Source organism: Gigantopelta aegis, chromosome 4, assembly GCF_016097555.1.
Source record: "Gigantopelta aegis isolate Gae_Host chromosome 4, Gae_host_genome, whole genome shotgun sequence".
Taxonomy (NCBI): domain Eukaryota; kingdom Metazoa; phylum Mollusca; class Gastropoda; order Neomphalida; family Peltospiridae; genus Gigantopelta; species Gigantopelta aegis.
Window position 1 is genome coordinate 14,192,262 of NC_054702.1, and position 288,358 is coordinate 14,480,619.

The following is a 288,358-nucleotide window of genomic DNA, read 5'->3' on the forward strand; positions in this document are numbered from 1 at the left end:
ATTGGGGTTTTTTTTTGGTTTTCTGATTTACTATGAATGGAACATCTGTGTCGCAACTGTTCCATCAGGTTCATTTAACAGTTTCGCAACCATTAATCATCAAAATTAACATTCTCTACTGTTGTTGTCACCTTTTGTCATGATGGATGCTAAACGTATGCAAACCAGCTGAAAAGATCTACAGAATTTTCTTAAATAGAAAAATACTTTTTCGGCCATGTTAGAAAATTATATTTATTCCTAAAGCATAATATCCATTAATTCATCCATCCATCCATTCATTTACTTATATACAGTCCATCCATTCATCCAGTTGCACACACACACACACACACACACACACACACACACACACACACACATACACATACACATACATATATATATATATATATATATATATATATATATATATACACACAATACAGTCCATTCATACATCCATCCACTAATCTTAAACGAAATCACACAGTTACCCATGTTTTATCCATGCATACACACCTGCATACCAGCCCTAATACCCAGGATGCAAAACTCTTCTTTTTTTCCTGAAAAATGGACCCGACGTTCTGTAAAAGGTTTACAACCTAAAATCATATCTACATATATCTAGGATCACAACCTAGGTGGACAACCTTGCCAACAAGCTACTGGAAACGTGTAGGTCACTGTTAAATATGATGCCCCTTTGTGAAATTCAGTGTTTTTCACTTGCCCAGGAGTCAGTCTCGGGGGAATCCGATGGTGCTAAACGAATTTTGATAAAGTGTGTCCAATATGCCCCCTCAGACCCCTAACGTTTTGCTAGGGGGTCAACATGAAAACTTACTTATATACTAGTATGTAAATGTTGGTTGATTTGAATACTGTGTGCATCAATTTATATCAATTCAAGGATGGCCAATGCAATCAAATAATTTTTTTAATCCAAGATGGCCACCATTATGCTCAATATTCAAAATGGTGAAATGTTCTAATCGGTTCACCAAATATATTTCAAATTCCTTTAATGTTTATTGCCACAGCTTTGTAGCAGGTCGATAGTCAGATAAAACAAACGAAAATGGCCGTCAATAATAAAGAAATATCAGATGTGGCATTTAATATACAGCCTTGGTAAAACAAGTTCACAAAGAAACACAATACATAGACTAAACTTGTAAAATTATGTCTTTATGTGGATAATGTTTTTCGAAAAATAGTGGATAATGAACATAATTTATGTGGAAGTTTATCGATCTAGTAGTTTTATAAATTATAATAATGAATTCTTTTTGTGCTTTTTGTTTTCTTTGACAAAACTGATCGACTATTTGATCAATGAATTATTATTATTATTATTATTATTATTATTAAAGGGACATTCCTGAGTTTGCTGCAATTGTTGAGATGTTATCGACTAACAGAGACTTTTTAACGATTGTAATTACATATCAAACATATTTTTCTGCATAAAATATTAGTGGCTGTATATAAAACGTGTTTCTGATCGTTTTAATATGTTTACTAGGTTAAATTTATTTTATTTCCTAAAATATAATTTTTTCGTACGTACGAAATTATTTAAAGACGAAATCCAGTTTGGGCATCTTACAAATATTAACAACACGACAAGAAACACATTGAATATACAGATACTGATATTCTGAACAAGAAACTATATTTAATATGTAAGTTTAATCGTAGAAATATTTTATTGTCAGAAACATCTTACAATGAAGCAAACTCAGGAATATCCCTTTTAAAAAAAAGTTTTACATTTACCTTTTTCTTGCAAATTTGATATGGTAACTGAAGGGGGGATGTGAAACAGGGTATAAGCTACCACAAGCAGTTGTTTAAAGCACTCCTAAGATCAACTTTAGATAGATTACATAGACTGCACAGGCGACAACCCTCATCCTGATAATATGCAAACTTAGATATATTTTATAGACTGCACAGGCAACAACCCTCATCCTGATAATATACAAACCTGTTCTGTCGCCTTGTTACCAGACTAGGATAGTTCAGCAATATTGAAAGTAAGATGTTTCTATATAAAATGCCGTTTCACGTCTGGATATCAGATACACTTGATAAAGTAGTAAACAATCAAGCTCTACAGTTGACACCGCAACACCCTGCAGGAATGGCCAAATGGATGCACTCATCACTGAAATGTGGATTTTCTAAATATGGTCCACTTCCAACGTACAGGAAACAGTTTTCCAGTTCCTACTATGCTGGGGGTTTTTTAATCGCCAAAACATTGACAAAAGCATGCGTTATATCTATGAAGAGATGAGAAATATTCAAAATCTCAGAATCATTGCTGTTTATTAGCGTCTTCTGAAAGAAATGTTTAAATGGATCCCTGCATGGTGAAAAACACATTAAAATACCACTGGATCAGATCATGGAAGTACCCATCAACAAATTATCCAAGAAGACGGGCAGTCTGTCTTGTGCTATTGTACATAAAGCTTTATTTGGCTACACTCAGTATTTCGAAAAATGCACAAAGGCAACGAGTTAGTGAGCTTTGTGTAAAGCGAATGCAGAAATGTGCGAATCACGAAAAATATCACTTCTGAGTCCCAACAACCATCTGTAATTACTTCAGAAACAGATGCCACAAATACAGTGATCATGTTACGGAATCTTACTAAAGCTGTGAGAATGGGATTACTGTTTTACAATGATACTAACAAACAACCGAAAACCAGACAGAACTCCTTCGTGACTACTTGTTGTCTGGTCTTGTACACATCAACAGTAAACAATGGTGTAGCCAGCATGAGGCAGACGAGGCGCTTGCCTCGTCTGGAATTTCCCCAGATTTATTTTATTTTTCCCATGACACTGATATTTATTTTACAGGTCTGGGTTTGCCTCTGCGTTGTTTCCTCTCTGGCTGCTCTCCAGGTAAACCTATAACACAAAACATACCAGTATAGATATCCGTGTGCAAATACAGACGTATCCGACTTTTCTTAATTCCACAAAGAGGCTGACCCAAGGCTTGCACTGCATATTATCTGTGTTTCGTCGAGGAATACAGGTGCATGTCTCATAGCCGATGTGTACGTACTGGTACTCATGCTTCTTATTGCTATCAAATGCAAGTTCCAGACATTGGCGGTACACCTTGCGAATGCCTACCAGCTTTCTGTGTGGCAGCTTGAAGCGACTATACCCATCCATTATTTGGACTTTTCAAGTTTCAGATTTTCATGATGCAGAAACGTCATGACGCAACATTCTTACTGACAAATTGGGGTCAACATGTGTACGTGCGAATACGATGATATGGTATACAACTGACCCGAAAGGAAAAAATAAATGTCTGGGGAAAGTCGGTATATCATGCTATAACTCACAAAGGCAGAAATATACGATTCACACTTATGATGCGTCCGCCTTCAGACAAACATTCAGTGCTGTATACAATTCTGCGCATGCATCTTGTCATACATGATGTGGTTAATGTTTACACCCAAAATAGACAGAAGGAAGGTTCTATAATACCAAGTTGGCCAGCACCACTGACCATGACATCCTAGTTGAGCTAAGATGATATTGATTCCAGTTTGATACTGATTATGATAGTTCAAAATCAGAAGACTATGCTCAGTCCAGTGATGAAAGTGGATGATATTTATGTTTATTACCTACGAGGTACAGCATAACGAGGGTCATATTTACGTACGATTTCCCTCGTATGTCATAACTAAATCGTATGTCATCCTGACATTGTCGTTTAACGATTGGCTGTTGTAAGAGTACATTTCTTTCAGATTGGCTGACACGACATTCCACAGATACTACTTTCTTCATTAATACATTTTTATTTCGAGTGTAAGCTGATCACATACCGTAATGACAAATACGTGTTTTTAATTAATTTAATAAAACATTAATTGATTATTTATGATAACTTGTATTATATTACAATGTAGTTAATAATGTTCAAACAAAAAAAATTCAATAGCAGTTCTGCACTGGAATTTTTCTAGCATTCTTAAAACGGAAACGTCATGTACACAATTTATAGTTATTGTAAGGAGATGAAAAGTGACGTCATTGGAATACTGACGTCATTCAAATTCAAAACTAATTATTTCAATTACTGTGTATTTGTTTGCTTTTTAGTATGCACATGCTTTACAATTTACAGCTGTTGATACATGTGTACTCTTTACTTATGGGCGTATAAATATCACGTAACTTTAGAACAGCTTGTGATTTGGTTTTCAAGACATAAATGAACAAACATTACTCCGCCGTTAAGGAAACGTTAGTTTGTAAACAATGACTGGAATGTTCATTTAGCAAGACAGTTCTAAACAGAATATTACATTCGTGTCCATGACAGACGATGTTTACGACACTCGTGCCTAAATTATCGCATTTTCCTCGCTCTCGCTCGGGAAATATGATAATTTAGGCACTCGTGTCGTAAACATCGTCTGTCATGGACACTCATATAATATCCTCTATTTCTTACACACCCGTGGTGAGAACACCATGCATTATTTTGATAGCACATAGTTGTTTACACACGTACGTGTGTTAACAATTTCAAGACATAAGACTGGCTGCTCCTATGTGATGACCAGATCACCACTGCCATACATCCAATGAAAAACTACACGATGGAAATTGATTGCATTACGACGTATAGTTAACCTGACAATCATGGGTCTGTGACGCGTAAGTTAGCTACAAGTGCAACGGCTGTAAATAACTTTTAGTCGAAAAAGATGTTAAAATTTGCTTAAAGGAAGACTAAATTCTTATGATGAAAGATGCATACCCGGACCACCAACACATACTGACACTTTAAGAAATGAAAAACGCGTAATTTTAGAGTTAATAAATAACTGTGATTATTTCTGCTAACTTGGGCAACCATTTTGTTTCGTTTTCGTGGCGTCCGGTACTATAGCTTGCGGCGAATTGACGTCAGCTCCGACCCACTCCTGTATGCATAGTGTATACAAAATCAGGCTCTTCGCTGTAATCAACCAGACTTGTAAGACGACATAAATTACTTGATGCTATAATAAACTATTTAACTAAATATATTGGAGCAAAAACGACCACTCACGATACCAAAGTGATAATTTTCTTTTCTTTGGGACTACGTAATTGGTCAGTTTTGTGATTTGTGATTATCCCACAATACCCTGTGATCTTAAAACAGGCACATATTTTTTTTGTGTCTAGACACCTTGACTGGTGACAGTCCAAATATAAATGACAAAATATATATACACGAATAGATATAATCCATACACTTTATGTATATTGTTTTTTAAAAATTATTATTATCTGGGGCCAAGAAGGAAAAAAAAGATAGAGGAGAAGATGTTATGTACGGAATTAGTATTGATACAAGAAAGTATTATGAAAAGGTGTGTGAAGGAGTATAAAGTGCGAAGAAGGTATTTTAGAAATAAATATATCTCAATATTTGATAGATTTAATAAACTTTTAAGATGTTTGAAATAAATTATACCACTGCTTCCATTCATAATTTCCATTTTTATATAAGATACATTTTTCAGTTTCCAACTTTTCTTTAATTACAGTTTTTAAGGCAGAGAAGTTTAATTTTTGTTTTTGTATTGTCATGGAATAAATATATTATTAACCAATTTATTGCATATGTATTTGTTTTTTTTAAGCAGACCCAAAATGGCAATATGTTTATCCATAATTATGCACTCTTCTATAGTATTGAATATCCAGTTTGTAATATCATTCCAAAATTCTTTAACATAACAACAATCATAAAATAGATGTTCAATTGTCTCTGGCATACGATTACAAAAAGTACATTTATTTGAATTTATATAATGTATTGTATATAGAAATGTGTTAGTAGCGAGAAATCCGTGTAGAATTTTATATTGAAACCAACGTAAAGTTGTATCTCTAACGCATTTAAATGGTATATTGTAAAATATATTCCATTCTGCTGGTGAATAACAAAAACCTTTATTTTTATATTTTAATTGAGACTTTGGAATGGCTTTTGTGTAGCATAACAATTTATATATTTCTCTACATCCCGTTTTGTCTTTAAGAAGTTGTTTTAGCTTGTGGGGGTAGACTGGTTTTCCGTTTGTAATTGACTCGTTTATTTCATCATTATGTTTTCCATATATTCCTATGAAACATTTCACTGCATTAATTAAAGAAGCATACTCTAGAAAGTTTGTTTTTATATTAAATTTTGCAATAAAATCGCATAAATTTAGAAATCCTCCATCAGTATTAACTAAATCACTAATGAAACAAACTCCCTTTTCTGCATATTTTTTTTTTATATAAAAAATAGGCTTCTTATTTTTTAATATTTTACTGTTAAACCAAATGTTTATACCAACTATATCGTTTTCATTTTCTATTGGTTGTTTACATTGGATGTTTCGCCAGCTATCTAGAACATCTTCCCAAAAAGGGTTAGTCATATTTTTAATTTTTAAATTAATAAAATGATCACCATATATAATTAGTTCTTTGATCGATATACCTGTAACTGACGAGAAGAGACATGCCAGTTTTGTGTTGTTTAAAAGTAACCTTCTTATCCACGTTGACTTTAATGATGTTATAAACGTTGATAATTTAATCATTTTTAACCCCCCGTTTTTATGGTCCTGCATTATAACATCTCTTTTAACTTTAATTTTGCCAAATGAATTTGAAAAATCGCTTATTTAAGTTTTCAATTAACTGTTCTGACGGGGATGGTAGCGAAATTAACAAATGTTATTTTTGGTAATATTAGTGATTTTAACACTGTGAGTCTGCCTAATGGTGTAAGTTTACGGGTACTCCATGCTTTTAATACAATTTCCATTTCTTCTATTTTTGGCTCGAAATTATTTTTAATAATATCTTGTAAATTTAAAGAGAAATTAATACCTAATAAAGTAAATTGAATTGAACCCCATGCTAACTTCCATCTAGAATGGTGAAACACTTTTTTTGAATAGTTTTTCCTGCCTATCCATATTATCTTGACTTTGATTAATTTAGCTTCAGACCAGATATTTTGTGCAAAGAAATCCAGTGTATAAGTGTATTGTATAGGGAATTTGTGGATCCATCCAAGATAAAGGCAGTGTCGTCGGTATATTGAGAAATCAGGAATTCTTCTCCATCAATATTTATACCCTTAATGTCTTTATTATTACGTATTAAAATTGCAAGTATTTCCGCACATATTACAAATATGTAAGGAAATAATGGGTCACCTTGCCTACAACCTCTATTTAATTGAAAACCTTCTGATAAGTGTCCATTTTGTATTACTGCTGAGACAGAATTTTTATAAAATGTTTTTATCCAGTTTTTAATAGAAGTCTTAAAATTAAAAATATCTAAAGCTTCTTGAATGAAAGACCATGATAGAGAATCAAAAGCTTTTTCAAAGTCTACTAATAGTAGTTGACAGTAACTTGGTGACAGTACACTTAATTTCTACATACAAATTTGTTGATGTGATAATTATAAAGATCCAAAATGCCTCATGGGAAAACACACTTCAATTCTGCATGGTTGATGCACATAGACTGAAATGACCACAGACTTGGTGAATGGTGTCGTGCAGGAAAAGATAAATTTCATGGATATTGTCGTTTTTATAATAAAGACATCAAATGTGACAATGCTGGTAAGACACAACTTCTCCAACATGCAGGGAAGACAAGCACAAACAGGCAATCAAATTGATGGTTGATAAATCTCAGTCTAAGCTGTGTATTGCAAGGAACAGTAAATTCACTGAAGACAACTCCATTGCCAGCACCTCAGACGAAAAGGTTCTCAAAATCATCAATTACAATGATGCCCTTCTCACAGCACAGATCTATTGGTTAGCAAAGGTGGCCTTGTCAAACTATAGTCTGCGGTCAGTTGATCACATTGGAGACACTTTCAGAGCAATGTTCCCGGACAGCAAGATTGCCCAGGAATTCACATTGAGCAGATCAAGTACATCATATATGATTGGGGAAGGACCGAAGCCTTACTTCAAAACTCTACTGTGTGCTGACATAAAAGCTTCAGACCTTCCATTTAGTCTGCACTTTGATGAAACGACAACCTCACAAGGCAAACAAACAGATGGACCTTACGGTTAGATATTGGTCGGCAATGCACAATGAAGTTTGGGTGTCATACTACACATCAATTATGTTTGGACATGCTCAGAGGAAACTTGTTGCATCAAAAATGATGGAAAAATTCATGGAGGACAACATGCCCATTGAGAAGCTGTGCACACTAGTACGAGATGGGCCAAATGTGAACAAGACTATCTTCATTGAGCTGGAGAAGAGGATTAAAGCGGATTTTCCTGATGAGTTTCCTAGATTTGTTGATCTAGGTAGCTGTATTTTGCACACAGTTCATAATGCATTTGGGAAAGGAATGGAAAGGATGTCATCTAATATAGACCCGCTGTGCTTGGATATACATGCTCTATTCAAATACAGTGCAGCGAGAAGAGAAGATTATGAGAGGCTTCAGTTTCAGCTAGATAATGAGCCACATCATTTCGTGCAACACACTGAAGTCTGCTGGCTGAGTCTTGGCCCAGTGATAGCCAGAATTCTGGAACAGTAGGATGCTCTGGTGCAGTTTGTGAAAGATCTAGGAAAGGATTCTCGGACTGTTCCACAGAGTGTAAATTACCGCTGTGTAGCAGCCGTACTGACAACCACTGAGAAGGAGGTTACCAAGGTCCAGCTGGAATTTCTAAAGAATGTAATTCCAATTCTTGAGGAGTTCCTTACCCTCTTCCAAAAGAGTACACCCACAGTCCTTCTGGTGTATGATGTGATGTGCCAAACCCTTAGCAAGCTGATGCATAGATTTCTGAAGTCTGGCTTTTTGGAAGGGAAATATGGCAGTGAACTGTCTGCGATTTCTTGTGAAAATGTTCAGATTCAGCTCCCCGACAAAGATATAGTGATAGGAGATGCTGCAAGAGATATCCTCATGAAGTTAAGGTCAGACAAGCAACGACAAGTAATGCTTTGTGTTCGTGCTTTCTTTTGTGCAGCAATAGCTCATTTGCAACAGAAGTTGCCATTGCACAATCATCTTTTGCAAGATCTTGGATGCCTAAACCAAAGAAAGAGGGAGAATATGAGCACATTTGATTCCATTCAGAGCATTGCTCGGAAACTGCAACCACATGTTGATGTGTCGTGTGTTGTTGATGTGTGGAAAGCCTTGCAAACTGATGGTGATGTTGCTGCAGTCTACAAAGAAAAACAAAGAATTGAGCACTACTGGAATGAAGTATTTGCACTAAAATCGGTAACCAACACCAGCATTGAGAAATCAGGACTTGTTTTGGCACAGATGAATGTAGAATCTGAAAGGAGTTTATCCATCAATGCCAGGGTAGTCACAAAAGAAAGATCTGCTTGAAGTGATAAAACAATATGTGGTCTACATGCTGTAAAAAATGCTGTTCGCTTCTTTGATCCAGCTGACAACCAACCAGCAAAGATACCTGTAACAAAGGAGATGAAGGCAAGTGTTAGAGTAGCACATGCAAAATATATAGCAAGATTAGAAGAGGGGAAGCTTCAAGAAGCAAGAAATCGAGAACAGGCAAAGCAAATGGATGAAAAGAGAAGATGAAAAGAGAGAAAGAATAGATGATGGAAAAGAAACAATCGTTGGCTAAAGAGGATGAAGACTTGAAAAAGAAAGAGGAACAGGTAATAGCTTCCATAAAGGAAGCAGATGAACTGTTGAATGATGTGACAAAAAAATTACAGTGTGCCATCAGTCAATCACCAGTGAATGAGCAAAGTGCCAAATTTGCTTCAACTATGCTTGATGTTGCTAAAAGCAAACGAGAAGAAGCAATGCAACGTTTGAAGATAATAAAAGACAAACAGAAGCAATTGGATAGTAAAAGAATGAAGCTGTTGGATAAGGCTATTCCAACAAAGAAAGTTACTAAATGGAAGACCGGTTAATCTGAGGGTGGTGTTCCTAATAAGAAGGCAAAATGACTTGCATGAATTCACCATGGTACTTTCAGTATCATTGCATTTTCTTGGTTTCACAATGGTTATCATTACAATTACAGTTTTGTGTTTGTCATAGTATTATTTTCAAGCTTTATGGTTACTCGCACCTTGGCATTTGGATTATGTTTTATTAGTGTACTTGCACCTTGGCATTTGGATTAATGTTTTATTAGTATACATTCAGTCTACAAAATGTAACTTGTGGTGAATTATGTAGTGGCTGAATTTGGTTCAAAGTGTAACTGTACAGAGTTCCACAGTGACTACGTGCCTACTGGCCCACAGTGGATTTAGGGCTGTAGGGCCATATATTTTGTTTTTGGTGGCCTGATTTTTTTCTTCTACAAAAACCCACCCAAAACAAAATAACTGCTAAATTGGGTGGGTGGGTGGGTGTTTGTGCAAATATCTTACATTTTCCACATTTCTCATCACATCTAAATTGTATGAAGTCAGGCTGAAGCTGTTAGGGTTACCTCCGATATACTGATGCATGGTGTCTAAGGCAACCTATAGGACTTCAGTGCTCATTTGCAGGTTGTGCTTCGCTTACCGTAACAAGTATGCTATTAAATGTGCACACCTGCAGTATCATAATTATTTGACATATTTCTACCAATTCAGTTAGCACACAGCTACTAAATCCAGCTATATTATCCAGTTGATCTACCAAGAAAAAACTAATTAAAAAAATAGTGTCCATACCCACATTCAATCACACACACGCGCGCGCGCGCACTGCCATTGCTGCTGTTTTTGATGGTGTCACTGGGTCAGCAATGCCGTGTTGTGGGGGGTTTTCAGTCAACACCCATGTCATTTCAGAGTTAAAATTTGACCTTGTAACTTGTATTATTCAATAGCATAAAAGGAATACTGCATTGTGTTGCTTTTTAAAAGTCTTACTCCAAAGAACCAAATTCAACCACTGCGTTGTCTGAATAAAACGTGGTGGATCGGGATGGCTATAAGGGGTGTTGTGAGGCATCTTAAAACAAAATAAGTGCCTTTTCTTCCTATGATATACACATTGTCTTATTTTCCTCTATTATTATCTTTTCAATGGTTTTTCTATTTCCATATTTAGTTTTTTGAGATGGCTCACTCACTTGATCCCTGCAATATTCTCTATTTTGGGACATTACTTTTATACAAAATTCCTATTTTAACCCTATTTTCAGGCAAAAAAAATTCCTGTTTTCCTATTTTTTTGACCCACTGTCTCACTTGACGGCCTGTTCTTTTGGCACATTAGTTGTGATTTGCTTTTATTCATCGCAATAATTGGTCTGCTTTTATTAGCAAAATGTTAAAATAATTACTTCTTTGGCATTCATGAGGAATCTGAATTAGCTTAATGAAAATATTGATGATTTCTTTTTTGGTACAAACTTTGCCATGAGATGGAAAATAAAAGAGAGAACTGTCGCACTGTACAAATTTACGTTTGATTTCTATGAATTGCTATTTTTGGAATTGGCTACTTTTTATATAAAGTAGGCCTAGCAGGGAAAAAGAAAGAACTGTCGCACTGTACAAATTTACGTTTGATTTCTATGAATTGCTATTTTTGGAATCGGCCACTTTTTATATAAAGTAGGCTTAGTAAAATAACAGTCAGTCTCTGGTCAGACAAAAGTTCCAGAATGGATGCGGCAATGCGCGTTGTTGTAGTTTTTTTGTGGGTTTGTTGTTGCTTTTTGGTGTGTGTGGGGGGGGGGGGGGGGGGGGGGGGGGGGGGGGGGTGGTGGTGTTAAAGCATGGATTGCACAGAAAAGGTGGGTATATTTAGGGGTTTTACGTCCTCGTCTGCCTTGGTCTATCCTAAATGGTCATGGTGCCACCTCCTTTGCCTTGGTACCCTAAATATTTTTCTTTACATTTTCCATATAGTCATGGCAATTTTTATGACTTCGACTTTGGTCGCAAATGTTTTTAAAGTCTACTCATTCAGAACAACAGGACCTGTTTAAAAGAGAAATTAAACAAAGCTAATAGTCCAAGCCAGCATATAGACCTTGCTTTGTTAAAGCAGGGTCTATATCCTGGCTTGGACTATTAGCTGTTTTCAGTTTCCAGCAAAAATAGTCATTCGGTTTAATGTGTAGCGTAAACACAAGTTTAGCGAACGTTAGCGACAAGCTTGAAGCAGTTGACGGACGTTGAGGAAGTTGACAACGAAATGTCGACGAGACATGAATTGGCTTTCTTTGATATCACTTCTTTTACTTCTAACGAAGACCTTACCCTTTTGTTAATGTGTAATGATTTCTTACCTGCAACGTTTTGCATATCTCCTGGAATAATTTAAAAGTTAACAGAATGCAGGTGGAAAGCAATTATAGATAAATGATATTTTCAAACGGTGAATAATAGGGACTTTCAACAAAACGAGTTGAATTTATGCTTTTAATAACATTTTAAATTGTTTTTATTTTCATACTAATCCGCGGTATCTACATATCTATGAATATTTCTCAACAACGGCTTTGTTACGGAGCATTTTGTCACCCTTGGAATCATTTTGTCGCCAGTTTGGCTATTCGTACATTCGAGGCCCATTTCTTATCAACTCTGGTAGATTGAGCTACATAGTATTTTTTTTTTTTTTTTTGCAGCCGATTTCTATGAATGTATGATTTTCTTGGGAACATTTCAGTTGATGATCGTTTTTATAATTATATTACCGATTACCCTTTAGACTCCAGTAATACGCTTACGGTATACACACACACACACACACACACACACACACACATACACAGAGGTGTGCAGTCACAAACACACATCTCTCTCTCTGTGCGTGTGTGTGTATGTGTTAGTAGTAGTAGTTACCTCATCATTTTACGAGATCAATTTTTCTCATTTATTTATGTATTTACTAACAAATAGTGATTATTAAAACCCCATTTATAATCTGCATTAATCAAAACCAAACTTTTATCTATTTTTTTATTTCAATTTTCGTCTCGTATTAAGCAATACTAAATCCATTTTTAAATACAAAAAGATTAAATGTTCACTTTAAAAGAAACGTTGAAACACGTGTTTTTATAGAATGACTTTTATATGATGATCCGAGACTTTTAACCAACTTTTAACTGCCAAAACATGTTATTATATCTTAAAAGAAACGTTTTATTTAACGACGCACTCAACATGTTTTATTTACAGTTACATGGCGTCAAACATATGGTTAAGGACCACACAGATAATGAGAGGAAACCCACTGTCACCACTTCATGGGCTACTCTTTTCGATTAGCAGCAAGGGATCTTTTATATGCACCATCCCAGACAGGGTAGTACATACCACTGCCTTTGATATACCAGTCATGGTGCACTGGCTGGAACGAGCAATAGCCCAATGGGTCCACCGACGGGGATCGAACCCAGATCGACCGTGTATCGAGCGAACACTGTACCACTGGGCTACATCCCGCCCCTGTATTTTAAAAAGACGCAAATGGATGATGTATGACTGCCTTTTATATATACATGTATGTAAAAGCCATTGAACATATAATATAAATATAAAATAGACAAATCATTAATATATATATATACATGTATATATAAAACATGAAATAAAGCTTTACAGATAGAACTATTCGGTCTACATTATAAACGAAACGTTTTATAAACAGATTCCTTTACATGAATTTTATATTACATGATTATACACGTCGTAATTAAATGTGTGTAGTATCGTCGGACCACAAAAATGGTTTGATGGCAACAAAATGGTCCGGCAGATGTGACCATTGTCGCCAGCGACAAAATGGGTCGTTACAGCCTTCGATTTTAGTGGGATTTATTTAATTTTTATTTGAATTTTACCCCTAATTAATTTCATCCACATTTCATTTCTATATTTTGAGAGGCGATCTTTCATACTACTTTAGCAACACATCCTATAACTTCTCTGATGACTGTCCATATCAGTATCCAAATTTAAATAAATATATTTTACGATATGCATATAGATAGAACTTTAATGGATATTCCTTTTTCAATCCATTATATCTATAGTCTGAAAGGGCATTTGCATACAGCAAATGAAATGCAATAATGGTATATGTTCTTGCTGTTGTCTCATTGTCCGTTAGTTCTTACCAGTAGCTATTCCATGTGGAGTCATGCTAGCACCCACTTAACTCCTCTTCAGTAAGCTACCTGTCAGGTCTGTAAACGAAAATCTCCCCTTTTTGTGGAATGTGCGTGTTTAGCAGCTCAGCTATCATGCAATTTTCTGTAGGTGTGGGGGAACAAATATATGAACCAACTGCTGCACTAATAAAGTATCACTGGTCACACAGTGAAAGTGAGGGTGAAAGTGAAGACTTTTAATGAAGCATTCTTACATATATCAGTTTAAATTGTTGGGCCACTGATCATTGGTTGGTGTATTTTTATTAGGTGGCAGTCCTCATGGCTGATTAAATATAGTGAATCACTGACAAAGTATACTTCCATTATCACAACACACAAGACAATTTTTTTTTTTTTAAATGATTCCCCATACTTAACTGGACATCAGTCATTTGCCCAGGCTTAGATAGTTTTCAATGAAAATACTACACAAGATGACCTAGTGTATGTAAGAGAAGTCACTCTAGCATGTCTATACAATGGTACAGCAGGAATCGAAACCTCGAAACAGTACAATGTAACTGTATGATTTGATGTGAGAGCATACACAGTTCCTGTCGCAAAGCTGGTCTCAGTTGTTTCACTGGGTGTGGAGAGTTTCGAGGCAGCCAAGCCAATTTGTCAGCTGCAATTGCAGAGAACAATGAGACACAACATCTCCAGCAAATTCTGCTCATTTTATAGTTTTGATTGCCAAAAACGTTCAAGAATCGTTCAGTTCTTATTAATATAATAAACTTAACTGACTTTCATAATTCTCTTTTTCTGTATTTAGTGTAGTATATCAATGTATTCCCAAACTAAATACACATATTTTGCATTTCATAGTCAGACTTTCCATAGAAACAGTATTGTTTCAAAATTAGGTTACTTTCGTTGCCACTTAAAACATAAGTACATGGGGAGAAAAAAGCAAATTAGCTCAGTGTGTTTTTAATAGTCTTTGATAATCTTATTAACAATAGTTCAACATTTAGAACCAATACAAAGTAAACATTTGATGTCTAGAAAGTCAAATGAAATATTATGGAGGCATTCATGAATTTGTACCAAAAAAGTAAACATCGCCTGCATAGGTTCTCCTTGGCTTTTAGTATATTATTCTGAAGACCATTCTAATAAGAAAACTGAAGAAAACCTTTTGTTGCAATATGCGGTGGGTCCATCAATATTTTGACTGGACTATAAAGCTACTTTAGATGCAAAGTGCATTTTGCTGTAGGTTATAACTCAAAAGCTGATTTCTTTTTTTTAATTTTATTGCTTTACAATGCTTTGAGAGAGAGAGAGAGAGAGAGAGAGAGAGAGAGAGAGAGAGAGAGAGAGAGAGAGAGAGAGAGAGAGAGAGAGAGAGAGAGAGATGCAACAAGAAATAGGGATGAGACAGAGAGATAAACCAAAGGAAGACAAAGAGCACAAGAAATGCACACTGACGTATACAGTTCAGTTTAACAAGACACAGTACAAATGGTTATTAGCAAAGTAAAGGCCTTGCATACTTAAAGGGAAGACTGAAGACTACGGGGGAAATGTACTAGGAATAGAAAGATAGAAAGAAGGAAGCATAAAAAAGCCTCCCAAAAGCCTTCTTAAAAGATAGATAAGATTGATGAAATTTTAAAAAGAAAAGAAATTGGTTTTGTTCACTTGCTTTTAAGGTAACATAATAAAATGTTACACAAACCCTACTCTGTGAAAATTTTTATACAGATGTCTCAAAATTATATGACCTGTATGTGAGGTAAATATACAATAGAATTATTGGGGAAGTGTCACTTTGTATTGTTCTCTTTTAAATCAGTGTCCTTTGTTTTGTTAAAAATATTTACAAAGGACCTGTAATACATACACAACAAAATAAACATAATTTAAAATAATTTCTAAGAAGTAAGGTTTTTTTTAATTTCTTTCAAAAATTAACAATGCAAGCATTTTTCCCATAGACATATTCAGTTATGTACATTTAAAAAAAATTAAAACTATATACATTATATACATATATACATATTATTTAAACAGCTTCCTAATCATAACTATTATAGTTTGCACAGTGGTACATGTTATAAATAGCTTCTGTATAATTACAATCATTCATACTTGACTTTGCAGTAATGTCATCCATAAAAACATTTACCCACCTATTCACACTCCCACCCCCAAACCAAACTCGTTATATAAAAAATACTTGTAACAACAAACTTGATATTTTGCGTTTGAATTCAATATTTCAATTTTGTCCATGCATCAGTCTGTCTTGCTGCTTTCCATCAATAGCAAATTATATCATGAATACCAGTTGGCCTACTTTTGCCACTGTCATTATGGAACTTTAAATGTAAAAAACCCAAAACCGACTGACTGGATAACTGTCTGATTGACTGACTGGATAACTGTCTGATTGACTGACTGACCAACTGACTGACCAACTGTCTGGCCAACTGAGTGACTAACTGTCTGACCAACTGACTGGCCAACTGTCTGACTAACTGTCTGGCCAACTGACTGGCCAACTTACTGGCTAACTGTCTGACCAACTGACTGACCAACTGCCTGGCCAACTGTCTGACCAACTGGCTGGCCAACTGTCTGACCAACTGATTGGCCAACTGTCTGACCAACTGACTGGCAACTGACTGGCCAACTGTCTGACCAACTGACTGGCCGACTGACTGGCCAACTGACTGACTGGCCAACTGACTGGCCAACTGACTGACTGACTGGCCAACTGACTGGCCAACTGACCAACTCACTGGCCAACTATCTGACCAACTTACTGGCCAACTGACTAACTGACTGTGTGACCAACTGACTGACTGTCTGATTAACTGACTGACAGGCTGTCTGACTACCATCCATGTATATTATGTATGATTATAAATGCAAAAAATTATATAGTTTCTTCTGCAATTCCACTGGTGCACTGTTAAGCAGAGAATAAGCTATTAATAGCTTATTCATGTCATGATAACTGCATGCATTAACCACTGTTACGCAGTTATTAATGGTTTCTAAACAATAACAGTTAAATACAATTTGCCCTGTTCTTAACTGATGTACAATCTATTAAATATAGAATATCTGGTTAATACATTTTGATATGGTTATTTGGCGAGGTTTAGATAATAGTGTAACAGGTGAGCTTCAGCAAAAATAAACACAGCTGGAGGAAGATCTACGTCGCTGGCTGCTAATGACTGTTAATGACGTCAGACACTTCCAATGCAAACATTCTTTGCTAGAAGCTACTTGTTTTTTGTTTTTCAATGTTTTTCAAAATTACTCGTTCCAAATGACAATTATCTACTATTAGACTTAGGATGTGTTATTGTTATATGTACTTGTTTTTTCGGTGCCTGAAAAAAAAGAAGAAAAAAAAAGAAGAATTATTATAGGTAATTTCTTAAGAAGCTTACAAATTTGGTCAGACCAAGTGACTGGCTAACTGTCTGGCCGACTGGCTAGTCCACCATCACTGAAGAAAATATTAGAGTGTTTTAGTATTTGTCAAGCCTTACCTTGGAAAGCTAATAATAAAGTGTATCAAAGTTGGGTTCAAGCATGCTGTCCTGGGCAAGTAACTTGCTGTGTGTAACTGGTTAGTGGAAAAAATGAAACCCGCTCAAGTGACCTGAACTATTCCTACTGATTAATAGCAAGGGACTGTTCGAGTCCAGTTATTCACAAACAGGACATTACATACCACATATTTTGCTATATCAGTTATGGAGCACATCATAACTCTCATTGTCCCATAGAAGGAAGAAATTATTTATTTAATGAAGCACTTAACAAATTTGTATTTACGGTTATATGGCATTAGACATACATGAATGGTTAAGGACCACAAGATAACGAGAGAGGAAACCCATTGCTGTTACTCTATGGGCTACTCTTTTCAAACAGCAGTAAGGAATCTTTCATATGCATGATCCTACACAGTACAGTACATACCACAGCCTTTGTTACACCAGTTAGCTGGAACATGAAATAGCCCAATGGGCCCACCCGACAGGAATCGAACCTAGATTGATTGCACATCAGACAAGCAATTTACCACTGAACTACGTTTCACCCCCTTCCCCCAGTGTTCCAAGGAGACTACATGCTATGTTATTAGACAAGATGTTATTAAATCCATGTGACCAGACTTGAATAATAAATATTTTACCCAGTTCTTTACAATATAACACTAAGCAGGTAGCTGTTTAACAGAGGCAGTTATTTATGCATTGTGTATAAACATTACTTTATATGGAATCAATATTATGTTATTGTAATAGTATGCCATGTTACAAACCCATGCAACACATGAAATATAACATAGGTGTCATAAGATGCCAGTAACTTGGTGGAGGCCAGTTATTATATGTGAGGTCATATACAAAAACAATTTGAATGTTTAGTATCAACTCTAGTCATATTGAAACAGTGTTATGAGCTACATTCTTCTGAAATGATGATTGCCTTTCAAACTGGCAGGGGGGGGGGGGGGGGGGGGGGGGGGGCAAAACATACTCTGGTCCCTCCAACTTCAGAGTTGTGGAGTGAAAACCTCCATCCCCAACTCTAAAGAAAATCCAGTTAAAGTGTGATTTAAAATAGAACTGACCCCTCCAGTTCCGATTTCTATGTTCATGTCCTTCTGCATACCATTGCACGTACATGTACAAGTTGGGAATCACCACCTCTCTAGCACTGCACTTTCAAAAATAATCTACTGTATAGTTACCTTTTTCACGTGGATGTCATGCAACAATTTTAGTTTTCCATCTTGATATCCTGCAAAATAAAATAAATATATGAGCTTATTCCACACTGGATACAAACAAAAAGACGTACTCTAAATTTTAAATGTTACTGTGTTCTCACTGGGTGAAAATTACAACAAAAAACAACACAAAATTATAAAAACATTTGAAAGTTTAGTTACTATATATTGTTTTATATTAGCCGACCCTGTGGATAGGCTGACCCCTTATTTTGCCCCTCAGTATTTGGTACAAAAATGTTAGTATAAGCTGAACCGGACTGTCATAATAATGGCAGTCTCTCATTCATGGGAATTCATTTCAGTGAATCGATCAAAGTACAAATATTACATTTTAATAAAGATTTCAAGATATCTGAAAAAGAATAAATATTTTTTAAAGTGACCCCCTAATGTATGACAACGTTTTTGTGTTGTTGTTTTATAAACTTTATCAAATGAATCGATCGCAATGATACCACTCAGGCGCGTAGCATGATCTGGACCTTGGGGTGGGGTGGGGTGGGGGGGTAGAGGGGGTGTGGGGGGGAGGGGTGTTTTCGAATATAAACTAAGTGGATCTTTTTCTATTTTGTTTTTGCACCACCAGAAACTCCATATGTATAAACCTGTATGTTTTAGTTCTGAAAGCGGGCCATTTGCTTCAGTGGAGGGTTTGCCCCTGCCACTAGATGATAAATGTAGTTTCGTTTTTATAAAAGCAGTGTAAATATTATTTAGCACTCAAGATAGATAATTTTAATACGCAGTATACCAAATTAAAAGTTTGTAATCTTTTTATGAAAATTGCAGAATAAACAAATGACAGAAAGTAATAATCATCAGTTATGACCAATTAAATCTGACACTGAGGACTAAACATCAGATGCCAGTCAGTGAACACAAAAGACTGAATGACCGTCGATTTTGAAAACACAATACAGGCCAATTTCCATATTTTGGATTTAGCAGTGAAGGTATATTGATGTTAGTGTAACTCAGCAATACGACAATAAAGTTTCCTTCAAAATCAAAGACATACAGACTCCCATTTTTTTAGGAGGTTTTCCCCAAATTAAACAAAAATGCCTAAATCTGGATAAATTTATTCATATTAGAATTATCACCAAACAGCAAAATAAGGTTACATATGGATCACTATGCACTTTTACATAGGTTGCAACTAATATTGTAGGTAAACTAATGGAACTGAAGGATAAAAGGGTTTCAGGACACTTATTTTGCCAAAATATCTCCATCATTTTTGTCCGAATTCGAGAATCACTATGTTATCTATGTCCATTGAGCTGGATGTTAAAGCTGTACTTTGTGTGATATACACTATGTCATATTGCAGCAAAAACATATTTCTCTCAAAACGATATAAATGGATAGATAGCGTTTTGGAAATGAACTCTTCATATACACAATCCCTTGCTGCTTTCTCAAAATAACCACGTTAAGATACCAAGTGGCCATACATGTAGGTTAAAATGGGTTGAGGTGTCGGGAAACAAATATTCCTTTCTTTCTAACTGCACATTTATAAGCATAAAAATCAAGTTCAAATAAATGAATTGATGAGGTCAGTTACGTGGTTGGTCAACACAGATATTAATCAATGTGCTCTAGTGGTGTTGTTAAACCAAACAAACTTCTAATAGAGACATCTCACCAGCACTGTTTTACACCACCGAGCATACAAACATTAGCCTATGTTTCAATTAAACCAGAAAGACAATGTTTAACTTTCTACCTTAGAAGAAGAGAGTAGTCCAAGTGACATCATTCTACCAAAACAAAAAAGACAGTTTGAAACCTTAACTTGGAAATATTACCACGCTTTACTTCTGGGGGTTCACAAAGGGAAGCAACTCTCATTAAACCTCAATAGGCAGGTGCAACACATTATATGATATGGCATTCAGTTCAAGAGGCAGAAACAGTCCACTACATTAACGTTTTTGTCTAGGAGCCAGATGGTGCCTACTTTTCTTTTTTAGGCATCAAATAACACATTTAGGAGCTATGTTTATATGTATAAAACGAATGTAGCTGTCTGTTGCTTAAAATTTTGTGGAATAGTGAAAGAGGCATGTGTCGCAATGTTGTGTAATAATGTTCATCCCAGTAAGCCAGCAATAAATATATATTATTTTCCAATACAAAATAAACCACCATTGTCAAAATGGCTACAAAACAAATCAAAATAACTGTCCAATGATGCATCATGTTTTGTCCAGCTGCTGTGTATTTCAGAAACCTACATACCGAATTGATAAACTGACTGGTTACTTAGTTAATCAGTCTATTCTTTTAGCTGTCTCTGCCTATGATTCCTGTTTGGCAGGTGTATATTTGGTAGAATACCAGACTAAGCAATTACCGCTGTCTAGACACAAAGAATATGTAGAGCCTACCGGTATCACAGGGTATTGTGATGCATTTTTTTACCAATATGATGCATCATGACTTGTCCTAATAGCAGTCTTTGTTTAATGGTATGGAGAAAATGTATGCACTTATGTTATTAGGACCCGTGTCACTATATTGCTAAAGAAAATTAAAACTTCTCCAACAAATAACCAGTCAGCCCTAAAATGGTCATTGTCATTTTCAACCAATAGGGTTTATTATACTGTAAATAATTCTGTAATACTGTTAAGTAGACTGTCCCATCTAAAATCACAGAACTGACCAATAATACGATGTTCCAAAGAAAAGGAAATTATCACTTGGTTATCGTGAGTGATAGTTTTTGCTCGAATATATCACTAGGCCTTCTAGTATGCGTGTTTTTCTTGAGATTTTTGCAGAATGAAATATACTGTAACCTCATTTCATTCTGTTGATGCACAATGAAATATGTTTACTTAAATAGTTTACTATATTATCTGAGCATTTATGTTGTTTTACAAGTCAGACTGATCAAAGCATAAATTATTGTATTTGTTTACTCTGTAAATGTCACTTGCCATCTGAATTAGAGTACTGGAGACAACGAAAAGGAAACAAAATGGCTGCCCCCAGTTAACAGGAATAAGCATGGGTTTTTTAATTAATTCTAAAATTAGGCATTTTTCATTTCTTAAACTGTCAGTATGTGTTGGTCCAGGTATGCATCTTTGCAACACATAAGGCTTCTGTTTAACCTGATTGTTCCTTTAACACTTTGTGACAGCCTTCATGAGCTCTCGATTGTAACCTAATAATCCTGATGAAACAATTTGACTAAACTGCCATGCTGAAAAGCAGCAGTCGTCCAATGTGTGAAACACAACAGTATTTCATTGATTCCAGCTGATATTACCTTTTAAAGCTTCTCAGTCGGTGTCAGGGCTCAAACTTAAGAATCTGTCTCCCACAGAAATTTTTTTAAAGAATTACAATAGGTGAAATGGCCCACCGATGGCAATTTTAAGTCTGCATATGGCAATTTTTTTTTTTACAGTGACATTTGCAGAAAATAAATATGACTAAAAAGTTATTTTGCTGTATGTAGACATATTTTAAATGTGAAAATGTTAAATATTGGCAGATTATGTATACTAGGTCATTGTTGAGGAGTTTTACTAATGGCACAAAAGTGCCATCGGTAATGCTCTCTACCTACGGCAATATATATCTCAGCAACGGCAATTGTCATCGTTAAGTTCAAGCCTTGCAGTATTATGTACAAATAAAAGTTTGAAAATGATTTTTGTTTTCATTTGCAAAGAAAAAGAAAAACTGATTACCTTCTTTGTAAGCTCCACGTAGTTTGGATGCTTGTGAATTGATCTCAATTTGTTTTTGAAGTTTCCACAGGTCTTCTCTCAGCTGGTCCACCTGATTCAGAAGTTTCGTCTGGAAGGTTTTCATCGTCTGAAGAAGTGGCAAGTTCTGTAACATATAAACATCAAGCTGTTAAGTTGTTTAAGAAGTGGCAAGTTCTATAACAAATATCAATCTTTATCATAGCTGTTATGTTGTTTTTCAGTTCAACGTCCTTCATTGTTAAAATGCACTTTTGTTTGCTTTGTTACACCTTGAGGCACTACTGCTAAAAAAACAAAAGACAAAGATGTCAGATATCAAGGCCCATGGCATGTACTGTATTGCCTTTGGAAAAGTCTCACTATACAGATGACTATAGTTCCTAATTGTGACACAAGTTATGGTTCACATATTCACTTCTAGGAATCTAATACAGCATTAACATTTGATTACCTGATCTTTCCTTTCTTAAATCTAATACACCATTAACATTTGATTACCTGATCTTTCCTTTCTTAAATCTAATACACCATTAACATTTGGTTACCTGATCTTTCCTTTCTTAAATCTAATACAGCATTAACGTTTGATTACCTGATCTTTCCTTTCTTAAATCTAATACACCATTAACGTTTGATTATCTGATCTTTCCTTTCTTAAATCTAATACAACATTAATGTTTGATTACCTGATCTTTCCTGAATCTTAAATCTAATACAACATTAATGTTTGATTATCTGATCTTTCCTTTCTTAAATCTAATACAACATTAATGTTTGATTACCTGATCTTTCCTGAATCTTAAATCTAATACAACATTAATGTTTGATTACCTGATCTTTCCTTTCTTAAATCTAATACAACATTAATGTTTGATTACCTGATCTTTCCTGAATCTTAAATCTAATACAATATTAATGTTTGATTACCTAATCTTTCCTGAATCTTAAATCTAATACAACATTAATGTTTGATTACCTGATCCTTTCTTGAATCTAATACGTCAGCTTTTATTGTTGATTACCTGATCTTTTTTTGCATTAGTTTTAGCTGCTAAAATCTCAGTGGATACACGGCGTATTTCATTCTCATCTCTTCCGAGTTGATGCATCACTTGAATTTGTTTGAGTTCGAGACTGTGAACAGCAGCCAGGACACTTCGGTACACAGTGGCCAGAGTCTGTATCTGAGTTATCATCTGATTCTGTGGGGTAACAATTACTGGAAACTTAGTCAACTGACTGATACTAATTTTGAAGTAAACAAAAAAAAGACAAAAAAGCACATTGATTTATTAATCATCGGCTATTGGATGTCAAACATTTGGTAATTTTGACATATAGTCTTAGAGAGGAAACCCTTTACATTTTTCTATTAGTAGCAAGGGATCTTTTATATGCACCATCCCACGGGCAGAACAGCACATATCACAGCCTTTAATATATCAGTTGTGGTGCATTGGCTGGAATGAGAAATAGCCCGATGGGCCCACCGGCGGGGATCAATCCCAAACCGACCATGCATCAAGTGAACGCTTTACCACTGGGCTATGTCCTTCCCCTTTTAAGTAAACAAGCATTCTAAGAGTACTGCTAAAGCAATACATCTTCCCTACGGGGCCCAAAATGTTTTCATATCTCCTAAGTTCAAGGGCCATAACTCTGTAAACAAATGGGTAAATCGCCATGAAAGTTAAACTTGACCTGTAACAGAACAATTTTATCTCAATATCTTCAGTGGTTGCAAACAAAGTCCAACATTTTTTTTCTTTCATATCTCCTAAATTAGAGGACCATAACTCTGTCAAAAATGGGTAAATCACCATGAAGTAAAATTTGACCTGTAACAGAACATGATAAACCTATACACAAAATTCCAGCTCAATATTAATGAACACACCTGGTCAGTCTTCATCTGGTGATATTCCAGTGCCAGGTTCTTGTTCGCCTCTACCAGTGCGAAGATGCTCGTCTTGCTGTCATGAGTAGAAATCTGCACATTCATTAGATCTCTGATGAGTCGTGTATTGTCTGCTCTCGCATGTGCCAGACTTTCTTTTAACTCGGCATTCGATTTCTCCAGTATGTCAATATCAGACCGCATTTGTCTGATCTCTTTGGTTTTTTTAATGTTTTCTGCAGACTAGAAAGAAATAACAATGACAGAACAAAATAGTCATGCACACAAATCAAAATCACAAAAAACTAAAATTACAATTAGTAAATATGTAACAAAATAGTAAAATGTATGTAACAGTACAACCAGCATTATGCTTGTGTAAAGACCCGACCCTATTTGTATATTTAGGTCTCCTAATGACTAGCGTTTGGGAGACCTATTGTAATCGTTAGAATTATTTTTATTATTCCAGCAAATACTTCTCATATGCCTCAAAAACTACTTCCCCAAAAGTTATGAAATGTATGTTCACTAGATTTTTAATATATTAAAATATATGTCTCTTACGAACTTGCCTAATGCGACCTATTTTTGCACCTAGTGTTCTTTAATACAATTATAAAACAAACAAAGAAAGAAAGACAGAAATGTTTTATTTAATGACGCACTCAACACATTTTATTTATGGTTATATGGCATCAGACATATGGTTAAGGACCACACAGATTTGAGAGGAAACCCGCTGTCGCCACTACATGGGCTACTCTTTCCAATTAGCAGCAAGGGATCTTTTATTTGCACTTCCCACAGGCAGGATAGCACAAACCATGGCCTTTGTTGAACCAGTTATGGATCACTGGTCGGTGCAAGTGGTTTACACCTACCCATTGAGCCTTGCAGAGCACTCACTCCGGGTTTGGATCGGTATCTGGATTAAAAATCCCATGCCTCGACTGGGATCCGAACCCAGTACCTACCAACCTGTAGACCGATGGCCTAACCACGACGCCACCGAGGCCGGTTTATAAAACAAAAGCCAAAAGTAATGAAATTTGGGCACAAAATTGACAAATGGGCGATCTACAGAAGTTAATAATTTGGATATTGTTCAAGCTTGCGTATAGCAACCACCGTGAAATATGCACACTATTTCACAATTTCCCCCGCTATTTTCAGTTTTTTAATTCAGCGATTTCTTCTAAACACCTGTAATGACATTACTGACAGTTTTAACATCAGGTAGATAACCATATTGGCCCTTTCATTATATCCTGCGATTTTAGCCTAGCTGAAGTAAATGGTAGTCATTTTGGATTTCGCCATTTTCCACTTAAGGTTTTTCTCAAAATCTAAATCTCTTACACGGTGAATTTTTCAAGGCAACATGACCAGCTGGTCCTGCCCAATAAAAAAGTCAGTGGGGTTATCTGACAAACAATATGGCTGCAATGGATAGGTTAATAACATCATAAATTTCAATGTTGCTCAGTTTTGCTTATTTTTTCTTCCTATTAATAATATATGATTCGAATTGCCAAATGAACTTAAATTCCAAATTTCAGAATTCTAAGTTATTTTGCTAAAAGGAAAACATATTTAGGTAAATAGCAAAAAAATATTTTGTTAATTTCCCCATTTTTGAAGCCCTTTAATTCTACTTCTGTTCAGAATATAATATTGATCTTTCTATTAATATGTTGCCAAATAGACTGGGAATAAAATACAGATATTTCGTATGTTGTACCAGAGTTGAGAAATAAGCATTTCTTGTTGTCTTCCAAGACAATACATATAACTTATTTTTTATTTTTTATTTTTTTGGTCAAACATTTTATTTATAATTTTGTCCCATATTTGAAGTTATATAATTCTGTTTCTGTTGAGGATATGACATTTTTCTATTAATATGTTGCCCAATATACAGGGAATAATGTATGTTCAGGCCTCATGTGAGGTCAAAATCATAGAGCAAAGTCACTTATCTCTGACACTTTTGAGACAGCGAAGTTTTTAACAGGAGGGAGACTTGACCCCCCCCCCCCAAAAAAAAATTATGCAAAAAGAGTTATATTAACTCAATACAGTCAAAACTGTATTAAATGGCGACACATGTGGGTAGACAAAAAGCGACCGCTTAAGACAAGTCGCTGATGCATAAAGATGCAACTTTGACAGTCTGTAAACAAATTTCTTTTCTTTTTTACCATCAGTACGGCTAATAGATGGAAGTGCTCTAGAGTTTTCTAAAAATCACATTTCCACATGTCACCTTCTTCAGAAATAATAAAATGTAACTGAAAAACACTAATTTAACTGTTTGGAATTCATTATCTCGCAAGTTTGTTGTCTCTTTTTATTTAATTACTACTCCATGCGGAGTATTGTCCTAATGGATTAATCCACCAACGGCAAGCTCAGATTACCCAGAACCAATTAAATGCATTCCACGGTCACAATTTCTAAACTGATACACAGTGAAGATTGTTTATTTGCTGCAGCTTGTCGCTGTATGATTTCACATTTTTAATTTACAGTGACCGCTTAATATGGGCATTTTAGCGACTTGGGATCCTGATTAAGTGGCCGCTAGGTGCGTTAGAGAAGTGTCTGCTTAATTATTACAAGTGCATTTACATTACAACATCTTTTGGTAGGGAAAAAGTGGCCACTTACTGCAGGAGACAGCTGATTACAGGTGGCCATTAGGACAGGTCTGCCTGTGTTATTTTATAATTTTGCCTCTTTGTCCGTTTGTTTAATTTATTCATTATGAAAAAGTCTGTGTGAAACTACCAGTAATTAATTTTCCCCCTTTTTTTTACATCAAATATTTTTTTCAATATATTTTCAGGTGAAGCATGACCCAACCTCTGTATAAAACATTTGTTCGCCATAGTCTAGACCCCCGCCCTTGTACAATTTCCAGTCAGTAGCACATGTAGGCCACATGTAGTGCCCGACACGGGTGTTGTATAAGCCTGTCGCATGATTTTGTGGCGCCAGAGTCGCTTCAAACTCACAGACACATAACACTTAATTATTATCTATGAACAGATGTTTCTCAAGTTCTTCACCATTCATCAGTGATTGTGTACAAAAAGCGATACCACCTTGTAGCAACTGGCACGGCGAAGTCAAGCTGGTCAAAGCGAAGTTTGGGCTCACTTCGCCCGCTCGCGTGAGCCCTGTATGTTGTAACAACATTATCATAATAATTTCTTGTTGCCTTCCAAGACCATACATATAACTTATGTTGTTTGTTTGTTGTATTTTGTTTAGTTTTTACAATTGCCAGTGTAAAATTCCATTCACAGTAAATGACATTGATTTTTCGGGGTGGGGGGTGGTGGGGGGGGGGGGGGGGGGGGGGGGGGGTGAGAGTGAGAGAGGGTCACAAATTATTTTATTTATAATTTTGTCCCATATTTAAAGCTATATAATTCTATTTCTGTTCAGGATATGACATTGATTTTTCCATTAACAAGTTTTCCAGGTTCCAGGGAAATCATATTTTAACAAATATTTACTGTAAAGATTTAGTGGGATGGTGAATTAAGAAAACTACACTTCAAAACTGATTAGTCATTCCTCATTTTTAGCAACAGTGCAAATATAGCAGATAATTAAGTTGAGGTTTTAGGGGGATGCTGAATTCGAAATTGCATATTTGAATGTTAGATAACAGCTAAGAGACTGTTTTATTGCTGCTAGCAGCTTTAATTAAGTTTGTATTTATAAAGTATGTTACAAGTAGTTTTATTGTGTTTATCAAGAATAGAACATTCAGTGTATTAAATATTGTGTCATATGTGTAATCAGTGATTTGTAAATTATGTTAGGATTGCTTAAATTCAATTAAATATTGAATTTAAATTGTGAATATGCATTTTGAAATATAAGCTATTCTGCATTTATGCTCAAAAGGTCAGTGTGTTTACCCTAATAGTATATTGGTTTATTCTCAATGTGAACTGCATAATTAATTTTAAGATGAAAGTATAACTAAAATGTGTATACATATGTGATTTTAAGTATTCCCTTTTTGTTATTTCAGGGTCTGTCTTTGTCTATTTGTTTATTGCTATGCTTGGAGCCAGGGATCTTCACATCCCACCCGACGATTGATCCAAAATAAACCCCAAACCCTGCCAAATTGTTTGTGTTCTCTCTCATACAACACTCCGGTAACATATAGTGATTAACCAACTAATTATCTTACTTGTGGGTTTTGCAGCCGTGTAACATCATTTCTGACATTTTTGACGGCCTTACTGAGTGTCTGAATGGCGTCACTCAGAGCTTTCCTGTGTTCCTCCTCGGCCATCAGACGGCCAGCCCAGTCCCCCGTGCTCTCGTCAATGTGGGCCAGTCTCCGCTCATTGATAGCAATCTCACGATCCACAGCTTCAAGCGCCTCAGCTAGAACACGCTGGTTCTTCGTCATCTTTAACACAGTGGGGTTAATCTGGAAATATCACATTCATCTAGTACATGTATGTATGGCCTGTCTTTTGATCTTAGTCATCTTAACACAGTGGGGTTAATCTGGAAATATCAAATTCATCATCTAGTACATGTATGTATGACATGTCTTTTGATCTTAGTCATCTTCATCCAGTGGGATTATCTGGAAATATCAAATTCATCATCTAGTACATGTATGACCTGTCTTTTGATCTTAGTCATCTTAACACAGTGGGGTTAATCTGGAAATATCAAATTCATCATTTAGTACATGTAAGTATACGACCTGTCTTTAGATTGCATGTAGAAGTATGACCTGTCTTTAGATCGCATGTAGAAGTATGACCTGTCTTTTGATCGCATGTAGAAGTATGACCTGTCTTTAGATCACATGCAGAAGTATGACTTGTCTTTAGATCGCATGCAGAAGTATGACTTGTCTTTAGATCGCATGTAGAAGTATGACCTGTCTTTAGATCGCATGCAGAAGTATGACCTGTCTTTACATTGCATGTAGAAGTATTACCTGTCTTTAGATCACATGTAGAAGTATGACCTGTCTTTAGATCGCATGTAGAAGTATGACCTGTCTTTGATCACATATAGACTACAATTACATCAATAAAGAGCTACAACTCACAGGATTGTCACTAGACAATTTTGATTACTGGAGAAGAGCAAGCTGTCAAATAAAAGGCCACAAGATTTTTAGCGGGTCTGGAATCATGTTTCTCTTTAATTGCAGGTGTTCTTAGGTGTATTCTGGGTTATTCTCAATCAGCTTTCCTAGTATTTCAAGTATATTTTTGAAGACAAAAAATAACCAACTAATAAGATAAATGATATCCTAATGGACACGAATGTAGTATTCTCTATAACATTTTTGATTCCAATAAGACCACATATACTTACTGTGACGGTACATGCTCTTAATTTGTTTTCGCCTGTGGCGATTTTACTTGTGTTAGAGGGCCGTGTGCAGTTTCATTGCACTTAAGCCCAGAGGGGCAACTTGTTACGTAATACTTCTGCGCGATGGTCCTCGATCGGTACGCCTAATACACACCCAGCCAGGTGCGGAGGCCATGTGGCTAGTAGTTATGTAATATCTCCGGTAGTGCTGTTTATGGCCAGGAGATTGCTCGCGGTTGGCGACAGCCAGACTGACGATCAGAGAGAAATATACCGACTCTAGTAGAGGTAGAATATGAGATGATATGTGAGGTACCGCCTTGTACCCCCAGGCAAAATCCTGATTTATAATAAATAGCTAGTGTTTTAGAGATATCGAGGAGAAACATTTGGAAGGCGTCCAGGGGGAACGTTGTCCGTTTGGACTGGTAAAAATATCATTTCTGCTCTGTGTATAACCTTGATGTGATTGATGTGACTTTAAATATTTTGATACTGTATTAATACCAATATTCTTTAGACAGTGTCTTCGGTCATCTGACGAAGTAAATCGTAGACTTTTTGTTCTAACATTATATGAGTATTTGGTAATATAAAGCTTAGCCAGTCATCCTAGAGGACCTAGGTAAACTGTAGGTTATTGTCTTTATTGTGATAGGTACCAGTATTAATTCTGTGTTACAAGATTATTGAAAGAGTAGTTAAGGGTTAATTAAAAATTAACCCGTTAGGAATAGAGCTGTAATTCCTTTATTAATTAAGTTCCCCTGGAAGCGTTCCTAAATTATCACATGTTACTGAACGAGTAGTAAGGGTTAATTAAAAATTAACCAGTTAGGAATGGTGTTGTAATTCCTTTATTAATTAACTTCTCCTGGAAGCGTTTCTCAATTATCACACGTGTGGGTGTGGTGTAACGGTGAAGTGATTCGCATATTGTGTAACTAGACACCTAGAGATTAACTAATTAAGTGATCAGTTCTGGGTTGTTATTATTGTTGTTATTACTTAACTACTACGGCTGTACATTTGTCAGAATAGATTAATACAGATTCCAAAGTGTATTGTGTTTTTGTTGTGTTTTCTAGAGAACTAACGTGCTATAATAATATATACTTTATATAAGATCGTATCTCTGATCATACCTAGACGAGCCATACTAGGGTTTGACCACCTGTTACAGAGAGTTCTAATAGATATACAGTTAGGAGAGATATTTTGATAATCGTGTTTTATTCAGTTACGGGAATTATAGAATCCCCGTGACAGGAGTAGAAAATTGGGGCGCTCGTCCCGGATCTGAAACGGGACATGCATATTTAAAAAAGTATTGTTTGTAAATGGGGGCTTTATAAATTAATTTTTACAAACTTACTCGAAGTAGCACGTTGTTCACTAGAAAATTAATTAATAATAAGTGCGTCATATCTAAACATGGATAAGAATTTGCTGGATAGGCCTACGCTCAGTGTAGTGGAGATTAAGCGAGCACGTAAGGCCGAGTTAGTTGAAATCGCGGGTGAGCGAGAAATTGATTTAACATCAGCTAAAACCTTAGGTGATATAAAGACAATTATTATCCAGGAAGTTTTTGGTGATAGGCCTGTTATGGAAGACAGTGAGATTGTTCCAGAGATAGAGATAAATGAGTTAAGTGTGGAACAACAATTAGCTTTTAAAAAGCTTGAGTACGAAAGAGAAGAGAAAGAGAGAGAAAGAGAAGAACGTGCATTAGATAGAGAGAGAGAGAAAGAGAAGAGAGGGAGAGAGAAGATAGAGATAGGGAGAGAGAAGATAGAGATAGGGATAGAGAAGATAGAGAGAGGGATAGAGAAGATAGAGAGAGGGATAGAGAGAGAGAGAGAAAGAGAAGAGAGGGATAGAGAAGATAGACATAGGGATAGAGAATTCCAATTAGAAAAATTAAAAGTGGAACATGAGTTAAAGTTGAATACTGAAGAAGTTAGACGTGAGGCAGGAAATGGTTTTAACATGTCGGAGGCTTATAGATCAGTGCCTGTATTTGACGATCAGGAGGTAGACATGTTCTTCCAACTTTTTGAATGGGCCGCTAAGCAGCTAAATTGGCCGCAGTCTAAGTGGACATTGTTAGCCGTGTCTAAGTTTAAGGGGAAGGCTAGTGTAGCTTATAATTCAATGAGTGATGAGCGAGCAAGTCAGTACGACCTAGTTAAGTCTGCGGTGTTGAGGGCGTATGAATTACGACCTGAGGATTATCGTTTACGGTATAGCGAGTTGAGAAAAACGCCGGGTCAGTCTTATAGTGAGTTTGTGGCTAAGAAGGCAGGGATGTTTGATAAATGGGTGGTGTCTCATCAGGTAGAGTCATATACCGAGTTACGGGAGTTGTTGATCTTACAGGACATTAAAAATGGACTACCAGTTAGCTTACGTTTTCATTTAGAGGATCGTGATGTCAAAAAGATAGAGGAGGCAGGCATAGTGGCAGATGATTACGTGTTAATACACAAAGCTCAGGCAGTACAGGGTAGCTCTTTACAACAGGGTGATAAGAAGAAATTTCAGCCAGGTTTTTCCCGGGAAAGTAACTATCGGGGAGAGTCATCTAGTTGGTCAGCTAGTCAGGCAAGGAATGTACCTGGTGGGCAAAGTAAGGATAGGCCTGCATTATCAGCCAATGCACGAACTTTTCGTCCACACTGCAGTTACTGTAAAAAGGATAACCATCTTATCGGGGACTGTTTTAAAAGGAAACGCGATAATGCGCAAGTGGTCGGTTTAGTGAGGTCAGCTCCGTTAGCGAGAGTTAATGGTTAGTCCCATGGCAGAGAAAGTAAATCCGTATGTGTCCACTGGTATGGTTTGTGATGTGAAACAAGAGTTGTGTCCTAAGGCAATATCAATCTATAGAGATACCGGGTGTAGTCAGAGTTTGATCATGCAAGAGTGTTTAGCTGGTATTGAAAATTCAGACATAGGACGTAGTTTGGCCTTAACCTCGGTTACTGGAGAAAAAATGGTTGTTCGGTTACATAATGTTTTCTTGTGTTCAAAGTTTGTGATGGGACCAGTCATTATGGGGGTTGTGAAGGACTTGCCCGTTGAAAACATAGGAGTTTTGTTGGGAAATGATTTGACTAGTCAGTGTTGTCAGCCGAAATGTGACCAACTGTTAATTAAAGACAGCACATTACCAATAAAAGAGTGTGAGGTTGATGAGATCAGTTATCTTGCGTGTGTAAAGACGAGGGCTATGGCCAGTAGGTTAGCACAGGACCTAGATGATATTTGTGATTTGTCTGATACGTGTGTGAGCCATGAAATTGCAGTGGATGAGGTTATCAGTAAAATGGTAGATAAGTCAACTGAGGAATTAAATGTGGTGGAACCTGTTGATCCCCCGCAGAGGGGAAATGAACCAGTTGTGGTTGATAGAGGGGATTTACCTTGTAATAGACAAGAGTTAGTACTAGAGCAGGGGGCTGATCCAAATTTGTTGGCAGCTCGCACTACCTTGTTAACTGTGGACAAGGGAGTATTAATAAATAAGAGAGTTAGAGATCGGAGGTTGCCGGCGACCGAACTAGCTAGGAAGCAACTGAGCCATGCTCAGAGCAAAATAAAATCAGTGTTTGATAGGAAGGCTAAGAGTCGGGAATTTAAACCAGGGGATAAGGTGCTGCTGTACCTTCCCATTAAACGGGGTTCATTACAGAACAGGTATTTCGGGCCCTATGTTGTGCACAAACGGGTTAATGAGACAGGGTATGTGATAAACACTCCTGATAGGGTTAGGAAAAGTAGGTATTGTCACATCAATTTGCTAAAAGGTTATTTTGACAGACTGCCGATAGTTCCAGAGAGACCGGTCCAAATTGAGAGACACTCAATTTCCTGTGATGACGTCAAGACTGCGGAGATCAAGTTGGCCAACGGCCAGATTCTAGCAGACTTGAACCCCCAGCGAGCAAAGTTGACGACGTTGAAACAAGACAATGTTTCCATTTGTCAGAACCTTTCAACGGTTACCAATACCGTAAGCCAAGATGTGCGCTTGGAACCCAATGCTACACCGATTCGACCGCATGCCTATCGGAGAAAACCGGGAAAGCGTGCGACGCTGAAAAAGAAGGAAACGAAGTTCCATTGGTCAGGTGAATGCGAGAAGTCATTCAACCGTATCAAGCAGATGCACTACTCGTCTCTCGTGATGGCAGCACCAGACTACCGAGTGCCTTTCAAGCTAGCTGTGGGTGCCAGTGACGTGGGTGCTGGAGCTGTGCTGTTCCAAGAAGACGAAGACGGACTGAACCATTCTAATGAAAGCCTCCAACCAGAGAGTTTGAGATGGAGTCTTCTTCTGCAAGAATACCCAATTACCATTGAACATATCAAGGGCACATCCAATGTAATCGCTGATGCCCTGTCCCGAAGTTGAACGTTATGATAATGTGTTGACATTCTTTAATTCTGTTTTGTTTATATATATTTTATTTGTATACCAGGGACTCAGAGACTCAGTGTGATTACTGGTAGTCACCTTATTATTACATGTGTTATAAATGCCTGTATGCGTCGGTTAACGCACCATTTTTGTTTTAATGTAGTATATTTCCCTATTCCTAGAGTAGAGGAAATATCCTTTTTGAGGTGGGGGTGTGTGACGGTACATGCTCTTAATTTGTTTTCGCCTGTGGCGATTTTACTTGTGTTAGAGGGCCGTGTGCAGTTTCATTGCACTTAAGCCCAGAGGGGCAACTTGTTACATAATACTTCTGCGCGATGGTCCTCGATCGGTACGCCTAATACACACCCAGCCAGGTGCGGAGGCCATGTGGCTAGTAGTTATGTAATATCTCCGGTAGTGCTGTTTATGGCCAGGAGATTGCTCGCGGTTGGCGACAGCCAGACTGACGATCAGAGAGAAATATACCGACTCTAGTAGAGGTAGAATATGAGATGATACGTGAGGTACCGCCTTGTACCCCCAGGCAAAATCCTGATTTATAATAAATAGCTAGTGTTTTAGAGATATCGAGGAGAAACATTTGGAAGGCGTCCAGGGGGAACGTTGTCCGTTTGGACTGGTAAAAATATAATTTCTGCTCTGTGTATAACCTTGATGTGATTGATGTGACTTTAAATATTTTGATACTGTATTAATACCAATATTCTTTAGACAGTGTCTTCGGTCATCTGACGAAGTAAATCGTAGACTTTTTGTTCTAACATTATATGAGTATTTGGTAATATAAAGCTTAGCCAGTCATCCTAGAGGACCTAGGTAAACTGTAGGTTATTGTCTTTATTGTGATAGGTACCAGTATTAATTCTGTGTTACAAGATTACTGAAAGAGTAGTTAAGGGTTAATTAAAAATTAACCCGTTAGGAATAGAGCTGTAATTCCTTTATTAATTAAGTTCCCCTGGAAGCGTTCCTAAATTATCACATGTTACTGAACGAGTAGTAAGGGTTAATTAAAAATTAACCAGTTAGGAATGGTGTTGTAATTCCTTTATTAATTAACTTCTCCTGGAAGCGTTTCTCAATTATCACACGTGTGGGTGTGGTGTAACGGTGAAGTGATTCGCATATTGTGTAACTAGACACCTAGAGATTAACTAATTAAGTGATCAGTTCTGGGTTGTTATTATTGTTGTTATTACTTAACTACTACGGCTGTACATTTGTCAGCGTAGATTAATACAGATTCCAAAGTGTATTGTGTTTTTGTTGTGTTTGCTATAATAATATATACTTTATATAAGATTGTATCTCTGATCATACCTAGACGAGCCATACTAGGGTTTGACCACCTGTTACAGAGAGATCTAATAGATATACATTTAGGAGAGATATTTTGATAATCGTGTTTTATTCAGTTACGGGAATTATAGAATCCCCATGACACTTACTTCCACTCTTGACATCAAATCTATCATCTGTCTCCGCAGAGCAATAATCTGCCGGTTAAATTCGGGGTTGGCCGCCTCTTCACCACTCAGCTGTCTCGACACCTTTTCATTGGCTAGTTTGATGGCATTTAGATCGCCGTCTATATTTGTGACCTTCTTGTCGACATTAGCCACAGCACCGGCTATCTGCTGCTCATAGCCAGCCATGTTTTTCACCCGTTCACCTAGAGTCTGCTGCTTGCTGTCCATTACATTGATCTTATCAACCAAGCGATGATTCACTTTGTTCATGTTCTTGACTTTGTCCGACAGAACACTTATGGTGTTTTGAACAATGTTTTGTTTAGCCTTTAGTCCTTCCACAATAGTGTCATGGGTCTGCTTGTTATCATGCAGTGATTCCACGGCAGTTCTGAATTTATCTTGAACTTTTTCTATCTGTAATAAGGTAGAATTAAACAGACAAATGTAGTTGTGCTGCCATGTAAACTTAGCTCTTAGCTTTGACAACAATCTTCATTTAACATTTATCCAAACTGACTTCCTTTCAAAAATTAAATTACAAAATATTTCGTTAATATCCCTCCTAAAATACTTTGAGTCAAGCACACGTCCCCTAGACAGTAATGCACAGTTTTCATTGGTTAATTGGTCTCGCCCTTTAGGCAGTAGATGGCCATTGCTACCTGTTCATTACATCATTCCATACTCAAAGGTAGTACATGACTTCACATAACATGTTATCACTGCATGCATTCCTGCATGACATAATATTTATCAGCTGAGAGAAAGAATGTGACATCACTGTACCAAAATACAATTCAGTGAATTTTATAAACATAATAGTAAAATTATAAGTATCATTGAACTAGAAAATATTTCTGGCACTCATCCTTTTGTAGATCGTCTTTCTGACACTCATCTCAAGAAAATCAATTGTCAGAGCTTGTTAAAGCTCATTCCAAGGATTGATTTTCTTGAGACTCATGTCAGAAACACCATCTACAAAATGACATATGGCATCGGACATATGGTTAAGGACCACACAGATATTGAGAGAAAAAACCCGCTGTCGCCACTTCATGGGCTACTCTTTTCGATTAACAGCAAGGGATCTTTTATATGCACCATCCCACAGACAGGATAACACATACCACAGCCTTTGATATACCAGTCATGGTGCACTGGCTGGAGCGAGAAATAGCCCAATGGGTCCACCGACAGGGGTCGATCCCAGACCGACCGCGCATCAAGCAAACATTTTACCACTGGGCTATGACCCACCCCCACAAAATGATGAGTGCCAGAAACTATTATTCAGTTACTGAATTGTGTGATTCAAATCCATTTTCCCATGATCATGGATAATTATCCCCTCTACAGAAACATTACAGATTTTGACAAAATAATTTTTTTAAATATAATTGCTATTACAATGGTAGATTCGGTCAAATCATGCCAATTTCTTTTAAAAGCATGCATTAAGGCTGCAATCTTGGCTATATTTCATCTTAAAAAACGGCGATGAGTTTTGTGCATTGAATGTCGGTAGCAGTTGACGATATGAGCTGCCAGTGAAAACACACAAGGTGTAGTTGTGTTTGTATATTTTATTACACTGTAGTAAAGATTTTACAGGACGGGAAGTCAGCTGCAGTTACAAGTTAAAAACTTACCATTAATTTGAGTTCAGTTAGATCATTACTCTTCGACTGAACGTGAACGATCTTTATTATTGGAGCTGGTGTTGTAGTTGGTGGTGGTGGAGGAGGTGGTGGCGGTGTGGTTGTAGTTCTTGGTCTTCGTCTTGGTACATGTATTACTTTTATTTTAACTGGCACTACAAAATATAAACATGAGAATTAACAAGAGTTTAATTAAGCCAGACAACTAAACTACATGTATTAGCAATTTGGTTAAAAAACATTTATTCAAATGCTAGTTTGTCAGCCAATCACAATCAAGACATTGGAATAGCTGTGGGTGGGGCATGGGGACTAAGACCCCTCCCAAATAATATCTTTTCCCTTACCCCATAACCAAGGATGTCATTAATAGGCAGCTGCCAGCAATTTTTCACCACCTATTTAATAAAAGTTTGCCTGATATGGAATTACAAAGAATACATGCTTCCCAAGCGACCAAATGTTGGTATATTTACATAATTTGTGCATGTTGATAACTTTGTGATATGTTTTTGAAGGTAGTACTAATAAGAATTGTTTGTCATTTTATTGTGAATTTATCGATTTATAACAGCCACAAATTGTATAAAATCGTGTAGCATAGCGAAGATTATTTTGTACTAAATTTATGACTGTTATACATCAATAAATTCACAACAACTTATTTAGTTAAAACTATACATAATTCATAAATCAGTTTCCAACATTCTTCCCTTGATATGTTCACTCATAAACTTCGCTAGCTACAGTTTAGCCCACCACCCATTTCTAAAATTTATGCAAAAGTGGCTGAACACACCATATTTAGTTAAAATACATATAAATCAGCTTCTAGCGTCCTTTCCGTGACCTGTTTTACATAAAGATGTACCAGCTGACATAATGACGTTATTTTCTGAGGTTTATCGAAGGATAACCTTAAGTTTTTCTACAACGTCATCCAATCAGAATAGAGTAAATCATATAACAGCAGAAATTTTGTAATTATAACCAAATAACTTCCAGCTGGGTCAAAGTTCGAGGTGCACCTTACGTTTGATAGAGCAGTTAATACCACATTGTCATTGGTGATAAATGTGAGTGTGTTTGTCATAAAACAAATTAGTTTCATCTGTAGAAAAAAATGTGTGCCATTTTATTACATCTAGTATAACTGTGTCAAGTAGCCTTGTGCTTGAAACATGTATGGTGTACCTGTAAAGTAAAAAAAAAAAGTACTCAAATTTTTTGCGGAACTAAGGTAGTCAAAGACGCTACCCGTTATCTTTGAAATGAACAGCTTCACCCCGAATTGTTTGTTATTCACTTTAAGGGTGAGGGGTGGTAGTATTTATATCTGTGGTGTATATATTCATTGATATGCTGCAGGTAGGAGTTTTAGCCACATGTTACTATTGTCGTATATGGGATTTGATTTAGTGGTTTACACCCTGAAAGACTGTCCCTGATTGGTTAATATTAGATGGTAGTTAAAAGTATGGTGTTAATATTTAAGATAAACCAATGAAATTGTGTCATTGTTAGGTTTCGGTATCAACTCGTCTCGGTCATCCATAGCAGACTGTAACAGCTACCTATAGTTTCAAATACACCTGTTACTCCTATTTTTAATAACATCACTGATAACAACTTATAGACAGCGTGGGGCGGATTATATAGTCCAATCCTAAATCGCTCGCTTGAAGCACGGTCAGTACAGGATCGATCCCCGTCGGTGTGCCCATTGGGATATTTCTTGTTCCAGTCAGTGCACTGCAACTAGTATATCAAAGGCCTTATTATGTGCTATCCTGTCTGAGGGATAGTTCATATAAAAGATCCCTTCCTACTACTGGAAAAATGTAGTGGGTTTCCTCTCTAACACTACCAAATGTCTGATATCCAACAGCCAATGATTAATAAATCAATGTGCTCTAGTGCATGGTGTTGTTAAACAAACAATTTTTTTTTTTAATTTAGTGAGTGTGGTTGACACTCCCATAACAAGTCATGTACATTAAAACTGAAGTTTAACTAGTCATAATGCATATTAAAACTGGATTTTAATAAGTTGTGATGTACATTAAAACTTGAGTTCAACAAGTCATGTACATTAAAACTGAAGTTTAACTAGTCATAATACATATTAAAACTGGAGTTTAATTAGAGAATACTTAACGAGCTATGAGGCAATATCGTTTATCTTGCATGAGTGAATTGATGTTGTTCTTCCCGAGCCTTTGGCAATCGAAGGACAACATCAATTCACCCGTTCAAGATAAACGGCATTGCCTCATAGCGAGTTGGGTATTCTATTTATTACCCATTTTCAATATTTATCATCTGATGGAAGATTTTCGAAAGATACTGTTGTTAAAAATAAGTTTGCAAGTTAAGAACGTTGTGTCATATCTGTGACATACGTATCGCTTATGACATAAGTTAGTTGTTGACATTACTTCCACAATGGAAACTATTCTTACACACAATTAACCGCCTATAGTGAAGCACTGTTTATGACGTCAAAACATATATAGGGGAAGAAAAAAAATTATTCTTTCCCTAGGGAAAGATCACCTTTTTTCCCCCCACTTCTCTCTGCCCATATGGGTAATAAAAAGTGGTGATGCACATTAAAACTTGAGTTCAACAAGTCACTACGCACAGTAAAATTGGAGTATAACATATCGTAATGCCAATTAACTTATGATACACATAAAAACTGTAGCATATTAAAAGCCTGATCAGTACTTACAATCACCGTAATCATCCTCCATCATAATACAGCGATCCTCGTCATCAAGTAAGATGTAGTAGTCGCAATCAATCAGAGTTGTCTTTCGACATAAATTGTAACACTCCTGCCGAGTTTGTGCCGTATACCACACGTGTGGGATACCTCTGTATGTGACCACCATTCCAGGCTTACTGTTTAGCAATATCTCTGGCAGGACTGCAACGGTTCCTGTGAACTGTTTTGGAGGTTCGTCCACAATAAACAGTTCATTAGCTTCACTATTTATCTGCAACATAAACATGTCCTTTTAAGCATCAAGAAGATAATCATTTTGGTGAATCAATCAAAGTTTTAATATTATAAGATTTCAATATATCTGAAAAATAATAAAGATTTGTTTGTAAGTGATGCCCTAATGTGGGATAACATTTTTGTGTTCTTTTTATTTCTATCTTCTTTGAATGAATCAATCGCATTGATATCGCTAGCTGATAAAAGTAGTTTAGTTTTTTAAAGGCAGTGTATATATTATTTGGGACCCAAGGTAAATGATTTTAATAATGAACACTGCCACTTCTGTTGTTAGTGTAAGAGGGGATATCCTTAACAAAATAAAAGGTTTCTAATATTTTTATTAGGAATTTCTGAAGAAACAAATGACAGAAAGTAAAATTCATGAGTTAAGTCCCATTAAATCTGCAAGTTGAGGTCAAAATATCTGACGGGAGTCAGTGGACACAAGAAACAGAATTAACGTTCTGATCATGTGATACATTTGGCGCCATATACGTCTTTTTTTCAGTCGGAGGTTGCCGAAACGATAAAAATAAAAAGTTTTCATTGCTCACATAAATTATAACTTTTATTGTTTTTATTTTTAAAAAATGGATACTGGTAAGTGACACAATAGAGGCTGTTAAAAAAATACTGTTAAATTACATAAAGCTAACTATTGTAAGTGTTTCATTAGTTGCATTTCCATACACACCACAGCTTGTTTTCTTTGATGTTCAGTGTGCAGTCTCATTGATTTTTTTTCCAGTGTGTGCAAAAAGTATGCATTTTGAAATAACAAAGCTGGGTGCTGTAAACTAGTATGATGTGGGAAAATAAAGAGAGGCACTGATAAATAAAGAGGGCAGTAAAAAATGAGAGTATAGCGGAAAAACACAATATCGTCTCACGTAAATGGAGCAGCAACACTAATAAAATTAATAAAATTCACAATTTTAATAAAGGATAAAATCATCTACTGACTTTTACATATATATGAAGACTATTCAATTATAAATAGCATTTCTGAAAGTAGAGGATATTTTTTAAACATAGCTTTGCGACAAATGCTGACTTTGCTCATCGAAAGGCCAGGAATCATTGTTTATTGGAAGTTCGATACCTGGCAAAAAAACGCTGGGTGCCACCTATTAATAACATCCTTGGTAGTTACAAGCCTAAATTGGTACTTCAGTGCCACAGTGAGGCAGCTGAGGGGTAAGATGATGCTATCATATTTAGGTGCTGACGTATACTATATATACATAGGTAGTATTTGTATTGTTATGCTAATCTCAGGCTCAATGTTGAGTTCTATAAATGCAGGGTTACAGTAAGCAGTAAATAATATTGCTAATTAAATTTTTTGTAGTCTGTTCTCAGTGTTATCAAATGTTTTCCTGTTTGTGTCAACCTAGCATTTGTATTTCACAAGGCTAAATTAGTAGTGTATTTTAAATTCATGGTATTATTTTGTTTCTCATTAAGATACCTGCAATGGGTTAATATATATATCAGTGTTGCAATGTTCATAGTGTCATTTTATATTTAACTGGAAGTAACTTGAGTAATTAGGCTGTAAATCAACTGTTCTGTACTGTCGTGAAGCTACGTACAAAAATATATTAACAATCCAGTTAGTAAAAAGTTTTATCATCCATTAAAGGCTTTTGTAGGAGATATCGCTGGCACTATAATTTGCGATATCCGCTTCTTATAATCTTGATTGGTCAAATTTTAATCACAAGACAATGTTTTGTTACGTCACTGTGTTTGTTTCAGTGCTAAACCCACCATTAGTGACATCACGCCACCGCCGTCTGCTAGTTAATGAGTCTACCGCTGACATTCAACCCACATTAATGACATTGTTTACAACTGTCGCAAATGAAAAGAATGATAATGGATGATAAAAAGAATACCCCCCTCATGTCTTGTGATATCATAATTTATCAGCACTCATTGATAAAAGTATAAAATCCTCAGCAGCGGATTTCATACTTTTATCAACTCGTGCTGATAAATTATACTTGGGGAGTATCCTCTATATCTTACTTTGTATAATACAGATACCTAAAATCCATTGTTTTTAAGAACACAAAAATATAGAGGATTTAAGCTGGAGTCAAAACATTTACCATTTGATAAACTTGGTCAGAAAATCTGTAATCAAATTCAAGTTTCAGGTAGCCAAACATAATATAATAAAACTAAGGTATTTATTTTATTTTCAAATTAGCTTTCTGGCAATTTAATTACGAAATATATTCACCCAATTCAACTTTGGTGATTTGATGAATGACAGCTTAAACCCTGAATATATCTCGGCTGTAACACAATAATTATACCTTTCGTTTGACTGGATAACTGGGCAATTTAACTGGTACTGCAAAATATTAACATAAGAATGACCAAACAAAATCAATTCAAAAATTAACACAAGCAGTAATCAATAAAGAATGTATAAAAAGGACAATCAAAAATCTTCATGACCTAAACAAAAATACAAAAACAAAAATCATCAATAATGCATGAATGGACTAATGAATGAATGGCTAGATTCACAGAAACACAAATACATGTATATACATCCAATAAAAGCCTAATGTATCTCCTATACAATATTATGTTATTAAATGGGGGTTTTCATATATGGGCTTGTTATAGGTCTGAGGGTAGTTTCAAGAGTTTAACAAGTCATAATGTACATTAAAACTAAAGTTTAACTAGTCATAATGCATATTAAAATTGGAGTTTAACAAGTTGTGATTCACATTAAAACTTGAGTTCAACAAGTCACTATGCGCAGTAAAACTAGAGTTTAACTAACTAGTCATAATACATATTTTAAAACTTGAGTTTAAACAATTGTGACGCACATTAAAATTGGAGTTTAACTGGAAGGAAGGAAATGTTTTATTTAATGATGCACTCCACATTTTATTTACAGTTATATGGCGTCGGACATATGGTTAAGGACCACACAGACATTGAGAGAGGATACCCACTGTCACCACTTCATGAGCAACTCTTTTCGATTAGCAGCAAGGGATCTTTTATATGCATCATCCCATTAACAGGATAGCACATACCATGGCCGTTGATATACCAGTTGTGTGCCCTGGCTGGAACGAAAAATAGCCTAATGAGCCCATTGACAGGGATCAATTCCTAACCGACTGTGCATCAAGCAAGCGCTTTATCACTGGGCTACGTCTCGCCCCTTGGAGTTTTAACAAATTATAATGTAAATTAACTTGATTCACATAAAAAATGCAGCATATTAAAAGCCTGATCAGTACATATGATTACCATAATCATCCTCCATCATAACACAGCGATCCTCGTCGGCAAGTAAGATGTAGTAGTCGCAATCAATCACAGATGCTGTGCTGCATAACCTGTAACACTCTTGATGAGTTCGCGCCGTATACCACACATGTGGGATACCTCTGTATGTGACCACCGTTCCAGGCTTACTGTTTAACACTTTCGATGGGAGGTCTTCAACTTTTCCTGTGAACTGTTTTGGAGGTTCGTCCACACTGAACAGTTCATCAGCTTCAATAATTGTCTGCAACATAAACATATGCTTTTAAGCATCAAAACGATAACAGTTTTGGTGAACCAATCAAAGTTTTCATTTTATTTAAATAAAGATTTCAATATATCTGAAAACTAACACAGATTTTTTGTAAGTGATCCCATAACTGTGGGATTACATTTTTCAATTCTTTTTATTTCTATCTTCTTCGAATTAATCGATCGCATTAATATCACTAGACCATAAAAGTACCGTATTTTCCCGTGTATTATGCGCACTTTTTTTCCAGAAAATACAGGTTAAAAATGGGGGTGCGCACTATACATAGCAATAGAAAAAATATCTTTTAAAAATGTCCAGCGATTACCCATGAAAAATCGCCGATCGGTAGTTTACAGTACTTTACAGGTTATTGACAGTGTTCATCACAACGAAACACCAAAACCTTCTTAAAAATCACTTTTCACTTGTGATGGTTGTAATAAATGCAAAATAAATCTACAAAAGTATCCATACCTTGCCAAAAAGTGCACAAAAATTACAAAACTGGACCGTAAATATTTTTAATTTCCATGAGATTTAATTCGGCCATTTCTGGAAAACCGGAAATATACCACACTATTATAAATTTAGAAATCTCGCGCATTCACGTTAGCCACGAGAATGAAATGTAATATGCTATATTTTTGTTTTCATATATTTATTAGTCATTTACAGTGTATGGGGTATATAACTTTGTTTTGATTTATGCATGTGTGAGTCTGTGACATGTAAGTACGCAAGTACTAGCCTTTGTTTAATGTGACATGTAGGTCTATGTACTCAAATACCTAACTTAAGTTTTGTTTCTTGGTTTCTTGAATATATACCGCTTCTTTCGTGATGGGGAAAACGGTACATCTTGCATTCACTGTCGATTTTGTGGTTTAAAAAAACGGTGCGCATTATATTGTGGTTCATGTTTTTTTTCTTGGAATAAACGTTCAAAGTGTGGGGTGCGCATTATACACCGGTGCGCATAATACATGGGAAAATACGGTAGTTTTGATTTTATAAAGGCGGTGTATATATTAATTGGCAACCAAGATAAATGATTTTAATGATGAACACTACCACTTCTGTTGTTAGTGTAAGAGCTGATATCCCTAACAAAATCAAAGGTGTCTAATATTTTATTAGGAATTTCTGAATAAACAAATGAAAGAAGTAAAAATCATGAGTTACGACCTATTAAATCTGCAATTGAGGTCAAAATATCTGACGAGAGTTAGTGACACAAAAGACAGAAAGATCGTTCTGATCAAGTGATACATTTGGCACCATATAAGTCTTTTCTCAGTCAGAGATTGCCGAAACGATAAAAATAAAATGTTTTCATTGCTAAAACAAAATATAACTTTTATCGATGTATTAAACAAAAAATGTATACTGTTATGGGACACAATAGAGGCTGTTAAAAATACTTTTAAATTACATAACACTACAGCTTGATTTCTTTGATGTTCAGTCTGCAGACTCATCGATTGTTTTTCAGTGTGTGAAAAAAGTGTGCATTTTGAATACAATGTAGCAGAGCTGGGTACTGTAAACTAGTATGATTCAGGAAAATAAAAAGGGGCACAAATAAATAAAGAGGGCGGTAAAAAATGAGAGCAGAGCGGCAAATCGCAATGGTGGAGTAGTCCATCTCGCTTAAATGGAGTAGCAACACTAATAAAATTCACAATTTTAATAAAGGATAAAAACATCTACTGACTTTTACATAATATTATACATGAAGACTATTCAATTATAAATAGCATTTCTAAAAATTGAGGAGAAGATTTTTAAAATATGGCTTTGCGAAAATGTGGAGTGTACTCATCGAAAGGCGAAAAACCATTGTTTCTTGGAAGTTCAATACCTGGCAAAAAATTGCCAGGTGCCACCTATTAATGACATCCCTGGTAGTTACAAGCCTAAATTGGTACTACAGTGCCACAGTGAGGCAGCTGAGGGGTAAGATGATGCTATCATATTTAGGTGCTGACGTATACTACATATAGTAGTACATGTATTTATATTGTTATGCTAATCTCACACTGAATGTTGAGTTCTATATATATATTTATAATATACATAGCAATGAAATATATAGATCCACAGCAACTATAAAAGTGATATCATGTAAAAAGTCATATTTTCACTGTATTTTAGCTACAGTGAAAATAAAGAAATCATATTTACTTTTTTGTAAAAGTGCATGATTAAATTATCTCCCTTTGTCTCATTTCTTCGTATTTAAGTTTGATGATTACCAATGCATCTTATCATATTTGAAAAAAAATCAAATGTAATTTAAACACTGTACCTATAAAAAAAAAGGATATTAAGTGCAATTACAATAAAATATCTAAAACGAATTGAATACGAAGCTAAATAGTGATGACACAATGTACTGTCATTGAGTATAAGTGTAAGAATTTAGCGGTGTTTGATTGGATGTGTTTTTGTGAGGTTTTTTGGAGGATCGCCTTGTCAGATATGTTTGCACAGCACTATTATTAAATAAATGTTAATTTAATAATTAAATAAAAATAAATTTTATTCAAATTTCTTTTAAAAAGTCTATGGTCAAGTAAATTTTCTGGGAAAGTTCCATCGAAAGAACTATATCTTGGCGCTACGTGTTTTCGATAGGATAAGCAAAAGATATTAACAAAAAGTGAAAGATATTATTAAAAATTAGGAAATATGTATATAATAAATAGCCTATTTCATGGTGTTTTTTCGAATACGATTTTTATGTCAACTCGTGATGTGTGAAAATATGGTTTTCACATATCACTCATTGACATAAAAATTGTATTAAAAAAACACCATGAAATAGCCTCTATACATAAATGCAGGGCTACAGTAAGCAACAAGTAATATTGCTAATTAATGTAAATTTTCTATAATCTGTTCTTAGTATTATCAAATCTTTTCCTGTTTGTGTCAACCTAGAATTTGTATTTCACACAGGTAAATTAATACTATACTTTATATTCGTGGTGATATTTTGTTTCTCATTAAGATACATGCAATGGAATAATATATCAGTGTTGCAATGCTCATTGTGCCATTTTATATAATTGGAAGTAACTTGTGTGTAATTAGGCTCTAAATCAACTGTTCTGTACTGTCATAAAGCCCATGCAGCTATGTACAAAAATATTAATAATTCAGTTAGTAAAAAGTATATTTGACTTTGTATAAAACAGATACGGTATCTAAAATCCATTGTTTTCAATAACACAAAAATATACAGGATTTAAGCTGGAGTCAAAACATTTGTCATTTGATAAACTTGGTAATAAAATCTGTAATGAATTTCAAGTTTCAAGGAGCCAAACATATTGGTATTTATTTTATTTTCAAATTAGCTTTCTGGCAATTTAATTACGAAATATATTCGCCCAATTCAACTTTGGTGATTTGATGAATGACAGCTTAAACCCTGAATATATCTCGGCTGTAACACAATGATTATACCTTTCGTTTGACTGGATAACTTGGCAATTTAACTGGTACTGCAAAATATTAACATAAGAATGACCAAACAAAATTAATTAAAAAATAACAAAGTAATTAAAACACAAGCAGTAATCAATGAAAAATGCACAAAAAGGTCATATCAAAATTCTTCTCGACCAAAACAAAAATACAAAAACAAAATGATTAGTGATGCATGTATGGACTAATGAATAAATGGAAAGATTCACAGAAACACAAATACATGTACAGTCAGACCTCATTACCATGACCGTCGTTACTATGACATTTACACCATCCGACCACAAATTGTCGGAAACAAACATACACCAATGTTCATTACATTCTGTTCATTACACCGGAATTCACACCTTCAGACACCAACAGAGCAAATTGGGAACAAACGTGCATCTGACGTCTGAAAACACCTCTTTACAACATTACATAATCCCAGATGCTGTAGCATGTTGGCAGTACACACAGCCGTTTGTCATCCTTGATTTATCGCGAGCTGAAAGTGTGACATGATGTCCTAGTTACGGATATCGGCTAAATCTGTAGACATACACATGTATTGCTTTTGAAAATAAGTCTTTAGTCTCATTCAATTAAAGGATTAACTTCGAAAAATCAAGTCTACTAGTTTTATGACATTTTGTAAACAAAGTAAGTACCAATCAATTAGATTGTCAGTAAATGTGCCTTGATTAATAATAATAAACTTAGTATTTAATAATGGGTCTATGATCCGTCCCTTCATTCCATCCATTTCTCATTCCAGCCAGCGCACGACGTATATTAAATGAAGTGGTATCTGCTATCCTGTCTGTGGGATGGTGCATATAAAATATCCCTTGCTACTATTAACACCCTATAGCCGATGATTAAAAAGTCAATGAGCTCTAGTGGTGTCATTAAATAAAACACATTTTTATAAGGGCAATTTCGACAGAACGACAATTTCGATATAACGACAAAGTGACCCAGGGACGAACATGGTCGCTGTAATGAGGTCTGACTGTATATACATCCAACAAAAGGCTTAACATATCTCCTATACAATATTATGTTATTAAATGGGGTTTTTCATATTGGCCTTGTTATAGGTCTGAGGGCAGTTTCAAGAGTTTAACAAGTCATAATGTACATTAAAACTAAAGTTTAACTAGTTATAATGCATATTAAAACTAGAGTTTAATAAGTTGTGATGCACATTAAAACTTGAATTCAATAAGTCACTACGCACAGTAAAACTGAAGTTTTAACTAGTCATAATACATATTTTAAAACTTGAGTTTAAACAATCGTTACGCACATTAAAATTGGAGTTTTAACAAATCGTAATGAAAATTAACCGCCTATAGTGAAGCACTGTTTATGACATCAAAATGTAACTGGGGGAAGAAATGTGTTGTTTTTTTTTGCTAGGGAAAGATCACTTTTCTTTCTCCACTTCTCTCTGCCTATATGCATAAAAAGAAGTTGTGATTCACATTAACACTTGACTTCAACAAGTCACTATGCATATTAAAATTGGAGTTTAACAAATCATAATGTAAATTAACTTATGATACACATAAAAACTGTAGCATATTAAAAGCCTGATCAGTACTTACAATCACCGTAATCATCCTCCATCATAATACAGCGATCCTCGTCATCAAGTAAGATGTAGTAGTCGCAATCAATCAGAGTTGCCTTTCGACATAAATTGTAGCACTCCTGCCGAGTTTGTGCCGAATACCACACGTGTGGGATACCTCTGTATGTGACCACCGTTCCAGGCTCACTGTTTAGCACTTTCTCTGGCAGGACTGCAACACTTCCTGTGAACTGTTTTGGAGGTTCGTCCACATTGGACAGTTCAACAGCTTCACTATTTATCTGCAACATAAACATATAATTTTAAGCATATCAACATAATTATTTGTCAAAAACATAAACTTATTCTTTCTTGTTCATGAACTTAATTGTGTGTCTGTAAAACATTAATAACCATCCCTTTAAGGTAATAAGTTTTACTACTTTCAATGTAAACATACTTTTTAGGTTGTGAACTTTACTCTTTGCAATATTAACATATCCCTTGAAGGTCATAAACATCTTCATTTGCAATATTAACATCAAGATCATGAGCATTACAATATATCATCCTCCATTTTAATCGATGAGAATTCCAGGCAAAATATCAGTGTGAAAACTAGTGGTTTTGTGTCCATGACAGCTCCCCTGGAGTTACTTTATATTGTTGCTGGTTTGTGTTAGTTGTGTCAACATATAGAAAATTTTTTTTTTTTTTAATTATCCAGTTCCTGATGTGTCAACCTGTAGTTACAAGCCTAAATTAGTACTTCAGTGCCCCGCTAAGATCACCTTAAATATGTACGGTAGTTATACACCTATGCTAATCTTAGCGCTAAGATCACTTTGTGGAACGGGGCCCAGTGCCATAGTGAGCCTACTGAGGGGTAAGATGATGCTATCATATTTAGGTACTGATGTGTACTATACATAGACATATGAGGAGTATTTGTATTGTTATGCTAATCTCAGGCTCAATGTTGAGTTCTATAAATGTAGGGTTACAGTAAGCAACAAGTATTATTGCTAATTAATATAAATTTTCTATAGTCTGTTCTCAGTATTATCAAATGTTTTCCTGTTTCTGTCTACCTAGCATGTGTATTTCACAAGGGTAAATTAGTAGTGTATTTTAAATTCATGGTGTTATTTTATATAGTTACAAGTAACTGAAGTAATTGGGCTATATAATCATGTCTTTCATGAAAAATTAACGGTTCTGTAATGTAGCCCAGCTATATACTAAAATATTAACAATCCAGTTAGTATAAACTAAGAATGGATGATTAATAGCTGTTCACAAAGACTGTGGTTTTAGGCCCACAGTTCGATCCACCGTTTTCCAATTTCAACCCCTGCAGTTGCCCATGGCAATTGGCAATGCCGTGGAGCTTTTAGTTCTCCACAGCACTTTTTTGCCTTGGACTAAATTCAGTTTTTTTTCAATGGCATGTTTTTTTGCCATAGACATTTTCTTAACTGTAGTTTTTGCAATTTTGCGTTCTGTGGTTTATTTTGATTTTTGATTTTTTAATTTTTTTCATTATAATTTGTTTTAATGTTTCAGCAGCTTGATGGTAATCCCAATAGCCAGTAAAGTATTTCAGCCAATCACAGCACTCAAGTCACTTACATCTGACATGTTTGCACGGGCGATGGTGACCTTAGGTCCCATTCGGATCCTGTACCGAACCCATGAATTTACAGCACAGTAAAAATGCTTCTTGTTTTTCCAGTCAAGATATAATTTTATATTTACAATTATTTTGCAAATAACCATTAAAAATAAAGTGTCTTGCTCTTAAAATAGTTTGTTAAAATGTATGTATGATAGCTGGCTTACTTGTACCACTTCCAAGTACTTGGGTAAAGTATCACAAATAAATCGAACCATGGATCAAATATTGAAAATCAAATAAAAAAAATTAAAACCCGAATGATTCCATCCCTAGTATAAAGTATATATGACTTTGTATAAAACAGATACTCAATGTGCATTTTTCTTAAGATCACAAAAATATAAAATCTACAGGATTTAAGCTGGGGTCAAAACATTTGCAATTTGCATGGTAAACAATATGGTTAGAAAATCAAATTGAAGTTTCAGCTAGCCAAACATAATAAAACAAAAGTTTTTGATGTGACACTGTATTTATTTTATTTTCAAATTAGCTTTTTGGCAATTAAATCCTGAATATATCTCGGCTGTAACACAATACTTATACCTTTCGTTTGACTGGATAACTGGGCAATTTAACTGGTACTGAAAAATATTAACATAAGAATGACCAAACAAAATCAATTCAAAAATAACAAAGTAATTGAAACATAAAGAATGTACAAAAAGGACATGAAAAATCTTCATGACAAAAAATACAAAAACTAAAATAATCAATAATGCATGAATGGACTAATGAATGAATGGAAAGATTCACAGAAACAAATACATGTATACATATCCAACAAAAGGCTTAATAGATCTATTATACAATACAACATTCTGTTATTAAATGGGGCTTTTCATATTGGCCTTGTTATAGGTCTGTGGGCAGTTGCAACGGCCCTCCCATGGTTAACACTGAGGTCCAATATAACCACCAGAGGGCCATTACAAATGTCTGAGAAACTATAACTAGCCAATGTGAAAACCCCATTTAATTACATTTTTATTAATAAACTTCTACTGGAACGGAGATAACCACATTCTTAATTACTTCTTAAGAATTATGAATTGGGCTTAAAGTTTGTTTTGTTTAACAACACCACTAGAGCACATTGTTTTATTAATCATCAAATTGGATTTAGGGCATTCAAATTAATACTTTAGACAAAGCTCACCTCAAGATTTTATTTCAGACCAAATAAAAATATGCATACATTTGTCTGTGCAAAATACTATTTTACATTTTGTCCTGGACAGTGTGTTCAAATAGGGGGTTGGAGGGGTGAGTTATATATTTAAAGTCTCACTATACAGATGCTATCTGCCATTGAAATCCATGTTAAATTGCCCGATTTCAAATGAAGATTGCTAATAGAACACCTTCTCGTTGGCCACATCTAGCTGTAGTATTAGTCCAAACAGGTGGTGCAGGGAATGATTCACACCAGCCACCTGTTCCGCTGTACACCCATTTCCCAAAACGTCAATGCACAATATTACAAAATAACATGGTCAAAATCCAGCCACAGGACTTACTATTGAAACATACAAATCTGTTTTAATTCTTACCCAATTACTGGTAATGAATAAGTGAACCACAACATGTGTCACATTTAAGAACTATAGTGGACCATATAATGAATGAATTCTCACACGAAAGTGAACTGTGTAGTGAGACCTGATTTTGAAACTGGGGGTGTGCATTAATTTTAGAGTTGTTGCAACAGTGCTCTCAATGCACACACCCTGCCCCCAACCCTCCTTGCCATCTCCACTTCCAATCCATATCTAGAAAAGATGTTATATACTCTTCAAAAGAAGAAACGCAAAACCACATTGTCGTAACATTTGGAGAATTGATTTAATTATTGAATGGTGAGTCCGATAATTACCAAATGTTGCAGGATTGTTCACAATTCACTCTAGTCCATTGTGAGTAAGTGATAGGACACACCACCAAGGTCAAGGTCATCTGGAGTCAATACCGGGTGTGGCCTCCGCGTGTGTTGACAACTGCCTGGCACCGCCTGCCCATTGAAGCAACCAGAGTACGGATGACGTCCCGGGGGATGGTGGCCCACTCGGCCTGCAAGGCTGCTGCCAGCTCGGGCAGGGTCTGGGGCTGTGGTTGTCGCTGTCGGAGGCGTCGGTCCAACTCGTCCCATAGATGCTCAATTGGGTTCAAATCCGGTGATATCGATGGCCATGGAAGGACATTAATGTTGTTGTTCTGTAGGAAAGCCGTTGTGAGACGTGCTGTGTGAGGCCTGGCGTTGTCATGTTGGAACACTGCGTTGGCGTTGGCCATAACTGGAACGATGTGTGGCCGGAGGATCTGGTCAATGTAGCCCTGTGCATTCAGGTTGCCCTGCACGTGGACCAGGTCAGTTCTGCCAGTGTGTGAGATGGCTGCCCACACCATGACACTACCCCCGCCGAATCTGTCCACTTCCTGCACGCAGTTTGCCGCATAACGTTCACCACGACGCCTATACACGCGACATCTTCCATCATGACGTCGGAGCAGAAATCGGGACTCGTCACTGAACCACACCTGTCTCCATCGCAGTTGAGGCCATTGTCGATGAATCTGGCACCACTGCAGTCGGAGTCGACGGTGTTGTGGTGTTAAGATGACACCTCGAACTGGACGTCTGGCACGAATTCCTACCTCACGTAGGCGGTTCCGTACGGTCTGGTCGGATATCCTGCGCAAACCTGGTATTGCTGCGGCTGTGGAGGTGGCAGTAGTCAATCGTTCCCGAAGGTGGCGTACCCGGATGTAGCGGTCCTGCCCGGGGGTAGTGACCCGTGGTCGACCGGATCTAGGGAGGTCACGTGTTGATCCATGTTGCTGGTAACGATCCCACAGTCTGGAGATGGTGCTTGTGGACACATGGAATGCCCTGGAAACGGCCGTTCTGGATTCGCCTGCGTCTAGTCGGCCGATGGCATTGTTTCTCTGCGGTTCACTGAGACGTGGCATGTCCTGGATTGTCAACTGTCGGCCAGATACAGAGGCCAGGCAAGCGAACACCCTGCACTTTTATACTGTCGGTGTTCATGTTGCACGTGCAGACAACGCACGTGCAGTGGTGACATGGTTTGCACGTGGCTGCGTTTTTGCGAATATTCACATTTTGGAACTTTATTGTACAGTAGCTGCGTTTTATCGAATGTAACCGTGGGAATGTGTTTGGGACATGTAATGACCTTATATTCACAAAGCATGAACCGGTAGGAAACATAAAATCGGAGTTATAACCCATTTGTACCCTTTTGCGTTTCTTTTTTTGAAGAGTATACTTTCAGCTATAAAAGTACATACAGTTTGAAATGTCGTGTCCTGTCATGGACGGAGGAGCCGGCCAAGGCCGGCTCTTGTGCCCACGACAGGCGTGCGCTACAACAGCTTGTTCTGAATGTGCACGTAAAACCCTATGACATGACATGACATGAAATGTGCAGTATGGTATCAATAAATAAAATTAAAATGTGCAAGTAACAAAAATTTAAAATTAAATTGTTTTCCCCTGCCTACATGTACCTGAAAGTGCTATACTTGATTACTAAGTAGATTGTTTGCATTTTTGGACAATTTTCATTTTATTTTACCAATAATTTAAGTTACTATAATGCTGTCTCACTACACAGTTCACTTCCGGGTGAGAGTCCATTTATCACAGTGCACTATAGTTCCTAATTGTGACATATGTTATGGTTCACATATTCACTTCTAGGAATTGGGGAAGAATTGAAACAATTTGAATGTTTAATGGTAAGCCTTCTGGCAGGATTTTGCCCATGTTATTTTGTAATATTGTGCTTGACTTTTTAGAACATGGGTGCATAGCAGAAGAGGTGGTTGGTGTGACTCGGTACCTGAACATATTGGAGTTAAGCAATTAGCTATCAGCCTTGGTGACATATGTAATAGTGGAGTTAAGCAATCAGTTATCTGCCTTGGTGACACATTGGGGTTGAGCAATGAGCTATCAGCCTTGGTGGCATAATAAATAAACACACATTTTATTTTTGCCAAAAAATATACATTTTGTATCAATGTTGTCTGTTCTATGCGTGGTAGCAGTGTTCAAATACTAACACAATTTAATTAGCTGTTTTGAATTGTCACTGGACAGTAGTTGCGTTAATTTAAATGTTGATGGTTTATTGTAATAAAAAGGTTTAATATATTTATCTCTTATGTTACTGAAGGAAGGACACACTAAAAGAAAGTGATATTTGTCTTCTACTACATTCATATTGCACAGACGACAAATTCTATTATATTGGTATATGCCCGTTTCTATAAAGAGATTATGGCAAGATAATCTATATTTACTCAAAAGATCAAAATATGTTTGTATTTCAAGGCAATAAGTTTTTGCAGTTAAGGTTGTAAGCAATAATTATTAACAACGAATTTGTATAACAGACATTTTGGAGAATTGTTGAATACAGCATACATAGATTGGATAAATTGATAAGTCATTCTCTGTTTGAATAGTGGAGTTAAGCAATCAGCTACGGCTTTGGTGGCATAGTGGAGCTAAGCAATTAGCTATCAGCTTTGGTGGCATAGTGGAGTTGAGCAATCTGCTACGGCTTTGGTGGCATAGTGGACGTAAGCAATCAGCTATCAGCCTTGGTGGCATAGTGGAGCTAAGCAACCAGCTATCAGCCTTGGTGGCATAGTGGAGCTAAGCAACCAGCTATCAGCTTTGGTGGCATAGTGGAGCTAAGCAACCAGCTATCAGCCTTGGTGGCATTGTGGAGCTAAGCAACCAGCTATCAGCCTTGGTGGCATAGTGGAGCTAAGCAACCAGCTATCAGCTTTGGTGGCATAGTGGACGTAAGCAATCAGCTATCAGCCTTGGTGGCATAGTGGAGCTAAGCAACCAGCTATCAGCCTTGGTGGCATAGTGGAGCTAAGCAACCAGCTATCAGCTTTGGTAGCATAGTGGAGCTAAGCAACCAGCTATCAGCCTTGGTGGCATTGTGGAGCTAAGCAACCAGCTATCAGCCAAGGCAGCATATTGGGGTTAAGCAATCAGCTATCAGCCTTGGTGGCATTGTGGAGTTAAGCAATCAGCTATCAGCCTTGGTGGCACTGTGGAGTTAACCAATCTGCTATCAGCCTTGGTGGCATGAATTAAGCAATCAGCTATCAGCCCTGGCAGCATACTGGGGTTAAGCAATAATTTCTAAGACTGGCAGATGCAGAGTTTGCATTCTAGTACTAACCATTAACAGGCATCCCAGATAGTCAAGATGCATGTTAAGAACAGCATGTTTGAATCTTAACTAGAAATGAATTCTTGAATCTTAATTGAAAATGACACGAAGAACAGCATGCTCAAATTTTAATTGAAAATGGCTCAAAGAACGGCATGCATGAATTTTAACTGGAAATGGCATGAAGGACAGCATTCTAGAATTTTAATTGGAATATCTTGAATCTTAATTGAAAATGGTTTAAAGAAGAGTATACTTTAAACTTAATTGGACATAGCACGAAAATTAAGTTAAAACAATAAAACTAGTTACCTCTACTTATATAATTCTTCCCAATTATGAAGCACTTTCTACCAATTTTGTCAAAGAAGTAACGAACACAGTCAATGCGTGTTTCATCTTTACAGGTCTTGTAGCAATTGTCCTGTGATTCCCTCGGTCGCCACATGTATCGGACACCATCTACAGTGATTATTCTCCCAAAAACACTTTTAACAACCGTGTCAGGAATTTCATCACGCAGAATTTGTATTTCTTAAAAAAAAAATAATAATAAGCATAAGAAAAGAAATTGAAGGTAATCAAATATAATGTAAAAAGTTATTTTGTTTAATGATACCATTAAACACATTGAACATCAGCTGTTAGGTGTCAAATATTTGATAATTCTGACATGTAACCACAAGAGGGAATGTGCTGTTATAGACAGGACAGCATGTACCACAACCTTTGATATGCCAGTTGTGGGGAACTGCTTGGGATGGGAAAGACCCAACTGGTAAATCAAGGGTGTTCAATCCAAGTACCTCTGGTGAGCTCTCTAACCCAGATCTTGTCCCCCTAGAGTAATGTTTACATGGCCAGATTAAAAAATGATGCTGAGATCGTAAGCTATGGAAAACTTTATTACATATTAAAAATATATATATATTCTGTTTTACTGGGTATTCTTACAAAATGTTTCACTTTTTAAAGTAGCATAAATAATTATAACCCGGTGAACATGTAAATGTGAGTTGATGACTTCAGTGACCTATCTATGAAATGAATACATCCAACCTTCCAGCAAACATACAATAAAAATAAACTGTATTTTGCAGTAAAGTCTTTAAATTATCCTACCTCTTTTGAATCTTTTCACTGTATAAACTCCCTTGACATTCATCAAATTTTTCTAAAAAAATTAAAATATAAAAATAAACATTATAAACTAAACAGTCATATACATGTACTACTAAACTTAATACATTCCACAATTCTAATGACACACAGACAAGAATTAAACTAATATATTTTGGATGGGGGGTGGGGGGTCATGATTTTCATAAGACAAAAATGCCAGTTATGGATGGATGAGATGGATGAGATGGATAGATGGTAGGAGGGATAGTTGACAGGATGGGATGGGATGGATGGATGTGGATGGATGGATGGATGGATGTAGGGATGGATGAATGGATGGATGGATGGATGGATGGATGGATGGATGGATGGACGGACGGACGGACAGACGGATGGACGGACAGACAGATTTGATGAGGACGGATATATGGATCAGGGATTCTAGAATAGTAGTAAAACGTTTTTCCCACAATGCCTGTCGGTAAGAAAAAAAAAGAAAAAAAAAAAGAAAAAAAATTCCCTAATGCCCAACATAATGTCATATGCAAAATCCAATTATCATCAATATATATATACTATTTAAAATTAATTTACCTACCAGATTAATTTTATTCATATCTAAGCTGAACAGACAAAAAAGATTTCTAAGTCACCCAGCCATGCTGTTAACACTGGTACTCAAGGATTTGCTATTCTAAATAATCCACTAGGCATAATACAAATGGTCACCAGTCAAGTACACCAAGTTAGTTTCCATCGCTGATAATGTTAACATTTTGTAATGAAACAGATGTATCAATCTACTTGGGCAGTATTTATAAACAGTGTGGTACCTTACATTTTATGATAGGATATCACTTGTCATTTGAGACAATTAAATAAGGTGTTCATTAGGAATCATCAATTCTGCAAAATATAACAGCTTGCATTTTTTAATGGTAACGGTACCCTATACTGTTCTAGTTTCAATACCATTCAATTTCTTGTGTAGGTGCATAACACATGTACACTAAATAAACTATAGTAACTTACTGGCAATACTTAATGGTATTTGGACTTGTAAATAAACATGTTAATAAAGGGTGTCACAATACACTGATGCATCAATGTATCATGATACTGGTGACAATACGATACATAATACCCTTCCTTCTATATCGATACATAGTTTGACCATGTATCAATTTCTATTTTAATTTCATATCGATTTCTATTTTAATTTCATATCGATTTATCAACACCAATTTGTACTGAGATATACTTATTGACAAGTTATTTCCTTCAAGGAAAGACAGTGAAGTGGACAGAGAAAATGTGCCTGTGTATGTCAATATGTTTATGATATGCAGTTTCTACAATGAAACTGTGTTTAATCAATGTTTCACTTTTATCATGTTTTTTTATTATTTATGAATACTTTTCACCTACGTTTCAACTTGTTTTCGGGGAAAACATTGTGAATCGGGTATCGTGATACATATCGTATCGTGGGTTAGATATCACCAAACGTTATCATATTATGAGGTAGGTGAAAAAATCGCCATGTCAGCATTTTAAGTTTTTTAACAGGAAAACAATAAAATTCAAAATGGCCACCATTTCCTTCAACCAGGTCAAAATCACAGATAATTGAAAGAAAAGGCCAATGTTGTAGTCTATTTGATGACAGTCAGTCAGTCATGTCACAGTAATTTCAAGTGGTCTTTTCACAATACACCATGATTTCGGGTTGGATGAAGCAATATGGCAGCCATTTTGTATTTTTAGACCAAAAAAATGTTTTTAGGATCACACTACATAGTTCACTTCCGGGTGAGAGTTCATTCATCACGGTCCACTATAGTTCCTAATTGTTGTGGTTCACATATTCACTTCTAGTAACTGGGGAAGAATTAAAACAATCTGTATTTTTCAATGGCAAACCTTCTGGCTGGATTTTGCCCATGTTATTTTGTAATATTGTGCATTAACCTTTTGGGACATGGTGTATAGCGGAAGAGCCGGTGGGTGTGAATGGGTTCCTGAACCAGCTGTTCTGACCAGTATTACAGCCAGATGTGGTCATATAGCTAAAACCTGAGATGGAAATGTTCTCAATTTTGAAGTGAAAATAAATGCTTATATAATGTATGTTCGTAGTGGTGGATGTTGTTAGTGCCAATGAGAACCCGTTCTGTTTACAATAAGCTAAAGTTAACAGATTTCAATGACAGACAACATCTGCTTAGGTCTCACTACACAGATCACTTCCGGGTGAGAGTTCATTCATCACGGTCCACTATAGTTCCTAATTGGGACACATGTTATGGTTCACATATTCACTTCTAGGAAATGGTGAAGAATTAAAACAATATGTATATTTAATGGTAAGCCTCCTGGCTGTATTTTGCCCATGTTATTTTGTAATATTGTGCATCGACCGTTATGGGCATGGGTATATAGCGCAAGTGACCGCCGGAGTGAATCGGTTAATGAACCACCTGTTCGGACCGGTACTACAGCCAGATGCAGTCATGTAGCAAAAAACTGAGACGGAAATGTTCTCAATTTTGGAGTGAAAATAAATGCTTATATAATGTATGTTTGCAATGGTGTATGTTGTTAGTGCCAATGAGAACCCGTTCTATGGGCAATCTTCGCTTGAAGTTGGGCAGTTTAACATGGGTTTGAATGGCAGATGAAATCTGTGTAGTGAGACCATAATGTACAACATGAAATTACTGTTTATCCCAAAATATATAAGTTTAGCAAACCAAAATGAAAATGTACTAGTGTAGCATCCTTATAAAAGGTAATTACATCGATGTGGATTTCAGCCAAGTGTATGGGGGCCCTATTTGGGTAAATATTGCAAACATGTCAATTTTATTTATTTTTATTATTTTTCTTTTTCTTTTCTTTTTATTTTTTAGGGGTGTGTGTGTCAAAATGTATATTCTAGTGTTCTTACATGTAATAAATAAATTGATCTGAGTGTCTAACACTGAATTTCTCATTGTAAAAGGTCAAAATTCAAGGTCACAAGGTCAATATCCAAATTCACCCTAATTTCTGTGAGTTTGTGCCTAATGAATTTTTTCGAATCTACAGTCACAGTGACAAACAGTTTTGATGGTATTGTGAATATATAACATAGTATTCTACTATGAAAGTAGAATTTGTATCTGCCATTAATAATATGTGGATCTTCATGCTGAAATATACAGAAAAAACCCCAGGATTTCAACACTTCATTATGAAACAATTGTTGCCCATAGCAACAATTGATGGAAACTAATATTTTTAATGAACTAACTAGATAATTAGCTTCTTTGTATGTTCCCCATATCAGAACTACCAACAAGGTCATACATTACCATATAGTGGCTGCTTGTTTGATGACCATCTATTGTGTGGATGACCAAGGAGTAACAATGTAATATGAAGTTTTATTGGATGGTATGGTGCATCTATCTTTGGTGTATTGGTTAGAGTTCATAAGTTACACGGCTCTAGTATAGCTTTTCATGGTGTAAATGACCCAAATTATCAAACTGACTTCAAACCAAGTTTGACAAAATCAGTCACTAGACTTTAAGGTCTCACTACACAGATCACTTCCGGGTGAGAGTTCATTCATCACGGTCCACTATAGTTCCTAATTGGGACACATGTTATGGTTCACATATTCACTTCTAGGAAATGGTGAAGAATTAAAACAATATGTATATTTAATGGCAAGCCTCCTGGCTGTATTTTGCCCATGTTATTTTGTAATATTGTGCATCGACCTTTATGGGCATGGGTATATAGCGCAAGTGACAGCCAGAGTGAATCGGTTAATGAACCACCTGTTCGGACTGGTACTACAGCCAGATGCAGTCATATAGCAAAAAACTGAGACGGAAATGTTCTCAATTTTGGAGTGAAAATAAATGCTTATATAATGTATGTTTGCAATGGTGTATGTTGTTAGTGCCAACGAGAACCCGTTCTATGGGCAATCTTCGCTTGAAGTTGGGCAGTTTAACATGGGTTTGAATGGCAGATGACATCTGTGTAGTGAGACCTTAGTGAGAACTAGCGAACAACAGGGACTCAGTCTTTTGTGCACATTTATACAAGCTAAACAAAAAAATATTTCTTAAAATCAGAAATAACTCCTTCAACTTTAAATTGTGATTGCAACAGTTATTCCTCTTCATTTATTATATTTGTTGCCACTTTGTAAGGTTTGATCCAAATTGTGCTGATCCCACCAAAACATTAATTTTATTTTGATGTTTTTTCAAAATGTAAATTGCTATATTTTGAAGGCTTTTAATTATGCTTATGCCTTTTAAAATGTCATAATTATAACCTATTTTCAAATATTTTCTCAAAACAATTAGTAATTTATAATTTCCCTTACATTTAAGGCTTTTAATTCTCCTTCTGGTCAACATATTATGTTTATTTTTCTATTAATTAAGTTGTCCAGTATACTGGGCATAAAACACTGCATACAGATATTTTGTAGTGTTCTGTTTAAGTTGCACCTATATTGTGTATAAACCACTGCATACAGATATTTCATAGTGTTCTGTTTAAGTTGCACCTATATTGTACATAAACCACTGCATACAGATACCAAGATGAGATGTAATCATTTGTATTGCCTTCCAAAACAACATATATAACCTATTTTCAGAATGCATATTTGGATGTTACATAATTGCTTTGATCCCATTTTGCTGCTAGCAGTTTTAATTGTACATAAATGATGAAACTTAGATCTACGACACACAAAATAATTGTACCTGTGTTTGTTGTTGATCCACTGGTAGGTCTGCTCTTGTGACAGGCTCTGTAAAAAATCATCACAAAACAAGCAGGTGAATGTAGTGGCGTAGTCAGATGAATGGCATCTAGAGGCATCACATAACTAGATTTATTACATATCTATTTAATCTAACTATAGTGATCAATTTACCTTGTATCACACATATGGCCACAGACCACAATTATTTACACTATGTGTTCCAATATAACATTAGTGGCTATAGCACTTTTATTAATATTAGTAAGCCCATGGATTTGTTATGCTTGGACAACCCCTGTTGTCCAGCTCTTTCTCCCAGGATATTGGTTTAAACAAATACACACACTAAACCTGACGAGAGTACACCCATTTTACACAAAAAACACTACTTTTGCATGGGCCGGAATTACCACAAAACAATCTTCAATGTCATCAAGTTACATGTTTGCAAACTACATATCAACTTCAGTCTAATAGTTGCCACTTCAAAGCTGTCTGTCATGAAATCATCAGTCAAACAGCAGATTACTTGCGTGGTTATATTTCTGGATTTTGGTCAACCAAATAGGAAGATAACTGTGATCTGAGGCCATATGACTGACCTGGACCAGTACTTTTTAAATGGGGAATTCCCTTTCACTTTTACTGGATTTAGCACCTTTTTGTTACTTGTGTCATATATCATTTACAAATTATGTCACATTTTATTAGTAATTTACAGATTTCCACAGAGTATGATTTTTAATGTTAAGTAAATCCATGAAAGGAATATTGATCATAAATTTAAGTGCAGTTGTGTCATACCTTTTGTAGAAATAATAGAAGGTATATAATAAATACACATCAATCGACCAATATGTGATACTTTGTTCACTGAGCAATCAAAGAAAGACTATAGCCACCAAATTACTAACAATTGTTAGTCACTGTGCTAGTGCAGAAAGGACCTATCTGTTATCTTATATCAAATATCTAATGTTAGTCACTGTGCTAGTGCAGAAAGGACCTATTTGTTATCTTATATGAAATATCTAATGTTAGTCACTGTGCTAGTGCAGAAAGGACCTATCTGTTATCTTATATCAAATATCTAATGTTAGTCACTGTGCTAGTGCAGAAAGGACCTATCTGTTATCTTATATCAAATATCTAATGTTAGTCACTGTGCTAGTGCAGAAAGGACCTATCTGTTATCTTATATGAAATATCTAATGTTAGTCACTGTGCTAGTGCAGAAAGGACCTATTTGTTATCTTATATCAAATATCTAATGTTAGTCACTGTGCTAGTGCAGAAAGGACCTATCTGTTATCTTATATCAAATATCTAATGTTAGTCACTGTGCTAGTGCAGAAAGGACCTATCTGTTATCTTATATCAAATATCTAATGTTAGTCACTGTGCTAGTGCAGAAAGGACCTATTTGTTATCTTATATCAAATATCTAATGTTAGTCACTGTGCTAGTGCAGAAAGGACCTATCTGTTATCTTATATCAAATATCTAATGTTAGTCACTGCGCTAGTGCAGAAAGGACCTATTTGTTATCTTATATCAAATATCTAATGTTAGTCACTGTGCTAGTGCAGAAAGGACCTATCTGTTATCTTCTATCAAATATCTAATGTTAGTCACTGTGCTAGTGCAGAAAGGACCTATCTGTTATCTTATATCAAATATCTAATGTTAGTCACTGTGCTAGTGCAGAAAGGACCTATCTGTTATCTTCTATCAAATATCTAATGTTAGTCACTGTGCTAGTGCAGAAAGGACCTATTTGTTATCTTATATCAAATATCTAATGTTAGTCACTGTGCTAGTGCAGAAAGGACCTATTTGTTATCTTATATCAAATATCTAATGTTAGTCACTGTGCTAGTGCAGAAAGGACCTATCTGTTATCTTATATCAAATATCTAATGTTAGTCACTGTGCTAGTGCAGAAAGGACCTATTTGTTATCTTATATCAAATATCTAATGTTAGTCACTGTGCTAGTGCAGAAAGGACCTATCTGTTATCTTCTATCAAATATCTAATGTTAGTCACTGTGCTAGTGCAGAAAGGACCTATCTGTTATCTTATATCAAATATCTAATGTTAGTCACTGTGCTAGTGCAGAAAGGACCTATCTGTTATCTTATATCAAATATCTAATGTTAGTCACTGTGCTAGTGCAGAAAGGACCTATCTGTTATCTTATATCAAATATCTAATGTTAGTCACTGTGCTAGTGCAGAAAGGACCTATCTGTTATCTTATATCAAATATCTAATGTTAGTCACTGTGCTAGTGCAGAAAGGACCTATCTGTTATCTTATATCAATATCTAATGTTAGTCACTGTGCTAGTGCAGAAAGGACCTATCTGTTATCTTATATCAAATATCTAATGTTAGTCACTGTGCTAGTGCAGAAAGGACCTATCTGTTATCTTATATCAAATATCTAATGTTAGTCACTGTGCTAGTGCAGAAAGGACCTATCTGTTATCTTCTATCAAATATCTAATGTTAGTCACTGTGCTAGTGCAGAAAGGACCTATCTGTTATCTTCTATCAAATATCTAATGTTAGTCACTGTGCTAGTGCAGAAAGGACCTATTTGTTATCTTATATGAAATATCTAATGTTAGTCACTGTGCTAGTGCAGAAAGGACCTATTTGTTATCTTATATGAAATATCTAATGTTGATAAAAGAAAACACTAAATATTTATAACTGAATTCTTAACCTTCTACAATTTGATAGTATGGCAGCTTTAGTTTTTCATTTTTCATTGAAAAATACCTGGAAATAACAAAAATCACGAAATATTGGGAAATGAATTGTAGTTTGTTTCCACACAAAAATCTGGTCAGAAAAACACAGTTATTGGGAATAATGGACATAAATACTGAATGTCTGGCCACAAACATTAACTGATCTAATATATCATAAAAATTAGAAAATATAAACTTTATTTTATGTATTTATAAACATTTTAAATGAAAATATGTGAGTTAAAATTATAAATTTGTACCCCATCAGGTGGTTTTTGACAAAAATTAATCTAGCAGTCACAAGGTTAAAAATCTTTAAATAATCATACCTCTTTGGGAACCTTTCACAATAAATGGTTTAATGTTGTCAAAATTGTCCTGTAAAAAATAATAATGACAATAAATAAATTTGAAATGTGCTGAAGTGTTTTTAAACAAATATTGATAAAAAAAAATTCCTTTGCATCTATACACTTTATGGCAATCTGATTGGTCCAGAGGTCCTTACATTTTTGCATTCAAATCTCGATGAACTGAAAAAATTTAAGACACGCAAGTTTGATGAGTTTTAAGTTATTTCCACAGCTCTGAGTTGTATAAATCTATAAAATATTATGTAACACTGTTTAGTTTTGTGTCAATCCATGTTATGTTACCATGCTTTATGAACACAGAAAGTCCTGAATAACATTTAAACACAAAGTGGAGTTATCTTGGTATCATTGGGGTTTTTTAATATTTCAGATAATACATATAGAAGTACAAGCATTTTTAATCTTTAATTTTTAACCATTGGATTTTTTTTATAAACGAGTCCCCAAAAAGGAAGCTCTAGAGCGTAGTAGTACTCATATATACTTCTGGTTTTTTTACCTGTTTCACATTGTGATAAATGAGTGAAATCAGCACACACAACCCCAAAGTTATAAGAAGATTCACCCTGGAAGCAAACAGTATGGGATTATAATTGATAAAGCAAACAGTATGTGATTAGTATCAATAACACTGATGATTATAACAAACAGTATGTGATTAGTATCAATAACACTGATGATTATAACAAACAGTATTTGATTAGTATCAATAACACTGATGATTATAACAAACAGTATGTGATTAGTATCAATAACACTGATGATTATAACAAACAGTATGTGATTAACATCAATAACACTGATAATTATAACAAACAGTACGAGATTAGTATCAATTACATATATAATTATAACAAACAGTATGTGATTAATATGAATAACACTGATGATTATAACAAACAGTACAAGATTAGTATCAATAACATTGATGATTATAACAAACAGTATTTGATTAGTATCAATAACATTGATGATTATAACAAACAGTATGTGATTGGTATCAATAACATGGATGATTATAACAAACCAATGTTCGAGATTAAAATTTAGTGTATGGTTAGTATCAATAACATTGATGATTATAACAAACTGTATGTGATTAGTATCAATAACATTGATGATTATAACAAACAGTATGTGATTAGTAGAGGGCATAAAATTGGATTTTTTCAGACAAACGATATGTCGTTCATGTGGTTTTAGTGTTTGCACAAACGATTTTCCCCAGTGGTTGATATAAATGAAAAGGTTAACCAGTAACGGTAATCAAATGAGAATCCAAGATGGGCAATTTTAGTAGCTTTTCTCCAAATTCTTATCATAAATACTAAATTATTATTATTATTTGGTATGCTGGGACTAACTTGAAAGCTGCCATTTACATTTCAGCACACTACCCCATCGGTTCAGGCCCTGTGCTTATAAACCTTAAAGTCTAGACTTTAATAACGTCCAGATTTTAACGTCATGGCAACGCCATTCAAATAGCATTACGGACTTTATTAAAGTCTAGACTTTAAGTTTTATAAGCACAGGCCCTGTTACAGGGGAGTACTTGTCGGCGCCAAACAATAGTCTGAACGAAACGGGGATTTCCCGGAAGCTTTGAGCTTCCAGGTTTGAACGGAAAGACCCGAAGTTCTGTGAATCCTCAATCGATCCAATCGATGCTGCAACTCAGTGTTTCATCATGTTCTGATTTCCACTTCGTTATTTTAAAGTCCCTTATTCAACATACTATTTTCTTCGCTGTGCCGACTATGTAATTGCATGACCGCGATGTTGAGTTCAAACGGATACATTGTTTTTTCTCACACCTGCAATGCTAGGCCCGTTCTCTTATTATTTTATTCCAAAAATAGTTATATTAGCCAAAACACGTCAGTTTACATTTTCTGACGAGCGATTATATTTTTTGCACGAACGATCCATCGTTCCGTGTCGATATTGGTTTTGCATAACCGACAGACGGACGACAAAATTGTTTGTGCCAAATTTTATACCTTGTTAGTATCAATAACACTGATGGTTATATCTTATGAAGCAAAATTTGTCATGAAATATAATGTTGCTGGAATGTCAAAATTTAAATGATATATTATATACTTTTAATATCTAGACAAACACATGCATGTAGAGAAGTTTATTTAAAGTATACAATAATCACAGTTGTAATTAAAAAAAAGACATCTGTGAAAACTCCATATAAACACCAAGAACTGTTATATAGTTTAACCATTACTCCCCCTCCACCACCATTTTCTTTTAAATATTTGACATAATTTTTGTCCTTATTCCAACACACAAATGGAGTACATGTATAATTAAAGAAAATAAATAATGCACATGCATATGTTGTCAACCAACCGCTCTTTTTGTTAGTTTAATTAATATTTAAGGCCTAACACATGGTTTTTGTACTTCTTAGACAAAAATCACAATACTTGATAGTTAAAGCCTTTTATGAAGACATTTTTCTTCCCCTATAAAACATGAGGTTTTCTAGTTTGTAGAATGTAAGGAATATTTTTAATATGCATGTGTGACATCATTAAAGATTCGAGTCTAGACCCTAACATTTATAAGCATGTGTGACATCATTAAAGATTCGAGTCTAGACCCTAACATTTATAAGCATGTGTGACATCATTAAATATTTGAGTCTAGACCCTAAAGTTTATAAGCATGTGTGACATCATTAAAGATTTGAGTCTAGACCCTAAAGTTTATAACCATGTGTGATGTCATTAAAGATTCGAGTCTAGACCCTAAAGTTTATAAGCATGTGTGACATTATTAGAGATTTGAGTCTAGATCTTAAAGTTTATAAGCATGTGTGACATCATTAAATATTAGAGTCTAGATCCTAAAGTTTATAAGCATGTGTGACATCATTAAATATTTGAGTCTAGACCCTAAAGTTTATAAGCATGTGTGACATCATTAAAGATTTGAGTCTAGACCCTAAAGTTTATAACCATGTGTGATGTCATTAAAGATTTGAGTCTAGACCCTAAAGTTTATAAGCATGTGTGACATTATTAGAGATTTGAGTCTAGATCTTAAAGTTTATAAGCATGTGTGACATCATTAAATATTTGAGTCTAGATCCTAAAGTTTATAAGCATGTGTGACATCATTAAATATTTGAGTCTAGATCTTAAAGTTTATAAGCATGTGTGACATCATTAAATATTTGAGTCTAGACCTTAAAGTTTATAAGCATGTGTGACATCATTGAAGATTTGAGTCTAGACCCTAAAGTTTATAAGCATGTGTGACATCATTGAAGATTTGAGTCTAGACCCTAAAGTTTATAAGCATGGACCCAGATTTTCCAGTCTTCCTTTGAACCACTGAAGTCTTCTTCAGCTTGTAACGAGCCTGGTAGGTTTAAATAAGACCAGAGTTAAGAGATTTTAAATCATCTTACCTCTTCTGGATTAACTGAGCTAAGATGTCTTGATGCTTGTCAAAGGACTCTGTAAAAACAAGCAACCCTTGTAAACTATACAGCAGTGTGTATTAATTTAAAACAGTTAAACCTAAAATTAATCTTCAAAATAACAAGATGTTATACTGTTTTTTGCCACAACATGCTGGGGAATAATTTCAAATTATTATCCACACAATTTACAATATAGACAGTCACATAATTTTCATAGCATGCTTGTGACTATAACATATAGGACTGTTTATAAATAGTGTTTTATTTCTAAAATTTGACTTGACGCTCGTGGCTTTGAATTTGGGAATTTTAGTGTCGTTTTAAAAACAAATGGGAATTTTCAGCTTTATTTCAAAAACATCTTATTAAGCTAAATTAGAATTTAAATCTGAAGTAATACTATACATATACTTGTATAAATTTATTATCTTTTTTTTTAACCTAGTAACTTAGATTGTTAATTGTAATCAACAACAGTTGTATATACATGTAGTTAACACAATCAGTTAAGCAATTAAACTGCAATTTAACAGAATCAAAACTATTTGAAAAAACCCGCACCAACATAAAGATGAAGGTGAAGGTTGACCTATTTGTAGATCAACTGGTGTTGACGAAATTTCACCTCCATTGTAAAGGAAATATGTTCCTCATATATTTGCGTGACTACAGTCAAATTTTCTTTCAAACATGTAAAACAAATTCAGTCTTATTCTTAAGCAAACAAAATTCAACAAATGCATGCTAATTGTGCAATTTACCTTTTTGGCTAATTTAATATGAAATATATTCACCAAATTCAATTTCAATTCATACTTGGCAATTTAGTGATCAACAACGGTCTAAACCATACTTTATATAGAAAGATATGATTGATTAATTTGTGTTGTTAAAAAAAACGTATACTCTAATTGGTGGCTTTACAACAATGTTCTCATGTTTTGTTCTTTCCATACCCATGATGATGTGTGTATCATCCAACATACCTCCTTTGTCCTTTTTGTCATCAGAATATTCATCCTGAAAGCCAAAGATGTGTGACATCAATTCCATGGATTACAAAGCAAAATGTGTAAAGAAATTTATTTCATCTACAAATGCTTAATTTATAATCCATTCAGTGCAGTTCACAAATCTCTTTAAGTGTGTATCAGAGATGGGGTAATTGTAAGCAGTAAATGTATTTGATTACAATGTCTGAGAATGTCATGTAATCCAAAATCGTAATCTATTACATTGCTAATGTAATAGTAATCTGTGATTACTTTCATTACTCATAATTTACCAAACCCGTAGATATGTTTAGCATCAACTCAAATAACAGTGCCAGTGAAGACAACAGAACTGATTTCCCAATGTTGTCTTCTTCTCTTATGGTAGAACCATCATTTGCCTTAGAAGCAGGGAACATCATGACTGGATTATCAAATGAATGAAACCCATGGGGGGTGAAGCCACAAATTCACAAAATGCACTTATCTTGCTATAATACCACCTGAACTAAAACAATGTTTTAGCTAGCAATAAATAGAAGGGAGCTGTGCCCTGCCTCAGTTTTGTGCTGCCCTGCTGTTTGTTATCACCATGCCTCTGATTATCGCTGCCCTGCTCTAATTTATTTCTGTACAAATCATATGATATATGATATGATATGATATATGATATGATATATATGATATATTATGATATGATATGATATGATATATGATATGATACATGATATGATACATGACATGATATATGATATGATAAATGACTTCACCGATCCTTTTCCACATACATGACTGTTCCAAGTTTTATTTCCCGCAAATATGGGCAGATAACAATAACCACACGTTTTCGAAAAGAAAAAAAAATCACAGACTTTTTTCCTTTAGGGACGGTTCATAACTATCGATGTGCTTCACAATCCGAACAATGTTCGGAAGGGGGGGGGGGGGAGAGGGGGTAAAAGCCATGTTCGGATTGCTTTTCAGGTAAAACATCGGTCCATCGAAGGTCAATGTTTCGTACACATTATATCAATGTTTTTATGTTAGGATTAGGGGAGGGGGGGGGAGGGGGTCAAACCCAATCCTAACATTGTTAGGATTATGAAAACCATTGACTTTTATGGACCGTCCCTTAATTCAAAGTGAAGATCGTTTCAAAAGTATTTCTTGGTCTCCATAAGCTCAAAATATAGATTAACCTTGGCTTGGTGAGGTTAATCTTGATGAACTAGTCTTCTGCTTGTGCAAATTTTCAATTGGGCATGTAATGGAGTCCAAAACTGAACAAAGACTGCATATTATTATTGGGGGGGGGGGGGGGGGGGTTACATACAACTGAAAAAAACCATGTATTATTTGTTGATCAGAATATTATATATACATTGGAAATTATAAAAAAATTGAACATATCGACAGACAGACTGATCGGTAGGTGTTCTGGAACTAGTTCATCAAGATAAACTCAAATGTTCGAGTTTACCGTGAACTAATCTGGAACTAGCGCATCACCTGTAGGGCCTACGGCTTAGCGGCTTGGTTCCTTTTTTTTTAGGAAAACTTTGCGTTCATGGAAGATTATCACTGTTTTTCACAATAAACTAATGTAATATGAGAAAGATAAAATATTATTGTGTACGACGTATTGTTTTTATTATACTTTTATGTTTTTGCTAAGTCCTATCGTGTCGAGAACACATGACGCCAGGATATGTGTGCGGTTCCACCTACCTGAAGTTCACTCCCCTGTTGTTGGTCCATGAGTTACAAGTTTTGAAGCGGAAGTTTCAAAAACAATGTAACTACTAATAACAAATAATTTACCAAATTTGTCTAAGACAATTGTACTAAATTGCAAACAATTCCATTCACAAGAAAACAATGCAATGTTGCTAAGTGAGTGGGATAATATGAACGCATGCGCAAACATTTTTCACTTTTTAGGTTCAAATTACGTCATATTCATTGCATTATGAACTTCCTGTCTCAAGGTCTGAGGTCATCAGCCCCCCCCCCCCCCCCCCGTTCCCTCCCACAAAAAAGTTTCAGTGGTCAACAAAATTAACTGTAACTGTAACGTAAAATTTCCGGGGTGTTTTTTTGTCCACCTTTCTGAGGTTTTATTTTAGCCGTATATAGGCACTCGTATAGTCCTGTGTTATATTGCGTCATACTACTATGCCATTGACAGTGTTTCTGCCGGGGAAAAATGCAACCACAGACAACAGGCGGCATCCTCCAGAAAGAAAATGGATTAAGTTTAGGGTTACAGTTGAGAAAATCATATATTAATGATAAAGAGTCATTCATTTTCTCGAAAGGTTAACTTACAAAATAATAAAACTGCAGAAAAAAATTGGGTATGACCCATACCCGTTTTATCCTCTGGCAGAAACCCGAAATGGACTAAACCTGTTTACTACTCTTTTAGTCCTATTTTCTACTAAGTCCATTGTCCATTAGAAACTGAATTAAGTCATTCCAAACAGTTTTAACTGGAAGGGATAGGAATTTAATAGACATATTAATCAAAGTTTTAATGTTGATACGGCACTAATTAAAATGTCAGTACAGTGTTAAATAGACTATGGTACATCGTCCATTTTGTTTGAAATTTAAAATTGTTTTGTAAGCTTTTACTATAATATGTTTCATCTCAGAATTATATATCTAAGTATCTTGCAAAGTATGTTTTAAATGTTTCATTTGTGGAATATTGTTTGTCACCCTACATTTATAAATAAAACATTTAGCTAGTCACAAAAACAGAACAAATAAAATCAAGAGACTAGAGAAAGTCATTCTAGAAAGTTTTAACTGGAATGCATTTCCAAAATAAATGTGAAATAGTCTCTGAGAGCCCTGGCAAAATGAACAAATTAAGATTACTTTCAGCTTTCTTGATTTTTAGAAGAACAATGTTAGTAGTGATTATACTTTGCAACAATCGATACTGAAACCACTAGTTTTATCTTAAAATATTTGTTAAAGTAATTTTTTATCCAATTAATGTTGGAATGAAATAAGTCTTTCCATAATTATGACAATAGGCCTACCTTTATTTAATAAGAAATAGCAATAAGCTTTGGAACCCTTTTTAACTGAAAAAAAGTTTTCTCATAACATTGGTGTTATCCAACAGAAAAATTAGAATCCGAACATCCAAAGTTTAGTACTCTGGGGGTATTTTTAAACAGCTTGAAAAATGCCGTTAGGCCTATAAGTAACAAAAGAAACATAAAATCTTGTAACTGGGATAAAGTAAGAAATTATCTATCTCTTGTAAAGAAATCTGTAATTTCATAAATACCTTTCCGATGCCATTTAGCATTAGGGCCTATAAAAAGTGTTCTTTTGTCCAGAATTGTAGAAGATGGGTTTGGTCAAAAATTCATCAAATGTTGATGGGCAAATTTGATGCGATAAATCGATAAACGACATCGAACAGTATTTCTATAATGTATGTTGTGTATTTCACCAGTTAGTATAGTAGGACAGGAGTAGATAGCATTATACTTTTTGGTGGCTAAGCTTTTATAGAGCTCTCATGGTGTCCATTTTTTCATTTTGCCCTATTAAGTTTTAAACCCATATATCAGCTCAAATCAATCAATAAATAAAAATGTTTCTTAACAAATTACCGTCAAATTATATAGATTAAAACTCATTTTAATAGGCTACAGGGGTAAAAACAAAATGCTAGAGCAGCCAATGTATGCAGTTTCACTTGCATTGCTACTGACTGCTATTTTATTAAATTCTGACTCAATATATACACAATCTTGAATAAAATACATAAGAAACATTCTTATTAAACAATACAAAGGTCACTCGTCAGACTGGAAAAAAAAATGCATTGAAGTTTATCGATAATGCAGCAGGCCTACACGGACCCTATTTAAAGTAGAATTGCGCGTGCTTTGAGTAGTTTAATTGGCTTTTCCACCAGCTGCCTCATACCTGTATCAACACAGACCATTTAACCTATGTAATTTGATGGTACCGTAGCGCGTAGGTCTAATTTGTAAAGAAACCTTTTTATTTAGTCTGCATATTGATTTTTTTATTATTATTATTATTATTTTTTATTTTTTATTTATTTATTTTGGGGGGGGGGGGTCTTCAAAAAAAATAAAATAATAATAGTTGGTATGGGTTTAAAACTTAAAGGTATGTTTTTATATGAATTTTAACTTTATTCATTATGAAGTTACATGCCAATTCACCGGTTCACGTTTGACGTAAATTGACTAAGTTAAAATGTCCCACCACCCTTCACAAAACCCTTAATCCGTTTCTGAATAGTTTCATAATCTGATTATTGTAACATTTCCGCAGTCAGACATGTAGGCCTAGGCCTTGGCCAAGTTTTAGGCAAGGCCCAACACCATTTCAGGGAGTGTGTGACGGGGAGGGATCAGGTCGAACCCCCCTGTTCAAACATTTTTTTTTCTTATTTTATTTAATGTATTTTCCAAGAAACATTCGTCGTCGAAACTGCAGTCGCCAATATCCCCCCCCCCCCCCCCCCCCCCCGCCTCATATAGTCCTGCCACGCGCCTAAGTTATGAAACAACTGTAGTCGTGATCTACCGGCGGACATCGGAATGGGATTCTGGCTGTATAGATTTGACAGACATGACGTCATCAGCATTGCCTTGAGCATGCGCACTGTTGAAAGTCGAATTATAAGCGATCTGTTGGGAGGAGGGCCGTATAACTACGTTCCGATACACACATATGTTGTGTTGGTGTATAAATTTGCTGTGATACTTTTAAAGAGGAAAACCTTTTTAGGTGTGTTAAAACTGGCAGGGTAAGTTAAAGTATATGTATAGTTTTCATTCAGTGTAAAGTGATCACTGAATCGGTGATGAAGTTTCGAGCAGACATAATATAACCTAGCGTAACATTTTATGCATGTACAGTGTCATGCCACACGATATTATTAGTCTGCCCAACCTTTTTTGTTGTTTATTATATTTAACAGGCGATAGTATGACAGAGTGTGAGAGTCATCATAGGCATCCTACTTTTACAGGTACAAATAAAACGGTTAGTTAATCCTAATATAGTTCCCAGCAGTGAACTGTGTTTTCTTACTGTGCCGGTTTATGATAAAATAAGGTCTCTGTTTAAAAACCACAATTAAAAATCTCAAGTTAAAACGCTGGAGTTCCAGCATTAAAAACCAGGAGTTCAGCATTAAAAACAGGTGAATAAAAACCGTTCAAGTGAAAATGTCAAGTTAAAAGACTAAAAAAATCACAGGATAAGCTGACTGGGGAAAGTAACAAAAGAAGAGTGACTTTAGTCAATGACTGCTTGGGTCATACTCATTAAGTCCATCAGGCCACATTGTGTTCAAGTGGTGCATCCAGAGTGATTCGGCAATGTTCAATTTAGTTTTATCAAGATTAACAATCTTTTGTAACACAGTGCAGTTATAATCATGTCCTGCTATATTGAAATGAGGGGCCACATGGGGTGCTTTAGATTGTTTATTATACAGAATGTTGTGCCTATGATTCTGAGTCGGGTATTGAATGGTTGGGTAGTTTGTCCTACATATTGCGTTTTGCAGTTAATACAAGTCAGACAGTAAATAACAAAAGTTGTACTACAGTCTACACTGTCTTTTATCTGGAACACTTTATTGTTTTTGCTGGCAATATTTTGGGTGGATGTAATTTTTTCACAAGTTTTACACCTAGGCCTGTGACACGGGCGACAACCCCTGGTAGTTTTATCTGATGTCAGGAGTTTAATTTGTTAGCCCTCAGAATGTTGCCAATGGTAGCATTTGGTTTTTCCGCAATTACCAGTTTGGGTCTCCTCTAGCACTTGACACATTTTGTTACTTGTGGTAAGGATGTTGGTGTCTTTAAAAAAAACCCAAATGATCTGGTTTGAACATTTATTTATTTATTTTTATTTGAAATAATTTAACACTGAACATTTTAGCCTTTTTCCTAAAGCTTTGATTGGATTATTCTGAAACTTAATACACATATTCTCTTGGTAGTCCCTATATACTTATGGAAAGAAATAAGGGAACACATCAAATTGCAGACCAAATTTAATTCACACCTAGCGTAGTAATGTTTATATTTCATACCAAGTTGTAATGTGGGATTGAATGTCTGTAGTGTTGAATGTGTTGCCTATATGTTCCCAGTCAACTTCTGACAATACGAATTGATTTTTGATGCAGTCATTATGTCTTGTTGCTATCTGTGTGATCCTTTCTTTCTTTCCATCAGTATATATTATATGTCTTAATTTTTCTCCACTAAAGTTGTGTTCAATGACAGTACTAAAAAGTTAAAGTTTGCTTTGTTGAATGACACCATTAGAACACATTGATTTATTGATGAATAACCAATTTAACAGAATTATAGTTAAAAGTTCTGCCTTAGTGCCCTTTGACAATGTACATGTATGAAAGTAGCCTTTGCGTCTTTTAGGTTAACCTTGGTGCCCCTTGACAATGTACATGTATGAAAGTAGCCTTTGTGTCTTTTAGGTTAGCCTTGGTGCCCCTTGACAATGTACATGTATGAAAGTAGCCTTTGTGTCTTTTAGGTTAGCCTTGGTGCCCCTTGACAATGTACATGTATGAAAGTAGCCTTTGTGTCTTTTAGGTTAGCCTTGGTGCCCTTTGACAATGTGCATGTATGAAAGTAGCCTTTGTGTCTTTTAGGTTAACCTTGGTGCCCTTTGACAATGTACATGTATGAATTTTAAAGTAGCCGTTGTGCCTTTTAGGTTAACCTTAGTGCCCTTTGACAATGTACATGTATGAATTTTAAAGTAGCCTTGTGTCTTTTAGGTTAACCGTAGTGTCCTTTGACAATGTACATGTATGAAAGTAGCCTTTGTGTCTTTTAGGTTAGCCTTGGGTGCCCTTCATTTCCAAGAGTTTTAAAGGCTATCATAGCCTTCCCTTCTAACACCAAATTTTGAGGCCTGCTAATGATGTCACACATACAATTTGTATGGCATTATCATGACATTACTGTTTCAAACTCTGTTAGTCTCGAATCTAGACTCTAAAAGTTTTATAAGCACCAGACCAGTTCACATTGTATGTGTTTTTTCAATAATTCCATTTGGATTGACATAAAAAAAGGAAAACTGTTGATCAGTTTTCGATCTGTTGCATTTTATTAATGACTCCCTCAAATACTGGCAATGTTTTATCCAGGATTTTAGTTGTACACGTAATTGGGAATTTTATTGGACAATAAATTTATACATATCTGTTATCTGTAGGGCAGGATTTAACTAGGTCATTCGAGTGCGCACTTGGCGTGCTTGTGTTGCAGGATTGAATCACCTTGGTTGATCCATTCAGCTGATTGGTTTTTTTTTTTCCACCCAAACAGTACATTTTCAGTGGCATTTGGTTAAACAAATTTAAAACAAATTAAAAAAAATTCCAGGAAACCGGTAGAAAAATATTTTGATACGGGCCGATACTTATTTTTTTATTTTTGTGTTTTGTTGATTTATTTTTATAATATATATTTTGAATCTGATTGCATTAAATTCATATAATCATAGATTATGCAGAGTTTCTGCCAGAGGGTAAAGGGAGTAAAATTACATACTCTAAAATTTGGGAAATTTTATTACTGGTATATATATTGTTATAATATTTAGATAGATGATACTTGATAGTATGAGAACTGCTGTTTAAAATTTGTCAAAGCACATAAAATACAGTGTCAAATTTTAAAGCATTTCAAACCCATAACCACCTACATGCATGTACAGTCCTTCCCAGCCAACATGAACATAGTGTTTTGTAAATAATTCAAGTTTGGTTTGCCTTATGAAGAATTTGAGTAAAATTGTTTTGGAAATAGCAAAAAAAGCACTATTTTTGTGTGCAATTTAAAATGCAATTGGTTCAGAAATAAATAAATAAAATTGTAGTACGTACATGTAGTAAGAAAATGACTTTCACTCCTGGGAAGGACTGTAGATGGGGCACTTATGATCTGTTTTGTTTTCATAATAATTACCCTCATATTATTTGCAGGCAAAAAGCCTGTTATGTTAAAAGTAATTATCCATGATCCCTAATATTTCATTTTAACTTATTTTCATGCTTCTATCCTATTAAGGTTCAAGCATGCTGTCCTGTGTACAGGACAGTGAGTTAGTGGTTAGTGAGGGAGAAGAAGGTGTTGTGTTCTTACATCTACCCACTGAGTCATTAAAACTCGCTCTGGGTGGGAGCCGGTACCAGGCTGAAAACCCTGTACCTACATGTACCTGCCTTATGTCCGATGGCTTAACCATGACACCGTGGCCAGTGATCTACAGTTCGATGCACTGTTTTCAATTTGTGTATCACAGTTTCTCCATCTGTTGACTGTCAGTCCCACATAGAGTTTTTCAGATGTTTTTTTACACAATGTCGAGATATTGAGCTGAAATTTTGTTTATAGCTTTATCATGTACTGTTAGTGTTACAGATCAAGTTTAATGTTCATGGCAATTTACCCATTTTTCACAGAGTTATGGCCCTTGAACTTAGGAGATATGGAAATTTGTTTTCTGGAATTTGTTTTGCAATGCCTGAAGATATCGAGATGACATTTTGTATATTACCGTATCATGTACTGTTACAGATCAAATTTAACTTTCATGGTGATTTACCCATTTTTCAGTTATGGCCTTTGAATTTAGAAGATCTATACTAAAATTTGTTGGGTCCTGTAGGAGGCATGTATTGTTTTAGCAGTTCTTTCAGAATGCTTGTTATTATTAGTTTAATTATATGGAATAATGCTACCTTAGTACCTATAGATTTCTTATTATTGTGTATGTATATATGCAAATTAATCATTAATACTGGGCTGTGCCAGTGACCAACTTGAAAACACCATTGTGTGGTCTGTGTGTGGTCTGTTCAAAGTTTTCAGTGTGGTTTATGTCTTCTCAGTCTGACCTTTCACATCTGTTGTGATAAGAATAATCACAATGGCAGAAGCACTTGCTGTGCTTCTGTAGTAGTACCCAATCTCTGGTAAAAAAAAAGACATTGGAAAAAATGGTACAGATGAAATATGCTCCAAGACATAGATGAAATTGACTCATGTAATTATACAAAATAAAAAAAAATGAAGAGAAAAAGGCACAAAAGAAAAACATTAATAATTTTTCTGTCAATTAAGTTAACAAATCACATGGATGTTTCCCCCGCAATAAATTGCTTAGGTTGAAGGCAGCCAACTAATTTATAAAAATAGTTTTTTTGTGGCTCTTTCCTATGACTTGTCTTGTTTAAAAGTATGAGATACTAATAATTATATAAAGAGACATCTTTGGTTTTATGGTTTTATTTATTAGATGTTTAAACTATTGATCTATAATTGAAATTATACCCCAGAAAAATATAGGTTTAAATGTACCCTTCTGGTTTTAAAGAAGGCACTTTGTCATGCTTCAGTGAAAAACTGTTTGCCTTGCCTTGTGGATGCATCACAATGTACTGATAATGTTAATTTATTTTACTCAGAATTATTTTGAATTTGACAATGACACTGAGACAGTGAGAGCAGTTGTTCTACATAATTTAACAAGAGCATTTTATTGCTCACCATTGATCTTCAAACCATAAATACTACTGAAGAAATTAGAATTGACCTGCGAGCATAATTAAAATAATATACTCTTCAAAAAAAGAAACGCAAAAGGGTACAAATGGGTTATAACTCCGATTTTATGTTTCCTACCGGTTCATGCTTTGTGAATATAAGGTCATTGCATGTCCCACACATTCCCACGGTTACATTCGATAAAACGCAGCTACTGTACAATAAAGTTCCAAAATGTGAATATTCGCAAAAACGCAGCCACGTGCAAACCATGTCACCACTGCACGTGCGTTGTCTGCATGTGCAACATGAACACCGACAGTATAAAAGTGCAGGGTGTTCGCTTGCCTGGCCTCTGTATCTGGCCGACAGTTGACAATCCAGGACATGCCACGTCTCAGTGAACCGCAGAGAAACAATGCCATCGGCCGACTAGACGCAGGCGAATCCAGAACGGCCGTTGCCAGGGCATTCCATGTGTCCCCAAGCACCATCTCCAGACTGTGGGACCGTTACCAGCAACATGGATCAACACGTGACCTCCCTAGATCCGGTCGACCACGGGTCACTACCCCCGGGCAGGACCGCTACATCCGGGTACGCCACCTTCGGGAACGATTGACTACTGCCACCTCCACAGCCGCAGCAATACCAGGTTTGCGCAGGATATCCGACCAGACCGTACGGAACCGCCTACGTGAGGTAGGAATTCGTGCCAGACGTCCAGTTCGAGGTGTCATCTTAACACCACAACACCGTCGACTCCGACTGCAGTGGTGCCAGATTCATCGACAATGGCCTCAACTGCGATGGAGACAGGTGTGGTTCAGTGACGAGTCCCGATTTCTGCTCCGACGTCATGATGGAAGATGTCGCGTGTATAGGCGTCGTGGTGAACGTTATGCGGCAAACTGCGTGCAGGAAGTGGACAGATTCGGCGGGGGTAGTGTCATGGTGTGGGCAGCCATCTCACACACTGGCAGAACTGACCTGGTCCACGTGCAGGGCAACCTGAATGCACAGGGCTACATTGACCAGATCCTCCGGCCACACATCGTTCCAGTTATGGCCAACGCCAACGCAGTGTTCCAACATGACAACGCCAGGCCTCACACAGCACGTCTCACAACGGCTTTCCTACAGAACAACAACATTAATGTCCTTCCTTGGCCATCGATATCACCGGATTTGAACCCAATTGAGCATCTATGGGACGAGTTGGACCGACGCCTCCGGCAGCGACAACCACAGCCCCAGACCCTGCCCGAGCTGGCAGCAGCCTTGCAGGCCGAGTGGGCCACCATCCCCCGGGACGTCATCCGTACTCTGGTTGCTTCAATGGGCTGGCGGTGCCAGGCAGTTGTCAACACACGCGGAGGCCACACCCGGTATTGACTCCAGATGACCTTGACCTTGGTGGTGTGTCCTATCACTTACTCACAATGGACTAGAGTGAATTGTGAACAATCCTGCAAAATTTGGTAATTATCGGACTCACCATTCAATAATTAAATCAATTCTCCAAATGTTACAACAATGTGGTTTTGCGTTTCTTCTTTTGAAGAGTATACATTTTGCTGGGTACAAATGGACTACTAAACTAACTAGAGACTTCTTCCCCATGTGTCTATAGATTTCCATATTAATATAGCCAATGGATTAGAGATTCATCGATGATAACCTAAATAACTTGACCATGTGCAATACTAGCATTCTTCCAAAGATAAGCAAATTTGCAGAGATGGCCGACTCTTAGCTTAAATGAGACAAGGAATTAAATGACTGTTGGGAAATTCTCTCACTTTTATTTCGAATGGAATTGTTATGTTTGTTTCATGGTAAGAGTTGTATTTGATCTCCATGCCTGTATGGCCATTTTGACTAAAGGCTAAAGGCTAAAAGGCTAAAAAGGACTTTATGTGCACATTCAGAGCAAGCTGTTGTAGCGCACACCTATACTGGGCACAGGGACCGGCCTTGGCCAGATCTCTCTGTCCAGGACAGGAAAAAGGTGGGGGGGGGGGGGGGGGTAAAGAAGGGACGCCTGCACTGGCAAGTGCAAGGGAGCACCAGCAGTCCAAGTAATGGTAGCAGGCAGAGAGAGGTTGGTGCTATGGAATTTTGAATGTCCCGTAGGATTAAGCCAAAGAGAAAGAGGTGCGCGTTTACATGAGGGAGATTTAGCGCAATTTTGATGGTCGTTCTAATTGGAAAGTGGGGAGAGCTAATAGGTTTCCCTTTTAGTAATCCGGGAGTAGCTCTTTATTATGACCAGGTTGGTGCTGAATATTGGTAAATATGGTCTAGGAAAAAGTCTTAAAGGAATACTTAAGCAAGGCTTTTGGACTGGTATGAATATTCAGTGATATGTAATGCACATTATTGCTTAATATCAACAAGTATAATCTTATATTTAATGAATAAAACTGTTAAATGTAATGGCTATTATATATAGTGGGTGTAGCCATTTTGTACCATCCCAGTGAATATGCTCTCTGGCCATTTGTTACTTAATACTTAACATGTCATGTCAGGAATTAGTCTTAGAACTGAAAAAACAAGTGTACCTGATTTTTGTGGATGCATCACAATGTTCTATAATAATATCCATCCCAGTAAGCCAGCAACAAATATATATTATTTTTCAATACAAAATAAACCACCATTGTCAAAGCTTTTACACAAGTCAAAATAATTGTACCATGTTTTATCCATGCATTAACATACGTACTGAAATGATACACAGATTGTTTTCTTAGTTAATTGGTCTATTCTGTTAGTTGCCTCTACCTGTGATTCCTGATTGGCAGGTGTATATTTGATAGGTTTCCAGTTGAGCAAATTAATTACCGCTGTCTAGATACAAAAATACATACAGGTGTTGTGTAATAACCTGTCACCCCTAAAATGGTTATGGACATGGTTTATTACTGTAAATAGTTCTGTAAAACTATTGATAAAGTAGACTTCCCCATCTAAAATCACAGAACTGACCAATTACGTAGTCCCAAAGAAAAAAACATTATTACTTGGGTATCGTGGGTTGTCGTTTTTGCTCCCAGCTTAGCGTACCAATAGGCATAATAGTGCACATTTTCACTTTGGATTATTTAACAGAGAAAAATACTATAACCCCATTTTGTTCCATTAATGCAACTTGAAATATATTTAGTTAAATAGTTTATTATATTATCACGTCATTTATGTTGTTTTACAAGTCATGTTTATCAAAGAGAAGTGCCTTGTCGTAAATTACTGCTTTTGTTTACACTGTGCATACAAGAGTTGGTCAGAGCTGACATCACTTCGCCCCAAGCTAGAATATGAAAACAAAAGAAAATGGCTGCCCCAAGTTAGCAAAATAATCATGTTTTTTATTAACACTAAAATTAAGCATTTTTCATTTGTTAAAGTGTCAGTATGTGTTGGTGGTCCAGATATGTATCTTTTCAACACATAAGTCTTATGTTTGAGTTTACTCTCCCTTTAAGTGGTTTGATTTTGACTGATGGTTTTCACAAGATTACAAATAAGGTCGTCTTGTAACATTTCCAGTTAATATACTGTGTAAAATGGATATTATTTACGGGAGTAAATATTGAAAATACAGCCATCTAGAAGCTTTTAATTTTTGTATTGGGCCAAAAAAAAGAAAAAGAAATACCGCATGTACACAACTACATTCTAGTACATACAGAGATAAAACTTAATAGTGTCCATTTCTGAACAACTGAGCTGATCAGTGCTGCTATCAAACATCTTTTATCCATGATGTATACAATTAATGAATGTAATTCTAGATCTGCATGAGTCAACTCTCCAGAAGTGTACAGGGCTTTAGATCTCACTAATTTGGGCACAGCAGGGACTTTTGTCTTTTGTGAGTGCAGGAAGGTCGTTTTAATTCAGTACTGTCATTAACAGCTGCTGTATAGTTGTCAGTATTAAGAAATGTATTTTAAGTTACTTTGATCTAATTAAATTTAACATTTCAGTGGTTTTGAGGTGAAATATTTTGAAGTCAGAATGTTTGTACTTAATTTGGGCATCATTAGTTTGGGCATAAGTATTTTGGTCACAATGTTAATTGCCTCGACTTTAATGCACAGAATAGAATAGATGTTTAACGACACCCCAGCACGACAACTTTGATACAGTGAGTGTGGAATAAAGACAAACATCTTGTTTTAATATTTAAACCCTTGTTAAAAAAAACAAATTCTATTTTGTTTCTGTACACTATAGTACCGAAATAGCTATTGACTTGTGGATGACGTTAAAGCTATAGTCCCACTGGGATCCCGGATAACCCTGGACCATAATCTGGGGTGGTCCAGGGCTTGAACTGTAGCGATGCCGGGGTGGTCTGGGATCATGCGGGATGGTCCTGGATAGTCCAGGACAGTTCGGGGGTCATAAAGGTCCTGGACGTTCGCCTCATCCTGGGTGATCCGTAGTGCCACCGTAGTGATACCGTATTGTCGCCGGGGCAGTCCGTGATGTCATCAGGAGCGTCCTGGCTGATCCTGGGTCGTCCGGGAGTAATTTATTGACCCCGGATAAACACGGTGACACTACGGTTCATCACGGTGCTACTACGGATTTAACACAGACCAACACGGAAGAGCACGGAGTATCACGGATCATCACGGTTCTAACACGGTGCCACTATGGTGGTCCACGGTTGTCCATGGAGGCTTCAAGGATGTAGACGGGTGACCACGGTTCGTCCTGGGCCAAGGAGAAAAAGCATATAAATAGGTAGAATTTTCGGCTCGGAATCACTTCTTTTCTTCTACATCGTATGAATCAACATGGCTGAACAGCTGACCCGACTGAACCAACTCCGACTGATGGCATTGCAACTGGAGTTGAACCAACAGCAGACGAGGAACATGATTCTGATTGCTAATGAGCTTCATCAAGAAAGAAGAAGTAAGAAACAGCGTGATGATGCTGAGAAATTATATGGAAAGAAAAGAAGAAAAATTTGGGTCCGAAAATGGTTACAAAGAAGACCGGAACTAGGGCAGTATGCCCGCCTGATGAAAGAACTTGAGAAAGAAGATGTCAAAGGCTTCCGTAACTTCCTTCGGATGGATTACGAGTTACACCAAGAAATTCTACAACGCATAGAGGGTCAAATCACCAAACAAGATACTTCATACAGAAAGTCTCTATCACCAGGCTTGAAGTTGGCAATTACGTTGCGTTACCTTTCTGCAGGCGACAGCTACCACTCCCTGATGTATGGTTTCCGGGTAGCGCACAACACCATTTCCAAGCTTATACGTGAAGTTTGTGAAGCCATTATTGCTGAATTTGCAGAGGAGCTTATCCCCTGTCCTACTTCCTACTACAACCGATGAATGGAAGGACATTGCCAAACATTTCTCTGACAAATGGCAATTTCACCATTGTCTTGGTGCCCTGGATGGCAAACATATCGCCATTAAATGCCCCAAGGGAGGAGGATCGTTGTACTATAACTACAAAGGGTTCCATTCCATCATATTAATGGCACTGGTGGATGGCGATTACAAGTTCACTTGGGTGGAAGTAGGAAGTCACGGATCTGTCGGTGATGCCCAAGTTTTCAACAACAGTGAACTGAAGGAAGCCATAGATAAGGGGGTCCTCCATTTTCCACCGTCTGATCCCCTTCCAGATGATGACACAGAAATACCGTATTTCATAGCTGCAGACGACGCTTTCGCCTTAAGGTCATGGCTGATGAAACCCTTCTCGCAGAGGCAGATGGATAACACCCAGAGAATATTCAACTACAGATTGTCGAGGGTTCGGCATATTAGTCCATCGTTTCCGTTGTTTATTGACAATGATGCAACAGGAATCGAATACTGTGGCGTCCATTGTCTTGACGTGCGTGTGTCTGCACAACCTCCTAAGAAAGAGATTGCCGAAGCAGCATCGTAGGGACGCAGATGAAGAGGACTCCAATCACAACGTCATCCCAGGAGCCTGGCGCAATGTCACCCCTCTCCTGGACGGTCAGTTGGACTTCGCTAACAACACAACAACAGCCGCGGCCAAAAAGCAAAGAGAGTATCTCTCGGCTTACTACAACTCCGAAGCAGGATCAGTACCGTGGCAGAATGACATGATTTAAAAGTGACTTGTAAACTGTGAACTTTATGAATGTGGAATAATCATCTTCGGTACAAGAACTGTTATATTTGCAACCACATATTTTTATTATCACATAATTATCAACGACATTCATTATTTATTGCAACAACGAAAACAAATATAAATCAAAGTAATAACCACATTTTTAAAGTTCAATATCACATGTCATAACAGTTCATTAAGCACAGTTCATACATGGTTATTAGATCCCCCACCATCTCCACCTTGGGAGGAACCAGCAGCAGCAGGCAAAATTGTTGTCATTTGTGGCGTCATCAGCAGCAAGCAGTCAGAAAGGTTCGGGAAAGAGCAACCCGATATGTTTGGTGTACTAGCTGGTCTTTGAGGTTGCGTGATCTGCTGGCCTTCAGTGGGAGCAATGGTATCCCATGTACCAGCCGATACCGTTATCGGAAACCACTGCTGCTGGGTTTGCGATCCCATTGGAGGAGGCAACATACTAGTGAAAGTATGTCCCTGTGGTTGTTGCTGTTGTTGTTGATCGTGTTTTGGAGGACCGTAAGTAGACGTCGCGAACAGCTGCTGTTGATAATGTGGTTGCTGATCGTGTTTTGGAGGACCGTAAGTAGATGTCGCGAACAGCTGCTGTTGATGATGTGGTTGCTGCTGGGGTTGCTGCTGATGTGGTTGCTGCTGAGGCTGCTGCTCCTGATGATGTTGCGGTGGAGGAAGTTGACTAGATTCATCTATGAGGCCCAGCACGAGATCAAACGTGGACTTGTAAAATTTGGGGAGCAGACGTGGGTCAATCTGCTTCCCCATAGCCCCCATAGTCCCCCAGGCAGCTGTAGCAGCTGACTACTCCTGTGACACCAGTTTGGTGATCTGCCCGTGTATTTCTGCAGACTGCTTCTGCTGCGTCTCGAGAGTGGCGATGATATCCCTGGCGTCATTTTAGTCGTCGCTCCTGGAGACTTCCTTTCGGAACGTCCTCTGGCGACCCCCGATGTAAGTAGATTTGCCCTTCATGCCTCCCTTCTTCGAGGACTGACAGGGTTGATCAATGGTTTGGCTTGGGGGCTGACTGGAAGTCTCTTCCTCCAGTTCCGATCCTGACGTACTACTACTTCTGGCCGGGATGGTGGTGGCAAGCTGGGACTTCAACTGCAAGTACATAAGAGAAGAAAAGACATTAAAGTAATCATAACTAAATATAAATGTACATATCAGTCATTACAACATATCTTAACCTTTAGACTACTGGATTAATTTTTAACAAAAACCACGTTGAGTGGGTACAAGTTTATAATTTTTACTCACATATATTCACTTAAATGTTTCATAAATACATGAAATAAAGTTCATATATGAATCGGTAAGTATTATTTTCGTATCTTTTTTTGTAATTTTTATTATTTTAGATCGGCTAATGGTGATTAAAATTAGGCAAAAAATTGAAAAAGTTGCGTTTACTTACGGGCGTTTGTGGCCAGCTGTCCAGTATTTATGTCCATTATTCCTGATAACTGTGGTTTTCTGACCAGAATTTTTTTTTAAACCCGAACTACGATTCATATTGCAATATTTGGTAATTTTCGTTGTTGGTAAAACGATCAAATTTATTATCAAATTAGCTGTTACAATCAGCTATCGATCCCTGAATATTACCGCGACGTGCCGCCATTGTTGTCAAGCGAAAATACTTGCCGAAAACCACTTTTTGAACTCAAAATTTCAAGGTATTTTCAATTGAAAAAATCAAAACAAAAACCACCATTTTGAAAAAAAATCTTTTTTCTTTAATTATATTTCCGTTTCCGGTGAGTGTCGTGTGCAAAACGGCGGGAAATATGAATTGGGGAATGCACTGTATACAGGGTACAGTATATCGACTGACGTGACGTCCGGCGAGATATCTCGCCTGCAGTAGTCAGAAGGTTAAATAACAAATGAATCGTCTACATTAAAACTAATATATATTAATACTTAAACTAATGGCTGTACAGCTTCGCATCCTGGAGATGTGCGTCTGAAGGAAGCCGAAGTTGGTCATTATGAAGTTGTCCCGCTCCGTCAGATCTTTGGTGGATGACCCGGATTTAGTGTCAGTTATTTTCCCAACCTTTGTGCGGACACTTTCGTAGTATGTCCTCAGCAGAGTACCTGATTCCAGCCCCAGTTCAGCTGCCTTCTCGGCCCACACTCGGGTCTTCCTTTGAGTATTTTTATATTCTTTAAGTTGCTTCGTGTAAAGGAAGGGATTGGACCGTAGCCATTCCCCAAATTCGACCTCCTGATCGTCTGTGAGGATGACAGCGGCCTTCTTCTTCTTCTTTTCCGGGGCACTCATGGTAGGGACATCAGCATCATCTGGTTGGGCATCTGTCAGAGGTGACGGCGACTGGGGAGAGCCAGCCAGCTCCTCAACGTCGGACAGCACTTCTTCTACCTCTATTGAACGTCTTTCTTCTCTGGAATCTACAGGACAAATGGATTCAGACTAAAAATGCACGTATTTATAGCAAACATCAGCTGGTCCGGGGTGATCCAGGCCCATCCGTAGTGGCACCATAGTGCTGTCGGGGTGATCCGTAGTGGCACCGTAGTGCTGCCGGGGTGATCCGTAGTGGCACCGTAGTGCTGCCGGGGTGATCCGTAGTGGCACCGGGGTTATCCGGGATGGTCCGGGGTGATACGTAGTGACACCGTAATGACACCGGGGTGGCTGCCAGGATGATCTGGGATGGTCCGGGGTGATCCGTAGTGACACCGTAATGACACCGGGGTTGTCCAGGGGACACCATGGTGCTATAGGAGTGACGGTCCTCGGTCGCAATTTTTTGCCAAAAATCCCCAGGATCATCAAGGACCGTGATCCGGGATGATCCTGGATGGTCCGTACTTAGTGGGACTGGTGCCTTATTGGAAGGTACAATGTACCATGTTACCTTTATTTTCTTTGTTTACTTTCTTCTGTTTTTCGTAATGGATTTTGCATGTAATTATTTGCCTAAGTGTTAAATAAAAAATACTTTAAAATTACACACATATCAGCAATACCCATTTTAAAGTTGTTTTTCAAAATGGCTCTAACTCAACATACATAACAATTAATCTGACACTTTAGGACATTATTTTCTTTTTAAATACAATAATAAAAAATAAAATAGATATAATAATTTAAAAAAAATAGTTTTGATTACAGCAGATCTATGTGTTTTTGTTTAAGATGGTGTAGTTTTTTGTTTTTGTTTTTTGTTCCCAGCTGTGTCTAACTTTTTAAAGAGAAATAATATCTACATGTAAATGTTTATCTATATAAATGTAGTTCTTTGGCAATTGTTTTTTTTATCGGTGTTGTCAACAGGTTCTTTCATATATTGACTATTATTTGAAGTTTATTTTCAAAATGAGTAAATTTTACAGTATTAATTGTCCATCCTTGTCATGAATTCGTGCAACAGGGGACTCAGACTGTATGATGGATGAAATGCCCTACTTGGAGCAATATTTAGTCAACTTAAAGAAACATTTTAATTATTATTTTGTTTTTTCTACTCATAGTTAAGTCCATCATTGAATTTGAAGATTTTTTTTGGATTGTATTAATATGGATGAAAATGTATGTTTGTACTCTACATATATAATGACAAAATATGGCTTATAGAAAGCGCCCCCTCCCCCCAACCCCCATCACTAGAGGCTGCATATGACCTACTCATTAGAAATTGTTCCCACCCACTTCAGGGCCCATGCTTATAAACCTTAGTCTAGACTTTAATAAAGTCCAGACTTTAACGTCATGGCAACACCATTCAAATAGCATTACGTTAAAGTCTAGTCTATAAGCACGGGCCCAGGTATTGTTTTATGGGCATACTGCAAGTACATGTAAGGCCTGGGAATTCATAATCATAAAGTAGGCAAATGGGTTCCCAACCAGATACATGTATTCTAGGAGGGTTTGACGATGAACTAATTTTAATATTTTTCCCCCCTTTTTTTTCCCATATACATTTGAGTATTAAAAATATCACAATGAACAAATATTTTACTTGTAGGTACATGTGTTAATAAAAATGTTACAGGAATTGCCAAGGTCCATACACATTGGATCTTTTCATGAAAATATGACATATCCAAGTTACGTGTATTTGCATATACATGTATACAGTGTAATTTCTGCCTATTAACGAATCATTCACATTTTAGCTTTTCCTCTTAAAACAATGTTAGGTTTTTTTTTGTATATATATGCTTGGCACATACCTACCAAACACTGATGCAACTGTTGAGTCGGGCATTAATCAGTAGGTGTGTGCCAAGCATAACATCCTGTTTCAGTTGTTTTGAATTTTGGATCATGTTATGAAGTTAAACATTTGCTATATTATTTATAAGTAAACATAATACAAATGTAGATATTTTGCATCTGGTTTATAAACAATGAGTTTTATAATTCAATTGACATTGGATGAACAATGTGAGAGATGTCATAATACATGAAAGGATTGCTGCATGTGTCAAGAAGATGAGTGATAAAAGACCTGTTGTTGGGCTTCCTGTTAATATTCCCCACTGTACAAAGCCGAATTCCACCGACCTCATGAGATCAATATATGTGGTAGTGATAAACTGCATTGATTAACCCAGTTCTGATTTTGTTAACAACAACACTTTGCAGACCAGTCATTTGCAGGGCATCTGAAAAAAACATCATAAAGCATTAAGTTTGTCCATCTGGTGTCTGCATGTGTGTGTGTGGAGGGGGGAGGGGGGCAGGGGCACTGTTCAGATAGGGATGGCAGTGTTCTGTTACCTGTAATTTAGTCTAGTTATTAAGCCAGACATATTTTTTTTTAATGTAGTGTAATAGAAATTTTAGTTTCATGTGGTATGTATGGATGTGCATGTGTACATTTTATACAGAAGTTATTTTTTTTAGTGAACTGAAATGATTTCTTGTGTTTTTGATTAAAATTGAAAACGGGAGATTGTTCTGACATTTCAGTATTCAACAGCAAACAGTAGTACATATAAAACATTTTAAAAAATTTAATTAATGAGTACATTTCATTGGTTGTTTTGTGGGTTTTTTTGCAAAACTTTAATAATGTATTCTGTTTACTTGAATGTTCCAAGAGGTTGTCATTAAAAGATGAATGGTACTTTATGGTGTTCAGCCATTGATTGCTTTTCAACCAATATCAATATTCTGGCCGTGTGTCTCTTACCGATTATGTGCTGCCGCAGACACCGATCCGCTCAACATTGAAGCTAATATTCTCAAGGAGTTTCATGAATTCACATCGCGGTGTAAAACATTGCCAGTGTAGTTCATTATACAAAAATGATATTAATTCTTAACCCGAGTTGTCATGTAGGATTTGAGAAATGGTTGGATTTTTTTTTTAATTTTTTTTTTTGGGTGGGGGGGGGGGTGATTCAGTGCTTGAGCTGCATGTAAATATATATTTTTTTAAATCCAACATATTGGCTGCAGTTTGGTGAATTTGTTTAACATCGTCTTTGTTAGCCAAACAGAATGTTATAAATATGGGCACATTTATTATTGATTAACATTTTGGCAAATTTACGATAAAATAAATGTTTAAAATGTGACTTCAAAACAAACAGAACTTAAATGCTTGTTGATTTGATAAAGGGAGCTTTCTAACCTTAGGGGTCGAATTTCAATTTTTGGGGTGCACGGCAAGTGTTGCCTTTGGTTTAATAACAAAAATTAGAAATCGGAGGGGAACCAAGGCAAACTTCTTTTAATAGAGGGGCACCAAGGCAACTTATTTTCTATCAATTTTTTCAGACAAAAAATATTTCACCTTATGTCCTTGGACTCTAGCCTATACAATTTGTTTGTAATATATGTAATGTCATATATGTAACATATCTAATAGACAGTTAACCCAAGAGTACATTATTCTCAGATTGTTAGTACTTCCATGTACAGTTAAACGGAATTTTAAAATATTCTAGATATTATTAATAATCATGTTATGCACTTCATCATTTCTTCTAAACATACATATAGGTGGGATTTTTTTTCTAAGCAGATTTTTTATTTTAAAAACTAGACTGAAATGTACATAGTGATATATAGTTACAATATCAGGGTTTTTGCCAGAGGGTGCGAAGGGTAAAAATTGCGTACTGTAAAATCTTGGATATTAATAGATTGATTTTTAGAAAGATTATAGTAAGAGAACTGCTTTTTAAAATTTGTCAAAGAAATGCAGTCCAATTTCCAAAGATTTCAGACCCATAACCACCTTAATGTAGTAACCTTGGCACTTAAGATCAACTTTGTTTTTAGTACGTACCTTAAAATTATTTCTTTGGCAAAAAGTCTGAATATATATAGTTACAAAGTATATTATTTTCTAGAAATCAGTTTGGTTATGTTTCAGTTTGTAGCCTGAGATGATGTTCTCAGACTGATGCTATACTAATCGCAGTATCAATCTTTTATGAATCATTTGTGATGAATGTGTCGTCTCACATACTAAGATAGACATTCGGTGAGATAATTAGTCGTTTGACTCCACTCATACGGGATTCACATTGAGAGGAACTGCAGCAAAGCACATGGTTGGAAAGAATCCTGACCATTTTGTCGAGGTTTAGGAAAATATTGATCAAGTTTGTATGACTCACTGGTGTCTCATGCATTAACAGTTGTTTGTGAAGTCAGTGAAGGCATGGCACGTTTTTCACAGTGAAAGGCATTGTTACATGTGTTAGTCGTTATGTAGGAAGTGAGCTATCCGTGAACAAGGTTTTACCTGTAATGCTGGCATCTATATTTGGAAGAGTCGGGTTATTTTTGGTAAGTACATGTATATGTTAATATGTACAGGTACATGTGCATGTAGGAAGTGAGCTATCCGTGAACAAGGTTTTACCTGTAATGCTGGCATCTATATTTGGAAGAGTCGGGTTATTTTTGTAAGTACATGTATATGTTAATATGTACAGGTACATGTGCATGTAGAAGAAAACATACTAGGATGTTTTTGTTTTAATTTCCATACAACTTTCTTAAAAAAAGAAAAAAGTGGTGTTAATCTTGGATCACTATTAATGCTGCTTTTTGGTTTTTATGAAGTAAACAACCTATCTGGATGTATGCAAGATTTTAGGGGTGGGAGTACCCAGTAGCAATAACTGAAAAGGAGCATGTGTTTTCTTTTATGCAGTGCAACATTTTGATGATAGTTTAATTTCTTGTGTATGCTGTACATGTCTGAAATTTGAATGATTCCCAGGATTAGTGGTACGTTTACAAACTAGGATTTCCTTTGTTACATCAAACACTGGTATGTACTGTACTGTCTAGTGAAGTGTATATAACAGATCCATGTGATGTGCACAAGACTGATCACCCATATACGTTTTCTCCCGTCTCAACCACTGCCCAACAACTGTTACATCGAACACTGTGGTATGTACTGTACTGTCTGGTGACATGTATACATTGTATAAAAGATCCCTGTGATATGTACTGGGCTGATCACCTTTAATGGGTTTTCTCCCATCCAACCACTGCCCCATGGCTTGTATCAAACACTGTAGTATGTACTGTACTGTCTGGTGAAGTGTATATAAAAGATCCCTGTGATATGCACAGGACTGGTCACCTTTAATAGGTTTCTCTCATCTCAACCACTGCCCCATGACTGATACATCAAACACTGGGATAAGTATTGTACTGTCTGGTGAAGTGTAAATGAAAGATTGCTGTGATTTGCACAAGACTCGTCATTTCTAATGAGTTTTCTCCCATCTCAACCACTGCCCCATGACTTATATCAAACACTGTGGTATGTACTGTCTGTTATATCAAACACAGTGATTGTAGGAAAGTGCATATAAAAGATCCCTGTGAAGTGCACAGGACTAATCACCTTTAATAGGGTTCTCCCATCTCAACCACTTCCCCATGAGGGATACATCAAATACAGGGGTATGTACTGTCCTGTGAGGAAGTAGATATAAAAGATCACTTGTTACTTTTCCAGTAGGAGCCGCCAATATCACAGCATCGGGTTTCTTCTCTCTCTACTAAGTCTATAAATAACCATGTGGTAGACACCAAATTTTATAAACATTGTTTTTAAAAAAGAAGTTTGTTTTGTTTAACGACATCACTAGAACACATTGATTTATTAATCATTGGCCATTGGATGTCAAATATATCGTCATTTTGACACAGTCATATAGAGAAAACACCTTAATTTTTCCATTAGTAGCAAGTGATCTATTATATGCATTATCCCACAGACAGAATAGCACATACCACAGCCTTTGATATACTAGTTATGATGCACTAGCTGAACATTGTTTAAAATGTGCTCAGTTATCAAAATTCATTTCTCAAACTAATTTTAGAAATTCCATACAGCACACATGGTCATATAAATATTAATAATGTCTGTTTCCTTGAAAATGAGCGTTTATTGTTTAATGGGGGAGGAGGGGCAGCAGAAAACTAAAAAAAAATTGCAAAATTTGTTTACCAATAAAGACATAGAGTAGAGTACGTTCTGGTTAATTACTCTTTACTTGCTTCATTTGTATTAAAGATAATCAATGTCAGATTGTTTACCTGCACACAGTAGATTTCTTTATAAGACAATCGTGTTATTTTCTCTTGCTGCCCTGGCCCAAAGTTCATCTGTATAAATAATCAATTATAATTAATTAGCTGACGAACAAGATTATTTCAGCTGTAAATTATAACCTTCAGATTTATATGTAGGTTTAATTAATGAATAGAGCAGGCTCATCTGTGGGTTTGAGAAAAGTCACATTGTGTGTTATATAAAGGAAATAAAGCTCAAGTTACATGTAATAACATACATGAATGGCTGCAACAGTTGGCTTTTAAATTGCAAGTGTTAATTCAAGATCACAACTGACTGACAATTAAGTAATTGATTATAATCAATGGTTATGGTACAATATGGTACACTTTTAGTTTGTAAAAAACATTTGTTATATTATCTTATAACATTAATATGTGTGCAAACTGTATTTAATTTTTTTTTATTAACATGTTTTTTATTTGAGCAATGAGATTTGTAAACACAAATTACAAATTGGTGTAGAGCAAAGTTCTTTAAAAATGTATGTTTCTGTGTCTTTGGTTGGCAGTCCTCTGAGAATTGAACATAAAGTTTGCATAACCCATTTATGGGTTAATACACAAAATTAATTTCTGCGTAACCAACCATTATGTCCATGTAAGTAATGTCCTACATTTAATATGAAAATGAAAGATACATGTAGGTCATGCAGATTTGTGTGACCAAAACTGTCCTGAATTCTCTGTTTTTAGAGGCCTGTGGTTTACCAGCTTTGTCTCGCCCATTCGAAGTAAAAATGAGAGATATATGGGTGTTACTTTTCCAGCGGCAGTGGCATCAAAGTTTACATTAAAGTTTAATTTTAAAATTTCGCGTTTAGATATGTTTTTCACAAACCGTCGTTCCTACTTCAATAAAACTTATGTTTTTAGCTGCACGTATGGATGTTCATCACAGTGCATGTGAAAAGAATATTTTTAAATTTTAATTTTTAAATTTTTATTAAAATACTTGTGTATTTAGCTTAATGTTGAAGTTTTGCATTTAGTTCCATTTCGGGGGCGGGGTGTGGCCCAGTGGTAAAGTGCTCGGCTGACGTGCAGTTAATCTAGAATACGACTGGCTGAACCTGGGTGATGACCAGTCACTGTAGAGATATCATCCAGTCAAATAGGTGTGATTGAAATTGATAGCTTTTTGATATATATAAGTTAACCTGGAAATTATTACTTTGTGACGCATAAGCGTAAATGCCGTAAATAAGTTTTGAACCTGGTTATTTTTAGGATATGTGAGAAATAGAATACTCTGTTCGTATTACTATTAGATGCCATTTATTTGACAACTTGCTTAAAAACATATCCTACTAGCTTTCGCTTGTTAGATACACTTTAAAACCAATTGTAAGATAAATGCTATTTTAAATGCCACTCATGTTCATTACAGTATACGTGATAAAAATAAAAAATAAAATTAAAATTAAAATTAAATGTTTTGTTTGTTTGTGGGGTTTTTTGGGGGGAGGGGTTTGGGGTTGGGTTGGGGTTTTTTTTAATTGCATTGAGATGAACACCTTATAGATGCAACTATCAGCGACACAGAATACATTTATGATAGGTAATACATTTAATTCTAGTCTCTTTTTTTTAGGTTTTACTGTAATCTAATACTAGCAATAGTTGCAATTAATTACCCAGTATATACATGTATGTGGCTGTTCTCCAAATTTAATTACATTGTAAATTGTCTATCACACTGTCATAGCCTAGATTGTGTTAATTTTTACTATAATTAACATGTGATGAATGCTGAAAATAGAGGAATAATGGATGCGTGTGTTACATCTAGGCTGTGTATGCAGCTGCTGTAACGAGATCTGCAGCTTGCTACAGGTAATCGCGACTACCTTGGGGCCACTTTAACATTTGCTGTAAGTGTCTGGAGAACGATACTAGTAGTTCCTGTTCATAACTGGATGAAAATAGCATATCATTTGGTTGATTTAGACTAGCTACATGTGTATGCTAGTATATAGAATTTGGGAATATACATAGAACTGTTCTTTGTTGTATTTGGAAGAAAAGTACATAAATGTATGTTGTGTAAATTACTGTTTTGTGTGAAGAAACTGAATTCTCAAGTTGTAAGTATTTTGTAAATTGTGAATAAACAGTATGCATTTATGTTATGTACATTTTCATATGGGGAAAAAGGCATAATGATGCCAATACGGTTGTTAGACTTGGGCTTTTATGTTTCATTTTTATTCATGGATGTTCTTTTAGGAACAAGAATAGGGGGGAACAATGTCCTGAAAAAAAAAAAAACCTTTTTTTTTCATGTGTTAATGTGTAATAATTAGACTTCTCATAGATTAAAATTAGAAGAAGAAAAAAGAAGCCTATTGAAAACAATAAAAGTACTCGACTTCAAAATGAGCAATGAATTAACTAACCAGACAGTACCAGTCTTCAATTTTTATATGCTGTAAAATTAATAAATTTTGTTATATATGCGGCATCAGCCAAATTAAGCAGATATTGTTGCCAGCTCCATTACAAATATGACCAGGTCTATCAGACTTAGTGTTGTGTAAAATTAGTTGTCGCTAATTCTCTCTTTATTGATTAATTCATCGGGTATTTTGTCCTGACCTCAGCTGACCGGCTAGTAATGAGGTTATATCAGCCCGTCAGTATCAAGAGATGGGGCTTGCTGCTTTGCCAGGGAAATTAATGAAGTGGATTTTTTGTGGTATCAGTATGTCTGGTATTATGCGTAGTGGTATATTATTATTATTAGTCATATTTCACATCATAGTGGTATATTATTATTATTAGTCATATTTCACATCATAGTGGTCATATTTCACATCATAGTGGTATATTATTATTATTAGTCATATTTTATATCATAGTGGTATATTATTATTATTAGTCATATTTCACATCATAGTGGTATATTATTATTATTAGTCATATTTCACATCATAGTGGTATATTATTATTATTATTAGTCATATTTTACATCATAGTGGTATATTATTATTAGTCATATTTCACATCATAGTGGTATATTATTATTATTAGTAGTCATATTTCACATTGTGTTTGGTGAAGTTCAGGCAGAACCAGTGTGGTTCATAGTAATCAAATTAGTTTAATACCTGTTATGTGAATATTAACATGAGTTGAGGAAAATACTTCTTTTTTCTTTTTTCTTTTTTAAATTTCCTGTTCTATTCCACACTCTTGTGCTACATGTAGGTAATTCAGAAACATGTTCTCTCTGCTGTTTATGAGACTTAAAGCCGCACACCCTAGTTCCATCCAGCGAAAATAAATTATAATTTGGTTAATCTACAAACCTGTAACACACTTAGATCACGTTTTTATCAAATGGAGTGGAAAAGCAACTTTATATCGATAAATACCATGGGAATCCCCATGTCCCAATTGCTTGAAATAATTTTGAAAGTTAGTATTCTGATGTCACCGGTAGATGTCGCTCGAAGCACAACAATGCCTACGTCACGACAAATTTCACAGACTTGGGGTGCGTTCGTTTCACCTCTCCTGGACATGTTCCAACTGTTCTGTCCTGGTTGTATCCCCTCTCCAGATATCGTAAGACTTAGCAAAATTATTGGTTTTAAGGGTTTGTAACGTTTTGTATTGAGACACTTACTTGTCTGAACTTTATTGTTACTGAAAATGTTCACGAACTGTGAACAAAAATCTCACAAATGAACAATAACAAATCGGATGTTGATTGCGCGAACCGTGCACGAGAAAACAAACCGAACCAAAATGATAACGGTCACGTGATATACCAACATCTGTGACATTGAAATGGAAATATCCCCTCTAAAAATAGATTGGACCTCGCTTGCTTAACGGTTTTTTCTCGACAACACGTTTTGTGAAAAAAAGCAAAAAATGCATTTCGTGGTTTTACAAACATCAGGATTACCAAAAAGCACTTCAGGTGAATGGAAATGTGTTTTTTAAATAATAAAATATAAGTAAAGTGCAATTTTATTTGTGAAAAATGGGGTTTAATAGCAAAAAACAACGCCGTAATGGTTAACAAATAAACGTAACCAGGGTGTGTCCCTTTAAAGATTATACAGCAAAAATTTCTAAACTGAATTGGAACCACACAAAGAATTTAGTTTAAAGAGATGTTCATTTTATCAAGGTTTGGGTTGGGAGGGGTGAGGAATTAGTTATAATATAAAATAAATAAATAAATAAATAACTATATTTCTTTGTCTTCTCCAAAAATACTTGACCAGTTCCAATTAAATATTGTGAAAATTTTCCTTGACACATGTAGAAATAAATTTAAACATTTTGTTATTTTTTCCCCCAGGGGCCTCAGAGGTTGGGGTTCAAATTTCTTTAGATACAAATATGTACTAGACCATTTACAAGTAAATTTGGTGGGAAACTTACTTGACCCATGGAGAAACTATATTGTGAATTTTGTCATTGTGGATTTGGTCATTCTGAAACACCTGCCATATGGAGGAAGAAATTAAGCCAATTAAAAAAAAATGCTACAACTAAATAGTTTTCATTGACCAATGTGAAACAAAATCATGATTTTGGTCATTAAAACCCCTCAGGAAAATATTATAGGTGTTGTACACTCCATGAGTATGGTATATGGTGACCATTTATGTCCATGAGCCTCTTTGTTTTTTTTTTGGTTGTGGTGTGTGTGTGTGTGTGTGTGTGTGTGTGTGTGTGTGTGTGTGTGTGTGTGTGTGTGTGTGTTAATGTTATGTTTAAAAAAAAAAAATTAATCAGAAATCATGGCTGATTGAGCAGAAAAACAATTATAACAGCATAATTGGCTTTCTGTGTGAGAGAGCTCTTGATCAATAGGTCGGTGTAAGTGCTTTGTCTTGGATTCACATGTTTTTGAAAATATTTGGGTTAAACAGTGTATTTGGAAAACAAAATCCCACAGACAGTTATAAATGTCCTTTATTTGGCTGATGGAGAATTCTAGATTGAGTAATCAAATATATATGTGATAAATACATTTATACATGTGTCTATTATACAGGGCAGGATTTTCTAATTGCAACGAAGTAAAAAAAGTGAAATATATGTATTACTTTGGTGGTGGCATCAACTTTTGCATTTAATTTTAATGTTTACCTGTAGATCAATTTCACACAAACTATGAGTATAAGTCCTAGTTGATGAAACTTGGTTTATAGTTGCACAGTTGCACCTATGGATGTTCATCTCAGTACAATACACAAAACATTTTGTACGGTAGGCGAGACATTTAAATCGGCAGAATTCTTATCATTTTTTTAAAATTATTTTTGTATTATTATTGGGGGATGGGGGAGAGATGTAGTGATGGTAGGTGTGACTTGCCTCTCCTGATAGACATCACCCTGCTGCGCATCTGTGCTACAGATAGAATTAGGTTAAATTTTATATGGATAAAATATTTATTGTAGGATTTGGAGATTATTTGAAGAAATGTCTGTTGACTCATTGACATCAATGTTTGTCACATTGATTCATTGATTTATTTACCTGTATAAGCCATTATTGTTGTTATTGTTAAAAGAACACACCTGAAAACACACCCTGCAGACAGCATTGGTCAACTAGGTTGGTGTTTATTGGTTTGTGTCTGCTGACTGGGGATGCTGGTAAGCTGCAGCTGAGGGCTGGTTATCATTGTTTGTATCACACATCAAAGTGAACACCTTTCGTAGTGATAGATCTACTTAAGATACCTTGCCCAGCCACAAGTACAGCTACTTATCTGATTTTGCCAATTTTTATCTCTTGCAGACTTTTAGCATAGTGTGTGTGTCTTTTATCTTCATGTACCTGGCTTCTATCAGCTCGGAATAGCTGGTCAAAGATCTTGATCACTTGCCAATTTTTTTTTAATTTTTTTTTTTTTTTTTTTTAATTCTTAGTTTTTTAACAGTATGTCTGTTAAAAATATATACATCTACATGTATATAACAATGGTTTTTCAGTTGATAACGTTTTTAATAAATATACTGGTTTTTACCAATATTTTATCATTGCTAACTTACAATGTATGTAGGGTTAAGTATTACTACAAACAGGTGGGTGTGGTGTATGTGTGTATAAATTTTGAATTGTTTGCACTGATTCTTAAGTCAAGAAATTTATGTGCACACCTTATTTTCCAGGTTCGTTACATAAATGAAAATAATTCAAAGATACTATTGTCATTGGACATTGTAACAATATTAAACATACATATATACATGTAAATTGTGTTTTGTCTACTTTGTATTATAAGGTGCACAACTTCAGTCACTGATGACTGATATGTACCGTACTATACTGTCTGGGATGCTGCTTATAAAAGATCCTATGCTGCTAATTGGAAAGAGTGTGTGTCTCCAAATATAAATGGTCATTCTAAAAGAAAACTTACTGCAATAATTTAATCTGGTTTACAGTACAGTACTTACACAAACGCTTCTCACTGACCTTTATTGTGGTAATATAATTTAATTTTGCATTTTCTGTTTCATTGGTTCATTAAGAATGGGACTGGGTAGGGAATAAAAGAAACGGAAAGATGTCTTTACTTCAAAGAATAATTGATTTCATTATCTCCCCCATCCATAGTGGGGGATATTTAAACAAGAAAGAAAAAGGTGTCTGTAACATTACAGAATAATCAAGATAGTGCATCAGCTAGGAGATATCGGTGATTGGTTTGTTGGACTCTTGAGCTGGGTTTTCTTCATCGCTTTCTCTCTCTCTTGTGTAACAAGGCTAGGGAATCATTGGTTAAAAAAAAAAAAAAAAGTATTTTCCCGGTGGGAGCTTCTTTCTGAAAAATTGGAAATACTATTAACTTTGACTTTATTGTCCTTTCACAAGTTCAGATGTTCATAATCTATTAGATGTGTATAAAAACAGAATTGTGTTTTTGTTTTTGAAGAAACATTTGAGTACCGTATGTATCTTTTTAAAGCTGATAATGCAACATTAATTTGCAAAAGTGTTGCTGCCTGGTTTATGGTGATGATTTAAAAGCTAATAAGTGTTTTATCACATGCCAACCGCTTATTAATGGTGGACAACAATGACATGTATTCCTGCACTAACCACCGGCCTCGGTGGCGTCGTGGCAGGCCATCGGTCTACAGGCTGGTAGGTACTGTGTTCGGATCCCAGTCGAGGCATGGGATTTTGAATCCAGATATAGACTCCAAACCCTGAGTGAGTGCGCCGCAAGGCTCAATGGGTAGGTGTAAACCACTTGCACCGACCAGTGATCCATAACTGGTTCAACAAAGCCATGGTTTGTGCTATCCTGCCTGTGGGAAGCGCAAATAAAAGATCCCTTGCTGCTAATCGGAAGAGTAGCCCATGTAGTGGCGACAGCGGGTTTCCTCTCAAAATCTGTGTGGTCCTTAACCATATGTCTGACACCATATAACCGTAAATAAAATGTGTTGAGTGCATCGTTAAATAAAACTTTTTTCTTTTTTTTTCCCTGCACTAGCCAGTAGTCGGGTAAATGTTTGCAACATGATCTGGAAAACGCATTACTTGATTTCAGTACAAGTAATCATGTATATTATGGGTTTGTAGCAATATGTCTTGTTTATTGTTCCTTCCAGGATTTAAGATTATGGAGATGATAGTGACTGCAAATTTGTAAAATTGAATAATAGAAAGGTGCAAGAATGATTGACAAGGGCTAGGTTCTTGATCACCTATTACTGCATGGTTTGAAAATTGTTCACAGTTAAGATCCTGTAGGAAATCTTGATGGAAATGCTGCTTGTTACTAATTTTAGTAGAAATTTGATGATCGTTCCACAGATACAAAATGTGACCTGGAAGTTATACAAATGTATGCCAACTCTTAGAAGATTTTTTTTTTTCATGCATTAAAGTTGGGATATGATTTTTATCACGCATGGTTATTTAAAATGTTGTTCAGACTTTACAAATGTATATTCAACAATTCATTTCTAAACTATTGCTTTATGTAATTGGGGGTTAAAGGTCTGGAGACCTTTTTCTACATAATTGTACTTACATGTAACATATTATACATTTGTAAAGTTTACAAAGCATTTTTAGTTCTCAAATCACTGCAGGGCTCCAAATAGCGGCCTGTGAAAAGCAGTCATTTTTTAGAGCTAGCAGGTGAAATAAAAATTCACCTGCTAAAATTATTTTTAAAAATCACAGGTAATTTTTCAGGAGATTGATGTATGTACGATCATCTAATCTTCTATTTAGCTGAGACTGAGCTAGTGATTCTGTTATGTTTTAAGTTTATAATGTCCTAAAATACATCTCAGAAGGCCTAATTTTCCACACACTGTTTCTAACCCTCCACTCAACCCATGCTGTCTTATTTCCAGCAGGCCATTTTTTTTTTAGCAGGCCATATTTTTGGGAGCCTGCAATTTTAAAAAATCCCTCAGCTATATTTGTTTTCCTAATTCAAGCACTGGACTGGTATGTTAAAGGCTGCGATATGTGCTACCATTGTTATTGAGAAAGTTTATATTAATATATACATGTATCTATTAAAAAACCCATCCCAACAATGCTGCTAAAAGTAATAGTAGCATGTGTATTTTTTCCCTACAACTTTAAATGCAATTACCATACATAGATGTAGGGTGTTGAGCATATCATTCTTTTTAGTTTCATACTTGCAATGTGAACTGTCTGTAACACAATTTTCACTGTTGTGTTTTTAAGATAATTTCTTAATTGAAATTGTGTTTTAAATTACAGATTTTTATGCTGAGTGTGTGCTCTTGAATTGGTGATCAGTATCCACAGGACATCACCATGGAGCTGGCACACAGTCTTTTACTCAACGAGGAGGCCCTCAAGAGGATCCAGGAATCCAAAAAACCTGTCTTCGTATTTGAATGGCTGCGCTTTCTCAACAAAGTTCTTGGAGCTGCACAAAAGGTATTTTAATAGGTGCTGTTTGCATAACAATGCAGGGATGTCATTAGTGGGTGGCTCTTTCACCACATATTTATTTAATGTTTGCCAGGTTTTCAAACATTTTGTGCAACCTGAAACTTATTCCTGTTCTTATTTTTTGACAAAAATCTCACAATAACTTCTCAAATTTTAAAACCCTGAAAGCTTTTGTCGATTTTTTGTGCAAAGTGATTTTTATCTCTGTTTTGAGAATGACAGAGTTTTTTTTTTATATTACATCATTGTGCAGTCTTTATCTTTAATAGTTCCTGCCAGTGCACCAGGACTGGTATATCAAAGGCCATGGTATGTGCTATCCTTTTGTAGGATGGTGCATATAAAAGATCCCTTGCTACTAATGAACAGAATGTAGTGGGTTTCCTCTCTTAGAGTATATATCAAAATTATCAAATGTTTGACATCCAATTATCGATGATTAATAAATCAGTGTACTCTAGTGATGTCATTAAACAAAGCAAAGTTTAACTTTTATCTTTAACGTAACTAGAATGTTTGGAACTACAGTAATTAACTTCTTTTTTTGTCTTCTTTTGTTTCTCTTTTTTTCTCTCAAAATAACAGTTACTGTATTTCCTTCATTGTGTAATTTAAAGTATTCCCCATTATAGTAGTTTGTGGTACCAACTTTTTCACACACACACCAACTGCATAAAAAGCTTAGTGAAGTTTCGAAACAGCCTGTGTGATATATTGGGCTGCTGTTAACTTCTTGTATGTACTACATGTATTACTCTGACAACAGCATAAAGCATCAGTTGTTTAAATTACTTCGATGTAATTCAAGTTGGCACTAATGGATGATGAGTCCAAGTCCTGTGTAGAAGATCTTCACTTCAAGTATTATTGCTATTCTCAACGTACACTGGTACACTGAATACTTTTTGAATTTAAGCAACAGTTTCTTCATACCAGTAATTGGCATGAGTTCAACCCGTACCCCGTTTCAATGGTTAGGTTAGTTTTAGGTTTAGGGTTAGGGTTAGTGTTTAGAGCCTTTGATATAGAGGGGTACGGGTTGAAATCTTTCGCAGTAATTAAGATCTGTTGTGTCAGGTTGTCCTTCCACCATTGTAGTTCTGAAATAATTTGCATCCATCCACCTAGCCATCTATTCACCCAACTATCATCCATCCATCTATCTATTCATCCATCCATCCATCCCATCCCATCCCATCCCATCCCATCCCATCCCATCCCATCCCATCTGTACATCCGTACATACATCCATCCATCTGTACATACATCCATATGTCCACATCCCCATTACAAACCCTTGTTTTTCTAGTTCTTTAATTTGACATTCATGAATAATTTGTAATAGCCTCAAGATGTAGTAATAATATTATATTGTCAATTGCCTTGAATTGTTTCTTGCGCACTTATCAAGGACGTAGATGTTATTGGAAAGGGCAAAGGCCAAAACTAACCTAATAAATGTTCAATTCTGGTATTGATGTGTAATGACAAAATTAATGTGTGTAGAGCCTCTAAGTGATTCACTTTAAAGATTAGCTGAATCAGTAAGGATATATTGGTTTGAGGAAGACGAGCACATAATCTTGTTATATTGGTAAGTGTACAGTACTGACGCCAATACACACACATGTAAATACACACATGTGCACAGACAGCAATTAACACTGGTCTTAAGTACGAGAGATGTCTTGTAAACATCTTGTCTCTTAATGTTTGACATAAAATCCATCTTGTTGATTGAAATTCTATTCTGGTATCTGGAATCGCTAAATAGTGGTTTCTGGCCATTTCTGATTAACGAAGACCAAAGCCATATTTACTTGATAGGAAATCAGTAATTGGACACAAAATTGAGGTGTTAGTGACCCTGAATCTAAGCTTGATTGAGTCCGAGCTTTTAAAGTGCTTTTATCGCTGTACAGTGTTTGTTCTTAAACCATCAGTAGTGTTTGATGGGAAGAGTATTTGATTGTTTACACTCCATATAACTACAATACACGGTGATCTCATTTTGTTTGCTCATTGTGTTGTTGGCTGCTTCAAAAGAACAAGATTAAAGCATCCTGTTTCTAAGTAACTTAGATGTATCATAAGAAACTGAGTTTGAGAAACTCAATTTCTCATTTAATCAATGAAAATAACTGTCAATAATTGATAGATATTGGTTTTGTTTTGAAAACATGTGAAAGTATTTGAAGGGTACACAGGAATAACGTGTTATGTCACACTTTTTGTAAGGTGATATTTTTAATTTTAACTTTTACAGCTCCGCAATTGTGGAATATTTATACCTAAGATAGCATAATTTACCAACTACTTTTTAATGGCCTTTTATAGGTTTTTAATTTAGTATGTCATTGTGATCTTGACATACTGGTACACGGCCGTTATAATACTATCTTTTTGGACATCATAGGTTATTCCTGTGGACCTTTCATATAATGTTAATATTTAGTTCTGTAGTTTCTCTCTCACTAGCTAAATCAAGTTTGAAAATAACCATGTGTAAGACATCAAATAGATGTAGTTTGGAAGGTTTCATCTTTCCTCTCCTTTCCAGATGCAATTTATACATGTATTTGATTGTGGCTGATTTTGTACATGTTGCATTCAATACCAATTTAACGTTAAAAAAAACCCAAAACAAATATACAAATAAAAACAAAATACAATTTCTTTTTTTTTACAAAAGTACACATTACAGGACAGTTTTTTGTATTTTGTATTACTTGTGTGTATGGAGTACACATGATACACCAATGCATCAGAGTTCCGTAATTAGAGGGGATGATTTTCCACGATCACGGAAAAACAGACGGAATTGCGGAATTTAGTAACTGAAACGGAATTTGCGATTAAAAAATAACCTTCAAAAGTTGTATTTCTTGTTCAAGCACCATAATAAATATTTTTGGTAGTTTTAAGATTCAATATTGATAATATACGCATAGTGTTTTGGTATGCGAACATTTATGGAGTGCACTGTATGCCTAAATATTTTCAGAACCGTTAATTCTCAGAAGTTACGCTTAATTGCCATAAGCTTGCAACAAAGCATGTGACTGTTTACCCGTGTCACTTTACACAGTGAAATTTAACTTGAAATATAAAAATAAACATGTACTAATACAATTTTAGAATGTTGATTATATAATAAGATTTCTAATACGTTCAATTTTGATATTTTTCAATAATACTTATTACGATTCATAAGCATAGCCAATTTACACAACGCTTTCGTTGGAAAACGTAATTTCGTAAAACTTCAGGCATATTCGTTAATCTGTACGGAAACATTTCACATTTATAGTTCGTCCCACGGCGAATGCCTTTTTTTATGCTACGGAATTTACTGCACATTATTTATTTCTGAACCGATTGTTTTCTAAATTGCACACAAAAATAGCATTTTACTTTTCTTCTCACCGGTTTATTATTGTAACACATGTAGCACGTGCTACAGACCCTGCGGTTCAGGAGGTCCTGCGGTGAGGCATTGTGTACATTTTCCCCAGGTCATTTTTTACCTCTCCCCGAGGGGGTTGCAAAATATATATCTTGGGAATTGGGCTCAGCTGTTATTTGTGCTACTGGCCCCACTGATCCTTAAACCGGCTCTGAATATATAATTCTAGGCAAATATTTTTCTTTAAAAGTTATAAAATAATGTCGAAACTTTAAACGATCGACAGAACAGTGCTTAGTTTCGGTTCACTGCCACTGGCCTATATCCAGATTGACCCGACCTCGTTTGAATATATAATTTGTGCACACGGCACGCTAGTTAGGTTACAGAGCAACAATGTGTAATCGAGTGAGTACTAAAGTACTGTCAGAAATAAAATTAAAATGATTTTTGTCGATTATTTCTTACATATTAAACAGACACGTAAATATTTTGTAAATATCTATTTAAGGATAGTCTACCTAATTTAGCATTTACTTAATCTTGAAATTAAAAGAAAGAGGTCAGTAAACAAGTGATTTGTGCTCTTTATTGGAACAGACTATAACACATTTTGGTCGATATGTGTCAATTTCATTGCTGTTACAATATTTGAGGGACCATTTCTGATTATGGTTTACCCCTATTTTTCTCAATTTTTTTTTATTTGTAGACATTCATAAGTAACTTTTAAGCAAAACTGTCAAGAACCATTTTGAGTTTGTGATCTATTATACCGGTATTAAAGGTGTTATCTCAAAGTTGCATAATGACAGCTATTGCAAATCATGTTTTTATTAAATTTTGCTTTAACATTTAAAGAATACACCTTTAACTACATGCCCATAAATGATTATAGGAAATAATTTGATCTACTAGTAGAAAATACGTTTTTATTGGAGAATCTTTATTACAAACAGATGCTCTCATATAACTTCTGATATAGCACCTTTAAGTGGTTGCAAGATTGTGTAAACTTCTAAAGTACTACCCTGAGTGAGTGCTCCGCAAGGCTCAATGGGTAGGTGTAAACCACTTGCACCGACCAGTGATCCATAACTGGTTCAACAAAGGCCATGGTTTGTGCTATCCTGCCTGTGGGAAGCGCAAATAAAAGATCCCTTGTTGCCAATCGGAAGAGTAGCCCATGTAGTGGCGACAGCGGGTTTCCTCTCAAAATCTGTGTGGTCCTTAACCATATGTCTGACGCCATATAACCGTAAATAAAATGTGTTGAGTGCGTCGTTAAATAAAACACTTCTTTCTTTCTAAAGTACTAATATTGAATTTATGTTCACTAAATATGCTGGTCATAATTAATAATTTATTCTGTAATTCAAAATAATCAGTTATCTTGCAGTTTTCAATTAAAAGTTTGTTTAATGGTAAATGAAATTGACACACATCGACCAAAATGTGTTATAGTCTGTTCCAATAAAGGTCACAAATCTGTTTACCGACATCTTTATTTCAATTTCAAGAGTAAACATCACCTTATACATCGATGAGAGCCCAAACAAGTGAATGCTCAATTAGGTAGAGTATCATTAAATAGATATTTATAAAATATTTACTTGTCACTTTAATATGAAAGAAATAATTGACAAAAATCATTGTTATTCTATTTCCGACATTACTTTAATAATTCTTACGTGTGCCCGTTTGTTTTTTTGGTTTTTTGGTTCACGCTTTGTAATCATACTGAAACTAATAAAATGTTGTTTTGGCAACTAATGTAAGATTACGAACAATGCATTACCAAAGTTCTTGTTCATATTTTCGTGAAAATTGTGGGGTTTGTCAACGGTGTGTTTTGTTTATAAATGAAACTTACCCATAATCCATCAGATGAAATGAAACTGAAAGCCACACAATCAACATTATTTATTGTTTGAATTTAAGGGAGAATGGATCTCTTTATTATTATTAAATACAAACAATAATTAACCGTAATTAAGTTTGTGGCTTTGTTTTAACAGCGGCTTATTTAAAGATACGGTTTATTTATGGATGAAGGTGGGAACCAAGTGGTGCGGTTTATACACTTCTTCTTTTTTTTAAAGTTTGTTTACAGGTATTTAAAAAAATAGCAATAGCAAATCAGCTCAGAGCTGGAACAACAAAACAAATGTATATAGTTTATAACAATAAAACATGACACTAATTGAATACAAAAACGGAATTTGCAAAAATCTTGAACGGAATGTGACAAAATATGAAACCGAAAATCATCCCCTCTACATAATACACAAGGAAAATACAAAAATATTATGATTGTGGTGCATGTTGTGTATGCCCGGGGTGTGATGACCTGTGAAGTTTTCTATTACCCGGTACTTGAATAAATATGTTGGGAGATGTGGTTTTGAAGATGGAAAGGAAATACTGCCAAATGAATCAGCGGCTTACACCCAACAGCTGCAACAATATTAAGTAAACTGTCGATCTAAATGGAGTGTATGCAGAAATGTCAGCAAAATAAGTACTGGCCAAAAATACATGTCAATAAATAAACAAAATTGAAAACTTGTTTTTTTTCTCTGTGTGCCTTATAGCAGCAAGTACACATTCATGTTTATATAGAGATTGTGTTTATGCCAGTTGCCTGTAAGCAGTGGTATAACTACTATACGGCTTGTCAACTTCAGTTCACAGTTTTGGACCAACAATTTAGCAAAGTTGTTAGAAAGATAGCATTGTTAGATCAGTAAATTAGTTCCTTGCAAATCATGATAATAAAATGTGTGCCTTACATTTGTGGTGTAATCTGTGAGGTTTGCAGTAGTTGACATAGATGTACATGTATACATTCTGTGTATAGGTTTCAGGAGTGGGTGGGCTTTACCTCACTTAAAGGGACTTACCTTTCTGCAATTGTTAACCTGTTGCCAACTAACAGTTTTTAACCACTTCAATTGTACATATTTAAAATAATAAATTAAATTTGCATGACATTTTAGTGGCTGTGTATTATTTATTTCAACTTATTTCCGTGCTTATATGCAATTAAAGTTCAAGCATGCTGTTTTAGGCACACACCTCAGTTATCTGGGCTGTCTGTCCAGGACAGTGGGTTAGTGGTTAGTGAGAGAGAAGAGGGTGTAGTGGCCTACCCACTGAGCCCTAAAGAACTCTGGGTTTGAGCCGGTACCAGGCTGCAAACCTTGTACATACCAGCCTGTAGTCCGTTGGCTTAACCACTTCCATCGAGATCGGTGCTGTATATTAAATGTGTTGTTATTGTCCTAGTGTTTATACTAGGTCAAACTTAATATAAATTTTTCATTAATTATTTGAAGACCAAATTCAGTTTGAACTACTTACCAATATTAAGACAATGAGAAAAACATTGAATATAGAGACACTGATATTCTAAACTAGAAACTACATGTATATTTAATATGTAATTTGTAGTTGTTAAAATATTTTATTACTTGCAAACATCACACAATACAGCAACCTCAGGATAGTCCCTTTAAAACCTAGAATTTGGAAGGTCTCTCCCCCCCACACACACACACTTATTCTCTTTAGCGTATTAAACCCAGACTAATGGCAAGTTGTTGTTTACTGCTTTATCTTCTATTTTTCTGTATTCAGACAGTTTAACCCATTACTTAGTTGTTTTTGATGCAGCAACTGTCTGAAGTTGTATAGGTTTCCTCCTAAACATCAAGTGCAAACATATTCATACCAGTCGGTTTTTTACGGTCTGTTGCGATGCTCGTAATGCAACATTTGAACTGGGATTCCCTTCAAACACTTTGGTTTCTTTTTAAAGGCTGACGTTACAATTTATCATGCACGGTTGTTTTCAACCTGTAGGTCTTTATGTGGGTGAAGTTTTTTGTGTTTGTGTGTGTGTGTGTGTGTGCATGTGCGTGTGCATGCGTGCTTATATTTTTTGATATTTTTTAGGGTCATGTGTAGTAGTACTACTGATGAACATGTGTATGCAGCTTATAATGAAAAACTTCTTTAAAAAAAAAAAAAAATTCTGTGGCCTTTTTTGTGTTTAGGTGACAGATGTCAGATTAGTCTTTTTATGACTGACTTATTCATAATAATCATTACTGTGACCTGTGATTATCCCAAGTTCTTACGAGTTTCATTTAAATAAATTCATGTTTTTATAATGTCCTTGAAAGTTGTTAAAGAATCAGTTGGAAAGTAATATTTGTTGAATGGAAAAATTAAAAGACACCTCAGCACATTTTAAACATTACTATTTGGTGTGTGACATATGGTTATTTTGGTACTTAGTATATAAAGAGAAGAAACCCGATTCCAACACATGGGCTACTTCTGCTAAAATATGCACTTCTTAGTGACAGGACGGTATGTGGTAGAGGAAAAACAGTAATTTTATACATAAAGAGATAATTGTTTATTTTACCTTTAAACAGTGGAGTCCAGGTAAAGAGAAGAATGGTGGATTTAGACCACCTATCAATAGTGAAATGTCAGACTACCAATATAGTCTGTATTAACATATCTATAGTAAAGTAGTGCGTAGTCAGAGTAAAGACCATGTAAATATCTTACACATGACCATAATCACTTGGTGTGCTAGAATTGATTCCCTGTGGTCTAGACTCGGAGATATTGATATTATGGTAAATGTGCTGTAAGTTTCCCATCCTTGTTTGTTCTTCTAGCAGGAACCATTATTCTCTGTATGTAATTTATTCCACAATGCAACGCACACCACATGTATTACCATTATTGTGTCTGGTTAAATATTTACTATCTTGCACAAGTGTTAAATTGTGTACTCCTACAAAAATAGTTTTAGTTACTTTCTCTTTTTTGTGTGTACATAATTCATTTTTATTGTAAATTGTGTGTTTAAGATTCATTGTCACAAAAAAACAAGAAATTGCAGGGTTGAAAATTAACAGTCACCCAGTCGCCCATGGCGACCTTTATTGGCTAAGAGCAACTAAGAATTTTATAAAGGTAGTTCGTTGGGCGACCATCGATTTCAGTGTCTGGCGAGTATGGTACTAGTTAAAAAAAGAAACACACTTATGCTGAATTGAATGTGACAAAACACACCACATCTATGATGGCACAAACTACAGATCTGGCAGCAGAAGACATAGAACATGTTCAATATATTTTGACAGTGCCAACATTTACAAATTACCATCAAATTGCATAGTTTAATTTAATGGTACCGGTACCTCGTAAAGAAATATGTATATTTATACTGGATTTCTTTTTCAATTTTTTTAATTATTATTATATATATATTTTTTTTTTGAAAGTTGGTATGGGTTTAAAATATAATAACATAGGGTTTTTTTAATGAATTTTTACTTTATTCATTATGAAGTTAAACGTCAATTCATCGGTTGTCTTCAACCCAAACAGTTATTATTCAACAAAAAGCACTCTAATTTTAATTTTAGCTGTGCAGTTAAATTTCAATGTGAAAATTGGAGGGCTAGTTGAATTTGAGAAAAGCCAGTAAGATTTTTCTTCAACTGGCCCTGTTGGCAACCATGGTTTTCATGTTAATTTTCAACCCTGAAATTGTGTTCTTTGGATTCCAGATATGGTGGAAAGAATTAAGGAAACACTTTGAAATGAAATCAGATTTTAATAATTACTACTGTAGTAATATTGGTATATGATCCAAAGATGTAATGTGTGACTGAATGTCAATTCTTTGGGAATGAATCCCAGTAACACAGTCAGTTTCCTGACACTATGAATTATGGTTTTGGTTGCACTCTCTATTTGATGTTTCTATTTATGGGATCTCTCATTTCTTTCCATCAGTATATCATATGTATGCACTGGGATGTCATGTTTCAGGTTTTTATTCAGATGGACCCAGATTTTCAAAGCTATCTTAGCACTAAAACATCATAAAACCATTGTAGCTAATGGCATGCATCGTTGTGACATCATAACTTATGATGGTTTTATGATATTGTAGCCTTAAAGGAGACCGGACACCAAACCATATATACGGCGTAATGAATTGTTTGCCGTCATAAACCACAACACGCAACTACCGCGCTCCCCTTATTGACTAAGTTAAGCGTGCCAGTCTTGGTTGGGGGGGGTTTCCGCTGATTTCAGATGTTTGCCGGAAACTGTCGACAATTGATGAGCTAGACCCGTGACTTCACCGATGAGAGGAAAACTGAAGAAACTACCAAGCAGCATGGACGAACTTAGCGATTCGAGTGACGAAGAATTGTGTCCAGCTTGTGCTAATGGCATCAAACCGTATCAGTTTGAACCACTTATCAGAGACTTTGTCCCTAATCCTGGAAATGTAGTCTTAGACGAAAATTCGGATGAATCAACTGCCGATGAAGACAAGGAAGCCACACAGTCATAGACTAGCATACAAGCATTTTTTAAAACATAATTTTTTATGACATTTTTAATGTAAACTGAAGCAAATGGACCTAATTAGAAGAAAAGCACACAAAATTTAATAATATTTCATCATAAATCTTGTTCAGCATAGCTGTAAATATGACACGTCAGTGGATATTCCATAGGCCGATTTAGCAAATTTGCAAAAAGCATCCCCTCCTCACCAAAGCAAGAAATAATAATTTAACAAAAAACTTTGTTTTCTTAACTAGTTACCCTCCAAGTTTTAATGTGTTTGGTTAAACCTTATATTTTTAATTATTAAGAAAATGTGTTACCAGTCTGCCGAAACTGTCCACAGCTGGGTACAGAAACACAGAAATGTTGGGAAATATTATACTGTTGCCACATACTGACAATCACTTTACAACTAATATGTCTTATCGACAATATTATTATGTAGTCTTTGCATTTATTAATATAAAATACAACAGACCCGTAGGAACTGGGGAGGGGCGAGTTCTCCACCACACACTCTAGGATGAAAATGTATGTTTTAAGTTTTCACTACTTTGCATAAATAAAGATGATATAAAGATAAAAATCTAGTTTGTATCCCTCACTAGAGACTGTATTCCCCCTCCCCCCACTTCAAATATCGTTCCTACATGCCTATACAAATGTAGATACTATGTAGAGGGTGAGGTTAGGAACCTTGTGAGCTTTTCTTTATCACATTAAGTTTTGCCATTGTAACCAAAATCTGATGTAGAGTTTATACCCGGTCCGTCAGTGCCGCGCCCCCCCCCCCCACCCCCCATAATCTATCGAAAAAATACATATATATATATATATATATATATATATATATATATATATATATATATATATATATATATATATATATATATATATACACACATTAATTTCTGAGATTATTTCGTACATACATGTAAGTTTACCCTCTGCACCCTCTGGTAGAAACCCAGGGTAGGTATTAAAATAATTATTTGGTGTAGAGTATTTTTAATATGACATACAGAAAGCATTGAAAAGTACAATTTTATTATGCTTTAATAATCGACATTACCGTATATCTTCGCCTGTAAGTCGATCTCGGCTATAAGTCGAGTCCCTAATTTCAAGCCCTGAAAACGTATTTTTTTATTGACCCGTTTATAAGTCGACCCATGAAAAACTACTTATAAATATTGAAATATTTCTTATTTTCAGCACATGAGAACAATAATATTTGAACAAAAGAAAATTATTTTACAAACTTCGGTTTTCACGTTTTGTACATCGCAATATGATCAGACTATTCCAATCAAACTATCATTATTACATAGCATCAAAACGAAATATTCCCTTAGTAGAGAGTAGAGAGTGAAAGCTGTTTGACTGTTACTGTATAGTACTGTACAGATGGTTTTGTGCACAGACAACAACTTTATTTATAAACACCGACAACAGATCACTACGATAAAACTGAAAGTATCACGTTTTGCCGCCATATTAATACATGTAAGGAGGATAACTCTGGAAAGTACACTGGTTTTTGTACCAAATGATGTGTGTCCCTATTGCTCTAGATAAGTGAACTGCAGAGATCAGTCTATTTTAAGGGAAAGCTTAGTAATATTCATGAAGTTAATCACCGCCAAAACATTGTTTGAACAACCATTAATGCCAGTGACCAGATTTCAAAATAAACTCAGGCAACAGGTAGTTAGTATTGTTTACATTTTTACTATTAGTTATGACTGTTAATTTAACTAAGTGGACTGTTGTCTTGGCATGTGAGTGAGATCGTACGCCTTTTCGCATAACCAAAACCGTTCTAATGCCAAAAAAAAAAGGTTATAAAAAATAAATGTGTCAAATTAACATATTTGAGTATAAATACATGGCATACTTCAACAATAAAACTTGTAAAATAATCCCCAAAACAGTAATATTTTTTGGTGAAATTTTTTTACCCTCTTATAAGTCGACCCCCCAAGTTATAAAATAATTTTTGGGTGAAAAAAATTCGACTTATAGGCGAAGATATACGGTAGCTTTAAAACTAATTAACCATTATTCCTTCTTGCCACAGTACATATGTTGTACCTACCAAAGTGTTAGCATTTTAATTTTAATGACAATATACTGAACTGACTATAAACATTGTTAACTAACGTAATAATTCACGTTTTGAAGGTGTTTTGTTATAAGGTTAACAAACCAACTAGATCAAGAGACGTTAGTATAGAGTCGTTATGGGCTGTCGGTGAAAATTAATTTGGTAATTATAGGTAAATAAATGTGAAGTTTAAATATTCATATGTGAACAAATTGCAATACCTTTATTTAATGTATATCTTAAGTACATACTTGTTTTAATTTTCACATTGTAAATGTACCATAACCTGCTGTATTTAGTTGGTGTAAAGCCCGTTCGACGACAATAATGCGTCCATGTTTTAAAACAACATTTGTTTTTTTGGAAATCGAAACCATGATGTTGGCAGTTTCTTGGGATGCATTGCTGTTACTGTTGCAGTTAAAACTGCGCAGTTAACAATCATATAATTACGTCGAAAGTATATAATAACACTAATTATCTTCTAAGTTAAATTTCCGATAAACCTGGAGACAAAAAAAAGAAGAAGAAAAGACGACTAAAAGGCACAACCAAAGAATCAACACGTTACCGGTATTGCTTGGTAACTCTCACCGATGACGTATTGCCTCACTTTCGTTCAGATCTATGCATAATTCCGCCCACTTCTGTTTTTACCCCAAACCTAAGACACGCAGCTGACCGGTGCCTCGCAGCGAGCCGGGTGTTAGAATAATGCGTCTTTTGGTGTCCGGTCTCCTTTAAGATAGCTTCGAAAATCTGTAGCCTGTATTGTATAAAATAATGTTCACAAAGTAAATTGGATTTGATCTAAAATTACTGTATTGTAATTGATTATGGTCGAGATATTTCAGTCTTTATTCTTATTCGGCAACACATCCCTGTACCTGTACGTGTCAATTCTAGATGTTTAAATTTAATGTTAAATAAAAGCCTTATTTTATGTCCGTAGGATGTTTATTTGGCTTTCAGTACTTAGTGCATGTGCCACAAAAACTAAATGAGACACTAACTAAGGTGAGTGGCAGACTTTACCATTATAATATACTACACTGGAGACTGTAGACAAAACAGTCATTTACTTGTATTCATAATAGATAGTACTGTTGAGATCATTTGCTGCTTCGTCTCACTGACTGTTCCGAGCTGGCATGTACCAGGAGTGGGGAAAATAATGTCTTGTCAGTAGTGATCAGGCAATATTCTAAAGCTGTTCCTCAGAGATAAAAATAAGATGGCAATGTGCTAACGATGAAGTTTAAATAGACTAAACATCACATGATAATTAGCCATCTGATTAGCAGCTGAATGCAGGTCTCTTCTAATCACAATTTTTTTTTTATTGTATTATAAAAAATTAAAAAATAACATATAATATATATATAATATCTTAGATTTCCAATGCAATCAAAGTATGTGATATTTTTCAGATCACATACTTTCAGAATTTGATAACTTTGCAAATTAGATGTAAATTAATCGTGGTCACGGCACTACATTTAAACAAATGTACTACGGTGACACTCCATAACTGATATATGCATTCAGTCATCAAACAAAAATGTTTCAATGGCAACTTTACACTGAAAGCTGTCCAGTGTTCTGAAAACAAAAAACGTTAAGCTCTAGTTTATTTTTATGTAAGGATATGCAAAATGACGTCATTCATTTTTGACATCATTTCCATTCAAAAAGACACCGCACCACATATTCTTACATCATTTGAATATCGGGTAATGGCTGACTGGAATTAAAGTTGTGGATACAATTTACAAAAATATGTTTTATTAAGCTTGAGATTATATGATAAAGAGATTATTACCCTCGTGTGTTTCGTTATCGTCAATATCATATATTAGGAATAAAAAAATATATATATGAATACCGAAAAACACTGGTAATCTATATCTATATATATCTATATATATATATATATAATATATATATATATATATATATATATACTACTTTGATGTTTGTATTGTATTATAGATTTCCCCACAGTTCTTTACACTATTGTTTTACATAATTATATAAATTTCATTCTTAATGTAAATGATATTTTGATATACTTAACTTTGTTTATTTATGTGCTGGGGTGTCTTTAAACATTCATTAATTCATTCATTTCTGTATACGTAACATAATTTTTTTTTGCACCATATATTATTAAATAATGTATATATTAATATTTTGTTACATAAAAAAAATGGTATTACTATATATAATCCAAAAATAAGTTAAATTTATACAAGAGTACATTTTATGTACTGGTAAAAAATTATAAACATAATTATTTATTTTATTGTATTTGTTCTTATCAAGCCTGAAATATGATGATTGCCTTTATGGGTATGTGGCAGAATTATTTCCTGCGTATAGCTTCCATTCTCATTACTAATACATAAATGCTTGATCTTTGCCAATTTAGTATCGTGAGCATAGTTATTACTTTGGTTGTATGGCCGAAAATGGATAAGTAGCACTGGAAGCAGTTGTGCTCAATTACTGTGGTTAGTTGCTGTCAGCTAGAAATTCATAAATTCTCCATTTTATAACTTTTATGGCTGAAAGAATAATCCTTATTCATTTTAAATAAACCTTCGCCTTCAGTATAGTCGTGAAATTGTATATGGGTCCTTCTTTGAAAATGGTACCTTAAAATGTGACATAGGCAGTAGACTAGAACACACACAGGCTGTTTTTCAGCATAATTCGAGTCATCGGATCACATGTTTATTACTTAGGTCAGAAATCATGCGGCCAGGTTGACATAAAATAAACATTTGTAGGTATAACAAAGCAAATTAAAATGTGTTTTTTAATATTTTATTTCTATGGTGAGCATATTGGTAAAAACACATTTATTAATGTGTACGTTATGGTGCTTCAACAAATCATACCAAGTAGCAAAATAAATTCCTACCTACTTGTTACAACTGACTGGTTCCATACGTAACATGAAGTGAACACCATTCAATTAAAACCTGTCTAGATGTATTTCAAATATCAACATAAACATCAATTTTAAGGTCTATTGTTTATTTATATATTAGCATTTTTGAAAATTAGGTTCTTATTTTGAATGGTTAATAACAGTAGAACAATGGTCATTTCTGATGTTTCAGTTTTCATCCAAATATTTTGCTAATTATTTTGTCCAAAGATATCAGTTTTTTCTATCTGTATCACTTGTATTCAGGAAATATTTTACGCAGAATTCATCTACAAAGTGGGATGGGACGTAGTCCAGTGGTAAAGTTTGGGATAGATCCCCATCGGTGGGCCCATTGGGCTATTTCTCGTTCCAGACCATGCACCACATCTGGTATATCAAAGCCTATGGTATGTGCTATCCTGTCGGTGGGATGTTGCATATAAAAATCCCAATTGCTACCAATGAAAAAATGTAGCATGTGTATGTCAAAATTATCAAATGTTTGAAATCCAACAGCCGATGATTAATAAATCAATTTGCTCTAGTGGTGTCATTAAACAAAACAAACTTTCATCTACAAAGTAAATAGTTAAAGAAGAAAGTTGAATTACATTAATGGTTTTATTTGGATGGTGTAGTTTTTTTTTTGGGGGGGGGTGGGGTTTTTTAGTTTTTTTAAAGAATCCATAATAATCAGTTATTTTGATAGAACTTTTAAACATGACAGATTACTATAGTGAAATTCTTTTCTTAAAAGATCTGAAGTTAAAAAGCAAATAAATTTTTTTAAATATTAAAAAATATTTTGATTAAAAGTGAAATGAAAAGGACCAAGGACCAAGTACATGTATCTTGCTAGGAATCCATGCACTTCGATATTTTTGTTCTATTGGTTTTATTCTCTGCTTAGAGATAAGCGCTGCTCATTTTCCTTCTGTCAGTAATTATTCTACTTCATCTTTTCCCCCAGATCCAATGAAGATAAACATGCCGTACATGTAGTTCTCTACATGTGTTGTACTTTGAAGGAAAATAGGGGAAGAATGTAGCTTGTTAGTACAGCCCTAAGCTTTAGTTGTGGAGTGATGAGTGGTACATGAATTGCCCTAAATGTACCTATGTTTGTTTCCTGTCACATCCACTGCCTGCCACTGTTATATGAAAGGTCATGGCATGTGCTGTCCTATTTATGGGCCATTTTTCATGTGCATGGCTTTTGCTGCAGAATGCAGAAAATGGATTCATTAAAAAATTAATTCTATAGTTACCAATAGCAGTGTTTCTATATATGTGTAGTGCAGGTTTTATAAACGGCCTGTAATGCATCAAAAACCCATCATGTGAAAAATGACTACAGGAAAGTGCACATAAAAGATCCTTTTCTTGCATTTCAGTAGGAGTAGCCTACATGTATGTGACAAAAGCAGATTTCCTCTACCATTTAGACCAAGTGCCAATATAGCCAGATACCAAATATAGCCATATTTTAAAATCAGCTGATGTGTTATTGAATAAATATTCCTTTCCTTTCTTGGCAAAATAAGGTGTAATAAATTAATAGTTTTCTTGCCATAATTATCTCATTTGGCAAATGTTTAATTTGTAATGTGCTTTAAACATTATAAGAATACATTTTAAGTGCATGGATAGCTTTTTCATTCATGTTTATCACAGATCTTAAAAAGTGTGAATCCATTTGTACATTAATTTGATGGTTCATTTGTTCATGTATTGAAAACTACTTTGGGTCTGATACTTCCATAATTAAAAATATGGGACATGCTTGTATGTTGTGAGGTGCATTTGTATAGAAAATGTGAATTTCTATTGTTTTTTTAGTAATAAAATATAATTGTTTCGATGGTTTATGGCCTATTTGGCTATGGGTGTGATATGTGCTGTTGAATGGAAGGCCTTGGATATTGATTTACATGAATATGTATGAACATGTAATGCTAAAGCTGGTCTGCATACATTCAAAATTGAGTTGCCGTGTAACGAAGCTTCTACCGAGTGTTGCCTTAAGTTTTTGTATTGGAGATAAATTCCTTGTCAGTTTCCACAGTAAGAGCTGCCTCAACACTAAGAACATTTTCTAGTGCTGGAATTTGATTGCTTTCCTGGTAACTGCCCATATCATGATCCCATCAGCCACGTGAGATTTGATTAAATAGAAAGGTGTGATAAAAATGCTGGCTTTGTATCAACAAGCTCTTGGAATGCTGCCCTAGCCTGCAGGATCCTGTAGTGAATGTGGTAAAACTAATGGCGCCCTGCTGCGGTGGATTCAAACTAGCTTGTAACTCCATAATTCATGTCATGTCAAACCACATCCTTTTCCCCTCGGGACCAGATTTTATGGCATTGGAGGGAGAGAGGGAGAGAGGGAGAGGAGGAGGGAGAGGGGGAGGGAGGGGGAGGGAGGGAGGGTGGTGGGGGGGAGAAAAAACTAATTCTTTGTGATGCTGAAAAGTATATTTATGTTCATTAAAGCTGAAAGAGTGGTATGGTGTGGGGTTCTGTGTGGATGGGTTATGCCACCCGCCCCCCCCCCCCCACCCCCCAACTTAACGTTAATGATAGAAATGTTTTGTAGACTTATTTCAGATTGCTCTTGAGAGTATCTATAAGTGAAAAGCTTTACAGGTCAGCATGCCATGGGCCACCAAGTAGTTTACAATCTTCTACTAAAAGTTCACTTTTAATCATTGTTTATATTAATGACTTAATGGTTATTTTGATACTGCTGCCATCACATAGGTCTTCCCCATCAAAAGAAAAGTAGCAAGGGATATTGTAAATGTACTTTCTCATATAAAGGGCTATACATGTATGTGTACCACAATCATACCAATTGTGGGACACTATCCGGTTGTAATGTGGGAAAATGTGGGCATACTAAGGGCTATTAATTCATCTCATATCAGGCAAGCACCCAACCAATACCATTGAGCTTTAAAAAAAAATATATATTATTGCAAGATAATAGCAACTACCAACTTGGTCAGATCACTTGGATTTAATTTGGAACCAGTGATATAGTTAGTGCCAGTGGCATCTAATACAGTTGTTAAAGTTATCTAAGTACTTGGTAGATATCGTTGACTGATTGATGAGTGCTTGTCTATTCTGTAAGTTTATCCTGGTGAATATACTTATCTAGGATTTTTCCCTTCTGTGTGTGGGTAGTAGAAAAACTGTTCATTTGTTGCCTTTTGGTTTCATGTCAGTGAATTGTTTTGTTACGCAGGTGTTGGATAGATTTTTTTGTTTGGTTTATTTCAGTCTGTAAATGAGTGTTCATAGAAACAACCTTTGATGTATTTCACATCTAGATAGTATTCAGAATTGTAGCCATGCAGGTGGGAAATTTTTTTCCAGATTTTACAGTAATTATTAATTTTAGGACTACCCAAAATCAGTTCCTCTTCTTGTTCATTAATAAAAAATCTCACAGTAACCCTTTACTTTTCAAGATCCAGCAAAATGTTTCTTTTTAAATTTGTGTGGTCTTAGTTACATGTACCCCACCTATCTGAATCTTTCATTTCACTGACTGGGTTAGAGCTGGTACAGAAAATCCTTCTCCTCTCTCTCTCTCTCCCCCCCCCATTGTCTTAGATGGAACACAAAACCAGAACCTTGAATCCAATGACAAGACCATCAGGCCACTAAAACCAGAGTGAAAGTTAACATCACAAATCTGAATAACAAAACTGATCAGGGCCATTTTCTCCAGTTGTTTGTTTTTAAGTTAAAATTTGTTTGTTTTTTTCTTTTGCAGTCTGACATAAAAGGAAGTCAAAAGAAACTTGTTGAACAACTGACTCTACAGATTAGTGAATCGCCGGGCCCTCCAACACGCAAGTTATTGGCCCGGTGTCTGGCAACACTTTTCAGTGTAGGAGACACATTTGATTTATTTGAAACCATCAACAAGTGTAATGACATCATCAGAACCAAGGATGACTCCCCAAGCTATTTGCCAACTCGACTGTACGTATATTCCACATTTTATGATCCAAGCCCAATTCATGCTAGACAGTTTTTCCCCTCACATTAAACTTGGGTCAAAATGTTCATATGAGAATGTCAGGCTGATCTTCCTAGATTAAGAGTACATGTATGGAAAAAAGTCCCACCATAGCATAGATTGTAAACACATCTTCAGAATTTATTGCTATCTTGGTTTGAGATTTTTTTTAAATAAGTTTATAGGTCTTTTTTCTTTACTTTTTTTTTTATTTGATAAAAATGCATTGTTAATTTAATTATTTTGAACATCATGAAAGTATAAACCACAGCAGGGCTCAAAATTAACGATGGCACTGACAGCAATTGCCGTCATTGAGATATAAATTGCCGTAAGTAGAGAGTACCACTGACAGCACTTTTGTGCCCACGGTAAAGCTCCTTAACCATGGCAAAATGTATACACATGGTGTACAGTATCTGCCAATATTTAACATTTACACATTTTAAATATGTCTACATACAGCAAAATAACCTTTCAGTCATGTTTATTTGCTGCAAATGTCTCTTTTAAAAAATTGCCTTAGGCAGGCACAAAATTGCCATCGGTGAGCTTTTTCGCCCATGGCAATTCTTTTAAATAGTTTTTTGACCATTATGTTTACAGACATCTTTCTGCTACATGTTAATTTTTTAAAAATGAATTTGCATAATATGGAACAATGTTAGAACCTTGTTAATGTGTTGTCAAAAGATGTTTTCTAATTGCCTTTAAAAAATATAATTAAATCCTTTACTAAATTAGTAAAAAGCTGTCATACTAGGCGGTGCGTGTTTACCAAGTTAGTGTTTTTGCTGACCACTCCAAAGACCAGGAATGTAACAACAAAGCGGAATTATCATTCAATGATCTTAGTGCTCTAGAAGGTGGTACCATTAGATTAAAACAAAGTAAAAATTATATACTTTTCTTACGTTTCAAGTCCCTACAGAGTTTTGCTAATTCTTTGTTTAATGTCATTTTTATTGCCAAGTCACGGCTACATGTACTTGTAGCTTATTAGTCCCCTACCATTCCAAGTAGAAGTGACTATAGGTTCCATTTTTGTCTGTCCATCTGTCTGTCCCACATATGGTTTTCCAGATGTTTTAGGGTTTTCTTTTACAATGCCTCTAGGTATTAAGCTGAAATTTTGTGTATAGCTTTGTCATGTACTGTTACCAATCTAGTTTGACTATCATGGCAATTTTCCCAGTTTTTACAGAATTATGGCCCTTGAACTTAGGAGATATGAAAATTTGTTGCGCCGTGTAGAGATCATGTATTGCTTTAAAAGTACTCTCAGAATGCTTGTTGATAGTGTCTGGAGTAGCAGATACATGTGTCGTGTAATTGATATCTTCTATGTGTATTGCATCCAGTCTGATCTTGATTGTGTTAATTTGCAGATCTGCAATTGCCTGCCTCGGGGCCATGTACGACAGGTTGGGAAGAATGGTGGGTCGGTCTTACGAAGAAACAGTTCAGATTCTCATCAAATCTCTCAAAAATGCAGAGGTAAGCAGACTTTCCAGTCAGTTGGTGAATTACCAGATGAGCATATTGGCCATGGTTACTGTTGTCTGTAATTACATTTACGATTTCTTCCCTCAAACTACTGGAGACATTTTGATGACATTTTCACCAATAATTCCTCTGTTAGGTCTGCACATCATTTAATACAGCTGCTATGTTGAAAACATTAGCACATTTTTTCTTGTTGACAATATGACTCTTAAAATATTTTGGTATAGTAGTAGGATTCTTCTTCTTCATCCGATTGGTTGTATTATATCCTTTGTCCTGTGAGAGTCGCAAAAAGGGCTGTCAGGTGTAGATCTTTTGCAGAGCCCCACAGCTTGGCATCCATCGTAGTATTCACATGCCAGGTTTGTTGACTCTCTGTTATAGAGTGGACAGGATGCAGGAAGTGTTGTGGTGTTTGGTCATCTTTTCCACAATCACAGAGAGCCGAGGGCTGGATACCAATCTTTTTAAAATGTCCTTTAGTAGGATGAAAGTGTTTTGTCGACATATTTTTGTCTAACATACTCATGTAAGAACCTTCCGTAATCTGAATTTTATTATCAAATTTAAAAAGACACGCGTTCTTTAATCTAGACTTTTAAAAAATAAAACAATAATAATAAACACAAGTTGTGAGTTGAAATAAAATAGACCGTTGCAGTTAAATCTGTGTATCTCTATTCTTATTTTTCCATCTATCTCTGTAAAGAAAAAAGGGAGAAATAAGGATAACCTAAACAAAAAATGTTACACTGATCTTTTATCCTGTAATTTTTCACTTTATTTTAAAAACAAGTCATGAGTGAAATAACACAGAAAATTCCACTTAGTCTTTCTATCTTTATTATTATCCCTGCATCTGTCTGTAGAAAAACCCCTAATATTTAAGAAGGCTATAATTGAACCTATGTGTAGTGGTATTTGTAAGCATCGTTATTGCACCATGTGTAAGTTATACACTGCACCTGTTGCAGCTGTGGACGATGCGTTGTCTTCCATCTGTGTATTGGATAATCTTGAGCTGGAGAACTTGGCAGGAATCTGGCCGCAGACAAGCACACAATTACATCATGATATCAGGCATAACACTGTGCTGTTTTGAGTGGCTCAATTTGAGACGTATATTTTGGCAGCAGAACTCACCAGCTATTTGAATACTGACACTGAGAACTAAACTGACTATGCATTGATTTGGAAAGCACAGATGTTCAGTGGTATAAGATCTGCATAACAAATACCCTATTAACATGCATTTAAAAGAGAAAGGGGCGGTCGGCATGGGATCGATCCCTGTCAGTGGGCCCATTGGGCTATTTCTCGTTACTGCCAGTGCACCACAACTGGTATATCAAAGGCTGTGGTATGGTGCATATAAAAGATCCCTTGCTGCTAATCGAAAAGCGTAGCTCATGAAGTGAATATCTGTGTGGTCCTTAACCATACGTCTGACGCCATATAACTGTCAATAAAATGTGTTGAGGGCATCGTTAAATAAAAGATTTCTTTATTTCTTTCTTTTTGAAAGTGAATGTCATAAACCTTTAATATGTGCAAAATCATATCTCTGTATGAGGCAGAATCTAATGGATGTTTGGGCAATGTCATGACCGCTTTCATGAGGTAACAACATATCAAATAGCATCTCACCAGATCAAAGTTCAAAGTGCACCTAACTTTTAATAACACAGTTAATACTACCAAGTCCTACAGTTGGTGATAAATATGCCAGTGTGTGTTGTCATAAAATGTTGTTTCATCTGGCGAGTAAATTCCTGTGTCACGTTATATTACTACTACTAGGTCACTATGACTTATTTTTCACTGTCTACTGCACATATCAGTAAATCCTTGTCCGGACCATATCTTGCATACAGATGCATACAGAATCATCAAACCTCACATGTAAGAACAACTTGGGATGGCGGTGTCTTGTGTACTGTCCATTGCAAAAATTTCAAATAATTAGATTCTAAATAGTCATACCCGTAACATATTCATTAATATAGATTTGGTTTTCCATCAAACTCCTCACTGGTACTCTTGTTTTCTAAGGAGCTAGGGTGCCTCTCAGCATGTCTGAAACTGACAGCTTCACTCCCATTTGTTTTTTTCTCATTTATTTTAAAGGTGAAAGGTGGTGGTACGTGTATTTATATTCATGGTGTATATGTTAAATGAAATGCTGCATCTAGCAGTCTTAGCCACATCTTACTATTGTTGTCTATGCGATTTGAGTTGCACATAAATCGCTGTCAGGTGTTTAACCTGTAGTAAGAGGACTGCCACATATCCTTTCACACTTTGTAGGTAGTACTATACCAAATAACTTCCGGCTGGGTCAAAGTTCGAGGTGCACCGAACTTTTGATAGAGAAGTGAACACCACAAGTCCTGTGATTGGTTATAAATGTGAGTGTGTTGGTTGTAAAAAAAAATAGTTTCATCTGGGCTAAAAATGTATGCAATTTTATTTCATCTAGTACCACTGTGTCAAGTAGCCTTGTGCTTGGAACATGAATGGGGTACCTGTAAAAAAAAGTACTCAAATTTTGTGCGGAACTAGGGTAGTCATAGACGCTACCCGTTATCTCAGAAATGAGCAGCTTGACACCCACTTTTTTGTGATTCACTTTAAGGGTGAGGGGTGGTAGTATTTATATCCGTGGCGTTTATGTCGATTGATACGTTGCAGGTAGGAGTTTTAGCCACATATGTTACTATTGTCGTCTATGGGATTTGATTTGGTAGTATACACCCTATAGCACATATTCAGTGCATAATAAAAAATATTATGATTTTGTCATTTTATTTAATTAAACTATACTGGTTGATTAATTAGCCATCACTCGATCATGCAAGTTCACAATGACCTTGACCGTGACAATAATATCTGTACATGGCTCTGAATGGAGTTTGAATCAAAGTTAGCACTGAAGAAAAGTTGGTTTTGGCCTATAATTCATACTGTAAAGATTTCAATAATTTCTTTTTACATGGTATTTGACTTGCCATATACAACTGCTCTTAAATATGGTATTATATATAGGCAACCTGAACTAAGATTTTCATAGCAATTTATTTTTATATTAAAAATATGTGCCAATAGTGGGTTAATGCCTTTAGTTTCCATTAACATTGTTAATTTTTTATGTATGAAATTCTGAAAACTCAAATTTGTAAAGAAGTTGATTTTTATTATAATTTTGACATATTTATAGGGTGCTAAGTTATATTTTAGACAAATTTGTAGTTTTATGCAAAATTTAAAGTAAATTTGAAGAAAAACTTTACCAAAAACATAGTTAAATTTGTTGTCACTATTGTGCCTTCTGTTCTTATTTGTACATAACAATAAGGTTGTTAAACATATACTTAGATCTCCAGATCATTTTTCTTTTCTTAATAATCACTTAGTTAGCTCTCATGAAAAGCATTTTGAGTTTATACTAGATTCAAAACCAATTTTTTCAGATTTGATTATCTGCCTTGGATTAAGTTGATAATTTATTTTATTGTTAAAGCTGTATTACCTAATGTTACTAGCTAAATAAAATGCTGGATTACAGATTGTAGGAAAACATCTAATGTACATATTGTATTCATCCGGATTAAAAAATAATGCAAAAAAATAGATTTTCGGGTAATTTTGTCATTTAAAAATAGTTTTTTTCAGTAATTAATCAAAAATAAATGTGTTAAAGCTGCATGATTATTCCAGATATCACAACTATTAAAACCTCCAACAGTGTATTTTTTTAATACTGATATTTCTTTGATGTGCCTGTTAAGGTCTTCATGATCTAGGGGTCAATCAAGTGCATGTGTTTTAATGGAATTCTTTAAAGGGGTAGAGGTACTCTGACTATCTTTGTTGTCTCTACATATATACCTGAGTACACACACCCAACTGAAAGTAAATATCTTCAGGTGTTTTATTTTAAAACATTTTGTTGTTTAATATGACATATTGCATTTGTACAAAACTATATGCAATATATATGCTTTTTGAGGTGTACATTATATTAGGTTCCACTGTAGAAACAACAGTTTTAGTGAGGTTGTCAGTTATGTCAGAATACACCAGATCCTGGTTGTCATAAAGACACATAGCTGGACACTTTTTGAAAAATGTATGTTATCAGTATAGGTAGTACTATACCAAATAACTTCCGGCTGGGTCAAAGTTCGAGGTGCACCGAACTTTTGATAGAGAAGTGAACACCACAAGTCCTGTGATTGGTTATAAATGTGAGTGTGTTGGTTGTAAAAAATAATAGTTTCATCTGGGTAAAAAAAATGTGCAATTTTATTTCATCTAGTACCAATGTGTCAAGTAGCCTTGTGCTTAAAACATGTATGGGGTACCTGTAAAAAAAAGTACTCGAATTTGTGCGAAACTAGGGTAGTCGTAGACACTACCCGTTATCTCAGAAACGAGCAGCTTGACCCCCATTTTTTTCTGATTCACTTTAAGTGTAAGGGGTGGTAGTATTTATATCCGTGGCGTTTATGTCGGTTGATACGTTGCAGTTAGAGTTTTAGCCACATATGTTACTATTGTCGTCTATGGGATTTGATTTGGTAGTATACACCCTGTAATAGGTCAGTTTGAAAACTAAACTAACAGGTACAGGATCTCATTTTCTTATTGAATAAAATATAGCCTTTGTGGCTTATAGTATGTGTTTCTGGATCTTTATACCTGTAGTATGCAACATTGGGATTAGCACTTTAAAACAATCAAGACCTGATAGTAAAAACTGATAATCCATCATTTAAATGTTAATAATTAAATTTTCTTTGTATCTATACACTTTACGGCAATCTGATTGGTCCAGAGGTGCTTAATTAACTTGATAAACAAGAGAAGATCAACTGGATTGTTGTTTTTTTGTGGGGGTTTTGGGTTATATATTTTTAATATACATTTTTTTAAACAAAATAACAAGTGCAGAGATGGACCAAAATCACAGAAACTAAAATGTTTTGTTTAGAAAATATTTTATAGTCACAATATTCTTCTCTGAATATGTATACTGTAGATCCTGAAATTAACACGTCCCTAAATTAATACGAGTGACAGTGGGCAGACTAAAATGCACATGAAATTAATGTGAGTAGCCTCCTTTTGACATATTACTTTTCTAGCAACACACATCTGTGATAATTTTTTGGTTAAATCTGAGTTACAGGCATCTTTAATAAGATCATCTCACTAACATGTCTTTTTTTTCTGCATATTTTTGCAGCATTCAATTACGTAACGTGTATGGTTACCTAAATCTGATTAAACATTAGCATATATGTACCATTACAAAGTTCTGCATCTTCCTAAGAATGTAGACATATTTCAAAAGTCATAACGAAAGAATAATTCACACAGTGTTATGCCGACTAAGTTTCAGCGAACTTGAACAGTGAAATCAAAGAAATGGTCGACCAACCTCAGGATTAGCATGCTAAAACCCATTCACAAATGATGTATCGTGTCGGCTTTTGACAGGATGGCCAAAGATCCTGCAATTGTCAAATGTTTCTGGCACCTTGCTGGACTATTGGACAATTGGTGTGTCTCGCCTATGATGAATTGTGCTCCAGTTGTTTCATAAATGTATTAGAATTTTAATCTGTGTTTGTTTTAAAAGAGTGTGACACATGGCTTGCTAGACTATTCAACAATTAGTCAGACTCGCCTACAATGAATTGTTTTCCAGTTGTGTTATATATTAGAACTTTTATCTTTGTTTGTTTTATTTTAATAACGTGGGACACATAAACAAAACATAGAAATAAATGTGTCATATTATTAATGCGAATAACACATGCTCGCATTTTTCGCATTAATATTATGATTGCATTAATTTCAGGATCTACAGTACATTTTAAGCATTTTATATTCACAGGGACTGCAACAAATGCAGTAAAGATCACTACAAGCCCCTGTGGTGCCTTTTTTATGTCACAAAGTATAATAGCCTTTAAATTACAATGTGCCGGGCTGACAAATTGTTTCTAATGGATTTATGATGACTTCAGGAACAACTGACTGTATTGGTACTTTTATTCAAGTATAGAACATTAATAAACATCAAACACAAATTTCTTTTCCATTAACAATGAACTGTCTGTTCTATTACACTGAGACTACAGTGTAGAACATTAATAACACCAAGCACAATTTCTCTTCTATTTTTTTTATCAGTTATTGTGTCTCTGTGTTGTTCGTTTTATGTTTTCTCGGTGTGCACCTCACATCCAGCTCTGTGTTTACGATGTCTGCGATGATGAGTTTTCCACTACACGGGAGTGTGGTGCTCGACTCACCGGAATGTTTTACTTGTTTATCACTGGCTGATCTGTTGATGAGTCGAGGACCACACGGTGCACGGTCTTGAGAAGATGTTTCTACCTGGTTAATTATAAAAATACTGCTCTATCCCCACCTGCACCCTCGTCTTCTTCCATGCAGAGATGAAAATCTGTGGGATATTTCTGGAATCTCACATTCTAGCGCTGTAGTCAGTATAGATGTAAACTCATCTGGAATTATTCTTTGATGAAAGCTCTTGGTAATCCCCTACTTTTCAAGAGTCTAATATTTGCTGATATTTTGGTTCAGTGTTACTTTCATCACTGCATGCCTCTGAAAATTGCAAGAATTATCTTTTCGTTTGTGAATTGCTTGTGTAAAGTTAATTTTGTGCAACCTAAGTTTTGTTCATGCATTAAATTTTAGGACATCAATTACATGAACATCATGGGTTATACAATTTAGAAATAGGTTACCTGAATTTATTTTTTGCATACCCCATAAATGGGTTATACAAATTTTAAGGGGCGGGACATAGCCCACTTGTAAAGCACTAGCTTGATGCGCAGTTGGTCTGGGATCGATCCCGTCAGTGGGCCCATTGGACTATTTCTCGTTCCTCTGCAAGACTACATGTCACAATTACAGAATGTTTGATATCCAATAGCTGATGATTAATAAATCAATGTGTTCTAGTGGTGGTGTTAAACAAAACAAACTTTAACACACATTTTTTATTTTCTGATATCTGTCACTGTAAATATCTGTAATTTGATTTCTTTGGAACTCCCCATGAGCTGTAATCCCCAATACATCCTACGTCCATTGTACCCTCCCCAAGTACATGCAGATGTTGGTAGAATATAGCAGTGATAAAATAAATATTCCAAGCCAATGGATGAAAACTTGCAGAACACAGTAAATGGTTATTACTTAGGTTCCTCTTACATGTTAGGCTTTCTGACAGAGGGTAAAATGGTTATGGTGCCATACCCAAATATTTTAGCAAAATTAGTTTTTTAAGTTAACTTTTTGACAAAATTAATTACTCTTATCATTACTGTATGATTTTCTTAATCCTAACCCTAAACTTAACCCATTTTCTTTCTGAGGGAGGACCCCCCCCCCCCCCCCCCCCCCCCCCCCCCCCACCCCCCCCCCCCCCCCCCCCCCCCCCCATACCCCTGTTGACTGGTTGCATTCAATTACATAGAGCCATACCCAAAAAAATATTTCTGGAAGAAACACTGCACGTGTATGAAATAATAAATTTTTAAAGGCTATTTTTTTTCTTTGTTTAACTTTGTGTGTACATGGATTATCAAATGTATAGATGTTACAATATTATTATTTTATACTAATAACCTGGTCGCAGTTCCATAAAATGAGTATAATTTTTATAAATGTGAGAATACCACCACCACTAGTAAAACACTGGATTCTGTCCAAATCAGCATCTGTGCAATATGGCCAGTGCACCATATCAAAGACTGGTATCTGCTATTCTGTCTGTGGGAAGGTACATATAAAATATCCCTTTCTACTAATGGAAAAATATAGCCAGTTTCTCTATGCATGACTATTTTAAAAAATGAACAAATGTTTGACATCCAATAGCTGATTATTAATAAATCGATGTGTTCTAGTGTTGTTAAACAAGACAAACTTTTTAATCTGGGGTTTTATGTGAACCAGCATGTTGCCACAATACTGTTCAGTAAGAATAGCTTGGTTGAAAACCAACACATTTCATCAGTTCCCGTTGAATCCGGGAGTCCACTGTCATTTCATTATTTGTTATTTCTCCTGCAGATCTGTTAAGGCGACCTATTAGTATTAGTAAGAAGCCAGTAAGACTGTTTGACTGTCAGTGGGGCGGCTGTGATAGTGTTGTTGCTACTGCTTTGAAAGCTGGCACAGTCGGCTTGCGTTTCCTTTGCCGCCTCATTAGGGTAATGACAAGATGCTAATATCATAATGGCCACAGATCACGTCTTCTGCTTGCTGGAATCATATGTCCAGCTGCACTTTGGAAGCAGCTATCAATGCAATTTACACTCTATTCATCTTCTTTATTGAAGTTTATGGAGGTAAAGCAAATCATTCGTAACTTGATGAACTACCAAAATGGAAAGGAATAATCAATGGTATTCCCTAAGCAGTATTATCATGGAAATGTCTTGATCTTTTCATCTTGATAGTTTAAGGATCTTTTTATGTACACCAGGGATTTACCAGGCCCCTAAAATGTGGCATTGATGTAAATAAAGATAAGATAAAAGATAAAAAGATAAAAGATAAAATTTATCGCATTTAAACATTCCACATGGGAACAGAGTGCACAAAATAACATTAGAAAGTTGCAATATCAACAAACAATTAATGACTATATTTTTACATACATATATACACATACATGTATGTCACTACTACAGTCTATTCATTATATTGGAAAACCAACTTGCAAATAACACCTATGTTGGCTGGGTCCTGATTTTTCATAATAAGAATAAACTGCTCTTTGGGTGTCATATTTAAAAATGAAGGGTTGTAGTTGGAGATAAAATGAAATAACTTTGACCGCTGATGCTTATATTTCTTACATTGTACAATGTGATGAAATTCATCTTCAATGATATTGCATTCATCACAGAGACGCTGGTCAAGAGGGTATAGTATATGGTTTTGTATGCCTGCCAGTTTCAATTTTCAAGTTATGGTCACTAAGACGGAGTTTAGAGAAATGTTTTCTATGATCTGGGTTTAAGCAGTGCATTAAATATGGTTCTAAGTATATTTCTTGTTTGAGAGTTTCATATGTTCTCATTTTATTGCCAGTGCTATTTGTCTTTTTTATAATATTTAGACTTTTTTGGAAATGTTTTTGATAAAAATTCTTTAATACTTTATTAGATAGTTTGGGCTGTTAATAATACTTCTGTTTAGACCTAAGTGGTCGATAAATGAATGTAATTTGTGAAGCCAACCAATATTCTTTCTTTCTAAAGCCATGCTTTCTTTAAAAGCATACTGCAGTAGAATATTTTTAGTGTTTTGCATATGAGAGTGGAAGTTCACCATTCGTTTTACAACATTCATTAAAATAGGATATAAGCCAAGTTCAGCTCTTGAACTCCAGTTGTGGGAATTCTTGGTAGTTTGTAATGTATGTTTACAGAATTTTTAAAAGCAGTTTTTCAGGCAGAAATGTGTCTATGTTTTTTTAAAGATATATAATTTGCACCCCATACTTCACTACCATATAGGGCAAACAGGTTCAACCAGAGTGCTAAACAATTTGCAAGAGATATCGGTTGGCAGATTGTAGTTTAACAGATTTTTCTGAAGGTAGTAGAGACAGCCTAATCCTTTTTTCCATAGAGAATGAACGCATTCTTTAAAATTCCCATTTGAGTAACATCTATTCCCAAATAGGTATATTTGTTTGTAATCGGTACAGGGTTGCCAGATAGATACCATTTTAATCTTATTTGTTTTGCTGTTTCCTCCAAAAATAACAATCTTTGTCTTACTTATATTAGTGTTGAGATCATTATCTTTGCAAATATTGGAAAGTTGCCCAAGGAGGTTTTTGTAAGCCATCTGGATCTTCTGATAACAGAAGTAAGTCATCTGCAAAAAACATTGTGGCTAAATGACATTTTGTCAAGTGATACTTACCTTCAATATCTGCTACATATGTTTCAAAGTCATAATGAACATATGAAAAGGGTTGGTGATAGGATGCACCCCTGCCGTAATCCAATGTTTGAATGAAATGGCATTGAACAGCCTTTATTAGTTTGAACACTATAAGTTACATTTGAGTAAAGGGACTTGATTATGTTTAATATATTGCCCGTAATTCCCATTAATGCAATTTTGTTGAATAGTTTGTGTCTATTAACAGAATCAAATGCCAGTTTGAAATCAACAAACAGCCATAGACCTTTTTTCTTTTTACTTCGGTATTTATCAATGAGTGTTTTAGAGTAAATATATGGTCTGTAGTCCTAAAGCCTTCCTGAAATCCAGCTTGGCACTTGTCACTTTGATTAGTTTCAGTTATGTAACTAACTATTCGTTATCAATATCTTGCAAAACAGCTTTCCAATACAACTACTGAGGGCGATTCCTCTGTAATTACTTGGGTCAGTTCTGCTTCCTTTCTTATGCAATGGAACAATAATTGAGTGAGCCATTTTGGTGGGAAATATCCAACTACTAAAAATATCATTAAATAATTTAATTATATGATCAATTATTATTGGAAAAAGACATTTGATAAATTCATTACTTATATTATCATCTCCTTGGGCTTTTCCCGATTTTATTCCTTTATTGCAGAAAAGATTTCATTAGCACAGATTGGAATATTAATTGATTGATTATGTTTAAGATTATCATTAAAATAATATTCCATCATTGTTGGATTAGTTATAATTGATGGCTTGTATAAGGTGTCTTGGAAATACTTCACTAATTTTCTGAGTCTGGTAATGTTTTATTTTTATCGTTCCCTTTAATATTATTTATTGTTGCCATAGCAATTTGAATCGGTTGCTGGTACATCCCTAAGTTTTGAAACTAACTTATCTTTATGGGCTCTCTTTTTTCTTCTAATTAATTTCTTATACATCTTTTTAGATAGGAATGCATTTTGTTTTGTTTCAGGACTATTATTATTATTCAGGCTAACAAATTTAGATTTCATGTCTACCTCTGCCTTTTTACATTTCATAATCATACCATGGGTTTTTCTTTTGAACTTTAGTTGGATTACTAGCTTTGGGTAGCAGACACATTTACTGAATAAGGATTTGATGTAAATTTGTCTACCATAACTTCTGCATCTTGAGGTGAATCTGGGATGGCCCCATGATGAATGCATCAAGTGCCTGCTTAGTTGCATCAGACATCACTGCTGAGTAAAACAAATGCTGGCTATCAGTGTGCCACTTTCTTCGTTTTCTTTCCTAAATATATATTTACACTTTCTGGGTTTTTTTTCTTGTATGGTTTTAACAGACACATCAAGTTTTAAAGACAACTGACAGTGATCCCGATAACCACGTGAGTGGTTTCACATTAAAATAAGTAACATAATTATAAAGTTCATCAGAGATGAAAATGTAATCAACTACACTCTGCCGTGTATGTATGTGACAAGTAAACTGTCCCAAGTGATCCCCAGCCCATACGACCATTCAGTGCCGTTAAACTTACAAGACGCTGCTAGTGATAGGAGTGATTGGCCAAATTTATTTGTTAATTCGTCTCTGCTGTTTCGTTGTGTTTGAATATTAGAGAAGATAGTAGATGGTATGTCTGGGAAAAAATTCTGGTCATCACTTGTCACACATTCAAAAACATTCCCCATTCTGGCATTGAAATCACCTCCAATAATTATATGCCCATATTGTGAATATTGTAGAATCTCCTTATAAATATGATCAAATGGGTCATTTTTGGTACATTTCCAGTATGACGAGTTATCAGGGGGAATATATGTGGTACATATATATATATCTTGGTCAACCGACCAAACTGTTTTATCTAATCTAATCCACAAAGTAAATTCACTATTGGACACAACAGTGATAAAAGGTTTTAAGTAAAGTTTGCATAAAAAAGCTAAGCCACCACGTCCGACTTGCACAAATTGTTTTCGTGGATTCAAAACACAGTAAAATCCATCAAAACACAAATCACATACATTCTCTGTCCAATAAAATCATAATAAGAGAAACATTTTAAAAGATCAGATTGTTTTAACTCAGATATTCCCTGAATGTTCCAGAAGGAAATATTAAGCATATTAGCATTTGTTATCATAATAAAAAATGCTGGCTGTTAAGCTGCTACCCTTGAAAACATACTGTTATCATGCTCCCAAGTATTGAACCACTCACACTGTTACATAAAATTATGCACAGGAGTATCTGAATAAGTTATTCAGACACTGAAGTGCATAATGGGCACTTTGGTAGTCATTAAATGGCTGATTGCTGCTAACACTAGTTGGAGCATTCCAAGAAATATTTTCATCTCTAACTGGCACATGGCTAGTATGTGAACGAGGTGCAATCGGGTAATTGTTTATGCCTTGTTGTCATGCATTCTATCATTTGCATAGGAGTTAGTGATAAATTTGATGGATAATTGTTTGTTGTCTGTTGTCTGTTCATCCTGTCATTACGATCTGGGTATATGTTAGAAGGACTGGTTGATGGAGTAGTACTTTGAGTTCCTTGTTGATAAAACTGGTTGCTTGTACTGTGCTCACACTGCACTTGGGATACAGTGTTTTCCTTGTTGGTGGTGACTCGGTCCGTTGCACGTGATGGTAATGGCGGAAAATCGTGCCTAGAGTGCCTGGTCTCCCTAGGGGCTGTCTGTATATTGTTGACTGTACCTTGACCTTGTCTACTGCTGCCATAAGTGCAAGTAAGACCCACCGATTCCAAGAATGAATTAGCAAAACACATATGATTTGTACTTGCTGGGGTGAACTTTATCATGGTACATACTCTTTTTTGGAGCACCACTTGCAGTACAAAACAGAGAAGAATGGTCAATGATGCTGACATTCAGAGAATGAGCCAACTGTTTTATTTTCTCATTGGCACTGTTGATGGCTTGGTACAGCTGACCTCTAGTTGAAGAGGGGATGATCATTGAGAAGAAGATTGCAGCATTAGGAAATTTACTTTTGCATACATTGAAAAGTAGTTTGTAATCACTTACTTCAAAGGAGTAATCTGGTGGGGTATGACAGTCATTTACTCCAGTATGCACAATGACATTTTGTACATTTGGTTTTGGTGATAATTTGTTTCACCTGTTCTGTTAGTTTATTTATCCCATGGCCCGGGTAAAACAGCACCTTTGATGTACGCTTCGGAACATGCTGACCGATGAACCGAGGAGAACAGAATCACCTAGGAAGAGTGATGTCACTTCATCACTGATGTAAGCTGGACGTACTTGAGCTACTGATGGTCTAGAGTTGACATGATATTTGTTTGTTTGGACATGATTCGAGTTGGTTTGGTTCTTTTTTACCTGGATGAATCCATCATTAGATGTGTTAGACTGGTTCTCTGAGCTGACTTTGTCATGTTGTGGTTCACTAGTACACACTAATGGCAAGTTTATTGTATCAGGTGAGGACTGCTGTGTAACCGCTGTGTCTATGGTTTCTTGTATTTTTTTAGTAGATGCTTTCTGAATATCCTGAAGGGCTTCAAGCTTGACAACATTTGTTTGCAGATTGGAGGATAACGTTTTATACTTTTTCTCTAGCTGCTCCAATCTGTGACTGAGTGTGTCATTTTCCTTTCTCATTTGAAGGTTATCAAGTTGTAATGTTTCAACAACTCCCTTGTAGGATTCATGCACTGCTTTGACTTGGTTAGCAAACTGCATACGAATATCATTAATTAGCTCTTCTGTATGTTTCATGTGATCATCCAGTCTTGATTCTTGGGTGCAAAAGGCTTCCCGTAAATCCGTCACCTTGTGACCAAAGTCTAATGCTGAACCTGTGCCCTGAATACTTTTCCGTATGGAACGTTTTGAGTGATTGGATTTGGCTGGTGATTTTTTGGTTTTAAAAAGTTTCTTGACTTTAGTACAGTTGTGATCGTTGTTAATTTGGTATTCTGTATCCGAATCACAATCAGACCTAGCAAGTTCAACAACTGGAACAGTCTCAATATCACTGGATTCAATTGTGTTGGCATGTTCCATTGTCACTTCTGTGCTTAGATAAGATAAGATAAAATTTATTGCATTTAAACATTCCACATGGGAACAGAGTGCACAAAATAACATTAGAAAGTTGCAATATCAACAAACAATTAATGACTATATTTTTACATACATATATACACATACATGTATGTCACTACTACAGTCTATTCATTATATTGGAAAACCAACTTGCAAATAACACCTATGTTGGCTGGGTCCTGATTTTTCATAATAAAAATAAACTGCTCTTTGGGTGTCATATTTAAAAATGAAGGGTTGTAGTTGGAGATAAAATGAAATAACTTTGACCGCTGATGCTTATATTTTCTTACATTGTACAATGTGATGAAATTCATCTTCAATGATATTGCATTCATCACAGAGACGCTGGTCAAGAGGAGTATATGGTTTTGTATGCCTGCCAGTTTCAATTTTCAAGTTATGGTCACTAAGACGGAGTTTAGAGAAATGTTTTCTATGATCTGGGTTTAAGCAGTGCATTAAATATGGTTCTAAGTATATTTCTTGTTTGAGAGTTTCATATGTTCTCATTTTATTGCCAGTGCTATTTGTCTTTTTTATAATATTTAGACTTTTTTGGAAATGTTTTTGATAAAAATTCTTTAATAACTTTATTAGATAGTTTGGGCTGTTAATAATACTTCTGTTTAGACCTAAGTGGTCGATAAATGAATGTAATTTGTGAAGCCAACCAATATTCTTTCTTTCTAAAGCCATGCTTTCTTTAAAAGCATACTGCAGTAGAATATTTTTAGTGTTTTGCATATGAGAGTGGAAGTTCACCATTCGTTTTACAACATTCTTTAAAATGGGATATAAGCCAAGTTCAGCTCTTGAACTCCAGTTGTGGGAATTCTTGGTAGTTTGTAATGTATGTTTATGATGAAAGGTTCTGATGTATTCTCATCTTCCATAATAGCATTCAGAACATTGCTATCTTCATCAGTTGTTGGACATTTATGTTGCTGATTGATCCAATAGCCAATTTTTCAGCAATATCTGAAATGATTGGTACTTCATTATTGTACCACAGTTGGGCCTGCCCCTGGAACATTAAATGACAAGTAGTTCTGTAGACATGAAGTGTTCCTAATTTTAAGGGTTTTGCATCTTTGTCTACCAGTGATATACATATTTTATCTTCTGTGATTATTTTCTTTGTATCATCAGTGACCTCTGTCCATTTAACTCTTAGGCATCGGTCATTTTCGCTTTCTTTCCAGTACCTATAAAAAATGGCCTGTCTGTACAGCTGAAATCTGTCCGGTGTTAATATCACACTTGCACATTTATTGTTGTTTTTCCAAGTAATGCTGATAGGTCATTTTTTTTCACATCAACATTGTTTTGTGTATTTTTTTTTTTATTTATAGCCTTATCTTTGTTAAGTGTATAATTCCTGGTTTCTTTTTGTATTTTTAATGCTGGGCCATTGGAATTACATATGTTTGTCTTCTCACTGGTAATAGGATCAGATGATAAACAGACCTCCTCCAAGGGTTCAGGCACAGCTGTGGCCATTAGGGCCATGCAGCATATAGATTTCAATCACATGGTATAAATGTGTTAGGGGTCATTTAAGGAGTTGTTTAACAATTAACCATCTTACCTCAGTTCTTAAATCAGCAAAGATCCCTTGGGAGGCCTCACTATTTTAGTTGGAACAATTATTCCTGTAAACTTTTGGATATTCCATGGACAGTTTTTCTGCAAAAACTCCTTTAGTTAGAATCCTCTCCTAAAACAATTTTCACCACAAATTCCAATAGGTGTTATGAATACTTGGTCCAAGTTTTGGTTATCCAAACAGGGTGGAAACTTACTAAAATTAAATATTTCGGCAGAGCTAAATGATAGCAACTGTGCGTGTCGCTCTTGGCAATGATAACTGGCTTCTTTTAAATCCTGACGTATATTTCCTGTAGAATGTAGATTTATTTTCACCAGTACTCGGTTTAAGTGATTTATAAATGAATATATTTCTTCTTTTGATTTGAATTCAAATCATGCCAAGTGGTTGTTGTTGTTCTTCTTTTTTCCCTTCTTTTTATATTTGTAGAATTTCTTTTAATATGTTTATACAATGGCCATATACATATATAGATATAAGTCTTAAAACGAATCATTTGCAATTTGAAAAGAATGTGAAATGTTGAATACAAATGTTAATACACCATAAATACATGAACACAAGTTTAACTCTTTTTTTAAGATGGGGGTAGGACGTAGCTTGATGAGCGGTCGGTCTAGTATCGATCCCAATCGGTGGACCCATTGGGCTATTTCTCGTTCCAGCCAGTGCTCCACAATTGGTGTAACAAAGGCCATGGTATATATTATCCTGTCTGTGGGATGGTGCATATAAAAGATCCCTTGCTGCTAATCGAAAAGAGTAGCTCATGAAGTGGCGACAGCAGGTTTCCTCTATCAATATCTGTGTGGTCCTTAACCATATGTCTGATGCCATATAACCATAAATAAAATGTGTTGAGTGCGTTGTTAAATAAAACGTTTCCTTCATTTTTTAAGGCAGATCATGAGGCAGTAAATACAACCTGTATCTGGTACCTTTTTTTTTTTTCTTGAACAGAATCAGCCACATATCAAAGCATGATCTTATCAATACTCAGTGAATATAAAATATTTATGCTTGGCTGGATAACTTCTATTTTCACTTTTGGTAATTCAGTAAGAAAACAAAGACCTTTTAGATTTATTTTTATCCTGACCGTGCAATGTAATGTTTTGATAAGATCATTTTTATGCATTTTCAGTTTCAGTTTAAATATGCTATTACCATCCAAAGTAGAAATCTGTAACAAAATAATCAATTCATAATTTTGGCTATGATACTAAGAGTTCCAGAAGATGCTATGAATCATTAATAGCCGTAGTTAATAAATATAGCATTCTGCAGTACAAAATGGCAACCAGACATATCTAGTTTAATGGTGGGGGGGGGGGGGGGGGGGGGGGGGGGGGGGGGGGGGGCTGTGGGGGGGGGGGGGGGGGGGGGGGGGGTGGGGGGGGGGGGGGGGGGGGGGGGGGGGGGGGGGGGGGGGGGGGGGGGGGGGGGGGGGGGGAGAGTTAAAATTTTAATGTGTTTTTATTATTTATTTATTTTAATTCTTTCATTTTATTATTATTGGTGTGAGTAATTATACCAGATGTTAAAATGTTTTTAGGCCAAAAAAAAGAAGTTTGTTTCAGGTAACATGGCCAAAAAAAGTAGGGTAGGTAGGTAGGATGGGTTTTTTTGTTTTGTTTTTTAGTTCAAAGAAAGGTTACCCTACCTTAAATGTGTTTGCCAGAGAAAAACTCAGTCTCAAGATGAAAGACATGAAGGCAAGCTGTCTGAAAAATCTTAGTTTACTCTTTGCAGCCAGAGAGAAATAAAAACAATCTCACTGTCAATGTCAGTTTTAAGTTTCACATGCCATTTTCAAAAGACAGGAAAACAAAAAAAGTTCAAACTATTCCTTTCACCAAAAAATTTTTCAAACTATTCCTTTCACCAATAAAAGTCAGTAGATGACTGCACAGAAACTTCACAGCTTTGTCCAGTTTTGTCAGAGGATGAGTGCACAAATTTGTCCAAGTTGGTCAATAGATGTTTGCACAAAAACTTCACAGATTTGTCCAACTTATATTGGAAATAACAAAACAATACTAATTTTGTGTGCAATTTACAAATCAATCGGCTTAGAAATGAATAACTTGTAGTAAATTTCATAGTAATAAAAAAGGCGTTCCTAGCCCGAGTACTCTGACTGTAAGAGAGCTAGATGGACATTTGGACATAAATAATGAGAGCGTGTTTATGTTCAAATGTCCGTCTAGCTCTCTTACAGTCAGAGTACTCGGGCTAAGGCGTTCCCTGTGGGACGGACTTATAGTTTTAATGTTTATTAGCCTATTGAACGGACCCATGCTAAAATCACCCAAATTAATTTATTCCCAATTAACTGAAACACTGAAATAAATGTGAACTGTTTAATGTTTGTGGTTATTCTTGAATATTCCGTTTATTTAATTATTACCCATGCTCATCAGTTGATAGGCCTATCTACATCACTGGCGTAGGAAGCGGGGAAGGGGGTACTTTGTAGCAGCATCGATGGTTTATATATTAATTTTATACGTGTGTGTACCTACTCACCCCACTTTTTGGTATCTTCCTACAGGCTACACCCGTGTATATTAACAAATTCTGGGTACTAGGCCTAAGCAGTAGCCAACAACGAAAATTGTACCATGTCTTCTTCAAATGACCTTTGCATGCGGAAAAAAACACGATGACTTGTAGTCTGTGCATGTGGTCTGTGCATGTGGTATCGAGAAATCCTTGATTGTTTTGTTGAGATCACACGTTGTTTTGGGAAAATAAACCTACAATGTATGAGATGACTGGAGTTACGATAATACGATATATTTTCCTCTATAGGCCTACAGTATTTAGCAGTTTGTAATAAAAGCCGTTTAATCACCACACACGTTACCGTACTGTCATGCGATCTCGTGTGTCACCAATACCGTGGTACCTAATAAGAGCACGTGTTATTAACTGTTTTACACTCGGTTTTATAACTTACTCTTCTTTGGCTAGTGGACAAACAACATTTACTAGCCAAGCTTAAAATGTTACACGCCACAGTGCGACACTACTCATTTTATATCATTTATGAATGTGTTGTAAGTATCTGTTAGCCCCAATTACTAAAATCAACGATGAATTCCGAATTGTACCGACAATTAATACGGAATTCACAGTGCTCAATCGGACAACTTCGTAAATAGTGAAATGTTCTGACTGCACAATGATGTCAACAAATTTCATTTGTTTTCGCTGCTAGGACTCTGAACGCACATGGCAAATAATTTAATGCTTAGACGTTTTTGGAGTCGGTCGCCAGATGACGACGATAATAAATTCAATCAGTCGCCACGCCAACATTTTGGTCGCAATGTAGAACACTGGTTAATGATTCCAATTTCAAACAAATTAGTTATGCTCATATCCATTCAATGTCCAGGCATGTCTAGTCTGGGTCCAGTCTCTAACAACGCCAGTGATTGGGTCCAGGGCACGGCGTAAGAAGGTGCCAAAAAGTGGGGTGGGGGTGTATAAAAATCATCACTGCTGCCCTTCCCCCCCCCTCCCCACCCATACGCACACACACCCCTCAACCTCCATTTAACACACACTGACGTAAGAGTTATCCTACTTGAGTACTTCTGTCGTCTGCTTTGTCGATCCGTGACCACAAGTTCTCTGTGCGCTTCCCCCCACCCCACCAGAAAAAAAAAAATTCAGGGTCTGTGGCAAAATTTAGGGTCAGTCTGGTGACCAGAAACAAACAATTTTAATTTTTTGGCCTTATATAGTCCATTCACAAATAATGTCATTTCCTGATTCTTGATTCAAAATCCCCAAATATTTTATCCCTAGATTTTGTGGTGGCATTACAAGGCATTGAAATAAGCACAAGCTAGTAGCCTATGAGTAGCAGTGGCGACCTGGTCATCACCTAGGAGCAGCCAGTCGAATGTCTTTAAATTGAAATCACACTTACGTGTGTTATCAACATGTGTTATCAAAAATAACTAATGATGTTATCACCAACAGGTGTTTAATAAATAAACATTTTATAGTGCAAGTTGTGGTTGAACTATTTAATAATGCAAGTTGTGGTTGAACTAACTGAAGTATGTTCATTATGTTCTGTTTTCAGTCTCAAGGACGATGTGAGATCATGCTGACCCTGGAGAAGGTGGTGGGCGGGATCGGCTCGGCCGGCAATAACTGTCACAAGGACATCTACAAGGCTGCTAGGCAGGCAATGACGGACCGGTCCATGTCCGTTAGGTGGGCTGCGGCAAAGGTTGGTACCTCGCTTTACTTTTTATGCTAGGGTTTGACAAATCACCTTGTCCTTGGTTCTGGCTAATGAAATTTTGTTCTGGAGTAGTCAAAATTGTCATCTATATTACTGTAAAATACTTTATTTTGTCTTGGAATTTATTTTCCCATTTTTCATACATGTATTTTATATCCTAGAAAAAATAACCTTTATTATTGCACGTGTATTATTTCAGTATGTCTGGTTTAATACCTAATCATCTGGAAGCATTTTCCTAAAAACTTAATGAATTTATTGAATGAAAGAATGAATAAATTAATGATAGTTTAGTTATATCTAATTGACTGGTTTGGCGACTTGGATCAGTTACTGTAAATAATAAATTATTAGCATTCTTTAAATTTAGCGAAAATTAAATACATGTAAGTGACATATTAGCGGCATAAAACTTTAATGAGGTCATCATATGAAACACTGAAAAAACCCTGTTACGTTGTAGGATCGGTTGAATTAATACTATTGATAAATTTTGACATTATGCGGCTTAGAGACAACTTAAATTTAGAAGAAAATTGTAGCAGTGTGCATGCTAACACATTTGTGTTGTTTGCTGTCATTTTGATTTAATGAATAGCATGTAACCATTGTTGTGTGTGTTCAGTTAATCACTGACAAAACAATCACACAAAAGTTTTTAGAAAGTCTTGTAACTATCTTTTAAATTTAGTGTCATGAAATTTTATCTTCTTGTATGGCTTTGCTAAATTTACTAAAATTGTGTGCTCCCTAACATTTTCTGTTTTACAGTAAACAAAAAAAATCTTTGTTTATTTGGTTTTACCAGTTTTTGTCCACTGGTTCCAGACTTGTTTGTACAAGAGTCTAGACCAGCTGACACTAATGTCAGTGGTTAAAGCAAGTTTGAAAAATGGTGCCAATAAAATGTTATCAGTGGTGACATTGTTGTGTGCATCTGATGTCTGAAGACCCACATGTATCAAAAACGTTACATTGGCAAGGCTTTGAATAAAACCAATGAATGTTGAAAGGGTGGGGGGAGGTAAATCTTACTTTTTATTAAAGCATGCTTAAAGGGTGTATACTACCAAATCAAATCCCATAGACGACAATAGTAACATATGTGGCTAAAACTCCTACCTGCAACGTATCAATCGACATAAACGCCACGGATATAAATACTACCACCCCTCACCCTTAAAGTGAATCACAAAAAAGTGGGTGTCAAGCTGCTCATTTCTGAGATAACGGGTAGCGTCTATGACTACCCTAGTTCCGCACAAAATTTGAGTACTTTTTTTTACAGGTACCCCATTCATGTTCCAAGCACAAGGCTACTTGACACAGTGGTACTAGATGAAATAAAATTGCATACATTTTTAGCCCAGATGAAACTAATTTTTTTTACAACCAACACACTCACATTTATAACCAATCACAGGACTTGTGGTGTTCACTTCTCTATCAAAAGTTCGGTGCACCTCGAACTTTGACCCAGCCGGAAGTTATTTGGTTTAGTACTACCTATACTGATAATATACATTTTTCAAAAAGTGTCCTGCTATGTGTTTTTATGACAACCAGGATCTGGTGTATTCTGACATAAAGTGACAGCCTCACTGAAACTGTTGTTTCTACAGTGCAACCTAATATAATGTACACCTCATAAGGCATATATATTGTATACAGTTTTGTACAAATGCAATATGTCATATTAAACAACAAAATGTTTTAAAATAAAACTCCTGAAGATATTTACTGTCAGTTTGGTGTGTGTACTCAGGTATATATGTAGAGACAACAAAGATAGTCCGAGTACCTCTACTCCTTTAAAGTATCCCATTAAAACACATGCACTTGACTGACCCCTAGATTAGGAGACCTGAACAGGTACATCAAAAAAATATCAGTATTAAAAAAATACACTTTCTGAGGAAGGAAACACCAACCTGTACCTGTATGAAGTAATAACTTAATGTTCTGGACATTTGTGTTGGGAGGAAATCCTGTATGCAGGGTGTGGCCGTCTTCAAGTTACCAGGTGTGGGAATTTCAAATCCATCGGCCATGCTGATTTTCATAATGAACCATCAAAACCATTGGGAGCCACCCATATTCCTGACTATATTTTATTTGTAGCCTACTGTAGTTGGAGCTTTTAATATTTGTGATATCTGGAATTATCATCCAGCTTTCACACATTTATTTTTGATTAATTACTTTAAAAAAACTACTTTTAAATGACATAATTACCCGAACTTCTATTTTATTGCATTATTTTCTAATCCAGATCAATACAATATGTATATTGGATGTATTTCTACAATCAGTAATCCAGCATTTTATTTAGCTAGTAACATTGGGTAATACAGCTTTAACAATAAAATAAATTACCAACTTACTCCAAGGCAGATAATCAAATCTGAAAAAAACTGGTTCTGAATCCAGTATAAACCTAAAATGGTCTTCATGAGAGCAAACTAAGTGATTATTAAAAAAAATATTTGATCTGGAGATCTAAAGGTATGTTTAACAAGATTATTGTTATGTATAACTAAGAACAGAAGGCACACTAGTGACAACAAATTTAGTTATGTCTTTGGTGAAGTTTTTCATTAAATTTATTTTAAATTTTGCATAAAACTACAAACTTGTCTAAAATATAACTTAGCACCCTATAAATATGTCAAAATGACAATAAAAATCAAGTTCTTTACAAATTTGAGTTTTCAGAATTGCATACATGAAAAATTAACTATGTTAATGGAAACTAAAGACATTAACCCACTATTGACACATGTTATTTTTAATATAAAAATAAATTGCTATTAAAATCTTAATTCAGGTTGCCTATATATAACACCATATTTAAGAGCAGTTGTATATGGCAAGTCAAATACCATATAAAAAGAAATTATTGAATATTTACAGTATGAATTATAGGCCAAAACCAACTTTTCCTCAGTGCTAACTTTGATTCAAAATCCATTCAGAGCCATGTACAGTGATTAGTGTCACGGTCAAGGTCATTGTGAACTTGCGTGGTCCAGTGACAGCTAATTAATCAACCAGTATAGTTTAATTAAATAAATTCACAAAATCATAATTATTTTTTATTATGCACTGAATATGTGCTATAGGGTGTATACTACCAAATCAAATCCCATAGACGACAATAGTAACATATGTGGCTAAAACTCCTACCTGCAACGTATCAATCGACATAAACGCCACGGATATAAATACTACCACCACTCACCCTTAAAGTGAATCACAAAAAAGTGGGTGTCAAGCTGCTCATTTCTGAGATAACGGGTAGCGTCTATGACTACCCTAGTTCCGCACAAAATTTGAGTACTTTTTTTTACAGGTACCCCATTCATGTTCCAAGCACAAGGCTACTTGACACAGTGGTACTAGATGAAATAAAATTGCATACATTTTTAGCCCAGATGAAACTAATTTTTTTACAACCAACACACTCACATTTATAACCAATCACAGGACTTGTGGTGTTCACTTCTCTATCAAAAGTTCGGTGCACCTCGAACTTTGACCCAGCCGGAAGTTATTTGGTTTAGTACTACCTATAATATAAGAACACAGTAATCTTTTAAAGAATTCTTTCATTGTGCTTTCAAACTATTAAATATGTTTTACTTATTAATGGTCACAATATGAAATGCAAAGAGTTTCGTAATATGCTGACTGATGTACAGTGTATGTATCATTTATATCGATAATAATATTGTTATGATGTACTTCATGGGTGTATGGGATAGAACTTTACTTGTGTGTGTGGAGGGTGGGAGGTGGGTGGAAGGTCTTTGCTCTTCTGTCTGTGGGATTCTGCATATAAAAGATCCTTGGTGCTAATCAGAAATAGTAGCTCATTGTGTAGCGGAAGCAGGTTTCATCTCGTCATCTGTGTGGTCCTTAGCCATATGTCCGACACATTATAACCATAACTAAATAGTGTTGAATATGTCATTAAATAAAACATTCCTTCCTTGTTCTGAAAAATGCTAATTTTTCCTATCAATTGGATCCACATGTCATATAATCGTGTTATGGTTGGATAAGATGTTTGTAACACGACTGGTATATCAAAGGCCGTGATATGTGTTATCCTGTATGGGATGGTGCATATAAAAGATCCCTTACTAATGGAAAAATGTAGTGGGTTTCCTTTCTAAGACTATATGTCAAAATTACCAAATGTTTGATATCCAATAGAGCTGATTAATAAATCAATGTGCTCTAGTGGTGTCGTTAAACAAAACAAACTGTAGATAAGATGTCCTGAATTTTTATGTGAATGAATATGGAAAAACAGAAAAGGTCAACATGGATAACAACAACCCTGTTTTCTATATTACATTTGTGATTCTAAAATAGTCTCATAAACTGCAGGTTTGATTTAGTTTACTTGCACGGTCACTGACTGTTCTTGCATTGCCTGTTTACAAATCGTTTGAATTGGTTAATTAAGTCTGATGCTTGTTTGTTCCAGGCACCAATATTGATTATTGGTTTGTTCCTTCTGTGTATTTAAGACGGAAAAAAAAGTCCAACATTGTTAAAAGTATTGGAAATATGACGTCTGCAAAAGATTTCTGTGCTGAAAATTAGTGATATTTATAGTTGTTTCATTCCATCGTAAATCCCTGTTGTGCTGGTAGAATGACATGTCATTTCCTTGTTTAAAGTAATAGAACTAGTAATCAGGCAAATGCAGCCTTATTTGAACATTTGCTGTCTTAAATGCTGTATGATTCAATTAAATGGATTGGCTGATTTCAGTAGTACTTGATGAGAATTGCTATTAACATACCAGCATTTTTTGTAAATGTCTTGAGTTTATCATCGTCTCCTGCAACAGATAAGAAGAACATGTAACTGTTGAATAATTTCATTACAAGCTAAAAATAAACTCTGTGCATTTAATTTTAGAAAGACATTCAGTGTGGCTCTGGTTCAAATTATAAGAAATTTGGCAAGAGCCAAAATGTTAACAGTTGTTTGATATGTGTATGAAAATGTAAATTCCTTTTTACACAACCTTGTTTACAGTGTGATGGGTTGTTTTGGGGGTTTTTCTTTAGATTTAGCGATGCAAAGTAAAGATTTTTAGATAATTTAGCAGTATCCATATTTAAATTTTAAATATATTGAGTTGGTTTTATTGTTTTTCTTTAAATTTAGCTATGCAAAGTAAAGATTTTTAGATAATTTAGCAGTATCCATATTTAAATTTTAAATATATTGAGTTGGTTTTATTGTTTTTCTTTAAATTTAGCGATGCAAAGTAAAGATTTATATATAATTTAGCAGTATCCATATTTAAATTTTAAATATATTGAGTTGGTTTTATTGTTAACTGTTTATTAATAAAAGTGAATCTAGTGAATGCAGCTGATGTTGAGCATAATTGTGTAAACTTGGGGAAGTCTTCATACTTCAAGAAAATAATAAAAATCAAACTATATTAACACCAAGAAAGGTAAATATTATTGTTTTAGTACAAGTTAGAAAGTTATACCTTGGCAGTTGTACCTTTATTTCTTGTTTCCATAACCCACTAGGTAAATGTATTGTTATGTGCTTTTAAAAAAATTACAGTACTCGCAGCCTGGCCAAATTAAAATTTAAAATAAATGCTTCATATTGTTTTGAATATAAATTGCACCATTGTGGCAGTGCAATGAATACTAGATTGCGACAACTCCAGATTAATTTTCTGGACTAAAGGATCGTAGACAAAATATGTTTATATTGTTATCAAGTTAATTAACAGTACAGGTAGTACAAGCACATGTATTTAAATTATTAATTAAATGGTTACAACATGTATACGTCCGCATCAAACCCCTGGGAAATCCACCTATTCGGTAGGTAGTTGTTACATAATGGTTTTTATTTCTTGTTTGTGCATGCAACAGTATTCATTAAGAACTATCTACAGGCTGTTGCTCACTCTGTTTTATGTACTTGAGTTTAAAATAACTTAATCTTTGAATGATTCAAGTCATTGTTTATCGTCTCTTCAATTGTAGCCATTGTTATCTATTCTACCTAGATTTATTTCTTATTTAATCTCACATGGACTGGTGAAGATGTGGCTACGAGCTGGCACCAGTCCAACAATTGGTTGAGAATCAATATCTCGTTTCAGTTTTGTCTCTTCTTTTCAAAGTAAAACGGAGAGATATAGGTATTTTTTTTCTGATGATGGTTGTGGTGGTGATGGCATCAACTTTTATGTTAAAGTTTTGTGTTTAGATGAGTTTCTCACAAACTATAAGTCTTAGGTCAATGAAATTATGGATCTTCATCAGTGTACTACAGGGTTTGAAGGTTACCGTTAAACAATTGTAAATGCTGTGGTTGCCCTCCTTACTTATAATTGTGCCCCCAAAATTGGACATTGTCAGTGGCAAGAAAAATGCTGTGGTGCCCTAATTTTCCCATACATTCCATGCTGTATATATATGTAAGTTAGTAAAATTACAATTGGTAATAGTAATATGAGAAAAGGCATCTACATCAAACAAATTGCATAGGCTACAGTTAAGGAAAGGTTTGATTTAGTGCCTGTCCAATTTGCAATTGTCAACTAATTTCTGTTACTAAACTGAAAGCAACACTAGCCATGCTATGACTATGTTTAATAATAAAATTTAAATAATATAAAAATATTTTAAACATTCATTCATTATTCACCACAGCTCCATACACTGTTTTGATAAAATGATTGATTCGACTTTTGTTTGTTCATATACCTTTGTCTGACACTCAGTAGCCAATGTTCCTTTGTATTATGGTGTTATTAAACATTAATTTATTCATTGATTTAGCAGTACTGAGTCATTCATTCATTCATTTATTCATTATACTTATTTTCGTGTTTCTATCCAATTAAGGTTCAAGCATGCTTTCCTTGGCACACACCTTTGCTATCTAGGCTGTCTGCAGGACAGTGGATTAGTTATTAGTTGTTAGTGAGAGAAAGAGGGTGTAGTGGTCTTACACCTACCCACTAAGTATAAAACTCATTCTGGGTGGGAGCCGGTACTCAGCTACGAACCATGTACCTACCAGCCTTATGTCCGATAGCTTAACCACGACACCACTGAGGCTGTTACTAAATTTATAAACCAGCTCGCTACAAACGGTTTGATTAATAATCAGATCACGGTTTAACTAACAGGATCTCTGTGTTTCTTTGTAAATCTAGTACTTTACTCTGTTCTTTCAGCAGTCATGTTTTGCTTAATTTCTCCCATACATTATTTACTGGCACTATGTTTTGATGGCACTGCCTGTTTTTCTTGGCCTCTGGCAAACAAAGCATGGTATTGGTGAGACTGTCTGGCTAGTACTTCAGAGGATTCCAGTCAGTGTTGTAGGTGTTTGCAGCAGTGCCACATCAAAAAAAACAATCTACTTTTTCTTGTCATCCTAACTGTCTGGAACTGCCCAGAGGATTGTTCCTGTACAAGGAATGACATTTAACCCATGTTTTAATGATTAGCCATCATCTTATGATATTTCCAGACACTCCATCTGTGCTCTTAAATGAACATGAAACAAGAATTATTTTACAGCATTCACATTACTTTCATCCTATATATTTACATGTAATGGCTTTATCTTGTCCATCCTTTATATTGATGTGTTTTTGTCATACTGTTCAGTTTTATAAGATTATTTTTGTACAGTAATTATGTATATTATACATACATAATTTATAATAAACCCTTGTAAGTTTATATTAAATTTTAGGGGACCATCCTGAATTTGTAGCCATTTTAAAGTGTTTTTAAATAATCTTAATCTCTTTTAAAAATGAAACTTACAAATTTCTTGGGCTACATATTTTTTGTTTTGAATATAAATATCTGTATATGCAACACATTTCTGGCCATTTTAATGTTTTGTTGTAGCTCAAATTGTTTACATATCATTTTATTTTTCTTTCAAATGCCAAACGAAAATCTAAATCTTGAGCAGGTGCATCTGCAGAAAATTAGGATGGGGTGGGTTGAGGGGTCTGTACTGTGGAGAGTAATGTTTTTAGCAGGTGTTGAGTCCTGCTAATCTGGAAAGATATTGAATATATATATATATATATATGTATATCAGGGATGGGGAAAAATGAAATTGTCAATCGGTCCCACTTGATGTCGTCACTATGGGGGGGGGGGGGGGGGGTGGGGGGGGATAAAAAAAAAAAAAAAATGAAGAACATTTAAAAGACTATATTTGCCAAATAGTTTTTAAAAAAATCATAGTGACATTTGTATAGTTTTATCTTGAATCATGAACACGAAACGATAAACATGAAAACCACACAAATTGTATATATTTTACATAATGGAATAAATAATATAAAAAAAAGGAATAAAAGTGGGACCGGCAAACGCACGTTTTTAAAAATTAATTTTGGTCTCGGAGATCGAGAATCGGTCCCAGACCGGGAAAAAAGGGCTTTTTCCCACCCCTGATATATATATAATTCATTATTATTATTATTATTATTATTATTATTCCAACTATATCATTTAGGCCTACTATGTAAAATGTAATTAACTTATAATTAAAATTGCCCCCAAAAATAATTCACCAAAATGAAATAAATGTTTTGTGTAACATGTAGTCTACCTTAATCAAACTGCAAGTATTATTTTGGGGCTACATGTACCTTGAACACTGCCTTTAAACCAGTTTTTAAATTAATAGAAGAAAGATATTTAATCCTTTACAAGTAAATATTTTAAAATTTTAACTTAATTTCCGTGCTTATAACCAATTACGTTTCAAGCACACTGTCTGGGGCATGCACCTCACTATCTCATCTATCTGCTCCAGAGGGACATGGGTTAATGGCTTGTTGTTGGTGCTTTGTGATACTGATTGCCATTAAAAAGAATTCCATACTTTGAGTGCAACAAGTGTTTGTAGATGATTACTCCAGCATTATCTTGATGTGAGCCAACAAGGCTGTCCTGTCTTGTTTAGCTTGGCACGGATATAGGTCTGCTGCACATGCTGATAGATATGGTGTTTATGGTTGGAAGACTTCCAGTCAGTTGGCTTGTGAATGAGAAATATGTATTGTCATTCTGATGCACCCTGCTGGAGATACACTTCTAGCTGGGATCGTGGTTACTTGATGCACTGGGATATGTATTGTTGTTGCAACGCTTTATGTGCATGCCATATATGTCTTCTTATCTTAGAATAAGAGGATTGGTGCTGTTTGATGTGTAGATATAAGGTCTTTTTCAGAATTCATTGGGAGGGAGGAGGGGGAGGCAATTTTTTATTAAAATAATAAATTATATTTAAATAAGTTGTATGTATTGGTGGAAAGATTTGGCATCCAGTCAACTCGATGTGTTCTTTTTTGGAACATTCTTGATTATTTGATTTAAAGGGAAAAGGTTGGTTGTCATTTCAAGAATCATATTTTTGTAATATATGTCTTACATTGTATATACGGATTGTGAAAATAACAGACAAACGTTAGAGTAAGGCAGAACCTTTTACAGAATTTGAACTGCAGTCTTCAATATGAGAGTTCAAATTTCAAATAAATGGTTTATTTCCCGTTACATTTGAAATCATTTGGGGGGTGGACGTAGCCCAGTGGTAAAGCGCTCACTTGATGCACGGTCGGTTTGGGATCAATCCCCGTTGGTGGGCCCATTGAGCTATTTCTTGTTTCAGCCAGTGCACCACGACTGGTATATCAAAGGCCTTGGTATGTGCTACCCTTTCTGTGAGATGGTGATATAAAAGATCCCTTTCTGCTAATGGAAAAATTTAGTGGGTTTCCTCTATAAGACTATATATGTCACAATTACCATATGTTTAACATCCAATAGCCGATAATTAATTAATCAATGTGCTCTAGTGGTGTCATTAAACAAAACAAACTTCTTGAAATCATTTGCATATATTGTTTAATATTGGCACTCTGCAAGACTGAAATCGTGTAGACATGATTCTACCGGGAATTTATAAAGTCAGTGATCACTTTAGATTCCTGAAGACTTAGCATCCATTATAAACATAATCTATCTACAAATGTATGGTGAAAAGAAATGGAGAACACAGTAGTTCTTGATAGAAGTGTGCAGTCCAATTTTGAAAGTGGTTAAAACGCTTCCCAGTTGCTTCTAAGTGATACCATTAATAACCTTCTGTTACAAGTACACACATATAGTTGGAAGAAAAAAACCCCTATACCTAACTGTTCATAGAAAGAAATAATTTTATGATTAATGATAGTAGGTAACTGACATCACATTGACATTCTGTTTTTTGATGTCTTGGTCTGTGTGACTCCATCTCTTTCTTTTTCTATGTCTCTTCTTACACACTCGCTCTTTCTGTCTCCGTCTCATTCTCATCAGGTAATATTATGTTAATTAAAACCTTCAAAAATGCTGATCTAAATGAAATGTAAAATTAATCAACTTGAGGGGGTGGGATTTAGCTCAGTCGGTTGAGTGTTTGCTTGAGGTGCTTGCATCATAGGATCAAACCACCTCAGTGGATTTTTTCTTGTTCCAACCAGTGCCCCACTGCTTTGGTATGTGCTTTCCTGTCTGTGGGAAAGTGCATATAAAAGTTTCCTTGCTGCATTAGGAAAAATTTAGTGGGTTTCCTCTAATGACTATGTGTCAGAATTAGCAAATATTTGACATACAGTAGCTGATGATTAATTAATCAATGTGCTCTAGTGGTGTTGAACAAAACAAACTTTAACTTTGTTTTAACACATTTTAAATTATCCTTAAATAGACAATATACATTAAGTACACATTGATTCAATGTGTACAAACTTTATATATCAATAATATCATTTATCAAACATATTAAACAATTGTTTTAAACATACATTGGAAATACTAAATATATAATTAATGTTAAGAAGTGGAATACTAATATTGGCTACATACAATGTATGCATGTAACTTGTACAGATTACATACACTATATTGACCCACATTCCAATGTCACATTCAGTAGTTCTAACAGGGTTACATTGTAGGTTAGTGTCTATGTAAAAAATGTTTGTGTAATGCTTTTAACATTCCATACTATTAGTATTACCAGCAACAGAAAACATCTGTTCTTTGACCTTAATCTTAGCCTTGTTGTTCATTTGACATGATAATAATTACCATGATCAAGTGATAATAGTTACTGCAATAAAAATGAATGATTCAATGAATGATTCATGATGTTTAAGCTGTGTTGGGTGTCAAACTAAGATATTGGTGCCATAATACTGTCTTTGAACACGGTGCCAAAAACACAGTTTGTTTAAAGATAGTCTCTCCTCCCCATCTTATGTCTGTATGTCTGTCTGTCTGTCTCTGTCTCTGTCTCTGTCTCTCTCTCTCTCTCTCTCTCTCTCTCTCTCTCTCTCTCTCTCTCTCTCTCTCTCTCTCTCTCTCTCTCTCTCTCCCTCTCCCTCTTTCTCTTTCTCTTTCTCTCTCTCCATCCCTCTCTCCCTCTGTTGTGTGTGTTGGCACCATTCCAAAGGCTAGTAGATTATGTTTTGTTCTGTTCCATTAACGATTATGTATGCTAATAAACAGAACTATTAAAGGCACATTCCCATTCATATATGATATGTAGATGATTATTTAGGATATAACCATTTTGGCACGCCTTGTTGCTAGATATATCTGTAGAACTGGCATTTTTGGAACACATTTTGATGGTTTAATCTTGGGAGTATCCCATCTCATATTTCATTGAGAACATTGTGCTAAATGGTGCTAAAATTATAGCAAATGATTTATTGTAGATTTTATTTCTGCATCTGTTGGCCACAAAGATGGAAGATAAATCCTGTTTTATGGAGCTTTCTGTATACTCCAATAAACCATCGGAGCTTTACAAAAGTACATAAAGTCGATAGACTAGTTAAACTACCTCAAACGGTCAACTCTTTGAAGAGACCATCTGTCTAAAGAAGCTAGCGTACTATGACCCCCTACTTTTGTCCACTGTAATAATAAAATTGATGTAAAGGCTTATTTTATGGGATTCTGATATTGCTTTCCTGTCTTTGGGAAAGTGCATATAAAAGATCCCTTGCTGCATTGGGAAAATGTAGTGGGTTTTCTCTGCTGACTACGTGTCAGAATTACCAAATGTTTGACATCCAGTAGCTGATGATTAATTAATCAGTGTGCTCTAGTGGTATTGTTAAACAAAACAAATAACCAAACAACCACTTTTCTCTAAGGTCCACCTTTGAAATAAAGCTACAGGTACTTAAAATTAAGTTAAAACTTTGTAAATTACATTTTATAAATTTTTTAATTCACAAATTTTTCTTTTTTGTTTCAGTGTATGTACCAGTTAGTTAATGAAGCTCCATTTATGTACAACAATGAGCTTGAAACAGTTGCCTCCCTTTGTTTCCGTGCACTTGATGGGTCCAATTATGATGTTCGCTGTGCTGTTGCTAAGCTGCTGGGAAATTTGATGGCTACTGCCCAAGCACCACCAAAGACTTCTTATGGTAATTTTTTAAATGGTAGACTCATTCCTGCCAAAATATTACTTTTTTTTTCTTTTTAGAAACACTGTTATTAACTGCAAAAGCTGAAGGTTTTTTTTAAAGGAATTTGTTGTTAATTATTATGTCTTTTTTTTATCATCATTGTATTCATTTTAACCATTTTTATTGTTGTTTCTTGTTATGTAAAGTTTTTAATAAGATAATAATCATTGTGGTATTGTGAAGGATCATAAAATAGTAAAAAGTATGAGTGGCATGTATAGGGCAATGGTACAATGTTTGGCTGAGGTGCGATGGGTCATAGGATCTATTGCCCTCGATGGACTCTTGTGTCTTTCATGAAATTAATAGTGTAATCATAATAGTATTCAAGGATTTGCTTTCTTTTGAAATTGTAAAAGGTATTTAAAAATCTTAATTTTAGAAAAAAAATTGAATTGAATAAATACAATTTCCAGATATTAGTAGAATTCCATAGATGCATACTGTAAAATCTTGATTTTTCAGTGAAGTCAAAGAATGTGAAACTAGTGGATGTGCTAAACATCCTGGCGTCAGGCTTCTTGAAGGGCGGTATTGGTCTGTGGAAGGGAAGCACCGCAGGGGAAATGATCAAGGGGAGCAGTAGTGTCAACCGTGAAATACGTGTTGGTGTCACACATGTAAGTGGAAATACCCATTGGTGTCACACATAACTTGAAATAACATTGGTGTCGAACATATAAGTAGAAATACCCATTGGAAAAAAAAAAAAATGTTATATTTAACGACACACTCAACACATTTTATTTACAGTTATATGGCATCAGACATATGGTTAAAGACCACACAGATTTGGAGAGGAAACCCGCTGTCGCCACATAGGCTACTCTTTTACGACAGGCAGCAAGGGATCTTTTATTTGCGCTTCCCACAGGCAGGATAGCACAAACCATGGCCTTTGTTGAACCAGTTATGGATCACTGGTCGGTGCAAGTGGTTTACACCTACCCATTGAGCCTTGCGGAGCACTCACTCATGGTTTGGAGTCGGTATCTGAATTAAAAATCCCATGCCTCGACTGGGATCCGAACCCAGTACCTACCAGCCTGTAGACCGATGGCCTGCCACGATGCCACCGAGGCCGGTTCCAAATACCCATTGGTGTCACAAGTAACTTGAAATAGCATTGATGTCACACATGTAAGTGGAAATACCCATTAGTGTCACAGGTAACTTGAAATACCCATTCGTGTCACACCTAACTAGAAATACCCATTGGTGTCACACGTAACTTGAAATACCCATTGGTGTCACACCTAACTAGAAATACCCATTGGTGTCACACATAACTTGAAATACCCATTGGTGTCACACATGTAGGTTGAAATACCCATTGGTGTCACATGTAATTGGAAATACCCATTGGTGTTACACGTAACTTGAAATAAGCATTGATGTCACACATGTAAGTTGATATATACATCTGTGTGAGTTGCAGTGTGCTTACGAGACAAAACCTCACAACACTAATGGGAAAAAAGACGAATGTTCACAAATGTTTTTATATCTTTTTTTAATGGAGTAAAAAACACATCAGAAATAGCTCTCATGAAATATAAATAGTCAGTTAGATTTTCACATCAGAAATAATATACATAAAATATAAACAGAGTAAAACATATCACATCAGAAATAGCACATGAAATATAAACAGTCAGTCATTTTACAACAGAAATATCAGACAATATTCCACATCTACTCCATTGATATGCTGTGTCCCACAGCAACAAGGTATTATTAGTCTTTTAACACAATTTTCCTAATTTGTACATGTTCAAATATGTGTATCTGGGCTGTTACGGTAGTTGTTACCTACTAAGTGAATGTAGTGACTTTACAAGTCCAGTTGAGATGTTAAAACTCAATCTAGGTAGTAGCGTGTAACAGAATGCGAACATGGTATTCTTCAGTCATAAGTCTGATGACTTTACCATTGAGGGTGGTATTGGTATTTAAACTCCACAGCTGTAATGATCATCTCATATTCATCTGAACAGTATCACTGCTGTGTGGTAAGTTAATATTACTAATACCATGTGTATGACAGATATAAGAAACCCCAAGCTGTGTTACTGGGTCAGATCAACAATGGAACTCTGGAGATAGATAGTAGCACTGCCTTGTTTAACCTTTGACCTGCAATACCACTCTGGTTAACCTTAGCCTGTACAATATGAAACACTTGCTGTATTATAGATCATGTGACTAAATGTGCAGGTAGTATTTAGGAAATATTCCATCAAAAACAACAAAAATGATGATTAATTAATACATTGAAAAAACAAAAAACTAATCACACATACACATGTGTACACACACACACACACACACACACACACACACACCCACACACACCTGTATATACATACACACATACAAATGCATACACACATGCACGCACGCGCTCGCGCGCGCGCACACACACACACACACACACACACACACACACTGATATGCACATGCACACACACACACAAATATTTATGTAAGTGTAAATTGTTGGTGTGTGGCTCTGTTTGCATGTTTGAAAATGTTTCTCACAGATATTGTATATCACTTTGTTGAATAACTCATCCACTGAGGAAAATTCTTTAGTGTGGAGAATTATCTCATGGAATGCAATAGAGAGAAAAACCTTGCTTGTGACCTATTTCTTTCTTTTTTTCTTCTTCTTTATTTTTTTCATTCTTAAATATCCACTTACAGTTCAAGCACACTATTCTGAACATACCTTAACTATCTGGGCTGTCCAGAACAGTGAGTTAATGGTCAGTTGTTAGTGAGAGAGAAGTCTGTGTACTTGCCTTACATTTCCTGATTGAGCCATTAAAATTTGTTTTGGGTGTTAGACTACCCAATTATGAATATGTAAGAACCTTTTAAAAGTCTTGATGGATGAATCACTACACCACTGAAGCTGGTTTGGTGGCCCCGTGACCTAGTTTACATACATGTATGTTAAACATCGAGATAGTGAGCCAGTCAAACTGACCTTTTCTCCCTCGAAAAGATCTTCTTTTTTTTCTTTTTTAAATATCCACCAAAATGCAAATCTCCATCTTATGCAAGTAATCATGTAAAGTGAATGATTACATGTATTTAAAATGATATATTAGCATTAAGATAAACATATATTTTTATCATATGCCAGAAATCAAATAACCAAGGATTGATTCTGTGGCACACGACACTGCAAGCGATTGACCATTAAACTTTGTATGCCATCACTTCTTCTAAGTTAGAATTGTTTGATTTAAATTTAATTATTGATTGATTTAAAAACTGAAAATATTTCAAAGTTAAGTAGGAACACTGCTTTGTTTTGTACTCCTACCATATAAAAACCAAGTAGTTTCAGGAACAATATGGGCATGGTTTTCTTAAATGCATATGTTTAAGCATTGTAAATGTATGTAATTATATGCATGTAAGACATAAAGAGGCTTTGTAAATTTGGCTCTTTATGTTTTCTTCTTTCCTTGCAGTCCTATGTTGAGTTTGTCAGGTGTATGGGTGGACTCTGGTTAGAGAGAAATATTTCCGTTTTCCTCAGTCACATTCTCGACTTGGTAGCCAATTCGAGAGCCACGCCCACCCATGTGGACGCAGTGTATGCACGGAAATGTGTGCTCTTCATCCTCCGATCTGTGATAGGCGAGATGCTGGGAGAGAAGGCACAGATAGCTGCTGCCAAGGAGATCTGCCAGATCATTATTAAACAAATGAATACTGTGGGTAAGTTAAGTTAAAACAATACACTTTGCAGGTAAATCCACTTGGAAATAGTTCCTGTCTAAGGGCGGATCAAAACAAGGAGATGAAGGTGACCCATTCCCATCCCTCCCTCTCTCTCTCTCTCCCCCCCCCCCCCCCCCCGAAACAAAAGGGGCCCTTTTTTAACAATATGTTTACAATTTTCATGCAAGTACCTTTTTCAAGGAGTGGGTCCATGTGCCCTTTTGCCCTTGGTTCCTTCCCTGAAATATGTCCTGGGTCCACCCATGCAAGCAAGCCTATTGATAATTCCACCAAGAAATTTCGAATAATGAGAAGGTTCTTCAAATGTAAAAAATTAATTTCCTTAAATCAAAATAGTCAAAGGTAAGTCTGAAAACATTTGCTGCATTCCTTGTTTCAACGAGTATGAATATGCTATCATTCATCTGTCTTGGAGAAAAGGTTCTAAAATTGTAGGATATGGTTCCAAGATCGTAAGATAGGTGAATAGGCTTTAAAACATACATTAAGATCCATTAGCAATGTGAATAAATAGCATTTTGAACATTTATTCCTAGGGTTTGGTGAGGGTTTTAGGTTTTTTTGAACTTCATATGTTTTTGAATAAATGTAGATAATTCCAGCTTCACTTTGGATTTTGCTAATTTAAAAGTAAAATGTAGAATAGAGTAAACATTAATTGACTTGTTTCAACCTTCTCAGTGGAGTTAGTCCATATTTATAGCATTCTTCCAATCTCCCTCCCCAACACAACGATTATGCTACACACAAATTTATTGATTAAAGAAATACAAAGTAAGTTTGCCCCTTGATATTATTATTAACCAAGGTTCAACTTTTCACATCAATCAATACTGATTATTCTAAATGGAGCTACGTGATTTCCCTATTAATGCTACAGTTACTTGTCCAGTAAACCAATCTGTGGTATTTTGTTCCTGACGATTGCTATGACATAAAAATGCCTCTATCAAGATGTTATTAAGTTTGTAACAAATGAAAATGGTGTTATAGGAATAACTTGGTCATTTAGTATTTAGTACAGTTTTATAATCATGATAAAAAAATCTTTTTACCTTAATACAAATATAAATGGGACAGCAAGCTTCAGAAAGTTACCATGCTAAAAACAATTGCAAAGGCTAATTTTTAGTTAAGTCGTACATAAAATGATGTACTATTACATAATAACAAATTGACTTCTTGTGAATGAATTGTTGTGAGGATCAAGCTGTTACTGAAAGACAAGTTTGATTCTGCAGCATGAATAGATTGACGTGGCGGAATCTAGCTCAGTTTGTGTTGCACTCACTCAGGTGCTTAGGTTATAGGATTGAACCCTCAACTGTAAAGACTGGTATGTGGTGTCCTGTCAATGGAGAAAATGCATGTGAAAGATCCCTTTCTGCTAATGAAAGAGTAGCTGGTTTCCTCTAAGACATGTCAGTATTATCAAATGTAGCCAATCATTAATAAATCTATGTGCTCTAGTGGTGTTAAAACAAATTTTACTTTATAACTTTTTAATATTTGTATTTGTGTTCTTTTAATTACAACAAAGGGTACCTATTTATTTAAGTGTAAAGTTATGTTGTCATTTCAACAACCTAGTAGACATTACAACATCCTAGTAGAATAGCCCATTAAATGTAATCAACGACAGTTGTATAGTTAATAGATTTTATTAACAGATTTTAACTTATTAAGTTTCATCTTGGGGCCCCCAATTGTTTGAAGCATAGATTGATTTAGATGTTCATTGAAAGTTTAAATTGGATTTTACACTAAATTTTGCCATTTAATTTATTTAAATTGACATATTTAATTTGCATGGAACTGTGTTTTCAGGTGAGGCGACTGTGGATGCCGTGGAAGGAAAGTCACAGAGTATGGACCTGTCATCGAGCCAGCACGTCCTCGTGTGTGCACTCCACGAGTTGGGATGTCTGGTCCTGCGTCTTGGTTCATCAGCCAGTCCACTCGTTCAAGAACCAGCAACAGGTGGGTACATCAGACATGAAAAACATTGGCATTTCTTTGCAATTTCTGTCCTCCTCCTCCGGTGGAAAGCTCAAGATTGGCATCTTAATCAGGCATTGAATTTTGAGGTTTTTTTTTTTAGGATTCTGCTAAAATCATAGAGATGAAGTAATATAGATATTTTGGGATTCCGTCTCGTAATTTTGCGGTTCTGATCCGAAATCTGTGGGTGGGCGGGACGTAGCTCAGTGGTACAGTGCTCGCTTGATTGATCGATTTCCGTCGGTGGGCCTATTGGGCTATTTCTCATTCCAGCCAGTGCTCCACAACTGGTGTAACAAAGGCTGTGGTATGTACTATCCTGTCTGTGGGATAGAGCTCATAAAATATCCCTTGCTGCTAATCGAAAAGAGTAGCCCGTGGAGTAGTGACAGCAGATTTCCTCTCAATATTTGTGTGATCCTTAACTATATGTCTGACGCCATATAACCATAAAATAAATAAAATGTGTTCAGTGCGTCGTTAAATAAAACATTTTCTTTCTTCTTCCTTCCGAAATCTGTGATTCACAGAAGCACAAACTTCTGTTGAATTCGCAGCCTGCTAATGTTTTTATTTGTAGTCTGCCTCTGTTTCTATCGGTTCATCTGGGACTGGATGTAGCTCAGTTTACCTGAGGTGCAGTGTACTGTTGGGTTGCTTGCTTTTGGGTGGGCGACTCATATTTTGCCCAGTTTGAACACTTGCCTTATGACTGGCATATCAAAGACTATCGTATTTGCTGTGGGATTAAAATATAACAAGCTAAATAGCAGATGTGATTTTTGGAGGGTGGGGTTTAGCAAGCTGTTATTTGGAGCCCTGAAAATGAGGCCTTAACTTCTATTAGATGTCGGAGGTGGACACTAGGTGTTTATTGTTAAAGACGAAACCTGCTGCCAGGCTACTATTAAATTATAAAGCATCAAGAGATCTTGTATCTGTCCTTCCCATTAGTTTGTGTTTTCTCGTAACTGATTCATTTATATCTCTGCACATGTATGTAATTCTTGGCACATAGCAACGTGCTGATATATCTGTAGCCTGTGAAAGTATTCACCAGATGCACTTGGAATGCAGTGCACATAAAAGTATGCAATCAATACCTCTTTCATCTGGCATTTCTTTTCTGCATCCCTGTGTCGTTAATAAGAAACAGTAGTGTTACCGCCCTTTGCTGTGGCCATGTGAACTTGTTCCATGTTGATGCTGCAGTAATGAAAACAGGGGCCTAGTTAATCTGATCCTTGCAAGGACTTATCTTGGTTAATTTAACTTCAAACATTTTGTAACAGATTCTTCCCAGGTAGCACACAAGACTTTTTTTTAAATGTTGTTTTTGTAAAGTGGGTTGTACATAATCAAAAACTGCTAAAGGTGTTTATGTGTAAGGTGGTTAAAAACAGTTTTGATAAAGTTCCACAAGAATTTATTTTTAGAGTTTTATGCTGATGTCATTACCACGCATGTATTTCTTTTGTGCAGTTTGCCAGAATTTCTTTTTTCTTGTCTTGTTGAAAAATATTTCTCTCACTATTTGAGCTTCTCCAGTTTCATCTGTACAGTCAGTTGAGACGGGGTGTGTCAGTGCTAAAGAATTCACCTGCAGTACAATTAGTTTACAGGATCGATTTATCTCGGTGGACTCGATGGTTTTCGCTGCATTCTAACCAGTGCCCACAACTGGTGTAACAAAGGCTGTGGTATGTACTATCCTGTCTGTGGGATGGTGCATATAAAAGATACTTTGCGACAGTGGGTTTCCTCTCTCTCTATATCTGTGTGGTGCTCAACCATATGTCTGATGCCATATAACCGTAAATATAATGTGTTGAGTGCATCGTTAAATAAAACATTTCCTTCCTTTCTAACCAGTGCCCAACTGGTACATGTATATTCAAGAACATGGTATATGCTGTCCTACGAGAAAGTGCATCTAAAATGCTTTCCTGTTATTCAGTAGAAATAGCCTATGTAATGACAGATCTCCTCTCACAATTTAGACCAAGTGGTTGCAGCAACCATATTAGATACAAAATAGCCATAGTTAAAACTATGATAAAAGAGTCCTTGTATGTGTGCCATGTAGAAAAAGTAAATATCTTACACGAGACACACCAACATACAAGGGCCCCTTTTTCTGCTCTATGTATGTATATAATACAGCAACCATATTAGATACAAAACAGCCATAGTTAAAACTATGATAAAAGAGTCCTTGTATGTGTGCCATGTAGAGAAAGTAAATATCTTACACGAGACACACCAACATACAAGGGCCCCTTTTTCTGCTCTATGTATGTATATAATACAGCAACCATATTAGATACAAAACAGCCATAGTTAAAACTATGATAAAAGAATCCTTGTATGTGTGCCATGTAGAGAAAGTAAATATCTTACACGAGACACACCAACATACAAGGGCCCCTTTTTCTGCTCTATGTATGTATATAATACAGCAACCATATTAGATACAAAACAGCCATAGTTAAAACTATGATAAAAGAGTCCTTGTATGTGTGCCATGTAGAGAAAGTAAATATCTTACACGAGACACACCAACATACAAGGGCCCCGTTTTCTGCTCTATGTATGTATATAATACAGCAACCATATTAGATACAAAACAGCCATAGTTAAAACTATGATAAAAGAGTCCTTGTATGTGTGCCATGTAGAGAAAGTAAATATCTTACACGAGACACACCAACATACAAGGGCCCCTTTTTCTGCTCTATGTATGTATATAATACAGCAACCATATTAGATACAAAACAGCCATAGTTAAAACTATGATAAAAGAGTCCTTGTATGTGTGCCATGTAGAGAAAGTAAATATCTTACACGAGACACACCAACATACAAGGGCCCCTTTTTCTGCTCTATGTATGTATATAATACAGCAACCATATTAGATACAAAACAGCCATAGTTAAAACTATGATAAAAGAATCCTTGTATGTGTGCCATGTAGAGAAAGTAAATATCTTACACGAGACACACCAACATACAAGGGCCCCTTTTTCTGCTCTATGTATGTATATAATACAGCAACCATATTAGATACAAAACAGCCATAGTTAAAACTATGATAAAAGAGTCCTTGTATGTGTGCCATGTAGAGAAAGTAAATATCTTACACGAGACACACCAACATACAAGGGCCCCTTTTTCTGCTCTATGTATGTATATAATACAGCAACCATATTAGATACAAAACAGCCATAGTTAAAACTATGATAAAAGAGTCCTTGTATGTGTGCCATGTAGAGAAAGTAAATATCTTACACGAGACACACCAACATACAAGGGCCCCTTTTTCTGCTCTATGTATGTATATAATACAGCAACCATATTAGATACAAAACAGCCATAGTTAAAACTATGATAAAAGAGTCCTTGTATGTGTGCCATGTAGAGAAAGTAAATATCTTACACGAGACACACCAACATACAAGGGCCCCTTTTTCTGCTCTATGTATGTATATAATACAGCAACCATATTAGATACAAAACAGCCATAGTTAAAACTATGATAAAAGAGTCCTTGTATGTGTGCCATGTAGAGAAAGTAAATATCTTACACGAGACACACCAACATACAAGGGCCCCTTTTTCTGCTCTATGTATGTATATAATACAGCAACCATATTAGATACAAAACAGCCATAGTTAAAACTATGATAAAAGAGTCCTTGTATGCGTGCCATGTAGAGAAAGTAAATATCTTACACGAGACACACCAACATACAAGGGCCCCTTTTTCTGCTCTATGTATGTATATAATACAGCAACCATATTAGATACAAAACAGCCATAGTTAAAACTATGATAAAAGAGTCCTTGTATGTGTGCCATGTAGAGAAAGTAAATATCTTACACGAGACACACCAACATACAAGGGCCCCTTTTTCTGCTCTATGTATGTATATAATACAGCAACCATATTAGATACAAAACAGCCATAGTTAAAACTATGATAAAAGAGTCCTTGTATGTGTGCCATGTAGAGAAAGTAAATATCTTACACGAGACACACCAACATACAAGGGCCCCTTTTTCTGCTCTATGTATGTATATAATACAGCAACCATATTAGATACAAAACAGCCATAGTTAAAACTATGATAAAAGAGTCCTTGTATGTGTGCCATGTAGAGAAAGTAAATATCTTACACGAGACACACCAACATACAAGGGCCCCTTTTTCTGCTCTATGTATGTATATAATACAGTAACCAACAACATGGATGTAGAACCATTTTGAAAAAAAACGAACTTTCTTCATAAAATTTACATGGACATAAAGTGCAACTATTTCGCAAGTTTTGATCTATGTATATCAGGGGTGGGGAAAAGCCCTTTTCTCCAGGTCTGGGACCGATTCTCAATCTCTGAGACCGAAATTTTTTTTTTTAAAACGTGTGCTTGCCGGTCCCACTTTTGTCATTCTTGTCAGTCCGAAGCACCTGTTCATTTCTATTATTGGAACAAATTCTTATCCGTCAAATGGACTGGCCTGCCCAGACATCGGTATCTTGTGCATGATTTAAAATAATAAATAAATAGTGGTCAATATGGATGGTGTTTCAGACATCTGTGATTTTAAAGTCTGCCTAAATATATATCGTCAGTCACTGAAGTCGGACCTACAGTAGTGTCAATCCACAGCCACTAGGCTAGACATTAATTTTGTCAAAGTTGCTGAGCCGGTCAACAGATTAAACAGACGTTAACAATAATACCATTCTTGGTGAGAGAGCCATCAAGGTATTACACTCCAATTAAAACAAAGGACCCAGAGTTTGCAACTGGTTACAATCAGCACCTGTCAACACCTATGGACGAAGCTTTGTCAGGTCGAGTGTCCTAGTCCGAAGCAAGAGACTTTTGTGCAATACAAACTGCTTGAAATAGCATAAAATATACTGAAATAATCTATAAATGTATTTATTGTTGACTGTTCAACATAAATCTATCCAATAATTATAAAGGATTTTAAAATTAACAAAAGGTTTCCACTTTTTTGTTAACAAGTGGGAGTAAGTAGAACAGCTACATGTACTGGTTATCTCAAGAGCCAGTAGAGGTCAAATTTCTTCCAATCAGTGATGATGTTATTAATCTCTTTGTCTAAACATGAGCTAGCTCAGGCTGTCAAAACGCTTCAACGGTGCCATCTTTTATTAATTTTCAGGACACAGTACTGAATACTCATACTTTTTATACATATATGGGATTTAAATTCATAACTTTTATTCCTCCTTTATATTATGTATTCCATTATGTAAAATGTATACAATTTGTGGGGTGGGTTTTTTTCACTGTAGTGATAAAAAAAAGTTCTTTTTTTATTCCTATCTTTTTTTCCCTCCCCCCACCACTACCACCTGTTAATGATGACATTAAGTGGGACCGATTGACAATTTTATTTTCCCCCCACCCCTGATGTATATATAATACAGTTAACAACCAACATGGATGTAGAACTATTTTGAAAAAAAATAACCCTAAAACTTCTTTATAAAATTTACGTGGACATAGAAGTGCCCATTTTTCGCAAGTTCTGCTCTGTGTATACACAACATGGATTTAGAACCATTGGGGTGGGGGGATTTTCAGAAAATTTGCAAATGCTACACCCCCTACCCCCACTCCCACAAGACTATTGTATATTTTACTATTGTTTGTCAGGTATCATCGAGCCAGTTGTGTCTGTGTTGATTCACCCGAGCCACGCAGCAAGACTGTCGGCCTCCTGGTGTCTGGGTAGTATAGCTGTGGCCCTGCCCTCTCAACTCACCCCTCTGCTCGACCGGTGCATGGAGCGAATGGAGAAGCTGAAGTCGTCGCCGGAAGCAATCTCGGGGTACAGCAGTGCACTGGCAGCCCTACTGGGTGGGGTGTATCAGTGTCCGCTGGGCATTCCACATGCTAAAGGAAAGGTAAGACATCAAGATGAGCCATTAGGTCCAGGTCCATTGCTGTTAAATTCTGTATTCTGTTATTACCAAGAGCCATTCCACATGCTAAAGGAAAGGTAAGACATCAAGATGAGCCATTAGGTCCAAGTCCATTGCTGTTAAATTCTGTATTCTGTTATTACCAAGAGCCATTCCACATGCTAAAGGAAAGGTAAGACATCAGAATGAGCCATTAGGTCCAAGTCCATTGTTGTTAAATTCTGTATTCTGTTATTACCAAGAGCCATTCCACATGCTAAAGGAAAGGTAAGACATCAGAATGAGCCATTAGGTCCAGGTCCATTGCTGTTAAATTCTGTATTCTGTTATTACCAAGAGCTACTCCACATGCTAAAGGAAAGTTAAGATATTGTATTATTAGGGTTGTGCCCAGGGCTGATTGATGGGGGTGGGGGTGGGTGGGTTGAGTGAGAACGTTAGTTCCAGGTTCTCTGTTAAATTGTTCATGCTATGGTAAGAGCCTCTAATTTGGAAGACACCCAGATCTCTCTCAACCTCTTATAAATCTGATATGTAATTAAAATTAGTAGTTAAATTATTCATTATATTCCATGTTTTATATGGAATATGTAAAAATTAAATGCCTAAAGCTTATTAAATGCTAGCTTACGAAGAAAAGATTTAATAAATTTTATAAATAAAGTTTGTTTATAAATTAGACAATGTATTTCAGTTAGTTTGGATTTTATTTTTAAAGATGTATTAATAAGACTACTCGGGGATATTTCTGGAAATAATTAAATGCCTTCTGCAGACATAATATGTTGAATAGAATGTTATATGGGCACTGCAGGATTTGGTTGTCCTATCAAACAGTCAATTCTAACTGCTCAACAGTTTTGATAAATTGCTCAAAATACTTGTTTTTTCTTCTGCAGCAAATATTTATGATTGCCGAGGAGCTGATACGTACAGCGTCACAGAACAGCAGACTGTCTCTACAGAGAACTCAGTCTGGCTGGCTGTTGCTAGGCGCTCTGATGACCCTCGGTCAAGCTGTGGTCAGAAATCACCTTCCCAGAATGCTGTTGCTATGGCGTAATGCATTTCCAAGATCGACACGAGAGCTGGAATCGGAAAAGGTCCGAGGAGATTCGTTCACTTGGCAGGTTACTCTGGAGGGACGATCTGGCGCACTTGGAGGTAACTTTAAACTGAATTTCAAATTTTTAAGATGTACAGGATAGGATGAAGAATTTAATATGCTAATTGGAACAAGTTGTTATGAAGCACGTCTGACTTTGAAAAATTTTTACCGGTATGAGCACATTTATTTTCTAGTAGGAATCATGCCAAACTTCAAAATTATCTTTAGTTCCTGGAGATAAAAAATTATCTTTTCACAGGGTGTGATTTTAGTATCTTCCCCACCCCACCCCAATAGCTGCCCCAGTCATTATTTGATAAAAAAAACACCCTCATTTACCCAATACTTTTCAAGACCAAGCAAGATTTACCTTTTTTTTCCCCATTTGCTTTTGTTGTTAATGTAATTTGTTTTATCTATGAATGCCTAATAGGAATTTAATGGCATTCCTACAAAGATTTGTTACTAGTGATATACAAAAATAACCCAAGTCAGTTTTTTTGTAATCCTATGCATTTTTATTTCAACTATAATAATTTCTTTTTAAAAAAAAAACCCCACAATTTAATATGGTAGGAGGAGGGTGTATTCCTTCTTGACAAATCATTACTGTAATAATAGATCGGATTACAACAATTGAATATTTTCCTTGATGTATAATGTATGACTTTCCTCACTATCTGTGTTACTGACGATGATTAAGTGTAAATGATTTTTCCAGCTATGAACAGTTTCCTGTTGTACTGCCGAGAACTGGTTACCGAGGATGTGATTCGCAGACTGCTCGCTCCCATGGAGTGTGCCCTTCTCATGTTGTCACAGTGAGTGCTGTTTGCCTTCCTTTCATTACACTGATGGGGCAGAGCTTCAGGGGCATGACATTTTCCTATAATCGTAATCATTTCAATAATGCAAATACAGTGCAATAGTATTAGATAAAATAATCAAGAGTTTATCTGGGATTTAGCTCAGTCGGTTGAGTGCTCGCTTGAGGTGCTTGTGTCGCAGGATCGAACCACCTTGGTTGATCCATTCAACTGATTGGGTGTTTTCTCGTTCCAACCAGTGCACCACAACTGGTCAAAGGTTGTGGTATGTGCTTTCCTGTCTGTGGGAAAGTGCATATAAAAGATCCCTTGCAGCATTAGGAGAAAATTGTATCAGGTTACGAATTAACAAATGTTTGTCATCTAAAAGCTGATGATTAATTAATCAACTTTAGAACTATTATTTACTAAATATCAATTTAAAATTATTTTATTAGTCTTACAAGATAAACAAAATAAACTTTAGAACTGTTATTTACTAAATATCAAATTAAAATTATTTTATTAGTCTTACAAGATAAACAAAATAAACTTTAAAACTATTATTTACTAAATATCAAATTAAAATTATTTTATTAGTCTTACAAGATAAACAAAATAAACTTTAAAACTGTTATTTACTAAATATCAAATTAAAATTATTTTATTAGTCTTACAAGATAAACAAAATAAACTTTAAAACTGTTATTTACTAAATATCAAATTAAAATTATTTTATTAGTGTTACAAGATAAATAAAATTAATTTTCGCTACTTGTGTTTTTTAATATTGAAAATAACAACCTCATCTAGTTGTTTAGTCTTTGTTAAGGCTCTCAGTTGATATTTTCCATATTAAAAAACACTTGTGAAGAATCCTTTATCTATTTCTATCAGTTACTTCATACAACTGGCTTTCAATGTGCCCATTGTGATGAAACTTTATACCTCTATCTGTTACTCATAACATATAACTTGTTTTTGCAGTCTTTCCAATGTGTCAAAACTTTGTTACTCTGTCAATTACACATAACATACATCTTGTTTTTCAGTCTACCCAGTGTGATAAAACTTTGTTACTCTTGTCAATTACTAATAATGTACAACTTGTATTCAGTCTACCCAGTATGATAAAACTTTGTTACTCTTTGTCAATTACTCATAACATACACCTTGTTTTTCAGTCTACCCAGTGTGATAAAACTTATACCTAGAGCTATCTGTTACTGATAACATACAACTTTTTTCAGTCTACCCAGTATGATAAAACTTTGTTACTCTTGTCAATTACTCATAATGTACATCTTGTTTTTCAGTCTTCCCAGTGTGATCAAACTTTGTTACTCTTGTCAATTACTCATAACATACACCTTGTTTTTCAGTCTACCCAGTGTGATAAAACTTATACCTAGAGCTATCTGTTACTGATAACATACAACTTTTTTCAGTCTTCCCAGTGTGATAAAACTTTGTTACTCTTGTCAATTACTCATAATATACATCTTGTTTTTCAGTCTACCCAGTGTGATAAAACTGTATGGTACTCATCTTAAAGCAAGCGCTGCTATGGTCAGATTACGAGTTTACGATGTCTTGGCGCTACTTCCTGCAGAATCATTTGAAGGTAAGAATTATTTTTATAGCTACATAAGCCAAGATAGCAAACAGATGATTGTCTTCAGGTACGGTTTTTTTTTCTTTCTGATATAATCCATTGTGTGTGTCTTGATTAAATTTTGTTTTGTTCAGTTGTACTTAATTACTTTTCTATTTTCATCTTGTTCTTTTTACTTCAAGAATTGAAGATGTCAATAGCATACTGACAAATGTTGACTTAACTCACTAGTCTGAGACAAGAGACTTTATTGGTTTATATGTCAAGAAATGTGTTTTTATAAACATGTTTGTCTGTTTTTCTTTATAAAAGTAGCTGACAAATTCTTTTAACTTTGTAATACAATTTATAGAACTATATCTTCTTTTTTTTAAGAGAAATGCACAACAGAATATTATAAAAAAAAATATTATTGTCAAATCCAATTTCATGGTCCATTGTTAAATATCAATACAGAACATAACCTCTCTAAATCAAATATCCCTTAAAACCAGACATTTTACATGGTCCCATGGGTGTCCAGTTTAGAGGGATTTCACTTTAATTGATTCAGTTAAAAATTGTGAATATTTTTTAAATTCTTTTTTATTATCCATATGGTTTTACATAACCAAGTTAATAATAAACATACGAAGCACACATGTAATAACGTAATTTTGGGAAGCAACATCATAGCATGATGTTACTTATCCAGTCTTAGCTCAGACTGCATTTGAAATATGAGGTCATTTCGTCGTCTCCTAGTTGTGGCTGAAACATTTTGAGTTGGGTCTTGTTATTCATAAAGAAAACAACAATAATAATATAAATAATAAAAAAATGATTACACTCACTTGTGGATCACACTGATTTTACAAAACTCGAGCCAGGATTCATGTATTACCCTCGCTCTCGCTCGTGCAATACAAAAATCCTGACATTCATTTCGTAAAATCAGTACGACACACAAGCTTGTACGTCTAATTACAGATACAATTGATGGATGTTTTAAAATTGTAGGATTGTATTGAAAGCAGCTTAGAGAGTTGGTAGCTGAATCAAATTAAATAATGAATGTTTTTTATTGTTTTATATCTGTTTGGTTAATGTAATACTTGTAGGAACGTTCTCTCATTCATTGCTCTTTAGAGAGTTTGTAGCTAAAATAAGTTATTGTTTTATGTCTGTCGTTGATTAGATAGATAGCTGGTAGTTAAAATAACTTACTGTTTTATGTGTGTAGTTTATTAGATAGTTGGTAGCTAAATTAACTTATTGTTTTATGTGTGTAGTCACAGAAATACATAAAGTATTGTTTTAATTCTAGGTGTGTATCCAATGCTTCTTAGAGAGTTGGTGGCCGAGTTTACTCTGACAGACAATCCAGCTAATACGACCACCTCTCTTCTCCGATCCATGTGTCACGTTGACGACAGTGTCATACTGGGATCCTGGCTGCAGGAGACCGATCACAAGGCTATTGAAGATCAGGTGAGTTAAGAAACACATAGTTTGTGTGTATGTGTGTGTGAGGGGGGTATTTTAGTCTAATTGAAATCTGATTTTACTGGCTGCTGATATGTAGGTCTCTGTCAGTAGATCTAAGCTAAGCCACTGTATATACATGTACAGATGTCCTTTGATTTGACCAATTGGGGGAGATGAGACGATGGTATGTAGTTATGTGGTACAATGCTTGTGATTAGTCATGAAATGGACAACGGTTTCTCACATTCCAACCAGTTCCATCACAACTGATACATCAAAGACCATGGTATGTACTCTTCTATGGGAAAGTGCTGATGAAAGATTCATGTTACCTTTTACTGGGAGTAGCCTTGTGACAGCAGCAGGTGTCTTCTCTCACTGTAGAGCGAGCATCAAAATAACATAATATTTACTAGGCACCAAAATGGCCATAGATTAAAATGTGCTGAGGTGTCATTGTTTAAATATTCCTTTCCTTTCTATCACAAGTTTCATTTGAGTCTGTGTGTCATGAAAGCATGACAGTGTTGTGGTTAACAGAGTGTAGAATATGGCCTTCAGATCATTGGAGTTCACAGTAAAATTTATATAAGTCCCTTTGTGTCCTGTTGGGGTTTTTTAAACATTTATCTTCTTGTCATATTGACATATTTGACAACTGATAGTGTAGTCATATGTTTTGATGTTTTAAATATTTAGTTTGTTTTACCCCCCTCTGCCCCCCACCCCCCACCCCCACCTTTTTCCAGTTGTTAATGTGTCTGTGTTTTGTTTTTATCGTGTTTCAGCTGTTCTCATTTCCTAGTTTTGCTACATGCAGAATAATACAGTTTAGAAGATATTTTTCTTAGGCTTTGCCTTTCATTCTAGTTTGAACCTAATCGTAGGGTGAATAAGGAGTTTGTAAGTATCAGCTTTTAACTACAGGAATGAAAATTTGTTTCAATATTTGATTCTAGCTGACCCTTTGAAACCGACATCTAACATTATTATCACGCATGGCTGATTGTAGATTTAGTTTGCACCAGTGATCCCCTTGATTGTGTAAGCAGAGGAGGGTATAGTAATACTGATGTGGGTGGGTGGGGGGTAGTTATTGTAATGCTGCTACAAATGTGTGTCTCTGCTGTTTGCTGCCATGCATTTTCGTTTCGACAAAACTGAACTCTTAACTGCATGAGGGCCATTTTACTCTCATACAGAAAGGATGATTGGGGCTCGTTTTAGGGTCACCAGATCAAAGGTCAAGATCATTACTAAAAATAGATTGAAATCAAACATGGCCTATTGCGAAAAAAACAATATAAATCAGTCTGCATATATTTGAAGAAGTATTTATGGATAACAATTTGAGTCATAGGTTTCACCACAATATTGTACGGTTTGGAACTCTTCTATGCTGTAAAGGAAAGGAATGTGCACCAATAGTTTTATAAACTGTTTAATCAATTTCTGATGCATTATTGCAATATTTGGCATGGAGAATCCACTTCCTAACACCACATGACATCTGTTACTATGCAACAGCAGCAAGGGATCTTTTATATGTAATTTCCCAAAGAAATCACAGCACATACTTTGGCTTATGGCTTTTAAAATACCAGTTGTGAATCATTGGTTGGAACTGTAAAAACCAAAATAAGTCTTTATATTTCAATCCATTGCATGGGTGCCCTACCCTATATTTCATGCATTTATAATTTTTATGTCACGTGATTCAAAGGCTGAATTGACCTATTGAGATCCGTTTTTCATCCGTCATCGTGCATCGTCCATCGTCCATCGTCCATCATCGTCATTTTCGACTTCTTTTCCAAAATTACTTGACCAATTCTAACCAAATATTGTGGGAAGGTTCCTTTGCACATGGAAAAACAAATTTATGAATTGGTTATGTTAACCCCTCTCAGGGGCCCCGAGGGTGTAACACAAAAGGGGAAAATTAAGCCAGTTTTTAAAAAGCTTGTATCAATAATTTACTCATATGACAATTTGGGCCCGTTGACCTTGCTATATCAAACATCCCAATCCACGAATAGTGGTGTACGTGTCTCCAGATACCACCCAAACTCACCTAAATGGAATTTGATTAAGGCAAGAAAGTTTTTTTCACTTCACATTTTAATGTTAGGTTAAAGCCATAGACATGTTTAGTTAGATGTTGTGTGTACTTACAATGTAATGCCCGTGCATGTTTGGCATATATAAAATTAAAACTCCTCATGAAAAAAGATCTTAGAATTTGCTTTATCATTCATTAAAAATTTGCTGAAAGTTGAATTGACTTACCTTTACTTTGTAGAATAAAGTAATAAATTAACATGCATAAAGTGTATGTGGGAGTAATATATTTTCTGTTGTTAACCAAAGCTTGGAAATGAGACAGTGTTTGTACCACTATGTTGTGTGACTTTCTTGTGATATGTTTTTGTCTCTTTATGGTTGAAAAGGTAGCAATTTGCAGATAATATATAACTATTATTATAATGATAAAAATTATTTGTTGTGTGTTATTGTTTGGAAGTCCAATGAGTTACCTGAAAATGCCAGAGCAGTTTCCAAGACTCCAAGCATTATAACCCTGGATGAATGGGCATGGCATTTTCCCAACCCTGCTCTTGATTTAATGAATGGAAAAAAACAACAACACAAAATCTATGTACATATGTTTGTTTTGTAAATTGTATTGCCAGTTAAATATCGGACTGAATCTGTATTTATTATCCATTAATTTATGTTGGAAAAATTCATTTGAAGAAAATTTTGAAAGGTCTTAGAGAATTTTTCTGTTTGAAAAAAATGTCTGATTCCATTTCACAAATAGATTATAGTTGCATTTGATTGTAGTGACTTTTTGTCAGTGTGTTAATGTTTGCCACACCTATTGTCTCAGAATACCTTTTTTGTTGCTTATAAATGTTGGCCACATCATGATAAGTCTCCTCCGTAAGAAAGTGTTAGTTATATTGGTAGACACGTCTATGATTTCAGTGTCAACAGACTAATATGCTGTTGTCATTGAAGTATGTACAGTGTTGTATATCATTTCACCTTTAATCACATTAATTGGAATTAACCTGAAAGTTATTTGCTATATGTCATTTCATCAAAATTAGATTTTCACAAATGTTTGTTGGTTTTTCATTTATGTATGACATCTAGATCAGAGATCAATTTAAAGACATATGTTTGGGGGTTTTTTTTTTGTATAGTTTTCTTGCAACTATTGCAGCATATGCAGTAAAAACAAGTTTTATCAGCACAGAACCATGTAACAGAATAATTACAAATGGCTGTCACTAACATATTTAAACAAACTTGTTTATCTGTGTGGCATACTGGTTTTATTTATTTCATTTCTATTAATTATTTTACTATTCATCATTGCATGGCTATAGGTATCAAAAATAACAATAACATCCCCTGTTGTGTTTTTATCCATTTCCCAGCCATTGCTCCACAACTGATATAAAAGGCTGTGTCATTCTGTTCTGTGGGAATGTGTATAAAATATCTGCTTGCTGCTAACAGAGAATAGCTTTTTTGGCAGTAGTGGGTTTCTTCTCTGATATACCGGCCTCGGTGGCGTCGTGGCAGGCCATCGGTCTACAGGCTGGTAGGTACTGAGTTCGGATCCCAGTCGAGGCATGGGATTTTTAATCCAGATACCGACTCCAAACCCTGAGTGAGTGCTCCGCAAGGCTCAATGGGTAGGTGTAAACCACTTGCACCGACCAGTGATCCATAACTGGTTCAACAAAGGCCATGGTTTGTGCTATCCTGCCTGTGGGAAGCGCAAATAAAAGATCCCTTGCTGCCTGTTGTAAAAAGAGTAGCCTATGTGGCGACAGCGGGTTTCCTCTAAAAACAGTGTCAGAATGACCATATGTTTGACGTCCAATAGCCGATGATAAGATAAAAAAATCAATGTGCTCTAGTGGCGTCGTTAAATAAAACAAACTTTACTTTTCTTCTCTGATATGATAGTTTCTGTTTCAAAACTTAAAACTGAATAATTCCTAATACTAAGTTTATTACTGTTACAGTTACAGCCGAACAGTGCGTCGGGTTCAGGGGCATTGGAGCATGACGCCCGCTACCTGTACGCTAGATGTCCATCGGTAAGATATCTCGTTTATATCACGGCTCCTACCATTTAGCTCTTCGGTTTGTATTACATGCTAGATGTCCATCGGTAAGATATCTCGTTTATATCACGGCTCCCACCATTCAGCTTTTCGGTTTGTATTACGTGCTAGATGTCCATCGGTAAGATATCTCGTTTATATCACAGCTCCCACCATTCAGCTTTTCGGTTTGTATTACGTGCTAGATGTCCATCGGTAAGATATCTCGTTTATATCACAGCTCCCACCATTCAGCTTTTCAATTTGTATTACCTGCTAGATGTCTATCGGTAAGATATCTCGTTTATATCACAGCTCCCACCATTCAGCTTTTCGGTTTGTATTACGTGCTAGATGTCCATCGGTAAGATATCTCGTTTATATCACAGCTCCCACCATTCAGCTGTTCGGTTTGTATTACATGCTAGATGTCCATCGGTAAGATATCTCGTTTATATCACAGCTCCCACCATTCAGCTTTTCAATTTGTATTACCTGCTAGATGTCTATCGGTAAGATATCTCGTTTATATCACAGCTCCCACCATTCAGCTTTTCGGTTTGTATTACGTGCTAGATGTCCATCGGTAAGATATCTCGTTTATATCACAGCTCCCACCATTCAGCTGTTCGGTTTGTATTACATGCTAGATGTCCATCGGTAAGATATCTCGTTTATATCACAGCTCCCACCATTCAGCTCTTCGGTTTGTATTACGTGCTAGATGTCCATCGGTAAGATATCTCGTTTATATCACAGCTCCCACCATTCAGCTCTTCGGTTTGTATTACGTGCTAGATGTCCATCGGTAAGATATCTCGTTTATATCACAGCTCCCACCATTCAGCTTTTCGGTTTGTATTACTCTACCATATAGAATATTATGAAGATTAATATTCATGCAAAAATAAACATTCTCTAAACAGCTGATAAAGAACATTTTGAATACAGTACAGATGAACTGTACATTTCAATGAAGAACTGAACTAAATACATTTTTCATGAAAGCATTTTGTTAAAAAATATTATAGTATTGACAACTGGATAGAATTTTGTGATTGATAATCAGTTTGTGTCAGTATATACATTTTGCTTTGAGAAAATTAATATCTGTTTGCTACTTTGTAGTAGTGTGTATGGGTGTCTTCTCCATTTAGACAAAAATATGCATCAATCTACCATTATTTCTCAAGTCATAAAACAAACTTGTTCTTTCTTATAAACAAAACAAAAAAAACCTTAACTTTTTCTTGCATGACAATAGTAAATTTTAGCAGTTGTTTTGAAACACAAAGACGACAGTGTTTTTAATATTTGTTTTTGTTTATTCTCCAATTTAGAGTGATCCGGTTCCAGGGCCGCTACCTCTGGGTGTGGCAGTAATCGACAGCTCGGTGCGACTTTACGGACTCATCTTCCCCCGCGTGGCCCACAAACACCGCTACCAGATGTTACAGCACTTCAATGAGTGCATCAAGCAGGCCAAGTCCACACGACAACAGGCCGTCCAGATGAACATCTTCACAGCCGTACTGTGTGCAATGAAGGTACATAACTTTAGATGTCTTCGCTTCATTAGCAGTTAGTACGCTGACTTATTGAAACAACAATCTTGCGTCACCATATTATAGGATCATTTAGTAAATTAAATGTATGTTATTGGATTAACCTGTCAACAGATGTAATCTACTTTGGCTATGTTCTTACACTCATATTAGTTAAAACTTCATTAGCAATTAGAATATTGATATTTTAAAGCGACAATCTTGCCTCACCATATTATAGGATCATTTAGTAAATTAAATATAGGTTATTGAATTAACCTGTCAATAGATGTAATCTACTTTGGCTATGTTCTTACACTCGTATTAGTTCAAACTGATTTTCTTGTATAGTTTTTCACATTGACTTGTTAAGTATTAATAGTCTAGTAATACATGTTTTTTGTTTATTTGTAATATTCCAGGGTCTGGCTGAAACTAAAACCAGCCTTGGAGGGGATGATGTGAAAAAATCTGCAATATCACTCATCATGGTTAGTATTCTTGTGCTAATGAAATCATAGATAATCAGACTGCAGTGATATGTTCTTCCCTTTGTAAGATAAAGTTGATTCAATCAACATTTGACAGGTCTTTCACTCTTTGTAGTTCTTTCTGTTTAACACCAATATACTAAATTAAAAATACATTTTCAAAGAAATAAATATTGAAAGGTTATTCTTCTACTAGATGTAATTTGTTTTTATCAATGTAGGTGTTGATTGAAAGACTTCTCATAAATTATACATGATGGTTTGAAACAGTATATTTAACCAAGTTACTGTTTAGTTTGCGAGTTAAGATGTTTATTAACTGTTTGATTGGTGTGTAGGGTGCGTTGAGCAGCTCAAACCCGATTCTGCGCTGTGCTGCGGGAGAAGCATTGGGGCGGATGGCACAAGTCGTTGGAGACAGCAGGTTCATCGCAGAGATGGCACAGTACAGCTTCGACAAGTCAGTGTCTTGCTACATTCTTTTATCTCATAGCTTTCTTAATATGGTGCTATCCTGTCTGTGGGAAAGTGCATATAAAAGATCTCTTGCTGCATTCTTTTATCTCATACCTTTCTTAATATGGTGCTATCCTGTCTGTGGGAAAGTGCATATAAAATATCTCTTTCTGCATTCTTTTATCTCATACCTTTCTTAATATGGTGCTATCCTGTCTGTGGGAAAGTGCATATAAAATATCTCTTTCTGCATTCTTTTATCTCATACCTTTCTTAATATGGTGCTATCCTGTCTGTGGGAAAGTGCATATAAAAGATCTCTTGCTGCATTCTTTTATCTCATACCTTTCTTAATATGGTGCTATCCTGTCTGTGGGAAAGTGCATATAAAAGATCTCTTGCTGCATTAAACAAAAATGTAGCGGGTTTCCTCTATGACTACGTGTCAGAATTAACAAATGTTTGACATCCAATAGCTGGTCATGAATTAATCAATGTGCTCTAGTGGTGTCATTAAACAAACTTCTTTTTCTTCTTTTAATAATGTTATTTTGTGTATTTTTCTTATTAGTTGTTTTTGCGGGATTTAAAAGAAGAAAAAGTTGCCATAGTTTAACAAAAATTATGTTTAATGGTTCCCAACCATTTAATATTAATAGAATGAAAAGAAATGTCATGGTAGGACTTTTAAATTGTTTATATAGATTTTTAAAATATATGTTTAATGGATACCAACTATTTGTCAAAATTGGGGTGGGGTGGAATAAGAGTTTAAAAAATATTTTGACAGACTCTAGTGCCAATACATTTTGAAAAGAGTAAAGTAGTATTTGTTTTTTCATTTATATAATTAGTGATTATGATGATGCTGTAATAATTTTAAAACTGCAAATTATATCTAGGCTTAATATACAGTGGAAAAAATTAACTTGTGTTAAGCGCCCACCTGAGGACATTAATATCTGCAGGTTAAAATTGGCAAGAGATATAATGAATCGCACTGGACACTCCCTGGCACTGAAAATGCAAATGAAATAAACAGGGTTAATATACACTGTAAAACATTAACTTGTGTTAAGTGCCCACCTAAGGACCGTATGTGATTGTGAACCACTAATTTCTGCAGGTTAAAGTCGGCTAGAGATGTGGTGAGTCGCACTGGACACTCCCTAGCACTGGGCTGTCTGCACCGCTATGTGGGTGGCATGGGATCTGGCCAGCACCTCAACACCAGCGTCAGCATCCTCCTGGCGCTCGCACAGGACTTCAACTCGCCAATTGTGCAGGTGAGTACTCTAGTGCCGACATCTTAGCTCAAGACTAACGAGGCTGCCTAATATTACCAGCTAGCCTAGCTTACACTATAGTCTGTGTTAAAATTGTCAACTCGTTCTTTTAGATGAACTTTAGTCAGTAGAATTTTTAATTATTTACTGATTAATTAAACTATTATTAATAGCATCGATTAAGTGAAATTTGTGATGATATTTTGTAGCAGTTAGTGTGCACAAAATGTTGGAAAATATTAATTCCTGAAGTCAATGCTATAGAGCATGTTGACTCAGTATCTAGAAGGTTGATAATGACTTGCTATATCTTAACCCCTCTTTTTATTAGTGGGTCAATTAATATTTTTAACTTGTAATAAACAACCTGTTTTTAAAGTTGACCTAGTAGCACTTTTATTAAAATTGTTCTTACAATTATCACTGACCATCAGCATTACATTTTCCATTCCAATGAGTCCCACAGACTGAGTTAACATAGATAGTTTTCACCCAACCTACCCTTCTTAACATAAAATTTAGATATGGAAAGTTCCAGATTTTAGTTCAGCCCAAAAAACTGTTTATGTTGTAGATGTTTATTGAAAAGCTAGCAATAACCCCTACTTTTCAAGAACCTGCAAAGAGTTTGGATTTGTTTCCAAATTAATTTCGTCTTTGTTAAAAATAAACCTGAAGAATGTATTATATTTCAGGTTTGGGCTCTTCACGCTCTGGCCCTGATAGCCGACTCGGGTGGCCCGATGTTCCGGAGTTACGTGGAGCCGACTCTGTCTCTAGTTCTACAGCTGCTGTTGACCGTCCCTCCCTCGTCTGTTGACGTGCACCAGTGTCTGGGCAAGTGTCTGTCTGCTCTTATCACATCTATAGGACCAGAGTTTCAAGGTAAGATTTCTTTAAACATAAAAATAAAGTTATTTGCCCTTACCAGACCAACTGGAGAGCACTATAGGTTTCATCTCAGTCCTCCTGTCTGTCTGTCTGTTTCTCTGTCTGTCTGTCTGTCTGTCCATCCATCTGTTGCTCATATAGATGGTTTCTTCACAATGCCTTAAGATACTGTGAAATGTTGTGCATAGCTTTATCTTGTACTGTTACAAATCCTGTTTTAATTTCATGGTGATTTACCCATTTTTGACAGAGTTATGGCCCTTAATGAACAAATTTGTTATGCCTGGTAGGGGAAACATATTTCATTAGCAGTACTCTTTGAATGCTCAATTTTAATCATATTATAGTTAATAGTGGGGCGGGGGTCGTGGGGTGGGTTTTTTTTCAATTTCAATCAAATAAAAAAAATATCAGTAGTAAACAAAATGAGTAGACAGGTTATGTTGGAATATGTCAATGATTACCAACTACTGACTGTGTTGTAGGTAACAGCAGTTCTATAGCAACGGCGCGATTGTATGGCCTGGTGTGCTGTGCGGTGATGCAGGATCACTCGGATTCCATGGTGCAGGCCGAGGCCATCACGTGTCTACAACAGCTGCACATGTTCGCCCCGAGACACGTCAACCTGACCAACCTAGTGCCACATCTGTGTGTAAGTCCACAAACACCCTCTCTCTTATTCAACTTTACAATTACTTTTTTTTTTTAATATGTGACGGAACCAAGTTACCAAAGTGAAGTTTGTTGCATGTCTGCACTCATGCATTCATTCCGTCTTTCTTTCATTTGTTCAGGAAACACTGACAAGTTCCCATCTACTTCTGCGCCGAGCGGCGGTGGCATGTCTGCGTCAGCTTGTGAACCGTGAAGCGAAGGAGATCAGCGAACAGGCTCTGTCGCTGTCTGGTGAGGGCAAGGATGGCAAGTCGTGTGTGAATATCACAGAGAGCGGGCTCGAGGGCACACTGTTCGGCATGCTGGACACCGAGATAGACGGCAAGCTGATATCGGACACCCAGGACACGATAGACAGTCTGCTGCAGTCGCTGGCCATCCCCAACCTCACACGCTGGCTGCAGCTGCTGAAAGACGTGTTGTCGGCTTCTACAGGTAACGTACAAACCAGAGAGAAAATCTTTAAATGTTTCATAGAATTATAGATTTTAGTGTTACCTGAACTTTTCCTTTTCTTGTTCGTCAAAAAGATAATTAAAGATGTTCTGTCTACTTGTACAGGGAAGTACAAAACAGAGAGAAGAGAAAAAAAATCTTTAAATATTTTATAGAATGACAGATTTTAGTGTTACCTGAACTTTTTCCCTTTATTTTGTTCATCAAAAACCTACTTACAGATGTCTTGTCTTCTTCCATCATGGATGGAAATCCACCAGGGTAGTTTTCTGGATTTTTATGTTTTTTGTGTTATATGGACTTTTCTTTGCTTTTTCTTTAAAACACTAATAGTAGCCCCTACTTTTCAAGATCCTGCAAAGTTGTCTAGATTTTTTTTATCACTGTCATTTTCATTATTGTACTTACGGACAAAATGTTATATATAATTTTCACATCAGTGTAAAATGGTCATTTCTATTTAATGATACAATTTACATGTAATTTATAAAACAAAAAATGTTTCGGTGATACTTATTAACATAGAAGATTCCGGCAATTGGAGGGGTCAGTTGTATATTTATTTAATTTTCAACAGGGGTGAGGAGGTATAATCTTCAGTTTGAGGGGCTTTATTCTCCCTCCACTTCCGACTTATGGTTAATGTCTGAATTTTATGATGCAATTTATGTGAGATACAAATTGTTTTTCATTGATACTAATTATTATCTTTAGATACTGTCTAAATTTTTATTGCTAATTATGTTTAGATACAAATGAGTTTGATTAATGTTACTTATTATGTTTTGATGTAAATCAGTTTTTATTAATACTACTTGTTATATTTAGATACTACGAGCAGCATTCCTGACGAGAGTGAAGGGCTGGCTGACAATGATGATGACGACGAGAACGAAGACACTGATGTCGGAGTCCAGTTCAAAGCTGCGGAACAAGAAACCACTCATCCTTCTGTTGCACCCAGGTGAGTCGAGTGATAATGTCATGATAGGTAGCACTAGTTGCACCCAGGTGGTTCGAGTCGTAATGTCATGATAGGTAGCGACTACTAAATGGTTCAGATAATTTTGTTTCTCGGCAAGTAATTTCATAATAATCTTTTTGGTGCAGATATTTTTCCTTTTTCTCTCACCAATGAAGACAGACTTGTAGTGGGGGGAGGAGTTAGGAAAGTGGTCAAAACTGTTTTTAATATTACTGTATAACTTTATTAAACAGATTATTTGCTACCATTTAATAACCTGTGTGATGGTAATGGGTTTCTTCCCTGTCTGTCTGTCTCTCTCTCTCTCTCTCTCTCTCTCTCTCTCTCTCTCTCTCTCTCTCTCTCTCTCTCTCTCTCTCTCTCTCTCTCTCTCTCTCTCTCTGACTCACTCAGCTAAGCTTTACACACCAAATAGTTATGGTTTTAAATGGGGCAAAATGTTGTCAAACAAATGCTGTAATAATAATGGTAATGCCTATCTTAGATTGAACTGCATGTGTAACGTGATGGTCTGGTTTTGCAGGTGGCCCACGCGTGTGTTTGCCGTTGAGTGTCTGATGAAGATCATGGCGACATGTGATGGTGGAGAATCACAGTTTGATCTGATCACAGCCAAAAAACTGTACGAACGAACCGGAAACAGTACGTTGCAATATTTGCAAAAAGTGGTTTCGCAAAATGTTTTTTGCTATAAACTTCATCACTCACTAGAGCAGCAGAAATAACAAAGTTAACCCCAGTATTAATCTAAAACCCAGTAAATTCATAATTTGTACCCAAAATACTTGAAAGAAATATGTCTTGAAATAAAGCTGGATTTAACACCTAAAATTACAAGTTTAGTTTTTTGTGTTAAACATATTATCTTATTTAGACTGTTTATTTATACACTAAATATTAAAAAAACATTAAGTTGTGTCAAAATTGGTATGTGTCATTCTAAGATTTGGATTTGTTTTTATTGTTAAAATTGTTTTTCAGGAAGCTACTTGGCTTTACATCTGTCTGACTTGATCCGAATGGCTTTTATCGCTGCCACGTCTGACAGCAACCAGCTTAGACTGGCAGGTCTAGCTGCCCTTGAGGTGAACTTTTTTCACATCATACTGTGCAAACACTATTTTCTGCTGATTTAATTTTATAATGTCAAAAGATTAGTTGTACCTTAATGCAGTCGGCTGTAATATTTAAGCATTTTATCCCCAGACTGAAAGATAAGATTCAAAATCTAAGTGTGTCTGCGACAATTTAGTATTGTCAGTAGTAGTTTAGCTAGGAGGTAAATACCTATCGGTAATGACTGCATGTATATTGATAATTTGATTTTTTTTTTATATATATATGTGTAACAGAAAAATCAACCTCCACTGAATGGATTCGAACCACAGACTCTCAGTACAAGAGTCAAGTACTTTACCAACTGAGCTAATAGGGAAATTCCCACTAGCTTTTGCCAGTAGGAGCACTTTATACCAACAGTACTACATATATTATATTTTGTGTTATATACATGTAATGTGCCACTCATTGTTACGGGGTAGTCAACCCTAGAACAAATAAACTATTTTGAATTGAATTTTAATTGCATAGTATTGGCATCATGTTGAATACTTGAACCTCTGAGGTAATAAAGTTAAACTGTACGCTTTGAACAGATAGTGAACTGGTCATAAGAGAATCTAAACGTGTAAATGTTCAAGACCAGCAGATGGTCAAGTCTTTATCTTTTTGTGATATAAAACTTCATCAGAAATATGACCTGATTCACATTTAAACTAAATATTCTTTTACTTTATATTGTTTGAAAATCTTTAATTGAGTCAAGTTAAACAAGACAGAATTATTGTCGATATTTTGGGCAGTCTCTGAGTAGAACAGCATTGTCCCGAGGAAGACAGGATAGTTACTGCCAAAACATTGACAATACCGTAATGAAAATATTAAACATGTGCTCTTTTATCATCATTGTTTTGTAAACATTCTAATCAGCTGGTTATTTGAAGTACCATTCTTCTGATGAATTGGGGTTTTTTAATTCTTAAATTGACTTTTTAATTTTATTTTATTTTATTTACTGATTTTGAAGAGGTTTGCTAATGTTGTATATGTTGTTGTTGTAGGAAATAATTGTAAAGTTTGCAAAGGTTCCTGAACCCGAGTTTCCTGGTCACGTAATACTGGAACAATATCAAGCTCAGGTAATGTAAACAAATTCTGTTAAAAAAAAAAAAAGAGAGAGAGAAAGAAAAAGGAAAGACAACATAACATTGAAAAATATTTGTAGCATGACAACTAATTTCTTTAAAGTACATATAATAATAATGATTTCTATAATGTCAATATCTAAGGATTAGGTATGATCATATTGTGATACATTTTAAGTTAAAACAAAGATCAATCAAGTATTCTCTGTTGACATTGATGTATACTTAAAGTTGAATAAAGTAATATTTGCCTTTTTCCATGCAATCCCAAAACCGCTTATGTTTAGATGATAATAATTGTTTAAATCAGATGGAAAATGTTATTTTTTAATTTTGTAGGTGGGAGCTGCCTTGAGGCCGGCATTTTCACCAGACACTCCGTCAGATGTGACAGCTAAAGCATGTGAGGTAATTAAATAGTATTTAGACCGGCCTCAGTGGCATCGTGGCAGGCCATCGGTCTACAGGCTGGTAGGTACTGGGTTCGGATCCCAGTCGAGGCATGGGATTTTTAATCCAGATGCCGACTCCAAACCCTGAGTGAGTGCTCCGCAAGGCTCAATGGGTAGGTGTAAACCACTTGCACCGACCAGTGATCCATAACTGGTTCAACAAAGGCCATGGTTTGTGCTATCCTGCCTGTGGGAAGCGCAAATAAAAGATCCCTTGCTGCCTGTCGTAAAAAGAGTAGCCTATGTAACGACAGCGGGTTTCCTCTAAAAACAGTGTCAAAAATGACCATATGTTTGACGTCCAATAGCCGATGATAAGATAAAAAATCAATGTGCTCTAGTGGCATCATTAAATAAAACAAACTTTACTTTACTTTGTAGTCTTTCAAGGAAACCCATTATATTTTTCCATCTTTTATATGTAATTTTCAAAACAGGACAGAACATACCAGTCTTTAATAATTACCCCCACCCCAAATTGTGCTGCATTTTACATTTAAGACAATTGGTTTTATTTAACTGACTGACAAAATATTTCAAAATAGAGTGAACCTCCACAAAACTAAACCCTTGGTAAACTGGATGCCATTAAAACTGGAATTTTTAGCCGATGATAAGATAAAAAATCAATGTGCTCTAGTGACGTCGTTAAATAAAACAAACTTTTTTTAAATAGTATTTAATTATTTATATGGTTAGGTCAATCATAAGAAATATACAGTGATTGAATTAATTTTTTTTTTAAATGAAATATCAACCAACTGACAATAAGTTTAATTGAAATAAAATATTAAGTGAGTGCCTCACTATTAAAATGGTGAAGAGGTGGTAGTTAACTGAAAAGTGTTTTATTCCAAACAGGGACGTAATTTTTGAACATTTTATCTCATTTTAGCTTTTTATACCTAATATACTTTTCACAAAGTAAAGTGGATTTGATCTTAAATTTTAATAAGTGACATTTATTTATCTGGTATAGGGTGTTCGACTTTTAATAGATCACTTCAAGTTTTATATTTAAATGAACATTCCTGTGAACAGAAACTAATTAATGTAGACTGCACCTAAAGAAACTTGTTTTTTAAACGACTCACTTTACCTGGCCTCCTATCATTGTTTTAGGTGTGCAGTACGTGGATCGGAAGTGGGGTGGCTCGTGACCTCAATGACCTCCGCCGGGTTCACCAACTGCTGGTGTCCTCGCTAGCCAAGCTGAAGCAAGGCAAGTCCCAGTCTCCTCTGTACAACGAGAGCGCTTCAACCATGGAGAAACTGGCTGTCATCAAGGCATGGGCAGAGGTATGTAGTACGTTGGGGTGTATGTGTAAGTGGTTTTTGTCTCAAAGTAAAAAGGTGAGATATAGGTGTCACTTTTCCCATGGCATCAACTTTTACATTAAAGTTATATTAACATTTCATGTTTAGACAAGTTGTTCACAAACTATAAGTCCCAGTTCACTGAACCTTCGTTTATAATTGTGCCTATGGATGTTCATCATAATGCACCGAAATTTTTTTATGGTAAGTGAGACATTTAATTCTTGGTTTTTTAATTAAAGATTTAGTAATGTCAGGGCAATCATTGTGCTTCCAAATAGGAAAGTGCATATTATATTAAGTAGGTGGCTATGTTAAATTCCTTACTAAGCTATATAATTTGCAGTGTAATCTTTGAAACATAGCTGGAATGGAAATTACAGTAGCTGATGAAATCTGCTAGGTGCTAGTTTATTTTTAGAAGTCTTCAGTTGTTTCGGTACCCAATATCCACAGAATTGAGAGAAAAAATTCAGAATAAATGTTAGCATTAAATAATAATTCAACACCTACCCCTCCCCATGTGATCCAGGAGTATAATTTTAGATAGAGTGCAAAATCTGTAATATTTTGAGACAATGTATCATTTTGTAAAATTACATGCATTGTATATCTAAAAATCTTTTAGAGGTTTTTTTTAAAGTTTTTGTTTTGTTATTTTATTCACATCGATGTTCTTTTAATTAATTTTTTTTTAGAACATGTTTTGTTTTTGTTTATTCTTTTAATTTTTTTAGAAAGTTCTTGTTTTGTTCTTTGTATTTACATCCATGTTGTTTCCTCCTCCAGGTTTACATTGTGGCTGTCGACCGAGAGGCTGAGAAGATGCAGAAGCTGAGCTCGAGACCAAAGGAAGAAGATGAAGATGGCTACCAGTGTGGTGGGGAGAGCTTGCTGAGTCTAGTCCAGCCGGAGTTGTCTGCTCTTAGTCAGCACTGGCTCAGTGCTTTGAGAGATCATGCCCTTCTCTCCTTGCCAGCAGGTGTGTGTGTGTTGTCCCGTCTAACTACACAATATTTATTAGTATTTTTTGTTATTGTGAGACACTCGTTATGCCATGAAGCCCCTCTAAACCGGACACAAATTGGACCGAGTAAAGGGTCCGGATTTAATGGGCATCCAGTTTAGAGAGGTTTTGTTCAGTACTAATATTTAAAAAGGGACTATTTATTCTGTATTGATATTTGAACAGGAACCATAAAAAAATTTCCAGTTTTAATGGCATCCAGTTTACCAAGGGTTTAGTTTTGTGGAGGTTCACTCTATTTTGAAATATTTTGTCAGTCAGTTAAATAAAACCAATTGTCTTAAATGTAAAATGCAGCACAATTTGGGGTGGGGGTAATTATTAAAGACTGGTATGTTCTGTCCTGTTTTGAAAATTACATATAAAAGATGGAAAAATATAATGGGTTTCCTTGAAAGACTACAAAGTAAAGTAAAGTTTGTTTTATTTAACGACGCCACTAGAGCACATTGATTTTTTATCTTATCATCGGCTATTGGACGTCAAACATATGGTCATTTTTGACACTGTTTTTAGAGGAAACCCGCTGTCGTTACATAGGCTACTCTTTTTACGACAGGCAGCAAGGGATCTTTTATTTGCGCTTCCCACAGGCAGGATAGCACAAACCATGGCCTTTGTTGAACCAGTTATGGATCACTGGTCGGTGCAAGTGGTTTACACCTACCCATTGAGCCTTGCGGAGCACTCACTCAGGGTTTGGAGTCGGTATCTGGATTAAAAATCCCATGCCTCGACTGGGATCCGAACCCAGTACCTACCAGCCTGTAGACCGATGGCCTGCCACGACGCCACCGAGACCGGTTGAAAGACTACATGTCAAATAAGAATTACTAAATGCTTGACATCCAATAGGTAGTGAGTAATTAATCAGTGTGCTTTAGTGGTGTTATTAAACAAAACATGTTTTATGCCTCAAAGTCCCTGTGCTGTAGTACGTTGTATCTAAGTTCTTTCATATTTCAGAGTATTCTCGTCAGCTTCCTTCCGAAGGTGGAGCCTTCTATCACCCTGATACAATAGAGATGGCTCGTGCGCACTACAAGAAGTCGTGGCCGCCTATTCTCTACGCGCTGTCCGTGTGGCTCAAGGAGAAAGGTTTCTCTGACGTCGGAGATGAGAAGCAGAGTGAAGGCGGCATTATCCGATCTGTCGGGGGATTGAGTCTACAGCCAGCCAACTCACCTGCCAACATGAAGCCACAGGAATTGAATAAGGACAGATTTTATTTAATTTTAGGTTGGTATATATACTTTTTTTACTATAATATTTAGGGTTTTCTATTGAGACTATGGGAATGAAGTTAGTTTTTATACTAGTTTTCCTCAAATATTAACTAAAATACTCTACTAATAGAATATAAATACTATGTGAAAAGTTGTTGTTTTTTAAGTGGGGTTTTTCTTCAGAATAGGCCTGCATTTGAGATCATATTAATTTCACATAGGACTGTATTTTAAGGGCTCATGTTTGTAAAGTTCAGACACAAGATTTGAGTAAACTCTCAAAACTAAACTACAAGCTATTTGTGACTTTAAAGTGTTCTAAAAATGTGGTTGGATGTGCACTGTACATGGAAATGAGCCTTGCTGTAGTATCTGTTTTATTTTAGACTGTATGTCATTTAATACTGTTCAGGTAGTGTTATCCATTTGCCTTAAGAACACTGCATCATTTCATTCCATTTTCTACCTTAACTGGTTATTGTATTCTTTTCAACACATGTCGTAGTTACAGTAATTACCTGTTTGCCTGTGTTTAGGTATCTGTATGGAGTCGATGTGTAGTCCGACGTCGCGCCTGCCAGTTGAGACTGTGGAGAAATGTTTACGAGGTCTGTGTGCACTGCTTGACACCAGGTGGCCGCGCAGGCAACTCGGAGACGACCCCATCCTGTCAAGGGAACTTCTGAATGTGATGCACAGGTAATTTCTTTTCAACTTCACCTGTTGTCAAACAAATGAATATACCCCTAGTCTAGTCCGGAAAAAGGAGAGATGTCTGAACGACAAGAGCAAAGGAAAAAGTAGGAAGTTATAGTCACGTGACCAGAACAGGAAGGATGACGCACTAGATAAATTTTAGGCCATCCCATTGGCTGTTGGGATGTTCGAACCAGACTTCTATCTTTAGGGGAATATGCATTTGTTTGAGGATAGGTGAAGTATTTATAAAGAAAAAACACCAATCTCTAATTTCTGAAACAGTCTTTATTATACTTCACAATACTCTCATCATCCTATCTAGGAAACTTTTAAATGTAATTTCTGAAATACTTTATTGGTTCCCTACCAGTCCAACCATTGAGGACTAGATTTCATCTCCGTCGTCTGTCTGTCCCACATATAGTTTTCCAGATTTTGTTTTTTCACAATGCTCGAGATATTGAGCTAAAATTTTGTTCTGTTACAGATCAACTTTGACTTTCATGGCAATTTACCCATGGCCCTTGAAATATAGACGATTTTTTAATAGAAATATGTTCTTTCATAGCGATTTTTCAATTTTTTACACACAGTTATGACCCTTAGATTTAGGAGATAAGAAAAATTGTTGGACCCGGTAGGGGACATTTATTGCTTTAGTAGTACTCTCATAATGCTTGTTATACTGTACAATACTCCCATCATTCTACCAAGGAAACTTTTGAATCAATCTTTTAATGATTAAATTTCCATTATATTTATTAAAATTTGAAGCCATCCCACTGGTCTAGTATTAGCAACGCAATTATGTTCATTTTTTTATTAACGTAAAAATGACATCAAGGAACATCATATCATTTGTATTTGTAACTATTGTTTGACCTCCAAAAGATGATGTATTTTTGCGCTGGGGTGTTGTATTATGTTTTGGTTCAGAAAAACTTTTTGATGAAAGGGGATTAAGCTGATTTGAAATCCAATTAGTTTTACTCCAAATCCCATATGCCCTTTTGTTTTTATTTCATTTTATATAAAAAATTTACATTGTAGAATTATTTTGACAAGAGATGACCTGACAATACAGACTCTGGCCATGGATGTTGTTAAGAAAGTAGTAAGATCAGCTCAGGAGAATTTGGATGCAGAGAGAGCTCGGTTGAAAGGTATGCATTTTCAGTAATGACGTTCCAATCATATGATTCAGAAAGTAAATCTACAACACAGTGTTTGTATGGATACACAGTTATTTCTGTAATCAATGTCCTTTGTGGCTGAAAATACTAGTCTCTTTGCTTTGACATGGTTGAAAAATTAACAGACTGATATTATTAAATAGACTGAGGTGACCCATTTGTATCCAGACTAAAATAATAACTTCAGCTGTCTCTTGTATTATATTTATTTTGTTAGAAGCCTTTCCAAAATACTGTTGACGTAGCTTTAAATAACAGGCCGTCCGCTGAACAGAAAAACGTGAAGTTTCGTTCCACCTGTCAGGGGTCTAACTAATTTTTATGTTTTTGGCTAGACAAACATCTTATTTATAACAGAAAAAAAGTTTACCAATTTTTTCCTGCAGTTTTTTTAAAATTCAAACTGAAAATGGGAACTATATACAAACACGCATTGCAAAAATCGCACTCATAACGGCTATAAATGTCAACAAAAAGTAGGGAATCCCCAGTGCGGGCAGAGGAAAAATTAAAGAAATTTCTACATCTAAAGATCTGGGCAAGCTTCGCTGCATTATACATGCGTGTCAAGGTGTGGAAGGTAAATTGACAACCTTTTCAGCTACCACATGGGATAAATGCGTCGAGTGTGCTACGAAATGGTCAAAATTAACGGGCGAACTTAGTGATATTTCGAACAATCTTTTTAGAAGTGGCGTACTTGACATTCCGTTTTCAAAAGACGCTTGTGTACACTTTGGCTATCATAAATCATGTTATCAAAAGTTTACAAACAAGATATACATTAAGAAATCACAAAAGGCTAGTGAGAAAACAGCATTGGTAGTGCCAGAAGAAAATGAATCAAATGACGATGATAATGATGTCAGCTCTCCAAAAAAAACTCCGGTCCAGTTCTGTTGTGTCAAAAGTCGGTGAAACCAGCTGTAGTGTTTTACCAGCATTATGCATCATATGCAAGAAGAAAGACTTATGTGTCACTGTTGGACACAGACGAGTTAAAGACAAGCTAATACAAGCAGAAACTGAGTCAGCTGGTAAGTAATTGTTTATAACATTTTTATTTTATTTTAGGCCACACAAATATATATGCTTCTGGTCACCACCCTTGTTCAAATTGTTATTACCAGAAACATTTTCTTCTTATTTTCAAATATTTATATTGGGAAATATATGATTTAAATATTTAATTATTTTAATTAGGCATACCTTTTATAACTTTTATTTTGACAGTTACATTGTGGTCTGCAGGGTTGGAAAATCTTTAAATTTTAATGGTAGACCATGGACTACCAGGTATCTAAAATGTGGTTTATGCAGTTAACAATATGGTTGCCCAGTTAACAAATCAGGTAGCCCTGTGCATCCGGGGACTGGATTTGGCTAAGTCTGCTGGTCTACATAAAAAAAAGCAACAAACAAATTGATGTTATTATATTGTAACTGACCATTATTAGTATATTACAGCTTTAACTGGTTTAGGCTGGAAGAAATGTTTTCAGTTCACTCATGTAATAATCTTGCATTGCAGGTCAGTTGCCTAAAGCAGCCACTGAGAAGTGTGATGAAACAATTCTACTTCACATTCGAGACAAGGATTGTGTAGCTACTGAAGTATAATATCGTTCATGCTACAAAAATTGCATAAGATTCCTGAGAAAGAAGAAAAGGTTTTTTAATCTCTTCCCCCCCCCCCCCCCCCCCCCCCCCTTTTTGTTTTGTCATGGTCATTGCACAAAATCGTGATGTTGACTTGAAAGAGATCCTAACCTATTCATTAGGAACAGTTTCATTTCCTCTAGCAAGTATAGATGGATCAATGGCCAAAAGTACAAAATCAGCCTTGTTGGATGTCATTGAGAAGAAGGTTGGTGATTGCCTTGTTGACAGTGTACCTGCAAATTCAGCCATTATTCTGGATGCCATGGCAGTTCTACAATCAATGGTCAACATTCCAGAGACATTTGGAGAACTTGCTGACAACATTTTAACTATAGTCATCAACATGGCAATGAGGTACAAGTGTTCCCGTGTGGATTTTGTAGCTGACCGATATCCAAGCATCAGCATTAAGAATGCAGAACGATCTAGACGGGCAGAAAGTGGTTCTCGGATCACACACATATATGGCACAACACAGAAGACACCTCATCAGTGGAAAAAATTCATGTCTGTGGGACAAAACAAAGAAGCACTCGTCAATTTCTTATTCAACTGTTTGAAAGATGCAAACTTTGAAGCAACAAAGAAAGATATTGCCCTGTATATTACACATGATGATAAATGCCACTTGACTGATATCAAGAACAAGAAGGCAACAGTAAGCCATGTTTCTGAACTTGATTGTGACCACAAAGAAGCCGATACTAGACTACTGCTTCATGCTCTTCATGCCTCTGCAGAGCACAGTGCTGTTATCATTAAAAGTCCATATACAGATGTTGCCATAATAGCACTGAGCTTGAAGCAAAACATACATGCCCAGTTGTTTTTCCTCACAGGAGTGAAGAACCGTACACGTATCATCAACTTACAGAAAATTGAATCTGCATTGTCACCAAGATTTTGCCAGGCTCTTATTGGGATACATGTGTTTTGTGGCTGTGATTCAACTAGTGCGTTCTATGGGAAAGGAAAAAAGAGGGCATTTGGCTTAGCAAATGAATCTGATGAATTTGTGGAAGGTTTCATGGAGCTAGGAAAATATTTCACATTGAATGATAAAGTTTTGCTTGTAATGGAAAGATTTGTGTGTCGCTTATATGGCCAGTCCACATCAAGTGTAAATGAAGCCAGGTACAAAGTCTCTTGTCTTGCAAAAACATCAGAACAGAGCATGCCACCCACACAAGATGCACTTCAGCAGCACTGCAAGAGGGCCAATTACCAAGCAGCCATACACAGAAGATCTCTTGAACAGTCGAATATCTGCTCCATCACCCAACAGCCATGGTTGGGTTGTAAAAGCTGGATAAATATCAATGAACTGGATGACCAAAGACCCTGCCCCAGAAGCTGTTCTTTTGTCAGTTAATTGTAAATGTAAGACTGGAATGTGCTCCACAAATAGGTGTTCGTGCCAGTCAGCCAGGCTGTCATGCACAGATTTGTGTAAACGTTGTAACTGCACCCAATCGGAAAGATGAGGCTCAGGATGATGTGTTTTCTGATGATGATGACGATGATAGCGGTGATTAGATGGACTAAAATTTATACAAATACATAAATATACATTGTTTGACTGTATTTCCTTTAACAGGTAATACAAATGTAAATATGTGCAGAACAGTTGTGAGAAAGCAGAAACATAAGCCAAAAACGCCTGCACAGTGCCTTTCACAGCTAATTTAAAAACAAATAAAAATGCAGGCCTATAAGGAATTAGAACTATGGTACTAATAGGTACTAGTACCTATTCAAAGTGATTAGACCATTTAAAATCATTAAACATCTCAAATCTTCATATCGGTAATATCACAATCTCATAAATAAGATGGACTGCAATTTTTTAAAAGTCAGCCCAAGTTATTTGCCTTTTCATCTATGAGATTCTTCATAATTTCCAATAACTTCAAATATATATTGTCAAATTATATATTATAGGGACAAGAGAAGTATCCAGACCACTGCTATTAAGAAAGTTTGCACAAAAAAAGCATTTCAGTAAAAAAAAAAAAATTGGCACTTAATTGACCTTTGACCTCTATGTTTGACCTTGTCGACCACTGGCTACCATCCTGGATTGACTTTTTGAATAGTACAGACTATTAACTCTTTAGAAATACACCTGGTTACTTCCATTAAAAATGCATTTACCATAGCTCTTGTTTTAAATTTATTATTACAAATATTTTTAGTTTTGGTGTATTTTAAAATAGTACAACTTTTTACTTTATATATTAAGGGTTGAAACACATTCAGAGTTGATTTTTAACACTTAAATGTATTTCAATACTATGTTTCTATAGAATTATGGCAGTTAAATTGTATAAGGAGCAATAACTTTTCTGAAATTTAATTTTATTACCTCTGGTTATCCAATAAAATAAAATATTTGCATATATATTATTGCATTGTATAGAGGACTCTATTACAAATGTTTTGAGTGGTCACATGTTGTTCTATGTGTTATAGTTACAGAGTTAGATCTGTTTTAGTTACCCACCCCTCTAAAAAAAATCCTAAATTTGGTCAGAGGGGGGTCTCCTTTTGACGTCATTTAAAAAAAAAACCTGCAGGAAATATCTTGGTAAACTTTTTTTCTGTGATCGATAATGTATTTATCTAGCCAAAAACACAAAGATTTTTTAGACCCCCGATATGTGGAACGAAACTTCATTTCTAGCCACAATTCTGAGCTTAGCGGATGGCCTATAACGTATTATCATACATTTATGATAAGGTGACCCATAACGCAATTATAAAATTCTCATAATACCCATTGATATTTTTGAGTCCTAAAAACAAGCTGAGTATGTTCGTTCATTCATTCATTTAGTGCATTTATTTATTTACTTTCTTAACCTTTAGACTACTGGATTAATTTTTAACAAAAACCATGTTGAGTGGGTACAAGTTAATAATTTTTACTGACGTATATTCACTGAAATGTTTTATAAATACATAAAATAAAGTTCATCTATGAATCGGTAAGTATTATTTTGTGGGTTTTTGTAATTTTTATGATTTTTAGATCAGTTAATGGTAATTAAAATTAGGCAAAAAATCGAAAAAGTCACATTTACTTATGGGCATTTGTGGCCAGCTGTCCAGTATTTATGTCTATTATTCCCGATAACAGTGGTTTTCTGACCAGAATTTTTTTTTTTAAACCCGAACTTCAATTCATATTGCAATATTTGGTGATTTTTGTTGTTGGTAAAACAATCAAATTTATTATCAAATTAGTTGTCACAATCAGCTATCGATCCCTGAAAATGCCCGTAACGTGCCGCCATTGTTGTCGAGCGAAAATACTTGCCGAAAACCAAAAAAGGTATTTTCAGTTGAAAAAAATCAAAACAGAAACCACCATTTTGAAAAGAATTTTTTTTTATCTTTTATTATATTTTCGTTTCCGGTGAGTGACATGTGCAAAACAGTGGGAATTATGAATTGGGGAATGCACTGTATGCAGTATACAGTATGTTGACTGACGTGACATTGGGCGAGATATCTCGCCTGTAGTAGTCAGAAGGTTAAACCTTTTCATCATTCTCGGGGAACATTCTGCTTTCAAAATAATGATTAGCAAGTTTAGTACATTATAACAAATCACGCATAATGAAGATTGTTGCTTGACCTTGGTGACATTATTGTATGATTTCCTTCAGAGAAAGAGCTGACCACGCCCAGCACGACGGAGAGCAGCACCGAGTCGATGGACACCACCGACAGCACCGCCAGTACCGGGAGCACGGGGGAGGGGGGCGACACGGGGGACATCGACCAGAACAGGTCCGTGGTGTTCGCCACGCTCGAGGTGTGTCTGTGTGGCCTGGTGCGCCAGGTTCCAGCCATGAACCCATCGGCCCCGACAACCGGCTTTCAGACGCCCACACACCAGAGGAAGCTGTCCGAAGAGTCCTGTCGGCTCATTTCCACTGTTGTCACAACAATGGCCGACATAGTGCAACTCTGTTCTCCATCAGGTAGGATGATTATGTTCAGTGTCCTGGAGGGGATTTTAGGTTTCATTACATATCCTTAAAATTGGTTTCAAAATCAATTTAAATGCCTTTTCCAACTAAAACCTATTTGTTTGTTATGAAAGCAAATGCCAAACCATCCTAATACTTTATTTTTCACAGAAACTGACAACAAATGCAACGATTAGCTGCATTCAGTCAAGTGAGATTTTTATTACCTTTGGGATAGTGGATGTCCTAAAACATTGGGAGAGTGTCATTTGTCTAGACAGTTATTCATCTCTATTATGTAATAATTAAGAAAAAGAATGGGTTGAAGCTCACAAATACCTGAATCAAGCTTGACAAAGTTCTTGCATTTCAATGTAAATGTTAATACACAGTCATCGCCAATGAATATTATCAGTTTACACATTGCTGACGGCAACTGAAAAGGAGGGGTGGTGGGGGAGTGTAAAAGTCAAAATCAATATTTGCCAAACAATCATCATTTTGAATGTTGGTAATTCGGTATTAGAACCACCCCACTATTAAGACAACTTTTAATAAGTCCCGCCGATGGTCCCAATAGCAGGGTTTCATTGTATTAATAAAAATAACGAATGATGTTCTCACCAACGGATGTGTAAGAAAAATAATTAAATATTTTGCAGATAAATATTTAACATAAAGTGTTCTGTTTTCTAGGTGCTGTTACTGTGCTGCCCACCATCCTACATCTGATCACGAGCTTGATGCGCGAAGTGGTTTCCAAGTCGACCGAGACGAAGGCCACCATGGTGATATCAGCCTGTCTACAGTCACTCAAGTCACTCTGCATGTCACAGTTCGCTGAAGACCCGGTCAGTAGTGCCAGCTGGCTGTGTCTCCTACAGAGCGCCATGACGACTCTCATCCAGTATGCTGAACCTAGTATGTACCCGTATCCTATTTCTTATGACTGGCTTTTTTAATATCTTAATTAACTAAAATATGTATGGGAAAGTGTATTGTGCAAGAAGTAGTCACTGCAAATAGGAGGGGGTGGGGGGCACATAGCCTTGTGGTAAAGCGCTCGGATGTTCTCCAGTTGATCTAGGATCAATCCCTTGGTGGGCCCATTGGTTTATTTCTCATCCAGCCAGTGCACCATGACTGGTATGGTGCATATAAAAGATCCCTTACTACTAATTAAAAAATGTTAAATTACCAAATGTTTGACATCCAGTAGCTGATGATTAATAAATCAATGTGATCTAGTGGTGTCATTAAACAAAACATACTAAATTTTTACCTAAAAATGTGTTATTGTAAAATATTTTTAAAATGTGTTGTTGTAGAATCTTTTGAAAATGTATATAATACAGCAAGTGATGTTTTGTGAGATCTCATTAACAGGCAGAAATTGTTTAACATGCATATCATTTGATGCTCCATTTGTTATTTCTTAAATACTGCAGTGTTTTTTTATATTATTTACATGCCATTCAACATTGTCAACATGTTCAGTAAAAGATGTATTCTGGCATTCATAAATATGTATGGTTAGCTTTGAATCTTGGCAATTTAGAAAATGGCCATTGCAAAACATTTGTAGTCATATGGCATTTTCCACAGCAGTTTTGCGTTTAATGTGTATGTGGTTAATGTGTAAGAGAGGAATTTAATTTGTCAGTATTACAACAACAAAATTATAATTAAGGAAAATGTTGTCGAAAATTGAAAGTTCCACAGCAAAATAAATGTGGAATAATGAAAACACTGCAGCAGTCACCAGTCGCCTGTTGCCAGTTGTTGAAATAGAATAATTAATTGGGCTTTTGAAGAGAAATGTAAATTCCAAAGCTCAAGATAAAATTGTCTTTCTTATTTGAAAAAAAGTTTTACATTTGGTTTAATAATTCGCTATTATTTTTACTCAACATGTTTTGTTTGTCCTCTTTCCATGAAGAGGCGAAGCGTAGTGGTAAAGTGTTCGCCCGATGAGCGGTTGGTCTGGGATCGAACTGCATTGGTGGATTCATTAGGCTATTTCTTCTTTCAGCCAGTGCACCACGACTGTTGTATCAAAGGCCGTGATATGTGCTATCCTGTCTGTGGTATGGTGCATATAAAAAATCCCTTGCTACTAATTGAAAACAAATATAACAGGTTTCCTCTCTAAGACTATATGTCAAAATTACCAAATGTTTGACATCAAATAGCCGATTTAATAAATCAATGTGCACTAGTGGTGTTGTTAAACAAAACAAACTTTCTTCATGTTTTTTCAATGTGCTGTAGCGTTGTCGATAAACAAAACAAATGTTAACTTTCTTATTTGAAAAAACATTTTCCATTTGGTTTTGAAATCGACTAGTATATTTTCTCAACATGTTTTATTTGTTGTTTTTCCAGATGAAGAGAAGCCGGGTCTTGATGAGGGGACTCTGATGTTGTCTCTGGCCATCTTCACCATATCGTGCCCGAGGAAGACCACATCCATTCCCGCACTGTTGAATCCAACCTTGAAAGTCTACCAAGAAACGTGGCAGTCGCAAGACATTCAAGTAAGTTGGCATGCATGAATTTGAAGTCTGTGGCTATATGTAATAAACTCTATTTGTAAAACTGATGGATTATTTTTTGTTTTAAATCTTTACATAAAGCATACAACTGTGTATTTCATAGTTTCATTTATTCATTTTATTTTACTTACATCCACTTACGGTTTCAAGCTTGCTGTTCTTGGTACACGCCTTAGTTACCTGAGCTGTCTGTCCAGGTCAGGGGTTAAATAGTTAGTGGTTAGTAAGAGAAGTTTTGTGTAGTGATCTTGTACACCTCCCAATTGAACCATTAAAACTCACTCTGGGTGTAAGATTGTACCAGGGTGTGAACCCAGTACCTACCGGCTGTAAGGTTGATCAATGGCTTAACCAGTGCCTCAGCCAGACAGGTCTTGAATTACACCAAACTAGAGATATTGAGAGAGGATGACCGTGTGTTCAGTTTAGGATGGGACATAGTTTCATGGTAAAGCACTCACCTGATGCACCATTGCTTTGATGTGTGGTTGGTCTAGACTTGAATCTCCGTTGGTGGGCCCATTGAACTATTTTTCTTGTTCCAACCAGTGCTCCTATAATTAGTGTAATAAAGGCCATTGTATATATATATACTACCCTGTCTGTACTGCTAATTGAAAGGAGTAGCCTATTGAGTGACTGCAGAAGGTTTTCTCAAGGATCTAATTATATCTGTGGTCTTTAATCATATGTCCGATGCTATATAACTAATTAAAATGTGTTGAATTCATCATTAAATAAAACCTTTCTTTCCTTCTTTGCCTTCAGATTGGAACAACACAGTACTGCTGTGACCAAGTTGATTTAATCAATGTTATTTTTGTTTGACCTTCAGATCCGTATAAAGTGTGTTCAGACCCTCATCTCGGTACTACAGCACCCCGACCGACAGGTGGCCACCCCGTACATCCACGCCTTGTCTGCCAAGATGATTGAATATCTGTATGGTGTCACCACGGCGCGGCCAGGCAATGAAACTGAACTACAGTTGGTGCTAGAGATACTCAAGATGGTGGAGACATTGATAGCTATAGCTAACGAAGACAAACGTAAGTAATTTTTATAAAAGAAAACAGAGTTAAATCAGTATTTATCTTGAGTCGGAATCATTTGTTTATCAGTAGTCAGTAGTTGTAGCATTTCATTTGACTTCTTCGTTAGTGGGATTGGGATGAATTGTAGTCCAGTGGTAAAATGCTTGTCTGATGCGCAGTCGATCCCTGTCAGTGGACCCATTGGGCTATTTCTCTGGTGTAACAAAGACCATGGTATGTACTACCTGTCTGTGGGCCCTTGCTGCTATTCCAGAAGAGTAGCTCATAGTGTGGCAGCAGCAGGTTTCCTCTCCATGCCGTCTTTAACCATGTAACCGTTAGTAAAATGTGTTGAGTGTCATTAAATAAAACATTTCTTTCTTTCTTTCTTTGTGGCTAACAAATTTCTGTCATAAATGAGCAGTCAGTTTTATAAGGTTAGTTGCATTTGTAGGTATTTATCAGGGGTGGGAATTCTCCTTGGATCAGCTATTTTCCACTCATGGAACATTGCATTTCCTCACATTTTAATCATTCTTTCCTCCAAAATGTGTCAGATGGCACAGATTTTAACCTAGGATTTCAAGAATTTCTCTAGATTTCCTCTTTTTTTACAGTTCACTATTTCCCACCCCTGATTTATGATTTTGTGAAAAGAGGCCCATCTTTGTTGTTGTGAAGACCCTGTCCATCTACTAGTCATGGCTTTCAGTGTACTAGTGTGTTGTAATAAATTTTATTTCATTAAGTCTTGTTTGTATAATTATATTTATTTAGTTAATTAATTCATGTCTTCCTGGTTCATTTCATGCGGTATTGTAAAAATATTTTACCTTTTTTTCCCCCTCCAGGTATAACTCTCATTGCTTTACTGGTGCCAATTCTTGTTTCGTATTTACTTGACGGAAAAGACTTAGCAACTGCCAGCAAACCTTCAAGAGAACTGCACGACCAGGCTCTGGAAACACTGATGAAAATTGGACCTCTGTACCCCGAACAGTTTAGAACTGTAATGAGTGCATCCGCCGAATTGAAACCAAGGCTAGAGGCTGCTGTGAAAATAGACCAGGCAGCCAAAGCTAGGATGAAATCAAAACCAGTGACTAAAGCTGTGGCCGAGCCCTCAAAACCGACAATAACATTAAAAACAGACTTTAGTAATTTTACTGGATGATTGTTGTAAAATAGCCTAGCTAGCTATCCGTGGTCGGTGATTGTGGAGATAGGGAGTTCTTGAGGTTTGGAAAGAATGTGCTAATTTTTAAAACTATTATTTCTTTTTATTATGAGAGATCAAAATATGTGAGATATACAGAAGATATATCATCAGTGTGTATCTGTGGAGCAAGTTCAGTGTCTTGTATTTGTGGTTTTATCTGTTTTCTGATTCCCGGCCATTATGTAAAAACTAAATAGCAAAACCATCATCATACTGTACAGTAGTTTATTTGAATGACCATTACAGAAGATTTTGATGAAATATTTAGCTGCTTACTGGGCGACTATTAAAACAATTTTAAATGCCTTTTTATTTGTTACGTGAGATAAAACTAAGCAGTATACAACATTAATTAGATTTAATAATAAAAATAAATTTATTTGGAATGAATGTACAGATATGACACATTAATTTGGTTCTTTATATTATTCGTATTCACATAATAGTGAAAAAAATATACTTGATTGACAAAAAGTGGATTTAACTCTTTCAAAGACAAGAGTTGCATCCACTGTTAATTAAAAATAACCTATTTTATTAATTTAAAAAAAAAAAAACCCAGTAAACCCACTAATTTTTTTTTTTAATTATGTTGTTTGGAATACTGATTAATAGCATTATGTGAAAATGGTGACGCTATCACATGAAACGTGATAATAATTTAAAGACATATGACTGGCTGCTCCTAGGTGATGACTAATGAATAGGTCGTCACTACCATACCATGTAATAAAAATTAAAATAAATGAAATTGATTACTGTATAACATGAAGTTAGCTACAAGCGATAGGGCCTTCAATAAATTTTAGTTGTAATTTTTTTTCTTTTTTTTCTTTTAAACATGATTTTTTGAAGATAAAGTAAGAAATAGAATAGTACATTTGTGTCCTTTTGATACCATTTATCTTATAACTTGTTTCGGGAGGGGCGTAGTCCAGTGGTAAAGCGCTCGCTTGATGCGCTGTTGGTTTGGAATCGATCCCTGTTGGTGGGCCCATTGGGCTATTTCTCATTCCAGCCAGTGCACCACGACTGGTATATCAAAGGCTGTGGTATGTATTATCCTGTCTGTGAGATGGTGCATATAAAAGATCCCTTGGTGCATTATTAAAAATGTAGCGGGTTTCCTCTAATGACTATATGTCAAAATTACCAAATGTTTGACATCCAATAGCCAATGATTAATGAATCAATGTGCTCTAGTCGTGTCGTTAAACAAACCAAACTTTATTTTACAACTCGTTAGAGACATTTCAAAAGAACTCGTAAGTTATATATCTAATGGCAAATCATGTAATCTACTTAACAGCTACCTTTGTTTAACACTCATCATCCAATGTTTTTGTTAATGCTGGGACAACAAAAAATTCTTCCATTCATTATTATAGATGTTATATATAGTAAATTATTTAGATTTATTGATAGTGAAGGTGTAAGCAATTTATTTATGAAAGGAAGCTTTGTATAACCTAGGACTTGCTGTTGTGTTACAAACCTGAATATACTCCTGAACATGTATATACTCATCTTGGAAAATGTTCTTGCATTTTGCTGGTCAAAATTCTGTAAATAATAATAATCATCACTGCATTTCTGACAGCGTGTGTTTGTTATCGTCACGCCACTGCAGGTCAGAATGTTAAACATATCACAAACGTTAAAACTGTTTATTAGAAATAACATGTTATGCTGAGTATGTCACTGCTTAAAGTAACATTTCAGAGTTTGTGGTCACAGTAATACATTTCTGGCTAACAGTTTTTTTAATCAATTCATTTGTTAATTGTATTATATTCTATTGCTTAAAATATCAGTGTGTATGTCAAACATGTTTCTGGTGATTCTAACATTTGTATCAGCTCCAATTGGATTTTACATCTCTCGTTTTTTTTCATAAGATAAATTGTTAGGAGATAAATATAATTAGAACTAGTACCAATGTTATGACTAGAAACACATTAGGTATACAGATCCTGATATTCTAAATATAATTGATGGGTAATTGTAATCATTAGAAAGGCTCTATAAGCTGAAAAGTGAAATTATCGTCTTACATGTTGGGTAAATTATTCAATGATCGGCTGTATTGTTCATTTCCTTTGTGTCTGTTTAACAATTGATCCTTGTATAATGTTGAGTTTGGTTCTAAAGTAATGGAGTACTTCTCCAGAATTGATTCCCTGCAGGGAGCGGGAGACTTTGTTTTCTTCTGGTTTTGTATATCCACCACCAGATATTTAAATTTTCATTTAAACAATGTATACCTAAATAAAAAAATGCTGCAAATCCACCAGGCATGAAATAATATTAACGATGCTTCGTACCTCTTCCATGTGATCGGTTTTGGAATAGCCCTAGGCAGATTTCTTATAGAATTACTGATCCTGACATAAATGGCATTTCGTCTGAAGCCTGTCAAATAATATATACTTCAGTACAGTGTAAGCACACTGACTAATAATACAAGTATGTTATATATATAATTTTGCTAACACATTTTGGCATCGTAGGAATTTTACCATCATATCTGACTGACATATCTTTTACAAAACTAAAAGTAGAGTAAAATGTGGAGAACTCATTGTTAAATAAAAGCTCACAGAGAATATTAAAAACTTCAAGTAATTTAAAGTAAAAATCTCAAATATAAGATTTGTTTGCTAGTTGAATACTTTGTAGATGTGATATTTTGTCCTGTGTATATATTGTTACTTTTTAGAGTGTTGCAGTGTGGTTAACAATCTGGTGGATTAATGATGTTCAAGTAGTTACAAATTGGGGACATTACATGTTGTGTTATGCCATAATTTGTTCATTATAATATGCAGTGCTTTACTTCTGGACATGTCAGAAAATAAAAAATAAAAAAACACTTGACATTGACTGACATTTGTTCAGGTTCATGTTCGTCGTGAGGAAAATCAGGGTGAGTTGAAGATCAGTCTTCTAAAATTGTTGAGGCAATCAGCTGCATGAAGTTTCAGATAAAATTGTTTTTTTAATTTTATTGCACAGCGATCAATTTGCCATTCTCCTTAAACTTTTTAGGTAATATGAGGGGGGGGGGGGGGGGGGTTAGTGAGAGTGATCATTCACCTTACCTGGCAATGACTACGTTATTCTGTAGTTATTTCAAAATGGAATTAATAAGCAGTCATACTAGAAAAAAAACAAAATTATGATAATAAAATGTAAATTATTTTCAGACATGAAATACCAGTGTTACACTGTCTTAAATCACACAATTTTAGTTGCATTTTTAAAGTGAGTAGCCTGTACCCAGTGAAAATAATGATAGATTCAGGAAATAAAGCATTGCAGGGTAAGTGCTGTCTGAATAGTTTTATCCACACATTGTACAAGCACAAGATACTGTTTACTGGGGCGGTGGGGGGAGTGTAGATATGTTTTTAGTCGTCTTCACAAGCTAAGAGTCGTGTTGCATACCGATACTTCACACAGATAACGGAGCCGCTTAGAGTATTGGTACAGAATGGGATCCTAGGATTGTGAAGATGTTTGTCCAGTAAAAATGGCAAAATATGAATGTATGATCAGGATACTGATTTTAAAATCAAAAAGAATGTCTGTTATTGTAATGGATGTACATTTTTATCATTGTGAAGAAAAATCTGCCTTGTGTTCAGTAAGTTTAGTACTAAAAACTGTTACTTGCCATATTATCAAGATGGCTGCAGTATTTTTACCACTGTTCAGAATAAAAAAACAATTGTTGCTAAATAAAGAAATGATTTGTTGCACATTCATGTGTTTAATTACTTATTAAACGATATTGAATGTGTAGTATTATGGAAAATTGGTGAAATAATGATGTAAGCATTTTCAAATTGTTTCACAAAATAACATTTCACACTGCATACTTTGCAGTTACAATGTGTAAATTTTAACAAGAAGTTCGTTAAATTAATTCAGTGACATAATTGTTGGGGTTGGCAGTTTTTCTTTTCTTTTTGAAAATATTTAATAGACTTCTTTTTTTTTTTAAACATTCGGTTGGGTACTAAAACAAATTTCGTGAGCAATTTACTTATGTTTCTCTTACTAAACACAAGGCATTTCTCATGTTTTCCTGTGTTTTTAATAAAACCAATGATAAGTGTTTGTTATGTTCTTGGGTGCTTGTTTGTGGTAGAATGTATATACTAAGAATCATGTTGATGATCTTTTTAATGTATGTTTATTCATTGTGTAACCATGTTCAGTGCTATCTTCACTTACTGTTTCAAAGTTGAATACTTTTAACCATAGGCATGTGGGAGAGAGGGTTTTGTGAATATTGGAGGGGGATGGGGGTAACCACCCCACCTGAATGCTTATGGTTTTAACAATGCATTTTTTTTTTTTTAAATACTTTTTAAAATAATTTTATAATATGCATTTTCAAAGAAAAAAAAATCTAAAAGTTTTTAGGATTTTTCGTTGAATTTCATTTTGATTTCTCTTTATTAAGACCAAATCAGAATTGCAATGAATTAATGCAAAGCAACAGACTTTGCTGGAATGTAATATGTTTTTAGATTTTATATCAGTTTGGACTAAAGACTTTAAATAGTTAAATTTTACATTTCAAAGTGTGGTATTTGTCAGCAAATTCAATCTTGCATATTTTCTTAAAAGATTTTGTTGTGATAATATTGGTATGATACATGTATGCGTTACAAGTCTTTACTAGTTTAAATGGTTATTTATATTTATATTAATTTTTATTGTAATGGCTTACACCTGCATATTTCCCACACCCCAGGTGTTAATTATCTGTGATTTATTGCAGTTTCGCTTTGTTTATTCAGAGTATCTGCTTTTGTTATTATATTATAGTTCAACTTGGCTTTTGTTTACTGTTTTGACACAAACTGGGGAGTCATTAAACATTCATTCATTCTGGTCTGGTATATCAGGGTCATGCCTAGTCAGAAATAGTGTGTTGGAGGAAGCAGTCAACAAAATTTGTGGCACAAAAATATAGCGACTTCTCAAGCTAAACGACAATGGCACTATTACTTTATATTTTACTGAGGGAGTGAAACTGCTTCCCCCCCCCCCCCCCACCCTACTAGGTATGACCCTGTAAAGCTGTGTAGATTGTTATTCATTCATTCATTCTTTCATTCATTCATTCTTGTATGATAACGTTGTGTAGATTGTTATTCATTCTTGTCTGACAGTGTTATGTAGATTGTTATTCATTCTTGTCTGACAGTGTTATGTAGATTGTTATTCATTCATCCATTCTTTCTTGTCTGATAACGCTGTGTAGACTGTACATCTTTTAAAAGTGAGCTGTTTTTATTAATGGATGTACAATCAGCTTTGTTATTGTTCTTTACTGTTTCATGCAAGCAAATATATATTAAAATACTGTAAATAAACAATGTATATGCATATAAATATATATGTATATATGTCATTAATTCCATCTTTGTTGTTTTTGTTAAGTTACGGTGATTTATCAGTTGGCAAGTACATGTTCCCGGTGTCGGTTTGTGTACTGGCCTCGGTGGTGTAGTGGTTAGGCCATCGGTCTACAGGCTGGTAGGTACTGGGTTCGGATCCCAGTCGAGGCATGGGATTTTTAATCCAGATACAGACTCCAAACCCTGAGTGAGTGCTCCACAAGGCTCAATAGGTAGGTATAAACCACTTGCACCGACCAGTGATCCATAACTGGTTCAACAAAGGCCATGCTTTGTGCTATCCTGCCTGTTGGAAGTGCAAATAAAATATCCCTTGCTGCCTGTCGTAAAAGAATAGCCTGTGTGGCAACAGCAGGTTTCCTCTAAAAAAAACTCAGAATGACCATATATTTGACATCCAATAGCCAATAAGATAAAAAAAAAAGTGCTCTAGTGGCGTCATTAAATAAACCAAACTACTTCTTTCAGTGTCGGTGTTAGGGGTCTGTCATAGACGGAAGTTGCCGAGAGTTGACACTTTCACCCATGACGGGCGTCTGCTACAACAGCTTGTTCTGAACATGCATGTAAAACCCTAAGTCAAGTCGATGTGAGGGGCTTACTCTACGGATTCTCATTTTGTAAGGGAGTGGGAGCTTGCTGATATTTGCCACAATTTAAAGGAAAATGCCTGGATTTGGATACTAGATTGCAACAAAACAACTATGTATGGTTGCAAACGAACCACTGCACAAAAACAGTGCACATTAAAAAAAGAAATATTGTTTTGCACTTCTTCACCCACAACCTTCAAACAGGACTTGAAATTCACCTACAAGCCCTGTACCCTGATCACATTTCATGTTCAGGCACAGTGAAAGCAAGTGAACATTGGTGGAGCTTACTGGCATTGAATGTTCAGTTTTCAAGCCAGCTTATTTTGTCTAAATGACTCCATTGTTTTTGCCCAAATGAGTACTTGATAGATAGATAACAATTTAACGTGTCCATATACCACTAGGGTTTCGAACACGCCCAACCAGAGTCCAACCTCTGATAAGATCGGTGGCCCGACTCGGGATGAGGGGAGGATAGAGTTGAAAATGGGCAGAATTTTAAAGATGGCTATTAGCGTGTAAGTTTAAGGTGGGCGGAATTTGGAATACGAATTTAGTAGTTAGGTCAAAGACCTAAAGCCAAAATGAGCTCATTCATACAACTCGTGTCTGGACAAAAATTTAAGTCCAAAGAACAAAATTAGACTGCTCGACCGAAAGTGTTTTAGGGTGATTTGAGCAATTTAGACGGGCTGCCAAAATAAAGTGCGTCGGACTGTTTACAAAAAAAAAAAAAAAAATTAAAGTCCAACTAAGCCCTTGTAACGGTTGGCGACTACGTGGACGAGATGAAGTGCTTGGCGTTGAACTGTGGCACCAGTTTCCTCCAACGGTGGGCTAGCAAGGTCTTAGGTCTCACTACACAGATGACTTCCGGGTGAGAGTTCATTGATGACGGGTCCACTATAGTTACTAATTATGACACATGTTATGGTTCACATATTCACTTCTAGGAAATGGTGAAGAATTAAAACAATATGTATGTTTAATGGTAAGCCTTTTGGCTGTATTTTGCCCATGTTATTTTGTAATATTGTACATCTACCTTTTGGGACATGGGTATATAGTGCAAGTGACAGCCGGAGTGAGTCGGTTAATGAACCAACTGTTCGGACCGGTACTACTGCCAGATGCGGTTATATAGCAAAAAAACTGAGACGGAAATGTTCTCAATTTTGGATTGAAAATAAATGCTTATATAATGTATGTTCACAATGGTGTATGTTGTTAGTGCCAACGAGAACCTGTTCTATGGGCAATCTTCGCTTGAAGTTGGGCAGTTTAACATGGGTTTCAATGGCAGATGACATCTGTGTAGTGAGACCATACTGTAACACATGAAATTACTGTTTATCCCAAAAAATATAAGTTTAGCAAGCCAAAATTAAAATGTACTAGTGTAGCATCCTTATAAAAGGTAATTACATCGATGTGGATTTGAACCAAGCGTATGGGGCCCTATTTGGGTAAATATTGCAAACATGTCAATTTTATTTATTTTTATTATTTTTATTTTTATTTTTTAGGAGTGCGTGTGTCAAAATGTATATTCTAGTGTTCTTACATGTAATAAATAAATTGATCTGAGTGTCTAACACTGAGTTTCTCATTGTAAAAGGTCAAAATTCAAGGTCACAAGGTCAATATCCAAATTCACTCTAATTTCTGTGATTTTGTGCATAATGAATTTTTTCGAATGTACAGTCATAGTGACAAACAGTTTTGATGGTATTGTGAATATATAGCATAGTATTCTACTATGAAAGTAGAATCTGTATCTGCCATTAATAATATGTGGTTCTTCATGCTGAAATATACAGAAAAAAACAGGATTTCAACACTTCATTATGAAACAATTGTTGCCCATAGCAACAATTGATGAAAACTAATATTTTTAATGAACTAACTAGATAATTAGCTTCTTTGTATGTTCCCTATATCAAAACTACCAACAAGGTCATACATTACCATATAGTGGCTGCTTGTTTGATGGCCATCTACTGTGTGGATGACCAAGGAGTAACAATGTGATATGAAGTTTTATTGGATGGTATGGTGCATCTATCTTTTGGTGTATTGGTTAGAGTTCATAAGTTACACAGCTCTAGTATAGCTTTTCATGGTGTAAATGACCCAAATTATCAAACTGAATTCAAACCAAGTTTGACAAAATCGGTCACTAGACTTTAAGGTCTCACTACACAGATGACTTCCAGGTGAGAGTTCGTTGATGACGGGTCCACTATAGTTCCTAATTGTGAAACGTGTTATGGTTCATATATTCACTTCTAGGAAATGGTGAAGAATTAAAACAACATGTATGTTTAATGGTAAGCCTTCTGGCTGTATTTTGCCCAAGTTATTTTGTAATATTGTGCATCGACCTCTTGAGACATGGGTATATAGCGCAAGAGACAGCCGGAGTGAATCGGTTAATGAACCACCTGTTCGGACCGGTACTACAGCCAGATGTGGTCATATAGCAAAAAAAATTAGACGGAAATGTTCTCAATTTTGGAGTGAAAATAAATGCTTATATAATGTATGTTCGCAATGGTGTATGTTGTTAGTGCCAACGAGAACCCGTTCTATGGGCAATCTTCGCTTGAAGTTGGGCAGTTTAACATGGGTTTCAATGGCAGATGACATCTGTGTAGTGAGACCTTAGCTAGATCGACGTAATGGGCGCCGGCGATGATCTTCAGTACTCTGTGGATGGTGTAGTCCATGTCTTCGAAGAGTATTCCCTGTCTGTAGAGATCATCTCGGCGCGACGTCACCACAAGTCCAAACTTCCCGTCTCGTAGTTCCATGGCGTGGATGGCACACTCAACTCCGTCAGGAAACTTCTTAAAGTTGCCCTCAAGAATGCCTCCCGGCAGTGAGCTGGTGTCCGAGGTGTCCCCGACCAAGTATCGAGCGTACTAGCCCTTGATCTTGGAGATGGCTAGGCTCCAGGCGGCGTCCCTGCCCCGGGCGATCGCGGAAGGCCGGGCCTTGGCTGGCTGGTCACTGCTCGGTGGGGTGACGGCCTTCCGCTTCGCAGCAGCGCCATCCATAGGGGTCTTGGCGGAGCCCCCCGGGGGTGGGGGACTCGACGCCGACCGCATCGAAGGGGTTGGAACGGGAGACGCACGCCGTGGAGTTTCGCAGATCGCTGTATCCAACTGCGGCATCGACTGGTCCACTGGCTCCATCTGTTCAGAGTTATCTGCGTCGACTGGCACTGGTTGGTCGGGTCCCGGGGGTGGGGGCGGCGACGCAGACAGGACCGCCGCTGGCGGTTGAGCCGCCAGTTTAGGTTCCCCCTGGGCCGTCCCTGGTGCAGGTTTCCTCTTCCTCCTTCCTCTTCGTCGTGTTTGTTACCGCCATACACCAAAGTCACGGTTGCCCGTGAGCCAATGTAAGCGACGCGGTTCTCTAACAAAGAGCCGTAGCTTGCAATAAGTCCCCCCTATGGGCACCTCGAGAGAGCTGGACCCATATTCACAAAATATCGTAAGCCTAGTTTTACACGTAAACGTAAATCTACGACTGAAGAGCTATTCACGAAACAACGAAAACGTAAGTTACGTGTAAAGTTGGACGTAAATATAAGAGTGCCTCAGGTTGCAAATAACGCTGCACGTAAGTTGTGTACATATAATAAATCAAGCACGATCGCCGTTATTTACTATTATTTACGGAAACTAGCAGTATTTCCAATAAATGAAGCAATTTGCGATGGCAAACGCCCACGGATTGAACATATTTTTGTTCGTGATCGAACGGATGTTTTCGACTCGGCCAATTTCTCCTGAGTTATCTTTTCCTTTTTAAGAAATGTCCTCAAGTTCGTACCAAAACGCGGATCCCCACCAATACCAAAATGCCATAGTTCATTGTTCGCAATGTTATTGTTAGCAGACGACAAACAAAATTGAGTTTTGCGCATTTGTTATTTACCCGGTAGCCATCGTTTCTAATGTGTTTTTATTAATTACTCCAGTGAGAATGTTAAATCGTAGATTTACGTCCAACTAAGTTACGTTTACATTTACGACCATCTTTGAGAATAAGGTGCTTCTTGCACGTAAACGTAAATCTACGGCACACGTAAGTGCTAGTCGTAGACGTAAATTTACACTTTTTTGTGAATATGGGTCCAGAGCGACACGTCTTTCCTCATCGAAGGCATAGCTCGGAGTCGTGAATACTTGAAACACGCACACGCACACAGATCCGCTTATGCTACATGGGCACCTCTCACTACCCACTGGTGTAGCCATGATTTTATGTGTGTGTGGGGGGGGGGGGGGGGGGGGCACACTATATATGTAGCCTATCATTTTATAATTTAAAAAAACCCACAAAAACATTATGATGGGGCATGGCTACGCCACTGTCACTCCCAATAACAACTAATCCCTGCCCAGGACAATATTCAACTTGGGTTAGACTACGTTTACCGATTTTTAACAGAAAGGGATGTTTTATATCACTGCTAAATTAAAGTTTACCGCTAATTCAAACCACGGGCGTTCGGGTCCTGATTGGAGTTTATGAGTGTTTAATTTGTACTACTCCATGGAACGAGTCATATCCTCTGCTGTCGTATATATTGAGTACTCAGTTATATACAACACAAATTGATATCGTTCCATCAAGTGGTACTAATTAAACACCCATAAACTCCAACCAGGACCCCGAACACCCGTGATTTAAACTACTTCCAATTAGCGAGGGGGGCGGGGGCAACTGCCTTCATAAATGGACTGCCGATTTTAAATTATCCAATAGCTACCTCAACAATGTAAAATTAGCTGAAGCCTTTCAACCGCAAATTTAAATATTTAAACTTGGATTTTTAAAATTCCCGAGTCTGTCGACGCAAACGCGTGCGTGCGTGCGTAATTTCTAATTAAAATTAGCTCCACTATGTAATTGGTCGATATTTATATTGTTATTTATAGATGAAATGTCACCTGGACATGGGAGTCCATGCAATGCTGTTATATCTACTGGCAGACCCAGTAGAGCTAATTTTAATTAGATTGTTACAACCCATAGTGTAATTTATTTTTATTTTAGATAGTTATTTTTTGGCAATAAAAATAATAAATAAATAATAATAACTTTCTATGCAATAAAATGTTTACTTTTAAAAATTGAAAGTTTCACGGAAAAAAACAAATTAATTGAAAAAGTTAATCCCAAATGGGATTAAAATTAAAATATGGGTTGCAACTCCGGTTAATTGGTCTTCAAACAGTTCTGTATCGGTGTGTGTGTGTGTGTGCGTGCGTGCAAATTTGATGCCATCTTTGACAGTTTAGCGTGAGTTTGTTTTTTGTTTTTTTTAATTAAATTCATTGTGCTTATTTCTTAATAAAGTTCAAGCATGCTATTCTTGGGATTCACCGTAGCTATCTGGGTTGTCTATCCATGACATGAGTTAGTGCCTTGTGAGTTATAAGTCGGCATAGTGGTCATTCATCTCCCCATTAAGTCCTTATGCCCCACCGCACCTCACCCAGCGAAAAACAGTATCCACGTGAGTGTTTTACTCATGCTTGACTTTAACATTTCCATATTAAAAATTCCCGTTGAGCACTAATGGACCAATGTAGCGGTTCCTCTTTAAGACTAGTGGGTGATATTTAGCTCAGTCGGTTAAGTGTTCGGTTGAGTGTTCGCTTGGGATGCTTGTGTCGCAGATTCAAGCCACCCTGATGGGTCCATTCAGCTGATTGTTTTTTTCTCTCGTTCCAGCCAGTGCACCACAACTGGACAAAGGCTGTAGTATGGCTTTCCTGTCTGTGGAAAAGTGCATACAAAAGATCCCTTGCTGCATTAGGAAAAATGTAGCGGGTTTCTTCTGATGACTGTGTCAGATTTACCAAATGTTTGACGTACAATAGCCGATGATTAATTAATCAATGTGTTCTAGTGGTATCGTTAAACAAAACAAACTTTTTAGACTATGTCAAAATTACCAAATGTTTCACATCCAATAGCCGATGGTTAATATGGTGATTAGTAAACAAAACAAACTAACTTTTACACATATTAACACGAAATTATCAAACGCGTCATAGCTGATAATGCCGTATATATATATTTATAACATAGAATTTCTTATTTATACGGTATCGTACAAATAGCAATAATAGGGATATATTCATCCGCATTTAAAACCATAAACAATTAATTAATTAATTGAAAAAACCACAAAAAACAACACCCCACATAAACTGCTTAAATTTTAATAACATACTGAATCTTATTCATTAAAATAATAATAATAATAATTACAATTCAAAAACGATCTAGGAACTTGTAGCCATAGCAACGTACGAGGCGTCAATGGCAGTGCATCGGTATGAAAACTTGTTTGCGCACTTGACATTTTAAGTTCTCTCCTCGTTAGTTGCAGGTTAAACGGCAACAGAAACAAACAAAAAAACTAATATAATAATATTCATTTCAAAAAGAAAATGTCACGCAAGAAATTGAGTTTAAAAGAAGCCGTTGACCTGTGGGAGTCTCGGGAGACATGGTGCGTGGTCGAGGGTTACCGACAACGGAAAGAAAAACGAAATGAAGGCGCGAAGAGGCAGGACAGCTGTTTGTTCGGAGAGCACATGCCGAAACCAGTGCAGGAAGAAAGGTGCACGTGGAAGGTTGACGAGCCAAAACACAAAGAGAGAAAACATTTTAAGCAGCAGTGTAAGTTTATTTTCAAAGCAAAACCATGAAAATATTACCATGTATTGGCGTTTATAGTGACAGTCCGTTAACTTTTTCTTGTTCGGACCATATCTTGCATGGTTGCTAGTCACTTCGTACCATGGTCATTTCGTGGTATAATATCCGCCCGGTCCCCTCCATTATTATTTTTAGTTAGGGTTTAGGGTTAGGGTTGGGGTTACGGTTGGGGTTGGGGTTACGGTTAGGGTTAGGGTTAGGGAGGGGGGTCCCGGGCGGATATTTTTCCGTCATTTCATACCATGGTCATTTCTAGCCCGAGTACTCTTGACTGTAAGAGAGCTAGACGGACATTTGGACATAAACACGGGCTAGGTCATTTCGTACCATTGCAAAAAGTCATTTCGTACGTTAGTTATTTCATACCATAACTGGAAGTCATATCGTACCATGGTATAACAATTTATAACAATCACTCCGGTAATGTCTTTTACAAAATAACATTAAATTACAAATTTGTGGTTAATTTAAGGGATATTTTATCAGCAAAAGACTAAAAATTATTGCCACTTTGTATAAACATTATCAATTGGCATACTATTACTAGGTCACTGTGACCTACTTTTCACAGCCTAATGCAAATAACAGTAAATCCTTGTCTGAATTATATCTTGCATACAGATGCATCAAACCTCACATGTAGGAACAACTAGGTAACTGTTGGTCCAAAACAAACTGTTCATCCATTCAAAAAATTCACATAATTAGAATTGAATCATACCCATAACATATTCATTAATAGCTGGGGAGCAAATGAGACAATCCTCAAGAGAGTATATCAAGGAACTGTACGGCCGCATCTTGAATACGGCTCATCAGCCTGGTCAACCACTGCAAAGACCAACCAGCAAGCTTTAGACAAGGTTCAAAACCAAGCTCTGCGAATCATAACGGGATCCATGAAGTCTACACCCATTAAAGACATGGAAAAAACTGCAGCAATACAACCCCTTGGTGAGAGGAGAGATGCCAAGATCATGATCCAGGCAGAGAAATTCAGGTACCTGCCCAATCATCCAATGAAACAAAGAATGGATGGTCTGACAAAGAATCGTCTCAAACGTAGCAGTTTCATCCACCAAAGTAGAAGACTTACTAGAGAACACCAAGCTAACCCGTTACCAAAGACACTTCCATTTTGCCCAACAGATCTTCCACAACCATGGAATGATGAACAAGCCAATCTACAGATCAGCATGTCTGTCCCACAGTTGGCTTCAGCAGACTCCCAAAACGACCTGGTCAAACGGTCACTGGCAATGGCTATGATCAGTGACCGGTACCCAGAAGAATCTTGGATCCATGCATACACTGATGGTTCGTCAACAAATGCTGTGGCCAATGGAGGGGCAGGCATATTTATCAAGCTCCCTTCAAGAAATACCCTAACTGCAAAAGTACCAACCGGCACCCACAGTTCCAACTACAATGCAGAAACCCATGCACTTATTCAGGCTGCTACAATGATCAAGGATGCAAAAGAAGACTGTCAACAAGTTGTCTTCCTCACAGATGCTCTCTCAGTCCTACAAGCCTTGCAAGGAGAAAAACTTCCTCACCTGAATGAAGCCATGCAAGAGGTAGCAAAGGAAAGACGAGTAGCTCTACAGTGGATCCCAGCACATTGTGGGATTCCAGGAAATGAGGAAGCAGACAGGCTAGCCAAGCTAGGAGCTAATCATGTACAGCCCAGCAACAACATTAGCTTCTCAGAGAAGAAAACCTTGATAAAGGCAGCCAACAGACCCAGGACAGAACAAGATGATTACCACCTTCTCAGTCGCTTGGAACAAGTAACTCTGTTGAGACTCCGGACAGGCCACAACCGACTGAATGCTCACATGTTCAGAAAGTTTAAACTTGCAGCAACACCAACCTGCAGTTGTGGCCTGGAAGACCAAACAGCAGAACACATCTTACAGGCGTGTCCAATTCATCAAGACCTGAGACAAGCTGAGTGGCCAATCGAAACTGCCATACACACCAAACTCTATGGAAAGAGAGGCGAACTGGAAAAAACAGCTCATTTTATCTTACAGACTGGACTATTGGTCTAAATTGTGAAAGAGAAAAAAAAAAAAAAATATTCATTAATTAAATATCTTTGTTTTTCCATCAAACTCCTGACAGGCTATTATGTACCTCTTGTTCATACTATGAAATTTACTGCAAGTTATTTATTTCTGAGCCCGTTGTTTTTTAAATTGCTCACAACAATTGTTTTTGTGTTTTTCAGTACACTTTTATTTTTTACGTTAAACCAAACTGAAATTATTTACAAAAAGCATTTTTGTAGGAGGATGGGACAGACTATACCATCAATGTCCCAAACTGCGTTCACCTAACAACAAAAACACAAATACGATATTTACGGAAATACTATTCTACGTTTTTCAGATATGATACGTGAACAAAATACTTTTGTCCAGTCTGCATTTAAGCACAGACATTAATTATTTTTGCTGAGACAGATGCCGATTAACTAGACAATGTTGATATTTTTCACATATTAAAAAACATGAGTGGCAAATTTTATTTATCCTATACCACTTCTAATATAACATAATTTGATATTTAGTTAAATCACAGTCCTAAATATCGTAATATGACATCATCATGATTGGAACACATATACGGTACATGTATATGTAGTTTGAAGTCACAAACTTTTAACTAAATTTAATCAAAACATGCTCAGGTGTACAGGTCTTGGCTTGTGAAACAAATGACCCATTGATGGCAAACATTTTTTAACCAGGTTAATACATCATAATATGAAATCATGATTTAATGGGTTTATGATATGGATATTATGAGCAAGTTACAGGTGATATTACTAAATTATTTTTCACATGGTTAACACAGGAGTGATAACTGCAACAAAACTTATAACAGCAGACACAGTTTAGTGACCATGGGACAAGGGTGGTCATTATAACAGGTCATGGTCTGACTGTATGATAAAATATGAAAAGGTGGAAAATTTTACTTAACTGGGAATTTGTCTTCATTTTTTGATACACCAGACTTTGATGGTTTGGCATTATTATTTATCCATCCATAAAGGTTTTGTTTCCAGAGCACATCTTTATTATCAATTCATGTACAACGTGGGATGGCTGTGTGTTGTGTACCATAATTAGGTCACCATGACCTACTGCACATTAAAGGAAATAATTGTCCGGGCAATATCATCTTTATCAATTCATATAGGATAATCAAACCTCGCATGAAAGTACAACTTGGGATATTGGTGTGTCATGTACCACAACAATGTCACCATTACCTATAGTGCTGTCGGAAATGGAATAAAAATGATTTTCGTCGATTATTTCTTACATATTAAAGAGACAAGTAAATATTTTGTAAATATCTATTTAATGATAGTCTACTTAATTTAGCATTTACTTGTTTGGGCTCTCATTGATGTTCAAGGTGGTGTTTACTCTTGAAATTAAAAGAAATATGTCAGTAAACAGGTGATTTGTGACCTTTATTGGAACAGACTATAACAAAGTTTGGTCAACATATGTCAATTTCATTGCTGTTACAATATGTGAGAGACTGTTTCTGATGATGGTTTACCCCTATTCCTCTCCAAAACAAAATAATTGTAGAAATTTATAAGTAACTTTTGAGCAAAACTGTCAAGAACCATTTTGAGTTTGTGATCTATTTTCTGGTATTAAAGGTGCTATCTCAAAGTTGCATAATGACAGCTATTACAAATCATGTTTTTTTATTAAATTTTGCTTTAACATTTAAAGACTACACATTTAACTATATGTCCATAAATGATTATAGGAAATGATTTTATCTACTAGTAGAAAATAAATTTTTATTGGAGAATCTTTATCACAAACATATAACTTCTGATGTAGCACCTTTAAAGGGACACACCCTAGTTACGTTTATTTTTTAACCATTACGGCATTGTTTTTCGCTATTAAACCCCATTTTTCACAAATAAAATTGCACTTTACTTACATTTTATTATTTAGAATACACATTTCCATTCACCTGAAGTGCTTTTAGGTAATCCTGATGTTTGTAAAACCACGAAATGCATTTTTTTGCTTTTTTTCACAAGACGCGTTGTCGAGAAAAAAACGTTAAACAAGCGAGGTCCAATCTATTTTTAGTGCGGATATTTCCATTTCAATGTCACAGACGTTGGTATATCACGTGACTGTTATCATTTTGGTTCGGTTTGTTTTCTCGTGCACGGTTCGCACAATCAACATCCGATTTTTTGTTGTTCATTTGTGAGATTTTTCTCACGTTCAAACAAGTAAGTGTCTCAATACAAAACGTTACAAACCCTTAAAACCAATAATTTTGCTAAGTCTTACGATATCTAGAGAGGGGATACAACCAGGACAGAACAGTTGGAACATGTCCAGGAGAGGTGAAACGAACGCACCCCAAGTCTGTGAAATTTGTCGTGACGTAGGCATTGTTGTGCTTCGAGCGACATCTACCGGTGACATCAGAATACTAAGTTTCAAAATTATTTCAAGCAATTGGGACATGGGGATTCCCATGGTATTTATCGATATAAAACCTGCTTTTTCACTCCATTTGATAAAAACGTGATCTAAGTGTATTACAGGTTTGTAGATTAACCAAATTATAATTTATTTTCGCTGGATGGAACTAGGGTGTGCGGCTTTAAGTGGTTGCGAGATTGTGTAAATTTCTACTGTATTTATATTGAATTTATATTCACTAAATATGCTGGTCAAAATTAATAATTTATGCTGCAATTTAAAATAATCAGTCATCTTGCAGTTTTAAATTAAATGTTTGTTTAAGGGTAAATGAAAGTGACATATCCATCAACATGTGTATAGTCTGTTCCAATAAAGGTCACAAATCTCCTGTTTACCGATATTTTTATTTTTATTTCAATGAGAGCCCAAACAAGTAAATGCTAAATTAGGTAAGGTATCATTAAATAGATATTTACAAAATATTTACTTGTCAGTTTAATATGGAAGAAATAATTGACGAAAATCACTTTTATTCTATTTCCGACACTACTTTAGTGTTCATGCATTACAGTTACTGCACATTAAGGGAGATCCTTGTCCAAGCCATATCATGCTTATTTCAAACTTGCAAGTACAACTTGAGATGGTGATGTTGACAGTTTTGTACCATAACTAGGTGACTGCAACCTACATTTGACTACTTTTGATGGGTGTATCATGTACCTCATCATTATTATTGTTAAATTGGGTAATGTTGGCGCTTAACAAGTGACAAACAATGATTATGTAAGAGTGAATTGTTTTTTTTTTAATTATCTTTTTCTGTAATTAATATTTTTCTTTTTCAGTTGATAGTCACCTTGAAATGTAAAAGCAGAATTTCCATATACTCCAAGATGAACTACAAGAGATCAGTCTTAGATGAAAAAATGGACACCTAAATATTCCATTTGTTAACTTTTGGGAGACATTTTAAACACTTCACCAATATCAGTATTACATGTACTTACTCAGTATTAATATTGTTTGCTCATTGTTAAGATTTTTTTACATTTGTGTGTTTCTTAATCAGTGTGTTAAACTGCTGCAATACTTTACCTTTTATACAATTAGATAGGTTAATATAGGGATGTATATTCCCAACTCACTGTGCAACTAACTTTAAAATTTAATGTCACAATTTATTGTATAATGCATCTTTAATAATATGTTGTGATATCTTGTCAGATATAATTTTTCATTCAGTGTAGTATTTGAATAATACTGAAACATGGCATGCTAACAACATCATAATGTGATGTGATCTATATACTATGCGTTACATAACATTCACAAGGAACAAAGTTTAAAATTGATTTTATAGGTGTGTGTGTGTATATGTATATACATACATACATACATATCTAGATTCTTTTTCTGATGTACTAGCATTTAAAAAAAAAATTGATTAGTAATGTAATACTATTAACATTTTCAAATTGTGTAGTGAAAAATTAAATACAATTTTATGAACTGCTTTTATTTTAAATAGCTTCTTTGCACTTTTTTTGTTTTTGTTTGGAACACAGAAAGGCCTATAATGTGTGAAATGTCATGCTAATTTTTGTTTTGTTGTGTGCAATTTGAATATCAGCTTTTTGTGATGTATTGTGTCTGATCTGCATTTGTCTTTCATTGATTACTGTCTACAGTATTAAGCCTTATACTATAATTATTTTTGGATACTAGTACACGAATATATTTTGTTTTTTAATTAAGGTATAATAATTCCATGGATTTTTCAATCAAAATATATTATTTTATTAAATCGTTTAACAATTTTTAAACATGGTCTTTGTTTTTTTTCTACTTCAACTATTCATATTTTCACTAATTTTTTATACGCACGTCTATGATGGGTTGTATTATGGTATGGCATTGTCCATCCGTCCGTATGTCAATCTGTTATCTTTTTCTTGTCTAGACCATATCTTCCATACAGATGCATACACGACCATCGAACCTCACATGTAAGAGCAACTTGGGATGGTGGTGTGTTGCATACTATTACTAGATCACTCATGTTTTATTTAACGACGCACTCAGCACATTTTATTTACGGTTATATGGCGTCAGATATGGTTAATGACCACACAGATATTGAGAGAGGAAACCCACTGTCGCCACTTCATGGACTACTCTTTCCGATTAGCAGCAAGGGATCTTTTTATATGCACCATTCCACAGACAGGATAGTACATATCACAGCCTTTGATATACCAGTCATGATGCACTGGCTGGAACGAGAAATAGCCCAACGGGGATCGATCCCACACTGACCGTGCATCGAGCAAACATACCACTGGGCTATGTCCTGCCCCTACTAGGTCACTGTTACCTACTTTTCACTGTCTACTTCACATAACAGTAAATCCTTGTCCAGACCATATCTTGCATACAGAAGAATAAAGGACCATCAAACCCCACACATAAGAACAACTTGGGATAACTGTTGCATACTATTACTAGGTCATTGTTACCTACTTTTCATGGTCTACTGCACATAACAGTAAACCCTTGTCCAGACCACATCTTACATACATATGCATACAAGTCCATCAAACCTGAAATGTAGGAACAACTTGGGATGGCAGTGTGTCGCAAACTATTACTAGGACACTGACCTACTTTTCATGGTCTACTGCACATACCAGTAAATTCTTGTCCAGACCACATTTTGCATACAGGACCATCAAACCTCACATGGAAAAACAACTTGGGATGGCGGTGTGTCACACATTACTACTAGGTCATTGTGGCCTACTTTTCTTGGTCTACTTCACATAACAGTAAATCCATGTCCGGATCATATCTTGCATACAGATGTATACAGGACCATCAAACCTCACATGTATGAACAACTTTGGATGGTGGTGTGTCGCATACAATTACTAAGTCTCTGTGATGCAAATAAATCAAATAATTTGTCCATATTCTGAACATCATATGGTTTTCCGTCAAACTCCTGACAGGCGTATATCATGTACCTCACCAGTACTCTTGTTAAAATTAAGATTAATGACGGACACAGGCTGCACCATAATTTCGGTTTCATACAAGAACAGTGGAGCAGGGTGGGCTGAATAAAAAATATTATTGGTAATACGGCAGAGATTAATTTTACTTTTAGAATGCAGGAAATTGTATATCAGAATATCTAGTTTTCAAAGTTTTATGGGCCACGGGGAACATACCTATAAATCCCCCCTAGAAACTTTGCTTCGAGTTCGATTTCGGTCAGCAACCCCAATGTCTACTTGGTTCCACCATTCCTGTCGTATACAATAAATATAACCTATCCAAAATTATTACTTTTATCGTTAAAAATATCTTGTTCATATCAAAGTATTAAGTCCCACTAAAATGTCAAGTGGGACGTCACACGATGTCATCGATTGGTTCACCGCAACCTTACAGGAACATGAACCAAGCGAGATCATAATACAGTTTTTAATCAATAATGGGTAATAAATAGGATATGAAACTCGCTACCATTTTGTGGTATATGTAATGGAAACTCATTTAATATCTTATGATGAATTGTACTTTAAACTTAATATTTTGTCTCAAATTATGAAAAAAAAAAATACCCACATGCTCAATAAGAAACTCTGAATTATATTAACAGAGTGAAAGTAACTAGAATTTTGAATGATGTCAGTGTTTTAATGACATAACTTTGCATTTCCCTGTAATAAATTTAGTGGACAACATTTCAGTTTTCAGAAGACTGGATAACTTTCATTGTAGGTATACTACTAAATTGTTTTTGTTTGAAGATAACCAACACATCTTGGTGTTTTTGAAGAAATTATTGTATTTGCATGTGTAAATATTGTATCATTTATGAAAAACTAATAAAAAGTAAAATTACATATAGAAAGGAAAGGAAATGTTTTAACGACGCACTCAACACATTTTATTTACGGTTATATGGCGTCGGACATATGGTTAAGGACCACACAGATATTGAGAGAGAAAACCCGCTGTCGCCACTTCAGGGGCTACTCTTTTCGATTAGTAGCAAGGGATCTTTTATATGCACCATCCCACAGACAGGGTGGTACATACCACAGCCTTTGATAAATTACATATAGAATACTAAATGAGCTTGCCTGTCATACCATTTTTATGAAACGAGTGAACAGTTTAGGTATCTGACAAGCGAAAGTGGGTTGAATACCAACAGCTAACTTCTATAGTAATCAAAATGACATTTACGGGATCAAATGGACAATAACACCCGCAAATCTAAAAACTCCATATGGTCATCTTCTAAGTGTGCCTGAAACAGAATGACTCTTAGTGGCAGGTCGTTCACCTGGGATGCAAAGGGTCATGTGATTGGATCACCCTCGGCAGACCTATCAGGTAGTACTATACCAAATAACTTCCGGCTGGGTCAAAGTTCGAGGTGCACCGAACTTTTGATAGAGAAGTGAACACCACAAGTCCTGTGATTGGTTGTAAAAAATAATAGTTTCATCTGGGTAAAATAAATGTGCAATTTTATTTCATCTAGTACCAATGTGTCAAGTAGCCTTGTGCTTGAAACATGTATGGGGTACCTGTGAAAAAAAGTACTCGAATTTTGTGCGAAACTAGGGTAGTCATAGACGCTACCCGTTATCTCAGAAACGAGCAGCTTGACCCCCATTTTTTTCTGATTCACTTTAAGTGTAAGGGGTGGTAGTATTTATATCCGTGGCGTTTATGTCGGTTGATACGTTGCAGGTAGGAGTTTTAGCCGCATATGTTACTATTGTTGTCTATGGGATTTGATTTGGTAGTATACACCCATCAGGTTTGTATTCCACTCAAGGACTGTGGTAACTATGTTTCAGTTTTATTATGCACATTAAAGATTCCTCACCGCTATTCGCAGAGATGAAAGTTTTCCAGAATTATTCTTAATGGTCTGTACAGTGATTTCATGGTTTGCAAATATTTTCCACATTCTCCATCCAAAACTTACAATATTACCCATATGATTAAAACTATCTTGGTTCACATCAAAGTGTTATGTCTCACCAGAACACCAAGTGGGACAAAACACCTTGATGTCATCAACTGGTGCATTGCAGCTAGGGCCTCCACGAGTCCAAAATATTGGACTCAAGTACTCGAACGTCAAACTCGACCCGGACCAGAGTACCCAACACTTACACTAGGTGATGATGAGATTAAGGAATAAACTAAAATAGCATTATGCATCTTAATTCCAGTACTGAACATGGATGCCAAATCATGTCATTGTATTGCATTTAGAAGTGCTGTGGTGGATGGACGGCCAGTTTAAAAAGAGAAACCAGTCTCGGTGGCGCAGTGGTTACGCCATCGGACTACAGACTGGTAGGTACAGGGTTCGCAGCCCAGTACCAGCTCCAACCCAGAGCGAGTTCTTAAGGGCTCAATGGGTAAGGCCACTATCTTCATAACCACTAACCCACTGTCCTAGACAGACAGCCCAGATAGCCGAGGTGTGTGCCCAGGACAGTGTGCTTGAACCTTAATTGGACATAAGCATGAAAATAAGTTGAAATAAATAAATAAAAAGAGAAACTAGTGCATGATCATGTAATGATTGTGTAACATATCGTTGATGATCTACTGCTGAAATTATTGTATTTCACCTTACATGGGTACTCAAGTTTTGCTAGACTTGACCCATGCCAGAGTACTCGTGGAGACTAATTGCAGCCTATCCAGAATGGTAACCAAATGAGATAGTGATATAAATTGAAGTGTGATATGTAACAACTAGGATATTTAACTCTCTATCATTTTGTATCATGTTTATCAACCTTGTGAAATAATTTTTATTGTTACTCGCTAAAATTATTTCACTCAGGACATAAACATGATACGAAATGGAAGCTTGTTTAATATCCTATAAATATTGTTTAGGCTGATATTTTGCATACATTCTGAATGTACTGCAATTTTAGACCATTGTGCTAATTTCAGTACCGGGCCATCAAATAAGAATATTAAATTTAGTTTTGTAATCCATTTTCATCTGTATTCAGTAGAACTATCTTATGTGGCCGCAGTGGGTTTCCTTTCATTGTCTAGATAGTGTTGAAATAAGACTTAATTCCTTTATTTCCATTCCATTGCAAAACATAATGAAATGAATAAATGTTTACCGACACTGTAGCACAAAAATACACATTGGCTGTTGTGTGTCAAAGGTTTATGAATAGGATTAAATTCACAATGGAATGCTCCTGGACTTTCTTGAACAGTGTTCTGAAAATGATGACAAAGATGCATTAAAATCTTTGATCAAATACACCTATGTTGACAGCCAACACATTCAAGTTTATTTTTAAAGTTGGGCTCCATAGCAAACCTGAGCTACGTCTGGCAATGTAGTACCAGTTAAAAAAGAAAAGCACTGGGTCAAATGTAAAAAAACACACATCTACTACAGATCTGGCAGAAGAATGAATGAATGTTTAACAACACCCCAGCATGAAAAATACATAGGCTATTGAACAGGTGCTATATATTCACATTCCACCCCCCAATTCAAAGTATTTTATTGTCTCCAGAAACACTGATGTCGTCAAGAGTTGGGGAGCCCCAATTCACATTCTAACAACTTTCTCATACTAATATAGAGGAAACGGCACTTTATTTAAAAAAACAACAACAAACAAACCACAAAAACATTCCACACATTACAAGATGACACACAAACACACGCTATATTTTAACAGTGCCAGAACCAGCTTCGGTGTGTGTTTTTGGCCTTATAGGATGGAGAGGCTAAATTGTACCTTTAATGTAACAACGACAAATGTATCTAGAATATAATTTTTTTTATTTGGGAATACATATCACAGTTACTCAGATGAAATAAAATGTATTACCCATATGGTTAAAAATATCTTGGTACATATCAAAGTGATACATCCCACTAGAATTCCAAGTGGGACGTAACACTTCGTGACGTCATTGATTGGCACACTACAACCTTACAGGAACATCAACCAGTTGAGTGAGATAAATTAAGATTGATTATGGTTAATAAATAGGATATTAAACTTGCGACCATTTTGTATCATGTTTATGTCCCTCGTAAAATAATTTTCATCGTCACTCGATAAAGCTTGTGACAACTAAACATTATTTCACTCGGAACATAAACATCATATGAAATGGAAAATCATTTAATATCCTATAAATATTTAATGTTCTTAAAGTGCCGTTCTTATTATGCAATTTGTCACACTAACTAGTCACATGTGATTTGTTGTGAAATTTTTTATATTTTTTAATTGATACGACTCCCGACATCACTTGGGTGTTCTCACGGTACATTTCTATCGCATATGGCAAGTCAGTGCGAGTAATCGCATATTGAGAACGTCCCTTTACAGTAAAACAGCTTCAAAACTGCAGCAACAGGAAGGACTACTTTGCAAAAAATTTCACCAGTTTTGGAAAAAGCTTTATAGCATTCTGTGTAGTAATAAGTCTGACTTCCTTTGGATCTATTTTCTTTACTGTAGCAATGTAATCACAGGAAATGGTAACATTTGCTGGGACATTTCTTTCCTGAAATAAAAAAGAATAATTATTATTAGAATGAACTTGATGGGTACCCACAAGATAATCAAATCTCATAGCCTCAGTTGACTTTTAAAAAAGCGATATGTCTCAGATGTGTACCAATATTTCACTCAACACACACCGTACCCCCCATCCCCATTCTAGTTGTATCTTGATGGCTTGTAAACTTATTTTAATAAATAATGTCTGTATGGCTGGCAATCAAACTCTGTGGTGATCACAGTAATCGGCAAATATTTTTAAGCAGCATACCTCTTTCACAGGTCCTAAGGCTGGAGAATCTGTTTCCAAAATAATGTTTTCCAGGGGTAACTGAGATACCAGCTTATCTTTCTGAAAAATACACAACTCTGTCAGTTACAAAACTACCTTTATGCACTTGGAGGCTTTGCTTAACCATTAAACCTATATAAAAACACTGAAAGCGATGTAAATTGAACACCCATGGTTCCAAATAAAAAGTCTGGTTTTATCTGCTTTAAGAGAAGTTCTGTACTGGACCATGAAAACTATCTGAGTGAATACCCATTTAGAAGGGTTTCACTGTATTTAAAATTTAAATATAAATACTGTTTAACAAAAATATGTTGATCCCAAAACCTTTAAAGGTTTCCCCTTTTAAAAAAATACCTAACTTCACCTATCACCTTAGTACATGTATACCCACCCACCCTACGATCTAATGGACTATTTGCATCCTTAAAGGAATGCTAAAGCAAGACTTTTGGACTGGTGTGCCTATTCAACAATACATAATGCACATTATTGCTTAATATCAACAAGTATAATCGTATAGTTAATTAATAAAATGGTTAAATGTGATGGCTATTATATACTGAACAAAAAAAGAAACTTCCGATTTGTACATATAGTATTTGTTGTGTTAAAGATTTCATTGTGTAATGAAATTATATAGGTAGTATTAGCCTTGAGCAGTATTATCAGGATTCATGAATTTTATCGATTATTTTTGCACTGTTAATCGTTGACAACGTGAAATCCAATTTGCACGTGCATGCATGGTTCGACATGTCCCGTGTAGTATTCGGTCAATTTGTTTTACTTGTCTTACTGATATTGTTGTCAAGTGAACGAAAACGCTTCAAAATTTGTAAAAAAATTAAAGTTTTTTACATTGTAGCATTTTTACTATGCTAAGAATACCCAATACTTTATGCGAACGGGCGATTGGCATGCTTGATGCTGGCATGTCGACAGAAGACGCTGCAAGGCATGTTGGGAGTTCTAGTCGAGCGATACGAAATCTTCGTGTAAGATTTCAAATGACAGGAAGCACCAATGATGTGCCACGTCGTGGACGTCCGCGTGGTCAAGACCGCTAAATCATGAACACGCATTTGTGCAATCGATTCCAAACTGCCACCGCTACTGCTGCTAACACACCTGGGCTTCATAATAACTGAATCAGTGGGCAAACTGTTCGTAATCATCTGCGGGAGAACGGTTTACATGCACGACGTCCTTACGTCGGATGCGTTTTAACGCAACGTCATCATCTAAATTGTCTTAATTGGGCACGTGTACACACGACGCTGGAATACTGTTCTTTTTTGGGATGAATCCAGATTTTCTTTACAACGTGGTGATGGCAGGGTGCGCGTCTACCGTAAGAGAAATGAACGCTATACTGACTGTTGTGTTCTTGAACGAGATCGTTGTGTCATGGTCTGGGCAGCCATTGCCCATGGTTATCGTTCACCACTAGTCGTCATTGATGACAATTTAAATGCTCAACGTTACCGCGATGACATTCTCGCTCATCACGTCATTCCTCTGTTCCATAACAACGCCAACATCTCGATTTTTCAGCATAATAATGCCACCTCTCATACAGCTAGAGACACTGTAAATTTCTTAGGACAAATAACATTGATTTCATTGATGACTGGCCCGCTAAAAGTCCTGATCTCAACCCCATCGAGCATGTCTGGGATAGTCCGGACAGACGATTGAGGCATCGTCCCAACCCACCCGCTAACATCAACGAACTTCCACAAGTGTTCATTCAGGAATGGAACAATATTCCACAGGCAGAAATCAACACTTTAGTCAATTCTATGCGCATGTGATGCACTGCACTGCAGTGGTCAATTCAAGAGGTGGTCATACCCGTTATAAGTGTTTTTGTTTTTTTTGATCCCCTACCACACTTGGTCAAAATTTCTCCCAGTTTCTGTTAACCTATGGCCATGATTTTTGCACCAAACGATGCATCATGGAACACTCTTTAAACGCATATATAACAATTATTCCCCCGGTTTCTTTTCATCAAGTTATGTTCAAGCAAAGTTAGCGGAAGTTTCTTATTTTGTTCAGTATATATACTACTCAAAAGAATTTAAGGGTAAAAAATTTAGATTGATATTTAGAGTGTATTAGATTGATAATGTAAACTACACCAACATTTTTATTTATTGTTCCATATTTACAAAAACCCACAAATAAACGTCACTGTATACAAGAAAGTCACATGACATGCTGTTAAAGTTGAAGGTTGTCAAACATGGATTTTACACATTAGAACATTCGTTTAATAGTGTGTGAATCCACCCCTAGCGCGAATACACTCGACACATCGTTGCCTCATGCTGTTGATCAGACGTCTGAAGAACTCTTGGGGAATGGCCTGCCACTGCCATAAGAAGTTGACCCAGATCATGAAGGTTGGCCGGAGGGGCATGGTTATCCCGAACTCTCCTGCCTAATTCCTGCCAATCTGCTGAAGGCCTGGGAGAACCAACGGTCGGATAATCTCATTCAGATAGCGGATTCCATTCAGACTGCCATCCACCACATAGAGGGGGGTCCTGTGGTGGATAGAGATGCCGCCCCACACCATGACGCTGCCACCACCGAACCGGTGACGTTGTCTAACGTTAACGTCAGCGAAGCGCTCCCCAGGACGTCTGTAGACACGAACCCGACCGTCGTTGAACTGGAGACTAAACCTGGACTCATCAGTGAACATCACTCGACCCCACTGAACACGTTGCCACCGCAGATGAAGCGTGCACCAGTGACGTCTGGCCGTTCTGTGACGTGGTAGGAGTGGTGGTCGAACAGCCTGGCGACGGCAGCGTAGATTATTGGCTCTCAGATGATTGCGTATGGTTTGATCAGACACTCGAGTTCCAGTCGCAGTCCGCAGATTGTCACGTAATCGGCGTGCAGTGGTTGTGCGTTGACGTAGAGCCATATTGGTGATGTAGCGGTCCTCTCTATTTGTAGTGCTTCGGGGTCTTCCCGAACGTGGACGATTTCGAACAGAATTCGTTGCTTGGTACTGTTACCACAGTCGGCCAACGACACTCTGACTGACACCAAGTCTCAGAGCAAAATTTCTTTGCGTATTGCCATCCTGAAGCCAAGCAATAGCCCTTCCTCGATCTTCGATAGTCAGTTGAAGTCGTACCATTGTCAAATTTGGAGTGTGCACCATACACGAACGCAAGCTCCAATTATACAGAAATTCAGCATTGGGAACATGGAATACACGTGCAAAGCGTGCAAATGAAGCGCTTTGTGAAAAAGCAAGATATGGGCACTTAGCAGACCTTTCGCTTTCGCCCTAATTTACGTGCAAATCTAAGCATGTTTTCGCCATTAGAACTAGTCGACAGTGTCAATGACAGTGGATTTTAATTCATTTATGGGTTGCTTAGACCCACTTTCGTCAAAATGGAACAATACCATGCGTGACATTATGGTCTAGCTAATATAATTGACATTCAGAAAATAATTTCGAAAATATCGTCTGACCCTTAAATTCTTTTGAGTAGTATATAACGGGCGCAGCCATTTTGTACCATCCCAGTGAATACGCCCTCTGGCGAGCTGGTGGTTACGTAATACCTAACGTTTCACGTCAGGTATTGGTCATCGAACTGAAGAAACAAAACATACCTGATTTTTGCGGATGCATCGCAATGTTCTGTAATAATATTCTTCCCAGTAACACAGCAACGTGTATATGTGGTTTATTTTTCAATACAAAATAAACCACCATTGTCAAAGTGTTGAAATAACTATTATGTTTTGTATATAAATTATCCCACATACTGAAATAATAGTCAGAGTGTTTTCTTGCTTAATTGGTCTTTTCTTTCCGTGGCCTGTACCTGTGGTTCTTGATTGGCAGGTGTATATTTAGATGGTCCCTAAACACTGTGTCTAGACACACTAAAAAGACGTGCCTCTTTTATGAAGATCACAGGGTATTGTGTGATAACATCAAATCGTAATGGACTTTACCAGCTTTATTGCTGTAAGTAATTCTGTAAAACCCTTGATTAAGTAGACTTTCCCTTCTAAAATGACAAAACTGATCAATTACGTGTATGTAGTCCCAGAGAAAAGAAAATTATCACTTGGGTATTTGAGTGGTCGTTTTTGCTTGAACGTATCCTACCAATAGGCCTAATAATATGCATTTTTTCTTTAGATTTAAAAAAACAAAACAAACTATAACTCCATTTCGTTATACTGATGCAAATTGAAATATATTTAGTTAAATAGTTTATTATAGGCTACTATCAAGTCATTTATTATGTTGTTTTACAAGTCAGGTTGATGAAAGCGAAGCACCTTGTTGTAAATTAGAGCATTTGTTTACACTGTGCATAACAGAGAAGTTGGACCTGAGCTGACGTCACTTCGCCCCAAGCTATACCACCGGACGTCACAAAAACAAAACAAAATGACGGCCCCCAGTTAGCAGGAATAATCGTGGTTTTTTATTAATTCTAAAATTACGTGTTTTTCATTTGTTAAAGTGTCAGTATGTGTCTGTGGTCCGAGTATGCATCTTTCCAACACATAAGGCTCTTGTTGGAGTTTAGTCTACCTTTAAAGGAATTACCTTGATATCTTAGACATTGATCTACTATTATCTGGCTCAGTAAACCTACCAATCGAAGAAAACTATTTCATTTTCAAAGCAGTACATAAATGTATAGCAGATAGAAAGGGATTCAAGTTGAACTAACTTATTATTCTGATGTTTACTGCCCCATATAAGGTTTAGCTCCAACAATAGGATCATCACTATCATAATTTTTCTCGACTATCCCATTTCTATTCTATCTACCTTCTATTACAATTAATAAATACTAATTATGTTAAATACTTTATGCCGCTGGACATTATGTCATTATGTTTTATATATGATTATGGATATTGATTATTGTCTGATGTCCATCTTGTTTAGGAGAGCACTTATATAGGCTCTGCTTGTTGTGCAATCCTTTTGACTTTTTTTTTCTGATCAATAAAATATTTCAAATCTAATGGGACTTCTCTGAACATGCAACAGCCAATCAGTGTGTGTAACTTTCCATTATCAGTGTTGACAGACAGGTGGTTTCCATAGAGACAGGATGATGGGAGAGGAAATGTGAAAACTAAAGGCCACATCTACCTGTTGGCTCCGTACAATGGACGGTGGAATGGAGAAATAGAATCCTGCTCGCACTCCATCAAGAGCCACCGATGGCTTCCCGTCAAATGCATGCATCAGGACCCTGCTAGCCCCTATATTAAATCAAACATATATGGAAATGTGAATTAATTCTTGACTTTATACAAAATAGTATATGTAAAATGTTGGGAAAGACCTTGATATAGGCGTATGCTTGTGGATTGGGTCCATGCTTGTTGAGCAATCTCAATTTACTGCATATATGGGCACAGCGGAGCATGAGGGCTCTAGCCTCTGAATCAAATATATTATTGGTAGTAAATCTTAAGACATACCCCCGAACCACCTAGAAATGTTCTCAGTCAGCTGCAAATTGTCAATATATATCCAAAGTATTATTTTAGCCAATCATCCAACTTAAATTTCTTTCTTCTTTTCATGTCTAATAAAGCCAAACCTTGCTAAACTTTTATGTTGCTATAAGTCACTTACTTTGATTTCGCTAAGCTTTAAGATTGTTAATATTTTATGATTTACAGTACAGTATTTTTAGTAATCATGTACACAGTTCATAATGCATGCTAACTCTTTCACTGGGTAACATTTAATGCTTAAGTGATAAAACAAGTAAATGTACCTGTCTACTAGTATGAGAAAATTATGTCAAAGGTAAGCTCAACGCTTTTTATGCCTCATAGATTTTGGGTACCTCATTATTTCAAATGCTATACTAATTTAAAAATTAGGTTAAAACCTTTGAAGATATAAAGTCACTAAAATCCATTGATTAAATTATCCTGGTTTCTTCAAATTTAAAATTATGAATTTTATCAAATTCCACATGCTTCTGTTCATCCTAGTTCTTGTAGCAACTCAAAATGCATTTATGTCCAGAGGCCACCCCAATATTTCAACAATTTTGTTTGTTGTTTTTTGTTTTTAGGTTGTAGGTTTTTTTTTAAGTCTTAATTTTCCTTAAAACAAGTAAAATTCCCACTATCGCTAATTGTGGAAGTTTAGTGGACATTGCATTCGTTAGCTGCAAACATAAGTATAATACAGGTTTGCAATTTATAAGGAATCGCAACTGACAACTTTTGGAAAATTCTAGGTGTGCTAGGTGTCATGTGAACAGTACATACGGGTACATATTTTAGTGTCCTTTCTGTTTAATATTCTGACAATATTCTCCAAAAGTAGATATCTTTGAAAATGTTTCAAGTGGGGCCAACTGCAAGAGGGGGACAGCCCTCACACACACCCTCTCTGCCAACCCAATGTCAAATTCCGTATGATGCCGACATCAAAACATTATGTACCACAAAACTAGCATCAATGATTTTTAAAAACTTGTACCCGCTAATAAAGTTTAAATTACCTAATTCTTTTAACAGTGCTATTGTTGGTCTTCCCGCTGATCTCGAATGAACATTTCTGAAAACAAAATGGAAATTAAACATTACAGCTTTACCATAGTATAGAACAAAGTATTGAGATTCAAAATTTTAAAGGCACATGATCCACTTTTTATGACATCACAAACTATTATTTGACCACTGAAACATACATTACCTGTATTGCCTAATTAAACGAATTTTTTAAATTTAAAACAAGTTGGTGATTTTTTTTCAAGGGAGGAATTTATCTCTTACAGAAATAACAAGCTGAAGAAAATTATTTACTTGTGCTGATTCCTTCTTCCTGTATGATGTTAAAATTACAAGAAAATTACAAATAAGCATTCTTCATCTATATCACAATGACATTATTTACATTGTGTGAAAAGTATGGTATCAAAATGCGGACTCCAAAAGATGAGATACCAATCAAATTTCTCTGAAAAAATTAGATTTTATACGATACAACTTTTGTCAATTTATTTTCATTTAAAAAAAATGAACTATCAAACATACATTGCCCCCACAGAATACATAAGTTAACCAATGAGATTACTTCAGTAAGACATCTACAGTGATAATACATTTTACAATAGTGATACATGTAACACCAAAACTCACCACTGTTTGATATCATTTTACTGACATTGTCAGACATTTAATTAAATCTAATCCATGTATAATAAAAAAAGATGTACTTACATGGGAAGATCATATTTTTGGGCTAGTTGAACCTAAAAAAAGATACATAAGAATTCAATCGTTATATTCGAAGTGTAACATTTTTGCCTAAATAAAATTTAAAAACTACAAAAGATTTTTCTTTCTTTTTTTTCTCTTTTTTTTTACTGATCTTCAGCATTAGTCACTCACATTTTCCAAGGTGGATGGCAGATATTTGGCACTGTTCAGAAGCGCTTGCAACGTACACCTACTATTAGTTTGATTAAATATTGTGATGTCATTATTAAAACCAAACCAGGTACATAATATCTGGCCTCTTGGCCAATACCAACTGATCAGGTAATAAAATATGTTAAAACAAAATCAGGTGCATGGTACATGTTTGAAAATGTTTTGTAAATAAGCAAATGATATGAATATCCTCAGCATATTTTTAAACTGTGGATTAATAGAATCTATTACTGTTGTGAGGTATAGATAAGGCAATTCCAACCTAAGGACAAAATGGGTTTTTTTAATGGGGGCCAAGGTTTACAGTGATTGGTTCTTTTTCTTGTTCATTTAATTAGTAACAAAACATCATTTTGTAAGCTGATATTTGTTTATTCTAAAAAACTTTACCTACAAACTGATTTAATGAAAATAGGGGAAATAGTCCACATTATAAAAAAATATTAAAATGTAACAACTTAACAATAAATATAAAGTGAAAATATTAATTTGTTTAAATATTTTTAAAACAATGATTCAACGTGAAGTGTCAACTTGACAAGTAAGTACTTCAACAAACTTGAGTTATGTCATCCAGCCCCATGGAAAAGCTGGCTAATTCAGTACAAATGGAAAGAAATTTCATGACTAACATATAGATAATTTGACACTTGGTCTATAAAGTGATAAGAGAAGAAACCTGCTATACAGATTACTAATAAATAGCAAGTCCTATATATGTGTGTTTTCCCGCAGATGGCACATACAACAGACTTTGATAATACCACCGTCGGTGGGCCTATTGGGCTATTTCTCGTTCCAACCAGTGCACCACGGCTGGTATATCAAAGGTGGTAGTATCTACTACCCTCTCTGCGGGATGGTGCATATAAAAGATCCCTTGTTGCTAATCGAAAAGAGTAGCCCATGAAGTAGAAACACCAGGTTTCCTCTTTGAATATCTGTGTGGTCCTTAACCATATGTCTGATACCATATAACCGTAAATAAAATATATTGAGTACGTCGTTAAATAAAACATGTCTTTCTTTCTTTGATATACCAGTCATGGGGAACTGGTTTGGATGGGGGACAACCCAACAGGTTCAATGACTCATCACAAGTCGGGTTACCAGCCCTACCCATCATGGATGGAGAGACAAGGACTGGGATGTAGATGTAGACAACTATAGAGGTTGAAAGATGGTAGGAGTTGAAAAACAAATTTGGTGGATGTCAATGAACGGACAAGGATATGGGGGGAAAAGGCGAGAGAACAAAACATGTTACTATGGATGTTTTATTAAAACATGTTTAACTTTTACCTGCTGGGTAAAGACTAACTTCTGTGTTGTTTTATCATCATCAGCTTTACAGAATCTTGGAGTGAAGTCCAGTCCAATCTATAATGATAATAGCTGATTTTCACAATATTTATTTATTTCAATGTTTTTTTGCCATGATAATGAATGTAAAATCTAAAAAGTCTAGAAACAATTATAAACAGCAGCACACTGGGCTATGAACCTTGCTTATAATAAAAAAATTAATGTCTTCACAAACACTTCCACAAAGTATGGAGACTGACGTCATGGCAACACAATAGAAATTGCATGCAGCAGTTTGATTTCAGTTTAAACAGTTCAGTCCACAATCAAACACAGCCAGTTTGACTTTAAAAGTTGTATAAGCAAACAACCTACTTTAGTTATTGAAAGTCATTTGTAAGATGCACAATCAGGGTACATCATGGTAGCTATTTGTCAAATTCCTAGTATCTGCAATATTTCCAGGATGTTCACAGTATTCAGGAAAACAACATCATTTGTATACAAGTTAAATAATTTAGCAACTGTTTTCTATCTTCTTGTTGTTTTTTGTATTGTTCTTCATCTCGTCATTTGAAATTAACCACCTTCAATTCAAATCTCCTTTAAATTATAATATTATAATAACATCAATGTTTCTCTTTGAATCTGTCTGTCTATGTTTAAAATTAAGAAACTTTGTTAAAATAAAGTTAAAAGTTTGTTCTGTTTAATATCACCACAAGGGCACATTGATTGGACCTCAAATATTTGGAATTTGTTTTCATATATTTTTTGTTTTTGTTTTAACTATTGAAATAAAAAGACCCTTTTTGACAGCGGGCCTATCCGTCACTATTTTCAACGAGATATATCGGGATTGGAGGGCACAACGGTTAGGCTGCACCTGTTGGGGGGGGGGCAGGATGGGGTGGTGGGGGGGCAGGATAGGGGGGGCACGCCACCGGAAATAGGATAGGCCATAGGGCATAAGCGGTTTAGGCCGTAGGGTGAGTTAGGATTGTCCGAGGATTGCTCTCCCCCCCTCCGGGTTTTGGCTGCACTGAAGTTCCCGATAAAACGGATGTATTCTCATATTTTTTCTTTCTAATTAATAAATAAGTAATCAAATCCTTTTTAATTAATTTTTTTTTTTTTTTTTTTATATAAACAGACTTCCTGTGGCATATGCCCTAACCTCAACCACCACCTCCATTCCTCATCCCTAGGGCATAAATATATTTTATTTTGGCTGCCTGTTAAAAAATTGGTGTAAAATTGATATGAGCTCTGTATATTTATTTTGAATATGTATGTATATATACTCTTCAAAAGAAGAAACGCAAAACCACATTGTCGTAACATTTGGAGAATTCATTTAATTATTGAATGGTGAGTCCGATAATTACCAAATGTTGCAGGATTGTTCACAATTCACTCTAGTCCATTGTGAGTAAGTGATAGGACACACCACCAAGGTCAAGGTCATCTGGAGTCAATACCGGGTGTGGCCTCCGCGTGTGTTGACAACTGCCTGGCACCGCCTGCCCATTGAAGCAACCAGAGTACGGATGACGTCCCGGGAGATGGTGGCCCACTCGGCCTGCAAGGCTGCTGCCAGCTCGGGCAGGGTCTGGGGCTGTGGTTGTCGCTGTCGGAGGCGTCGGTCCAACTCGTCCCATAGATTCTCAATTGGGTTCAAATCCGGTGATATCGATGGCCAAGGAAGGACATTAATGTTGTTGTTCTGTAGGAAAGCCGTTGTGAGACGTGCTGTGTGAGGCCTGGCGTTGTCATGTTGGAACACTGCGTTGGCGTTGGCCATAACTGGAACGATGTGTGGCCGGAGGATCTGGTCAATGTAGCCCTGTGCATTCAGGTTGCCCTGCACGTGGACCAGGTCAGTTCTGCCAGTGTGTGAGATGGCTGCCCACACCATGACACTACCCCCGCCGAATCTGTCCACTTCCTGCACGCAGTTTGCCGCATAACGTTCACCATGACGCCTATACACGCGACATCTTCCATCATGACGTCGGAGCAGAAATCGGGACTCGTCACTGAACCACACCTGTCTCCATCGCAGTTGAGGCCATTGTCGATGAATCTGGCACCACTGCAGTCGGAGTCGACGGTGTTGTGGTGTTAAGATGACACCTCGAACTGGACGTCTGGCACGAATTCCTACCTCACGTAGGCGGTTCCGTACGGTCTGGTCGGATATCCTGCGCAAACCTGGTATTGCTGCGGCTGTGGAGGTGGCAGTAGTCAATCGTTCCCGAAGGTGGCGTACCCGGATGTAGCGGTCCTGCCCGGGGGTAGTGACCCGTGGTCGACCGGATCTAGGGAGGTCACGTGTTGATCCATGTTGCTGGTAACGGTCCCACAGTCTGGAGATGGTGCTTGGGGACACATGGAATGCCCTGGCAACGGCCGTTCTGGATTCGCCTGCGTCTAGTCGGCCGATGGCATTGTTTCTCTGCGGTTCACTGAGACGTGGCATGTCCTGGATTGTCAACTGTCGGCCAGATACAGAGGCCAGGCAAGCGAACACCCTGCACTTTTATACTGTCGGTGTTCATGTTGCACGTACAGACAACGCACGTGCAGTGGTGACATGGTTTGCACGTGGCTGCGTTTTTGCGAATATTCACATTTTGGAACTTTATTGTACAGTAGCTGCGTTTTATCGAATGTAACCGTGGGAATGTGTTTGGGACATGCAATGACCTTATATTCACAAAGCATGAACCGGTAGGAAACATAAAATCGGAGTTATAACCCATTTGTACCCTTTTGCGTTTCTTTTTTTGAAGAGTATATATATATATATATATATATATATATTTTTAAACTACACCTTCAAAAATTAAATATTAAATTTTCCCCCAATATTTTTTGGCTTAATTTTAAAATTGTCCATATAATTTTTCTGTCCAGGAGCGGAGCCCTGGCTTTCCAGAGCTCGGCCCCGGGATAGACATGCTTGAAGCCTTAGTGGCATATGAGCATGTTAAATATTATCTGTCTATCAAATATTTGGTAATTCTGGAAACCTGCTACAATTTTTTCATTAGCAGTACTTCTACACAGACCGGACATGTTTAAATAAGTTCCACACAATGAGAATCCTAGTAACCAAAAAAATATAATAAAATAAATAAATAAATAAAAGATAATAATTACAAAGTGCTAAAATATGTTACAATATATATTTTTTCAAGTAGAACATAACAAACATGTAACACAGATGAGTCATGTTTATTAGTGTTAACCAGGTAACACAAAAGAATACCTGTTATACCTTAATTGGCAAACAATAGACCATGAGTACATTTCATTGTTATCAGTTACAGAAACTGTTAATCCCTTAACAGAATCACAGATCTTAACTGTTAACTGAATTAACCAGAATCTAGCTGACCAATCAGAAACGGCCCATATGTAAATACAGTTAACCATCATTCCCATGACCAATCAATTTTCATCTGAAATAAGTCATGTGACTTCAGTATCCAATGAAAAGGCTAGACATGTTTTAATGTAAATGATAACAGTTCACTAGTTGTAATAAAAGTGAATGCTGCCATTAGAAAAATTATTTCCTTCACTGGACATTCTACCAACAACTTGTTTTAGCTACTGCAAATCAAAGTTTCCTGTTATAATGTCTTCTGATGCTACTGTCATGTCCTCGGTTAGTGTGTTTCAAACTGATGATGTGACCTACCAGTTAGTCCAACTTCAGGATGGAATATACGAGATAGCTGAATCAAATACATCACCAGAAGCTGACAAACAAGGTATGCATCATTCAATATATTTAGATTACTTATAATTATTATTATTTGTGTAATCATGACTCTGGTTTTGTGCTAATCAAATAAACAATATTTTGGTGATCTGCTATTCCACTGTCAAATTTAGTATGATGATTTTGTACCCATGATACATATAATTTTTTTAACAAATAAATATTACAAGAGGCCTATTGTTCAGGTTTTACTCTCTAGTAGATGATAATTCAATAATTTGTAAAGACCAACTTAATTTCAACATAAGAATGATGATGTATGAGATCTAAACAAAAAGAAAGCATGGTTAACTTGCATGCAATGGAGTTGTTTGAATTTACATAAAGTAAATCGCAAAAGTATACGGTGAACAACCTGGGTAATTGTCCTTTAAATTCCAATAAAAACACAAATTCAAAATATCTATAAATTTCCAAAGTCTATGCCCTAGAAACCTATCTGAATTTTCAATGTTATTGTTTTTTATTTTTTTTAAAATATCTATGTTAATCTAAAATATTAAATCTATATTAATATAAACTATTAAATTGTAGAGGCTGAAACAGAATGTCGTGGTATGGTACCAAAAGATATCCTGTAAAAATTTGTGCTTCTTTCATCAAAATCATTTATGAGAAAAATCATGTGCAGTGACATTTTCATATCACACATTTCATGTTACTTCTCTTATACATAAATATAAATATTACAATTCTTCAAACAAGGAAGTGGTGGGTCTAGGAGGAGTTTCATGTATTACCACAGATACAACTGTATGCAAGAGACGTATTGGCTTCTTTATTTCATTGTCACTAGTAGATACAAAATTCACTGTAATGACCACTATAGATTATCTATGTCAAATTATATTAAAACTATACAAATTACATTAAAAATGTTAGGATATCACGTATTTTGGCTGCTGTAGTAGAACCATTTGTTATTTCATACTTTTCCACTAAATGCATGTGGTTAATGCCTGCATTTATAGTATGTTAATTACAAATTAGCTATCCAATATGAGCCATTGTACTTTCCAATCAACTTTTCTATGTTTAAAAAAAGAGAATTTAATAATCTATTAGCTTGTAAAGAAGATCCCAAAGAATTATAGTAACAAGTTTGAGATTTTTCCAATTAAAGAAGATGATACAGATCCTAGCCTAGACCCAAACCTGCAACACTTGGATATGGTATGTCTGATGGAAATAATTATGAATTTGTTTGGGATATTGCAAAAACCTGGATGACCATAACCACTTGTATGAAAATTAATATTCTAAATAATAAAATGGAAGCACTTAAATTATCAAAAACAGCTTTAATAGTAAAATCTGTCTGTCAGTTTAATTTATTATTCAATTTCACTGTTAGCTTGTGGAGGCTGCCTGAATTACAGTACTAAGTTTCAGAACTATCTCATCAAAACTGTAAATGAATTTTGTATTTAAATATCTCTCTATTAGTTTGTGGAGATTGCCCCAGAGGATCACTATCAAGTTTCAGATCAATCCTATCATAAAAGTGGACAGATACCAGAACATATTAGAACACTGCTGATTAACAGAGCTAAATATCACTATTGTAAAACATCATGTTTATTTACTGCTTCGTGACATATCATATCTGGTTTTAATTATTTAATATTAATTTGTGTTTTTCAGAGATGTCCGACTTGTCTACTGCTATAAGCCCTACATCAAGTGAGAGCAGCTTTCAGGAATCACTCGATGCTCTCTTCAACTCCATCCTCCCCGATGACGAGTCAGAATCAACTGGTGAGTGTGTTTATACTATTACACTTAATAACACTAAGAGTACATTGATTTATTAATCATTGGCTATTGAATACCTGGATACATTTTTCAGAGTAGCAAGGATCTTTTATAAGCACCATACCACAGACATGATAGCACATAAACCAGTCATGGTGCACTGGCTGGAATGAGAAATGGGCCCATCAATGGGGATCGATCATAGACCAACCACGCATCAAGAGAGTGCTTACATATGCATGTATGCAACATATATATTCAGTAAATGATGTGGATTGGCAAACATGCCTATATTAATATCCTATCAATATATTATTTTTCCCATCCATTGATTTCTGATCTTATCTTCACTGAAGGTTTTGTTTAATTCAATCTTAATACATATTGGCTGATGTTATTTGTTTTAGATATGTTACAGACAGTATGTTTTTCACATGGGCGACAAAGGTGTAAATCATTTTCTATACAGTATTCAATCTCTAATGGGTGTTAATTCATAAGCAGAATTCTATTTATAATTTTTCATACAAACCTACACTATTTTTTAATAATATCCTTACATTTTTAAAATTCTTATATATACATGTTTGCCCTTGCAGATGCACCAGAAATGATCACAGAGGACCAACTGGGAGATCCATTGTTTGACCTTGCAGATGCACCAGAAATGATCACAGAGGACCGACTGGGAGATCCATTGCACTCTCTGATCGTTACTCTGGAGGAACAGCAGTCAACACCAACACTCCAGTCATCACTGATGGACATTCCTGCAAACAGTCCGCTCGTCAAACACCCATTCTTCAACGATCTCCGAGGAATCCTGATGATGGACTGCCAGCAGACAGACCTGCCCAGCCATCTCTTCGAGACCCTTGGAGCCGACGAGAGTCATGTGACTCTGCGGAGACAGCAGCTCGAGGTCCAACTACAACAACTAGGAGCCCGATTTCCAGAGAAAGTTGGAGAGTTGTCTACCCTGTACGAGTACTACTCAGCTGCAGTTGAGAGCGAGAGGATGTCGTGTCTACAGAACCAGACGTCAGATGTGTACAAGACTTGGCTCAACTCAAACTTCAATGCACAACTAATTCAGGTAAGCTATTTCACATTGTTCAGAACTAGGGAATTTTTCAAGCTCAAATAAATATCTTGAACATGAACAAAATAAGATGTGTGCATGTGGTTAATGCATTTATTTATATTAATTAAAAGCTGATATAGGTATAGATACAAATTTGGTCCTTAATGTCTAGGCCTAGATGTACAATTTTCTATTTGCTGTAGATTGTATTACTGTATTAAATTTTTATTGCAAATACTACTGGATTTAGGGATTCAGAGGTTTCAAAGATTTGTTTTCTCTTACAGGTGATAGACAGAGTCCAGACGAGCCTGAATCTACTAGAAGACAGCAACAAACCCACAAAGACCAGTTCCTGGATGTCGGAGGTTCGTCACCGCCCAACGCTGTCCAAGAAAGCCATTCAACTGATGGAGTACTGGTACGAATCCAATCTGCACCACCCGTATCCCTCGGCAACTGTCACTGAGGCCATGGCGCATGCTGGCAGCATCAGTGTGGAACAGGTGAAGAAGTGGTTCGGAAACAAGAGAAACAGGGGAGGTAACACTCGCACGCTCACCGAGATCGCCAAGAGGAAGCATCGTCTTCGACACATGTCATCCCAGCAGCACACACACAACAAGATGATTGGAAGTCTGGCACTTTATATCTGAACAATTATTGACTTCATTGTTAAATGTTTATGTTGATTCATTTTGTATATATTAGATTGATAGTCTTGCCCAATTGTTGGGTGTTCTTAAAAGTGCTATTGTATAAATATATATTCAATAATGTTGATTTTCATTACAGTGCTATTGTTATAAAACTGGTTTTATGCTGAAAAAGTGCTATATTATTGTATATATTATGATAATGCTCTAAACATACATATTTTGTTATAGTTATTATTAATGTGTTTTACTAGTTGTACTTTGTACTTCTACCAACTATTTTCATGTGTATGCTATGGTTATTAGTTTTGTACAATTTGTTATGTATTATGTGTAATACTATTTACAATAAATGCTATAGCTAAACATTTGTGTGATATATTTTTTATTCAGTGCTACTGTAATATTCAGCTGTTTTTTACTTAATAAACCTGAAAAAAACTGTTTGCTTTTTATTTTATTATATTTAGTATATTACATGAAAATAGTGTTTATAAGGGGTTGTTCAGAATGTCACAAGAGACAGGATTTTTTTAGAACCATTCCACATTTTTTTCAACCCTGACGGTTTTTGATATATCAATCACAGAACATGGGTGGGATCTTGTTCAGTTGATAGAGTCCTCGGCTGAGGTTCTCTGACCATGACTGAATGTGAAAGAATGTGATATGTGCTGTCCTGTGTGTGGGAAAGGAAATAGAATGATCCCTTGCTGCTAATGGAAAAATGTTGTGGATTTCCTCTATGTAGGAATTACCAAATACCAATAGCTGATGATTTGCTGGTGTTAACCAAAACTAAATTTTAAAACTCATTGCCATAAGTGTTCAAGAATCAGTAAAAAGATTAGTGCTGACCCAGAACCCAGGAAGCAATTATTTGTGATACCCACCATTTTAATCTAAACCAAGCAATGCATACAATAAACAAACATGCAGTCAACTTACATACAGTGCCTCACCCCCCCCCCCCCCCCCCCCACCCCACACCGGTCATATTTGGAAGAGCCATTACCTCTCCAACAGCTCCTAATCTTTCATGGTGTCTTTCTAAAATAGCTGCCACATTTTCTATGTCCTGTGAAAAAAACCAAAGGAACTAGTGGTACAACAAAAACTATGCTAATGCATCTCTAGATTTATTAAATTTATTATCATCTTTCATGCTCTTGTATAGTGTTACATTACACAGAAATTGAATAGATTAAACCAGTATTTCTACTATCATGAAATATTTTCCTCCAGACTAATAATATAGATAATAAACATATTTGTCAACACTGTAAACTATAGTTTTATTTCCAAACTACTTCTTAATTATTAATAATTATATTTCCGTTACATTCACTATAATTTAATGCCATCCCACTGGACTACAACATAAGTTTATTCATTTCTCAGACTTGTTTTTGTTACCTCAATGAACATATAAGAATTAAGACTCCTAAACTGCTTCCACAAAATTAATTTCAAGCCTTACTTCAAATTTGTTTTTGTCGAACATGAACGAAGTCCACAAATATATCACTAAGTTGCGAGAATGATATAAAAATGCAGACTACATGAAATAGGTATAGATATTTGATAATAATTATTTTATATTTCACACTTTGTTAAACGATGTCACTTACAATGAATAATTTTCTTTGGTGGGAATATCAACTTCCATCTGTTATTTTGCCTAATGAATGATAGTACTATTGTTTTACTGAAATATTTCACCTAATGTTACATTTATACTCTTAAAAAAAAAGTAGGGGAACCTGAAATATTAAAACATGTTTTGACTGCAGACATTCTAGTAAAGAACACACCGAAACACATTCCATAGTTTGCACATGCATCACACAGTTGCCCCGTACATATATGTGGGATGTCATTCTCGATTTTGACAATTTCCAGAAAGGTTCATTAATCACTATGGAACATTATTTCTGTCAATCCTTTTCATTCTGTTGATCATACAGTTGTTATTGTTTTGTTTTTAGTCATTTTTATTGTTTGAATTTGTGATTTACTGATAAAAAAAACTGTCAACTTTTAAGATCTTTGGTGGTCATAAAACCTACTGTATTACTGAACTTCCGGTTGTAATGTTTGCCAAATTAATTCACTATTATCCTATAACCATTCCCCACAGGTAATAACCTTACAATTTTGGCAATTGTAAATTCTTATTACAGTTCCCCTACTTTTTTTGAAGAGTATAATAAAGATCTATTCAGTCATTATATTTTACCTATGTAGTGACCACAGGATAGATACGTTACACTTTACCTTGAGGTTAACACTTCTTGCCTGATCAGCATCTTGCTAAAAAGCACACACAAATCCAATAAATATTCAGAACAATAACAGAAAAGTACACATTTATGACTGACCTGTATACATCATTACATGTATAAAATTCAGATCTGTAGTTTAAAAAAAAAAATCTCATCAGAAACTGAAAACTGATTTTAATGTTGATTATCCTCATTTATTTAAATACATTTTATATTATTTAAACATAAAAATCAATTTGCCTTAATGTATGTTAATGGTTTTATTTAAAAGAAGAACGGAATGTTTGTGGTGATTTTAATAATTTTGACCATGTAACACAGTATACCTGAACAGGGTGGACTCCAAGACATGGCAGAACAAACTCTGGAAATCTGAAGGAAAAAAAAATATATATAAATAATAAAAACCCCCAGAAAGAACAGATTGTAATTGAATAACAATAAATGTTTTAAAATTGTGTAGTGATCTCTGAAACTTGTGTAACAAATCATAACGTGATACTGAACAAAATTGGAGATTAACATTTAGGGACAAATCCAAATCCAAATGTTTTTCCATGCCCACATCCATTAGGTGCAGGCATGTCCAAACTGGGTCCAGTCTCGTGTCCTACCCTCTTTAACTCAATTAATTGGCAACAATCCTGTACTGTTGAATGTTTTAAAATTGTGTAGCAAACTTGCACAGCGAATCGAAGCACAATACAGAATAAAATGTACCCTGCATTCTGAAAAGTCTTTATGGTTATGGTTGCTTCTTAAGTGGGTAATTAGTGGAAGGAAGGAATGTTCGTCTCAAAGCACATACAAACATTTTAAAACTATGGCTATTTATTATCTAACAAGTGACACTTGGTTTAAAAAGTAAGAGGAAACCAACTGCCGTTACATAGGCTAGTCCTACTGTATAACAGCAATGGATAATTTTACGTTATGCCTTTTCCTATACACACAGCACATACCTAGACCATAATGATTGATACACCAGTGGTGGAGCACTGATTGGGATGGAAAACCCCCAAATGTCTACTGAGACAACCTACTGTGCCACATGTAAGTGCTCTACCACTAACCGACATCTGTGTCATCTCGTTTAAAACATATTAAGGTCTTTTCGAGATCGGCCTACAATCAATTGCTGTTACCTGTCAGCCAAACTAATCACTTTGTTGAACTGTGCCTCATTCTCAGAAACAACCAGTGCCGCTTTTACTCCTATCTGAAATAAAAACGTTTTACCAGTCTCAGTCCGTTATTATCAAATTGCATAGGTTAAACCTTATTTTACAACGCAGGTATGAAGACTACTGATGGAACAGCCATAACAAAGCATGCATAGCCCTACAAGTGTCTCGGGGTACTGCATTGTCCATTACTTTGATAAAAATTTCATTTCAACTTTTTTTTCCATGCTTATATCCAATTAAGGTTCAAGCACTCTGTCCTGGGCACATATCTCAGGTATATGGGATGTCTGTCCAGGACAGTGGGTTAGTGGTTAGTGAGAGAGAAGAGGGTTTAGTGGTCTTAAAACTCGCCCTGGGTGGGCCCTGGTACCGGGCTGCGCACCCAGTACCTACTAGCCTTACGTTCGATGACTTAACCACAATGCCACTGAGGCCAGTTCGATAGCAATGCAGCTAAGACTGTTCAAGCCTTTTGTCTTCACCACTGTATTAAAAATGAGATTAATATATATAATTTGATGGCAATTTGCCCTGTCAAAAACCTAGCTAGAACACAGAATCACTGTTTCTACTGGCCGATTATGTGGAGTGATTAAAGCAGAATAACAAGCACACACTAAAGTTTAAGTTTGTTGTTTAATGACACCACTAGAGCACATTAATTTATTAATCACCAGCTATTGGATGTCAAACATTTGGTTATTTTGACGTAGTTTTAGAGAAGAAACCCACCACATTTTACCATTAGTAGCAAGGGATCCTTTATATGCACCATCCCACAGACAGGATAGCACATACCACTGGCTTGAATGACAAATAGTCCAATGGGCCCACCAATGGGAATTGATCCTAGACCAACCACACCTCAAGCTAGCACTTTACTACTGGACTATGTTTCGTCCCTTCTAGCAGATTATGACACAAGTACGTCATCTCCACAGATAACTCACAAAACAGTTCATTTGTTGAAATAAACAGGAAAATAGTTTTTTCCCTCATTTTTATTTTATTTTATGGATTACAGATAAATAAAATTCACAATTTTTTTCATCACAGGATAAAGCTGATATCTTACATCATTAACTAGTTATTCCCTATATAATTTATTCTTCCAGGGTGATCGAGTGAATATGTAATGAATAATTTGCAGGACTGTCCTACATAAATGACTGAATGTTTAATGACACACCAACACCAAACACACACAGATTAGATATTACGTGTCAAACTAAGGTAAGGCCCTACATAAAAACTAAAGTTTGTTTTGTTTAACGACACCACTAGAGCACACTAATTAATAATCGGCTATTAGATGTCAAACATTTGGAAATTCTGACTTGTAGTCATCAGAGGACACCCGCTACATTTTTCCATTAGCAGCAAGGGATCTTTTATATGCACTTTCACACAGACAGGAAAGCACATACCACAACCTTTGACTATTTGTGGTGCACTGGTTGGAATGAGAAAAAAAACCCAATCAGTTGAATAGATCCACAGATGTGGTTTGATTTTGTGACGCAAGCACTTCAGGCAAGTGTCAAATCCCGCCTCACATAAAAACTAAATTATATATTATACTATATCTTACCCTTTGAGCTTCTGCTATTACATCGGCAATATCCTACAGTAGAAAAACTAAACATTAATAATTATAATACAACCTGTATAAACAAGATATAGAAATTTACAACATACATTCCAGAACATATTCTGATAAAAAAATAATAATAATAAGGTTGACAATGTTTTATTTTGTACTATTATTACAGAACATTTTGACCAATCAGTGCACAAAAATCTACAGACCAGTATGTTTGTTTCTTCAGTTCTAAAAGAAAGACATGATGTAACATGTTAAGTATTATGTAAATAGCTGCTCACGGGATGGCAAAAATAGTTTGTTCCATTAGTAGCAAGGGATCTTTTATATGCACCATCTTACAGACAGGATAGTACATACCACAGCCTTTGATATGCCAGTCATGGTGCACTGGTTGAATCAAAGGGATGAAGCAAAATGGCTGCACCCATTATATATACAGGTATGTATAAGCTGTCACATTTTTTCTGTTTTATTAATTAAATATACCACTATACTTGATATTAAGCAATAAAGTGTATCAAATATTGTGAATATGCATACCATTACCAGTCCAAAAGTCCTGCCTGATTCTTGTTTTAAAGATTTTATAAAAAAAAATTGTTTTTTCAAAAAAACCCTGAACATATCAACATAACAATGTTATTTGCTCAATATAGAAATGATAATTATTTGAACAGGTCTGGACTTATTTAAATTACATCACTTTGCAACTCCCTACAATAACAGGGCACAATATTTCACGACAGCTGTTGTTCTGTTCGTGTGTCAGTTACACAACTTTAAAATCAAGTGAACTGCCAATCGGTTACATTTGTGAACAAATTATATCCTAAAATTATAAGTACCATATATCAGTAGTCAATTTGAAAATCAGTTTATTTTTTTTAAATACATTTGAACCACCAATGTAGCACAAAACCGTAGTTCAATTGTTTTTGGATTAGGTAGGTCTAACTCATTGGTTACGTGAATTATATTCACAATCGTTAACCTAATTAAAACTCACATGAACCGACTTCCGGTTACCTAAGATTTTGAAATATTGTCCCCTGCAATAGCAAAAAGCTAGGTTCAAAATGCTATTGGAATTTTTTTTTTTATTATAGTTAAAGTTTGTTTTAACGACACCATTGATTTATTAATCATCAGCTACTAGATGTCAAATATTTGTTTATTTTGACATATCGTCTTAGCTATATGTTTTCCATTTGTAGCAAGGGATCTTACAGGCACCTGAGACATTTTTACCATGTATTCAGTGACTGCCATTCGCGCCCATGCACGTATAAATTCTTGCGACGCGAAAAAACGCTCCCTTTGACAAATTTGCAAGGTGAACTTTTTTTACTGTTAACTTTATAATTTTTGACAAACTGAAAATGAAAGTTTTCCTTCTGTCGAATTTGACACTTACACTTATGGTCGATGTCAGAAAAGTAAGGATCGTTAGTATAATTATAAAAGAGAGTGAAACAGATGACAGTGATAGAGATATTACTTTTATTGTTGTATATTATTATCAGTTTGGTGACATTTTAACAGTTAAGTTATACTACTATCGGAGTAGAGCAATTACTCTCACAAAACAACAGGGGCAGGATGTAGACCAGCAGTAAAGCATTCTCTTGATGCGCGGTCGGTCTAGGATCAATCTCCGTTAGTGGACCATTGGGTTGTTTCTTGTTCCAGCCAGTGCTCCATAACTGGTGTAACAAAGGCCGTGGTATGTACTATCCTGTCTGTGGGATGGTGCATATAAAAGATCCCTTGCTGCTAATCGAAAAGAGTAGCCCATGAAGTGGCGACAGCGGGTTTTCTCTCTCAATATCTGTGTAGTCCTTAACCAAATGCCTAACACCATATAACCATAAATAAAATGTGTTAAGTGTGTCGTTAAATAAAACATTTCCTTCCTTTTTCTCGCAAAAATTTTTTAGGGGAGCTTTTTTTTTTTACAAACGGTTGAACACTGATGTATTTCCATTATACTACACTCAAAATTAGTTGTGATCCATGTAAAAATGCATAGACATTCGTTTGCAACCCTATATAGCTGTTTGGTAGTAATGCTAATATGATTAAAGGGACAGACCCTAGTTTTTAAAACACTACAGCATATTTTTCACTATTAGAGCAGTTTATGATCACTGAAATAAACATTACTTATATTTTATTGTTTAGATTATCCATTTCCACAGTACCGAAGTGTTTCTGGTCATCCCATTATTTTTAATATCACAAAATGCATTTTTCATGTTTAAAAACGCATACATACCTGTGTGTATGAACTATGTAGCGATTGTTGGAGTTCTAGTCTATTTTTAAAGGATATTTTCCGGTTTTAACTCACAGAATCTTGTTTTACTCTGTTATAACTTTATCTAAGTGTGTTACAGGTTTGTAGATTAACTAAACTTAGTGTCCATTTTTTACGAGTTGAAATTTGGGTCTGTCCCTTTAAGGTGTGGACTATTTTTATCTCATGAAAAACATTTTATTCTTTCTGTGGTTTTTTAAGTCTATTAAAATTTACAGTATTTAAAATAAACGCACTTTATCAAATACTTCATCTGTTAGATGACTGTGTGCATCAATAAAACAACTGCTGTAACTACTTTGCAATATTGATAAAGACTCAGCCATGCACAAAATGTCACCACTCCGGTGTTCCGGTTGAGTGAATTCGACTCGTTCAAAATTTTGCCCATGCGCAGTTGAGAGCGCCAATACAAAATGGAAGATAAACTTAATTTTGATCAACAAGCATCAAATAATGGTCATGTGCAATGTCGAAGTGGCAAAGCAGCCACTTCTATTATAGGTACAATTAATGAAGAAATTGAGAGGGTTCTTGAACAAAATTCTGATTTGTCAGGAGAAGAGAAGGAGAGATACAAACAACGATTTCGCGAGGTAAGTTATGAAGAATATTCTAAGCCTAAGGACAAAATCATGAAATGTGTATTTTAGACAAGAGTAGCTTGCGACCATTTGGTTGTCGACGGTTGCCAAATCATTACATAGTGTTTCCAGTTTGCATTTGAGTTTGTAATAAATAAAATACTAAAGTAGCTTGCCTGATATGCCCGTTTTGGCATGAGTTCGACTAGCCCGAGTATTCTGACTGTAAGACAGACATGTTGTGATTTTATCCGAGTATTAAGATTATAATAATGGGGTACTTACGGTTTAACTGATTAGATTGAGTCGATGCTTCTGTTTCCTATTACGGTTAAGTCGCAAGCGACAGGCTTGGCCTTCCAGAGTCGTCTGCAGCGTTTCTTTGCCCACGTGACATTCCTCGTCCAATGGGTGGGTCCCTTTTTCCCGCCAAGCTCTACATGGTGAGGCACATGTAGACTTTCCGTCTCCAGGGGTGTCAGGCGGCGGACCATTTCCAACGACGACATCCGGTCGTCGACTGGTTGCGAGTCACCACACTCCCCCGTTTTATAGAAGAGAAGATCACCTCCTGAATTTTCAGGGAACATCAACACTTCACCAGCAGGTTACTGGCTTGGATTCATCCGGGCCAGGATTCGATGACCATCCATGAATAAATAGGTTCTTTGGAAATATCCAGGGTTTCTTGTTGTTATAGGTTAAGACTACCCCCCAAAAGAAACAGTCATATCATATTTGTAAAAAGATACTGACTTATCTGGCGGTGGCATCCAGAAAAGCCATTAAAATTATATCCACGAGTATTATCCACTGAGCAAAGTCACATCCATGAATATTAAAATTATGCATTAAGTACAGTTCAAGTCACAACCATGAATATTAAAATTATGCATTAAGCACAGTTCAAGTCACATCCATGAATATTAATTTATTATTAATGAAACACCAAGAACAACTTCTTGAATAACACTTAAAGTTGAACACTTAAAAGTCAACAGTTAAATAAATTCCAACTTATCCTTTTGTGCAAATGTCAATCAAGGCAACTATATTACATTATATTACACAAACCTAACAAAAAAAACTGGTCGATCATATTTTGCCCTATATGATGTTGGCCTCCTAATTACATCCTTACTAAAAAAAAAAGAGTCATAATTCAAATAATTATCCCTCAACTTGGCAATAGTTAATTGAGAATTAACTATTATTCCCCCACAAAATAATTTGGGACCCTCTCCCTAAGGAACACAAGATAAAACAGGATTTTTCATGGCAGATACCTCTCTCCCCCCCCCTTCACAAAAGATGGAAAAGGTCCACATCCTCCAGGAAAAATTTAATTTTATGTCCTGTTTTATCTTCTCAGTATCTTCGCAGCGCCAGTGTTGTGATTTTATCCGAGTATTAAGATTATAATAATGGGGTACTTACGGTTTAACTGATTAGACTGAGTCAATGCTTCTGGTTCCTATTACGGTTCAGTCGCAAGCGACGGGCTTGGCCTTCCAGAGTCGTCTGCGGCGTTTCTTTGCCCACGTGACGTTCCTCGTCCAATGGGTGGGTCCCTTTTTCCCGCCAAGCTCAACATGGTGAGGCACTAGTAGACTTTCCGTCTCCAGGGGTGTCAGGCGGCGGACCATTTCCAATGACGACATCCGGTCGTCGACTGGTCGTGAGTCACCACAGACATTTGGACATAAACACGCTCTCACTACAGTCCGAGACCAAGCTATGTATTTTTTTGGCAATTGCCGACAACCAAAAAGTTGTCAAAGATTTCCGCTCTAATACCACAACAATCCTGTGTTTGACGTCAAATACATTTACATTGAGTTACTTGATTAAAAAAAATTTCAGATATTAATCACTATTGTCTGAACCAAATTTTTAACAACTACAAAAAATTACTCTCCTACCATTAATTACCGTTAGATTTCCTCCAAAGTTTGTCCAGACATAAATTGCAAAAAAAACACTACAAATATACAGATTCCACACACGAGACTGCAATGATGTCGCCGATATCGTCTTTGCTGAGATTGCATAGGAAAAAATACATCCAGTTTTCTGCCGTCTGCAATGTTGCTTGTTTATGGAATACTCTTCAAGAGGGGTGAAAGCCTCCAAAGTATGTGACACAATTGGTATGCAGTCAAAACGGCCCCATGATGAAACGGCCCTGAACATGTAAGTCAAAATGGCCAAAGAAAAAAGTCAAAACGGCCAAAGAAAAAAGTTAAAACGGCCAAAGAAAATGGTCAAAAACGGCCAAAGAAAAAGTCAAAACGGCCAAAAGAAATGGTCAGAACGGCCAATAGGTACTATCACGTTAAATTAATTCCCATTAGTAATAATTAGTAATCAATATAGCCTATATAAACATATATATAAAAACAACCAAAACAACAGAATCACTGGTAACAATTTATTAGCCTACACAACGCAATATACTATTGTATTTAAGACCACCAATTAACATTTTATTTAACAACACTGAATTCAATCACAGAAAGGGGTGGAGGGTTAGTGGACATCTAGGTTTTCCGGGTGATTGCGTATCGTCTGAACGAGTTCCTAGTGGCGCTGCTCACCTGGGGGCCACAACGGGCCTGTCCCCCAATTTACTAATATAATTAAGACCACCAATTGACCTTGTATTTGAAAAGAATTATAACAATTGAACATTATATTTTTGATGTTCATGCGATAATAAACACCAAAATCGTTTTAGCCTACACATTTATGTATGAACGGTAGTGTGTAAAACTGTTTTGGTGTTTATCATTGCATGAACGTCAGAAATATAACATTCAATTCTTAAATAATAATGAAAATAATATACACACACAACAGCTCATTATAAGTTCATTATAAGCTCATTGGGCTTTGAGGTAGGGTTGGGGTTTGCTTGGTGCAATCTCTTGTATAATGGCTCGGGAGATGTGTTTGGAATGGTTATAATAATAACTATTCATGTTTCTCCAAAACTTACCTGTACTTAAAATCTACATATTAACACAGATGTACTAGTACACTAACCACATATGTAGATTTTAAACTCTTTGTTTATTCAAACATAAATAAGACGAAGATAATATCTGTGTAGTGAGACCGTACTATAAAAACTGTCTTTGCACAGTTATCTTTCTTGACACGTGTAGATGAAATACATTTTTAAAGTATTATAACTAAGGCCGTCTTGACTTTTTTCAAGGGCCGTTATGACTTTTTCACTTTGGCCGTTTTGACTTTTGTTAAGGGCCTTTTTCACTTTGGCCGTTTTGACTTTTTTAGGGCCGTTTTGACCAATTATTGTTAAGGCCGTTTAGTACTGGGGCCGTTATGACTACGATCCACACATTTAATATGAAATCATTGATCTCTAGTGGTATTATTAAAAAATGTTTTAAAAAAATAATAAATAATATGACGTCATCACGTTTGCTTTTATATCATAACAGGGGTAGAATTAAAAAAAATTCAGGGCAAGGCCATTTTGGCTTTGGGTTTGAGGAAATTTTTGGGGCACCAAGGGCAACATTTCTTTCAAGGGTAGGGCACCTAGGCCACTTTCTGTAAAGTTTTCACTGATGCGAGTGAGAGATGAGGTTCCCTGCGCAGAACAGTCTTTATAGAGCGACTGCGCAGTTACTTCTCGGCGACCACGTGGTTCTCGGATCTGTGGCTTGTAAACAATAACAATATGGTTGCACCCATCGAAATTGTGTGTCTGAGAGTCGGCAATAATTTCTTTGGATTTCTGTTCTTATGGACGAATACACGGCAAGTGACATATTATGCTGCAAAGTTCAATTTAGTTGGTACCAGACATGAGAAGGGCACTAGGGCATACAAGGAAGGCAACCATGGCTACTTATGGCCGTGGACACAGTCCAATTTATCGGGGCACCACATCCAGTAACAAGGGCACCTACGGCAATAGCCGTAGTGCCATGGGCCAAAATCGATCCCTGTTATAACATGTTATGACGTTGTTAGATTAAGTCCTATCCTTGAAGAATATTCCAAAAAAAGTCAAAATGGCAGCTGGCACAAAATTACATGCTTTGTGCTCTATGTGCTCTCAGCGAAGTCGATATAGGTGACATAGTTATCATCTGGTATGTGGAATCTGTATATTGTAATGGTTTTTTCAAGATTTCTGTCTGGACAAACTTTGGAGGAAATCTAACGGCAATTAAAGGTAGGAAAGTAAATTTTCGTAGTTGCTAACAATTTGGTTCGGACAGTAATACACACACTACAGAAAGAAACCCGACAGCACCCACATTCAGCTAAGCTTCAGCAAACTCCGGACAGCAGAATTCTAAGTACGCCGACCTATATCATGATGTTGCATCACATGATCGCCCACTCAGCCATTCCATCTTCCAGGGGCCGTCTCAAAATGACAAGTGACCGACAATCACAAAAAAAAGTTTGTTTTGTGTAACGACACCGCTAGAGCACATTGATTCATTAATCATCGGCTATTGGATGTCAAATATTTGGTAATTTTATCATAGTGTTAGAGAGAAAATCTGCTACATTTTATCTTTAGTAGCAAGTGATCTATCAAGCACATACCACAGCCTTTGATATACCAGTCGTGGTGCACTGGGTGAAGCGAGAAATAGCGCAATGGACCCACCGACAGGGATCGATCCCAGGCTTCGAAATTCACGACAGCTCCACGGCATTTGCCATGATGCCTAAAAAAATACCAGTTACTTTACGGCTGTGAATAACCGTGCCCTTTTAATTGCCTGCCGTGGTGCCCCTTTTGTGTATATTTGTTTTTTTTAAACTTGTATAACCCTAACTTTTATTTTAAAACATTAAACATGCACGAATTCGATGTTCCTCAGTAGTGTTTGTATACTGTTTCTTGGTCATTTATTATAATTGCACATCGAACGTAACAAATGATAAATTGAGGTTGAAACGTACAGTGTTACGGGAAAAACCCCACCGTAAATTGCCGAAAGTTTTAACGTCATACATTTACGAAAAAAAAATGTAAATAGCCAAAAAATAATCCCGGGGCAATTTTTTTTCTTCTCAAAATAGACTAAACCATGCCTAGAAGTAAAAAAAAAAGACTAAAGAAGACAAAAATTGTCAAAACTTTTTCATTATTTCAGGTAAAAATTATTATTATTAGCTATTTGAATGTCAGCTGCGTTCAACCAGACCGAGCAGAAAAACGTCCGCTAAACTGGTTTGTGCGCTTCACAATAAACCAAATGGCCACGTTGAGAACCAATCAAATAGTTCATGAACGTTAGACAAACATTTGCTGGCTGAACTTGGGGCTGTTGTTATCGATATTCTTCATGACAAATTTTGAAATTATAAAAAAAATGTCTGTCCCATCATTATATAAAAAATGTTTTTTGCTATTAATTTCAGTTTTGTTTGACGTAACGTCAAACAAAACTGAAATTAGAAAAGTAAATGTGTATTGGAAATAACAAAACAATACTAATTTTGTGTGCAATTTACAAATCAATCGGTTTAGAAATGAATAACTTGTAGTAAATTTCATAGTAATAAAAAAGGCGTTCCTAGCCCGAGTACTCTGACCGAGAGCTAGACAAACATTTGGACATAAATAATGAGAGCGTGTTTATGTCCAAATGTCCGTCTAGCTCTCTTACAGTCAGAGTACTCCGGCTAAAGCGTTCCCTGTGGGACGGACTTATAATTTTAATGTTTATTAGCCTATTGAACAGACCCATGCTAAAATCACCCAAATTAATTTATTCCCAATTAACTGAAACACTGAAATAAATGTGTGAACTGTTTAATATTTGTGGTTATTCTTGAATATTCCGTTTATTTAATTATTACCCATGCTCAGCAGTTGATAGGCCTATACATCGGGGAAGGGGGTACTTTGTAGCAGCATCGATGGTTTATCTTCACCTTTGCATGCGGAAAAAAAACTATGACTTTTTGTAAACGCACACACACCTCTCAACCTCCATTTAACACACACACACACACACACACATTGAAAATAATCCATAAATGCTGAAAACATACTTTAGAAAATAGGCCATGGTGTCCGACAATATTTACGTTTTTGTGAAAACAGTCACTTGACAGAATGGGATTTCCCTCCACATTTTTTATTCTATAATTAAATGGGTCATTTGGTTAATCTTGTTGTTACGATTATGTTTGTTGGAGAAAAAGTTGAAATTAGGGTGGATTTTTTTATTATTGTTAAATATAGAATTTACAACAAAAATAATATAAAGATTAAATTTTTAAAAACCTAAATGATTTGCTTTGAACATTTATTTATTTAATTATTTGTATTTCAAATAATTTAACACTGAACATTTCATCCCTTTTCCTAAAGCTTTGATTGTATTGTTCTGAAATGTAATACACATATTCTCTTGGTAGTCTCCACAAAATAATAAAGATGTCTAAACTTGTAAAAACTTCTTCTTCTTTTTTTATTTTTTATTTTTTTAAAATTAATGAGATTGTAAAATTGAAATAGAAATCTTGATTGGTTAATTCTGAAACTTAGTACCTGTATTCTACAGTGATTCTCTGGAGATACCGTCACAAACTAATAGATAAAATTAAGATTATTTTATTTTATTTCTTTAATGTTAAGACTTTAACATAATTGTCCAGCCATTCAAATATAATTTTCTTTCAGTCATACTCCATCTGCTCAGATGGTCCGAAACCAGTGGACTTTGATCCATTACCTGCTGTAATGAGATGGAACAGCAGCAGTGTTTGTTCAAGGAGACCAGATAGTCATAATCTCTCTCCACCAAAGTTGTCTTTAAGGACACCACAAACAAATTAAAATACTGTTTTGTTTAATGACATCACTACAATACTTTGATTTATTGATGAATGACCAATTTAACAGAATTACAGATAAAAGGTTTTTTCTGGTTACATTGACTTCCTAAAAAAAACCCTGCCTTGGTGCCCTTTGAAAATGTATGAACGTAGCCTTTGTGCCTTTAAGGTTAGCCTTGGTGCCCTTCATTTCCTAGATTTTTAAAGGCTATTATAGCCTGCCCTTTTAACACCGAATTTCGAGGCCTGCGATCCCAGACCGACAACGCATCAAGTGAGCGCTTTACCACTGGGCTGTGGACAATCACCAAAGCGACAGAGAGTGGTATACACACACATGCGCGCGCGCGCACACACACACACACACACACACACACACAGAAACAATATTACATTCACGTTTTCTCAAGGTCAAAAAAGTATTTCACCTACGAGTCGTATTCCTGCTTCGCATGTGTACCACTTTGGCATATCAAAGGCTGTGGTATATGTGCTATCCTGTCTGTGGGATAGTGCATAGGCATATAAAGATCACTTGCTACTAATGATAAAATGTAGCGGGTTTCCTCTCTAACACTATGATAAATTACCAAATATTTGACATCCAGTAGCCGATGATTAATGATATATGTGCTTTAGTGGTGTCGTTACACAAAACAAACTCTTTTTTTGTGATTGTCAGGCACTTGTTGTTTTGAGACGGCCTCTGGAAGACGGAATGGCTGAGTGGGCGATCATGTGACGCAACGTCACGATATAGGTCGGCAAACTTAGAATTCTACTGTCGAAGCTTAACTGAATATGGGTGCTGTCGGGTTTCTTTCTGTAGTGTGTGTATTACTGTCCGAACCAAATTGTTAGCAACTACGAAAATTTACTTTCCTACCTTTAATTGCCGTTAGATTTCCTCCAAAGTTTGTCCAGACAGAAATCTTGAAAAAACCATTACAATATACAGATTAATATCTGGGTTTTTTTTAATCAAGTAACTCGAAAATAGTCAATGTAAATGTATTTGACGTCAAACATAGAATTGTTGTGGTATTAGAGCGGAAATCTTTGACAACTTTTTGGTTGTCGGCAATTGCCAAAAAAATACATAGCTTGGTCTCTGACTGTAATAAGAGCGTATTTATGTCCAAATGTCCATCTAGCTCTTTTACAGTGAGAGTACTCGGTCTAGAGTTCGACCCGTACCCACCTTTCAATGGTTTTAGGGACAGGGTTAGTCTTTAGAGCCCGGGTACCAGACGTTTTGCCCCCATGCCAGTTCGCCCCCAAATAGGATGTCAGTTCGCCCCCATGTGCAAAACCAGTTTGCCTCCACAAAGGTACCAGTTCGCCCCCATAAAGATACCACTGTGTCGATGTGAATGTGTGGTCCGGACCCATCTGTATATGCCTAGCTTCCTCTTTAGAATGTAACCCTACCCTATTTTTAGGTGATTTGGCACACTCCCATGTGCATTTTTAGATGCGTGGTTCGGCAGTCGTCGAAATTTGATGCAAGTATGATTTACATTTCCAGATCACGCGGAATTTTACTTTCGTAAGAATCTGGAATAGAGTTATTATGAATGTCATCAATGCTTAATTCTCAGTCAGATGTGCCATGTCGCAGGTTCTTCATACCTGAATGGTAAACAGCATTTTTCAGGTGTATTCAAAGAGCACCTGTTGTATTGAAACCGAAACCCGTGGTCTATCCCACCATAAGGAGGTGGTACACATCCTGGTAATTTAAATGTACTAATAGTAATATAAAGCTGGCTCCAGTTCTTCATGCGGACAAATACAACAAACTACAACGTCAGCAGTCACCAAAAACATTCTGCGATATTAACCAACAGAAGGATAAATACAGCCTGCTATTTATACCATGGATAGGCGATGACAACTCGTGATATTACTGATAACAATGCTTAGGAATGACGAATGACTGGACCAGCAAATCATGCTTAGAAAAGAAACACACACACACTTTAACATGCCTCTAAAGAAACTATAGTATACAATAATTGTTTAAAAGTAACAAATAATTGGGAATTGGGGGGATGAACTGACTGAAAGTTTTGGGTGAATCAACTTGGCGGTGAACAGGTCAAACTTGGGGCAAACTGCCTTGGGGGAGAAACGCCATGGATTCTTAGAGCCTTTGATATAGAGGGGTACAGGTTGAACTCTTTCCGAAATACACAACAAACATGTACCGCATTGATAACTTTGGACTTTCAAACTGTGCGAGCACAACAGTCTGAAAATAGTGCCAGTCAAAGGTCAATACTTCCTAGAAATAGCTTATTTACAATGAAAGTATGTTGCTGATTTATTTTGAATAAATGGTTTTGTTAAATACTTGCGTGATGTCACTTGAATTTTGCAGGTCTATATGAAACAATTATGTAAAAAACATAGTATCAACCTTTAGACTACTGAATTAATTATTAACAAAAAACATGTTTGTAGTTTTTACATAAAATATATATGAATCGGTAAGTATTATTTTCGTGGGTTTTTTTGTAATTTTTATGATATTTTAGATCAGTTAATGTTGATTAAAATTAAGAAAAAAATAGAAAAAGTCATGTTTACTTATGGGCATTTGTGGCCAGCTGTCCAGTATTTATGTCCATTATTACCGATAACAGTGGTTTTCTGACCAGAATTGTTTTTTAAAAACGAACTACGATTCATATTGCAATATTTGGTGATTTTCGTTGTTGTTAAACGATCAAATTTATTAGAAAATTAGCTGTCACAATCAGTTATCGATCCCTGAAAATAACCGCGATGTGCCGCCATTGTTGTCAGTCAAAAATACTTGCCGAAAACCACTTTTTGAATTGGAAATTCCAAGCTATTTTCCACTTAAAAACAACAGACAAAAGCTAGCATGCTGTAAAATAAAGTGTTTCCTGTTAAAAAAACACTTTTCCAGTGAGTGTCGTATGTAAAACGGCGGGAAATATGAATTGGGGAATGCACTGTATACAGTGTACAGTATGTCGACTGACATGACGTCGGGCGAGATATCTCGCCTGCAGTAGTCAGAAGGTTAACCAGAATGTTAAAAAATGTATACATTTGTCAATCAAGGTTTGGGGCTTTCTTTCGTTTGCCACGTGATTATGATCACGTACCAAGTGTCGTAAATGTTTTTTTAAATTGAATACATACATGTATATATATCATTTGAAGTAAAGACAGTTTATACTATACTGTTGTTAAACAATAATATATTGTTCTATAGGCTGGTGGACTAGTATAATTCTGGCGGCCTAGTACATTTTAGTTGGTTCTGGTCATGCAGACTAGTGAAATAGTTTCCATTCCTGCACCCCTGAACAATGATACAAAGATTAAATTGAAGACTTGATCTTCGGATATGTTTTTAGCTTAATGCTGGATTAATATAAATATTGACTATGAAAGTGATTTCCAAGGAAAAACCAAAACAATAAAAAAAATTATTAACAATTAGTACCGACTGGTTGCAAAGACACAGTAATTATCCATATATACTTTATAGGCTTTTTTATTCTAGATCTATGATACGTCCTTTCAGCAAAACATTGCAATAGGAGAACAGCATTGGTCATCTCAAGACAACGAAGATACATCAGGTAAAAACAGCTTGTATAAAGATTTCTTATTTCATCTTTAGACAGAGTTTAAGACCTACATGCCATTGTTGGTGCACTTAAGCTTTAGTGTATGTGGGGTTAAACTATAAAAAAAGATATTGCTTATATCCATTCCAACTAGGATTGAAACACTGGTCTGGGTACATATTTCAAACTGAAATTGCTGACTAATGAAACATTTTCCACCTCCAATTTTTTTATATGTTGTAGATAACATGTTGGGCTATAATTTTAATCAAAGGTCATCTCAAAGTCACGTGTCCCACAAGGTCAATTAAAAGGTCATCAGCCCAAAAGTAACCCAATTGTCAGGAATAATGCCAGATTTGGATTCCTTGTAATTCCCCCTTTCCAATGATACCTCATTTGTCAAAATTGGACCATTGGTTGCTGAGTTATGGCAATTTAAAAAGGGTGGCCACACCCTTTTTTAACAAAATTTAAAAAAAAGGAACGGCCATAACTCGGAAACTGTTGGTCCGATTAAGCTGAAACTTGGAATTTCAGGTTTTTTGGCCACAATAACCAAATTTCATTGAAATTGGAGAGGGTAGGGTTTAACCCATTGGGTGATCTGACATGGAATGACCCTATACTTACATCAATTTTTATGGTTATAAAATTCTTGGAATGTTAAAAATGTATTTTTTAATAACTTTTTTAAAACCTGTAGAATGTGATGACATTTACATGTATTTTGTTTTTAAAAATCCACATCTTATGACCAGAAACTTGGGAGTTGGGATGTAAATATGTTATTGTAAATTTAGTTACAAATGGACAGGACCCACTGTGTATTGTCATAAATAAAGTTGTAACTGGAAAACTTTATCTAAAAACTGCCAGATCTGGAAATAAAAAGAATCTCAAATTGTTCTTTCATTTAATAAAATTGTCCTTAAAACTTATCACTCAGATTGTCTGTTACATACTAGTACTTTTAACGAGTTACACAGTGAATGGAATATTTTGTTTAGAAAAACAGTTGCTAATCATTTGAAAAGTGATTAGCAACTCCTAAACAGTTCAGAATTGTATCATGATCTTTGAAACTTGCATAGCAAATTCGCTACAGAATACTGAATAAAATGTTACCAGCATTTGTATAATTGTTTGATCATCAATTAGGATTGATATTATGCTCTCTCTCTCTCTCTCTCTCTCTCTCTCTCTCTCTCTCTCTCTCTCTCTCTCTCTCTCTCTCTCTCTCTCTCTCTCTCTCTCTCTCTCTCCTGGATTAACTTTGCTGATATACTAGTGTATCTTTTTTTTTCAGAATTTGAACCATGTGATGTGAAGAAAAGAGCATTGTTCAATGAAATTGTTATTCCCAGACTTGACAATGCCATAATGTCTACAGCAAGAAAGAGAAAACACACATGTAGACTGTGTCGTGAAAAAGCTGTAGACTTGTCTAATCTATCGCTTTCTCACTTGGTGAGTGTTTGATGGGCTGAGCCATTCATAAACAGCAGTGTTTTCTTTATTGTATTTCCAGTATTGAAGTTTGTTTTGTTTAACGACACCACTAGAGCACATTGATTAATAATCATCAGCTATTGGATGTTAACCATTTGGTAATTATGACTCGTAGTCATCAGAGGAAACCCGCTACATTTTACCTAATGCAGCAAGGTATCTGTTATATGCATTTCCCCACAGACAAGAAAGCACATACAATGGCCTTTATCCAGTTGTGGTGCACTGGTTGGAACAGGAAAAAAACCAATCAGCTGAATGGATCCACCGAGGTGGTTCGCTAAATCCCACCCCTACCAGTATTGAATCACCATGTCCAATCCTTCCCGGTTCTATTTCAGACACAACTATCAAATTCAATTTCTCTAAGGTTTGCTTTGTGTTTTTAATCATTAATGTTTAGCTATTGAATCTCACACAGAACTCATACTAGAAACTTCAAGTATTAAAATAGAAGAACAGTTTTGTTAAACTTTTGGGCTATTCCTTGTTCAGAGTTGTATATCAAAGGCCATGGTATTAGGGATGGGACGGTTTGGGTTTTTTATTTTCGGTTCGATTTTTTATTTTTGGTCCATTGTTCGATTTATTCACGATACTTTTCACAAGTAATACAAGGACGCCAGTTATCATACATACATTTTCATAAACTATTTTAAGAGCAAGACATTATATTTTTAATGGTCATTTGTAAAATAATTGTAAATATAAAATTATATCTTAACTAGAAAACAAAAATAGCATTTTTACCATGTCATGTTAGTGTGTTGGGTCTGGGATACTTGGGCAATGTGTCCCCCAGGATTTGTGTTGAGAGGGTTGTCAAAATAATTTGAGGGTAGGAATGCTAGGAGGTCCGGGGATAGTCTCTCCTGTATTTTGTTTTAAAATTCAGTTGTCTTTAGATGCATTCCGGAGTACATAATATATGGGTGTCATGTACACATTATAGAAGTCAAAAAGAAATATATGTCAAGACATATTTCTGTAATGTTTATTATTTTAATAATGTCAAATCTTTGATGATAAGTATATATATTTTTTAAAGTATGAATTACTCAATATAAGCACAAATACATAATATATAGGATTACTGTTGATTATTTAACTGAACACAAGTTACATAAATAGGTATCCCTGATTTTAAAAAAAGAAGATAAGCAAGCACAAGTCATGCACATAATATATAATAATAATTATTTAACTAGTTATTATTTTTGTTAATATTTTGCTCGTACTGAAAGTGAAAAAAAAATCTACAACGATTAATATTTAAAAAAAAGAAAGAAAAAAGTGCAAAGTAGTTTGCATATACTGTAGTTCTGGAACTGTGGATGATTTCGTTCTGATAAAAAATTAGTGATTTTGAATCGTTTTAAATTAATATGACGGAAATTGGGTGCCATTTTATAATTCTTGAATTTAACACGTCTTTACTTTTTAACATTTTTACAACTGGGACGAAACATACTTAAAATGTTTATTCTATCGGCGGATTAATCTCTCAGGTCAGCCCCTATTTTGGGAGGTTACAATTTTTACTGTATCGGCAAGAAATTTGTGGGTTCTGTGCAGGATCTGAACAGCACTTGTCACCCATGCAAATATGTCAGGTTTAAGGGAATCGAATGCTGTGATTGGCCAAAATACTTTATGGGTCATTGGGATTACCAGCAAGATGCAGAAACGTTTATACATGTACCATTTTAAAAAAAATTTGAAATGAACCGCGGTTCGCAGATTGGGAAAGGATGCACCAAACAGGAGTGAGGTCTGTGTTATTAAAAACGTCTTTGCATTAGAGCTACCACTGGGATGTGAACCCTGCACCTACTGGTGTTCATTAAAGCTCCCTCTATATCAGGAGTCTGTACTGGATTGAGAACCCTGTGCTTACTGGCCTTACAGCTTCAATTATTTGTTATCTCTGTTCTCAGATTAGATAGCAATATTTTTGCAAACTTTAATCATAATATATCTTTACATGTGAATTACTTTCAGGTGGAACTGAAATTGATCAAAGACGAGAAAGTGCTTGCTAAGGATGTCTCAGAAAATGGTCTGTTGTTAAGCCAGTTGTGCAGAGACCGACTACAGAGTTCCAGCTGTTGTCTTGCTTCTCTTACAAAGGTACTTCATTTTTGCATTTACCTTAATTTGACATCCAATATGCTGGGATGTTGTTAAACATTCTTTCATTCATTCCTTTACAAAGGTAAGACCATAATTTGTTCTCAGGATATTCATTAGGGCTGAAACGAATACACATGGTGGCGAATACGAGACATATCACAAATATGAGTGACTAATTCGTGAATACAAATATTTATTCATAAAATTGAAAAGGTTTTGCAGAAAGGAAGAACTGTATTTATTCTTATTTTTAAAGTAAAAACATATTAATCAAGGGTGTGTCTATTGTCTCATCAAGAATCACGTTCTGTTTGAGGAACACTAACATGTCCACCTTTTTGCAGTAAAATGCAACCATTTATGGCTGTTTTGTTTTTTGATATGTACTATATTTGTATTTTTTCTTGTTAAGAATTATACACATTTATTTTGCTGTAATAGCTATTTAAACACTTGCATATTGAAGTTACAGTGCATACACAAACAAAATATGCTCATTATCAAAACAGTCGAATTGGTATTGCATTTTGGTTAGTGTGAATTAAAAACATAAATTGTACAGTTAGCATTACATATATGTATTCGGTTCAGCTAGTGACGAACATAAATGCAACTACGATACAGATCGCTGTTCGGTGCACCAAATATTCTAATATATCATTACACCCCGAGTATTCATTATGTGTTGAAACCATCCTGGAAAACCCTGGAAAACCCTGGAAAGTGCTTAATTGTTTTTTTTTTACCCTGGAAAGTCCTTAAATGTCCTGGAAAGGTCAGTTTACCTCCTGGAAAGTCCTGGAAATTTGAAATTTTGTTTCTAATTTGTTTTTAGTGATGTTACAAATACATAAATAATCACGTTTGACTTAGGTACTCCTCCCCCAAAAGAAAGAAAGAAAACCCCCCACAAAAACTATACCTAACCGCATCGATGATTATAATGAGGTCGACTGCCATTGGTCAGTTGTTGAGCAGGAAATACTGTGTTGGTTTATTTGGTCTGTAGATCGGCGTAGTGGTGCTTGTTAGAGCACGAGTAGATAATCTTAATTGAGATGGCGACACAATTCTTCAAGCATGGAATCCAGATAAAAAATATATACCAGTATGACATTAAAAAAACACCAAAAAAACCGGTTAGATGTGTAAATGATTTCTGCGAAAATGCCTAACGGAAAGTGTACGTTTAACAACAGGTGGCTAAAAAAAAATATTTTTAGAAAAACAAGCACGCGTCTGACGTCATATAAGTTGACTACTTGCATGTAAATAATTTTATGGACCTGTTGAATCCCGACAAATTCGAGTAACTGAATAAATCCATTTAGCTCGTAAACGTTAATTAAACAGTGTATAATTAAGTAGGACTTAACATCTCACAAAGTGAGCTATCGCTTTAACAATGGCCCATCACTTGGGTCTGAATCCTGTGCGGTGAGTCGTGACCATGATTAATCAATTGACCGGAAAGAAGCCCATATCTTTAAATAAACCCCATCGATGTAACATGAGATTAAGAATGAGTTTAACACCATAGAGATTTGCAAAGGCCAAGCCAAAACAAAGGAGATGTATATTTCAGAAGGCGCACATGCAACACACTTTGATTTAGCAGCTGAACTTTAGCTGCAAGGAATTAATTGACAACTAATTTACACAAGGAGGCGTGGACAAGACCGGTTTAGATCACACCAATAATTATAAACGTTCTAAGCTGTTTCATACTTGTTTGGGTATGTGTATATATATATAGACACACACACACACACACAGACACACATATATGTATTCTATTTGAGTATTAGATACATATTTATATCACTATTTTGTGTGTATGTATATATGTATGTGTGTGTGTCTGTGTGTGTATGTGTGTATGTGTGTGTGTGTGTACAACTTTACCATCCAAAAGTTATATCCAGAGTGGGGTGTGACTACTGTAGACCGTGTGTAACAAGTATTGTATGTTGGAGACATAGCATCCACTGACTAAACAATCTGCCAGGGTGTCGTTAAACAAAAACTTCTTTCCAAGTCATATATTCAGACCCCTGGAAAAAGGTAAAATAGTCCTGGAAAATGAACGAAAAATGCCCTTAAAAGTCCTGGAAAATGAAACCATTTGAAGTGTATGAACCCTGTGAAACAGACATTTGTTATTCATAGTAAGTATCTGCTTTGTCCTGTACCATTCCAACACTGTAGGTTTTGACTCCATCTGTCTGTCCATACATACATGTGTCCCACTTTTAGTTTTCCTACAATGTTTTAATATATTGAGTTGAACTTTTCTATATAGCTTTATCATATAAGACTTACAGATCAGCTTTCATAACGATTGGCCCATTTTTGACTGAGTTATGACCTTAAAAAATTATTTGTTCCCGAAAGGGGACATGTAGTGGTTTAGCAGTAGTGTCAGAATATTTGTTTAAAGTAGGCATTTGCTTATTCCAAATACAGCTCTCAAAATTGAAATCATCTTATTATGGCAGATTAGTACAAATAATAAAGTAAATTCAGTTGCCACTGCCCATCAGTTATACTTAAGTAATTGATCTGAAATTTTGTATATATATATCACATGTACCGGTAGTTACATTTTTAACTTTTGTAGGGATTTACTCTTCTTCTTTTTTACAGAGTTATGGCCCTTGAACTTTCGAGATATGAAAATTAGTTGGTGGCTTGTATTGCTTTAGCTCAGTACCCAGGGAATGCTTGTTTCTTTAACTGAGCTAGTACAAATAAATATATGCCAGTTTAAAACTTCTATAATCTATAAAATATACTTCAAGTTTTATGTTTGTAGCACCCATTATCAATCCCTGCAATTTTTCATTTTAAAAAACAAAACAACACTATTAACATTTGTATTAATGTTGAGGATTGACCAACAGGCGACGTCTATATTAAAATAGGCAGTGCTATGAAAGTTTTAATTCTCTGTGGCACTTTTTTATGTGGACTATATTTGATATTCCACTGCATGTTTTTTGCCATAGACATTTTCTTAATTGTAGGAATTGCATTATTAAGGAATTATTGACATTTTCCTTAAAACATGTTCACCAATATTGAAAGTAAGATGCAAAGTGCTTCATATAACATACTAAAAGTAAAACACCTCTATTTCTACCCTCTCTCTGTCTCCCCCATCTCTGTTCTAAACTGTAAGATTGCTGTTTGATAGTATAGCAGTAACCTGTCTTCTATATTGTTAATGTTTTGCATATTTGTTTATTCACAGTCTGTATCGTCAACAGTGGATAAATCTGTGAGACTACAAAAGGCAGTTGAGATGCACAAGGACATGGAGAGTTCCGCCATTGATAACATACTGAATGAAAACAGTGTGCTGTGCGGCAGTGACGTTACACCTCTAAAGAAAAGAACTTTATGTGGAAGCTCACACACCAAGTCTGCAGAAAACAGCTGCCTGCAGTCGAGTTTGTGTTTAAAATCTCAGTGTGTTTTGAGGAAGACGTGAAACGCTCTTCAAAAACAGAAAGCTTCTGCTACATATTTTAAAAACCTCTAGGATTATTAATAACTGTATGCAGTGGTTCATTAAACAGTGAGGGCAGTTTCAGAAATTATCATATATAGAGGAGACCGAAAACCTTTTTTCTCTCACCCAAAAATCCATGGTAAAGGTTTGGCTTAATTTGCGTAACTTCTTTTCCAGCAGGAATGAAAACAAAAATAGTAAGGGAGAAAAATATTTGTTTAGACTTGAACATCAGTTCTTGCCCAGCCCCGATGAATTTGTTTTCGTAATAACAAAACATAAAGATTTATGTTTTTTAAATAGAGGATTAATCCAACATTATCGCAATGTTCTACTCATGATTTAATTTGTTCAATATACATAATAAAATGATATGCTACAAGAGTTTGTCTTAAGCTACATAATAATAAACGGTATTGGGACAGCTGTTCAGACAACCACATTTCAAAAGTACTTGGTTTTCTTAGGACCATGTATTGTACTTCTGGTTCATATTTAATTTCTTGTTTAGAATTATTGATAGTATTTTTTTGAATTCGTAACCTGACCTCTTATCTGTGGCATTTCCTCCCTATTCCATTAGACCGGTCCGAACATCTTCAATCTTCCAACGTTGGATTATGCATAACTCTTCTAGTGGTGCCAACCCTGGAAATCTATATCCAATCCTTTGAGGAACACCATGATTGGAAGGCACAGCAGTTGGATTCGCTGGGAGTGTCTTGGGTGGGTGGGGTGGGGATAGGCGGTTTCGGCTGTAGGGTGTATTAGGTATGTCCTGGGGTATTAGGTATGTCCCCTTGGCTGGTCACACTGACGGATCCCATATGACTGATGCTCCTCTGTTTTTCCCACCTACTAAATAACTTCCCTGTCAACCTCCAACCTCCGGTCCTTGCGCCCCCCCCCCCCCCCATACCAACCTCCTAAGGGCAAATAAATAAAATTAAATATAAATTATATTTAAATAATTTATTTTAGGCTAAATTCTAAATTAAGCGACAAAATTTCTCAATGAGTACAAATGTATGTTATTTTTTGTTATACTTTATTAATCTCCCCTCTTCCATTTTTTAAGTAATATTCTAAATTGTCCTTTTAACTTTCTGTCCTTGGTCAGGTCTCTGGGTATACAGAGACAGGACCCGGAATACACATGCTTGAAACCGTAGTGGTATATGGGCATGTTAAAAAAGTTCAAGCTCAAGGTCCGAACATCCCAATAGCCAATGAAATTGCTAACATCTTCCAATGATCCCTGGAATTGCGGTTTCGGGCGTATGATAATAACTTCTTTCTCCTTGGCCATTTTTACATTTGTGGTTGTCTTAATGTCTACAGGGGGGCAGGCTTTAGCTCAGTCGGTTGAGCTCTAGGCTGAAGTGCTTGCGTCGCAGGATCAAACCACCTTGGTGGATCCATTCAACTGATTGGGGTTTTTTCTCATTCCAACCAGTGCACCACAATTTATCAAAGGCTGTGGCATGTGCTTTCCTGTCTGGAAAAATGGAGATAAAAGATCCCTTGCTGCTAATGGAAAAATGTAGGGGGTTTCCTACGAGTCAGAATTACCAAATGTTTGACATCCAATAGCCGATGATTAATTAATCAATGTGCTCTAGTGTTGTTGTTAAACAAAACAAATTTTTAACTATTTAATGTCTACAGAAGCTCAACACCGTTTCTTGATGTGACCAAAATTTTGATGAGACTGACTTAAATATTTTACTTCTTGTCCCCAAACTCCAACCAGTGAAACATTATTTTTATTATTTCAAAACAAATTCTGTTAACTGTTGGTTAAAAGCAATAATTATATCTGTTATGTTTCTCATCCTGCTTTTGCAGTTACCACCACATTTTGTGGGAAGCTTCCTTGGCATATGGAAAAACAAATTTGGGTATTTCATCATTCAGACCCTGGTTGGGGGTGGGGGGGCTGTGGTTTTTGGGCCGAAAAAGGGATAATTAAGCCAGTTTAAAAAAATCTTCTCTACTTCCAGAAATGTCATATATGTAAAAGACAATAGGTGGTTTATCTAATTCAGAACACCATGAATGATTGTAAACAAGTATTTACTTCTTACGATTAACATTTTAAAATTTGGATTAGCGAGTGCTACATGTGCAAGTGACAATACACACACATTGTTTTTTTTCATTGAGTTAGACTAAGTATTTATTGAAGTAGTAAATCAAGTTACTTGAGTTAGTTTAACATTTTAAAGGATGATCTTACATATAATTTATGCCTTTTGAAGGGGAACATTTCTTAACAGTGCTGAATACTGAATTAATACAATACTGCATGTTACTGTCAGCTTGATTTTAAGTTGTTGATCAGCTTTATTTTATCTTTCCTGAATATATCCTTTATTTTAATTATTTGTTTTAAGTATAATTGAAGAGTTCATTTCCTAAATGTGATGCCAATTTTCAGAGCATTGAAGGTATTATATATGATATTTGTGCAACTCAATAATAAGACAATGTTTATGTCAAAACACGATTTATACTCATAACACAGGATGTTAAAATTGTGCTTTGTATGATATAAGCTGTTTTTGTCTCTCAATATGATGGAAATTGACATATCCCATTTCGGAAGTAAATTCTTCAATTCTTAATGTGACATTTCACTATAATTATAAAGATATATTTCATGAATGAATTTGCTGTGCAATGATGTAAATGCATGCTTTGTAAATAATGGTTGAAAATGTATTGTTAATATGTAAATATAGTATGTTGTTATTCACCCTTGTTTCACTTGTCAGTAAAGGCCAAGAAACCCAATATTGCCTGAAAGATAATCTACAATAGTTGTTATGATTTAATGTTATCATTGGGTTCACACAGAGTGTTTCAATTTACAAATTGAGCACCTGGGGCAAACATTCAACTGACCAAGCTAAACTTAATCCTTTTATTGAAAAAAGTATACTGGAATGACTAAAAGCTTTATTTTCATATGCACCTTTTTCATCTATCTGTTTTGTGAATCTGTGTCCGTGTTGATTGTTTTTATGTACTCAAAATACCTGTGCATGTATACCCAACTGAGAAAGCACTGACAGACATGGTATAAATAATGGTTTGTTTAGACTTTCTCTCCCCGGGGCTTCTATAATTTTTATAAAATCCACTAGCCATTGGATCAGTCATTTTAGAAATTTACTAGCCATGATTAAAAATTCACTAGCCCTAGTTTACTTATAGTAAATACAAGTCCAAAATATTGGACTAGAGTACTTGAGGGTCAAACTCGACCCGGACCAGAGTACCCGACACTTACACTAGATGATAATGAAAGTAAAGTGAAATAGCGGTATGCATCTTCATTCCAGCGCTGAACATGGATGCCAAATCATGTCATTGTATTTCATTCCACACATTTTCATAGCCCTATAATGTAACTGGCTGCAAGCATATGGCGAAATGACATAAAATTTTAAAAATTAAATTAGTGTTCTTCCTTGCACAGGTACTCGAGTCCTGTGAATGGATTCGGGTCTTGCTGGACTCTGCGCGTGCGTGAGTACTCGTGGAGACACTAATAGTAATAATCGGATATGTCACCTAAAGAGGGAAATAAAAACACTAAGATTGGGAGTGGGGTCAGGATATTCATATGCAGCATTTGACAACTATTTTTTACCAGCCGGCATGGCAATAGTAGTTATTTACTAGCCCAACATTGAATATCATTAGCCACGGGAATGGGCTACCATAATCTAGAAACCCTGTTTACTCGTATCGATAATACTTTCTTCCATATGAGAGGGCATGATGTAGCCCAGTGGTAAAGCACTTGCTTGATGCACGGTCGGTTTAGGATCGATCCCCATCGGTGAGCTCATTGCACCACGACTGGTATACCAAAGGCCGTGCTGTCTGTGGGATGGTGCATATAAAAGATCCCTTGCTACTAATGGAAACGTAACGGGTTTCCTCTAAGACTACATGTGTATATGTCAAAAATGTTTGACATCCAATGGCCATTGATTAATAAATCAATGTACTCTAGTGGTGTCGTTAAACAAAACAAATGTTTTTCTTCCATATGGTGTTATTTTTTGTGGGATTTTGCACAATCATAAAAAAAATCACTGACTTGAAAAGTAACTCCAGGTTCACGTACACTGATCATGTACCGTTCGCGGATAGCATGAAAACAGAAAGAAAGAAATATTTTATTTACGGTTATATGGCGTCAGACATATGGTTACGGACCACGCAGATATTGAGAAAGGAAACCCACTGCCGCCACTTCATAGGCTACTCTTTTCGATTAGCAGCAAGGGATCTTTTATATGTACCATCCCACAGACAGGGTAGTACATACCATGGCTTTTGATATACCAGTCGTGGTGCACTGGCTGGAACAAGAAATAGCCCAATGGGCCCACCGACGGGAATCGATCCCACACTGACCGCGCGCTGTACCACTGGGCTGCGTCCCGCCCACATGGAAACAAAGACACAGTGGACACATTATTTTAGTAATTCGTGGAAAACATATATATGGAAACACAGCTTTATTTTATTTATAGATTAAATAATTTCAACTGTATGTACATTTCTTTCTTGTTAGGCCACCCATTAATAGTGCTATTAAAAGAACAGTAGTAATATGAATTTGTTACATTTATTTATTGACTTTGACAGTGGAGAAGACATTTCAGGTAAAAATGTTCTGTTTCATTTTGAACAGATCTGGACTAATTGGCAAAACTGTACCTCTTTAATGAACTGCTGGCAGCTGTATTTAAAAAGTTACTGCACTACATATGAATCTGGGCCCATATTTTCAAAGCAATCTTAGCGGCGTAGCGCTATAAAATCATAAAACCACCATAAGCTGTGATGTCACTATGGCTTGTATCATACCCTACAATGGTTTTACAATTTCATAGGGCTAAGATAGCTCCAAAAATATGGGCCCTGGTTTCACCGATTATTTGTGGGTGTCTTTCTATTCCATCTATGATGCATGTTTAAAAGTTTGTTTTGTGTAACAACACCAATAGAGAACATTGATTTATCAATAATCGGCTATTGGATACCAAAAATGGTGTAATTTTTTACTTGTTAGAGAAAATCCACATTTTTCCATCAGTAGCCAGCAATCTTTTATATGCACTTTCTACAGAAATTGAATTGGATCCTGCCTCTCCATATTTATACTCTCAATTTTCCAATCAATCGATGTCTGTTTGGTGTGTAACATACGATTTCAACACATGGTCTACATTTTCCAATCAATAGTAGTTCGTTTTATTTTAACTTATTTTTGTGCTTATATCCAATTAAGGTTCAAGCACACTGTCCAAGGCTCGCATCACAGCTATCTGCGTTGTCTATCCAGAACAGTGGGTTAGTAGTTAGTGAGAGAGAAGAGGATGTAGTGGTCTTACACATACCCATTGAGTCGTTAAAACTCGCTCTTGGTGGGAGCCGGTACCTACCAGCCTCGTGGCTTAACCATGACACCAAGGCCGGTAGTGTATCCTTCACAGGCACTTTCCCATAGACAGGTCAGTACACAAAAGCCTTTAATATCATGAAAATGCAACAAACTTTAATGTACCAGTTGTTTAACTAGAGAAAGACCAACTATGGTTATACATTTTTGAGATATTCTTCCATCTTCGAGAGACCCTCCATTTCAGTGTAAGAACTATCAACATGAACTTTTCAACTTACTCCTTGTACATGTAGAATACAACAATATGCAGCCAGTAAAAATAGTGTAGAATATTGGAGGCTGGAGGGTTCGCGATCATACTCTAAAGATATGTATGCACAAAGTAGGATCTACAGATCGTTGTGAAGCTAGATATGTGTGTGTATGTATGTATATGTATATGTATGTATGTATATGTATATATATGTATATCTATATGTATATATATATATATATGTATATGTATATATATATATATATATATATATATGTATATCTATATGTATATATATATGTATATCTATGTATATATATATATATGTATGTATATGTGTGTGTGTGTGTGTGTGTATGTATATGTATGTGTATGTGTATGTATGTATATATGTATATGTATATATATATATATAATAAGAGAAACTTTACATTCATAAAATATGAATACTTTGATAAATGTTGTTTCTAAACGAAAAGAACCAATTTAGAAACCACTGTACAAATATATTGCATGTGTCATGAAGTGCAATGTGAAATGTGATGTTATGTTGAAATGTACACTTTCATATCCAATTGAACCATTTTTTGGTTTTCTATTACAGAGTTTCAAACATTGTAGTTTCTTTTGGAAGGAAGGAAGGAAATGTTTTATTTAACGACGCACTCAACACATTTTATTTTCAGTTATATGGCGTCGGACATATGGTTAAGGACCACACATATTGAGAGAGGAAATCTACTGTCGCCACTTCATGGACTACTTTTCAATTAGCAGCAAGAGATCTTTTATATGCACCATCCCATAGATAAGATGGTACATACCACAACCTTTGTTACCCCAGTTGTGGAGCACTAGCTGGAACAAGAAATATCCCAATGGGACCACCAATGGGAATCGATCCTAGATCGATTGCACATCAGGCAAGCGCTGTACCATTGAGCTACGTCGTCTTCCCCCCCCCCCATATAAATGGTCCCATATCATTAGTAATTTCTTCAAGTGGTGTATTACGTTGATCCTGCCAGTATCACAGTACAGTATAACAACGTTATCTGTAAATGTTTGTGCTATGCAGCACAAATATTTTTATTACCAGTTTCAAAATGTTGCACATCTAATCATCGTACATAAATACAGTTTCATTATTTGATTACCAGTAAGCAGACAAATTATAAAGATGTCTACTAACTATTGCATAAATGCACCAAATGGTTGTTGCTACAAATTACACAAATGAAACCCCATTTTCTTAGAAATTATTTTTTACACACAATTTTGCTATGTACAAAATAATTTTTAGGCAAGTTTTTACACAAGATACAAAATGGTTTCTTATCTATTGTGATTCTCCCCCCACCCAAAACAATATTTCATTTGTAATTTTGGTTTGAGCCAACAGCAAAATGTAACATTTTGAAAATATGTCTTTTTGTCAATTTCTAAAATTGATTCCTTTTTTTTTTATGACAATTCTAAAATTTGTCTGGTCTCTGGTATTCTCATTACCATAACGACCATAAACTATAATTGAAAATAATGTAGAAAAATAGGGCTTTTTTTCTATGTTGTAAACATGTATTATGTTTGGGAGAAAATATTTAATCAATAAATTTCAATTATAACTCTAGCTAAGATGATTAACAAAAAATCATTGCAGAACCACAAATTTGTCTGACATCCAGTGGTTCATGCTGATGTATTGTTCAACATTTTATTAACAAGTTTTCTAGTGATAAAAACAACTTAGCTTGAACTCACAAGTATTTACCCTACACCCAAACTGGCCTTCTTTTAAAAAGATAGGTCAGTTTCGAGATTCACCAGGTATTTACACAAATTATTCTGACAATAAGTGGTATAATAGTTATGAACTAAAGGCAATGGTGTACATAATTATGCATCATAACAGACATTTAAAAAAAGAAAAGAAATATTAAATGGTAGGTTTGTACTAGTCTCTACACTGTATCTATTGACTTTACTTCTTAAAGGAGCAGACACTAGTTTGAACACATAAAAATAGACACAAAGTTTGGTTAATGTATAAACCTGTAACACATCTCGATAAAGTTATAATAGGCTGAAACAAGTCTGTGATGTTGAAAAAGGGGAAATACCCTCTGAAAATAGACCAGAGCTCGTGTCCATTACTGTTACTTCTCAAAGGTACATGGATTTTTAGAATTATGGAAAATGCATTTCGTGGCATTCAAAGCACCAGGATGACGATAAATACTTCGGATATATGACAATTGTTATTCTAAATAACATATACTGATGGAAAGAAATAAAGGAACATGAGAGTAGTAACCTCAAATGTGGACTACAACCAAAATCCTCATCCACAAGTATCAGGAAATTACTGGCGGTCAACCCCACAGTACTGACATGCAGTACCACAATATATATCTGTATTTTATACAGACTTAACTACTCCAATAATGAATTACAATTGGTCTCAAATACCATTCATTCCCTTATTTCTTTCCATAGTATATAAGTAATGTCTGATTGCAGAATAATAATAAAAAATTAATAATAGTGAAAAATATGCTGTATAAAGTGTTGAAAAACTAGGGACTAATGTAGCTAGGTGGTAGGAAGGCTCAAGAACATCTTTTTGTACAATCTGTTGATGATTATTGGTCCATCCCACGGGGAATGCATTTTGTCAACAAATTTTTGTTATTCCCAAAACACTTTTACCTTTCTTTTTACATCTAACCAACTTGAAATTATTTACAAAAAAACATTTTAATTGGTCCACTGGTTTATTAATAATTTCTTACCAGTAACATTAATTTCTATACATCCAATTTAAAAAATCAGTTTTAGCTATTATTATTTTACTTATTGCTTTAGTAGCTCAGCAGTAAATAGTAAAACTCAATGTTTTAACCTATAACTAATTAGTCTGTCTAATATGAAATAAAAAATGTCATGCATCAGTAAAACCAACCAGTGAATACTGTTAAGTACATGTACATTACGTACATGACAAATTAGGCAATGGCAAATTTGAGTTTGAATAGGAACCAACAATGAAATAAGATCAAACAAAAAAGTATTAAAAAATGTCATGGTTTTGAAGTAATAAGGACAACATCAGTTTTAGGTAGAACTGAACTCTGGAATTTTAGTAAAATCTAAAGGTGTTTCATCCTTGAGGAACAATTTTGCTCTGTACAGAATGTTTGGATGGGGTGACAACGAAACACTTAGTGAACATAACATGGGGAGGGGGTTAAATCCAGTAATGTATTGAAATTTGAATTCCAATTTACTAGTAAACCAAATGTTTTTCATCCATGAGGAATCATTTTGCTCAACAGAGAATGTTTGGAAGGGAGAAACTGCATGCTTAGTGAAAAGATGGTTGTGTGTGTGTGTGTGTGTTTAGATACATGGTTTTAGAAAAACAAGATTTATGTAAGCTTTTTATTAAAGAATAAGGACATGAACAGTTTTTGGATAGGCCCTAGCACTAAAATCAGGAATTCTGAAAATGTTCATCTCTGATTCTTCTAGCTACAATTCAATGGTGAGATTGAGACCGCTGTCAACAGCATTAATCACAAGCACTGGGATCTCATTATCACGTTCTCTATTTCAATATACAATACTTACAAATAATAATTTAAAAAATTCATATTTGACATATTAATGCTCCTAATAAAGTGACAATAAATAAAACAAAAATTATACATTCCTTCATTTCTGCATCTACATGTATTGTTTTTACAAAAAGTTTTACACATGTAATACATTAAAAGATTGTACATCAATTGACTTCTGTCAATACAAAAACATTCTCATGTGCTACTTTACCAAATGGCACATATACTAAAACATAAAGCTTAGATCTATTTACATTTGAAGAGAAAAAATTATTCCTGCAACACAACCGGACAAGAAATCATAAAAATAAATAAAAAATACACCAACACAAAATTAACCCAATATCAGTACAGTGCATATACCTAGTAACTTTGCCATGTATGTTTTGTTTAATGACACCACTCGAACACATTGGTTTATTAATCATCGGCTACTGGATGTCAAACATTTGGTAATTTTGAAATACGTCTTAGAGAGGAAACTCACTACATTTTCCCATTAGTAGCAAGGGACCTTTTATATGCACCATCCCACAGACAGGACAGCACATACCACTGCTTTTGATATACCAGTTGTGGAGCACTGGCTAGAACAAGAAATATCCCAATGGGTCAACCAACACTGATCGATCAAAGACCGACTGCATATTAGGTAAGCACATTACCATTGGGCCGTCTACCTACCCACCCACCCCAACCCACCCCCCGCATTGGGAAGAATGCACATTACCACTTAAGTTTACATTTCACATACTAGTACTACTAAAAATGTCCCACTAATTTCCGTTTAAATTTTTTTTAAGAAAACCGAAAAACATATCTGTTCATCTTCAGTAGACTTCATGCACCATAAATCTGTGGCCTACTGTTTTCTGTGATGTGTTTTCATCATATTCTACACCAGTGTTATAAGAACATTTCTCACATGGGAACTGTTAAAAATGTTCATGAAAATATATGGTAACACATGTGCAGAAATGCTTAAATACCAGTATACGTCTGAACTGTGTACTATATTTCTAAACATAAAATGTTGATTTGAAAGTATCTAATTAGATATATGAATTGAAAAAACAAACAAGAATTCTGCAGAATGAAATGTCTCGCCACTGTGATGAACACCTATAGTTGCAAAAATAAACCAAGTTTTATTGACCTAGGACTTAGTGAAAAACCGATTTAAACACAAAAGTTTACCATGAAACCATAACGCAATAGTTGCCGCTGTCATACGTTTATCCTTATATCTAACCTTTTTACTTTGTAAAGGTGTAATAAAAATACACAAATGTTATACTTCATAACACAACAATTGGCACATATATATTACTTATCCTTCCAGAGGTAGTACCTAAAAAGGTAAATGGTTTTGAAAAAAGGTCCAATTATGTACAAAATATTTTACACAAAGGACTGCCAGAACCAGTGAAATAGTGGATGCAACCGTATGTTGTTTTAAAGTGATATACAGGGTAAGGACTGCCAGAACCAGTGAAATAGTGGATGCAACCGTATGTTGTTTTAAAAGTGATATACAGGGTAAGGACTGCCAGAACCAGTGAAATAGTGGATGCAAACGTATGTTGTTTTAAAAGTGATATACAGGGTAAGGACTGCCAGAACCAGTGAAATAGTGGATGCAACCGTATGTTGTTTTAAAAGTGATATACAGGGTAAGGACTGCCAGAACCAGTGAAATAGTGGATGCAACCTTATGTTGTTTTAAAAGTGATATACAGGGCAAGGACTGCCAGAACTGGTGAAATAGTGGGGGTGAGGGATGCAACCTTATGTTGTTTTAAAAGTGATATACAGGGTAAGGACTGCCAGAACTGGTGAAATAGTGGGGGTGAGGGATGCAACCTTATGTTGTTTTAAAAGTGATATACAGAGAAAATACTTCTCAGCATCTGAAAGGACTGCCAGAACCGGAGAAATAGTGGGGGCGAGGGATGCAACCTTGTGTTGTTTTAAAAGTGATATACAGGGCAAGGAAAGTGATACATTATTAAACAACACTTCAGCACATTTCTAACTACAACACTACAACTAATTGGTGGCGAACATTTTATTTCGACAGTTGGTCTAGCCCAAGAGGAATACTGACGCCATCACATACACTACTACAGGTATTGAACATGCAGTTTCCTATAGTGAAGACGTGCTAACACATACAACCTTTAGCATATCAGTAACAGTGCAATGGATGGGATAAGCAAAACCCAATGGGTTACTGAGGGTAACCGATCCACAGCACTTCACCATTGTGCTATAGTCCTCCAATAGGCAATACAGGGTTTAAAAATAACAAAAATCACCAAATATGAACTGAAGTAGAACTTGGTAAATGTATTGTAAGAAGATGTTATCAAAAATTGAATTGAGTATGTGTAATAATATTGGGTTTTTTGCTACTAGACACTTCAATTCAGTGATATTTTTGAAATACCCACAATCAGAAATCATTAATGGATTGTGTTGAAGTACAAATGGAATAATTAATTTAAAAACAGAAATATTTGTCTTTGAGAAATAAAAGTCATACATTTGATGTAAAAATAATAATTATTTAATTGATAAGTACAAGAGATCATTAATTCAACATTTCTGACTGATATGCACGTCGGTCTGTCCTCAACAATAGGATAGTACATAAAATATTATTTTATGGCACCAAACAATCATTCATTATAAAGCTACCTAAACATATAAAGGTATAAAATATAGTTAAAAAGCTGATTGTGTATTACAACCAGATGAATGTAGTCGAAGTGGTATTGGGTTAGACATTTTGATTTCTTGTGTTAAGACAGTGAAGTGGTTATATTTATCATGAAAAATTGTCATTTTTCCAATTTATCAAAGAAACATTTATAAGTCTATGTTGCATGATAATGCTGGTTTTACTATCACAACTGATATTAAATAGAGATGGTAAAATGCATATGATCACTTGCCTTAGCTGATCCACCCGCCTATAGTTTAAAGTCCAATAAAATCTTTAAACTATCCTCTTCTGTAAATGGGCAGTATAGAATTAGACAAACCCAAGCTTGCCTTTAAGTGCCAGTTGAACAGACTAAATTGGATCAAATTATAACAATCCTAAACTGAGACAAATGGCCTCATTGATATTTACATTTTTATGCAGTGAAGTAAAATGTATAAACAGCCTACTACTACACATGAATTGTTCAAAAGATCATTTGTGCAAATTATAACATGTCTTCTTGCCTTTTGTGACATACTTTTATGAAGATGCATCAAGTGTTGTCATTAAAAAAAAAAAAGAGGATACAGAATGCAAGACGCATATTTCCTGTGACCGTGATGCTGAAGTTTAACTCCAGTATTCACAGGCTTCATCTCATCAGCACGCATATCATCTAATGAAATGTGTCACTGAATATGTCATGAAGTAACCAGGCTATTTTTACTTCAAGAAAACTCCCGACTTTATGGCAATCACAAAGAGCAGTCTATCCATGACTTCTGAAGATAAATAAGAGCTGACATCTATAACCAAGTTCAATGATAGACTATCCTGAAAAACACAATTCATTTCATTCACAGCTTCGAACTATAGGGAATGAAAATAATTAGAGAATTTAAATTAATTTGATGGAAAGTTTATGAAAAGTAATTCATATCAACCTCATTTTTTTTACACAATAAGAGAATTGTACACTTTTGGATATCCCTAAATTGTGTGACCCTGGGCAGCTGCCGGTAGCCCTTCCTCCTTGAACATCAAAGATGCAAGCATCGAAATAGTGCCTGGTTACCATAAATTACCAGCCTGGTAACCTACAGGTTACATGTTTATCAAGTTAACAATCTCCATTACAATCCCTTCACAAAAATGCTGATACTTGGTTATTCATTCATATCACTGTTCTTGTTATACCGATACTGATCGGTTTGTAAATCATATTTAAACAGCACACAATCAAATTTAGGTTTTGGTATTTTTGTTATAAAAACATGATAAGAATCTCTCAACTTTCGTGACATGTGGAAACTTCCTGGTTACCTGAATGACTGTACAACTTATTCTAAGCCTGCAGATAACAACTATTTACAAAGGCTATAACTAGCAAATAGAAAAAAGTGCCTTGTTTTCACGTCTAACTGTAGAAGAACCTATATTAAATATCCTGATTTTCTTTTTACAGCCCTGCAAGCATCGAAATAGTGCCTGGTTACCATAAATTACCAGCCTGGTAACCTACAGGTTACATGTTTATCAAGTTAACAATCTCCATTACAATCCCTTCACAAAAATGCTGATACTTGGTTATTCATTCATATCACTGTTCTTGTTATACCGATACTGATCGGTTTGTAAATCATATTTAAACAGCACACAATCAAATTTAGGTTTTGGTATTTTTGTTATAAAAACATGATAAGAATCTCTCAACTTTCGTGACATGTGGAAACTTCCTGGTTACCTGAATGACTGTACAACTTATTCTAAGCCTGCAGATAACAACTATTTACAAAGGCTATAACTAGCAAATAGAAAAAAGTGCCTTGTTTTCACGTCTAACTGTAGAAGAACCTATATTAAATATCCTGATTTTCTTTTTACAGCCCTTCCACCAATTGTTTAAGGCTAGGTATGGCTATGCTTAAACCTTCAACGTAAAATTCTGGCAGTGACTATCTACATCAAGAAACATTTTAGTTATCATCACCAGCCTCGGTGGTGTCATGGTTAAGCCTTCGGATACAAGGCTTGTAGGTACAGGGTTCGCAGCCCTGTACTGGTTCCCACCCAGAGCGAGTTTTAATGACTCAATGAGTAGGTGTAAGACCACTTGGCACTACACCCTTTTTCGCTCACTAACCACTAACCCTCTGTCCTGGGTCCTGGACAGACAGCCCAGATAGCTGAGGTGTGTGCCCAGGACAAAGTGCTTGAACCTTAATTGGATATAAGCATGAAAATAAGTTGAAATGAAATGAAAGTTTTAGAGATCATTACACAATTTTATAACATTAAACAGTAACTGCTGATCAATTTTCAACCGACTAAAAATGTCCTTGACCAAAACAAAATGTTCCCTATGCATGAAGACCATTAGTTACCAACTGCAATCAGTGCACGCAATTGACATGGTGATTAACCCAGTCAAATCCTTAAAGAGTGATCCAGTCAGTTACTTTAACAAAAGCTAATAATACAGAACTGAAGATACTGTAGTAGTTAATACATGGACGGGTGACAACAATCACGCCATAATATGCTTAACATACTAAGGCCCTTATAAAAAAACAAAAGGGATGGCAGGAAACAGAGCAAGTCCAGCCAGATGTTTATCAACGCATGTGAACTATTTTGACCGATTCTGCAAGTGGTCATTTGGTTTAACATGAAGTGCAAAAACCAGTCTAGCTGACATTTTTCTGTTTAGTTTGGCTGAACTTAGCCCAGTACTTGCAAAATGAAACCTAAAGGTTAACTTTATAATACAGTAAAGTTAAAACCAGTCCAAAATGTTTTGCGAAGTTGTAATCACATATCAGGATATGAAAATTACATATGGGTTTTTTCCCCAACTATTTCAATTTTATCAAATTTATTGAAAATTTTGACTAAGAAAACAAAATGACCATGAATTAACTCCCTTGAATAGTGACATAATTTGTGCGATTTCCTCCCCCTCCCACCCATCCATTGTGTAGTATATGTCTTGAATATTATCAACTGTCACAAATGAATGACATTAAAGTTTTGAAAATTTAGCATAGGTTATTTTGCAAGATGCTTTGCCATGCTAATGTGAAAGCAAAAGTACGACTAACACTTTTTACTCATTATTGGAATTATACAGTAAAATAGATTTAAGCAATAAAGCTCATTGTTAACAAATGTATTATAAAGTTAACCTTCTATACTGTTCATATGTACATATTACAAATGGCAAACAATATTTGTGTTGGCAATCCAAATTTTTTTACATTTCTTTGGCATGCACAGAGGTAATGCTTTTAAAGTTTTATGATTACAGGTTTCAGTCATACAGACAATGTGACAGTATAACAAATGACTTAGTCTTGTCGTGAGCTATGTACACTCTGGAAATGTCTGTACAAATATACACATCATCGGACTAGGTGTTGTGTTACCACTCAGAATCTCCCGTCGCTTTCTGGAATACATAATCACGCCCGTTGAGATTCATTATTCCATCTTTTAGGTGGAATTTCCATTTGTTTTTATTCCTATGTATCTGAAATGAAATGCATAAAATTAATATTGAAGTCTAAAATAAATATTGTAAACATTATGAATAGTGAGAAAGATCTTTTATCAGGAGCTGCTGTTTTGTGAATAATGCCATTAATGGATAGTAATTACATTTCCCAAACTTCTATTGAATTTCACTGCCACCACAAACAAGGGAAGGGAATGTTTTATTTAACAATGCACTCAACATATTTTATTTACGGTTATATGGCGTCAGACATATGGTTAAGGACCACACACAAATATTGAAAGAGAAAACCCGCTGTCGCCACTTCATGGGCTACTCTTTTCAATTAGCAGCAAGGGATCTTTTATATGCACCATCCCACAGACAGGATAGTACATACCACGGCCTTTGTTACACCAGGTGTGCCACCAAAAACACTACTCTACTGTGATTAGCAACAAACACACTGATATATACACCACATACCACAACCTTTTATACATGGGTTGTGAGGTAATGGTTGGAATGGGAAATAACCCAATGGGTCTTCTGAAAGAGATCGATCCAGTGCCTATCACACCTTACCCAAGCACTCTATTCAATTTTATAGTAAACGTCAGGGCCTCCACAAGTCCAAAATATTGAATTTGAGTACTCAAAGAGTTAAAATTGACCAGGACCCAAGTATCCGACACACTAGATGATAATGAGACAAAGGAATAAAGTAAAATAGTATTATGCATCTTAATTCTAGTGCTGAACATGGATGCCAAATCATGCCATTGCATTGCATTCCACACATTCAACTTTTGTTTTCCCCTCCATGTCTCATAGCCCTATAATGTGACCAGCAGCAAGCATATGGCAAAATGACATTAAAATAATAATAATAATTGAGAGTGCTCTTCCTTGCACAGGTACTGGAATCCTGTGAACGGACTCGAGTCTTGCTAGACTCGGCCCGTGCTCTAGTCCTTGTGGACACTAGTAAAGCAAGGAACATTTTGTTTTCAAAATCTTCATTAGCAATATTTCTAGTCAATTGAAAATTGATTAGCAATTAGTTTAATGTTTTAAAATTGTGTAGTGATCTCTGAAACTTGTGTAGTGAATCGTGATACTGAACAAAATGTTGCCTGTAAAGGTATATTAATTATGATAGTTGAATAAATTTGTTTAACAACACCTTAGTACATTTTTTAAAACTACATCTATTTGATATCCAACATATGGTCATCTAAACAATGGTGCTAAATAGTGAGAGAGAGAGAGAGAGAGAGAGAGAGAGAGAGAGAGAGAGAGAGAGAGAGAGAGAGAGAGAGAGAGAGAGAGAGAAAAAAAAAATCCAGTCGTATATGTGTAGGGTTCTCTTGGTGACCATCATGAGATCTTCTGATCTGTTACATGCATTTTCCAGAGAGGAATGCACACACCATGGCCTTTGATCAGGGATGTAAATCCCATTTAAACATATCAGCTGAAATGATCTTGGAAATAAAGCTATTCACTTGAAGAATCTACAGAGGATGATTGATCCTATAACACGTCATGCTTCAGACTAGTCTCTACAACTGATCTATATTCCTTCTGATAAAACTTAATGAAAATCTAAAGATATGAGAATGTCTAAAATACCTTGTCATACTGACACACAACCACATTGTCTGTATCGAAGAGATCATTGGGATCTTCTTCACTAACATCATCACCACTGTTCAACGGTTCCTAAATACACAACAAAAACACATTAATGAAACAAATCATCAATCTGTTTACAACAGAAAAACATGTTTAAACTTAATAAAAATAAAACATGACTGTTTACAACAGAAAAACAAGTTACTAATCTTCTGACTACCACAGGCGAGATATCTCACTTGACGTCATGCAAGCCGACAACACACTGTATACCACATGCCATTTTATTATTCTAATCAATAAAACAAATTTTCAACCATGCATCTTTAAAATCTGGCTGTCCAACCAGAATTGTAGTAGAATGTTTTAGTTGACAAGGTACCTTTAATGATTTTATAGATATTAATAATTGCACCATTTCTACAGACAGATGGACAGACGAGCAGAACTACAATTTTTACCTCCTCTTGCCCCGCCCCATCTTCATCCTCGTTATTCTCATCATTCTCATCATCATCATTGTCATCATCATTGAACTCATCTTCGGATGAACTCGTGTCACCCGCTCCATCAAACTGGACCAAACCTGGAATATTCTGAGACAAAAAGAAGTACAGTAATTAAACTGTAAAAATCATATAAAATAATTATGATTCTTTTTTAAAGAACAAAAAACGTGATTTTCTGCTGCTTGTTAACATTAGGTAGATTACCCTAAATCAAATCGGTTCATTTCATTAAAGTTTAAAGATTGAAAATGGATGCATTAATGTTAGAAGCCGAAGAAACTAAACAGAATTGAAGTCACATATGATATTATATATCTGGGGTTGTTTTTTTGTTTGTTTTTTTATGTTTGTTTGGGTGTTTGTTTGTTTTTGGGGGGGGGGGTTGGGGGTGATTTGTGTGTGTGTGTGTGTGTGTGTGTGTGTGTGTGTATGTGTGTGGGGTTTTTTTGTTTGGTTTCTGTTTGTTTTTTGTTTTTCTTGGGGTGAGGTGGTGGTGGTGGTGGTGGTGGTGGTGGTGGTGGTGGTGGTGGAACACATGAGGAAAACTGAAGTAATGATATTAAACTTATGTTTGCATTCTTATACTAAACAGAATTTCTAAAACTCAATCAATGATAAAGCACTCGTCTGATGCACAGTCTGTTTATATCAAAGGCTGTTGGCATTTACTATCCTGTCTGTGGGATGGCACATATAAAAGATCCCTTGCTACACTAAAGGAAAAACGTAGCAAGCTTCTTCTTTAAGACTATATGTCAAAATTACTAAATGTCTTCCATCCAAGAGCCAATGCATAATTCAATGTGTTCTAATGGTGTCATTAAATAAAACAAACTAACTTTTTCTCAAACTCAAACAAAATGGTGGTTTTCCTGACCTTAAAAAAACATTTTACGACACCACTAGAGCATTTATTTATTAATCATTGGCTGTTGCATAGAGAACATTTGACAATTGTGACATATATAGTCTTAGTGAAAATCCACTACAATCAGAGAAAGGTTCCACTGAGGTGGTTTGATCCTAACAGCCACATTCCTTGTTCTAGTGCAAGAGGAAAACTGCATCTAGACACAGGTGACAAGTAGGAAGGAAGGAATGTGTTATTTACCGGTACTGACACACTTAACACATAATTATGGATCATACTGATGAGAGGAAACCCACTGTCACCACGCAATGGGCGACTCTTTTCAATTAGCAGCATGCCAAAGACAGGATAGTACATACCAAGGCCTTTGTTATACCATACAAATACAACAGGGCTTCTAGATTATGGTATCCCCACTTCCATGGCCAGTGATATTCAATGTTGGGCTAGTAAATAACTACTATTACCATGCCCGATGGCTAGTGAAAAAGAAAATTGTCAAATATTGCAGTTTAAGTTTATTTTGTAAATATGAATACCCTGTGTGTATCCTAGTATTTTTTAAGCTATATCTCCCTATTTAGGTGACACTGTAAAATTGTATTAACTTAAAGTAAAGAAGAGCTAGTGAATATTTAATTTTTTAAATCAATGATCCCATGGCTAGTGGATTTAAAAAGAATTCTAGAAGCCCTGTACAATAGCCATATTTATGATACCAAGTGCAAACAACAACACTTAGACAAAGATTTTGTACTCTGTGATACTATGCCTTTAAATTGTCACGGATTACTTACTGGGTTATTTGATTGGACCTGTGCACCAGTAATCTGTACATTGCCTGGCTGGACGTTGCTCTGCAGTATTGTTGTCTGGTGTGGAAGTGTGATGGTTGACGTCTGTGGATGTCTCGTCAGTTGGTGCTGCTGCAGCTGCTGGGGCAACACTTGGATGTACTGACCTCCAGCTGGCGGAAAACACAACATAAAATATAT

The 288,358-nt window shown here is 35.7% G+C and overlaps 6 protein-coding genes across 15 annotated transcripts in view; 2 read left to right on the plus strand and 4 right to left on the minus strand.

Moving 5' to 3' along the window:
• Positions 1–15,499: 15,499 nt before the first annotated feature.
• Positions 15,500–71,454, minus strand: LOC121372686 (FK506-binding protein 5-like). 5 transcript variants are annotated; one of them, XM_041499139.1, is made up of 22 exons: positions 71,293–71,454; positions 69,559–69,592; positions 68,558–68,606; positions 65,624–65,690; positions 65,080–65,128; positions 61,990–62,036; positions 57,212–57,263; positions 56,402–56,623; positions 51,414–51,451; positions 49,224–49,491; positions 47,608–47,645; positions 43,863–44,124; positions 42,899–42,936; positions 40,296–40,563; positions 37,553–37,716; positions 35,877–36,314; positions 28,822–29,067; positions 24,603–24,845; positions 23,728–23,907; positions 22,685–22,829; positions 18,930–18,979; positions 15,500–17,553 (listed from the first exon to the last, which is right to left on the minus strand). In XM_041499139.1, exons 1-22 carry the CDS (start codon positions 71,320–71,322, stop codon positions 17,497–17,499), a joined length of 2,985 nt encoding a protein of 994 aa, XP_041355073.1. In that variant the 5' UTR covers positions 71,323–71,454; the 3' UTR covers positions 15,500–17,496. The 5 variants fall into 5 exon arrangements, with proteins under 5 accessions (XP_041355073.1, XP_041355072.1, XP_041355074.1 ...); XM_041499138.1 differs by having other exon boundaries at positions 69,529–69,592; XM_041499140.1 differs by lacking the exons at positions 47,608–47,645; positions 49,224–49,491 and having other exon boundaries at positions 69,529–69,592.
• A 2,797-nt stretch (positions 71,455–74,251) lies between these two features.
• On the plus strand, positions 74,252–202,590 carry LOC121372687 (HEAT repeat-containing protein 5B-like). Of its 2 annotated transcripts, none has more exons than XM_041499143.1 (37): positions 74,252–74,377; positions 102,679–102,861; positions 121,508–121,719; positions 123,145–123,253; positions 143,080–143,229; positions 155,602–155,776; positions 156,284–156,438; positions 159,304–159,553; positions 161,405–161,557; positions 167,273–167,523; positions 168,441–168,705; positions 169,371–169,470; positions 170,970–171,079; positions 172,377–172,540; positions 176,584–176,658; positions 178,005–178,211; positions 178,631–178,699; positions 179,038–179,159; positions 180,282–180,441; positions 181,137–181,326; positions 181,818–181,987; positions 182,130–182,445; positions 183,295–183,430; positions 183,975–184,093; positions 184,433–184,536; positions 185,572–185,649; positions 185,995–186,063; positions 187,230–187,406; positions 188,214–188,406; positions 189,418–189,690; positions 190,214–190,376; positions 191,427–191,539; positions 196,903–197,220; positions 197,905–198,129; positions 199,594–199,745; positions 200,599–200,812; positions 201,649–202,590. In XM_041499143.1, exons 2-37 carry the CDS (start codon positions 102,736–102,738, stop codon positions 201,969–201,971), a joined length of 6,186 nt encoding a protein of 2,061 aa, XP_041355077.1. In that variant the 5' UTR covers positions 74,252–74,377; positions 102,679–102,735; the 3' UTR covers positions 201,972–202,590. The 2 variants fall into 2 exon arrangements, with proteins under 2 accessions (XP_041355077.1, XP_041355078.1); XM_041499144.1 differs by having other exon boundaries at positions 74,264–74,358.
• On the minus strand, positions 85,512–86,114 carry LOC121369706 (integrator complex subunit 3 homolog). The gene has a single exon (XM_041494757.1). It carries the CDS (start codon positions 86,112–86,114, stop codon positions 85,512–85,514), a length of 603 nt encoding a protein of 200 aa, XP_041350691.1.
• Positions 202,591–226,593: 24,003 nt separating the features above from the next.
• Positions 226,594–251,009, minus strand: LOC121372690 (putative deoxyribonuclease TATDN3). 5 transcript variants are annotated; one of them, XM_041499147.1, is made up of 12 exons: positions 250,881–251,009; positions 248,313–248,345; positions 246,680–246,753; positions 245,861–245,906; positions 245,527–245,562; positions 244,265–244,327; positions 235,959–236,036; positions 234,444–234,475; positions 233,723–233,778; positions 232,345–232,457; positions 227,160–227,240; positions 226,594–226,892 (listed from the first exon to the last, which is right to left on the minus strand). In XM_041499147.1, exons 1-12 carry the CDS (start codon positions 250,968–250,970, stop codon positions 226,749–226,751), a joined length of 846 nt encoding a protein of 281 aa, XP_041355081.1. In that variant the 5' UTR covers positions 250,971–251,009; the 3' UTR covers positions 226,594–226,748. The 5 variants fall into 5 exon arrangements, 4 of the variants coding, with proteins under 4 accessions (XP_041355081.1, XP_041355083.1, XP_041355082.1 ...); XM_041499149.1 differs by lacking the exon at positions 245,527–245,562; XM_041499148.1 differs by lacking the exon at positions 248,313–248,345 and having other exon boundaries at positions 250,881–250,994.
• A 45-nt stretch (positions 251,010–251,054) lies between these two features.
• On the plus strand, positions 251,055–270,313 carry LOC121372008. Its single transcript, XM_041498247.1, has 5 exons — positions 251,055–251,240; positions 261,616–261,694; positions 262,992–263,152; positions 265,196–265,324; positions 268,581–270,313. Exons 1-5 carry the CDS (start codon positions 251,061–251,063, stop codon positions 268,818–268,820), a joined length of 789 nt encoding a protein of 262 aa, XP_041354181.1. The 5' UTR covers positions 251,055–251,060; the 3' UTR covers positions 268,821–270,313.
• A 12,728-nt stretch (positions 270,314–283,041) lies between these two features.
• The window catches only part of LOC121372046 (transcription initiation factor IIA subunit 1-like), a 15,160-nt gene continuing 9,843 nt past the window's right edge, over positions 283,042–288,358 (minus strand). The window contains exons 6-9 of the mRNA XM_041498293.1: positions 288,161–288,330; positions 286,445–286,579; positions 285,981–286,070; positions 283,042–284,381 (exon numbers count right to left, since the gene is read on the minus strand). Coding sequence (XP_041354227.1) covers positions 284,274–284,381; positions 285,981–286,070; positions 286,445–286,579; positions 288,161–288,330 — 503 coding nt within the window. The 3' untranslated portion in view covers positions 283,042–284,273. The remainder of the gene's footprint in view (positions 284,382–285,980; positions 286,071–286,444; positions 286,580–288,160; positions 288,331–288,358) is intronic.

Bases quoted from the DNA above. Each gene is read 5' to 3' on its own strand.
- LOC121372686 (XM_041499138.1), bottom strand. From the start codon at position 71,322: ATGGACCAACAACAGGGGAGTGAACTTCAG. The intron at 24,846-28,821 runs GTAAGATAATTA...ATTTCTTTCTAG, and splicing joins CACGGCTGCAAAACCCACAA to TCTGCAGAAAACATTAAAAA. The intron at 17,554-18,929 runs GTAACTATACAG...CTTTTTTTTCAG, and splicing joins ATGACATCCACGTGAAAAAG to GCACCGAAAAAACAAGTACA.
- LOC121369706 (XM_041494757.1), bottom strand. From the start codon at position 86,114: ATGGGGGCTATGGGGAAGCAGATTGACCCACGTCTGCTCCCCAAATTT.
- LOC121372687 (XM_041499143.1), top strand. From the start codon at position 102,736: ATGGAGCTGGCACACAGTCTTTTACTCAACGAGGAGGCCCTCAAGAGG. The intron at 178,212-178,630 runs GTACATAACTTT...GTAATATTCCAG, and splicing joins CCGTACTGTGTGCAATGAAG to GGTCTGGCTGAAACTAAAAC. The intron at 199,746-200,598 runs GTAAGTTGGCAT...TTTGACCTTCAG, and splicing joins GGCAGTCGCAAGACATTCAA to ATCCGTATAAAGTGTGTTCA.
- LOC121372690 (XM_041499147.1), bottom strand. From the start codon at position 250,970: ATGGCTGAGTCTTTATCAATATTGCAAAGTAGTTACAGCAGTTGTTTT. The intron at 245,907-246,679 runs GTAACAGCAATT...TTTTTCCTTCAG, and splicing joins GTGATTAGTTTGGCTGACAG to ATTTCCAGAGTTTGTTCTGC. The intron at 244,328-245,526 runs GTAAAGTGTAAC...TTTTTTTCACAG, and splicing joins CAAGAAGTGTTAACCTCAAG to GACATAGAAAATGTGGCAGC.
- LOC121372008 (XM_041498247.1), top strand. From the start codon at position 251,061: ATGGAAGATAAACTTAATTTTGATCAACAAGCATCAAATAATGGTCAT. The intron at 261,695-262,991 runs GTAAAAACAGCT...TTTTTTTTTCAG, and splicing joins AGACAACGAAGATACATCAG to AATTTGAACCATGTGATGTG. The intron at 263,153-265,195 runs GTGAGTGTTTGA...AATTACTTTCAG, and splicing joins ATCTATCGCTTTCTCACTTG to GTGGAACTGAAATTGATCAA.